The sequence below is a fragment of the Tetrao urogallus genome (assembly GCF_951394365.1).
Source record: "Tetrao urogallus genome assembly, chromosome: 5".
NCBI lineage: Eukaryota > Metazoa > Chordata > Aves > Galliformes > Phasianidae > Tetrao > Tetrao urogallus.
The window spans coordinates 59,507,057-59,755,893 of record NC_136818.1 but is presented as its reverse complement, the minus strand read 5'-3'; the positions used below and the strand labels follow the sequence as shown (position 1 = coordinate 59,755,893).

The window sequence follows — 248,837 nt, the reverse complement described above, 5'->3', positions numbered from 1 at the left end:
TGACCTCTTGGATAAAAATAAGCTGTTACCTAATGAACATAGCAGGACTCGTAGAATACCTCTGACTGTTTCTCACTGCACATCTTTGACACCATATCTCATTAAGGAAAAACTAAATTAACAGGTTTTTTTAGATGGAAGCTTTCATCCTGAAGCTGAAAGAGGACAAGCTGCCTGTTTCTTCCTTTCATCCCTTTCCCCACCCACTTCCTGTTCTACTGTAAAGAAATAAGCAAACTCTTTGTGATCTCTGCTTTGCGAAGGTTTCATGTCCCAAGCTGCTTAGTAAATTGTCAAGCCTCCACCAGCAGATGTCTGGAAGTGACAGCAGCACTGCAAAGAATTAAGTAAATTATTTCCATCTCAGGATTGGTCTTGTTCACTATTTTATGTAGCTTCTAAGCTTTTTCCATCCACTTGGATGAATATTTGTGTATCATTTACAGAACATGAACAAAATCTCTATGAACCAAAATTTCCAACCTCAAGGCGACTTGTTATTTTTGGAGGCATCATTAGGCCTTGGGCAAAGGCTTAAGGGAAGTTTTATCCTCTGTAGTTGGGCCAATAGCACTGTAAACTTAAAGATGAACTGTCTTTTTCTGAGCTCACAATTAGGCAACAAACCAACCTCTTACCCACTAGCAGCAGTCAGAAAACTACTGAGTGTGGCAATTTTTTTTTTTTTTTTTTAATTGTTTATGTTTGTCATTTTGACTCTTTGCTCTGGTTTGCCAAAAATTCCTTTCATGTGAAAATGTGGAATGTTCTTCTGTGAGAGGAAAGCTGCCAAAAACTGAATTGGTCTTCTTTCCTCTTTTTTTCGCTCCCCCTCTCCCCCACTTCAGAAGAGAGACAGTGAGCTAGAAATACAGAATTTGGAAGTGATGAGTTTGGTGTTTGTTTTTTTTAAAGGGCTCAGCATTTTCAGTGAGGGATACCCAAGGAGACCAGTGCCACTGACCCCCAAGAAGATGGACTGCACAAACAGCAAAATACATACCTGAGTGCTACTAGAAGCAGCTTGAGCTCAGGGTTGTGCTTCCAAGGTTCAGCTGTGTGCATATGTAACTGGAAGCACAGGAAAGCTCTCAAGCTGGATAAGGAGGAAAAAAAAAAAAAAAAAAAAGAAAAAAAAAAAGGGGGGGGGGCTGGGGAAGCAGGGAACAAGTCAGCCTATGTATAAAAAAGCCTTCACAATTTTCTGAATAAAACTTCTACAGGCAAAGCAGTGACTATTTGACATAAATAAAGGGAAGGGACACTAGCCGGCATTCAAACTAGTTTCAGGTTTGATCCCATGAAATGAGTGGAAACAAGACTATTTGAACAGTGCATCTGTGCCATTAGTTGCCTCACCATCATTTCTTAGTTTGCCTGTAGATGGGATGAGCCAAGTTCTATAGTCTCTAAAAGCATGACATAGGTATGTCCAGCCAACTTCAATTTCACATGTGTGGCATCAATCTCCTATTGAGCAGCATCTTGTGCCAATGCATGTTTTACTTCACCAGGTCGAGATTTATGAGCATCCGGGCTACAGCAGAACAAAGCACCCACTTCAAGGGGCTGTGCAGCCCTTGTCTCCACCCCTTCTCTCCCACCCCAAATGCTTTGTGGTCTCTGCCTTGCTCCTTAACCCCTCCTAACCTGTGTAAGCATAAACACTTTGGGATTATTACTTCTATTTCCTCCTTCATATCCATCTCCAAGGCTTATAAATAAAGCATTTAGAGGTGGTTTTGCTCGTGGGTGATCCCCAGGCCCAAGCTGTTGTGCAAGCACTGATGCCTGGAACACTGCCTTGGAGTTTCCAGGGCTTTCTATTTGCTTTCTTAAAATCTTTTTCTTGCGGTGCACTGCTTATTTGTCTTTTTCTCTCCTATTTTTTTGCATGCAAAGAGAAAATGGCAGATAAACCATACTATAAACTGAACATCTACCCCACCAAAACGGTGCTGCAGCGCCCCGCTCTGAGGTACCTCAGTGCTTCCCGCCAAAACGGTGCTGCAGCGCCCCGCTCTGAGGTTCCTCAGTGCTTCCCGCCGAAATGCCGCAGCTGAGCACGAGCTGCACTGCGCTCCCTGAGGAACCTCTGTGTCTCCTGACTGAACGCTGCTGTTAACCCCTCGGAGGCACTTCACCTAGCATTGTTGCCCTGTCCATGCTTGGCGTTACCTCGGTTTCCCGAGCAACGCCCAGCACTCAGAAGCAGCCCTGCACTGTCCCTACACCCATTTCTACCCACCACAAACTGCCATGCAGGCCTGTGTGCCTGCACAGCTGTGTCACTGAGGAGTGTGATGGCCATCCCCAGAGCTCACAGACATGGCATCAGAGGGAGAAAGCCACCTGGTCCTGCACAAGGTAATGGCGTTTTTCATTCTCTACCACAGTATGTAACTCAGTCATCTCATCTTGTCTGTATTGCTCTGTTAATAACCAGCATTGTTCTTTCCTGGTATGATACTGCTCCCCGAAGCCTTCACTGTGCTTTAGGTTTATATTTGTTCATAGCACATACACACATTGATCATAAGTTGTTCTGCTGAGATCCCCAGTGACTAAAAAGCATCTGCACTTCTGCTCTTCTGGGTGTGAGTCTCAGCCCTTCCCAGTAAAGAAGTTTGCAGCTTTGATGATGTTACTGTGTTTCCAGTTAGCTTCCAGCATGAACAAGGACAGGCGTGGCAGGAGGGCTCCTTGTCAGCCAATGAAACAAGGGCTGTCCTTTTCTGCCAGGACAGCCATCTCACGCCCAGCAGTGAGGCCAGATAGTAAACACATATTTACAAACCCTTGCCCTTCAGGGGTCTACAAGAAGTTAAAGGTAGTCAGAACAGGTGGGTCACACATCTGAATTTAGAAGGGATGTCCCACTCCCTTAGCTCTCCAAATACATTTGGTTCAAGTGGACCAGTGCTTAACTTCAGTCACCCCTGAGGAAAATCACTGCAAGATGGGCAGGCTGCTCCTTCCCAGCAGCCGCACCATTTCATGGGGCTTTGGTCAGCCTCCAGCTTCCCATTGCAGCACAAGAGCAGCACTGTCCTGCAGAGCAGAAGGCACCAGTCAGAGCCTCAGCAACATGGGAGGCACTGCACAAGCAGTGACTCACAGACTTTCTGCTGGGGAGCTCAGGCAGTGAGGAAAGGGCAGACACTTGGGCTGGTAAAATGACTGTTGCCTTGAGAATAGTGCTTCTTTAAAGAAAAAGATCCTTTTTCCTTGTATTTCTTGCTTTCCAAAACCAAAACAAACGAAAAATAAAATGAGACCAATCTATCCCTGTTGTAGCTGTACTGGTATAGGTGGATTACAGCAAAAGGAGATTTTGCTCTATCTTGCAGTGAGTTGCTAATGGCAGCATGGATGTGCTGCAGGTTGCCTCTGCCACAGCCAAGCTCACCAGGTACTTTTCCCCAAATGCTCCAGGCTCCACCAAGCCTGGAACCACATTCACTTCTACGGATAGCAGCACTAATTTAAATTTGATTTAATCAGGTGACAGCTTTTGCATCCGCTGTAGGATTCATTAAGTTAACAGATCAGCGTTTTGGGGATCTTAGGTAAAACTATTGTAGTTGACAGAAGCCAGAAATGCAATCTTCACCGCCACCTTGGTGCTGGGATTCGTCAGACTCAGCCGGTCCCTGGCGCCGCGGCTGGGAGCAGAGGTTTCGTTGTGCGACCTCCGCGCGGCTCCGCCACGGCTCGGCGGCGGGAGCGGCGCGGCCGGCAGGGGGCGCCATTGTGCCACTTCCCGGGCTGCGCAGCGCACTGCTTGGCGGCCGCAGGGGAAAGGCGCTTTTAGTAGCGGTGAATTTGCAGGCTGAACTCATACCTGACTGGCCTGGGCTGGAAAGAGGCCGCAGAGGCTGACACTGAGGAGCAGCGGATATAGCTAGGCATGCTGCAACTGAAACCTCCTCAAGTCCCCGATTCAGGGCTTGTAGAAGGTAGAAGGTAAGAAGCCAGCTGAGGTCATAGAATCATTCAGGTTGGAAAAGACCTTAAAGATCAAGTCCAACCACAACCTAACCATACTACCCTAACAACCCTCTGCTAAATCACATCCCTGAGCACCACATCCAAATGTTTTTTAAACACATCCAGGGGTGGTGACTCAGCCAACCTCCCTAGGGAGCCTACTCCACTGCTTAACAACCTTTTCTGTAAAGAAGTGTTTCCTGATATCCAACCTAAACTTACCCTGGTGCAACTTACGGCCACTTCCCTTCATCTTGTCACCTGTTACCAGTGAGATGAGACCAACCCCAATCCCACTGTAGGCACCTTGCAGGTACTGGAAGAGAGCAATAAGGCCTCCCCTCAGCTTCCTTCTCCCCAGACTAAACAGCCCCAATTCCTTCAGTCTCTCCTCATAGGCCATATTCTCCAAGCCCTTCACCAGTCTTGTTGCCCTTCTGGACCTGCTCCAGCACCTCAGTGTCCTTTCTGTATTGAGGTGCCCAGAACTGAACATAGTACTCAAGGTGAGGCCTCACATGCACCAAGTACAGGGGCAGGATGACTTCCCTAGTCCTGCTCACCTCAGCATTCCTGATCCAAGCCAGGATGTCATTGGCCTTCTTGGCCACCTGGGCACACTGCTGGCTCATATTCAGCCAACTGTCCATCAGTACACCAAGGCCCCTTTCCATCAGGCAGCTTTCCAGCCATTCCTCCCCATACCTGTAGGGTTTCCTGGGGTTGTTGTGACTAAAATGGAGGACCCAACACTTGGTCCTATGAAACTCATACAGTTAACCTCATACAGCCCATCAATCCAGTCTATCCAGGTCCCTCTGTAGTCTGCATGTCACAAGACACAAGGCAACAACAGGAAAGGGATAGCTGGGATGAAAGCAACACATCGAAGAGAGGGTATTTGTGAAGGATTGTGGGGGTCTCCTGGTATTATTCATACAGCCTGACAAGTTTCAGCCACGACTCAAAACTGAATCCACATGGATTTCAGGAGATGCCAGATACTAATATGTTTTTGCTAGCTTCCAGATGACTTTTTTTTTTAACCTGCTCCTAGAGGACTTAGTGCAGCAAGTCTTCCACTTTCTGTGGGGAATTAACTAGTAGAACTGGGAAACAAAGAGAGGTGATGTCTTGATCTCTGAAGCTGCTTTCTACCCACTGACAGAGAAAGCAGACATGACCAAATCTTTCCCCACACGGGCACGAAGCAGTTGCAACAGCATTGTCTCAGCAATAAGGTTTTTCTGGATGCAAAAGGAGCAGTACTAGAGAACCTGGGTTGTTATTCTTGTGTTAACTCTACTGGTGATATTTTCGATGGCACTGATAAGAGCTGACATAATGGATGGGCTTTTCATTGACCTGTAAATACTGGCCTGATACTGGAGATTGTTTTATATTAACTTGTATCTAAAGAAAGCAAGCTACAAGCAGACCTGTTTCCAGAGCGCACATCTAGTCAGAATATCAGGCACTTACTGTACATTAGCCTGGGGGCAAAGGGCATCACTTACTAGAATACGAACCCGTTATCACTGATGTAACGTTATAACACTATAACGTGATGGAAAACACAGCAAACAACAGCAGGAGAGCAGAGTACTATGCTACAGCAAGTGAGGATAAGTCCAAATGCAGAAACAAAGAGGAAAACACCCCCCCTCCCAAAACAAACAAACAAACCCAACTGCTTACCTTTAGAAGGTCTCAGTCAAGGATCTCCAGCAAGATCCCCTCACCTCCACTGCCAACCCTTAAATGAGGCTGGGAAGGGGTGAATCCTGGCTCCAGCCCTTCCAGTCACTCAGCAGCATTGCACGCACCTGAGCTCCCCTGGGTTGGCCCTGCCTCCCACCAGATGCTCAATCACTGCTTCAAGCTGTGACTTAGTGTTTCTGCTACAGACATGCATCAATACTTAATTTCTCTTGGATTTATACAGAGAGCCATGCTGTGGCAGTGTTAAAGCTGTGTTCACGCACTGATATATTCTTTCTTTGTCATCATTTCTTGAGGTCTCTTGGCCAATCATGGCAAAGATAGACTAGATGGAGTGGTTGTTGGAGCAACAGAAACTGAAGCAGAGAGTCAAGTGGAGTCAATTTTGTGTGTGAGGAATGAGAAAACGGAAACAGAATGATGAGGGAAAATAAAGGGGAAGTCAAAGGGAACAGAACTGGTGGGAGGAAGGAAGATGGAGTCTTGGTATTCAGGTTTGTTACCAAGCACAGCATGTAAGCACTAAGAAAAATTAACTAAACACCACTGAACCGAAAAGCAGACAGAGAAACAAAACATCTATGAGTAGGTGAGACAGGAAATCACCTGTTTTTTTCCAGATTATTATGCACTTTCCAAATATGGGGATCACAGAAGGTATTTTCTCTCTCTTTTGGCTTTACATTTCTGACATCACTTTGTAAAGCTGATAAAGCTGTCTTTTCCTTGTTGTGATGCTTTTGCATTATTTCATATCCAAGAAGCAACCTCTAGCTGGTAAGGGCAGGAAGACAGAAATACAGTAGTTCTGAGCTGGTGAAGTACCCAAATGAATGCAAAAGGTACTGTCAGTGTGGCTCAGTGTGGTTAATCTGCTCAGTGTGTAGCTCATCATTCAGTTCAGGTACTGAGTACAAACAAAAGGAACGTATCTAGTGCAGCAATTGCCATGTTGTTTATGACTTTTGGTATGACTTTCGTTCTGTTTTTTCACTACCCTGGATTTTACTCAAGTAGATCTGCTAATTCCTCCTTCTGCTTTATAAGGCACAGTGGGATAAAGGTGGGCCAATGAGGCACTTTGTGCTCCTGAAATAAGAACATTAGTGTAATGCTTCTGAAACAGCTGTCAGCATCATCATTAAGTGTCCACCTGGAGTTAGCAGAATTAATCCCCCACAGAGGGAGGAGGCTGCTTTTATACCTTTTAGAGCACCTTCCTAACAGATATGGAGAGTCATAAACCAGCAGGATCAGCAGCTCAGGTGAATTCATTCATAATACAGACTTGTTCCAAGCAGGAACAAGGATGCTGAATGCTGCTGGCCCATATGACAAGCACTTTCCCTCTGCTTTGGGTCACTGAGGCAGGAAGCTCAGAAACATGCATTCCGACAAAAACAGGAAAAGAAACAAAGACAATCCCTGAAATCCCTCATTGTGGGGAACGCCGTGGCAAAACTCACTGTTCCACAGCTGCTCTATTCCATGACACAAAGGTTCGCACCTATCTGCTCCATTTGAGGTACTCACATGGGAAAGTTTGCAGAGAAGGAAAGCAGAGTGTAAAGCAGAGTGTAAAGCGGAGTGTTAATCGCAAACACCCATAGCGGAAAAGTGTTCCCAGATCAACATCATCATCAACATCATGTGTGCTGAGAAATGTGGCTCTTCCCTTCTTGTAGCTCTGCTCTTAGATTGCACTTCCTCCCCTGAAAGCGCAGTTATTGCATGTGTTATTCCTCGTTTGTCTCTTATTTGACTTTCAATTTTAGTACTCCCTGAACTGTAAGCTTTCCTAATCCCTTTCCCGTACTCCAATCTACAAGCAATTTTAAAAGAGAATCAGAAGCACTGAGAGCCATAAATGTAACGGTGGCTCAGCCTAGTCAGTGGATGTTTGCTTCAGGCTTAAGACCGGTGCTTATGACAAAAATCTAGCTCTTTGGGACAGGAGTCTCTGCTGAAAATCCCATAGTAAACATGCCCTGTGAGGCAAATGTTTGACATCTGCAAACGGGAGCCATCTGTTTCTTCTTTTAAGAGTATTAGCCGTCTAATAAAGGAAAAGAGATGTATATAACTTTGCCTGAGGTCAAAACAGTGCAAGTGAGATCAGAGCTTTGATGGCCATGTAAAATGGGTGTATAGATTCATACACACACACACACTTCTTTTTTTTTTTGCCAGTGGAGGGCAGATACTGGCAGAAGGCACAGTCATCTTGCCCAGGATCAGGGGAAGTCTGGATGTAGAAGCAGTGATACAGTTCAGGCTTCTTTTTAGGGCTAGACCAGAGCCTTTTCTAAATGAGAAACCAGTGACCTCAGAAGCCATAAATTTTGACTCAATGTTTTGCAATTCTCCTCCTGCTCACAACCACCGCTGGTGATCTCCAGGCAAGAAGCAGCTGCTATGTAGATGACATACTTCACTTCATACTGGTATGAGCCTGTTTATCTCCCTGGTCAGTAAGTCATGGGGCTGGTGGGCTGAACTCTCCCCTTTCCCACCACTTTGTATTTCTCCAGGCTTCAGTTGCCCAGTGAGCTTCAGGAGCTGTGCATATCCTGCTGGAGCTGGGCAAGACTCATCAATGACTCTGTCCTTCCCTGCACAGGCATAAGAAAAGAACTTGTGTAAAGAGTTACACACAGATCTCCAATATCTGAGTGCACATCTCAGGGAGGGCTGCTGATGGATGGCACTGATTTTGCTCGCCTACAGCTGACACCTGCCACACTTGGGATTTTTGTTAGAAGAGCAGCCCGTGTTGGGCAGGTTGAAGTCTATGGCAACAGCCTGATGCTCCCTGCTGCACACCATACAGAGACAGAGTAAGGCATGGGGGGGGGGAAAGCTGGGGGTACTGAAATATTAGGAACATTGTTATATAATAAACACAAAAAATATTCACCACATTGATGGAAATTATTCAATAAGCCTAGCTTTTCCTTTGGGTGCAGATTTTATTTACGAAATCTACAACACAGTATATTTATAGCCTGGTTTTGAATCTGGTTTTGGACTTAGTTTGGATCTGTATTATCATTTATGTCCTTCAGTGGTACTTTGAAAAATCAAATATATCCCTTGTGCAGAAATGTTATAAATCATTTACCTTGCTTATAATACTTAAATGTTGTTAATAAAAATAGGGCAGTTCTTATTTGTTGAAGAGATATTGGAGAAAATGCAAACATTTAGCAAAAGTGGAGGTCATAGAAGCTTAAATAATTCCTTGCATGAATTTTCTTTTGTGTGTGATTTACTCCCAAGGCAGAAAACCTGAGATTCATGGCCACAACCTGTTTATACGAACCACAATAAACAATCCTAGCTTATGTGATGGGAGGAATTATGTAAGAATGCAATTATCCTTTCTTAAAAAAATCTTTTTAAAAGAGCATAAAGGTGGGATATAAGATAGGTAACTATGAAGCCTACACACTGCTGAAAGACGTTTCTTTTCACCAGAGGATCAAAGTCTAATGTGAAGTTTCATGTTAAACAACAATAGAAAGAGCTTTGCTGAAGACTGAAGTGCACTGGCCCCACCGTATGCAGTAATGATACTGTAAAAGAGGGAATGAGAGATCGTAAGAAACTCCTGGAGCTCTGATTTTACACTGTGGGAGTAGAACCTCCGATTAAAGCAGGAACGTGGGACGTCGTTAAGTCTCCATTCATGTAGCGCTTTCTCTGTAGCACTTGTCATACTCATTAAGCACAATGAGCAATTACCGACTGAAAGCTGCTGGTGTCTCACTTCCACGAGGCAAATGCTTTAGAGCTGCAAGCTTAAATGGAAAGAGGGAACTCTTTATGTATCTACAATAACTGGTACTTCTGTAGGACCCCTGCAAATCCTCTACACTTAAAATATATCACATCTCCTAAAGCAACTGTGTTAATGGCAGTTATTTGGCACCACTCTTACTTCTGTTAATCAGATGACAACTTTAGGCCATGAATCTGTGAAATAATATTGCTTTCTGAAATTAATTTGACTCCTGCTGTTGCTGTGTTTTTTCTCTCCCTTCTCCTTGAAGTGTAAGACACGTTCTGGCATCAGTCAGGTTACACACCACTTGTTTCTGTGTGGTTGAAGCAGTTTAGGGTTGTTGACATGGCATGAAGATTCACAGATGGGGGCTACCTCCCACCTGTCCATGGTGACTTAGTGGTCCAGGTTTGCCTGGGACATATTTGAAAAACAGTGTTGGCTCAGAGAATATCTAATAGGTCTGGGAAGGAGTAATAAGTAAGTACCTTTTTTTTTTTTTTTTCTTTTTTTTTTTCTTTCTTTTTTTTTCTTTTTTTTCTTAACTTAGAACAGGAAAGACTTCTAGAATGAAATATGGTGTCAGGAAGCTTCGTTGATGCTGTGTTAATTCCCAGGTACTACCAGTGAGGCCATGTTTTGCTTATGCATTAAGGTACTTTTCAGTATGCAGTAATGCAAGTCACCAGGGCTGCAAAAGGATGACTCATCCTTCTATTACCTTCTGAGTGCTGCGACATCTCTACATGGAAATTGATATCACCAGCCTTGTGTTTGAGTTTCTCTGTGGCTTCTATGGAGCTATGGACACAAACACTGCTCTGCAGTGTGTGGGTATGGTTTCTCACATTGAGTGCTTTGTTATCTGCCTGAGAATTATTTTACTCTCAAATCAAAAGCAACAGTCAGAGCAGGTAAAAGCAGAGTTGCATCTTTGCACTCAGATATTGAAGATCTGTGTGTAAGCCTGACCTGCTTTTGCCCACCAGTGAGGTGGGCATCGCTTACGGGAGTTCTGCCATCAGCCTGCCAAGCTCCAGCTGCAGGCAGTCCAACGCACTGACCCAAATCCAGCTGATGCTCTCACTGATAAGATCCAAAGCTCTTTACAGCTCATAGGTTGCGAGCTGTTCAGGTCAACTACTGTTTCTTAGGTGGGCATGGTGGTGATGGATCAGTGGTTGGACTTGGTGATCTCAGTGGTCTTTTCCAGCGTTAATACTCCTGTGATTCTATCACTCTTACCGTGAACACTTTCACAGCCCTATCTGAAAGGAGTCTTGCTCTTACCGTGGTCTCTTACCATGGCTGCTTGGAGGCTGTGCATCCCTCCCCAGTTACGCATAAGACACAGATACACGAAGAAAAGGAAGTTTGGATCATCAGTTCATTTCTAGCCACACTAAGAAAGCCCTATAGCAGAGGATTTGTTGGAAGATTTATTTATTCTTTATTCTAGTTGTCTACATTGTCTTTCTTTACCTACTGGTTGTGTTGATTTACTCACCTTGCGCCTCTCTGAGAAAAAGCCCTTAATGTTTTGTTATCAGGGAGCTCCTAGTCCTGAGGGCAGCGATCTGCCTGCTCCATGGTGAGCTGTGACGACTCTTGCCTGTGGGATGTTGATCATCTTTAATTGCTGCTGCGTCAGCAGTCACATCAGGCTGCATCAGATGACAGTATGAGACCTTACTGACAGAAGGCAGAGCTTTGTAATCCCTGCAAATCCGCCCCCCTTCACCTGAGCCCTTTGCGTTCACAGTCTGGATTTACTAACCATCTGTGAAGAGCTTTCAGAGGATAAAAGCAGCATTAATGGTTTGACCCCAAGAAAGGCATCACTTGCCTGTGGTCTCTAAGAGCCCAGTTCAGCAGGAGCTCAGAGCTTAGTCTGTCTTCTGTGTTTGCTGATACTTAACATTGCAGACTGACAGGGGACTCGCAGGCATGAGATTATTCATTAGAGAAAAACTAGAGAGGAGATTGTTCTGGAATACAGCCTGCTTCTAAATGCTCCTGAGTGGTGTTGAAATGGGGGGACCAGCCTCGGTGATGTGCCTACGAACCTGCTACATAGAAGACTGTAAACCATTCCATTTCACTGGAAACCCACCTGACCTGAGACAATCCCATCTCTCCAGGAACTGCTCTTACTCTCACACAACAATGAAGCAAAAGCGATCGAACAGTATTAGCGTGTGTATCTTGCCCATCATCCCAGAGTATCCAGGCTTTCAAGACATTAAGGTCTGTATGCAAAAACTGTCTTTGAAATGTATAGCATTTCAACTTACTACTCTAAGTAAGTTGACATGTGCTGTGCTAATACATTTTGGGCTATGTTATGATATAGAAAAGCTTAACTTCAAAGACTTGTACTCCATTACATTATCAAGTTGAGATTATTTAAACATATTTTTTAAGATTTAATGTGGGAAGGGAAAACTACTTTTTAGTCAAGTTTTAGTGTTCTTCAGTTATCTAACTTACTCCAGAAGTATAATCACTCTAGACAGGATTTTTAATTTTTTTGGGTCTCTTCCAGAATGTGATGGAATAGTGAGAGATCAAAAACTTGACTGCTTGTTGGTTTACATGGCCCGTTCAACCCACTAGTCCTGGTTTGTGCTTGATGTTTTTCATTCATCATTAGTAAGCAGCTTGCCAACTTGCTGACGAGTGCCCTACTGAGACATTGCTGGGCTCTGAAACCAGATTTGTGGCTGAACCCTTAGCAAGTATCTAGACTTAATTAGCAATTGCGAAAAGCTGTTTGAATGATCATTTCGTGATACCAAAGGCATTGTCAGGCATAATAAATGAGTGCAAAATGTTCCACGGTCCAGCTGTGAAACATTACTGTCTACATACAGTGTAGTTTTTCTTTTTATTGATTTGAAAGAGTAATATAATGCAAAGCAGTTCTTCCATCAAACTGAACAGCTAAGATTTTTCAAAGAAAAAGCTGTGGTCTAGCCTAATTTGGTGAGCTGAAACCATCTGGTAGTTTAAGAGACTGGGATGTCCTGGAGTATATGTGAGGAAGATGGAAATGGCAGAGCAGTAACTTCAAGAGCCCAGGGGACATTTAACTCTGGACATGGAAAGGCAATCTTTCATGTGGTGAATTTCTAGCAAACTGTTTTGGCACTCACTGATTTCCCTCACAGTCAATAAAAAGACTCACAGCATGGGTGTTCCCCTGAAGTCAACGTAGAGACACCCACTGATGTCAATGGGAGTCGAATCAAGCCTTTGGCTATTCAAGTAGCTGAGGTATTAAAATGGTTGGCAGGGAGAAAGGCATCCTATGATAGGAAAGGAGAAAAAATCTCCATGCATGTCTACGATATACCGCAGGGTAATAACAATAAACTTCATAGTTTTAGGATGTAGAAATACATCACATGTGAAAAGTTCTTTTCTGGTAATAGCACATTGCAATTCACAGCAGAGTAAGGAAAGGAAAAGAAAAAAGAAGAAAAATTTCTTACAATAGAAATACATTTTTATCACGGAACACTGCAGCTACAGGCTAACAAGATTTGAAAAGGACAGACTTCTCTTAAATTCTCTTAATACAGACAAGTGAGAGATTCTTTCAGAAAATTAGGTTTTCAGAGAGACTACACAAAATTGTAGCAGTACATCAGAGTCAGAGTTCAGCATTGTTTAACCTTGGACCAAAGCATTTATCTTCCAGAGAGAGATTAGAATTAGAGTCCTCAGGGAATTTAGGTTCAGAAGCTGAAACTTTTCCCAACAGCTGTTTACTGTGAGGAACCATAAGATCTTTTTCTACAGAAACAACCACATTTTAATTCAGATTCCTTTCACCCTTCTGCCCCACTCCTTCCCCTTTTAAACAGTTATCAAGAAATTATCCAGGAACTCAAGCCTTCAACCGGCTTCTGCAGGACTGGGAAAGAGGAAAGAGCTCTTCCTCACAGCTGAGCAGTTTTCCAGACACAGCTTTGTTATCCCATTGCCCGGGGGGCTCCTCAAGAGGCTACTTGAAGGGCCAACCGGCACACAGCAGTGGCTTCCAAGACAAACCCTTGCAAGAGTATTTCAATGAGAGGCTGATGGAGCTCAGGAACTATGAAAGCAAGAGGTCCAATAGGAAGGCAAAGGGATTTCCTGACAAGAACCAAAACCTCTTCCTCACCCACAGAGGATCTCGGCGCAGAAGTAGTTGCAGTGCTGTGGTAATGGTTGGGTATAAGGAGACAGAAGAACCCTGCAGCTCAGCAAATCAAGAAAACAGAAAAGCGACAGAACACAGTGGTCAAAAGGAAACCCAGAATGTCCTGGATTTCTACAAGGGTGACTTTTTGGACATTTTAACAATGCACATTGCTGCTCCTCTAGAAGCATTTGTGCAAAAAAAGTAATGCTGGAGCTGCTTACAGCCAGTCCTGCAGTCCTCCAAGTGAAGAATCGTTTCTGTTCAGTACTGTTGTAACTTCAGTAGTTCATGTATGTTAGTTCATTCTGATGCAGAAATATGTTTATGGGACGATGTTCTGTACTGACACGGCATATCTTTGATTTCAGTTATTTTCCTCAAAGAATCAGTAATATAGTCTTGAATTACTATACACAGAGAGCACTGTTCTAAATGCACACATTACTTTAATTCTTAAGTTGCCTTAAAAAAGAGTGATTAGTTTCAGTGGAGCAGTGTGGTTTTGCATTGGTAGCACGTAGTTTCATTAGCTAATCTGAAGAAGCAATATTGTGTCCTGCCAAGTTACTTTGCCTGTTTTAAGCTTTCTTGTTTTTTGTTTTTTTTTTAAACTTATCACTTTGACCCATTCAATCTATGCTATGTTTTGCATGGATGCAAGCTACTTGATAAGAAATGTTTGGTTTTGTCTTGTTGCCATGTGTTATAATCACCAGGAAGATCCTCGTAACAGTCTGACACTTGAAGAACAATGATGTAAGCTTCATTTTTAAATCTGATCAGCCACTGTGCTTTCATGGCCATACTCACAAACCTTTGACTTAAAAAGCACTGTGAGGGCAAAGTGGAAGGAATGCTGCATATCAGTGAGAATTAGGGATGTAATTTTTTAGGTAGGATCTGTCCCGCTTTTCCGTTGTAAATGTGATGTCAATATAGCAAATTCTTAATGCAATCAGAGTTTCAAATTGTGTTTATAGAGGCCATCTAAGTATACAATGTCAGCTGCATGCAGCCAGATTTTTCTTTTACACAGAATGTCAATGTTTAGTTCTACAGAGCACTGAATATCAGGCCCAAAGCTTGGCAAGTACTTTAAGCTTCCAAAAAGCACTACTGCCTGTAGTATTACTAGCAATAAAGTCATCATTACAGTGCTAGTTTGAGCTGATGTTTCTCTGTTTTCAGACATTTTTCAATGTGAATTAACAAGTAAGAGGATCTGGAGGAATTAGGTAATTAATGTATCAATTTGCTAATTCCTACTAGCAGAATGGAGCAGCAGCAGGGCAGACAACAACAGCTTTCAGTCAAAATGCAAGAACAAAAACCTCCTGTCGTTCCCTTCAGGAGACAACTAAGAGCTTTCACCCCAGAAAGGAAAGGAAACAGATGAGATTTATTCCACACCCCTTTCCCAGTCCTGGGTTAAATAGCATCTAAGTGAACTGACACGGAATACTGAAAGTTCTAGGTCCTTTGTGCATGGGAAAAAGCACTGCATACTGAGCCTAAAGGATTTTTTCAGAATTCACAAGTTGCCTTACCACTGAAAATGGCACAGCGCAGCCAATTAGGGAACTTTTTTCCCTAAAGGAAAATATTTATTTTAGATTAAATGAAAGTCACATAAGGTATTAGCAATGGCGTAGAGGGGATGCATCTGGTTTCCATTGTAAATCTGCCAGAGGTTAGTTTCTCTTCTGAGAGTGTATGCATCATAATAACATATTATTATGTGAGGGCGTTATAATAACAGTGCATAGAGAGCAATATTAATAGGACACAAGCAACACTAATTTCTTGAGTGTATGGCTTTGCACCTTTGAGTGTATGCTTCTAAAATGTAATTTTACAAGTAATTTCCCACTTGCAAAGTCTTTTAAAAAAGCAACCTGTCTTCCTCCCTACTCCTGATATTTAATCATCTTTATAACACTGCAATGACCCTGGTCTGGAGCATCCTGAGTCTCTCTGCAGACCTTTGCCACATGAGCTAAGAGGTACATGGAGCCCTGCACCATTAGGATGTTACTGAAGTTTGCTGGTAGTAGAGGAACACTCTTTTCTTTAATTGAGAAATAATGTAATGGTGCTAAACTATACATATATATATATATACATACTATACAGTAAGCTAATGTATATAAACTATACTAAACTGTATAGACTTCATATATACATATAATGAAAATTTGGTAAGTAAGCATCTGTAAATGGGTTACTTCAGCTGCTCAGCCTCTGCAGCAGTTTCCCTTCTCTATTCATGACTAATCAGAGCACTAATTGTTAACAGGCCCTATTTTCATTTTATTTTATTTTATTTACTTTTATGGTATACTGAATATGAAAAAGAATTACAAAATGCAGCAATCAAGACTCAGACTTGGCAGAAGTTTGTATTGTCTCCCAGAAGCACTCCGTACACTTCAAATTGCAGTGTCTGGTCCATTTATGGTATTTTTCATCTGTGAAAACCTCTAAGAGATTCAAAAAGTTGACATGTTTTTTTTTAATTGGATTTCTTTCAAAATAATGTAATGACTTTCCTCTGAGAAGCTGCACATCTCATGCCAGAGAAAGTGGAGAAGTCTAAGGAAGATTACATCTCTGAAGAGAGAGTGGAGCTAGATGTTGCTGTCCTGTAGAAAGGACATTGGGATGCAGAGAGAAAAGAACACCAAGAACTGTTAGAGAAGTAATAAGACTTCATCTGACATTTGCCCAGATTTTTCAAATCTGGTGAAAAATGGCTTGGGTTTGTTTGGAAAGTGATGATATGCATGACCTGAATTTATGTAGTTTATTTCCTTAGGTTTTAGTGAGTACAGCTGTTGGGTGTAGCTGCTGCTTTCATGCAGTTACGCAGATAATCTGTTTTCACAATGTTCTTTTGTGAAACAACGCAAACACTGTTTGCCATTTGCAGGTTTGTAAAAATATTTTTTTCTCTTTGAAAAATGTCTATCATTTCTCATAAAGAAAAGGCACTGCACCACCTTCCTGCTAGTGATTTTGTAGCTACTCTTTGCCTTTGTTTTAAATCCTTCACGTACAGAATACTGAAGAGCACATTCCGATGGTCACTGTCATTTCCTTCTCCAAACATTTTCTCTCAGCCTAATTGAAGCTTAGACAACATTTTTTATAGGCCTTCATAAACCAGACAGCACTCAGCTTCAAAAAATAGTTTGTATCTTCTGAAGCCTCCATCCCTACTTTTGATTGCGTCATCCTTTCCTTGAACCTGTCTTTAAGGCCATAGAGTTGCGTTGGTGACAGTTCACATTGCAGAGGAAGGCAGGGGGTGTAAGGGTGTAAGGCATGGAAAGGAGATCTCAGGGAAAACACAGTCTTGCTTTCAGATGAGAATATAAACTTCTGCAAAGCAATATGCACTCCGGGGTTTGTTTTCCAGTTCCCTTAATCTCCATGAAGATACAGTGAGATAGAAAATAAAAAGGATAGTATTTTGGAAACATATTCCACTCTCAATGAAGTCATCTTCAAGACCCCAAGGAATTAAGGAAGATGATTATATGCCTCATTAAAGCAATACATATAGTTTTCAAGTATTTAAATTATTTATTTAAAAAAAAAAACAAACAAAAACAAAAAACAAACAAACAAACAAAAAAAAAAACAAAGCCAAAAAACAATTAAAACAGTGGTTTGATCTAGATACAGCAGCACTGTGACATTACTAGGACATTATGTACGAAGAACCCAAGCAGCCATAGAACACAGAAGCCTTTATCTTCAATAACAATCTCAAATGAAACTAGCTTCATCAAACAATGTTAAAGATCTCCCTGGAAAGAGAAACAAAACCAAACAACCCCTCCCCACCCCTAACCCTTTGGATACTAGGATGATTTTTTGTACAATACCAACAGCCACTAGTTCTTCTAGTTGAGAACACTTGCTTGAATTTATTACAAAAATGATCTGTTGACTCAGTTATGAAAGACAACTTTAAACATTGCTTTAGAAGTGTCTGCTCCTCTTATAGACTACAGTATTAGAAGTGCTTAAAAACATTTAATCCTGAATATGCTCTTGAAATTCAATCAGAAGGATATTCTGTGTGTTTATATACCAAATATGACTTTTAGTTTTTTGAAGCAGGTGAAAAGACTAACCCTAGTATGAAACTGCAAATTTACAATTTAATTATTAGTCAGATATGGGCAACCACGTGAGAATTCATGAAATCTTTAGGTCTATCTACATTGCTCAGAAACACAAAATAAAGTTTTTACAACTTTCACCTTCATAATGCTAAGATGTTAAGTCTTTCAGAAGAGTGTCCAGTGTTGAAAAGAAATGCAATTTAGGGAGACCGCATTCATATGTGAGAAATAACCCATTTCAGCTTGCTAGTTAATGTATTTGGGAGATGAGAAAGATATACATATTTGTCATCCAGCCACTACCTGAAAAGTTCATTTTCTGGGAGTTAATCTTCTCTACAGGACCACACAGGAGTCTGCTGATCCCAGCAATGTGATCACCTCTGACCTGATGTTTGCATCCTTGTGACTTCACACAGCATTTCACTGAATTGGCACCTACAAATTTATTTGCAGGCTTGGCCAAAAAAGAGAAAGATTGTGACACTGAGCCAGTGAGAGTTATTCTGTCCTCTTCCTCTTAATTTTGTCTTTCCATTATAAAAAAGAGGAAGTGTTCATCTGAATGCTGCAATTACTAGCTAGCACTTAAAAAAGAAATTAATACCTCAACATTTGCATTGGATTCTCATCTTTTGTTGGAGATGACTTTACAGAAGTGAAGTGCATTCTTTTTCAATATCTCTAAGGAACTAAGACAAACCAGCAATAAAAAAGCCCTTATTTACAAGAGTCATCTCCCATGCCATGTAAATAAGAGCAGCTACATTAAATCTATTTCACTTAAATAATACAAAGGGTTGATACTGATCTGTTTTGTGCACAGACTCCCTAGTGCTTTCTATCGACAGATAGGGAGCATCTCTCCATGTTTAAAAATGGGAAAGCGAAATTGCAGAGAGGCTCCTCCAGGGCAGTGATGTAAAACATGATCACAGTAGGAACAAAATCCACCACTGCTGGCTCCAGGTACATCAAACAAGGAGAATACTTTTGCACAAGCAATAATATTCATCTTAGTACATCGTCAACAATCTGTTTCAAATCATTTCTTTCGTAAAACCCATTTGTCAGCATGCTATCTAGGCAGATTCATCTGCAGCAGTTTGGATTTGCTTTATCTGAGAGAAGTCTGAGGGAGGTGAGCATATAATACTGCAGCATAATGTGGGCTTTTTTCTTTGTTGGTAGTTTTCCTAAAGACAAAAATAATACTGCAATATTCTCTGGACCAGTTTCTCCCTCTTTTTCAGCTAAGGACAGAATGTTATCACCAGCCAGGATGATATAAGTAATACTACTTAGTATATCTAAAATAGACTGTTTCCCACCCAGCACAAGAAAGTGAGAAATCGTTTCAAACTTTCGTAGTCCTTCAGCTTTAGCATAAGATTGTTACACATTACTACTCTTGCTTTAAAAAAAAAAATAAATTGTAGTGTTTTAAATTGCAAGACATATTTGTGGAAGGCTTGACAGACAATTCCAGAATTATCTTTTTTCCTTGGAGGTACTGAACAAAGTCATTGAACAGATTCTCCCAAACATCACTGCCAAATGCATCTCTTTGGAGCCTGAGACAGAATTGGGACCAACTTCAGGCAGGAGAGCCTTTAAGTCTCTGGATCCCACTTCATTCACTGCCAGATTTCTCTACAGCAGTGACAGACAAGGAGTCCAAGTGGTGTTTATGTGAGGTTGGCACCCGTTACCTACGTATTATAAATTTTACTCTGAACTTGTAGAGTTTCTGCAGGCCACTTTGTGCTTCTTGCTATGCATGTGAAAGAAGATGGTCTGCATCTGAAGAACAGAGCAACCTGGCTATGTTCTATCAAGCAAAGTCCAATCTTTTCGAAGACTACATGGGAAATGCTTAGAAATGTTTTAACAAATTATTTCATTTACAATCTAACAAATTGTAAATCTGAACAACAAAAAAAAAAATCACAGCTATGGAGAAGCAACCTGTTCCATATATATCCATGAGAAGACGTGCTGTAAGGATGTATATAAGGGTGTGCATTTATTGCTCTTCCAGAAAAGTCTACTTAGGAAACTCCTGGCTGAGGCTCAGCCATGTGCGAATGCAGAGCTGTGTGATGGCTGTTGCCACAGGCTGAATGTGTACCTCCTTTTCTGTTCAAACTGTTGTGTCAGCCCTCCTCTTAGAGCTGACACTGACTGTAAGCCATGGGCTCAACCCCATCTTTAATATGAGTTTGTGTATGCTATTCCAAGGTTATTGAAAAAAACTATAAATAACATATGATAACAAGGAAGAATGTGCTGTGATGTGTGATAGTAACTGCCATTTGACACATGCTGAAGATACACACATAAAGGTGGTTTTCACCCTGTACTCCAGAGCTCACACCCTTTCTGTCTTCCTTGTCCTTTTCATGGTTTTATTAATATTAAAGATGCTTTTCTTGTCAGCTGAAGCTGAATCTCTGCTGAGAAGTTGGATTTAAATTCTTAGGCTTTGACAGAGAAAGCAAAAAGTTAAAGTTAGAACTTGAGTTCTACTTGAACAAAGTTAAGAATGAGTGCCTGAGAATCAGACACTTCACTGTGTCAGCAAAGAATGATCTGCAACTGCTGATGGCACTCTTTGCCATAGTTGCTGGTGGAAGGGATGACTGCAAAACAAGATGGGATCAAATTGTTCTAATGGATACCTGGCATTGTCCCTGAACTGCCAGTTAGCAGGCATCACTAATCACTGCAGTACTGAGCTCTGCCTTTCAGTAACATTCAGTTTGATCTGCAGTAACTGGTACGATTATCTTCACACCTTTACCAGCTTCACAAGCAGGTTCTTGTTCAGCAATCTAAGTCATATCCATTTTTGCAAAAATCTTTTTTTAGATAATCCAGATCAGGAGTGTACATATAAGAGTTTATTATTATTCAGAATTATAGAATTACCAAGGTTGGAAAAGACCTTCAAGATACCTACTCCAACCATCCACCTACCACCATTATTCCTCCACTACACCACACTCCTTCGTACCACGTCTACATCTTTCTTGAAAACCTCCAGGGACAGTGACTCAGCCACCTCCCTGGGCAGTCTGTTCCAGTGCCTGACCACTCTTTTGGAGAAGAAATTGTTCCTAATATCCAACCTGACCCTCCCCTGGCACATCTTGAGGCCATTCCCTCTAGTCCTATTGCTAAATTTGTATTTGTTACTTTACCTTCATTACTTCTTTGTTTAAAAAAGCTTTCATACAACCAGAGAATGGAAAAATTCTAGAAGACTTAATTCTTCTACAGAGACACTATACAAAATGAATGTTCACCTGTATCAAAAAGTGTGCAAAGTGGTAACTGTTCATAAAATTACTTAGTAAAGATTTAAAGATAAAGAAGATGCTTGTACAATTCAGGGTTAGATGCAAAAGATTTCTGATTCTTAAAATGAGCTATGTTTGCTTATCTGTCTACTTAAATCAATCAGCTAGACCTGAACTACTGCATTTTTTGAAAGAATCTATACTGTAACTGAAAAGAAGATAGAGAATTAATAGATTTGGAAAGCTATTAAACAACCACTACTTCCTGCTCCTTTGCTATGTGCAAACCCACATCAGAAACTATTCACTTTGAATCAAAATACTAGAAATCCCCCTACAAATTCTCTCCAAGATTGTAAAATGAAATTATAACTCTGTTATTTGAGATCTGCTGAACACCTGTGGCTCCCAGTGTTTTTGAATTTGGCTCAGAGGCAAATGACAAATGTCTCTGGAAGCAAAGCAGGGCTTCAGCCCTGAAGTGTGTGTCCTCATGGTCACTCTATAGGAGTGAGAGGACTGTATTGTGCGTCTGAGGAGTTGAACAACGACTTCAAAAATAATAGAAATCAGCAATGAAAAGACAATCCTGCAGGCTCTGTTGACGTAGGCAAACCCTGACCAGAAGATTCGTAGGACTGCTCATTACCACTAATGATAATGTAATGATGTAAAGATCAAATCTTTCAGGGATACTGAGTGACTTCTGCTGATTAAGCATCATAATACTGTTCAAAGTTTGTCACAAAAGATAGCAACAGGGATGCAGCATGAAATCTCCCTCAGCTGCTCTTGTTCTCTGTCTCTCCTCTTACCCTCTCACTGCTTCCAAAGGGCTGGGATCCAAAGGGACTTAATCCCAGGCTTGACACTTCAGGTGTGCATAAGCATCCTTGTCCCACACGATCCTGAAGGTTCAGGATACCAAACTGTAGCATAATAAATTCCAAGTATCAGCTGAATGCAGCTGTTGTCATCTGAGGACTTTGCATTGTTCTTGTCTTTACTGTTGAGTCCTAAACGCTGAGTAAGGAACAGGCCCAGCTGAAAGGAGAGCAGGGAAGGCACATCTGTTGTCATTCCCCGTTGTCATATAAAGAAGTCATCCACCACTAGTTAAGGCTGATAGCATCTAAGAGCTCTAACACCATCTACATCTATTTTCAATTTGCTCACCAGCTTTCACTAAAGGTTTTATTATTATCGGGATTGTATTTCCCAAATGGGTGATGGTAAAAAAAACAGAAAATTCAGTCTTCGTGTGTCACATTGATCACACATAGGAAATGAAGCTTTCAGGACATCTGCAGTCTTATCAAATTTATGCTATGAAATATTAAGGGGCTAAGACTTCCCTCAGCTGTCATTTTTTCCTCCCCATCGTGGGATAGGTAGATATTATCTGCCATATTTTTCTGATGAAAGAATGTGCTTGTCTGTTGCTGTGAAGTGAGATGATGGTAATGGAGAGAAGAACTTAGGCTTTCACTCTAGTTCCCCATCCAGCAACCCTTTCCTAGCATCAGTGCAGAGGATGAAGCCAGCTGAGGGTGCACAAACTTACAGTATGCAATGCTACTAGAAAGTGATGTCTTAGAATGATAAAAATAGATTTGAGCTGCAAAACCCTTAAAGCTGTCTAAGATGTAAGATATGCATCTTGTTTCAGGTTCATATATATCCATAGTCTGGTTATGATATATTCCTCTACTTCTCATCTACATATCTTCAAATCAGGTGAAATTCCACGTGTATTGAAGAAAGTCTGTGAAAATCTCTTGGAGCAAGTGTATTTTCATGCCAAGGTGACTTAATCTTGCAGACTTAGGTGGCTCTACATCAGGCTGTGAGAATGGAATTGGAGGTAATAGTCTACTCTGTGCACAGCTGCTTTCATTTCTACAGTATTAATTCCTCTCCTGTTGAGAAGCTGAAACCATTATATTTTTAGTTTATAGCTGATTAGAAAGTTACTCAAAATTCTCTTTGTTACTGTTTCTCTACAACCTTGTATCTACTGTATAAGATCTTCAGTGCCATCATCTGACATGGGAGAGTAGCTGAAGCTCTCCCTGAGCACCATCTATATGGGAAAAGGAATTTCCCTGCCAAATTGACCTGAAGAAAAAACAGGAACATATTCTTGGTGATCTTCTCACATACTTTGTGCATATCTAATAGTGACCAGGAAAACTGGAGGATTTTGTTATGGTATGGACTTGCATCTTAATGTATTTTACTTCAGAGAAAGGCACCAAAGCCCCATCTTCCTTCCTTAACTTTTTCCTCTGTAGGCTGCTTTATGCAAATCCTGACCCTGATCTAACTTTCCCCCTCATGTCTTCAAGTTGTTTTAACATCTGATTCCTGTGACTATCACTCATAGCTTTGTCACTGCTAACCTGCATTTTTTTTTAACCCTTCTGCGCTGGCCAGAGAGATAGAACATAACATATAAAATGAATAATCCAATGAACCTTGGCCATTTACTGGAACAGTGCTTCCTGGGGTAACTGTGCTGCTAGCTAACGTGGCTTTAGACATGTCAAGACGAGCATCAGATGTTCCTCACTGACCCAAGGGTGAACTTATCAGTCTACTCTGGTGAATACTGTGAGGTGAAGAATCCTCTTTTGCAGAACATGCTGGGCTACAGAGACCTCACTGGGTGCACAAAGGTTTTCCAGTTCCTATGAAAGAGAAGGAACCGTATTTTTGATGCTTGATTCAGGTGCCTCAGGTACCACTACTCATCCTGACTGATCCTGTTTGTAAGTGGGAATAACATCTTCAAAAGTGGTTAAAGGATCCTGGGTAAAGAAAGAGGGAAGAAAAAGTGGGAAGTCTTGTTTCATAACTTACATTTAATTCAATTAAGTTGAGGACTTATTTGAGGGGAACAAGTCATGTATGTTTGATATGACAAAACAAAGTGCAGACACAGGTTCTGCTACTGCCCTAAAGCAGCTCAGACCCCACTCTCAGTCTCCACAGGTCAGCCCTAGGGAGCTGACATGAATCTCATGGTGCAAAACCTAGACTATTGCATTTCTCTCTTGCTACCTGTTTGATATGAGCAGTGATGAAAAGGCCTTGGACTTTTGTCCGCAGCACAGAGAACGCTTTGCTCTCATCATAGTGGGTGTAGGATTCAAGCCCCTGAAAAACAAATGTCATTTGCTTTCCCAGTCAACTCTCACTCAGTTTTGTACTTCAACAACAAGAACAACAACAACAAAAGTGAAGAAGGGTTTAAAATAGAGTACACTTTCTAAAAAAAAATATTATGATGATCTAACAATGTTAAATACAAATCTCAGCTGTGCTGGTCTGTTGAGATCACAAACCTTAGGCATAGCAAGGAGTATTCTTGAATACATCAAAGCCTTGTCAGCATCTTTTCGCATTTAATGCAAGACATTACAAGTTAATGAAGAGGAGAAACGTATGCAGTGTTGCTGTAAACCAAATATACAGATGTAAAATAATTAAGAATAACCTGTTCTGTAAAAATGCATGTCAATAAAACCCAGTCTGATAAAGTGATTTATGAACAGTTTTCTAGAATCACTAAAAAGAATGATTTCTCATTTGAGGCTCTGGAAGTCTTGAGTCACATTTTTTTTCTTTTAAAAAATGTCTTAAAACACATGGCTTTACAGCTGCTGCTTGGAAAATATACACCTCCAAAGTCTGACTTTCATTTAAATACAAATGTACAAAATGTAAACTGAGACAATAGAGAAATTTACAAAACTTTTCTTTAAAAATAATAAAGACAAAATTCAGTTCTAGTATGATGCTATTTAAATACGTGCAAGTAGTCATGTTCATTGAATTTCTATTGCAATGTTCTAAATAGACAAATTTGATTCACACAGTCTTGAGTGCCACCTCCAGAAACAGACCTGAGTGGAAATTTCTTCTTAAAATGCGAGGCTCCACTGGAAGGAATGGGTAGAAAATCTCCATTTTGGGGAGATTCTTTTTTTTTTTTCACTCAGTGGTGGATGCTCTCTCATCCATAGAAGCTTCATAGATTATAGTGGAAGGACGCAATGTTTGATAAAACTGAGTCAGAACTAGCTGCTTCCAGTGGAGTTTGAACTCACGTGATTTGAATTTATGTGGTGATTTAAACTGGCCTTCGAATTTGAAGAACTCTTTGAATTGTTCTGATGCTACAGAAAGATGAAAAAAATGACAATTAGCTTCTGTAAATGTGCCAAGCTTTTCATTTGATGGTGATAATGCACTGAATGCCCTGTAAGATCTTTGCATGAAGAACTCAGGGTGTAAAATATTCCTTACTTTCTTACATGTATTCTCTCTAAGTCAGGAGGACCATGGGAGTTCTTGAGACACATGAATTCCAGGAGTAAAGTCAATTCATTGCAAAATATCAGTATCTGCTAAATATGATTTAGAGAGGCTACCCGCCAATGATGAGGCACAGCTTTTACCCTACAGAAATACAGAAATCAGCCTAGGAATGTTATTTGGATTTGCCATTGTGCCACGTCAAAGCTGTATGTCACAAACTCTCTGACTTCACAGAATCATTGAATCATTAAGGTCAAAAGAGAACTCTAAGATCTTTTAATGCAACTTTCTTGGTTGGACTTTGCTCTCCTTTTTAGAGTCCTGGATTAGAGCCTTGACTACGTCATTCAGCTTTTGAATTTTTTAACACATAAATCAAGAGTTTTTAAGGAACTTATAAAAAAACATTTCAAAAAGCATTTCAGTAGACCACTGAAAAATAGTTCGAGTATGAAGTTTTCAGCCACTGGAAACAAAACTGATGAAAAAAACCAAAGGTTCTGGTCATTAAAGAAAATATCACAAGAAATAGGCAGGAAATTTGTGACTGTGCAGTATTAGTCAGGAAGCTGCCAGGTAACCATAACAGCCAGCCCTCTCTAAGGTATACTGTTTTCATCACAGCAAAAATACCAGTAGAACATGGACGTGACACTGGCCATCTAAACCAGTGTTCCTGATTTTAGTAAAAGAATATCTCACCTGTCGTTTAAATATTCTCTGTAGCAGTCCTTTCTTGGGTGGCTCCGGGGGGTAGCTTTTATTTAGGTCTGGTGAAATAGTACCATTTGGTCCAAACACATTTAGTTCTTTAAAACACTCCGTTTCTATCATCTAGTGTAATACAATAAGAAACAAGTCTGCATTAAATATATTCCAGAAGTAGCAGTTTGTCCAAAGTCAGGATTGGGATCACTATCTGCCATCAAAGGCTTGAGCAATATATTAGAAAATTTAACAGTTGAGCTCCTGTTGGTGGCTATGGAAGGTAAGTATGTGGTATGAAAAAGAGGCTGAATCTGCTCTGTATGTTTGCACATCAGTCTTACTAGGGCTGCCCCACATAACTTTCCATTATATTCTTTACTACTGTGGAGAATATTAGGTAAATTCAGGCATACCCACAAAATGCCTGTGGGCACCCCTCTCCCCAAGAGGATCTGCTGTTTGATGTAGAGTTGGATTTACGAAACCAACTGTTCATTCTGCTTTCATATCAAATAGAAATAAAGATTCAGATCTGGAAACCCTGGAACAATTCAAGATTCAGCCTGCAGATACTGTTGCAGCTGTGGACCTACTGCAGGTTCAGAACAATAGGTGAGATGAGGATCACAAATGGAGGAGCTTCCATTAGGACCTCCATCCATCCTGTGGAAGTTCCTCTGAGCTGCTGTCAAAATACCTCAGTAGAAATACAGGAGAAGGAAGTACAGTAGGTTCCTTGCCAATTTACACAAATATGCACAGCCAACAGATACAGCCACCTGAACTTGACATCTGTGGTACATTATAGATCTTGAAAGAGGCCATTTGTAACTCATGAAATCATTAGAGTCTGGCAAGTTATCCAGTAGTTATATATTACTAGAAATATATAGCTTCTCTTAAAACATCTGTTAGGGGTTTTATTGGAGTCATCTTACTATGACACATCCTTACCTCATTTTGCCATGGAATAGACACAGATCCTGTGGAAAACTTGGAATAGAAATCATCATCTGTCTGGTCCAGGTTTACTCCTTTCACTGTGGAGAATTGCTCGATGTCTAACACATCCTTGCAGTATACTGCTCTGGGCTATCTCAGCAGAAGAATTAGAAAACAGCAAGACAAAGAATAATTCCCAGTCTGACCATGTGCTTTTTTCCAGTTTCAGTCAAGTGAGAACGACTCACAACAAGTGACTATTTGCATCCTGCTTCTCTAGACTTGCTCTGCCTGCATGTTTATCATCAAAGGCTGATTTTGCTTTAAGCACATTAAGAGTCCCACTTTGAAGTCTTTAAAGCATCAGTGCAGCCAAAGTGGGTTTTAGTCATCCATATAGCATATGGCAAAGAGGTGAGAGAAAAAGGACAGAAAGTGCAAGAAAATAAAAATCAAATCCTTCAGTACATTTTTTAGAGATGGAAGAACAGAATATTGAGTGACATACTGGAGACAGCTCTGAAAAGGGACCTCAAATAGAAGTGTTCTGCTCAGATAGCTGCAGGTTTTGCAATTTAAAAATTTAAAGGAATGTATTCCAACTGCTAAAGAAAACAGAAGAGGTTTGGCATTTTTCCATTGTTTTTATTAATAGCTCAGCTGCTGGAAGCTGTCCAGAATCTCCTCTATTAACTCTTTTAACTTGGCTGCATTTCTTCAAATAAATAGTCAAATGGCTTCACCTTTTAAAACTACTTAATTTTCTGGGATTACAGGCAGGAAACTTTGCAGTGATGCTCTTTTAGCTTATATTCCATCAGTCAGCCATAGAAAACAGAAAAAGTCATCACTAGCTACCTGATATAGCGTGGTCATTTGTGTGCTTAGAGAGCTTCCATTAGCAACACAGAGCTACACTTTGGTGCACAGGAATCACTGAGGGCTGGTTTGAGGGACTAGCCCAACCACCAAAATCAAGAACAGGTTGAATTGTACTGTCAACACAGGGTACAGTGACTGCAAGACCAGTGGGCTGAATGCAGTATTTTATCTGGAGCTGAGCACTGTGACCAATAAATCAAACTAACTCCTGATGAAAGTCCTATCTGCTGGAGGCTGCATCCCTCTGCCTTTCTGATGACTGCAATCCACAGCATTTTTGTGGAGACATAGAAGACTAGAAGAGGATGGAGAAATATGGGTTAGATTACAACTTCTGCCATTGGCTATGTAGCTTTGGGCAATTCATCTGACTTCAGTAAATACTTGGAAATCTATGGATGAAGTGCCAAATAATTTAAATTAGGGCCAGCTCCTGAGTTCCCAATAAATAGCCATAAAAATTTATGCGCCCCGGCTTCAGCAAATATGTCTCTAAGAGGTGCCTTCTGGGCCTTACATGCCACAGTTAAGCTTTTAATACACTCTGGCAAATCCCAAATTTCAGCCCAGAATTTTCTAATTTTCTACATCAGAAAGAAATAGTAGCTTGTCTCCTATTTCTTCCCACTAAAGCAGGTCATAACACCATGGGCTAATTGGCAGGAATAACTAGGCCACATAGTAAAATGTAAAGCAAAACCAGAGCAGCTAAAGTAAACTTTTGTAGCTTTTAAACCACTTTGGTTTGGTTGAGTTTGCAGCAATGTGAATGAGAGCTGCCAAGATGTTACTTTTCTTAATATGTTAAAATGGCAGTGTTTCCTTAGAACTGTATGGGAACTTTTAAGACAGGAGGCCTAGCCAGAAAGAAAGCCCTGCAGGAGGAAAATTCTCAGATAACTCTGTGCACTGGGGTAGAGAGCTGTACCACAAAAGGGTGGAAAAAGTTTTCTTATTACCAATGCAACAAAGACTTTCAGTATGTGCAAGACTGGAATGTAGGTAAGGACTCAGTGTTGGGTTCTATTCCCCATGAGCACTAGCAAGTTCAGAACGCTGTCTCAGGTCCAAGCGTTCTGCCTGAGGAGACACTTGATATCTGAACCTGCTTCTGATTTCTTGTAACAAATGTCTTTTTTTAATAAGAATCCCATGCATTCCTCAGCTCTTTAGAGCTTTGGACTTTGTAATTCTGATCTTACCTTTGTATACGTATCTATATACCTATATGTATTCTCATGGCTTACACCAGTGATTTTTCCTTGCACAGTCTGGTCCTAAACATATTCATTCTCTCACTAATACTGCAGACAAGGGAACAGAAAGGTTCCAAGTTTAAAGTTCGGGAACAGAAGGAACAAATGCTACAAGTGGTGCCTCCAGTATCATACAGGAAGACTGTAAAGTTAGTGGGAATGAAGCAAGACCCAGGATAACGCCCTTCATAGGGATCCAACCACCATGCATGCACCCATATCTATGGAGCAGCTCTCCTCTCCAGCCTCCCATCTCCAGCCCTATTGCTTATCACATCTTCCTAGGTCTGGTACCCATAGATATAGTGATGACATTTCTAAAAAAGATAAGTTTTGGAAACAACTCTCTTGAAATAGGCCAGTGGATGTCCCGCCTATCGTACTTACATCAGGGACAAAGGGAGGATCCAGCATTCCTGCTTCTAACCGCTTGAAATTCATGCTTTTAAAAAAAGGGTGCCTCTTCACTTCTGTTGCACCTTCACCTTGACAGCCCAGCCGCTGCTTCACATCTTTGGTGAGGAGCTGAAATATGCCAAGAAGATGGGCAAAAATGTTAGAATAGGAAGAGATTTTCAATAATATTTATATCTGCAGTCATTTTTGAATATGCCCAGAGGGATGTGCAGAGAAGAATTGTAATTGCTGCTATTTAATGGCCAAACTAAAATGGATTAGGATACCACTGTTCCAAGTGCTGGTTCAAACCTTTGGAAATTACCTGCGCTGAAGTGTTTGAAGTCAAAATAGTGATTGCTTCTTCTGCTTCCTTTCAGCAAATACTTTCTAGACAAGGTCTGACATACTCATAATATATATATATTCATAAGTCCCATTTGCTTTATCTCTGTTCTTTCTTCTTCTTTTTTACATTGCACTCTTGTAAAAATAGTTTTCCTGTGCTGCTCAGGGTGGGTTACTTCACTACCAAATTATATTCTCCTCCATTCAGTGCAGAATACTATGTTCTCATGGGCCCATCTCTGCTGAAGCCAAGGGGTGTTTTGTCCATGGCACTACAAGGTTGCATCCAGAAGATAGCTCAGAGCACCAGTACTAGTAACCACCCTCAGTTCAGCTTTGTTTGTTTTCAGAGCAGGGCAGTGCACTGCCAATTCATGCTACAGCAAGTCCTGCCTACTTCCTGGGTACTCATAATGGAGCAAAGAAGATTGACCAAACTCAGCTGCCTCAGTGTGTAAGATAAGCAGGTCCATATACACAAACACAGGGATGGCAGATCCTGGAGGACCTTGTATCGATGAAGCAATTTAACTGCAAGAAAACAGTTAAGTGGAAGAACACTTCTGGCACGCGCTAGTCGGTGGATAAGAAAAGAGATTATGCAGCCAATTCTTCAGCAGAATGCCTCTTCTTTTATATCATGCGTATAGAATCAAGCAGGCTAAATCAGTGTCTTACGAGAGCATATCTAACAGCTGAAGAGGGGGCAGAGCTCAGCACACAGATGACTGCTGCAAAACGATGATCGTTTGTGACAAGGACCTTTCTCAGTGCACCGCTGACTTCAGGCAATGCAATGAAAAGGGAATGTTAACAAAATCGTTTCCATTTATTCCTTCCATTCAACTTCAAGGAAGTCTGCATGTATTCCCCTTGGTACAGCAGAGAAGTGTAACTCAGAGCTCATTGTAATCTGCTTGGACATTTCAGCTGCCTGTTAAAAGAGATGAATTACGTGTGCCTTAGCACAACAGAAAACGAGGTGTATATTGAAGACAGTTGTGTTTACAAAAGTGTTTAGATTAGTTCTGCTGGAGTCTCCGCTGTGAGGGAAAGACTAAATCCATGCACGAGGAAATAAAAACTCCAGTCCATTTCCGTGAGAAGGGTGTCTCCTGGAGTCAGGCATGCAGCCAGGCTGACAGGTATGCACACACTGCTCAGCTCTTTTGATACTCTGATTTTTAAATGACTGCTGGAGCTAGGGGCCGAGGCATTAACTCAAGCCGGTAGGGCGGCCTCAGAGCCCACCGCTACCCCACAACCGGCTGGGAAGGGAGGAGCAAGGGCCAGGAGCTAAGGGGCTGAAGCGGCTCCGGCGGAGTGGGGCGCGACTGCCGGGAGGGCCGGCGACCGCCGGGGGGCAATAGAGGAAAAAGCAGCGCTGCGGAGTGCGGCAGCGGGTGGCGAGGCCTTCCGGTGCCCCGCAGATGGGACTCGATGGGTGAAGGGGCTCGGAGCTGTGCCGGGGACTCTTCTGAGGGGCAGGGGTTGTGGTGCCTGGGGGAAGAAAGGCACGTCTTGCTTCCTCTCCCGTATCCTGCTTTCCTGCTCCAACGCTAGAGCTGCGGTGTAGTAATCTTCTCTCGTGCTTTCCCCACGGCATGTGCAGTCAGAGCTCATTGAAACGATTAGCAAAACTCCCCCGTCTTGCCCAAGGGAGACTCTGCTGCCGTGCATGTCAGAGGAGTGGTTTGGGTTTCCCGAGCATCTGTGACTGCCATGGTACCGAGCCCTTGGGAGTCCTACAGGTGCTCTTTATACTCGTTGCATGTGAAAGCCAGGGCAGTCCTGGCAGAGGCTTACTTAGAGAGCAAGAAGCAAATGGCTCTGGGAGGGCTGAAGAGAAGAAGCAGCATTTTAGGAGATCGGGTAAAAAATCAGCCTTGCTTTGCTCCTGGTTGGGAACCAGGAGCCATGCAGCTTCTCTGCTTAGGACAAGGTTGTCCAGAGATGCTGACATCTCTCTTGAGGAGAGTTCCTGGAGAGGCACAACAGAAAGAAAATAAGAAACTGGGAAATTTAGGTAAGCTCTAGATGAAGCCAGCTCTAGAAATGACAACAGATGAAACTAGATGCATCTTGTGGATGCTAAGAGATAGGAGGGACTACAGTATCTTTCACAATGTCCTCACAGACATTCTAACCCCTTTCTCCTAAGAATAATGAGTCTTGTAACATTTCCTGCAGCTCCAGAAGAATTCTGTAATTGTAAACCTGCATGTGAGCCTGAAATGTGCATTCCATTTGGGAATCTCTCCAGGAAAAGAAAATGGTGATGACACTTACACGTTTTGAGTCATCTCTACAGGTTTTTGTGCTTTTTATTTTTTAAATTCCTTTTCAAAGTATGTATTTAAAATGAAGAGAGCAGAATAAAAGCAACTACATCAGTCTGATGATAAGCCCTCCTAGGATGGTAATGCAGTGATCCAATCATACACAGTTTCCATCTATTTTTACAGCCAGAGCCTATGGAGGATTCAACTGTGCTGCAGATTTGAAGATGGCTTAGGTCATCCAATCATGCATGAAGTTGATACCAAGCGGCAGAGCTTTATATCCTGGTAATAAAGGCTCCAGATGGTACTGGATATATATAAGTAAGGATTTAGTCTAGCCTTCAGACAAAGCTTGACTAGAATAGGTCTTTCAAAGAAAAGTCCTGAGTAGCTTTGGTGAAATTACGTTAAAGTTCTTTTTCATGATGTAAAGAATTCTGATATGAGTGATGTAAAAGTATCAAAATTTGATCCCATCTGGGGATTCAAACTATGCAATGTCTGGGACTTTTTCCAGGACTTTATTTTGTTCATAGGAGACTCCCTTTTAGAGGGGAACAGAAGGCCCAATTTGCAGACCTGATCCTTCCCATAGGGAAGTCTGCTGCCTCCATGGGGCCTGGGGAGGAAACAGCCTAGGAGGTTTCTGGAGCACGTGGAAGATAATTTCCTGACACAGCTAGTAAGAGAGCCTAGCAGGGGAGGCTCTCTAGACCTGCTGTTTACAGAGAAGGACTGGTGGGAGACAGTGGTCAGAATCCTTCGTGGGCATAGCACCCACAAAATGATAGAGCTGTCTATTCTTGATGAGGTCAGGAGGGGGGTCAGCAAAACTGTTATTTTGACCTTCCAGAAGGCAGACTTTGGGCTGTTAGGGAAATTGGTTTGGAGGGTCCCGTAGGAGATGGTCCTGAAGGGCAAAAGTGCCCAGGAAGATTCCTGAAGAAGGGACTCTAAAGGGTGCAGGAGCAGGCCGTCCCCATGTGTGCTAAAATGAACCAGTATGGAAGAAGACCAGCCTGACTGAACAGGGAGCTTTCACAGAAACTGGGGGAAAAAGAATTTACCACCTTTGGAAGAAGGAGCAGGGAACTTGAGAAGAGTACAGGGATGTTGCTAGGATGTGCAGTGAGAAAATCAGAACTTAATCTGGCCACCATTGCAAAAGATAACAAAAGGTGTTTTCACAAATGCATTAACAACAAAAGGAGGCCAAGGAGAATCATAGCCCAGTGTAGCCCAAAGCAGAAGAAACAAATCTCCCTTATGCATGAGTGATAGTAAAGCTTATTGCAAAGGCTTACAATAGAAGATTTATTAATCATTGCTATCATCTTTCGCAACAGCAATAATAATCATTTGAAGAGTGAGTTATTCTGCCAAGAATTATTCTCAGGCAATACTAATAAGCTTTAAAGTGTAAAAATGTGTGGATAAGTTGGCTTCCAGGGACAAAAACAGAGAGAAGGGATGAAAGCAGCCTGTAGTAGTTGTAGAAAGATAATAGTGTTTCTGGTGGTGTGTGAAAGATAGAAGAGATTGCTTTTATGAAGAAAAGAAACCATCATCTTTCATTTGTCTGGGGAGGCACTTCAGGAAGGAAACAATTACAAAACTGCTGAGGTTTGGAAGGGACCTCTGGCTGGTGTCTAGTCCAACTCTGGTTCTTCTCAGAGTTGCTATGAGCAGGTGCAAGGCCCCGCTCAGTGTTGGTTGTCCTCAAGTTTGAAAACTCCACAGCCCATTTTGGCAACCTGTCCCAGAGTCTGACTACCTCCACAGGGATAAAGCATTTCTTGATGTTCAAAGGAAGCCTCCTGTGTTTCAGATTGTGCCCACCGTCTCTCCTCCTGTCACTGGGCACCACTGAGAACAGTCTGGCTCTGTTCTCTTTGCACCTTCCAGTCAAAGATCCCTTTTGTGGACTAAAATGGGAGCTATAGGAATAAGAAATAAGAGAAAAGCTAGTCTGCAGGAAATGCAGACAAACAGGACACTGTCAGAGTGAGAAAGGCAGACCAGTAAGGACCATCCAATGCTGTTGACTTGTATGCGCTTCAAGTCACATCCTTGGATACAAGACTGCACTTGTCAGGGGAAACATGCATGTACATCAGTGAAGTACAAGTCACAACAATGAAAACCAGGGAGCATTTCCTAGAAAGACTGGATTTTTTCAGAGGAAAAAAACCAACAAAACAAAACATGAAGCTGTTATGTTATATGGGAACTATGGGTTGGGGAGCTTCCCAGAAAGACAGCTGCCCCTGTTCCTAATTATTTATTATTCATCTCTGTTTCAGTCCAAAATGAGGGCTGATTTATGGGAAATGACTTAGAAAATGTAATATGGAAATATTGGATGGATAATGATTAATGGAAGCTATGATATATGCCTGCAAAAATGCAAAGGGCATAAGCATCCAGGAGGGGAAGGTTGACATGAGGTGACACCAGAGGGTTTTCATGAGTGAATGAATAAAGACAATATATTTCCTGATGGTAACGCTATCAGACCGTAGAGTAAGGTCTGAAGAGAAGATCTGGAGACATGGTGGACATGGTGGAGACACGTTCCTCACTCTTGGCCTGAAAAAGAAGAAGGCCTTCCACTTTGGATCTGTGTGACATCCTAAGTTGGATTTTTGTACTACAAGTTTACACTTCGCTTTGCTGGTATAATGGAAGCTTAATTATGGCTTTTTTGTTTCTTTGATAAGTTGCTGATACAAAGCAACAAAGTTCTGGTTTTCAATACAAAGAGCAAAAACAATTTGAGAAAATATATTTGAATGATGGATTGTTTAAGAATCACTTGAACAAAATGACTTTTGGGTGAAAAACCTCAAGTTCCGTTATGCTTAGTATCAGAAGTAAGACTCTCCCACTCTTAAGGCACAGCAATTGTAATCCATTAATATTCACAAAGAACAGCATTGTCTTTGGTCCAATTAAGAGTTTGCACAAACTACCTAAAGAAACACAACGGGATTGGACAGCGGAAGCAGTAATGACCAAGATGTCAGGAGTGATTTACATATAGTTCATGCCTGCCTGAGGCAAGGGAATGAAATAGAAGATTTTTTGAGGTTCCCTGAAGCCATGGGTTTGTTCTACGGCCTGAAGATGAAAATGACCACCACAACATATTGACTCTCATCGTCTATTCCCCTGGGAGCAGTAAGTAATTTTCAGCACCTTCCTGTCAATGCTACATTGAATTCTCACCATAGAAGTTCTTACCAACTCCATCATTTCTCTGCAAAATATTTTTTTATTCTGTTATGCTTCATACCTGAAATTACCTACAGAACAAGAAATGAGAGTATCTTTTTTTTCTTCATGGCATTTTCATTTCATGCTAATTACATGAAAATGCACAAACTCTGCCACTCCAGCAGACTGTTCTTCACCTAGTATGAGCTGAGATGCTTCTAAGGAAAAGATGGCAGACTTTTCGAGCACATGAAATGGTCTGTGTGATCCTGTGCTGTCCTAAATCCTTTCACTCTAACTTCACTGGAGGCTCTGAATTGTGGTTTAAGGGCAGCGTAAGGCCTGAAGTATCTATCAAGAGTGATGTCAGTTAATTGCTATCCTGGGGATTCAGCAATGTGTTGGTGCACTGTGAGTTAATGACTTCCAGGCACATAATACTTGGCAGTGCTACCATTATTACTTTGCAGGGAGAATTCAGTGTCTTTTCATGAAGCCAGACAACCAGAATGTTGTTGATATGTTGTTTGCCTGCCTGTTGCACAAGATATTGCTGCAACACTCACTACCTATTTGTTGATCTTTCTTTCCCTTCATTCTTTCTCTACCAGTTTACATAGATATGTCACTGTCTCCAAAGGAGACTTCACTCTTTAACAAACAAATCAAGAAAAAGGCCACATCCCTTTCCAAGTTACAATTCAGCCTTCTAAAGATGGATGTCGACAAGACATTGATAAATTCAGACACAGCTTTGAGATTTCTCAGAGGGTTTGAGGATTTCCATTGTCAGAGATGGCCATTGTGCTATGAAAATGACTCCCAGCTGAAAGGGTGAGAAAACATTTTAAAGGACAGCTCAACAGTATTAAAAAAAGCTGGATGCTTTGGCACCCTGGGGAAAAGCTGCTAACAAAGTGAGTGAGATGGGGTGGGACATATGAGTGTCACAATAATTTCATTGCATAATCTTTTTCCTGCTTACCCCCAGCTCCCACCAAACACAATGGAAGCATGGGGTTTTCAGTTCCTTGCAGAAGACACTGAAAGTCTTGCATCATCAAGTCCTTCTTATTTTTTTCTGCGATATTATAAAACACAGAAAAGCATTCTTGACTACAAACTAACGTTCAAAGTCTCATGAGAATAAATACCGCTCCCTTGGTCATAAAACTTTGGGGAGGACTCAAAATGACCGTGATGAATCTCATGGAGAAGTCCCAAATAAACGCAATTTGAATGAGTAAAGAATGCAGTCATCCCATCAACAGATGAGCTTGATTACTGCTTGTCTCTGCAGGCTCTCTACAGTACCACATCACCTCTGAGACTCTGTCAGATACACGAAGCTGCCACACTGTGCCTTTAAGCCCCTTACCATTTTACAGATGGACTTGGCCTCCTCAGAAAACTTATGGGAGTACACCTCCTCAGTCTCCAGAACTCTTCTGTCCACTTCTTCTCTCTTCACCTTCTCTTTCCTTCCACGAAATGGTGATTGCCCAGCAATCATCTCATAAATGAGACAGCCCAGTCCCCAGTAGTCAGGGCTGAGTGTGTATCTCTGGTTGTTCAACACTTCCGGGGCTGTGGAAGAGAACATGTCTCTTATGACAGTGGAATTATGATATTGGCGGGAAGAGAGAACAGTAGGTAGAATATTAAAATACCTCGTGATTTCTAGTGACTGAATTACAGAAAATGCAGCATGTTACATGCCACGTTTTTTGCTCAACATGTCATACCACTTGCCATGTTCACACTCTCTTCTGAGTTTTCTACCAATCCAAACCAATTTAAAAAATAAAGGGAGGGTGGGTGAATCTTAAGAGTGCTTCCAGGCTTATCCATTTAAGAAAGAAATGACACACAAGCACACATCCTGTAAATAACAGTGACATTTACCCAAAAGCAAATTCTGTCTTTTCACTCAATTTATAACTTATGGTTCCCTCCTTTTAAAAACAAATACATTTCTTTTGTGTTGCAAACATTCAGTGTGTCTTGGGCATACAGTCACTTCTTTGCAGACATCCTCACCTTCTGTACATAGTTACAAACAGACAGAGGCGGAGTCTTAGTGTGTGCACAGACTCACACAGAGATGACAAAACTTAGAAATGACAGCTGATATGCTTGCTTTCATTAAAGTACTGATATAACTGTGACTCATATCAGTTAGTTTCTATTTCGTCGAATAAATGTACGCAAATTTTATTCCACAAAGTATGCTCACCCACAGAATGCATGAAAACAATTACATTCATTTCCAAAAACAGATCGAGTTCAATTAGGGAGAGTGTTATTACTATTATTTTTTTAAATGAATGTACAAATCTTTACTCTTTTTTTGTGTGGCTTCCTCTGTCCAAACAGCCGAACAGATGCATGAATCATAAACATACACATTTAACTACTATGCAAAGTAGCAATGAGAAAAAAACATTTCTTTCTTTTAAGCACATAACACTACTAAAATAAATCTATGCTAAAAGCATTAGAAGCCCTAATTCTGTTGTATGCTCTTTTTATTTTCCTTGCTGGTTTAGGAATATAGACCAGTCTCTTTAAGAGCAGCTGTGCTCCAGCCTTTTCTCGACTCCTGATTTCCTCTGAATACTTTTTGGAGGCTTGCTGCACAGAACTGGACTCAGCGGAGTGCAATGTTTTAAAATTCTTTTTCTTAAGCCTACAAAGCTCAGGTAATCTTAGTGAAATGTCAAGAAGATGAGCTGCTGAAGACTTACCCATATACCCTACTGTTCCTACTCTTCCACGGATCGATTCACCCTCAGGGATTTTAACAGCTAGACCCAAATCCGATATTCTAATATGGCCTGTAAGGGAAAAACAAAACAAAACAACACAAAAGCAGATATAATAATATGACTCCAAATTAGCTCAAAAACACAACTGCTGTCATTACAATACTCTTGCAATTTACTGTTCAGGAAATGAACACACAAGAATTGGAGCAGTTTCACTGATAAATAAAGGAATTACTGAGTGTGATATAATGCAGTGAAAGTTTAACAGTGAGGCTATGGACTAGAGTGGATTGCGTTATATACTTTAAAACAAACCAGAAAAAGACAATGGGTAGCACACTGCAGGGAAGTATCTTGAACTGATCACAGTGGATGGATGGGCTGACATAGTTCTGAAACTCTTTGATGGCTGAAGGGGCTACATCTGGTCTATAATTCAGCATAAGATCTGATTATCACTGCCCTCGGCAACAAATGAGCACCTGGCTTTGTGTAAAATGAGAGTTGACTCAGTAAAGGATGAAAGTACTTTTGGAATGGAGTGGGGAGCACAGATTTAGAAATGACAGTGTTGTTTGTGTTATGTTAGCCTTGTAACAATAAGGATGGAAAAACAATGGAAAAAAGGCAGGCACTACCAGCAAAGTCACATTCCCTAGAACACACCCTGCTGTACAGCATGAGTCCTAGCATTCTGCCCACCCCAATATGCAGTATTAGAATATGCTGAGCCTCTTATTTACTTCAGAGCATTATTTATCTCTGTGCAATACGTATCCTGAAACTAACTTAATCTATTTTACAAAATAGTCTTGTGGAAGAATTGTTGTAAACCTCTGATACTTACCATAATCATCTAGCAGGATATTTTCTGGCTTCAAATCTCTGGAAATGAAAGATAGCAGTTATTTGGATGAAGCTGGTTTTGATAACATAAGCATACAACAGCGTGTGAGTGCATTTATGACTAGTAATAAACCAATTGAGTGTCAACTCAAACAGTAAGGAACTCATGAAACCAATACAACTTTCCTCAACTCATTTCACAGAGAGACTGAAACCATATGTCTTTTTCCAAGCTGGAGTTACATTTTTCCACTAAGCCAGGCTTTTAGTTTGCAATCCAGTATAATGGAGTCATCCATCTAGACCAGAAAAGCCTGTAAACCAAGCCTTATAGTCCTGTGTGGTGTTAAATCTCTAACAAATCCTTTTATAAAATCTTTTTGTTAAAAACATTAACAATTCTGAAATACTTTATTTGCTAAAGAAAATGGAAAAAGTGATTTGTTGGGCTAAACTTTCTGTGCCTGGCATCAGACTCAGGCCAACTACGTGAATGTACACACACTTGTGCACAGGTGTGATAGTTTCAGCCACTTTGGAAAATGAGGGGCAGAGGGGAGTGCTGTGCCCAGATCAAAATTCTTCTTGCAAACATTTGTGAAACTCTGGTGCCTTTGTGGTTTGGAGCAGCGCCATGAAGACTGGCAAGGTGGTCACTCTGATGTCAAAGATGTGCCTTTTACTGCTCCTGCCGGAAAAAAAAATCCCAAATGCAGCCAAGTTAAGAACTTCTGAAAAAAACCCTCTATTTTCATATATGTAGCAGAGCCTTGGCAGTCATTCTTCCAAAGGGTTTGCCTGAATCAAGCCCATTCCACCTGGTGCTACTTCTAGACACTGTCCATGCCAGTAATGCTCCATCTCTGCCACTCCTGGAAGCAAGGGGCCACTTTTGAAGTAGGAATCCAGCAGCTGCTCCCCGGTCCAGGCATGGCAGGGCTGAAGCACAGCTGGGAACTGGGGGAGCCTGAAGAAGGCATCAGCACGCCTGGGTAAATCAAGGAGAAGCACATTGCTGCAGCTTACAGCTTTATGCCCAGTCTTTTACACGTTTGCCTCCTCTCAGTGTTAGTCTGGTCCAAATCCAAGAAGTGTTTGGTCTCTTTTTTTTTTTTTTTTTTTTTTTAAGGCCTCCTTGCATTTGTGAAGCAGCTTGATTCTCTTAGCTTCCCAGCAAGACACAGTCCTTTTCAAGGAGCACAAGAAATCCGCACAACACGAGAGGCTGGGCAGGAGTCCTCCCTGCCTTTTGAACTGTGCTGCTTCAGTGCCTTGAGTTTTCCTCTGATGGAGAGTGGTGTTCAATAGTTTTGACAATGCTGACAGTGGCATCTCAAAACTGATCTTGTTTTTATTTATTTTTTCAAGCAAGAACATAGAATACTGTGAACAGTTTCCTCTTCTTGCTAGCTTCAGACCCTCTTGACCTCTCAAGATGAATTCCACTGGGTGCTCAATGGTACCAAGCTTACTTGCCAAGTAAACTTTACTTGCCAAGTAAAATATGTGAAGGGCAACTGAATTCAGAGGAGAATCTGTGATTTTCTTTACCATATTGCTGTGGGCTTTCCCTGCCTATCAGCAGTATTCCAGTTCTGAAGCAACACAGACAAGGGCATTTCACGGTTACTTTCTAAAATGTATTCTGAAACCCTTCAGAACAATCTTCTTGAAGAACTTAGACTTCATAGTTACGTCATCTTCTGCTCCAGCCATTATTAGTCCCATCTAAAGCTGTAGCTAAATGAAAAGAATGTTGCATGCTAGTTATGAAAATATGTTTTCTTTGATTGAGAAAATGAGAGACTCCATGAAGACTCTGAGAACAGCAGTGCAGCTTTTATAGTCCTTTGTGATTTAGGGCAATTAAGGCAATCCTTCCTTTCCCGAAGACATCAGTTATCATATCTGTTTTCAGATCTCCATTTCTTCAGGATCAGGGACAGCTCCCTTAGCACAGCTAACTCTTGAAAGCGTCAAGGAGGAATGTGATTTTTGTACTGAAATGTCTAGAATTCAAACTCCTCCGTGCTATGTGTGAGGATACTTCCCAATGGTGCAGCTTCAGAAACCTAAGCTCGCCTTGCCTAAACATGCTGGAACACAAACTGCTGGCACTGCGCCCACGCGGAAAGGCTGTGGTACGTTGTTCTGCTCTGCGGGACAGCATAAACACTACAATTAATCATGGTGGACAAGGCTTTGCTGTATATTTGTGTAATGCTAGGACAGAGTGATCTTGATGCAGATTGGAACTTGCAGGCACTGCTATAATATATGTAGTTATATATAAATAATTCGAGGAGAACCAGAAGGTTTTCTTGTCTGCTTTCCATGAAAAGTCAACCCATTGACCTTTACTAACACGATGCAGTTTAGAAATGTAACGTAAGCTCCTCATTTGGCAAGGGAATTCTGATTTTTCATCTGACACTGATCCTGAAACAGGGCCTGGTTGTTCTCTCGGGTCACATCCACAGCATGCGTCACTGGTCCGGGAGATGGGAAGGTTATTTTGGAATGCTGTGATTTACTCAGAAGCATTTTGTTCACAGAAAATGAAATTAAGTCTGAGGAATAAGTTTTGCTATGAATTATTCACCTTGAGAAAGCTGTAGCATGTAGTTGCTAATTTTTTTTTGACCTGTATAGCACTTCTCACAGGTCCCAAAACACTTTGTAGGATTACAAATTAGGGGTCTCTGCGGATGCTTCTGAAATGCTACCAGAAAATGCTACCTACAAAGATACCTATCATTAATCACCAAAATGAATGTCCCATCCAAACTGTGAACTAGCAGGTCTTTTAAGAATAATGTGAAACAACTGCTTAAGGAGGTAGGATGCCATTTCTCTCAAAGCCCATAGTATTTTAGTAGACCACATATAACTTTGTTTATTAGAAAGTGGCATTAGCATGGCATTTTACCAGCCACATTATGAATTTATCTCTCCTTTTCATCAATATGATGAAATCTTATGCTATGTGATTTAAAGGTTGGGTTTTTTTTTTCTTAAAGAAAAACTATAGCACTTCCTAAAAACTTTTCTGAATGTGTAGGGTATATTTTAAAGAAAAAGAAGGCCAGACACATCAGTTAAGATCTGTTTTTTTTTCAATTGACTTTAAACACTTAATCCCATTGTTTTTCCTTGAAAAAATCTTCTGGGACAGTGCCATGCAGATCAGTGTATTATCGATGCCTGCTCTCCTAATGCGAGATAGCAAAATCTGAGTCACAACAAGGCAACAGAGTGGCAGCTTCTCAGAGAAATCCTCCAAAGAACAATATTCTAATTTCTCCATATACAAGCATATGCACAGTGCTTATTATACATCAGCATATCAATGATTTGAAGCGTGGCTTTGTTTTTCAAAAAAAATCAAAACCCATACTATTATCTATTAATCATTGCCCTTGGATGCTCTCATCAATTTACAGTACCTCTTCTGCTGTGAATGATGGCTTTAATGATTTCACAAGCTGGGATAGCAAATACAGACATTAAATGGTGCTTACGACTATGCTGACTGTTTACTGAAGAAAACCATCCCTGTGGAGCCACAAGAACTCTCTCTGAAGTCACCCTTCACCCTAAAATGTCCCAAGATGCTCCATTTTAGGAAAGGTGTTTTTTTCCATATCTGATGCACCACAGCTCTTATGCAACATAATCTAACTGATTAAAACAGAGACTTGAACAGAATGAACTCCATCTCATATCAACTAGAAACTCGATTCCTTAATTCAGTCATTTTAAAAGAACTTTCCTAATTTTGTTTGGTCTCAGTGGATGCTGATGTAGGATTTGGGGAGTTCTGTGTTAGATCTGTATAATTTAGACATGATATGTTCAGTGAAGGAACTGCTTGCTTTCACTATTACTGGATTCACTACTATTGTATTTGTAAATGGCTCTGAGAAGTGTCATCAAAGCACTTTTTCTCTATTGTACCTTTTCTCTATTGCACTACAATGGGTAGAGGGGAATGCACAGTTCTTTTCTCCCTGGGAAAGTCTTCCTAAGACTACAGAAAAATGCTCACCTGTATACTGTGTTTTCTCTGTGAAGATCTTCTAAACCACAAAGAATCTCTGCAGCATAAAACAAAGCTCTTTCCTCCTCAAAACCTGGGTTTCCCATGTTGTAGATATGAAACTTGAGATCGCCTCCATTCATTATGGTCAGAACTAAACATAGTGCATCCTTTGTTTCATAGGCATAGGCTAAATTGACCTAGAAAAAAACATTTGTAAGATAGCTGTGACAGTTCATTTATCTGCTAAGAAGAAATCACTAACTTTTCATTAACAATTTTCACTAGAAAAAGAAAAAAAAAGTGCTTCCTGAAATTGATATGGACCTTATTGTAATAACAAAACACATACTTTAAAAGTATAGAAAAATTAGCTGTTAGGACTTCATGAATTAATCTGTTGAATCCAGCCAACTCATCACCAGAAACCCCCAAATTTAATGCTCAGATTCTTCAAAGATCTTAACAGTCAAGGGAAACTCCAGCTCCAGCTGCACTGTTTTGCTGGATAGCTGTCAAACAAACACAGTAAGTTCCCAGGAAGGCCCGTGGTGGCCGAACTGAGGCAGCAAGGTCCCCATCACCCCTGTGCGGCTTTGGCGGTGCCCCAGCAATGATCAAACAAGCCAAAATCTACACATCCCTTTTAAATATGTGCCATTGTCTTTGCTTCTGCCAGAGGTAAGCAAACATGATTACCTTTCCATCTGTTGTATTCACAGTGTTTCCTAAAATAAGTAAAAAGAACACAACAGATGCTGAGACAACAGCAGTTCTTTTATCCAAGGCAAGTATTTAGACACAAGAACTGGCCGAACTCAGGAAAGCCTCGAGTCAGGCTGACCTGCTCCATGTCACTGGCTGGGTGCTGCTACTAGCCAGTCTCTTCTGATGGACTTGGGTTGAATCTCCTTAAGTCTCTTGCAAGCTCCTCTCTCATTACCTGAATTACCTGGGAATTCAGGTAATCACACAGGACAAAAATAGCTCAGCCTGATGCAAGTCAAGGCTGGAAAGAGCATTACATGGTAGAGAAAACACACATCGTTTGGTGCATTTCCCACAGATCACAGATAAAAGTGAGACTCTGGAAGTGTGCATGGTGAAATGTGGAAGGATGGGCTTCCTACAGAAAACAGCACCTTTTCTGTACGAGGAGTTGGAAGAGGCATCAGATTCAACAAGAGACTGTGCTCAGCAGGTGAGCACAGAGCCATGCTAGAGAGAGTTCAATACTCACTACAAACTGACTATTGACTTTTTCTAAAATCTGCTTTTCATTTAGTGCCATGGATTCGCCTTTCCTCTTTTTTATTCTTTTCTTCTCTAATCTTTTGCAGGCGTACATCTTCCCTGTTGCTCGAACCTGGCAAGCGCAGACCTGAGAATAAAAGAGAACAGTTGCTGGGTAAGTTAAAGATAACACTTCTTCTGGGTTGCACTTTGCTCCTCACAACTGATCTGATCTGATTTAGTCCTTTTAAGGTTAGAAACAGTGGTGCAGAGAATAAGGCTTAGGTGGGGGCAGCTGGGGAACTGACTGCTGTTTCCAAACATGCTGTGCAATATTGGTTTAATTATTTCACTTTCCTCCGCCTGCTTCCTATCCCACCTCCTTTTGTCTGTGTAGATGGTAATCTGCTCAGCAAAGGCCTGCCTTGGCCTCCTTGGACTCTGCTGCCTAGGCAGTGACCTCAAGCCTTTAGTAAAATACAAATAAGGGTGTGACCCTAATTCTAATGTGAATGCAACAGTCAAATACAAAATAATTTTCAAGAGTGTTCTTTTGAGATTGCTGTGTCAGAGAGGTTAACCAAAACTATCAGCAATTAATGAAAATCAGCCTCTGTCTCATTTAGATACTATAACTGCAGTTCCTGAGAAGCAACAAACAGAACAGAAACTTTCAGAACCACTCACCTCCCCAAAGCCGCCTTTCCCTAGCACCCTGTACTGCCTAAACGTGTTTTTCGTTACTGGTTGCCTGGAAGAAAAGGAAAAAAAAAAAGACACACTACATTTAATGCACTCTCTGTGATTTATTTATTTCAGGGCATACTTTTGAAAAGCAAAATAGATAAATATTATATAATCAAATTATTTCGAGGTAATTATATAGTATAATATAATATATAATTATGTAATTACATTACTTCAATGCTATGTATGGCTTGAACTTTTCAATTCCAACATATTAAGCTGTAATAAAATACAACACATTAGTGAGTCATCAGTATAATTTCAGCTAGCATCTTAGGACTGAGGAGGGTTCTGAATCTCCATTATATAGCTTTGGCCTTCGTTAAGCAGACACGAGGCATGAGGGCTTGCAACAACACATGAATCCTGCAGATCATCTCATGGTATGTTTTTTTAAGGGTAATGCTGAGCTAACATCTAATTACTTTGCTCGTTCTTCAAGTTGAGAAAATGAGATCCAAGATTCAATCACTATGAAAATACTTATGTTTTCTTGACCTTAAGCAAAACAGGAAATCAATATGAAACAAGCAAAAAACAATCCCAGGAGCTGGAATGGAGGATTCAGATCCCATTCACAGGAGGGGTAGGAGCAGGAAGCAGGGCTGGGAGCCCTTCCGGCCCAACCGGAATTACCTGCCTCTTGGGACCACAGCACTGGGCAAAAAAGGAGGAAAAGCATCTCTTTCCTTTGGGGGGCATGTGAAACAGATTAGCTGAGACCATTCACCTGACAAGACAGTCTCCTGGTTCCATTTTTAAGCAAATTAGCAGACTCTTCTTTTTTTTCTTCTCCCTCTAGTGAGTTAAATTGTGTGTATATTCAGTAGCAATTTAAAGGCCAAATTAAGGGTTAAATAAGTATCTATGTAATTGTACAAACACAGCCACCACAAGATCTTACAGGATTCCCACAAAATTCTGCTCTTCCTAAAGGGCTGCAGCCCTAAATCTTACTTCCACCACATTGGCTATCATCGAAGTTCTACAGTGTGACAGAGAAAGTACTCTGGATTCTGAGACATCTGATTTTGTGTCCACCAGTCTATCACTGAAATTTTAAAATTACACTGGCAATCAATATGAACATTCATCAGAACCGCATAGCAGCGTTGTTTTCCTTTGGCGGGCAGCCAGCCGGCAGAGGGAGCACAATAACGTGGCTGTTCTAGCAGCGCAGTGATGGGGTCGATGACAATAAAGAATAAACATTAAAGCAAATTGTTTCATTTATGTTTGCTATTGTTTTTTATAAGTAGGTGAAGAAAAGCATGCAAACGGCCAAAACTAGAAGATGCTATTTTCAGGCTTCTAAGAAAACGCTGAGAATGCTATTGGGGTTAAAAGCAACAATTAGCAGTGATAACTACGTGCTCAGCAATGTCCCTGGAGTAAATGGACTGTGTGACTCTCTGTTTGAGCCAGCAGATTCCAATCACTAACATCTCTTGGCTAATCCTAAAAAAAACAGTTCTCCCGGCTTCTTAAGCTGGATAGGCACGGCCAGTAGCTTCTCACATTTGTTGGGATAATGGAAAAAAAAAAATCCTCAAAGTATTTGAGAAAATTCCTTGTCTTAAATGAGAAAATGGCTAGGAAATAGCATGGCTAGAGATGAATCATCTGATGTTTTTCAACTGAAATGGAAGGGTAAATTCTGGATTTAGTCGAGATGGCATGTGGAGCATGTCTTGGCATGAAACAGCTCTCCCCTCTGCCCACCACTTCCCTTCCCTCTTGTGCAGCAGCTTTGTAACTTTGCAGGGAGAGTTACTGGCACAGCTCCTTTAATCCCTGAGCTCTTACGCTTATGCACACCACTCAAGGGTCTGGCCCTAACTGATCTGCCGTAATTAATGCCATTTGTGGAAACTGGTGCCTCTCAACTCAAGGTCACTGTTAGCCAGCAGTGTTCATCTGCTGGGTACTCTCCAGCACTCTCCAGCATGGAAGAGGCAAAGGTCCCTTCCCTGCAAATAAATACCCACTAAGGCTGCTTGGTTATTAAATGTGTCCTTAGAGGTCCAGCCAATAAATATGGTGCGAGGACCTACATGCTGCTTTTTTGTCTGTTCTACAGCGTTTTCATAATTGCGATAACTGGTTTAGACAAATAGTCACCATATTCTGCTAAGCAGAAAGACAACAAATGTTGAACATATTTTAAACATACCTAATATGCCTATCATACTTAATACCATTAAATGGCAGAACACTGTAGCTTTAGAAGCCAAAACAGCCTCCCTGGTGTTCTGGGAGAGATTTCTCTTTTATTATTTGCTTCCCTAGCAAGCAGCATCTGTTTCAGTCTTTCTTGGGCACAGCGTTTGCAAATGTAAAAGCCAGAGATGGGATGTGTAGCTTACATTTAGCAGTATAGATGCATGAAGGTAGGTCATAAACAAGCGCAATGTGGCCTTTTGCTGTGCAACAAATAGCTCACTCTGACAGGGCCCACAATGAAATTGGCCACAGAGGTTTTTTGGATCACTGAGGAGGCTTGGATTCCTATTTTTTATGGGCTACAAGTTTTGTCCTATTCACTGGGCATGCACAAGCATGCTGAGCAAAGAAAGTGCCCAAGCTGCTTCCAGGAGAATCATAGAATCATAGAATGGCTAGGGTTGGAAGGGACCTCAAGGATCAAGGATTATACATAACCCAGTCACAAGTTGTGCTTGTTGGATGATCACATCTTGAGACACAGTTTGTGTTTAAATTGAATCCAAAGCCAGCATAACAATAACTTTTCTATGTGGCATCTTCCTGTGGCTAAACCATTACTTCGTCTTGAACCTTCTAACAATGAACAGCTGCAAGCAAATGCTAAAATTAGAAAAGCCTTCCTGGACCTCTCTGGGATAATTTCCCTGGAGTACAGCTCAGGGAGAGGGGGAATGAGCCTTGATGAATCTTTTCAAATGACAACAGTGGAAAGAAGTAGAGAATTGCTGCACAGAGAAGGCCATAAATGGCAGATATTGGGAGGAGACACTAGTAATGCTGAAGGAAGGCCAAACTATTTACCTCAAAAGCGAAAGGAGCAAACCGGTACCACGTCAGCTGTTAGATTGAGATTATATTCTACAGGCTTTCCATGGAAACTGAAATAAATATTTTGTATTCGTTTTTATTTAAAAAAATAAATTGTGACACTTACCTTTCCAACCACTTCCACTGGAGAAACCTGTCAAAGTACATGCTGTTCAGGTATTCTTGGAATGGTTCCCCACTGAGGTGGTCAAGGACAGATCTATCTCAGATGAAAAGGATATATAAACATTTTAAAATCCTGAACTTGGAGCAAAAGAGAAATGAAACAAGAGGAGAAAATCCTGACTTCTTGAACGATAAGGACATTTGACATCTATTTAATTACTACTTTATTTTACTCATGGTTTCAACCTAGGAACAAATTGATATGCTTATTGTGTTTCATAACAGAAGACCTAATACCAGCTGCCTGGTAAGTAATATGTACTTGTTATGCTTGCTGAAAATTAACAAGGATTCTCCCACTGGCTTAAATGGATTTTTACAAAGGCTGTTAGACATAAGTATATTTGCTTTTCTTAGTAAACTAAGACCACCTTATTACAACACCCACAGCAGAAGAGCTCCTAAACTTTGGGAGATGGATCTGGGTTAAAAATTTCTGGATGAAACCCATTTTTGTTCAAAAGAGAACATTAGGGGCATTATTTTGAGCAAAAAATAAAATCTGTCTCAACTCCTGTTATACAGAAGAACTGGTAACTGATTGAAGTCAAAAGCTTTTTCCTAATAGCAATGTGCCTCATAGAATAAAATGGAGGAAAGAGAGTCTGAATAGGGATCTGAATATGTTTCTGGATCAATAATAAGAATTGGGTCCTCACATTATGACAGTAAAGTCTTCATGGAAAGGACAATCTGCAAATGTTACTGATAAAAACGTTACTTACGACAGGCAACAAGCAGCCAAAGACCAACAGACATTCCCTAAGGAAGGCCAAAGGTTTAGAGCTAAGAAAACTCGGGCTGAGCTGAGAGAGCTGCTGAGATGGAGGCTGTCATGCTGTTCACTGGAGGATTTTGGTTTTGGTTCTTGGATTACTGAGGCTACTGCATCTGCCTCTGCTGGCAGTGGTGCCGGTACATAAGTGTATATAGACACTTCCTTAGCTTTTGCTGGAGGATGAAATCCTCTCTGAACAACTACTCTGGTTTGCAAATTAATAAACCGGCTCTTCCTCGAGTGGTTCTAGACATGAGCAAACAATTCAGGAAGAATAATGCAGCTCAGATCCCTTCCATTTATGAACCGCTATTCCTCCATTTTTGGAATTTCTCAGCTATTTGAATTTTTTATGAAAATTCAAGCTTACAAATAAAAAGATCACCTAGCCTTAATAAGCTTTAAAAAAAATTTCTGATTCAAACTGAAAATATTGTGGAAATTGGGGGAAGGCAGGAGAAAAAAGTCAAAATACTGAAGATCGAAACAGCACATACAGCTATACACACATTTCTTCTACAGACTGATCTTATCTAAAGCAACTTGTCTGAAATTCATCCCCATTCCTGTTCCAACGGGACTAAGTTTCATATTTGTGTGCATGCTCCCTTTTTCAGTCTGGCTGTGAGCACTTCCAAAATTAACATTATTCTGTACGTTTAGTAAATGCCAACAGCGAATTTTTAAGACTTCCTTCTGAGCTCATTTCAGTCCACTTAAAACAATCAGCATATTTATGTACAAAGTCTCTAAGCTGGCTAATTGATCAGTTTTGCTTCAGAAGAAGGGATGGCTGTCTGTGAATAAGAGCCCGAATGAAGTGGAGCTCAATGTTAGCCCATTTCATTCAGTTAATTAAAAGCTTCACGTATTTCAGAGAACAATAGCCGCTTTTCAGCACTTGTTTGCTTTTAGTTCCCCTCTTTGGCAACAACAGAGTGCATTTTACAGTAAACTGTCAGCTTTCAAATCGATTTCAGAAATGGAAACGGACATCAGGGTTTTCTATGTCAAGCACAGCTCTGCCTTTGTCATTGTGACTGGCACACACAACTGGTGTAAGTTATGCTAGCATCTCAAAATGGACATTGGGCCAACGCAAGTAAACTAGTTATGTTATAAGAGAAGGCCAGAAATAACCCACATCTCCTACCAATGCAAAGAATAACTGGAAACAGAAAAGGTCAATGAAATGAGTCAAAACAATGAATGACAGCAGAGCGAATTTTACAAATCCCCATTACATCATCCAGGGAAAACAAACTGTGCTCAGCCAGAAACCACATGGGCCAGCTTGTGATGATCCCTCCTTTTCATATTTCTGTTGGTTTAAGATCACTGCTATGAACATACTCAGGTCAGTATTTGCAACTGCAGACTGCATACCTGGAGCTTTAGAACATAATAGTGCAAATTGCCTCACCACTACAAAACCTGATAAGCCTTTTCCCAGACAAAGGATGAAATAATGCACGTTCATTTGAACTCCACAGACAGACAGAAAGCTTTAAAAAAGCCCCTTTCTGCTGCTGAAGATTTTCTGGAAAAGCTATGCAAAGCAAGTTTGCACATTCCTCTGTCTAAATGGTCTGTATAGCCACTTAATTTTTATTCACTTTGAAACAGAGATGTTTTCTTTGGATATATTAGCATTGTAGCTCTTTTCACGCAGCATGAAATCCATGGCTGGTTCACTTGGCTAGAACGCTCTGTCAAATACCTAAAACACTAAGTGCTTGTGTGTAGTGTATATAATGGCATGGAAATATTTATTATATTTTGTCGGGATGAAATGACTTCACTGCTTGTCAGTTACGCCTCTAAGATTATGAATATAAGCGGAAGGTACATGCCCTGATTTCAAATCGAAATCTCTCTTTACCTGACAGTCTTTACAAGCTGTTGACTGCAGCCATGTGGTCTTTGGATATCAAGTTATACTTACTTTGTACAGTGAGAGAATAGCTCTTTGCAGGGACTGTTTTCGAGTTTTTCCTCTGTCTGTTGGATAAGATCTTGACTGACTTCTGGAACGTAGGCTGGAGACTGGGGGGAGAACAGAGGGGCACATTATCTCTGTGATGAGGTGCAGATTCTCCTCTGTTAGCATGTAAAAGACACATTCATTATTTACTCCCTGCACTGCTTCCATTCAATTCCAGTGGTTGTGTAAAAGCAAAGGAGCTTTACGTCAAACAGCAGTAAAATAGGATACCGTGGTAACTCACTCCGCATTCCACTCTATCCTCACATTGCTTTTCTGCCTTCTCCTGTACCTTCACCTCCTTGCCCAGCCTCATGAATATGCAGGACCCACTCCTTGCCAATTCTTTGAACTGCTCCCTTGCATCCCATGAAAAATGTGCTGGCCTGAACTGTGTACAGGCCATTCTCTTAAACAAAAGAGAATTTGCCCAGTGTTTTCACTTCACTGATGATTCATTGTGCTGTCTGAAAAATCCATCTTTTTTTTTAAAAAAAAAAAAAACAACTAGCAAGATTTCAAAGAAAAACAAGAGCAGAGCATTTGTATATATTGATTTTTATATCAATAATACAGCAAGATGCATGCAGAAGTGTCTGGATGCTTTAATTCATCATTAGAAGGACAAAAATAACCTGTCGGTTTTAAAATAATCATATCAAAAAAGAGCTGTGTCAACCAAGCACATAAACTCTTTTCATCCTCTCCTCCCTTCAGAGAGGTTGTACATTCAGCTCCTTCAAAAAGCCCTTACCAAAGAGAGGTCTTTTGCAGTATGCCTTGATGGTTAACCAGTTTAAGACCTTTGGGACTAATTATCTATAAAGACAGTTTTTAGGCAGCCCACATTCTTACTCATTAAAAGTATGCTGTAATTATATAAAAAAGTGTAAATGCATGTACGTGTGTGTGTACAACTATTTATAGACATTTTCACATTCACATGAAAGCCCCTTTCTATAACCAATAGGATTTGGGAATTTTCAATTTACCCAGCCACAGATGACAAAAACTCCTCCTGCAGAAGACATAGAGCTTGGTAAGGTTCCCCATCCATGGCTACGACTACCAGATGTGCTCAGTAGGTTTTTTAAGGAATATTCAGATAGGAACCAAAGCCCACTGTCCAGCAGCATTTCAGCTAGTTGTGACTAGTAGCCATGGATTAACACCTCTTGCTTTCCAGATTGCACAGTTAATGGGTGAGCTATAGAGGCTCAAAGGCAACCCAGAGCCTATGTGTGGCTGCACAGGCCTCTGCTCTGACGCGTGGTTATCCTGAACACCTCTGATTTATGGGGTACAGAAACACTGCTGAGCTCCATTTGTGCTGCTGTGGATCAGGAGTATATTTTCTGATGTAAATCAGAAAAAAATGACACTAAGGTTTCGAGATGAAATTACTGCCAGTAAAATCTAGCATTTGCTGTAGATTTATAGACCAAATGGGGAACCAAGAGCTATGTATTAAACCTCCTAAACAAAGCCCTAAATGAAAATAATAAGACATTTAGACCAAGTGACTTGATTCTTACAGATGCTAGCCAACCTCATTTCTCAATGTCTTTACTGGGAAGAAATGCGCCTTGGTAGTGGTGTTGAAAACTGCACACAAATTTACTGTCCAGTTGGTTGCTTACATTGCCATCTCCTAAAGTCCTTAGAGCATTGAAAAAGATCTTGTTTACTCTAGTCCCAAATTACAAATAAAAGGTCCTTACTGTGGATAAACAGATTGGGAAATTCTGCATGCCTCTTTCCCTCTTCCATATGTCTGTATCCTCTCTGCTGCATAAGCCACAGCAATAATTCAATCAAATTTTGTCTTACATTAAAGAACATTTGAAAAAAAATTATAAACATAAACTAGTAAGTCTTTTTCATAATGTTGAAATGAAATTCTTATAGAGAAAGGGGTGAAGAATGAACGAAAAAAAAACTGTAAGACAATGTGGGAAGTACTTTAAAAAGGCATGAACTGTGACTTCTCTACAAATGAGGTAATAAGTACAACTGCAGCCATGGGCTTCAGGAGAGCCAACTTTGATCTTTTCAAGGGCTTACTTGGACATATCCCATGGGTTAAAGCATTGGTGGCACAGGAGAGTTGGTTGACATTTAAGCACCGCTTTTTCGAAGCTCAAGATTGCCTAAGAGTAAGAAATCAGGCAAAGGTGGCAGGAGACCCATATGAGTAAGCAAGGAGCTCATGAAAAAACTCAAATGGAAGAGCTTGCTTTAGCAGGGGCTTGGACTAGAAGATCTCCAAAGACCCCTTCCAATCCACATTGTTCTGTGATTTGTGGAAGACAGAGTCACCACTTGGTTTTTCAGAACCACCCATCATTGACCATTGAGTCTTTGCATCCTCTGAACAAAGCACAAGCAAGCTAACAATATCAAGTGAAGACTCACACTGACATTCTGTACGTGGACTAGAGCATTACAGCATAGAGCAAACACTGTACTAAATCACTTTCTGTAACAGAAAACACTTCTTTTCTCAAGCTGATCATTTCTACCTAGATCTGTAGGTGTAGCAGGAGGAGTGGTGTCAGTACGCAGACCTTCGTGTTTAGAACTGGGAGAGGCAGAGTCCTCACACATACGGGATGAGGTACCTGGCCGTGCCAACCCTGCACAGCCCTAGGGAGTCTGTGTATGACCCCTTCTAAGGTTTTCCTTAAGACTTCATAGTTCCCACTGCTCCCATTAGATAATGATTTTCCTTGAGTATTGTGCACATTTACAGCCTTCGAATCTTAAACAAAACCAGAAACAATTGCAAACCCAAATCCAGCTCGTCAAACCTACTTTTGCTTCTCTGGAGACGAATTGGATGATACAGGTTTTGAATGTAAGCAAGCATTTGGATCCCAAGAGTGAAAACTTCCAAAGGCCACTTCAGCTACTCACAGAAGAAAAAGTTGCTTCTTCTCTGGAGAGGTGCAAAAGGTTTCTGCAGCGCTAATAAAATGGTTATTAACTCTCTCACTGCATTATAGGTACTGACTGTAAAAGCAAACTTGGCTTTCACCACAGAACAGACACCTTTCTGAGCGTATTAAATGTCCTGCAGCACTGGGAGACCCACACACCATGATTAAGTCCATTCCTTCTGAGCATGGGAGAAAGGATATTCTGCTAACCCTTCAGAAACACCTGCAGAAACCTGTTACATTTGCTTGTACTCAAAGCAAAGCATAGAGTAGTTTTAATAGATACAATTCTGTATTTTCTGTAATGACTATCCTGTTTCTCATAAGGTAAATAAATTGATTTTGATCTCACAGTAATGTAACTCAGGTGCCAATCAAATTAACAAAGGAACTAGTTAGGGAACTAACTAATGGAGCTGAACCCAGATTCATGGCCCAAGATTAAACTTAAACTGATTCAACAATTTCTCTGATCAGATTACTTTTTTTTTTTAAACCAGATAGTCCGAAAGTTCACCAGGTTTTGACCAAAATCTCCTATCTCCTTTATCTTCACATTTATGTTCAGAAAATAAAAACCTTATGTATATTTTGGTGACAAAGTAACAGCTTAGTTTTATGATGCCCTCCTTCAATTTTTAAGGAAAAATTCAACTAGCACATTAGTGTTTATCTGGAAAACAGGAAATGGACACACAGTTACATTGGAGTGCCAGTAACATACTGAGAAAAATACGCATTTCTAATTTTTTTTGGTCTAATTTGAAGACAAAAGACAGCCTCCTAGCTGCTCTTCCAGCTCCAGTGGCTTGAGAACAGTGAGATGTCACACGCTTGTTCAAAGTTAGTTATGGTTGTATCAACAAAACTTGGAGTTTCTTCCAAATCAGACCTGCAAGGCAGTTTTCATGTTTTACTAAGAGGTTCATTTCAGCTTCTCCCCATTCTTCTCCACTGGGGTGCAATGACTGATAAAATCACGGCAGCTAGGATTGAAACTGAATGCTTTATCTACTTTAAATGCTGCCCATAAGTATGAGTTTTGGTGGGTGCAGAGGGCACCACCATGACAGCACAGCCTGTCTTTGCTGCACTGCCATTGTTTGTCCCTGACAGCCTGAATGCGAGGAGAACCATGCCATGCAGCTCTATGTGTGCTACACCTTCCCTATCACAGCCCTCAGCACCTCACCAAAGTACCAAAAAGAAGCAAAATCTGATTTAGACTCACATGAAAGCTTCCAGGCTGTGTAACTCCCTATTATCTGTTATTTTAAGCATCGTGTTGTACTAAGCTACTTTAAAATGTAAACTCTTTTGACAGACTGTAAGTTTTGCTACAGGCAGCTTCATTCAGCCCTTCAAGACACAACATTGTTGGCCTTCAGTGAACAGGACGGAAAACAAATAAGCCTCCTCATAAGATCATACCTACACGCTTGACATGGTACTTACAGCACTTCTCTGATGGTGTTACCTCTGCAACTGTGGGAAAGGCACCCAGCCTTTATACCAGCTAAGCAAGCTCATTGTGAAACTGAAAGCTGAAACAGCACAGAAGGCATTCAGGAGACTGTTGCTTTTAATTTTACTTTTTCCTCAAAACATGTGATTTGTCATACTTCTTCCCAGACAGAACTGCCAAATCTTTGAAATAGGTGAGATTGGTACAGAATTTAAGGCTATAAGAGTTGTCCCAAAATCTGTGGAAGTGAAAACAGGCAAAGAGGTAGCAGAGATTTGCAACTCAAATGAGTAGCAGCATTTTCTTGATAATTCAATCAGTTGGGGTTTGCCTTTCTGAAATCAGGTGGGGTGAGCAGCAGAATCCAATGATTTCCAATACCTGCCCAGAAATGGGGCCCAGAACAGATGCAAGGTGACACAAACCTACCCAAGTGTCTGTGTGCAGATTTGGTTTATTGCCTGTAAAGCTTCTGTTTCTGCAGACAAAGTGCTCGAATGACAGGGGGAGCCTGACCCCCACTTTGTGTCACCACGGTTTGAGAAAGCTGGAAAGAGCTGACCAGAACAAGACTGTCCTGAGGGTTGAGAAACATCCCTGGAAGAAAATGCTAAATGCCATTGAGGAACTAGATTTGTTTAGTCTAGATAAATAAGAGGGAAACATGGAAAAGGTATTTAAATGTATAAATGTTTTTAATAAAGAGAACGGGAAATAAATTATTCTGCATACTCTGGTCTACGCCAAGGAAACAATTTGAAAAAATTCCACTTCAATGGATGTGAAGATTTTTTTCTGATTTCCCACGTGGGTTACCACAAGAAGATGCATACAAATACTGTGCAAACTGTTCTCAGAGGTGTGAATGTAGAGAGCAGAAAGGCATCTACTGAGGATCTCAGTGTATCTAATATGTTCTCAGTGTAAGAGGCTCTGGAGCCTCCTTCCAGTCCTCTGTAGCAAGGTTCTGCAAAACTCTGCCCTGAAAAGCACTGGTGCATGCCATGGCCCTAAAAACACATATTGAAGGATGCTTTTATGCTGAGTGCTGCTCACCAAAAGAAACCTGCACCTCTGAGCAAATCACCTCTGCCTAATTATTTGATTTCTCCTCGGGACTAAGTATCTTCTTTGCAAATGAACAGCCTTGCTTCAAAGATATTCAGTCACCACTATCTCCAACAAAAAGAAATAGCTTTCAGAACTATGAATTTCAGCTAAATATTCAGATCAGACGAAGGGATGGCATTGATTTTTGTCAGACTGACTTTGCAGCAAACGGAGTGGGTCGTTAGTCCAGAGAAATAATGGTTATACTTTATCCTTACACAGTGCCTTTCTTCTAAGAACCTCAAAACTTTACAACTTTGTTGCACAATTAAGTCAGACAGCTGGCAATCTCACAGTATTTTGAAGAACAGGATGGTGAAGAGTTCTGTTTTGCTGAAGTGTTTATCATATTCATCCGCGACTGAAATTAAAGAAGTCTTACTGAGATAAATGAAAACCAGAAATGCTAAGAGTCCTCAAATCAGTTCGTTTGTAGCTTTTGCAATTAGTCAAAAAGGAATAGAAACCTAGAAATACAGGTTTGTCTTTTTATAGCAACTCTTGCTAGTGGATGAGTCATCATAGTACCTTGAAGCATGATTGTTCATAACAATGATATGGACCAGAAAGATATCACACTTCTTAGAACAAATAGACTTCTTACAAACGTTATGATTATAACTGCTTTCCTGGCAAGTTTCAGACATGCAACCATGATATTGAAATTATAAGAGTTACTTTAAAAGTCACTTGCACAAAACAAATAATGTGCAGCATATGTTATGTCTCAGGTTATGAAAACATTCCACAACAAACTAGCTTAAAACAATTAAAAATATTTCATTCAACGGACAAAAGTTCAAGCCATAACTTTTCTTGAGCTGTCTTTGATTCCAAGCACATCCGTCTTAATGATATGTGTGTTTTCAGATTTTGACAGCAATTTTCTACATATGATCTATTTGCCAATCCCTACATAGATTTGCTGCTAGTAAAGAACTCAAAACTATGGAAGAAGCAGGCTAAAATGAACTTTACTGTTCTGCTGTGATGAGAAGAGTTCATCCACAGAGACCTGGAAACAATGGTTGCATCCAGTTGTTGTGACGCTGCATTTAATTTGCTGTCACGCAGCTGTGACCCAAGAGACCAACAACAGAGGGCAACAGTTTGTGTCACACACTGTGTCTCATGCAGTGCCATTTCTGCTGTTGCTCTGGCACATCACATCCTTCCACAAAGAAAGGCACATCTAGCAGAGGGACACATAATGAGGCGGTAGCAGTAGCATGACTATCTGTGGTGACTCTGAGACCAACACTCATAAGGAGTCATGAGGACAGTAATTAAACTGGCTGCTGGAAGAAAGAAGCCTCGTTAGATGTATGTAAGTCATCTCGGCAGCTGCATGGTTGACGCAAAATCTGGGAACAGCAAAGTCTATATGCTCAAGTTATACATGTTTTCAAAAGGGAAAAGTCATAGAAGGCCAAACAGAACATCAGGTTGTGCCTCTTTGTGCTTCTTGTGCTCATCTGCTAGCTGTGACCAGAGATTCACCCCAAGAACTGGCTCTTGGCATCTTCCTCAGGGCCTGCACAGCTGCCTGCATGGCAGGAAGATGCCAACACAGGGCACAGTGTGGGCATGGCCTGTCCCACGGAGGGGATACCTCTCCTGTTCAGAGCAGGGCCTGACCAAGGCTGACCAAGGCTCAGCCTGTGCCATAGCCTGGTGAACAGTCTAAAAGCAGTGGCAAATGACGGAGGAGAACTATGAAAGAACTGATGGGGAGAAATGCAGAGGAAAGTAGCGAGAAAGGAGATAGAACAGACAGTCTTGGTGGCAGTTTGATTTTACGAAGTCCAGGTTAAGCATGCATTTCAACCTGGTGAGGCAAAGGTTGCCAGCACTGTCACAGCCTCCTGAATCCTTTTGGTGTTAAGCCCAAAAATGTTGGAACGTTCTTTTTTCTTGCCCTATGTCTGATCTTGTCTGCTCAGATTTAGCAGTATTTGTTGTAAACAGACAATTCTACATCAGGAGCAGCTGCAACGTTTTAAGTAATCAACTTCTGCATTTTCTTTTTATTTTTTGTTCTACCACAAAGTCATCTGGGTCTGTATGAGGCAAACCAGTAAAGCACAAGGCTTCATAATTCCAGGATATTTTCTTTGAGATGACAGATGTAGGAACTGGCAGTGAGGCAGATGGGGAACATGGAGAGCAGCTGTATTATTAGCAGCAATTCATCAGCGTGCAGACATTACCTGAGAATCAGGGGGGACATACTGCACTGCATACACATCATGAGAGCAAAACCTTCCAGTGCAAACCAGTAGCACTAGCCCTGGGAATGGGAAGATGTTAAATATCTTACCCAAGATTACAAAAGCGGATCATTGACCCACTCTTATGAAAAACAGCGTGGTCTTGTGCCTCTGAAACAAATAGTAGTTTCAGTACTGAGAGCAAGATCACTTGCTGGTAGCTAAATGAAGCAAATCAGCAGTGCCTATTAACTGTGGAGTTTGTTTTGTAGCTGCAAACCGATCTGGAGCCACGATGAATCTGTTTTCCCTCAAATTCTACTAAATTATCAGAAGCTTTGTTGACACAGAAAAATACAACTGCAAGAAGACAATAGAGCCCTCAGCAAACAGCTGAACGTGTTCTTCTGCCGGGAGGGGCTGTACTAATCCATCACAAAATGCTAACAACCTCAGTTTATGAACTTATATATTGTAATAGACATCATCTAGCTTCAGGCTGACTTGCTTGCTCCAGACTCACTGGGCTGCCTGTCAGGCTTCAGCAAACCTGTGGGTAGGGAAAGAAGTTTCTTCTCGGGGTTTCTAGCATCTTTCCTTTTTGGCAATTGGGAACAAGTTGCAGTCTTTGAATTGTGTCATTCCTTGGACAACTTAGCAGACATTGTGGTGTCTCTTCTGACTAGGGCATGGAAAGCATAAAAAGCATTTTTCATGCTCTCCTGTTGATCACAAGCAGGCTCTGCTATCTAACTGGACTTTGTCATGTCCATTCTCAGTAGACCATTCTGTAGTTGTGACAATTGAAATGCTCTTTTCTAGAAACCATATTTCTGCTCTTGATGGTGACAACTGCAATGCAGATAGTGTGAGTAAAAATGTTTCCCAAATAAAAACTTTCAGTCCACAGTGTGGTTTCATTGGAATGTTAAATTTTTTAGTTCGGAGAAATCTCAAGGCATAACCACAATATTAATTACAGAGCAACAAAAGAAGGGAAAAGATTGACTGGATCAAGGAGAAATTTCCTCCTGGCTCCTATAGGTGACCAGAGGAAATCTTTCAAAGCTCCATAGAAAGTAATTTTGAAATAACGGAATGTCTCAGGAGACAAAATTTAGTTGTTTCATCAGCTTCTTTTGCAAGTCCTGCAAATCAGCTGCAGGCTTCGTGCTCTTCGGATAAATAGAACCACTCACTGCAAACCTAACCATCCATGGGGCTTCTGGTACAGCTTAGATTGAGAACATAAACTGGTCACCACAGAAGCTCTGCTTTTGACTTCAATTAGAAGTCAAAGAAGTCAAAGAAGAACCGGGCTCCACAGGTACGTAACGATATTTTTCAATGTCTTTAAACAATATTGCTTCACACACAGTGTTTCAATAAATCTTTGGAAACCTTCTTACAGAGGTTTCTTCACCACTAAAAGAACTTTCCCTCCTTTGACACAAAGGTTTAGAGGTGCTCATAAACTAGCCAGCTGAAATTGTTTTTGTAGATGTAAAGGGGAAGGGAAGAATGTTTGACTCGTTTTTGCCTTTTCCCCCTTTGAAAGCATTTTACAAACAGATTAAAGTGTAAAAACAGATGAACTACTCAGTGTCAGTAGCTGTCAGTAGGATGAGTAGTTTAAGAACAGAAAGAAGATTAATTCTAACCAAAGTTAGGCTACTCACGCAATCCTTGGAAGCGTCACTGGTTCAGAAGGTAACCTTTTTTTAGCAACCTCAGCTGAACCACTGCCACAGTGCATTTCTACAGCCAGCCAGATGTTTGATCATATTTTTGGAAACAAACAGTATTCTCCACATTAGTGGCAACAAAGATACAAAGATGACAGGGCAATTTTGACGGCTTCTGTTCTCAGAAAGTTTCTTCTCTGGCCATGTGTGCTTAATATGTTTGGATGGCATCCAGTGTCCAGCCTCGTATCAGAGCCTTTCTACCTTTTAATGTCCTCCCTCACTCAAGGATAGCCTAAAAATTAGCAATTAATCTTATGTTGCAATAGTCTCAGCTTGGCTTTCTCTGGTAAACCGAATGTCATTTGTACCATTAAAAAAAAATCTCTGAAACTATAAACATACATTTACAACCTCAACATCACTGAATGGCTTTCTTGCAGGAAAACAAACAGATGCCTCTTGAATTCACTCCTCTGAAACGTAAGCCTGCAAACATCAGTAACCCTTGCCTTGCAAGCCATTCTCGCACTGAAGTCCATGAGCTGTTTGCTTTGAACAAAGGCAACTCATGCACGAAAGCCTGATCCAGGTTGCACTTAAGCCTGTATTGCTTTATCATTTTCAGTGGGGATTTTGCAGACTGGGCTTTCACCTTTCACATATGAGGTCAAAATCCTGGGGAAATATCTGGAGAAACTAAAATCCGACAGAGAGTTTGGGAAGGCCTTGGAAAAGATTAGAAAGTGAAGTAAATAAACATCAGGAAACAGTGGGCTACTCACAGGAAGACTGGAGACATAGAATCATCAAATCGCGCAGGCTGGAAAAGACCTTAACAATCATCAAGTCCAACCTCAACCTCACCATACTACCCTAACTCTAATAACCCTCCACTAAATCATGTCCCCGGGCGTGAAAGCAAGCAAAATCACTATCAAGCACTGCTGGAAACAGGTGTCACCTGTGTCACCCAAACCATTAACAATCATATGGTAATTGCCTTCAACAAAGAATTGAGAGGAGAGACATTTATTGTAGGAGATGACACAGTTTGCAGTGGCATTTTCCACTCCTTCTCTGCTTTGCTTGTGGGACAAACAACATCTGTGGTAGGACAATAATCTTGCTATATACTTAAATTTTGACTTAGGTTTGACACAAGCTTGACTAAATAATAATAAATTAATATACAAACTGAGACTTAGCATGTGTGTTAAATGAGTTTTCTAAGTATAGCTGTAGTGCTGAAAAACAACAACAAAATGGGATAGTTTGAAGTGCCACATTTCCACAACTTGAATGTGTTGGTTACTTTACAGTCCACCTGTAGTGCAAAGATTTTCTTTAATAATTATTTTCCTATTCTTTATGCTTGTATGCAGATATTGTAATGAATTTAAATACATTTATTTTCTGTGAAATTTAAAACATTCCTTTTGGTAGTGCTCTAGTTCTTGATTCCAAGTTAAAATAATGGAAAATTATTAGCCTAGCAATTCATCCAATTGCATTATACCAGCCAAAGAGGTCAGTCTCAGGCATTTCATTTGAATTTGCTTGGCCCATTCGTGTAAGGCTATTCAGTTGATTGAGTTTCTAGCTGAAGAGGCTGTTTTTCCAGAATCCTAATTTCCTGCTGTTAGGGAAGCAGATGAGTAAGAAGATATGCTTAACATTTTTTGATCATGTGCTTCTTCATTCCCTTCCTAGCTGAGGTCAAGTCTACAGTTGCCTGCTACCACTCCTGAGTTTAGCTCAACGAGACATTTGTCAATGCCCAAAAGACATTTGTCAACTCATTTTGCTTTTAGCTTCAGGAAGCCAAAGCTGAAATCAGAAAAATTCCTGCAAGTTACAATGGGTGCACTGAACAGCTGTGGAGGACAATCAAGCAAAGCTATCCTGTACTGTTGAGAAACTGCCCACAGAAATCTGTGTGGATTTGCTATACGATGTCATTTAAGGCACTCTGTATTTCACTTAGAATGGAATTCCCCTCACTGCACTTTAATCATCCAAGAAATGAGTCACATAAAGTCACCCTCAGCAGTAGAAAGATAGAAGAACTTCATCTCTCTGGTCTTGATAAACATCTGTCTTTGGATAGACCAAGTTTACAATGCATGCTTTGAGAGTGTAAGAGGCTAGACCCACTGAAGATCAATTTTAATATGTTGTTTTGTGTAAAAGTTGCCTCCTGCAGACAGCTTTGATATCTTGCAAGGCAGTGTTTCAGACAGCTGAAAAAACTTGATTTCTTTTTCCCATGTGAACACATTTTTCAGACAGACTGTATCTGGGGAAGCTGAATGAACCTTAAAGGCTTAATATTAACTTCCCTGGCCATTAGGTAAACCATATGAAGTGCATATAAGTGGTGAGGAGTATGCAGATTGGATAAGGAAAAGATAACTCTTTGAAAGGCCAAAGGTATCCTGGACTGCATCAAAAGAGGGGTGGCCAGCAGGAAGAGGAAGGTTGTTGTCCCCCTGTACTGTGCCCTCGCGGGGCACAATCTGGAGTACTGCATCAAGGCCTGCAGCCCACAGCACAAGAAAGATGTGGACCTCATGGAGAGGGTTGAGAGGAGGGCCATGAAGATGATCAGGGGGCTGGAGCACCACTCCTGCAAAGAAAGGCTGAGAGAGCCAGGCTTATATGGCTTGGAGAAGAGAAGGCTTTGGAGAGACTTCGTTGTGGACTTCCAATACTTGAAGGGACCTCACAAGCAGGAGGGAGACCAACTTTTTATAGGATAGTGATAGGACAAGGAGAAATGGATTTACACTAAAAGAGGGGAGATTTAGCTTAAAAGTTAGGAAGAAATTCTTTTCTCAGAGGGTGGTGGGACCTTCCTCCTGCCCAGAGTGGTTGTGGAGGTATTGAAGGCCAGGCTGGATGAGGCCCTGAGCAGCCTGATCTGGTGGGGGTCAACCAGCCCATGGCAGGGGGTTGGAACTGGATGACCTTTAAGGTCCCTTCCAACCTGAGCCACTCTGTGATTCTATGTTAACAAGCGTATTTGTTAGCCAGGGGGCAGACAAGTACATCTTTCCACTTTCCAGCTAATCTTGAGCAGTCTGCACTATTTGCACGGTGTACTCAGCCTTTTCAAATACCCTGGCTAGTCTCCACGAGGAGTCATAGCAGCCTGGGGGGCTTGCCTCGCCTCAGCAGACAGCTGTGAGCCAGTTTTACATGTGTGGTTGACATGAATTAGCTGAAGTAAGTTTCCATTTTCCAAAGGGTCAAGTCAGAGCGCTTAAAGCAAACACAGGGCAGCTAGAAGGCTTCTGCCCACTGAGCAAGTCATCCCAATGGTTTTCCTGACCACAAACGACAGTTATGAAGCATCTCCTCTGCATGAGAGTTGTAAACTTGGGAGTGTAACTTCCCAAGAATGACAAGGAAGGAAAAGCAAAGCTTCAAATAATAACACTAGCTAGAGTAAAACTAATATGGTTAACAGCCTGCAACCAATGCGAGCAAGTACAGTTCAAATGCAGCTCTCCTTAAACTAAAAGGACAGGGCACAGAGGACTGCCCAAGGACCTACTGTGGGGCAACACCATCGAGACAGAGCAGACTCCATGTTATTTCTGTAGGCTCTTGTGCAGTTTGGCTTCATTGCAGGAGACAAAAATGCTCAGTAAGTATTTAGTTAACTAACATTTGTATTATAAACAGTGGGTAAAGGATGAGGAAATAGGACTTGAGCAAACCATGAGAAAATGCATTTCAGTCTGAGACCACAGCAAAGGAACTGCTAATCAAGGCAACAGATTTCTTTGATGCCCTATATTACTGCCTGGCTGCAGTGGCAGAAGAATGCTTATTAAAATACATTCCGATTAGAAAGCATTAATTTGAGTAACAAGGTTGCCATACTGCTGCTCAAATATTTTCCCAAATCAAACTTCAGAAAGATGAGCTGAGAAGAGTACTTTTCCGGACTAAGATGTAGTGATCAGCACACGTATTGATTGTGTTATCTCTGGAACAGTAACAAGAATTATATATTGATTTATCTGGAGACTGGATTGTACATTGATTATGCTATCTGCAAAGCAGATAGCTAAGTAAAGCTATCATCTCTGGTTAAAACTGTGCCTACAGAGTAGCGAAGTCAACAGAACAGGGAGATGAGAAATCCATTGAGTCACAGTGTAAAGTCCCAGGGCAATTAATTAAATGGCAAAACTCTCCTTGGCTCAAGTAAGGCCAGGATTCCTACTTAAGTATTTAGCATCGTGCAAAGTTTACTAATGGGAACCCAAAGGACACAGTGAATAGCGTTTTCAGCAAGTAAATAATTCTAACCTACCCTAAGTCCAAGTAACACATTGTGTTCAGACAGGCACTTCATTCATTTCTTATTTCAATTGGGTCCTTAATGAAATGCATACGGTTTAGAAAAGCTTGAAAACTAGCTCAGAAGATAGCTCTTGGTCCAAGCCTTAAGGGAACATCCACAGTAGCCAGTGAAAAGCAATACTGTGTTGACCTTTTATCAGCAAGATAACAAGCTTACAAAGGAACAGAGATGACTTTCTGGATACAAGTGATATAAGCTGAATTTGTACCAGCAATGTAACAATGTAGAAAAAAGACCCAGAAGGCTCCCTTTTGAAAATGCAAAGCCTCATCCCATGTTTTACTATGCAGGTTGCTTTACAGAAGCTTAATGGTTGTTGTGGGCTTTTTCCCCCTCTAAGTTTCACTTACAGTGACATTCAGTTTTTATTTTGGCCACTCCAAAAACTAATTATAGAATCTTCCTAGAAGGCATTTAGTAAAACTAATCAGTTAGAGGAAGAGATCTCAGCACTGGAATCCAATTCCTGGTAGGACCTGCCCTTCCACCAATGGGATTCAGCCAGAACCATTAAGAAGTGATGCGTGAAACTTCTTACGGGAGATGGAAGTCTTTAGTGATCAGAGAAGATGACTGACTCAGAAGCACAAGTGCTAAAGTTTGCATTTATTTTCATGGTGAAAATAGGAAGGGAAGAAATGTCAAGGAGAGAACAACATGAAGGAAAAAATGCTTACCATCAAGATTAAAGCAATGGTGTGCAAAAAGAAAACTGTGGCAATGTGCAGAGCTAAGAATGGGTGCTTGTGAGTGTGAGCCTGGACTCAGCTGCATGACTTTCCCCAGTAGAAAGGCTCATAAATCATTTTAATTTCATCTCACCCATCTTACGCAAGTATTTTCTTCTGCAGAAAGAACTGATAGAAGAGCACTTTTTAGCCAGCGGACAAGTGGAAGGCCCGGCACTGCTGATCAGCCAGTCTCCCTTCCATAGGACTTTGTCCTCCCTTCCTTATCCTATAATTGTTCATATAAACAAAGACATATTTCCATTTAGCAAAATGCCCATTGCTCTCAGTAGGCTGGAGTAAGGAGGTTACTGCTGCATACAGCTAACCTCCTGCAGCAGAGAAAGACATTGAAAATGTGGCCTTTACTCTGTGCATTTCCTGGAGGGAAGGCAACGGAACAGGAATTCAGATAAGAAACCTAACTGTTGCTGTTCTTCATATTCTGTGAAGTGTATTAATGGGGATAACAATACACATCAGACATCCTATTCAGTAACATTTTTAGTACACAACCGGGTCCAAATATAAACTATAATGACATATGGAGACTGCCTTAATAGCCATTTCAAATCAATTTAGTTTTATGTAGTGTCTCTCAAAGTATCTCAAGGTGGTGGCTTTGCAGTGACAAAGAGAATAATGGGCTAGTGATTTAGTGGGGTTAGGAATGGTGGCTTTCAAAAAGGAAGGCAAAGATGTTGCAGTCAGATGCACAGCTCTAATCCGAGAGCAGCACAAAGGTAAATGTATCCCTTCACTCTTGCATTACCAGAAGAAGCCTGGTAATGAAGACATGCTGGGTTCAGTTAAACTGAACCGTTCCACGAAGCACAGAGAGCTTTTCCATTTGCAGACAGAACTGGAACCTAAATCTGAAACATTCTCACTCAACTGCTGAGATTAGGAAAAGCCAGGAAATAAATATTTGTGACCGATTCATTTTAGCAGTTTTACCATTATATTTCACAACCTCAGAAATTTTAGACTTCCTGTGGGTTGGACTTTTGCCCTACAGGCTTATTAAGTCAAAAAGGCAGCTTCAAGTGCCTTTTTCATGGAAACTGTTAAAGCTTCTCTTGAAGAAGCAGGATTCCAGTCAAGAAATCTCGATGTTATGTGACCACTGTGCTGCTCCTGTGAAGTAAAGATGGCCAGTAGATGAGTGTCCCCTCAGATCAAGGCATGGAAGTGACACACACCTCGTGGGACATAGCACTCCTGTTGATGAGGCCCTCTCACCAGCGCTTATCCCCAGAGGGCCCTGAGGAGTGGCCAGCTCAAAGTGGGACCTCCCGGGAGAAACAAGTCAGTGCTTCTTCAGAGCATGTGTCTAGATGGCTGGTATCTTCACCCACCCCTTCCATGAGTTTTCTGTCTCCTGCTCACCATTCAGGTCAAGCTGCTCAGGAGCCATGGAAAAGCTTCTGTTTTGGCATTGTAAGTGAGACAATCACACGCAGCTCTTACATTTCCCTCCCATCAAATATTTCAGAAGGGGCTGCTGGATATGGGTGTTTCAACATACTTTTGGCAAGAGGGCGCATTGATGTCTTCCTATGGCAGAAGTAGGGATTTACTTCCTCTTTTTCCCAGATGAGAACCAGAGTTCCTACGTGCCATTTCTCCTAGAGGCTTAAACCACCCATTTTCCCTTCCAGGTGCTAGGCCATGCTCAGAATTTGTCATTGCTGTTGCCTGTAAGCCAGGGAGCCATTGGAAGCGTTACCCACACATGCCATCCTTGGCCTCAGCTGCAACAAAAGGCTGTTAGATGTCTTCTCAGCTGCCTCAGTGAGTGCTCAGGGGCTGCTCAGGATGTTAAAGCTGCATAGAGCCTGCACTGTGATGATCTGAAATGGTGTCTCCCCCTCAGCTCTCTGGATGAGCTCTGAGTTCCTTCAGTTGCCTCAGGGCTGATGTTGAACGCTCTCGCTAGAGCTCTCTATGCAGGCATTCACTGCTCCCACACACCCAAGTTTGCCAACTGTTGCACAGCGTAGTAACATCTCACAGTGCCTGTGAGTCACATGAGGTTGTAAGAACTGATGTGATGTCTGTTCATCTGGGGAAATGTTTTCCTTTCCTTTCTGCTGTACAAGTATTATATGCTTTACTAAATAAAGTGCATGTTCCCTATGCAAATGAATACATTTTGGAATGAGGATATACTGACACATTATATGTTAAATATGCATGACATTTAAAAACCCAAGAGCTAAAAATCTTTTATAAATATTAAAGAGCATGAAGTCTACTTTTTATTTTGATTTTATTTCTGATCTTGCACTCTGGGAAAAATACTATTTACATTATAAGACTGAATTATCTGTCCAAGAGCCAAACCTATAATTTTATTCTATCAGTCAAGCTGTATGTCACACTATTTTTATGTCAAGACAATAAGGTTCTTTGAAGTACAGACACACACCTATTTGAAAGAAACTTCTGCTCTGAAAGCAGAAGGCTTTGGAATCAGTGGCTCTTTGTATCTTTCGAGGCAATGACAGCTAAATGGAGAAATGCAGCAGTGCAGCACCTAATGAAAAGAGGGTTTCTTTGCTGGCCAGGACCATATTCCATTAGGACATTTGGGTCCAGATTAACCTCTGTATGCATCTAACCTGATTTTGAATCACTTACCTTTAGTGGCTTAAAGTCCATCCTTTGGAGGTTCCTACTTCTCTTTCTATGCTAGAAGAGAGAGCAGGCCACCTCAACTCCTAATGCGAGCGTCTAAGGTAAGTATCCACAATGAAAAGAAAGAAATCCAGACCTTGCTGAAGATGTTTTAAGTAATTATTGTGGGACCTTTGTTAGAAAAATTATCAGTCAGCTCGTTGTTATGGCGTAGCCAATATTACCTCTAGCAAGTGTTCTCTACTACCTGTAGAATGGCTTACACACTTCTCTAGGAAGAACTGTTTAAGAAAAAAGTGCAGTGAGACCAATGTTGACATTAAAGCTTAACCAGCACAGTTTTAGTTTACAACAGAAGGCACATAGCTTTGTGTTTCCTTCTGCCCTAAGACCTTAACATAATCCGAAGACATCATAAGTTTCAGAACAGACCACATCCATTTTTCACACTGAAAAATCAGGTATGCAAGTCAAATAAAAAGTGTACAGCATTGCAGAGAAGGGAAACTCTAGTTCTAGAGTCCCAGTAATTTGCCTTCCTGCAACACTATTTTTTCCTGATGAAGACAAAACTGCTCTCAGCTTGGACCTTACTGACCTCACTAAACTATTCCATGTGCTTCTGCTGCACTATGGGGCTGCAAGTAAAGTAACAGATATGGCAGAGTGCAATGGGACATCAGTGAAGAGTGGCATCTGGAACTAAAGAGTGGCACTTAGCTGGAACTAAAAAGCATTGTCCTCTCACTTCCCTGTTCCTGATACCAGCAAAATGCCCCTCTCCATTTCCAGATCAGGACTAGAGCAGTGGGAAAAATTTTCCTTATGTATTTGCCCTTCTTTCCTCTGTTGATAGGAATTTAAAGACAAACAGTCACCTCAGTGGATGGAAAACAGTAGAACTTCATGCCCTTAATGAATGGGCAGCAGGAACTCACCCTGGTAGTGCTAAATGGCTGCACAAGAAGCTAGCCAGGCTCAGGAAATGAAACCAGATCCCCAAATGCAGTCTGAGATAACTGAAAGTATGCACTGAAATTTACGGTAGGAAAATGACTGACTGGAAAAAAAAAAAGGTCTGCTCTGCCCCTGCATCTCCAAAACATTTTGTACCATTTAAGCGCTTTAGAAAGATGTCTGCCAAAAATGCAGTTCTTTTTCCTGAAGGTCAAATGTATTTCTCTTGTAAAAAAGATGAAGCAGCAGTTGTATGTCTTGGTTACTCCTATGAAAGCAACTTAGGAAAAATCCTAGGATTGTTCACATGTCGAATTTTGATGTTTATTGCTTTCTGGCAGTGACTTTAAAGCAAAGGTTAAACCTGGTCGGCAAATGATCCAGCGTCCTGCTCAAAAGGGTTAGTGCCAGTGCAGCCTGTCCAATATTGCTGCTGCAATCTGTACTTCTGTTCAGAGTGCCACCCTGTGGACACGGTTGCTACCACGAGCTCCTTTGGACAGCCCAGTGGTGCAACAGTCAGGAGCTGACAGCAGTGGAAACCAACTGGTGGTGTCACCATCAGCTCCAAGACACACAGTGTCAATTTCAATCTTGCAAGCTTTTGGTTACCTTGGGGCAAATTATTGCAGGAAGAATGTAAGTTTTTGTACCAACATACAACATCTGTTACCAAAACCCATCTTTGCTGGTGCTTCCTACCCAGCAGTATATGAAACACCACAAATTTGAACAGAATAGGAAATAACCAGTTGATAAAGTTGCGAAGGTGTCCTGCACTGCAGCACGGATGCAGAGCTTTGCACGTGGACAAGAGAACAGAGAAGCCCCTTCTCATCATAGATGACTTAAGCCTCTAGTAAGCACAAGTTCATTCTTAAAAGCCAAGATTAAACAGATTAAAATACGATTTTCTTTCTGTTTGTATAAGACTTGCAAGTTTATACACTGGAGATTGCCATCATAAATTTTAGGGCTCTAAAATGATATTAGAAAGCCTAGAACAACCTTGTTTAGCAAAGGTGTGCCTTGCAGCATTCTTTCAGTAACACCGCTTTGGCTGCCCCTTACCTCTGGGGTGAGGTATTTCATCATGATTTCCTTTCCCTTCTCTCCCAGCTTTTCATCTGGAGCAATTTCATACTCTGCCTGGAACAGATATAAAGAAATTGTCAATATTTGCACTCGTATTTCACTATCATAACTTCATTTTGGATGTGGTCTTACCCAAACGTTCTGTCTGAAGAATCTGGAGAATAAAAACAGTTTTTTGATGGAAGTAAAACCTGTACACAGAAACTGTCCAAAAATCTTCCACAATATTTTGAACAAACCCTGGTGATTTGTTTTCTGAGATTATATCTCTTCATTAATACCAATACAATTTAATTCCTTTATATTTTACAGCCTTGCCAAGAGAAAGTAACCAGAGACAGTAACTCCCTGGGTCTTGCTTAAAGAAAAAAGAGGATACAAAAGGTAATTTTTTTCTCTCAGTAGTAGAGAAAGCAAGTTTTTGGTTAATTCTTGCCACACTGGTATTTCAAGCACCAGATGAACTCCTTCGGTAGGCTGCCTGATTGGAAGAATGGGTCTTCCCTATTTATTTACATCTTCCCTTGGTCTAGCATCCCTTCTACAGTGCCATGAGACTTGCCCATCACTTTTAGTGATCCTCCAGCCAGACTCTCACGAAGGCAGATCTGAGAGCCATTTTTTTTAGGCTGATTTCTCAGGACGCAGATAAAAACAAGAGAGGAAACAGCATAAGAAACAAAGAAGTATTACTGGTGCATTATGAAGACATGAATCACTTTAGTAAAAGTTTTGGAATCATGGAAGGCATTCAAATTAAAAACATGCTGCATAGAGTCCCAGTTACAAAATGATAACGACAAATTCGCAGAGGCATTCCAACTTGGCACTGCCCAAGGTACAAAGATTTAGCCTTAGGATCAAAAGATTTTCCAGGAAAAAAAAGTCAGCCTAGCACTTTTCATGACTGCTTGTATTAGAAAAAGGATCCCAGATAATCCTGCCAAACCAATTAAGTAACCTGGTCCAATACAAGCTGTTTGAGATGATAAATGAGGAGGAAGTTAAAAAAAAGAAAGTAAATCAGACTGAACTGGCAAACACACAGAAGTACAAACTTCAGAACTATTGCCCACTCAAAGATGTATGTACTGCTCTGACTGTGATACAGTAAATCTGAAGGAAGGAAGGCTGCAATGGATACCCAAGGTAAGCAGACCCAGGAATGACACGAAAACCACAGTGTAGTAATAATGCTACTACCCACCTACCTGGACAGTGCTGATTTAGCTACTGCAGCTTAAGTCTAAAGCTATGTACTTAAACATGCACACAGCAGGTCGCCTGAACAGTTTAGAAAGACGATCTGATTTGGTTTGGGAAGTGACAGGGACTGCAAAGAACCCAGACAAATCTGTACTGCTGATGACAAATGCACTGAAAGCTGAAATCCGCAAGAGCAGTGCTTCTCTTTCAGTGGCCATTTTGGGGATGAACCAATTATGTACCCACAAAACTTATTACAAGGGTTTAAAAAGACATCTTTCATCCACTTTCCTGTCCTTTTAGATGCTATCTAAATATGGGTTGTTTCAGCCCTGTAAGCACGGATAATCTCAAATGTTTACAGCATCTTAACAGCAGTCTTCTCCACAATTCCTTGCTACAGCATAAAGCAGTGGCAAGGGTAACATAAGGAACAGTTTCTTAAAAGGTCAGAGTTGCATCTTACTTTGCCCCTTACAGTTTGTGGTTAAGTCCACACACAGACCAGGAGTTTTTCATCTAAAAGAAAACCAAAGCAATGTATTTTAAGGAAAAAGAATCTATCAAAACAAAACCTTTTGCACAGAAGACTGCCAAACAAAGAGCTCTTTGGCACTGCCTTGTCATGGAAGTGACTAGGAGAATTAGTGAGTCCTCAAATCAGTGCTATTTACAGATTGACTGATAATAACTGCTTCTTTCAGTTGCTTTCAGATTCTGAATACTCTACCACACTTTTCTGAAAAGGCCAAAAGAAGCTGGGCTCACAGATTTCCTAATGGATCTGTCTCCATTATCAAACATTGGTCATCACATCAGCTCCAGACCTGCAGGATGGTGATTTGGAATATCAAATATTCACTTATACATGGTAAGTGCCTGGCAACTATCAGTGCCTCCTTTTGGAGCTGGATTGGTGAAATAAAGAATGATTGTGCTTTGAAAGTTAAATATTAAGACATGTAAGCCAAGATCTTAGCTTATATAAGTGGAGAAATGTGAATTTCTCAAACAGGTAATAATTTGGATGCAGAATCTCATGCATTTGGTCTGATCCGTAATAGCTATGTCCTCTTACTGATATGTGTGAAAGTGCTTCAGTAATCTCTTGACAGAATGTTTTCTTGAAGATGTTGTTTGGCCACGCAACTCTCTGACAACAACAAGGATTTATGTCAGGAATGCAAATGGTACAACTAATGCATTTTTCTACACCAGACAAAAGTAAATTTTCCACAAAGTCGCTAGCTTTCTCTTCATCACATCCACTAGTGAATATGTAGACTCCAGAAAAGCAACACCTGATCCAAATCACAATACACAGTTTGCTTGGGACTAGCAGATCCTGCTAGTATATTAATTTTCTAGTAAATAAAAACTGATTCAGAGTTGTCCTTTGCCACATAAAATACATCATAAGGTTGTCAAAAATTCAGTGTCCCATCATAACTATAAAACAATAAGCAAATTGGGACAGAGCTGAAGAAAGAATTTTTGCAGGAATTGGATCAGTGTTTTGAAATACACTTCCTGATGGGATTCGACATGTGCAGAACTAAACACACACACACAGAGTATCTAAGATAATTGGGAAGGGATAAAAAGAACATTTATTTATACTTGCATTTGACATTCTCAGAAAATGCTACGGGATGGTGGTGAAGGTAGGAAGTGACAGACAAGGGAAGGTGTGAAAAGGAACTGTAACTGTGAACAGTGTTGATTTCACTGTGGCTCAAGTACTGTAAGCCTGCTTCATTTTGTTTCTGCGTTCATTATTATTTCTCCCCTTGGTGCCACTTTTGAGCCACTTGGCACCACAAGACAGTGGTGCACTTTCAGCCATAGACTGCTACTGCAAGCAGAATTACACACATAAAGAGTCACTTCCTCATGTTCCCTCTGTTGCATGCCTGGGAAAAATACCAATATCCTTGACTCTCAATCTTGTGCTTAAATCACAAGATTCATTCCCTTCTTCCACAATACTCAAAAGCATAGCTAAAACTTGCAAATGCCTAATTGCTAGAAATAACATTATTAGTTAAAATCCATGTGAAACAAAATATTTTCCATTATTCCTTTGATGAATCCAGGCATGTGTTTCAAAGCTCCTGCTCTGAAGTCTAATAGCTTCTCCATGCCCTAGTTAGGTCAGACAGGGCCCTATTCATTGCTCATAAATGAGGAGAGGATTTACAATCACCCTGACCACATGGGACAAGCCGCAGGGAAGGCTCTCTCTGCAGACAGGCATGGATCCTTCCGTCGAAATAGCGAGAGGATGTGGGCTCACTGCCGTTTGTTGCTAACTGGTCCTTCGGCTGCTGTTTTGGAGGTAGTTATTTAGGCGGCTCCTGCTTCCCTAGAAGGAACCCTAGCTAAATATACACATGGGTGTGTAAAGTGCTGTCCTGCAGCAGCCATCCTTGGGATGGGCCACAGGAGATGGGATGGGGAACTGTGATGGTAACCTTCTTTGTGATAAGGCCATGACCTCAGAGATGACCAAGAAAGGGCTGGATAGAGACTGCAACCAACAGACAAGATTAAGCATTGAGCGAAAAAGAGCACTTTGGATGAAACTGGCTGAGTCACCAAGACTGGTGGGGCTCTTATAAGCTTATAAGCTTATATATTAAATATTAAATATATTAATATTTAAATATATATTTAAATATATTAATAATATATTAAATATTAAATATATTATTGTATATATTATACTATAAGCTCTTATAAGCTCTTCTTAAGGTAATAAAGCCTTATTTCTGACATTGCCTTTACTTTCATCTTAACATTCTCTGACTTCCTGAAACTGCATGGTTTAAAACTATGTGTAAAATGAAAAACAGAGCCTAAGGAATCACTCTGGATCCAGGCGGACTGTCCCTCACAGCAGGCATCTGCCAGTTGCCTGGCTGGGTAGGGCACAGCTGCGGGAGTCAGTCCCCTGTACCCACCAGGAGATGGACATTGGAAGGATGCTTCTGGAAGAGCAGGATTAGGTTTCTCAGTACAAGTCAGGAGCAGTAGAGTCAAATCCTGAGCACAGGCAGCAGATTTCATCTTCTGTTTTGGTCCCAGTTTTATACCTATACCTTCTACCAGCTACCTCCTCTGTTATCCTCAACATCCTAACTGCTGCAGAGCCTGCTTCTTCCACCTTGATCTCTGATTTCTGCCCTGTTATTGCTCCTGTGCTCTAACAATCATCCTTGCACTTGCCTCCACTGAGATTTAAAGTCTGTGACTGAAAATTGGAAAGCACAAAGCAAGCAGCTGGGATTCATAATAACTCACATTTCTAAATGAAAAGTTAACTTGAAACCACATTTTTCATGTTAAAGCACAGGACAAAAAAGAGTCCTTTTGACTGTTTAAAAACACATTTTGAGTTAATGAGTTTGTTGATATCAACAAACTGGCATTTCTGATGGAAGAAGCCTTGAACAGCTTTAAGACACACATACACAGATGGTTTATACACCATGCAAGGGACTTAACCAAATGAAATCTCTCTAACAGAGACACGTTTTTTACAAATGGCACTAAATGGATGCTCGTTCATCCTGTTACCCCAGATAAGTGTAATGTGTAGTGAAGCATTCAGCTGAAAATTCCACTCAAAGTGATGATAGTGTCTCTCAGCCTCTGCCCCAATGCCTGGATAACACAAGCAGAAACAACCCAGAGAGGCACTGATGCTACTTTTCTCCACGTGTACTTTTATCTAGCTTCAGTGCAAAAAACAACAGAACATAGGAGAGAAAATAACACCAGGTTTTGTTCTCCTTGATCAGAATTAGCTATTCTCTGCTCCCAGCTCCCTCCAGTTAGTCTAAACCTGATCCACATTAAAATGTTAGAAATCCTCCCCTGAGAATGAAAAAAGTTCAAAAATGATGAATGGGAGAAGATGAAACAGGAAAGTGGCTCAAGAGACTTGCAGTAAAGTATTCATTACAATAGCACAGCAAAATCAGAGAGCCAGCACCCCTCCTGAGGAGAGGACACCAGCAGGAGGTCCCTGCTGCAAAGCCACCTCCTTGTGCTGTAGGCACAGGCTGGCTGGGAAGGAAATGTACATTGCTAACGGGTTAGCTGCTCACTGATCTGCCTTTCAGCACAGGAAATGTATCCCCCAGCACTTTATTTTAATGGCTGTCTTTCAACAGCTAGAAAGCTCTATGACGTTGTTAAAATATTTGTAAGCACAGCAAAGTGTGCTTTGGAGCTGTGTGTGAATTCTTTGTTAAGGGCTTATGGAGAGCTGATTTAATCATAAAACAGCTCCACGTAATGATAATAGTTTGTTTGAACAGTTCCTTCATCTGAATGGCTACATAAGAGTTCGGTGAACTACTCGTGGGAGATCTTGTTGTTTGTGTGCTCAGATGAGCGTGTGATGTGTGTAATCACACATATTCAGAGGCACAAGCTGAAGCCATTGGTTCTTTTTACTGGATATCTTCCTCTTTTGAAGTCATGAAATTGTTTGCACGATATCCATAGTAAGAGATGGCTCTGTCCTTACTGCCTCACTGTGTAGCCTAGGACCACTGTAGTCACTCACACCGACCCCACAGCAGAAGCAGGAGCCTTATCACTTTCATCTTTTAATGTTAGGACCTACTGCCTACAATCATGTATCTTTGTAGCCTATTTTACAACTGACAGGTTGTGGCTAATAACTGGAGAGCTGTTCTCAGAAGACATGCAGGAACTTTCAGTTTCTGGGCACTTTAATCTCAGTTACAAGTTGAAAGTGGCCAAGGTGTTAATGAGTTTTAGAGGGAACTAATAGATACACAGCTACACACATGCAGAATGCAACAATACAAACGGTTTTTCCTTCAGAAAGCCAGCCTGAGTACTGCTAAACAGTACAGGAAACAGCAACAACGACAAAACATTACAAAAACAGATGCTGCGAAAATTAGATTTGCAGGAGACTACATCAGACCAGGTTAGTTATTTCAACTGACAGCTGAAATAAATGTCCAGCAGAGATTTTTTTCCCATAGGCACTCAAGTTTGCACGGTCTGGTTGATCTAACCAGCCTTTGGAGGCAAAGGAGTTGGGAGAGTTCTTGCAAAACTTGGTTGCGTCCTAAGTAAGGAAATTGAGCTTACTGGTAGGCTGCTGGGTGCCTGACTCACCTGGGAGCCCCAGTTCCTGCTTTCCTTGAAGACAACTGAGTTCACAATTAAAACAAACAAACAAACAAAAAAAAAGCTATTAAAAATTAGGAGAGATCAATTATGAGCTTCTGCCAGTGACTTACCGAGTGGCCTGGTAAAGTCACCCAGCTGTGCTTTTACTTCGCCTTCTTTCTGTAAAAGATAGGTTCTTATTTCTCAATTTGCAAAAAGCCCTCTGAGCCTCTGATGGACAACTAAACACACTTCTCTATTATTTTTAATTTGATATTACAAAAAAGCTAAGCTTTGCATCTCTCATTATAAAAGTAATTAAGCCAAAGAAAGCTTTGGCTTCTTCTGCTCAGAGCTTGTTACAGCAGGTGGCCTCAAAAAAAGTTCCATGTTCCTGGTGGCCTCAGAATAGGGCTTTAAAGTCAAACTTCTGGTTTCATTACGGGACTTTTTGCCTAACGTAGGCCTTGGCCTGAATCCCACTACTCACTCAACACAGTGTGACTCCTCTGGGTGAATTTCAGTAGCCATCACCCAACTTAATGGCTGTGCTGCTAGACCTTAATATTGGATAATGCAAGGATTTTCACAGTCTGGGAGCAAACTTGTTTGGAATTTGAGATCGACAAAGGAGACTGCTGTTAATTAGCTCTACAAAGAAGAACAAATATTCAGACCTCCACACAGCTCAACATTTTGTTCACTAAATCAGTGCTTCATGATGGCAGGTACCTCACTAGAAGGTGCTGGTTGGCTGCAATAAGCACCTGGAGCATCCTCCTGCTTTTGTGCTTGCCTTGAGCATACCTGCACAGATCGGCTGCCAGCAGTAGCTGTCTCATGACCCTTGAGAGCTGAGCCTTCCCACTGAGGAAACTCATGACCAGCACTAGGAAGATAAGGTGAACTGTAGTCATTCAAAACCTCTTAGAGAAACCTTTCCACGGCTGTGCTGATTTAAAGGTTGCCCTTCTTAGCTTGCAAAAATCTGAGGGTAAATTCTTTGGTTTGTCATTTAAACAATACACTTTCAAACAATACACTTAATGCTGAGGTGAGGAAATCTCTAACAAGATGATGCGTGTATTCTCTGAGAAGGACTATTAGTTTCCAGTCATGCAAGTATTGTCTTCATTGTGAATTTTCTATCACACCCCTCACATCTATCAGTCGAAAAGCACAGTGCTGCAATATATCAAGATATGTGCATGTGGGAAAATACCTCCTTTGGTTTACCTGTGAAACTGATTGTGTACAGCCTTCTGCCACTCAGTGCTGGGTAATCCTATACTCCGTTAAGCACTAAGTGGGGAGTTTTTAACCTACTGCAGGTGTGTTGCTCTATCATTTGCTATTCTGGTAGCATAGAGACCTAGTGTCCACTGCAAGTAACAATTTGAGCCAAATCCTGCTGTAAGCCATCTGAAGAAAAGGTCAATTTTACAACACACTGCTACATTTCAGCAGTCTAGGTGCGAAATCAAACTGCAAAATGAGTCCAATGAAAATGTACAGCAAGAGCATTAGGATGTTTTAAATTATGTTAATCAAGTAAAAAGGTTTACAAAAGTTCAAAGATTGCTTTATGAATTGGGACGGTACCAAATATGCCAACTAAAATTGATTATGATGCAACTTTACTCAAAACTTTCTGCAATGCAGATTTGTTGTAGTAGCTGTGGTACTAATAAAAACTGAGAAATTTCCCCTCCCAAACTCTTACCTTTACAACAGTGCAACCTTCGCATCTGCTTCTACTTCAAGATAGCTTAGCCACAGCAGAAATTAAAAAATAAAATAAAATAAAATAAAATAAATACATATTCCTGTTGGTATACATTGCTTTGCCTTTGACCAGCTTTTCTCTAGCTAGTATCAGCTAGAGAGCAAAGGCACTTTGTGATGACAACCGGCAGCTCATCTGCCTGCGTGGTGGGATGCAGCCTTTGGCTCATCTATGCCCTGCCCTTCAGGAGGCTCCCAGCAAGGAAGCCAGTGAGCATCTTTAAACTGTGAGCAGCTACTGCTGGCACTACACAGAGCCAAACGCTGCCAGATTGGGAACGAACATCAAGTCTGCCCAGGAGGCTGGGGGCACAGCTCAATGGCCGGATTAGATGGGAGCTCTCTGGGGTGGGAAATGGTGCTGGTTTCTATAGCAGGCTCGTCGTGTTCCTTGGTGACCTCAATCAAAGTCATTTCTATACCTTGTGCGCCTGTTTTCCTATTTGAAAAAAACAAGATATCAACCAGGATGTCCTTTGTAAATCACCCTGGAATCTACTGATGGAGAGGCTTGGTAAGAGTGAGGCATTATTACTGTCACACTCCTCATCCCCTCTTGTCAGTCCATTCATCATCTTCCTTTTCTTCCTTCTCTTTGCCTTCTAACACTGCCGACTGCAATGATATCAGAAGACATTACTCACAACAGCCCAGCTGCTTGTGCTGTGGCCTTAAGCGAGGCTCTGCCTGCACCACAGAGGGCTGCCTGTCTCCCGCCCCTCCTGACGGCTCGTGTACTTTGAAGTTGGTCCCAAACCTGGGTGCAGCACTGCCCCTTTACTTCCAACAATGCTGGGGAGCTGCTAGGTTCACCCCTGCCAACAGCTTGCTCAGGTCCAGAAGACGCAATCCCACATCCCATGAAGGTATGATTTCCTGAAGTCAGAGCACTCTGCGTGTCAGGAAAGGAGCTACGCAACAGCACTGCTCTGATCACAAACATCTCTGCAAGGGCAGGGTGCAGGTAGAGATCACTGTGTCTTCAGAGCAACGTTTCACTCCTCCTGCTCTGCCAGCAGGGTTCCTCAGCTAGCGGCTGAGGCATGGGGTGGCAAAGCACTTCAAGATCCCACAAGAAGTGACTTACCACCGAGTCGAGGAATCTAATGCAACACTCGAGCTCCGGGCGGGTTTCACAGAACTGCCGAAAGAGAAGCCTTCCAATCGGCTGCTTTTCACATATGCTGCAGTAATCTCTCTCTAGAGGCAATAAAAAGAAGAGAAGCATGAAAATGAGAAGAGCTTTGCCTTTTGGGCTGGCTAGGAGTTTAAAACACAGCAAGTGAGTGCAGAAAGATGATCCCAAATAGAAATGCTTTCTCCCCACCGCGTTTCAAATCTGCAAGTACAAATGTAATGAATGGTTTAAGTCTCAAACAAGACAGGCTCAGTTTTACAGGGCTGATGTATTTAAAAGCACCACAAAGGCCATTCAGCTATTATTCATGAATAATTTCATGTTTTTTCATGGCGGAATTGCATGTACTCCGCAAAAGTACCACACAGACAGGCAGCATTTGTGGGAAATGTCAAGTCCCTGAAATGTGAGTCATGTATTGAAAAGTGCAGGAGCATTAGAGGAGAAGCTGGAATTTGTGACTTTCCTGGTTCCTTCCAGATATGCATTAAAGTAATGCATATTTCCTAATCTCTGGAAATGTACAGTTCACTCTCTACTAAACGTTTATTGCAAAATATGTATTTTTAAAGGTTTCAAAATTTTTATTTACTTTCAGAGCACCAACCTGCAGTTGTTGTACACAGCACCTAGCTGACGCCAGTTTCACATTGTGCTCCTCTACAGACGTTTATTTCTCCATAAATAAACATTGTTAAATGTTGTTCCCCTGTGCTGGGTCCTCCTTGCACCCAGAACCAGCCTCTGCTGAAGCACGAGCTCCCTTACTGTGCAGGAAAAATATGAGAGGGGCTGCCATCATGAACTGGGATTGCACCAGTACAAACAAGGTGGACGTTTTTGGCGAGAGCAGCAGATCTCTCAGCCTGTTTGGAGTTACAGCACTTGCTGGAGACACGTTATTCCTTTAGAAGCACACACATGTCAAACAACATACTGTGTTTCCTTAAGTGTTCCTCTCACCACCCTCCTCGCTGCCATATGGCAGTTGCTGTTATTATGGAAACAACCAGCTTCTAAACACATAACATCACACTGCAAACAGACATACTAAACCCACACAAGTTGTCGGTGCCTTGGTTACTTCTTTCTCAGGCCTGGAGCTCCTTGCGCAATGGCTTTTATTTCCCCTCTGCTTTGTCCCCCCACGTTCCAGATCCCACAAGGACAAATTCTGCAGGCACAAGTCTGTTTGTCACGGAGGCACTCAGCCGAAGGGCTCGCTTGGCACAGGCTGCACCCAAGGACCATGCTCTGCAAAGCCAGGACATCCCTCCTGAGAGGAAAATGGACATGTTGGGCTTGCTGGGCTGCATCTGGGTGGCAGTTGGGTTTCACGTGGCAGCCTGATGGCAGGAGCACCCCAAGAGCACTTCTTGTGAGGAAGACCCATGCTGGCATCATGCTCTGCTCACAGGCAACTGCAGTTTCAGGAGGAGACCTCTGAAGCACCCTCATGGTGTGTGGGGATAAGCTGGGGTTAGCTGGATTTTACCTCAGCGTTTTCTGAAGCAGCCTAGGACAATTCACCCACACCATTTCATGACTGGCCCTGCAAGACCACTTGGGATCAAGATTTCACTCAATCTAGACAGAAGACTGCAGTATTTTGGCACTCGCTGGCAAATAGCACTGCATCTAAATCACTGTGTAAATCTTAACTCGACCGCTAGTCAGCAACAAGTCTGGGATACTGGTTTGTTTGCAAGAGGAACAGCATAACACAGACATGCAGCGCCAGAGGCCCAGCACGACACTGAGCTGCCTTGAGCTATCCTTGCAAATGCTGCAAGTTCTCACTGCTTGGCCAAGAGCTCTCAGCAAGAAGGTGAAGGAATATGTAGCCAGGCACAGCACTAAGGCAGGCGAAGGAGGGAGGGAAGTGCTCGAGTGCATCAGAATGCCAGTTCTCAGTGTCTCAAGGGATGGGCAGGAAGCTGGAGCCCAGGTGAGGTACACTGAAGCTCAGGCGATGCAGCTGCATCTACCTGATGCTGCTTTCTGCTGTCATGATTATCTTATTCTTCTGAGGGTACAGAAAAAAACCCACACCCTGATGCTACACGAGCGTGCAAATTGCACTTTGAGTAACTGTACTTACTAACACATAAGGAAAAGAAAACAAGAAGACAAATACTATTGCAGATGTAGATAATCTAAACGCAAAGATGATATGAGCATGATGTGAGACGATATGCTGCACTTCAGCAGTATCTGATTTGGCCAGCACATGGGAATGGTGACCTGTTTGTAATGAGGAAAAAGGAAATACCAGAAATAATCTCCAAAAACACAAGAGCCAGACCAGTTCCCTGGAGCCATCCACTCCTTGGTAATGCTCATTTAAGTGCTGGATATACCGATACAGACAATAAATACATGATGCAACTGTTTTCATTCCTTGTAGGTGACATACAATATTTTCTTAGGCCCTGGTTTTGCACTGACCTCACCGACTCAGCTCCAGGATCCTGCTCTCAGCTCATTCTTGGGATGCACAGGGCATAGCATGCACTGAGAAACAAAAACACCTCTCTCAGCTCGCGCAGAAACAGAGTGGATAGCTTTATAGCACAAGGAGCAAAGCATAGCAGAGGTGTTGCTTCAAAGAGGCCCAGCTGAGGCACCCAGAGCCGTGCCGAGGAGCTGCTGCCTGCAGGCAGGGGACAGATGTGGATGGAGGTAGCAGGAATGGTGGATCCCTGGGGTCAAGCGCCGTGTCGTGCTCGGCCTGCCTGCCAGCAAAAATATCCCTCCAGTTTCAAAGTTTGAAAAACAGAAAGAATGATTTCCTGAGGAAATGGAAATGTTAAACACTTGGAAGTGAAACCATATGCTTACAATGATGAAGTGTAATGAAAACAGCCCTGAGAGTGATATCTTTGGTAGTTGGACCCTCCTGTTTCAGCAGTATTCTGCTCAACACCTGCAAAGTCACCCAAAATGGGGGTGAAAAGCTGGGTAGCTTGAAGGCCTAGAGAAGCAGCCACTTCTCACTAATGCCATGTCTTTTGTTTAGAAAATATAACTGGCAAATCGCGCGGGCATGAAAATGAATGATCTTCCTGGCAGAGTAACTAAGCAGATTATATAGATTAAATTGTTTATGAAAAGTTTTTGTATAAAAATCATATAATAATTCTAAAGAGAAATAATATTTACTCTAAATTCTACTGACTCATTTTTGCTGTACCTTATAGCTCATGTATTAAAATACTGCTTTAAAGAGCACACAGAACATACCAAAATAGTCACCTCTGTACGCAGATAATGCCATCAGCATTCAAGGTCTATAGCATATCTGTTCCCTAAATGATATTTTGGAAATGTCCTGAAAAACTCCCAAGCACGCAGCTAGGAAGAACAGTCCTATTAGTACTATTCCATACTGGTCAAAGCACGCTGTTGATGAAGTGGAAAAAGTAAAATGAGGTAAGAAAGAAAGCAGTTGCCAAGAAGTAGCTGACTTTCAAGTAAAAGGGAAAAAAGCTAATATTTCAGTTAGATATAAACCTCTCTGTGCTTTCTGAAGACTTTTTGTCTTAATTTGCTTTGTACATATCTTGCTTTTTCAGAAGACTCAAAATATCACCTTAGCAATTTCAGACAGAAACAATGGTCTGTAGAGAGATCAGGTCCTTCCTCCTCTTTCACATTTGCCATAAATGTGGGTTTTCATAGATATAGCGTTGAGCTTGAAAACTGGGTGACAGCCCTTGGCTGAAAAGCAGTTTCTTCTGACATAATTTCACGTGGTGCAACCTGCAGGTGTCTAAGTGAGAAACCTTTCCTCACACTGCTCTGGGAAGTTGTACTTCTCTTTCTGGACCGAAGCCCTGCTTTTGAAGGGCTGCAGATCCAACACCTGCTATCAGCTGGCAAGGCTTCCTCGTGCAAAATGCCTATGAGGTGTGATGTGCTTAAGTTTAACCTCACTTCTGAAGTGTACAAAGGCCAGGAGCATCTTTCCAACCTTTTGGCCATTGCCGGTGTGCCTACTGATGGCACTTATGTACTATCTATCAAGCAGCCTTTTACTTCCATTTTTAAAATACTGGAGTTCCAAGAGAAGGTATTTCAAAGAGATGCATGGAGAATCACCAAGAAGTCATGCATCATGCAAATTTGTTCTTGGCTTCTGGATCTCTTCTCCCATTGGCATTAAGTCAGCCTGGACATAATTTGAGTGAAATCCAAATTCTGCTGCCTAAAAATAAAAACAAATCAAAACAAACAGAAATTCCTCCCAAGCTCCTAGAAACCCAAAAGGGGGCGTAATGACAATTGTTCTTTATCCTGCTTACGCTTAAGTCTCTAAAGGACCCGAGAAAAGAGCTCACCTCCCTCTTCCAATTCCTTTTTTAAGTTGAATAAAAATGACAATCTTTGAAGTAGAAGCTCCAAGTCCAGTCCTCATCTGCTGCTCTGCCTCCAGCCTTCATTAGTCCAGAACAACAAAAAACACACTAAAAACTTGGAAAAAGAGATCCCAAGCTGGACAATAGGAAGCAGTAGCAAAGCCCAAACTGGCAAGTAGACCTTTGCAAGATGGCTGGCACACTAAAAACGAAAATGTCCATGGTGCTGAGGCCTGTCAGAGTGATTCCACCAGCCATGGGTTGGTAGAAGCTTCAGTAGAGCTGTCTCAAACTTGCAACATGACTGATGTCTCAGTCCCCATTCAAAGTGAGGGGGAATTCTACGAAAGTAAATTCTAACCAACCCAGCCCAAACCTCCAGCCAGATCTGTTATTCTTTTGCACATCTCCGCTTTCTACATGGGAGCTCTCTTACGGGGGCACTTGATGGTAAGGAGAACAAAAGCAAGAATGAAAGGCAAGAATAAAAACATGCTACAGAATCTTACAGCCCATCGTACAGTTTGTACTTTCAGCAGTTTGATTCTTTTTGTCAAAAAAAAGACCGCAGCCTTTAAAGTATACAGGAATATTTTGTGTCCAGCTGGGGTACCAATGGAAAACATTGTTTCTTTAAACAGCAAATAACCCCATCTAGAGCTATATTAATACAAACACATTTAAAGTCAGCAAGTCTAATGCTAGGGCTTATAAATATGTCTTATAATTTACTTCTGCTCTTCTCCAGCTGAAAGTGAAATTACCACTGCCTACATATAAACTTAATAAATAGAACATACTAAAGTGCCTAGTCTTTGAGGCTGATGAAAGTTGCTTCTTATCAAAGACTCCTTTGTGCATGCTTTAAAAGGATTTAACTTGCTTTGATTGCATTATTAACAGTGTCTGTGTTGCTCTTGTATCTCAGAATAAGCTGGAAAGCTGGAACATTAGTTCTTACATTGAACAAAAGTCACTTTGCCATCTATAATAAATACGTTTCAATACAAAAGATAATCCTTGTGTTCAAAAGCAAGATATTAAGGCTGGCCACGCTAACACTTCTGCACACCCGGTTATTACATTCAGATTTCTCTATATTCGTCACCACGGGAGATCTCACAGCCAGTCAGAACTTCATAAACTTCGTTGGAAACTCGGATATTTTCAGTGAGAAACATGTCAGGTTTCTTTCTTTCAGAAACTGAAAGTTTGGGCCCATTTCTGAGGAAGGAACGTGGATACTGCTCCTTGAACTGCAGCACCTGGCCAACTACATACACAGTGACCCAGTGAAGGACTCCGTTGTCGGTGCGACTGCTCAGGCGTGGGAAGAAGCAATGGAAATGAAGCTACTTGTCCTTTCTTGTGTGCTTTTTTGCTGCTTTCTGAGTTTTGGTGCTGTTGTTGCTGATTTGTTGTGTTTTGTTGTGCATATGGAAACCTGTTGTTTGGATGCTGAGGACTCTGCATTTGCCCTGTCTCCAGTGATGTGTTTAAGATGTGAGGCAAGCCAGATGGTTAGAAAATACAAGACAGGAATAAAAATGCCTCATTTTGCTTCATTCAAAAATTCCCAGGAACTGTGGCAGTAAGTCATGTTACAAAAGCCTAATACAAGCAGCTAGACTCCTGTGGGAATTCAGTTACCAGTACAAATTATATTCTGCATCCTGCAGACCTCAGTGGCATGCTGTATTTATAACACGGGGCTAATAGCACTGCCCTACCTCAAAACAGTGTGGCCAGAATAAGTCTATTAAAGTGCGTGAGCCCAGAGTGCTGCTGGATAGCCCTGTGGCTCTTTGCTATTTATGTGCGACGCGAAGCCCCGGAGCGGAAAGTGAATCCAGGAGAACACAGCAGAGTCTTTTTATACATTAACTGCTATACTGCTCCATAACTTCACCTGGCACTTCACAGAGATTAAAAATGACGATGCAGCCCCTGTCCTGGAGAGTGTTTGTCTTGGCAGGGCCAGTGCAGCACAGGTGCATGACTGCGATGCCGGAGCCAAGGCTGCGATGAAGCTTCCTGGTGGCAAAAGCGCGCTCCCTCGAACAAGAAATATTTCATCTGCTTTCTCTGTTTTTAACAAAATATGGACGTGTCACACCTTCTGTTAGGAGAATGGTTTGACAAATTCCTTGTTTTGAAGAACGGCTCTTCCCAGTTTGTGGCTAAACCCAGCACTTCATAGCTGCAGAAACTCGAGACCTGGGAAAAATACATTTTTTGGCCTTGGCTGCTTTTTTTGCCCTTGAATTTCGGATTTTCTATAAGAAACTTGGAGACCCTCATCTATGCTATCATAGTGAACGTTGTTTTGGCACCAACTATCCAAGTTTAATTAATTAAAAATACAAATGCAATCAAGCTTGTTTAAGACAATGGAATTACCCCAAACTGGTATTAAGCCCTGCCAACTTAATTTTCTCTGCTTGTAGGCTGCTTTTTTAAAAAATAAACAAAATTTAATCTCCTGATCATTGAACATCTAATGTAATTATTCAGATTCAGACAGTGTTTGCTTTGTATAACTCTGCTTATTTCCACTCTTTTCGTGGTATTAGGCTCCAGGGCTGAAGTCCACACATCACAGCAGAATTACACTGAAGATGGAAAGAGTCCAAACCTTAGACTTGGATCAGTATGGAAAAAATGTTTGGAGAATATTGTAACAAATTCACAGCTAAATGCACTTTGGTGATACATACGGATCTGCTCATTTGTTTTTTGAAAGCAGCTGTATTGAAACTTTGCTCACAGAACTTTATTTGAAAGTCAAATTCCGCAAACAGTTGCATAAATATGTTTGCACGAGTATCTGAACCAGAATGCCTATGTGGCTTTGTTGATTTTGGACAAAGCTCTTGGCAGGAAGGATAGCAACCCACCCACCCTCTTTGCAGCAGCAGCAGCAGGAGGGTCACACAAGACACTGCGTGCTCAGTGCAGCCACTGCACCCAAAACCAGGAGTGGAGTGCAGAGCCTGAGGGGGACCACAGTAGCTGGGGAGACATTAGGTAAGCCAGTCCTGCTACAGGAGGGAGAGCAAATGCTCTGCTCTGACCCTAAGGAATTCTCCAGTGGAAGACAAGTTCTCATCCTAACGGAATCCATTCCCTCCATGCTTGTCAGGAAAACATCCCCACCAGGGGCACATCATTCCAGCCCTCCTCTGAAAGCTCTGCATCATCTAAAACATTCTCATTTAGACAACTGCTTCATTCCCATGTGGCTCACTGAACAAGCCCCGAGTTCCAGTGTAGCCTGCAGATGCTGCTGGGTCAGGAGCCTGTTTGCCTCTAGAAGATGGAGCTTGCTGTTAGTGCTGGAGCCACTTTAAGTGACAGAAGCAGAAATTTATTTTTGCATGAAGTACTGGGTGCAGGGAAAGATAAATAATTGTTACAAGTCATGAAGGTGATGTGAGGCCTGCTGAAGGGGACGGAAAGATTCCCATCAATTCCAGGGGGTCTTTCATCAAGCTTGTCTCTCCCGCCTCTGCCAAACACAGTTTAAATGAATAAAACACTCAGTATGTCTCTCAGTTAGCACGACAGTGGAAATGCATGCACCTTGATTAATGGCCAGGAAATCTGGATTGTGAATGTGCAATGTGAGTATTTTAACATCTTTTTTAAACTGAAATTATTGGGTATCGTGTTCTTCAACACATGCTTTATTTTGCATTTGGCATCCAGTTAGAATAACAGTGCACAGACAGGGAACAGAAAGAAAAAAAGAACACGAAGACTGATAGACAGGCGGACAGATATCTTCTGCTAAATAAAAAAACTCAAACGACTAGTTAAATCTGGTTGCTGTTCCCATAAGTTACACTCAGAAAGCATGTGCCCCTGGATCAGTGCCTTTGATGAGGTTTGCTGAGCACACTGTCTGAACTGTTGTCTTCGAGGCTGGTCACAACGCTATTCCGGGCGCGGTGGACTTGCAAACCTCTCCATGTGGATCACAGAAGATGCACCAGCACCAAGACTTCCCAGCACTTGAATGCGGCGTTTGTTCTGCAGCCCCAGGGGAAAGGCTCCTCGCACCACCGCTGCGACTACTGTGCTGACCAGAGAGGGAGTTTGTCTTTATCTGCTGCAGCTACTTTCAACAATGTCTCTGCGGCAAGGTCAGAGGAATGGAAAAAATCCCTCAAAGAAATATGAAAGCTCACCTCAGAAGTGCCCTGGGAAACGTGGAGAACAAACACTTGGTTGTTCTCATTTTGTTCTACTTTGGATTGAGATGACAGAACTGGATGGCTTGTACTAAAAGAAGGTAGCTACTGAGATTTTTTTCATTTGAGACTTTTCTGTCCAGTCTTAGAGATTTCGACCGAAATGCCTAACTTATTTTCTGTCTAGTGCTGCTATTTAGACTCCTTTCTGGTGATATTCTGGTAATACGTGTTGAAAGAAAATTTCAGTGAAAGTTGTAATTTGAATGTTCAAGGTTATGAAATCTACAGAACTGTTGCTGTTGTACATAGCACAAAATAAACATCTCGATTCCAGGAAACTGAAGGAGACATCTTGTGAATCGCTTGCTTAAGACGAAAAGGCTTCTGCAAAACTACTCTTCGACTCTAAACCAGCCTGGTTAGAAATCGAAGCAGCCATCTAAACTAAACCTTTATCCAGGTCAGTAAAATGGCAGAACATATATAACCACCAGCACAGCCACTCTGCAAATGCATATTTAAGCAGCACACCTTGCTTGCAAGCACATAATAAAGGTATTCACAGAGGTTACTGGCTGTGCATGCCATTCAATAGTCACTGCAAGGTCTAAACATCTCAGCCCTTTTATTAATGATTCCTTCAACAAAATGCTCGATGTCTTAGTTGTTACTTCACTGCTAAGCTCACTTTTTTTCTCTGAACTTTTCCTCGTGATGTTCTGAAATGCCAAACTTCAAGCACAACAAAACTTCTCAATATTGAGCAGGCAAATTATGTTTGGAAGCGGTTCTCAACCCCAACCTATAAAGAAGGAACATTACTGCACAATAAGCCCCACTGTTAACCTAAATAATCAAAGGGACAATATACAAAAAAAAAAATCACTGACTAATAATACGCTGCTCAGTTATCACTTCACTGGGTCTTTGTCCTAACTACAGATGTTCTGCTTGCAATAATCCACACACTGATTTTGACCTGCTTTGTATTCCCAGTCTTTGCTGACTGCCTGCTAGATGACAGCCCTGCCTGACTGGGTGTGAGGGAGCTGAGCTGCTGACTGAAAGTGGAATGAACAGCGGAAAAGAGATTTTAAAGTCATTTAGAAACCCCAAATACACCAAGAGAACCTGTGCAACACGGGATGGCCAATGGAAATTTTTCTCCTCCCTCTTAAAAAAGGTCTTCAGTACTGAGGGTCTCTTTGAACTGTATTTCTCAGATGGATGGAGACAGCATGGCAGCTGGTGTCCATACCCAAGAACTGTGAACAATATTATGCAGGCCTACAAAGAAAATGCAATTTTAGAGAGACCTTCTGATTCATTTTTATTAACAAAATGGGTTGTCAGTGGGAAACTAGGCGAGCATTTCTGCAATATTAAAAGCTATTCAAATATTTGGATTTTTTCAGTTTATCTCTGTTTTTTCTATCTTTTTTTTTGTTTAGTTTCACAGTGTATTATGAATAATGTCATATCCTTATGAAATGGGGTTTTTTTTCCCCAAAACATTTTTTTTCTAAATTTCAACATGCAAATACAAACATTCTGCAACACAAAATGTTGGTGTTCTCTGCAAAACCAGAAACCCAGGCTATCATCTCCAGAGCTATTGAAAGAATTTTGGAGAACAGAAGACAAAGTTAAGAAGACCTCCAAAAAGGGCTGCCCACCTTGTGTTTAGAAACTGAAAATATAATCTGAAATTTTACTTCCCAGGTGGAAGGTGATACTTCAACATCCCTCATCCTCTAGATCTGAAGAAATACATCACAGAGTGAGCTCCCTACATGTTCTGCAGCACTTAAACAAGTGCTGGAGCAATCTGTCACTTCGCCAGCAATATTCCGTAGCCCAGCTGCATTGCTACACTGCCACTTCATTAGTGAGCTTATAGAAGTTCACAAAATAAGGAGTCAGCGTTGCCACACGAAATTACATCTCTAGAGATAGGCAGATTCTCCTATAATGGTGAGCTATAAGAACACTGTGAGAACCATCAGTCTCAGCTAACAGTCAACACCTACACTGTTAGCATTGGGGTGCACTGTCTTCTGAGACACAAAGTGAGCCCAGGAACTTTTCTGAAGACAGGGATTTCCTCTTCAGCAGCCACATTAAATGTGCTTCTATGAAAGGAAAAGGGAAAAAGGGATGGAAAAGAAGAGCCGCATGGCTGATCTGAAAGGAAAGCATGTTTGCACCGACACTGAAACATTAGAGACATTGTTCGAGTGCAGTTCATCCTTGCAAAAATATTATCCTCACTGCGATGCCAAGGCTGGTGAAAGTATGGGCTTCCTGCCATGGAAGTGCTTGGTATTTATGCTAGACTTGTCATGGGGCTTATTTACTCTCTGCGCCCAACATTTCAGACACACTCAAATGTAGTGTTCATGCCTTGGCAAGAACTTCTCATTCATGCATTTTCTCTTGGTCCCTTTGAGGAGTCTTCATTCTCCAATGTTGCAGTGGTTGAAATTTCATTGCTTGCTGAGAAAACCAACACTGATTAATTTCATCCTACTTGCATGGAAGAGGTAAAGTATGCCGGTCTCTAGCCAGGGACAAGGAAATCCCTGCTGCTTACATGCCATATTGAATAAGCAGCCCATGGTTGCAGCCATCAGACTTTAACAGTCTTTATTCCACCCGCAGGAAAAAAGCAATTAACCACAGCATCATGGGAAGCAAACAGGAAGTAATACAACGCATTCACTTTTGATTAGAGAAAATTTTTATAAGGCACAATATGCCACAATGAAGAATTCAGCTGTAGCATTGCACTGACACTCCCCAGATCATTAAAGGAACATGACTGAGGTTACAAAGTTAAGCCACAAAACCTAGGAACAACCTAAATTAATGTGGCCCATGTAGCCTGAATGCCATTCCTCACTGTGCATGCATTCTGGTACAGTCTTTAATTACATCACTGCAAACTTTTTTTCCCACAGGACCTTTGCCTCATTCAGCACACAGAACAGACAGTGCTTGCTTAATGAGCAGCTATTCAGTATTTCATTTTCTCCTCTGGTTCAATGTGTGGCCCTAGACTTTATTTACTGCGCACTAGCAGGCCTGCTCTGCAGACAGAATGATTCATTTCCCCACGGATCTTTCTGCAGCATTCTCCATGTAGTTTTCAAATACTTTACAACTATTCATGGACCCATTTTCACATCACCTCTAGGAGAAGATGTCCTTAATCCAATTTTATAGATAGTGAACTTAAATATCTGAAGAGTGAAGTGAGAAGTATTCACTGATTGGTGCAACTTGTTTCTGTGTACTTAACCTTATACACAACTCAATCCGTTCAAAGCCAATCTTCCATTTGCTTCAGCTGCAGATATTAGTATGGATACCCAAAAATCTCAAAGGCAACTACTCAGAAAATGAAAACTGTACACTTAAAGGCCAACTGTGCAAAACTCATTTTAAGTTACTTGCCTGTCATCACATAAGACCTAGTTTGACCAGAGGGCATCCGTGTCCAGCTCCCCAGCGCGTCACACAACTGCTCTGCCCATCCAAAATTGCCTTTGCTGCTGGCTCTAACACACTGCCTCCTGGCCTCACCAGCACCTCACACCTGCCTCTCGTGTCTGATTCCTCGCTGGGATTTCCTACTGACAACGCATTTGCAATTCTTATCTTGTTGCTGGTGTTTCCCCTTTCCTCCCTCCTCAGTGGTTTTTTTCCTAGGGTCTCTCTAGATCATGACTCTCCTTTATGGGATCTTTCACTGAAATACACCGAGGTGGCCCCTCTTTCCCTTTTGACTCAGAGGATGTGTAAGTAGATGAATAGCAGCAAAATACAGTTAGACTCTGTGAAATCTTGAGTATTTAGGAGAATAGCTGTGGTGGTGTCATTTCACTTTCAAGACTACAGTGCTTGTTACTTGCTGGACTGATGACCTTTCTTTGTATTTCTCAATGCAGTTTTCAGCCTATTTCTACTAATAAAAAATAAAATCAAAAGCAACATCCCAAAATAAATCAAGTAAAAACAAAATAAATAAACGAAACAAAACAGAAGCCAAAGAAACCTAACCCACAGCACAGAAAACATCTAGCATGAAATATTTCATCCTACGTAATTCTGTCAATATCTTAATTTTATAATGTGCAATATTAGGCAACCTTTAAGATGGACTGTGCTACCCAGCCTCCAAGCAACAGCAATCCTTACAAGTTTTGACTTTTGGAAGAACATATTTATTATTTATTATGTGTTACGGAGCCAGTCCTGCCCTGCCTGATGATCTTTTAGGACCTTGATCTGTGAGCAGTTCCACTGAGTTCAGAAGGCTGGATTGGAAAATTCAGTGATGCTATCTTTGAGGGTTATAAGGGAATCAAAATAAAAATAGCTTCTTTTCCAGACAATTCTTTTTCAGACTAAATAAGCAAATATGAAACAGCAAAATTCAAGGAAAAGAAAAGCTTTACAAGGTTTTGGCAATGTTTGGTACAATTTTATGTTTTGTAATAATTAATAATCTATTTATCAGGGATTAATATTACCTTACTTTCCTTGAATTCCAGTTAGTCCTTACATTATGCATAATCCACATGAGCTCTCTCCTCTCTCAAAATTTCTGGCACAAATATGAGCCTCTTTGGTAAGGACTCATATGGTTATGAATGTCTGGACGGCCTGAGTAATGAAAGGCCATTTGGGGCTGAACCATTGACCACAGATTTAACTTGCCAGGAAGAATAAAGCATAAAATGTAAATTAGGTACTAATAACCCATTTTCCTTCTGAATCCTCGGTATAGATATGCAGCAAGAAGTGCAGATTATGTTTGGAGAGAGATTTTGGAATAATCTGCAGTTAAAAATATTGTATGGGACCTTGTGTTGTGGCCTCAGAAGAGACTGAATTGTGAGTTGCTGCTGCTGCCCTTGAACCCACTTCAGTCAATGGAAAGTTTCATTGGCACCTGAATTTGTTGCTTTGGGTAGCTGCCTAGCTACCAGCTAAACCCAGCACATAATACTGTCATCAGGGGAAGAGGAATGTGCAGTCCAGCAAGCAAGACATGCATGGAAAAGTACGTTTCTCTCAGCGTGTTTTGCAATCTCCATGCTACTCCCTCCCCATCTTCCTTTCCACTGATCTCATCTGTGAAGTCAAGAAGAAACTGTAGAAAGTAGCACTTGCAGGGCAAGATCATTTAACTGCCTGCTGAGTGCCCAACATCAGCTTAACTTAGCTTTGATATTCTTAGTGGGGCCATCCCATTACCAGAAAGAGATGTTCCGATTTGTTTGTCACTCATGGGATCCAAAGGTACTTGAGGTTGTGTCAGTTCACACAGTGGATTTGGGATTGGAGCTATGGAGTTGCCTTCTGTTGGCGTGCACTAATTTCTTGGGAAACAAGACTACATGTTATTTAAGTCCCAACACAGTGTTTCTGTTGTGTTCAGAGCACACAAAATACTTGTTCTCCATGCGTGAACTCCAGTCTCCAGTGGCACTGTGTAAGAACGCCCACGCCTTCAACTCCCCCCCAAGAAAGCCATTGTTCTTGCTCTTCTCACTGCAGCCCAGCTACGAGGAAATGACAAGTTTCCCGTTTCTCAGATAGGTCCAGGACCATCTAAAAATAACACCTGTGAAACTAGCTTCTTGAATTAATTATGTCCCAGGTAAAAATAAACCTGAAACACAAAATGGAATGCCCATGCCCTTGTCCCTAATGAGATCTATAATTTCTTCTCCACCTCATGGCATGCCTCTCTTTTAAGTGAAACCCCAAAGCTTGCTGCCTTTCAGTAGATCAGCATGTCTGACACGGCTGATTAAACTCACTCTTCGACATCCAGCTCAGTAAGTTTGATCATTATTTGCACTTAGTAAATAAGATAATTCAATCAATAATTTTGTAAATGAAATAAATGTTCTCAGCCTGTAAAGAGGAAAGGCGTTAGCAAAACAGACTCCATGGAGGAAGAACTCTTTAATTCATGAATGCACTTAAGTAACAGATCCTCCACGCAGCCTCTTACAAGAGGAAGTCAGTGCTACTTAGCTGCTATGAAACTTACAGACAACAGAGCGGTGGATCACTGCTCCATCCTTGCAGAACTGCCTTGCTGGAACAGAGATCTGCCTGAGAAATCTCCCAGAGGACAGCAAAGCAGAGAAAGCAAAGCCCTGCCTATTCGTTCACTCTTCCTGTTATTAATTTGCACTATTATTACTAATAAAGATTATTTTACTGTGCTAATGCCTAATTGTGACATGGAACCAAGGAGAGCATGGTGCTAGGCACTGAGTAAACACAGAAAAACAGTGCAGTGAATGGAAGGCTTTAGACAATATGAATAAATATCCATCCCTTCTGAAATCCTGTTGGAGCCTCCTTCCAAGTAATCTCGGGTTCAACCACTACTACTATGCAGCAAAACAGAATCAAGATTGACTCTGGTAAAGACTCTCTAAAAACACACATTCTGGCTAAACAGAAACAGACTAAATAAGCCTCGTGAAGAAATACATATTTGTGAAACTGCCCTGATTTAAAAGATATGTCTTCTGTCCCTCACCCTTCACACAGACCCAAGCTATGGTAACATGCTGAAGATACATCATGTGATAATTCAGGAACACTCACTAACTCTGTAGAAAAATCAGTGATAACACAAGAGTAAGCAAATAAACCTTGAGATTGTGAAGCAAAGCAAAAAAAAAAACATTAAAAAGAATCCACCATGATCTGGTCTGGTGCACGCTATCATTACCAACATGAGTTCATGATCCTGAGAGGACAGCTGATGTGCCTCACCACAGAGCAGTTCTTGGGGGCATATTCATTATTAGCAAAGCACAAGCTCAACAGTTTGCTCTCCTATAATGATCCAACAGTGACACTCAGGTGAGCAGCAAATAAACATTCAGGCTGGAATTTGGCCAGGGCAGTAGACTGAATATTCTGCACTTAATGAGAAATGCCATACAGGCTGCAATGTCCAAGCAGAGCAGGAATGAGCTCAATTAAAAGATCTCATCTGAAAGTTCCCTACATAACAAGCTACAAAGACCAGCATTTACCAGCCCTGAGAAACATCAAGCGTTGAGTTGACTCTGACTGCAACTGCCAAATGTGGTATAGCACTTGGAGAACATTTACTGTGGATGAAAGCAAGTGAGTTTTGCCTTGGAGGGTCCTAGGTATGTCCCACAGGAAAAAAAACTGCAAAAGGTCTCTCTTCCTCCCTGCTGTTGGCCAGCTTCTCTTGTACGTACCATCATGCTCTCAAATGGACTCACTCATAATGTGATGACAACCTTCCCATTTTTTGGATGCCAGACTTTAAATGAAAGGAAATTAGGGTGTTTGGAAGGGTGTCACTTTATCCTCTGCCAAAGACCTGGAGAATTTTCTTTCTTTTTTTTTTTAGGAGCAGCCAAGCCACTTTTGATCACATAGTCAACCCACTGAGCATGGCTGATTTGCCGTAAAACAAAACTAAACACATTTACTTCATAATTGTCTATTCCTTTTTCTCTTCCTACCCATACTTTTTTCTTTCTATTGTTCTATTCACTTTACATGCCCAGGCTCTACTAGTTCTGGCCTTGTATATCTCCCTCTCCCTATCTTCACTTTTCCTGCACATTACTTTCTCCTCCTCTCTCCTAATTTAACCTCGTCTAGTCTAACCTACCCTAATCTCACCTAACCTACTGTAATCTAATCTCTCCTCTTTCTTCCTTTGCTCTTGTTTCCCTTTCATTTTTCCCGTTCAAACAGAAAGTAGTTTGGCCACTTCCAACTTCAAATTTATGGTTGCGTCTTACAGCAATTCACTAACAGAAATAACATGATATTTAAGATAAAAATGCCCAGCTTATCATGGCATTTCCTTCAGTTTTGTTGCTCTAACTCCACTGAATTCAGCAGAGTTGTGGTGAATGGAAAAGCAAGATAATTGAACAGGCATTAGTACTTTTGGTTATTCAGCGTGACTGTCGGTACTCCAGACAGAGCCCCATGGGCATCTGCATGCTAGTGGAGACAAGCCTTGTGGGTGCCTGCTGTTACTTATGTAACGATATTCCCATCCTGTTCTATCTATAAATTCACAAGGACTCACTAAACTGTTTATTTTCCATTTATAACTGTTGAAAGTCTCTAACATGAGCTCTAATACTATTCTAAACGCCACTATCTGAAATTAGCTGTAAATCTCTCGTGCTGCTTAAGCTCAAGGAAGTTCACTGATCTTGAAGTTTGGTATCTAGACAACAATCTTCTTTAAATAGCTCGCCCAGAGATATAAGCTAAACAGAAAGGTCGTAGACTTGAAAAACCTTGAAGAAATAGCTTCAAGACACTCTCCAGGCAAGGTCAGTAACTCTGCCATAACACTGACTTTCTCAATACTTTTAATTCTCAGAGGAATATTAATATTAATTATCACAATCATGGTGAGGTATTCAGTAAAAACAAGAGTTTTCCTTCAGTCTGCCATAGCCCATAGCAATATCAGTAGCCAAACAGATGTAGCTCCATATTGTACAAGGGAAGTTTCAATTTATCAGTGAAGTTGGAATGGAAAATATTAAGAGCATCTGGAGACACTATTCCACATCTGCTGAAGATAAAATATGTAATTGTATCAAGTGGGAAAACTCATAAGAAATATAGGATTTTCTCGTAAATGTGAGTAATTTACATTGAAATGTGCTTAGAACAGTTAGCTATATAAGTAATTCATTACTGTTGAGAGTAACACGCAGTTTTGACTGCATTGCTAAAGTCACAGCCTTGACAGTGCCCCCCATCAAAGTCCAGTCCCTGGTTATTGCAGGCTGCTGTTATCAGACAACGCCGTCTCAGGAGAATTACCAAAAACTCTCCGTATGTTTCTCTAGTGGACACTGAACATCACTGTCACAGAGCATAGAACTGTTGAACGGCTTGTGTTGAAGGGACCTTGGAGGTGATCTAGTTCCAACCTACCCTCTGAGGTTGTCAGAAAATGCAGCGATTCACCAGACACAGAGCCGTGTTCACAGCTGTGCAGATCTTGGCAATGTCCACTGAAAGTTTGCCTATCTTGACAACACTGGACTGCTGCTAGTGCTTTCTTGTCCCTGTAGAGCTCTTCAGAAGTCACTGGGGTTGTGCCAGCTGGTGGGGCAGTGCAGAAGAACTAACTGCCCCTCTCCTCTGTAACATCTTCTGTCTGCCATTAATGACTAAAACTGCGATCACGGAGCAGGCGATTCATCCTACCTGCATACAGGAAAAACTGACTGGCATTTTAACTCAGCTGAAGCATTCAGCAGTAGCCACATGATGAATTGTCATCTTAATTCTCCTGTTTGCCTGATGGGCTGCAAAGGCAAGGAAGCAGTGATGAATGTAACGGCAGCAACAAGATGTAGCCACGCTGATGATTTTTTCCCCAACATTTATCAGCAAATCCAGATGTTTACTGCTTGCAACTCTCCAGTTCATCAGTTTAAATGAAATAAAATGTTAATGCATATTTAGATGTTTGAATTACATTTGAGTCTCCATCATTCTTTTGGTTATTTAGCAGCAGTCAGATAGGAAGCACTATTGAAGAATGTTCTAGACACACTTTCCACCACCTTTTTTTTTGGTCAGAGGTTCATGTATTGGTTAAACATTATAGTATTGAGTCCTGCCTTATAATTCTAACCTACTTGTTTTTGTTCAAAAAGAAAAACAAAACTTACTGATGGCAAAATGTAAATGCTGTAGAATGCATCTCCGTATATCCTGAATGAACACAGGATGCTAACCAGCATCTATTCCTATCCATTGTTGCTTTCTGTTTACCCCACTACCACCCTTTTCAAATGCGTTTTGTTTGCTAATGCAATATATGACAGAAAGGAGTTGGAGCGTCGATAACACTTTAACTGTTCTTTTCACTTCCTAACACTCCTTTGCAAAAGCAGTGCATTACACAGGAATGAACTGAAGCTATAAAATGATTAACTTCAGAGTATGACAATTTGCCTCTTTCTCAAAGGACCAGTCCTTTACATTAAGAGCGTTGCATACACATGATTTATTCTGATGTCTTCAGTTCTTTCTAAACAATTCAGCATGAAGCACCACAGCACAGTCATCTTCGGTTTGGGTGAAGTCCTTCAGAAACATAAGGTACAACTGCTAGGTCTTAATAAGCCCATGCTGTCACCCTCTTCTGGTGATACCATGCACACCGCATCGAACTACCTGCAATTACACCTTGTGAAGTGCCCTGGACAAATAGTTTCTGTTCTTTTCCTGGGAGCTTCCATCAGTGCAAACCCAAAGTGCACGTTATGGTGCTTATTTTTCAATCCCTGCTGTGGGGTTTTTGATAGCATTTCCACGATTGCCTTAGTGTTCCATTACTCATCTCAGCCCCATACTGCCTCAGTTTTTATAAGAACTTTGCATTGCCTTGCATTAGAGTATGATCTTCTACCATGGCAGTAGCTCTGCAGTTCTCACACTCTTTGACCCAATCTGTTTGAGTCTAGGTCTAAATATGATCCAGAGGCCACATTCCTTGTGCTGACTGATAACCTCCTCCTGGCCACAGATAACTATTCGTCCACTGCAGTCATTTCAGATAGGTCAGTTCTATTTAGTCCTTCACACTGACCACACGGCCTTCCCTTTCTTCATGACTGAAGCTGCAGAACAATGCCGAACAAAGATTCTCTGACTGCAGGGATTTCTATGGAGGATCCACATCACTGCTAGCTCTCTTGAACATTTAAGAGTATTGATGGGACAGAAGGTTCATCAGGACAAGACAGATGGGGGTGGTTTTGTCCCACAGGTTCAGGGCTGAGTGAGATTTGCTGAGTGGCTTTCCATTTATCATAGAATCATAGAGTGGCCTGGGTTGAAAAGGACCACAACGACCATCTGGTCCAACCCCCTGCTGTGTGCAGGGTCACCAACCAGCAGCCCAGGCCAGCATGCCCAGAGCCACATCCAGCCTGGCCTTGAATGCCTGCAGGGATGGGGCATCCACAGCCTCCTTGGGCAACCTGCTCCAGTGCCTCACCACCCTCTGGGTGAAAAACTTCCTCCTAACATCCAACCTAAACCTCCCCTGTCTCAGTTCAAAACCATTCTCTCTTGTCCTATCGCTATCCACCATGGTAAACAGCCATTCCCCCTCCTGTTTATATGCTCCCTTCAAGTACTGGAAGGCCACAATGAGGTCTCCCCAGAAGCCTTCTCTTCTCCAAGCTAAACAAGCCCAGTTCCCTCAATATTTCTTCATAGGAGAGGTGCTTCAGCCCTCTGATCATCTTAGTGGCCCTTATGACTGATGAGAAAACTGCAGGCTTCACATTTGAATACAGACCTCTCTGATGATTCATGCTTTCTCTGGTTTTCTGCACACTTTCTCCCCTTTCAAAGGACAGACAAAAGCGTGATACTCTTGAATGGGTTTTGCTTCCTGCATGCCCTGTTCAAGACATGCTGCATGAGGTCTCCGTGACTGCCATTAGTTAGCAGTTGAATTCCAGCTCAAGTGGAAAACACTGAGCCATAATAGCCTAAATATCAGCCATCTGCTGTCTCCGTGCCCCAGGCCACGTCACTTGGAATCATCTGAAGAACTCAGTATCAGCACAGCGACTTGGGCTGGAGAGCAGCCCGAGCTGCGGACACTCTTGGTGGAAGAGTTTCTCCTCTGGAATGCACTTCCCCACTTCAGCTCTAACAGTCTGGATTTCATGACCCCCCCAGGGTCATCCTGTAAGGTCCATCTGCTTTCCCAGGCTTTGGCGGGGGGAGGAGAAAGTTGGGAAATTATAAGGCCACCATAGGAAATGGTTAGTAGCATCATGGCAGGAAGAGGTTATGCCTTGAGACATTGACTCAGTGGACAAAAATTATACTGATACTAAGGAAATCTACCCAGGAAACAGAATGGGGAACTGTAACTATGCTGAAGAAATAAACACGTATTGACTTTGTGGGATACAAGACAGAATATTTTTATAAACTGATAGGTAAAATTGTTCTGATTAAGGTCTTAAAGTCTATAAATAAAAAAAAAAATAGATAAAACAAATGAGTGGGAAATATAGATCTGGGAGTCTGAAAAGGAAGAGGGGAGATAATTCCATTAAGAAATTGTTCCAAGAAATCATTTCAAATATTTTGCACTGATCTCTTTGTCTTCTAGCTCCTCAGAAGAAATCACCTCTTGGATTATGCCATTCAAAACGAATTATGCTTTCAATTTGCCTTGTTTCCTCTTATATTCGTATTGAACTACTACACTGTGCACAGGAAGGAATCCAGCAAAAACAACTAATCATACTATAAGCTAGGAATGGTTTTCTTCAGATGGCTTTAATTCTGAAGACAAAGGTCAGCAATTTACCACAGACAAAGAATTTAATATCTCCTCCACTTGTGAGCAGTGTACTTCCATGGCCGTCACACTGTACTTCTATTGCATTTCTGCTGGAAAGGAGGGCTTAGAAAACTTCCTGTAAAGGCAGCTCTTTTTTTTTCTTTTTCTTTTCTTTTTTCTTTCTGAGAGACTTAAAGTTGTGAATGCTATATGAGTGAGCTACCAAATTTACCATAGAGGCCCTGTACCACACATTTACTTAATTAACACATTTTGTAAGCATTGTGATAAAAGGCTCCTTGTAGCCTTGTTTCAACACATGGCCACGCTGATGCATGAAGGCAGGGACAGTGCATGTTGAACCTTGCACCTCCCAGCCAGCTTTGCCTTGCATACTGTCTGAGCAATCTGTCTCAGAGCAATAAGGGCAGTGGACAAGTTGTGCTTTGAAACTGGGAAGGAAGGGAAAGACAGCTGTAAATGTGCATTATTTAAAATGCTGTAGGATGAGAAACAGATGCTTGTGGAGTTGCAAGTTACACAGCTTATGCTGTCAGTTGGCAAGTGAAACTGGTATCAAATCCACAGCTATGCAAAATCCACTGCCACAACTGGCATCCAGGATGGCAGTGCTGGCCAAGACTGAAAGATGGTGGATGTGGAAACTTTCCTCTCTACTCTAAACCCTCCCAGGGTGGAGGTGCAATGGCAAGTCAGGTAGGGGAAATCACACTGCACCTGTCTGCAAGATATACACAGCATTCCTCTTCCAAGGGCTGGCTGTGTATTTATTACCTGTCGGCAGGACTTACATTCACTTAAATGGAGAAAAAAAGAGAGGAAGAGGAGCGAAGTGGTGTATGTGCTCTCTGATTCAAGTTCTGATGATCCGTATCTCACAGCTACAGCTTCCAGCTGAACTGCCAGTGTCTTTTCTGTAGTATTCAAAGGAAGAAGTTTCTGATCCCTCCCCAGTGCACGTCGTAAGTGGGTGAGTTGGCAGCAAGCTGCAGTTCCCTTCCTTATTGATGCCTACCAAGGAGGGAAAGCCTGGAAAACTGCCAGATCTGGAGACTTGTTAGGGAAATACTATTTTGATGGGAGGACAAGAAAGGAGAATTCCACATAATTCTGTCAGCTAAAACATTGTTTTGACTTTCATCAGTAAAAAGAAGCTAGCAGCTAATTTATGCACAGGACAAAGGCGTTTTTGAGGAGACATAATTTGGTATCATCACTCCCCAGCAACTACTGAGACAGAAGGTTAGGATCACTGGGGCTTAGGAAATAGCCATAATCTCTCCTTGGGCTGATGGACAAGCTTCCAGCTGGTCTCATATTGTGTGAGAAAAGGTAAAGGAATATCTTATCTGCGCAGTGAATTAGAGTGAACATTTATGGACCTTCTTATAGATTTCAGGCAGTCTGTAGATACAGTAATTGCGCGTGATGGCTACTTTCCACACAATTCAACACTGCTATTGAGAATAAAATCCTATCCCTTTTTTTTTCAACCAGAATGGCAGGTCTCCATCAAGGCTCCTTTAGGATTTGGAACACAGATCAGTTCCAGAAAACTTGTGAAAACCACAGGGCTACAGGGTGGATCCATGTCTTCCTTCTCTCTGTGCCGGCCCTGTCGTAATCCCAGGCTGTACTAATGCATGAGGCCCATTGCAGCACTCAGTGGGAGTAACCACAACCTTGTGTGACCTTTGCATTGGCAGCTCCTCCTGAGTTTGTAACTCTGCATTGCCGCCTTCCAGTCCTTCAGATCTTACCTAAATAAGTTGATTTGTAACTCATAAGAAAGGCTCTGGCCCCCAAGAAGACTTTGAAGTAGACTAAAAAAGACATTAGCCCTAGTCACAGGACAAGGGGCTCTCAATAGCAAAGAACAGTGAGGAAAGGCTGTAATTCTCACAGCTCTGACCAGTGATTCATAGTCACACCAGCATAGGCAATACTGGCACAGACAATATTTTTAGAAGTTTGTTTTTTTTTTTTTTTTCCATGGAAGATAATGACGTTATGGTGCTCCACTGACATCCACAGTCTCCTGGGCAGGGATGAAAGCAGCCTTAGAAGGAAAGAGGCTCTACCTTGGAGAAAGAAACCCACAGTGGAGCTAAGAATGGTTATGAGGTCCACTCCCAGTACAAGGGCTGCTTAATAGCTGCTCTTTGCACTTTGCCATTTTTTCCTTCTCCCAGGCAGTAAGGCCTCAGGAATACTCCCACTGGCTATGCAAAAAGGACGTCCGCTTCCTTACTGACAGGTCTCCCCTCAGCCCACCCACACTCTTTGTCTTCCATTCTCCCTCCTTGGGCCCTGACGCCTGCAGAGGCCTCCAGCAGCTCACAGCGCTACGCATCCCCCCCCCAGGGCAGTTGGCCCATATCCATGATCAGAGTGAATACGTCGCAGTTTGCTACATTAAACCAAACGCTCCATGCTGTTCAGTGGGTTCTGCACCATGGGTTTCTCTCTTCCACGCTTTGGAGTCAGTGCTGTAGCTCTGCAGTGTGACCTCACACGAGGCTCTGTGTGTTGGAAGTTATCATTCAGGATACATGTGCCTAAAGGTACAGTGCTATGAATGCAATACCCAAGTGCTGAATGTTGTTTGTTTGCACTGATCAGAGTACTTCTGAAGTGACTGATACAAAATTCTTCCTATGCTCAAAAACATTTTTCTCTACAAACCATGTTTACAAACACAAAAAATAATTTGAACCTGTTGTTACAAAAGCCCGAAAGCAATTCAGGACTGTTTGAATATTGCAAACGCTTGTGTGTAGCTGAGCCTGATTCTGTTGCTCTCAAGAACAGCCTTACATCAATTACTTAACACTGCTTCTTGTAATTTGTCTAGGTGAGAGCTCAGAAAATCAATGTGATGTGAACAGGCCCTCAAGGTGCCACTGTGCAAATACAAGACTGGCACAGGGCAAAAGGATGGTGAATCTGACAGCTAGAAAGAAATTCACAACTAATGACAGAGATTATGTTTTTATGGATCGTATGAAAACAGTGAGAGTTCTCACATTTTGTAACCAATTATTCTTCTGGAAACGGAAGAACTTCCACATTTTTCTTAATATACTACATTTTGATTTGACTTCAATGACTTGGTCTTCAGTATATTTTTAAGGAGCATAGGGTTTCAGATATTTTGTTTCAGTTTTTGTGCTGAACTTTACCAATTCCAGAATAACAAGGAGCTCTTCAGCAAAATCAAATACCAACCCTCCTCCCCAAACCCAGCTGATTTTTCAGTTTGCATTATTCCATCTTGCTCTACAGTGTCGCTTCCGTTTGCTGCACTAAACTCACTAATCCTTGTTGTTACATCATCCAGGAGAAAGCAATTTAAGGTAGAGAATATTTTTATTTCACTTGCATTAGAATTTCCTGGCATTGAATTCGTATGGTAGAAATGTAAGTAAATAAAAGTACTGGCATGACCAAGAGCACTGTTCAGAAATGGTCTTAACTCTTGCTTCTACCCTGCTGAGCAAGGGTTCAATTTTAATATCAACATTTAGCAGAATTCATGATCATGCTTCATTTTCTGATCTACAGAGCACAGAGGAACAATTCCAATCATCACCTCTAACGTGTTCTCAAAGCAGCACACAGCGATTATCTGGAAAGTAGAGGGAACCTCTCAGTGACTCTGGGGATTCAGCCAAACAGCCCAAAATCTTGTTTTTAACACTCCCCAAATGATTTCCCACACATTATGTCCTAAAAACAGAATTGAAAGTTATGTGTGGGACTACCCTAGAAGACCTCAACCTTTCTTCTCCTCAAAAGCCAGAAACTAGAAGCAGTAGGATAATAATGGGCCAGCTTTGCACGAGGTACTTTATCTGGGTCTTGCATCAGACGTGGGCTTAGAAGGAGTGTGAATACTGATCCTGTTAACCCATGAACTAGTTTGCAGCAACTTATATTCAAAATTGAAATATTGTATTTACAGTATTCTGTTGTCCTTTTGCACTGTCAGGAAAAAGCCAATGCAATGAGTGGGACTAAAGAACAAGGATCAAGGACCTTCACAGAGAAGAAGTACACATTGTGCTTTGTGGTAAAGACTGTTTCAGTAAAAGAAGTGCCACAAAGATAGGCATAAAGTTGGGGGAAGAAAGTGCAAGACTGCTCCTCTGTATTGCAGATATTCAGTGGGATGTATATAAAACACGTGAATTTTGATTCATTCAGAACATTTTCTAGCAAAGCCTAGAATAAAACCCAGCCATAATAATCTTACAGGCCTCTGAAGGCCTCTAGAAGAAACTGAATCAAAATACTGCTTCGTCTACCACCAACCCAAGGGAGTTATTTTTCTTGACAAACATTAGCTCAGGTGAACTGCACCCCCCCAAGAACCTGAGCGCATCACCAGCACAAGGATTTCAGGCTGCTCATCACGAGTGCACTTCACAGCATCCCTATGATCCCATCCCTATGATCCAGTAAATCTTTTCCCTTTTTCCTCGGTACAGTTCTCTGCTTCCATTGTAAGAGGACTCCTGTACAGTTTAAGGGAAACATTCTCACTGACTTAGCAGAGCTGAACAGAGGCAACAAAACCAGAGGCTTTCTTTGCCCTGCCACCTTCTTTCCATTAATATCAGTAGCAAAGTTACAAGTGAGTTCAAAGGGAAGGAGTAAGTTTTTATCATAAATGTAGTCCTACCTCTCATTCCCCATATACAGCAAATGCTAACTTGGTTCTGAAATAAATTTCCTTAACAACCAAGTACTACTATTTAACAGGACCCACGAGCATTTCTATAGCATTTTACAATTCCAAATCACTGCATAAGTATTAATTAGCCTTAATGACTCATATTACCTAATATGATAATGAAAAGCCCCGCAGCTCAGAATATCTATTTCTATTTTCAGTAAGAGATGAAATGATCTTTTTAAAAGAACATGTTCTCTTTTAATTCTTTTTCTGCAAGTCTCTGTCATAATTTCTGTAAAAAATTCAGAGTGTATTATGGTATTTTTTTTTCTTCATTTGTGAAGACCACTTTATTGCTGCAGCCTTTGCCACAAAATAAAAATACAGAGGTTTAAGGACAATATTTGTACCTCAGGAGGCTTTCTGTTGAAGGACTACTCACTGAGTGTGGACTCGGTGCTTGGTAAGGAGATGTGGATTTGCTGCCTGTTCTTTATGGAGAATAGCAACGTCTTTCTTGGTTTCTTTCTGGGTTGCCACTGCCAAGGTAATGCTTAATGGATTAAGTCTTGTGAAATAAATTCTGTAAATAGAATGTGGGCTGAGATCATTTCAACTCATTTCCCCTGCGTCCCTGTCCCGTCCTGGAAGCTGTCAAGTACAAGCAGCCTGCAAGCAGCCTGTTCTCTCAGTGTTAGTCTTGAGTCTCACTAGATGCATAAAACAGCTTGTTTTTTGCATACTTTCTGTGATGGCATTAAAAAAACTGGAAAGAAAAAAAAAGCTTTCAATTCCACCCATTGCTATAAACTGGATACAGCTAATCTTGCAAGGGCACCAAACATTGCTCTATTTGTTCATCGTTAGGGAACTAGAAACCTATGTTTTTGATAGAATGATAGTTGAATCTGAAGGATTTTAAAGAAAAGAACTGAACCAACTGAGGGTTTGTAAACAAACAAAATGGTTTTGACGTCAGTCACATAATTTCATGGGCTGAAACAGTATCACACAGCCAGTGCTTGCCCCTGAAGAGTTTCTAATTTAATTTAGATGCATTCGTGACATGGGACAGCACATCAAATCCAAGAAACTTCAGGGTACTGCTGAGGGCCAGGTCTATGCTGCAAAGGTTGTATAAACCATGCTTTGAAAGAGCAACAGAGACCTTCTGGCTCAAGGAGAGGGGACAGTTGTGTCTACAGAAGATGGACAGACAGAAAGACAGACAGAAAGGTGAGAAGGGGGAGAGAGGAAGGAAGGAAGGAAGGAAGGAAGGAAGGAAGGAAGGAAGGAAGGAAGGAAGGAAGGAAGGAAGGAAGGAAGGAAGGAAGGAAGGAAGGAAGGAAGGAAGGAAGGAAGGAAGGAAGGAAGGAAGGAAGGAAGGAAGGAAGGAAGGAAGGAAGGAAGGAAGGAAGGAAGGAAGGAAGGAAGGAAGGAAAGAGGAGAAAAAATAAAAGGAAAAAGAGGTCAGAACAGAAGGGAAGCATTCAGAGCAAAGACTGTCAAAGGGAAGGACTTTGTGTGTTCATTAGAAATAAATCAGTTTGAAGATTTTTTTTCTGCATTGATGCTATCCAGAAAATCTGCATAACTTTTTCCAGAGCAGTAAATCCTACCCACATGTCTCAACAATTCTTCCAGTTTTGCTCTCAGTCCTCCTTGGGTCCCTCTCCCTCTGTGCTCTTTCCACAGAGAACAACTCATGCAGAGTTTCTGCTCCATGCCTCACAAGCATGGTTGGGCTGCCCCAAGTGCAGGTGCACAAAGTGCAATTGACACAGAACCATGCAGAGCAGGCAAGTAGCCTTGCTTTGTCCCCCAGCCATAGGCACACACCTTCATCGGGAGCTTCTATCTGGATGATGCAAAACCACCAGAAGTTGCCACTTCACTGTTTCAGAAAGCAACTGAAATGTGTCTATGTGCAGTCAGCTAAGGGCACTGATGTGGGAAAATATATTCCCGTACACAGCACAGTTCTGAGAGCTGTAAGAAAAAAAACATCTGGTATCAACTGAATTCAAAGGGATTTCCTGTATGGAAAAAAATTATTTGTGAGCATGTGTGCTCATCAGCTTGGACCTTAAACGATAAGAGAAGAGTTCATAATTTCTGGAATTTCTCTGGAACCATATTGCAATGAATAGCAGAGCCATGATACGTCATGCTGATTTCTGGTTTTATTGACTAGATTGTACTGCGTACTCCACTGACTGCAGTTCCCCTTGGGTGTGTGAGATCTTGGGGCAGCATGCACACACCACCAGCATCATCCCAACACAGCCAGCCATCTGCCTACATGTTTGGTGAGAGAACAGGAGATACCTCCCCTTTCTGCTATTTCACTCCACAGAATCCTAACTACTTGTTGAATAACAACTTCCAATAAAAATGTAAGGGTTTTTTGGTGTTGTTTTCTTTTCTTTTTTTTTTTCCCCAAAGAAAGCTGATATTTCTGACAAAAGCGTATTTCTCAAAAACTCAACCTCTAGTTTTGGCCAGAAAGCAAGGCAGCCTTTGAGCAGCCTTTGATGCGATATTCAGACAGATGCTATCACAGGAGTTATAACTTAGTTATAGCTACTTGTGGAGTTATTTACAGCAGAAGGAAAGGTTCAGTTCCTTCCCTTGATCTATCTGTGGGCTTCAGGACCTTCCAAACCTTGCTTTTTAATCACTGTAAACATCAGAGCTGAAGAGTTTGGCCATTTCTTTGTGCACTGATCGGATCGGGTTTTGATGCCATAGAATCCTGGTGCAGAGCAGAGGTGCAGAAGCTACTGAACATGAGACAACAGGGCTATAGTAGCAGTATTTCTGCCACAGGATGGAGCTCAGTGCAGGCTGCAAAACATTTCTAGGAGACTGGATAAATAGTCAAGTGTTTCTCTGTCACTGATGGCCATACTGCTGCTTGCTACACAAACCTATGCTGGCTACCTGGAAAAGCTCAGCTGGGCAGGTCTGTACTCCGTTGCAGTGCCAGCAGCACTGATGAGCCTCCAGGAGACCAAAAGTGACTGAAAAAGATCACACAGGTGAAGGTCTCGATTGAAAAAGTTCAATACAAAAAAGAGGGGGAAAAAAGAGCCAGCTTTCATAGAAAGTGACGTGTGAGCTCTGTGTCTTCAGTTGTGCCCCACTTACTCAGTTCACCATCTCTTCAAAGCATTTCTCACACAGAAGGGTATTTTTAACGACACTGAAAAGAACCCACCAGAAGTAGAAGCTCAAGCTCCTTTACCCTGAATAAATGGGATACAAATATCACGTAAGAGGTTAAATTACACTGGGAGGATTTTTCTCCCCTTTTTAAACCACATGTGGTAAAATTTGGAAGTGATCTTTCTAACTGTAGAATCTTACTGAACTGAACAATTTAGCAAAAAATATCATCAAGGTTATCCATCTACCAGAATACAACGCATAAGCAGAGCCTCCTTGACCGAAGGAGTTAAGCTTTTCTGCAATAATGCAACAAATCACTCCCTGCAACAAACAGAAGACACATTCTAAGGCAGTTTTCCCACAAACTTCAATCTATGGGAAAAAAATCCTGATTTATTATATAGCATTTGGACAGTTGCGAATGAAAATTTGCCAAAGATCAGAATAATCGAGTCTTTCAGCCAAGCAGCTCTTAATGAAAGAAAAAAAGCACAGAATGGGTCTGAGCAAAATAAATAAAAATTCCACACTTTTAACCAACAGAACCTTTTGCATCATTCAGAAATATTCACAGATATCCAGAATCTTTTATCATCAAAAGGACACTCTGGCCTTTAAAATTACAACTTCTTGATTTTTGTTTACTGATGGCCTTTAAGCCAGGGGGTATCACTAACATGTGGCATCTGGTCATGCCATGTTTTCAAATGAAAGAATTTTTAAGGCTGCAATTTGATAGTTTTTCCTTTCCTTCAAAACGTCTCTCTTGCAAACACTATCATCTGTGAATTTTAAGGGTAGCAGCAAACCATTTACTAACAGTATCCATTGATATTGATACCAGTGAGAACACTGATTCATTGCCATCAACGTCTGAAAGACAGGATCACAGAATGGCAGGGCTTGGAAGGGATCTGCAGAGATCACCGAGTCCAACCCCCTGCTAAGCAGCTCCCTACAAGGTCACACAGGTATACGTGCAGATGGGTCTTGAGTATCTCCGGAGAAGGAAAGTCCACAACCTCTCTGGGCAGCCTGTTCCAGTGCTCTGCTACCCTTACCATAAAGAAGTTCTGCATGTTTGCTTGGAACTTCCTATGTTGAAGTTTTAGACTCTGGCTCCTTCTCCTATCACTATGCACCACCAATAAGAGCCTGGACTCATCCATTTGCCTCCCACCTCTCTTCAGACATTTATTAACATTAATCAGATCCTCCCACGGTCTTCTCCTCAGGCTGGACAGATCCCGGTCATCCAGCCTTTCGTCACACCTCCAGGCCCTTTATTGTCTTTGCGGCCCTCTGCTGGATTCCTTCTAGAGATCCCTGTCTTTTTTGAATGAGGGAGCAGAGAACTGGACACAGTAGTGTAAATGTGGCCTCACCAGAGCAGAATAGAGTGGGAGGATCACCTCCCTTGATCTGCTGGCCACTCTCATTTTAAAGCACCCCAGGATACCATTGGCCTTCTTGGCCACAAGGGCACACTGCTGGCTGATGGCCAAAGTGTTGTCCACCAGAACATCTGGGTCTTTCTTTGCAAAGCTCCTCTCCAGCAGGTTATCCCCTACCCTGTACCGAGTTTTCATTGATTGAAAGGACTACTAACACCAAAGTTATCCTGGAAAAGGTTACCTGTTTTTATGCAGTTTGCCTTTGGAGCAGGGAGGGGGGCTGCAAGCAGTTTCATAGCATATTCACAGCAAATAGCTGAGCCTCTCTCAGAGGCCAGGCACAGCATTCATGTGGCATCCCTCTGGAGGCTTGCCCTGCTGTGCCCCTTGCCCATTAATTAGCACACAATGGAGGCCACAGAATTTCCCTGCAAAAGGTGTTGTGAGCTTTGGACACGAAAGAAAGTAGAAAAGATCCTCGGCTTTACGGCATTTTCAGTAAAGATGTTTCCAGTGTTTATTTATTTATCAAAAGTCACTGTTACTCTTGGTTGTTTTGATTTTTGTTTCTGTGCACAAGAGGGGAAAAAAGGGTTTTACTAAGCGAGCCTTTCAGTAAGACACCAGATGATGGATAGTCAAACACAGCGTCTCCTGTAAACACAGAGGGAACCAAAAGGTATGAACTGACTCATAATTGTGTCAACACAGGTCGCAGACCCTTGGTTTATTCCAGCCTTCCTGTTTTTCACAGATTTCTTTTCACACCACACTATTTTTTTTAGGACACAGGCTCTTTTCAGAACATGGGGTGCAAAAGCATGTATGTCTTTACACCAGAATACGGGCATTTACACACACACGTAGGCTCTATTCCACAATTACAACAGCAGCGTTTTCCACCCACGGCTCATGTCTGCATTCAATGAAGCAGAGCCTTTCTGCATAGCAGTTAGTTCTAGCTCTAATCAAAAAGGAGGAAAGGTCCAGTCCATCTCGTTCCCACTCCGAGCTTCCCATGGAGGCTTTTGGGAAGTATCCAGAACAAAGCCTCAGCACGCTAATCCTCTGGTTCATGCGATGCACTTCTTCATTTTTAACATGTGGCAAAGTGGCAAGACTGTCTGACCAGGAGTGCTGTGAGGCTGACACACAGCAAAGAGTTCTATGGTGAGCAGAACCTACCAATATTTATCTTGATCCCTAAGAACATTGAATTGAGGTTGTGTCCTTTCCCTTGCATAAAATCATTCTTCTCTGTTGGTTGCCAATTTTCTTAGAGATTGGCAAAACAAGTCTCTCTGTGGTCTCTATTTCATCATCAAATTAGGCTGGCACTGACCAGCAGACCCAGAAGTTGTCAGGGAAGGAACTGATGGTAGACACACCATGCAGCTGGATCCACTGCAGGTCATCGAGCAGTTCAGCTAGCAGGTGACTCAAGGATGGCTCAACATATTCCCTCATAGTGTCACCTGTGAAGATATCCTGTCACCTGAATTCCTGATTTCCTGTTAAAGGGCTTGCAGAAAATAGCACACAAAGGTGTGTCAAGGCCAACAGAGTTGCTGTGCAAGATAATCTTCCCCCACACATCACCCTGAGTGTCTCAGATCAGCCACACACACGTAAATGACTCAGTGCTGTAGACCCAGAGGATCTGGCTCACCTGAGGTGAGTCAGGCTACTGTATGAACAAGGGGAAGTTTATAAACAGCATCTGTTTGTCTGAGATGCTTCGACCTTGGCCACATTGCTGACAAGAGGTAGCACCAGCAAGGATGGATAACCTGATCCAGGCTGAGCAGTGCTCACTTCTGTGTAATCTCATACAATTCCCTGGGAAAGCTGCTCAAGTAAGCCAGAGTCACAGAACGAGGATTGTGACCTGTTGTGTAAAAATCAGTTGCTGCAATTCCCAGTCAACAGGTAATCACTGCAGTGAAGCCAAATCCACCAAGAGCATCTCACAGCTCTTGATCCGCTACTTCTTCAATTCATTCATTCCTTCACTCATTCATAAATAAATAAAGACAAAACAAAATACATTTAGGAAAAAGCTGCCACTAAAAATCTCAGAAGCAGCATTTCAGAAACAAAAATAATTTGCAGACTTTTTTAAAACTACTAATTTTGAAATACTGGATGTATTTGCAAAAATTAAGACTCTCACATAGTGCAGATTTCCCTTGTAGAAATTCAGGTTAATGGGACAGTGGAGAGAATTCCCCATGCAAATTACAATAGATCAAGTTAAATTTGCTCCTTTACATTCAGGAATAATTCCAGTTTTCATAGGTCTGCAGAGAGGCTAAATGGCCACAAACTGGAAAAACCTACTCTCTCCTTCTGCTTTACTGCTTTTTCTATACCTCTTTTTAGCTCTACTGCAAAAGATGAGGGAAGTGAAATTTACTGAAAGAGACCATGAAAAGAGTTTCAAAACATTATGCACATTTTCTCTCCATAAACATGCCGTGAAATTTGAATGTACACAGTGCCAGGGCACTGCCAGTCAGAACCCAGGAATTCACCCAAGTAAGACAAATTGTGATGCTCACTATCTCAGCTTCTTGCCTTTCATTCATACATTGCCAGTGTCTGGATTTTATGTCAAAGTGGAGGAAAAAAGGGAATCTCAGATTGCTGAAATTAACCTCTTGCAGTGAGATCAGTAAAAGTGAGCTTTCCACTGACACTTCGCAAGGAGATACCTGCTATCTTTGTTTGGCAAGGCAGCAGTCAAATGCTGAATGTTGAAATTTGTCAGGTATGAGCAGCAGAGATGCTGTGCTGTGGAAATGGCCACTACAAGCTCTCTTTCCAAATATGCAGTGTTTGGTCCACATCAATAAAATAATTTTTAAAAAAACAACGTTTTATATGTCCTATCAAGAAACTGCATAAAGACAGTATTGTGATATCAATGCAGGGTAGTACTGTTGAGCAAACCTGCCGGGCACGAGGGCGGTGGTTGCTACTTCAAACATCATATCCAATGTATAATTAATATTAACCCTCAACTATATCAGCAATCTCATTGCTTTCATAAATTCTCACTTCCTTTCCAATAAAGAGCTACTTATTACAAGGTAATGCAGGATGCAATGCAGGGATTCATTTCTGCCTCTGGAAGGTACCAAGTCAAAGCTCATGTTCTATATGCCAGAAAATGTTGAGTTTGCATGGCAGCATCACAGAAGCTATATGCACTGTGTGATCATCTCCAAAGTGATTCCATTTAATGAGTAACTTTAATGCAGTCCTGCTGAACCAGTTTTGACAGCACATTTTATGTATGCAACAACTTCAAGAAAAAAGGGATAGGCTCTTACCTATTGTTTTTCGGAGATCTTCACACTGGCTAATGTGAGGGAATTTCAAGATTTCCTTCCACTTTTTGCTTTTGCCTTTGCGTTTCCCTCCACCCCCTGCAAAGAAAGAAAGATTGGGATTAGATTGCTTTGGGTGCTACTCCCAGTCCAGAATTCACCAACCCAATCATAGCTCTTATGGATATCTTTAATAACAGAAGCTGAGACATTGTGGGTAGACGGGCAGATCAAGTTGGCTTGTCTGGATGTCCCAAGCAAATGGCACCTGTGAGAAGGCTGGGTTGGTAAAGGCCAGGAGTTTGTGGCTCAGCAGATCCAGTTCAGATGGTGGTGTCTGAGCTTAGCATCTCCAGCATAGTCTCTGCTTCAACTTACAACCATTCCTTTTGAGTCAAAAGCCTTGTATTTGTAAGCATATAATTATGATTCACATCTTTTCAATCTCTTTCTGGTTTCAGGATGAACCCTGACTTCACCCCAAAAGAAGGACTGGAAACTGAAGACCAACATTCAGTACTTGCCTTCATCCTTCATATTGCATATTCAGCTGATGGTACACACAGAGGTCACTGCTACGTAAGCATTTTCCTCAGAGGGAGGACAACAGTGGGAGAAAATCAATAAAATATCCTCCATGATAATGAATCATAGAACCATAGAATCAATCATTTGAGTTGGAAGAGGCTGTTAGTCCAAGTCCTCCGCAGTGAACAGGGACATCTACAGCTAGAATCTCCCTCATAAATGTTCCTTCATAAATACCCTACTGCAGGCACCGCCAGCAGCAAAGCGGCACATCCCAATTTATCCGCCAAGTTATCTGCACTTGGTGCTGATCCCACATGCTGCTCACATGCACCTCATTCCCCCTTCTTGCCACTCTACCTCTTTCTCCCTTTCCTTTCCCATTGCTTTCTCTTCCTCCACACACACATAGGTGCCCCTCTTCTGGGCTTGTGTCAATAAGGCAGCAAAGACAAATGAGATTCGTCCACATGTATTTATAAAAAAAACCTTTGAGATCTACTCTTTTGGCTTGGACCTATTTATAGCTCTTCTCAAAACGGAGCACCAGACCCTCACATTCACCTTTCCTTGAGCACATCTACCCCATTCTTTTAAAACTTATACCATTTTCTTTCTTGTTTGAACAGTTCAGAACCCCACACAGAACCTCACTGAGATGGTGTCCCAAAGGCAGTGTTGCTCTGAGGGCCTGCAAGGCGAATGTGTCCAAACTAGGTCCCAACCAGTAAAGGCCACATTCCCAGCCTGTGTCACATCGACCCTTGCTGGGACTACTGGAGGATGCACTGCTGGCAGGGCCAGGCTCCTTTGGCCCTACGAGACCTAATGGAAACCAGAATGCTGTGTGCTGTCCACCACCAACTTTGGGTGGACACACAGCTATAAAGCAGCTCAGTCTAAGAGAACATTTCTAAATTATTCTTTCTTTTTTTTTTTTTTTGCACTTTGACTGGGTGTTTTATTCCAGCCTTGGCTTCTCTTTCAGGCCTGCCCTTCTTGCCCCATGCTCACAGCCCAGGAAGGGGCAGCCACCATGTCAGCAGTGCTGCACTGAGCACAAGGTGCAGGCTGGACCTGAGGTTTCCTTCCTGGCTCTTCGGTGCGTCTGTCCTGCTCATAGCAAGTTTCCCTCTGAGCCTGAATGTCCAGACGCAGTCTGTGATTCTCCAAGTCAGTGTTTCTACTGCAATTTAGCCTCTGCTCACAAAATTTGATTCACTGGAGTCTATTTTACATGCGTGGCACATTGAATGACTAATTCAGAGCTGAGTTAATTCTGTAGAGAGGTTGGTAGAGTCACAATCGCAGAGTGAGAGCGTGTTGGGTACTACATGATATTGCAGGCTAAATTAGGTGTGTTGACTCAAAAGGTAACAGATCATTACAAAGAAAACATGAGCCCTGGAAACAATTGCTCTCTGTGGGGCATTTCTGATCCTGCAGTGTAACCTCTGGCACTGGAGTGCTCTCTCTGTACCTCACATTTTATTCCTTCATTTTCAGTGACCAATGGCTTTGTCATCAAAGAGCTTGCCTCAAATTATTTTAAAACCTATTATTGACAGGAATTTACGGTGTATCTACATCATGCAATGTAACACAGAGCTATCTGCACTAACAGCAAAGGAATTGGCTTGTTTAGACTGTCGGGAGCACAGCTATGTTGTTGTTTCCAGGAAGTGGCTCCAGTAAAGCGTAGAGGTCTGTGAGTGCCTTCACATCACACATTATTATGCAACACAGATGCACTCTTTGGGTCCATAGTGAAATCTTCCTCAACCTCCCTTCTTCAGTACATTCAAAGCACTGCTGCTAAAGTCATTTCCTTTCTCATCCCTCCAGTCAGAGGCTGTCTTGCCCTGGTCCTGCAGCACACATCACTTGGTCTCAGGTACTGAAGGTCCTAGGGATGCTCCAAGGGATCGACCACTTTGTGGGCTGGCAGAACACTGCGATTGTCTGCTCATCAACTCTTCTGGAGTGCCCAATTCTGCTCTGGTCCCCAGCTGCTGCCTGGGTGTGATTAAGCATCCCACAGCGTGTTTCCATTGCTTGTTTTCCATGAAAGCTCACAGTCCTGCACAGCTCTTCTGCCAACTCCACTTGCCCTTCTTTCCTTCACTTTCATGGCCCTTGCTGCACCTCCCTTTGTGCCTCTGGTCCCATGCCTCAGCCTCTGCCCTGACACGCTCTGCCCCCTCCCTTCTCACACTCTTCTGGGGAATGACCCTTTCTCTGGGAATTCCTGCCTCCTCCTCTTCTTCAGTCATTCCCTTTGGTTTCATCCTTTTCCCTGAGCTCTTGCTTCACATGCTTCCTCACTCATTTATCTTGTAAATTTTGATTTTTGCTACTTGCTGCCAAATCTCCATGGGAATTAAATGAATGAAACAGATATTTATTAGCACAGGGGGAGAGATGGGAAGAAAGAAGAGGACATGGAGGGAGGGAAATGGCAGGGCTGCTCTCAAAGCAGAGTGATCCTCCTTTGACAGTCGCGGGATTCCAGTTGGGATTTCTGGTTCCATAGGCTGCCAGAGCAGCTCACCCTGCCTCTGCAAACACATACCCCCCCTGCTGCCTCTCCTGCTGCCGGGGTCCCCACCTCTTGTCAAGTACCAGACACAGAAGGGTGCAATAAGCGTGGGGGCAGGAATTCTCTGCTTAAGATACCAACAGACATTGGAAGCAGCACAGATGATGTTCAGCTGCTGGGCAGTGGCATCTGCAAGAACAATAGTTCCAAACATTTCTGGACAAAGATGGATGAAAGAATCTGTCATGCTGCATCTGCTCATCACAGGTATTTCTTCACTCACTGAAGTCCTTAACTGTAGGCCAAAGAATGGATGGAGCACATCTGCTTCTCCAGCCACCTTTACCGAAGTACCCACAAAATGGTTGCATCTACAGCAGCACAGAGCAGTACAGAACACAGCACAGCAGCCTTAGCACTAAATGGCAACTCTGAGACTGGAACAAAGAGAAAATGATCATATCCATCTAAGCCAGAATGTTTTTAAATTCCACACTGTGTAACATATACATTGATATGTTTGTATTGGATGATGCATTTCTGACATAAAATTTTCATCAAAACAGAAGAAGAGCTCAATGGGCTCAAAGGGCTCAATTGTTACAACCATGATCGATGCAGCCAGTGCGTTCTCTTCTCTTTTGTGGCCATCCTCCAAAAACAAGCAGCCTTGCCTGATGAATCATTTGCTCTTAGCTGAGTATGAAGTAGCATTACTATTTTGCCTGTGACATCTTTATGTTAAAGATTCTGATCAACTGCTTTAATCGATCTGACCTTCCTGCTCTCAGCTTTTCTTGTGGAGCCAGCAAACCCTGCTGGCTCCAACTGTTAATTCTAGAGGGTTTGAAGGACATAACACAGTGAGACAGCTGAGATAGGGTAAATTGTCTAGCACAGCTAGAAGTTAAAAGGGGAGGTTTCACTGAATAGGTCAGTAACTGTGCAGGTTGCAAAGGGAAGCTTTCCACACATTGTCTTGATTGCTGCCTTTGCACTGTCTATTCTGGACAGGAGGATTTGCAATCTTCAAGTCAGCTTCTCAGAGAAAAGCTTGACAGACGTGCCACGTTTTATATGTGAGTTTCATCACACCAACTTGGAGGGGCTGACTGCTTTAAAATGTTGGCTTGCTGATAATGACAAAAGGTGAGCTCCCAGCAACAGCAGGAAAAGGCAGCTCTACTCCCTTGTGTTCACTTAACAGCCCAGCAATTGCAAACTAGGGATTGAATCTAATTCTCTAACATGTCAACCAGTCCTACAGGAAACAAAAGCATTTACTCTACATTTTCCCTGCTGAAAAATACATGGCATTTTTCATATCATTTTCTAATGTCCAATAGGACTCAGATCTCCTGTGTGTAAGGAGAAAGACATAAGCAAAAGCACAAATGTAAAACATTTGGGAGCAGGAGCTCCCTCGCTCAGCCTAAGGTCCCTACTTTTTTTGCCTCCATTGGTTAGGATATATTTATTCTAATACCCTGAGCTAAAAAAGAAAAGTACTTCCTTATTGTTAAGCTGGAGAGATACTGAGTGTCTTGTCCAAAATACCAGCAGAAATCAGGGATTGAGCTAAGAGCTAAAGCCTCGAGGCTGTCAACCCTGCTAGCTGCACGATCAAGCCAAGCTTCTGCTCAGCTGGCTGAGGATATTTCATGCTATGGAGTTAAATACAAGGATGGGGGATGTCATTCCAGCACCATGGCTGTAACATATTCCCTTCTCACCTCATTCCACCATACCATGCGGCTTTTAAGCATGGATGAAGTGGCTTCACACTTTTCTTCCATTCCTGTTCAAGTTAACAAGCTGCATCACACTCAAGTTCACTGTCTTCAGCTGTATTATCTGCAACCTAGTTAACATGCAAGCAAGGTAAAGTATCCACAGATCTACAAGGGAGGACTGCAGTTTGCATCTTCCATTCTGCAACAGCAGATAGGCTCTCATCCAAGTCCTTCCCAACAAAGGTGTAGAGCTCTGCATGTTCCAATTGCAAGGCCTTAAATAGGCAACACGAGAAAGCAGTGAAACAAACATACAAAAAACCTCGAAGTCCAAAAGTCATGGTTAGCATCCCCTTTTTCCCATTCAGTCTACAAAAGAAATTTTTCCCTTCCTCTTGCCAGTCTTCCTTTACTCACAGTCCGGATTTCTGCAGCTATGTGCTATCCATCCACCTGCCTCTCCACACCTCTTAAGGCTTTCCTATTGGCACACAGGAACTGCCACATTAGACAAAACAAATGGTCTGTCTAGTACAGGCAGCTTCAGAGGAAGTCTTAATTTTATTTTTTTTAAGTGTGTGGAAGGCAAGATCTTTCCTCCTTACCCTATTAAAGAGACATAGCTAACAAAACACGAAGGCAGTGTATGCTATTTAAACGCATAAATGCACTTACACTCCTGGGAAGTACCCTTTTGCTTCACATGGGTGTGAGCCTCAGAGATTAACCACGTATTCGTGAAGAAAAATAACAGCAATCTGACACACAGAACTGTGTATTTTCCTGGAGCATCTCCTCCCAGTGAGAATGAATAAAACTTATCAGCCCATCGGTTTTCTCTGTGAGTTCTCCATATCTTTTGCATATCTTTGCTTGCGCAGCTAGCCTCTAAAACAAACATTTCCATCCTTCTTTATGGGGAAGCTCACCCAGGACTGTTTCTTATTAGTCCCAGCTGCGCTCAGTCATACTGGCAAATACAAATGGTTTGTTTCCCAAGAATGAAGGACACTGCTTGCTCTCTGCCCCTTGCCCTGCCCTTGTCACCTGGGAGAAAAAAAATGAAACAGGAACACCGTTTCGTCCTTACAAGATCTTCAGTGACACTCCTGACTGACCTGGGCAGGAGAGCGTGAGGGCTGGGTTTTGGAAGCAGTTCAGTGCCCACCATCCACGGAACACAATGTTTCCACAAAGCAACCTTTAGAGGCTCTGATTTTTAAGATGCAATAAAAAGTCCACAATATGCCCTCAAAAAAGAGTAACATTCATAGCTTCGCTTGTTGATGCTAATCTGTCTGTATCTCCAGCAGCCTTATTTGATGAACACGACTCTGAGAACAGTCACAGCCTGTGATAACGGTTTCGTGCCCATCTTCCCCGCTGTCACGGCATGTTTGCACATAAATCATCCACATGCTGCCACAAATGCATGAGCCTGACAACCACTGCGTAAACCATCCGATTGCTTTTTTGGAAACAAACAGCAGATGCAGTTCATGTTCAAGCCTTCAGAACCACAGAGATGGGAATTTTGAGAGCAAAAACACAAAGTTCTGCCCAGCAGTCAGGCTGGCTTTGCAATCTGTGCTGGTTACCAGCACACCACAGGGCAAAATGCTTTGTTTACAAATGACATCTAAAATTCTCATTAACGCTGGCTTACAGAAGTCATTGTTCAAAAATAAATATTTATGGCAGGAATTATTTCAAAAAGAAGTCAAGTAGAACTGCAATACCTACCAGTGACTGAAACTTGAGTTTAATAACACGTTTGGTATGTTAATAATGTGCATGTTAATATTATCCTTTATTAAGAGCAACTGCCCTGAAGGGACAGAGGAAACCAAGATTAGTCTTTGAAAATGGGTCCTCAGGGCTTGAGTCCTGTGTGTCATGGCCATACTGGCACTATTCTAGGAATATAAAACAGCCTTTGCAGCAGCTCCCTTCATGCCTAGTCAGAGCACACTGGAGAGCTTCTAACTAAGCTGAAGAGAAAAACCACCTTTAATTTTTTCTTCTTTTCTGCTGGTCTCGACTGGGGATTCAAAATAGTCCACACCCATCTGCCTATATCCTCCACTGAGTGGTTTTAAGGCACCTTTGAGATTAGTTATTTCAGTGAGTTATCTTTGGGTTTTATGGGCCAGTTCACACATGCTGGGAGTATGTCTCTCTGCTAAGCATGCTAAGAGGGACTTTTCTGGTGATGTGATTTCCCTGCATACAGTTAGATTTTCCCCTGGGTAAGCACCTTCAGTTTGTCTGTTATGCTGTCCTTTCTTTTATGCCCCGTATTTTAACTGCGTTGAGCTTATCTGAAGCTATAAGTAAGCCAAAAAAGATCATTGGCCTTTGTGCCACAAAACTAACCCAGAAGATACAAAATACATTGAGGACTTACAACATATTGAAAAAAAAACCACCACCAGTAAATCTCATAAAAACAAAACCAGCTAGCATCTAAAGCAGTGAAATTAAGCACAGCCCAGATTTTTAACTTCTTATTCTTGATCTCAAAGTGAACAAAGCTACTGGCACAAACCAGGCACGTTAGCTATGTTTGAAATGCATTAACAGACACTGAGGGGCTCAAGAGGCTGTTGGGATGAACTGGGGCTGACAGCTTCAAACTGAGAGGTGCCTGGACAGTATTTGATGTAGTTGGCAACAAGAGCAGAAGTGACAATGCAACACATTAATCCGGAGCCACTGCACCTCTTTGGAATCTATTTTTTGGATGCGTAAGGTCTCCTGGCCGAACATGAGGAGGCCATGATAACTGAACCCAGGCGTACAGAGAGATTTTGCCCATCAGTGATAGGATCAGGTAGCATCAGGTAATAGGATAATAGGATAACATTTGCCTGTAGCATTTCAGTATTGATGATCCTTATGGGTGAACAGCCTTTTGAACAGAGCTGTTGGAAAGCAGGGTTACCACCCTGCTAAGAAGGCTAGTATCTCACTGGAGTTCTGCCCTGAAATGGAGCTGAGTCAATATTTCTAAGTTCTAGAAAATTCTTATTCAAAGACATGAAACCATTTCATTTTGATAACATTGAGTCATCTCAGTCCTCTAATGTCAAAACATTATCATAGAACATATCAAATAGAGTATTAAGATATATCACTGGAACAAAATGGGTAAGGTAAATTGACATTCTTTACTTTGCTGAAATGATATTTCTATACTGTCAAAAAGAAGATGGAAAAAGCAAATGCTTCTTTCTTTCAAGCAGACACTTTCCTGTAAACCCTTTCATTTTTAACAAAGCCTAGTTCTCAGAAAGGAAGATGCTTTTGTCAGAAATGTTCTCAACCATCTCATGTTTTGAAGCACATGAGAATGGAACAAGGATGTGGCGCTCCCATATATGAACGCTCAGGTGAATCAAAAGCCTATATTCCTTACTGGTTCCCTTTCGTTAATTTGCATCGCTGTCATTTGCGTTGTCTGTAGGAGACTTACTTCCCATTCTTGCAAAGAAAGAATGCAAATCCCAGAAAACGTGCTTGAATAGGGTTTGATAACATCTTTCCAGGAAGGAACTGCTCCTTAAGCAATGGCTTCTTAAACTTATGACCTGTTCTGAATATTTATTATCCTGTTTTGGTAACATGTATGCAAGCTGCTAACCAAAGCCTCAAAGCCCAACCCTGCAAATGCAGCTCCACCCTCCCCCCCCACAGTCCAGCACAGCCCAGCGCTCCTGTAGTTTTCCCAGGAACACGTGTGGGGTTCTTAGGTTCAGGGTGCTCATCAAACAACTTAAATATTCTTGGGGCTAGTCTCTAAAGTCAAAGTATTGTTGCAGATCTTTGCTAGACAATGAAATGCCGAGAAGTCTGAACAGGCTCTGCAGCCTGCTGCCCCTCATTTTGCAGTTTTGATGTTTAGTGACACAACGGCAACATGGGCAGCACAAGAGAGGCTGGAGGAACGTGGAAATCTGGACCTGGCATAGTCAAATAAATAATGGGCTTCGGCTCTTCTGAAAATTCTGGTGCCAGTTGTGGGGGGAGAAGACCCAGCCCTGAGCCCTGAATGCAGGTTCGCTCTGTCCTTGTCAAAGAGCTGTGTGGGTTTTTACTCCTGCAAATACTTCTGCAGTCTCTAAAAAAAGAACTTAGCCTCTGTGTTCCTGACATTTGAGTTTTATAAGAAATATTTCTGAACTGTGGGGAGGAGATCCAGCTGGATAGGAGGTGAGGATTCAAGTGCGTTCATGTCGTCAGACTGTAGACAGGCTCTGAGAATTACGTTCTTTTCTGTTTTTAGTCCTCACCTAAATAAACTTACTAACAGGGTAAACGAAAAGAATTTCAGTAAACATTAAGAAAAAGTAGAGACTTGAGACAGGCTGTTTTATTAGGTCTGACTGATTTATTAGTTCCACCTAATTGGTGAAACTGGCAGAGCTTTGAGATGCTCTGATAACAACTCAGAAATCCAGATGTGTTTTGCTTTCCATACATAAATAACAGCATGCTCTTTTGATTTAGATGACTTATTTCTGAGAAAAGCAAGCAAGAAACTGTGTACACTTTCCATGAAGGTGGCAGAAGAACAAATCCCTCATCAAGCATATGGATACTCCAGCTGAAGGTACTCAACTCTGCTCTCTGGTGTGCAGATATACCAACCCCCAAAATTTCAAGATGCTACAAACACGTCCCAGGTCTGTGCAGAGCCTGAATTGAGGAGGTGCTGCAGCCCCCCGTGTGCTGCCTGTGCACACAAGTTCTCTACCAAATTGCTGCACTGCTATAATCTTTCCTCCCACATTTAATCCCACAAGAGATCCTGGCACAGCAAAAGTGCTGATGTGGATGCGTGAGTGGGAAGGCACTGAGGAAATGTTATCAGGTGTCTGGTACCTTTCTATCTCAAAAAATTTCTGAATTTTTGCAGTGGCCCACAGGACCATTACATTGGTCTCAGTGCAGAAAGATAGCCTGACAGCCATAAGAAGTGTCTTTCCCTGGCCTCGGCAATGATGTTTGGCTGGATCCATCCTCCTCTCTCAAACATTCTCAGACATTTGATGTAAACAAGCTAGAAGCTGTGAAAATTATGCTGGGAAGCTCCTGAGAACATGCACACCAGCTAAAATACCACCAGAACTGCATTAGAGGAGCATCTCAGCTGTGACAACTCAGCTCTTCTGCTTTCAGAATCAGCCAGGAAAGTACAGAATCTTAATTTGTCTTAAATTGAGTCACTCCCTGTTTGAGGTCAGGATCAGCCACATTTTTCTTTACCACAAAAGCAGATAAGAACCCTGTTCACGTTCCTGGCTCTCCTGTGGAATACCAAGTCAGATTCTCACATACAGATGTAAGCATAAAGCACAAATTAATCCTAGACATATGGTTAGGGAACATGGAGAAGGGGGTGAAACCACCCCCAAAATGCTTGGTTTGAGCGAGCATCTGTCAGTGATAGTGATGGGCTGGCAGAGAGGAAAGGCACAGGCATGTGCTTTGGCTTTTGAGGAAAGAGGTAATGTGGGAAGGGACACAGAGGGCTGGTGAGGATATGGACTGAGCTGCAGCATTGCAGGAGGTTGTGGTGTGGCTGGTGCCAGGAGGATGAAAGAGCTGGAGGAAGAAAGACCATAGGGAGAGGGAAACAAGGGGGCAAAAATAAGACAAGAGGTTTGACTACACATCTCCTATATTCTTCCCCATAGCTAGCAAGCCTGGCTTCAGCCCCATCATCTCATCCAAACGCAGCAACCAAGATCTTTCTGTGCAGACACACTCTGCTGTACTGTCCCTGAAATCACAGAAAATACTGTCCTCAAAAATCACTGACAGCCCAAGACATTCTGGTAACACAATTGCATGCATCAGCATTTAGGATTACTGCAAAAGGTTACAGAAGGGATTCAGGTTAATGGAGGTAATCTGTGATTATCTCATGTACCAGATTGCTTTGCCAGTGACTCACGCGTTCTGCCACAACAGATCGCAGCTGCAAATAGCTCGCGGGATGGAGCCAGCTCCCAAGCTAGGAAAGAGTGTCCTCGTTGTTCAGAGAACCCCTGCAGCACAGAGTGCTGGGGCACTGCAGGCGTGTGAAAGCCCGCGGAGCTTCACCGAGGAGTCGGGAGGAGCGGAGCAGTACAGTCGCTCATTCACAGTGTTACTATAGCTACCAGCTGACGGACTCAGTAAGAAAGGCAGAAATAAAAAGGGAAAATTAGGAGGTAGGAAACAAAAAAGAGGAAACTTGTTGTAAAGCAAAGGCAGAGGGTTCCTCTGATTAGCTAATGATGTGCTTCAAAAGCAGTGGCTGAAAAATGAGGCTGGAAAGCTGCGTGGCACAGGCGTCAGATGATGCAAATGGCTCTCGGCTCTCCTCTCACCCACCAGCACCCACCCAGTTGCTGGCAGTGGTAAGCACCATTTTCATACATACAAATCAGCAGCTTTCTGCCAGTGATGGATTAACTATTCCCCCTTAGCCCTGCAAGTCCTGACCCCCACTTGTGCTCCCTGCAGCCCTGGGGCCAGAATTAAAACAAGGCACTGCTATGGCCCCAGGAGCAATGTGGAAATGTGGGAGGGAGAGCAAGAGCAGCTGTTAATTATGAGCTTCACTTTCATTCTGTGCTCAGCCGTGGCCCTGGCTTGATCCCCACCTGTGCAGTGGAGCTGCTGCTGAAGCACGGAGCCAGCGAGCAGCTCTGGGGCTCAGCACTGCACAGTTGGTGATACACAGATCCCTGAGCCTGAAGGGCAAAGCGCCACGCTTGTGTTTGAACATCCCTCTCTAGCAGACATGGTGGTGAGGCTGGGCATTAGACTTGTTTCTGTTTCTGTTTCTTCTCAGCTCTCAAAGCGACCAAATACTGCTGTGGTGACCTTTGATGGTCTTAGCTGACTTGATACAATGGTCCCACCACCAGTGACTCCAGGAGCAGGAAAGATCTAGATACTGTCATAGCCCAAAAGATGGGAGACAAAAATCATCAAGCAGTGATCCCACACCACCCACATGTCCCAGTGTGTGCACTTCGACCCTGGCTGAGCGCAGTTCCAGATGTCCAAGGTAGCTCAATGCACCAACAGCAGCTGCAGCCAGGGACAGACACTAATACGTACATACATCTAAATAAATGCATAATTCCTGCTCACATGCCTTCCTGACAGCCAGCTGTTGCCTCTGCTTGCTGTTATCCTTGCTTGGAGATTAATGTCTATGTCTAGGACAGCTTATTAGCAATTTTTATTACAAGGCATATACATCTGGCTGGTGGTGGGCAAAAGCTAAATCCTGGAATAATTAAAACACCAGGACAGCTCACAGGGAATGACAAAGAGCAGATATCTGCAGGGTCTTTACCCTGTCTCTGAAAGCCAATAATGGCGTGAGGTCAGAGATCACTGAGCTTAATTGTCTGACGAATTAATGGTGACGAATGTCTGTTTTCCCCTCTTGTTAAAACCGACACCAGATTTTTCAGGAAAAGCAGAAGGGCATTTGGCCACAAAGGAATGTTTTGATGGCTGGAGCTGAGATTGTTGCCAGCACCAGCCCCTCAGACCAGCGTGGGTCAGACCCTCTCCCATACGAATTGCACAGAACTGCTGTTGACTCCAGCCCAGGACTGAACCTTGTCAGCTCAGCCTAGCAGTGCTGATTGTCCCGCTCACTTTGGAAAGAAAGAATGTTTGTTCGGGTTTTGTTTTAAATATCAGATCCAGGTCTTCAAACAAGTTCTAAAAAACTCAAATTAGAGGAGTGTGAACTGCATGATAAAAGTCAGCCTGAGCTTGTTTCTGCCCACTTTGAAGACAAGTCAGAGTGCTAGGAAAAAAAAAAAAAAGAAGAATACTAAAATGTATTATAAAAAGAAAAATTTCTCCTAGCATTTTCCCGCTCCAGAAGATTTTTCTCCTTCATTGTCCTGTATACCCCCTGCTCAGCAAGGCATTTGTGAATAATAAGTGTCATTGTGGGAGCAAAAACAAAAACGGGAAATACTAGGGGAGCATTTTTATCCAGTTAGTGACATTTTGTGAAGTTGGCTAACAATTTTCTATTGAAACAACTTCTTCCACAGTAAGAAGGAACTCTGCTTACTGACTTGCTTTTGTTGCTCAATCTCATTTCAATTCTGATCTTAATGTGGAGCTGTAGAAATAAACTGAAAGCTTCTCTTTGTTCAGGTGCTTATGTTAGTTCTGAGCTGTTGTGAAATAGGTTGAAGGGCACATCTTTCCCATTCATACGAATATACGTGAACCCCTCTGGTGTTTAATTTAAGCTACATAAACAAGGAACAAGCAGTTTCTGAATGCTGAAAATACAGTATCAGCCCAGCAGTTTCTGCAGTCACTCCTTACATCTAAGTCATTCCCCTCATTACAGAACATGCCGATATCTTTAACTAATATCTGTAATACACAACACTGTCAACAAGGATGTGTAACACTGAATTAGCCTAAAGTCTGAGTATTCTTTCAGAAGTGTATTTCCAGAGGGGTCACGTCAACCAGTGAGCAGACACACTGGTTTTCAAATAAATCTGTGTGCTCAGTCTCTTACGGAGCTAATTATAATGGTGCCTTTAGTGTTGCTGCCTTTATGTGTCTGCCAGCACATCCCTAACAAACCACTAGGTTCATGCTTTTCTAGCCCAGATGGAAAAGTCTGATTATAAGGTCAGAGCCAATTCTAGTTCCAAAGCTTGCAGAGCTTCAATTAACGACAGAGGAGTTAGTGGCTAGCCATTACTGAACATATATGTGCTTGCTTCTCACTCCTGCTGCTCATCAATACCCAAGAGGGAAGGCCTGATGGATCTGCAGTGCCAACAGTCTTCCCTAACATGTAACACAATCCTAAAGGGCTAAAGGAGATGCCTGGCTCTGCAGGTACAGTTTGCTCGAAGCTGTGCAGAGCAAGCCCTGGTTTGAGCAGTTGGACTGCATGCAGGGACGTACCACTTGCCTGCTGCAGGACAGCCCAAGTCAAGTGAACAGAGGTGCTTCTGCAACAAAACCAGAGCTGCAGATCCTGAGCTGTTTCAGCAAGTGCAGGTGGACAGGGTGCCAACCTTGCCATCCATGATGCAGTTGGGCAGTACAGTTATACTGCTGGGTGCTACTTTAACAAGGGGCAGGGCACCACAGCACTGCTGGTGTGTGGCCAGGTACAGAGATGGCTGCATAGAACTCGATTCTGATACACAGGGAGCACCGATAGTTTCAAGCTCAACAAATCTACAAGAAGACACAACTTCTGCCGTGAGAAATTTTCTATCCAAGCCCACATTGTAGGTTGTTATCATCACTCTTCCACGGTGTCAGAATAGAAAGAGTAATTCACCTATCGATTTAGATGGTACTCCATTTTTTAAATTCATGAGAGCAAAACCCCAGCAATTACACAGAAAATCCAAGCTTCCTTATCTCATTCAGCTCCCCTGGTGATGCAGAGCTGTGTGCTGGGCCAAATAACACAGCAGCAAATGCCAACCCTCATGGTGAGGCATCCAAGTCCAAGTGGCACATGTGCTGTTTCAGCACCTCTTGGGATCGCTCTGGGAGACAATGTAATTAATATTAGTGATGGCTATTTAACACATTCCACAGGGAATCTACAATCTGTGCTTATGGAACTTCAAGCCAGTTAATGCTCACTTCCTACCAGTTTCAGGTGTCTCCTAATTTTAAGTTATGCTTATAGGCAAAACCAGTCAGCCACACTTCTTACTGAACCAAACAGTAGCTTAATCATTTGTGTTAAATAGGAAACGAATGACTGAGCACTGATAAAGTTCACCATTATGCTTTTGAGGAAAAGAGAAGTGACTATGGAACAATCTGATAACGAGAGAATTTGCTTCCTGCTTAACTTGATATTTATAAACCTTCTCTGTAAGGGGACAAAAAAAATAATTTCAGCTGGATAAAGCTAACATTCTAAATTACATTTTCAAATGACAACAAAACCAGGACCACAGCCAAAATCCGTGCTTATGGAAGGACACACTGAAACAACACAGGACAGGAAGCCTAGGGCTCAGGCTGCCTGCACTCCTGTGTCTCAGGCTCTGCTGTGTTTGTGGACATGCACGGTGCTGGCATGGCAAGGCTCAGTTTCACCTTTCTAAGCTCCCAGAAGTGCACAGCCAGAGTGCACAGGAGGTGCTGACTATGGAAGGTGAATGCAGGATTGTCCAGGTTGTGTTGCCTGTATTGGATGGGATGAACAGATTTCACAAGCTCCTTCCATCTCTAGTATACAAACCATCAGCTTGTAGGGAAGAAGACGTGATTTCTCTGAAGCTAATGGCTCGACTTTCAGCCTTACCATACTTGGAATTTCAGTTATTTTCCACACTGTTGTATATTCAGTCCTCCTGTAAAGCAGGCAATGATTACTCTACAGCCTGACTGACATCTCAAGAACAGTCATAGAACTCAGCCATAACAGCCTGAAGTCCAGTTGTGCCAAGAATGTACAGCTCCAGCTGGTGTCAGCAGGAGCCTTGCATGCCAGCAGTCCCTTTAACAAGCCCCTGGAGAGGAGTATAGAAAAGAATCCTATCTTGGGTGTCCCCTCTGCATGAAATAGAAAATGCAGATTGCAAGTGCTGATTTCTAAGACTTCCTGGTATGGAAGCTTGTCATGGGAGAATAATGTGGGAGATGTGGAAGAGTGCTTATAGTAAAAATAAAAACAAATTATTTGTATTTATGCCTAAAAAGGCAATGTTCTCAATTATTTAAAAGAAAAATGTTTATCTTCCAGAAGTAGAAGACCAAACATGGGGGGTGCTGGGGGAGCGGAAGGTACATCTACTTTGTTCCACATTTTCCACGTTAGTAAATGACAAAGCAGATTGCACTTGGTTGTCTTGGCTTCAGGTACCAAGTAAAATATTTCTGAGTTGCTTTGAAAGCATATTAATAAAAATAATAAAATTAACACATCTCTTGGCTTTTCAACAGCGCCCTCAACATTAGAACCCCAAAGCATTTTGCAAACAAAAACAGCAAAATCTTTTCCAGCTTAAAGATTAATTTTGCCCTCAGATAAATTTCCATGACTTTTACAGTCCTGTTGAGACACTCCACATGTACAACTGGGAAAGGAAATTATCACAGACAGTTTAAATGTACAATGCCAATTAGAAAAACCAAATAAAAACAGACCCACTCTTCTTGAAAAGTTTCCCAGTTGATATTGTGAGAAGCACTAAGATGACTAGCACAGCTAGAGCTTTGAGGGAACAGAATTCTTTCTTACTGCTTCAATCAGCCCAGATTAGAAGAGGGAAAGTGGAGGATGCTGTGCACGCTGTGTGCATGCAGGTGCTGTGCGGATCCCTCCAGGAACCCTGGGCTGTGGCTCAGTTCTCACCTCATTTGTCAGAGGGGTGGATGCTACAGGAAAACAAGCAGCTGTGGAGAGCAGAAAGGCCTGCTGAGGGAAGGGCCAGAGCTCGCCCTAACAGAACACCTAGGTGTCTGCACAGGGGACACACAGCAGGAGCTGTAACCAGAAAACCCTCGTTCTTCATCAGACACCAGAGAATCCAATGGTACCAATGTCTCACTGCTGCCTCTACTCACAGGACAATGTGTTTAACATCTGCTTTTCTGCAATGCCTACAAGCCAAGTTCAGGACTTCTCTGCAGGAGGCAGTGCACAAACCCAGAGCCCATCTGTTCCCAAAGAGCTCCCTGCTTGTGGCAATGCAGCCCCGTGCCATCCCTCTGTCACTGGGGACATCGCCTTTGCTTCCAGCGAAGGCCAGCACTTCATCCCCTGGGGCTCTGAAGGATCACAATTGTCCAGTTCACCAATGAAACTGGTTTCTGGGGAAAAGGACATTTTGCAAAATGGGGCAGTATTACTGCAAAGCCAGGAGAACTTGCCAGGAAAAAATACAGGCTGTAAATGCACTGTTGTCCAGAGCTGACTGGATTTCAAATAGATTTAATAAAAACATGATGATCCAAAAACAATTGCAGAATAAAGGCGAGTCAGAACAGTTGTTCCCCTCTACTTTCATCCCGTTGTCTCCTATTTCTGTTGTCCTCAGCTCTGTATATCACTACCATATCAAATATTACATACTTGTTTCTGTTTCCCAGGTTTGTCCCCTTTTCACCTCAAAACCTGTGCTATAAAAATCCACCAACCCTTGATGTCACCTTCAGTCTGCCACCTGCCTCAACCTGAATGGTTCACAACGCACTTTTCTCCCCAAAGCACTGTTGTAAACAAGGCCTGCAGCTTGTTCCCCCAACTCTTTGAGGGAAAGGCCTCTGCAGCGGGCTGCAGACTTTTGGTCCCTCTCACTTCTTCTCTCTTCTTCTGGTCCATGAATGCTAAATTCCCTTCTGCATTCTTGTACTCCTTTGGTAAGCAGAATAAGGAATACAAACCTGCATGATCAGCACCGGCATTCCAGTTTTAAGGACATGGAGGCCTCTCCTCAGGATGAGGCAATGTCTCATCTCCTGCAGCTAGAATGCGTATCTACGGGCTTTTTGGAAACAGCCTCTGGCCTGCATTGCACAGTCCCTGCTACAGGTTGTGTCTAAGCCTACACAGGCCTTGTGCAGGCTAAAACGAGGCAAAACAAATAGCCTAACAATCACTAGACAGTATGGCAGTGCTAGATCGTCCTGCCACAGCAATATGTAGAATCATAGAATCATTACAGTTGGAAGAGACTTTCAAGATCACCTCATCCAACCATCAATCATCAACCCCACTAGGCCTGCTAAGCCACATCCCTCAGGGCCACATTTTTGCTGTACACCTCCTCCAGGGACAGTGAGTCCACCACTTCCCTGGGCAGCCTGTTCCAATGCATTATCGCTCTTTCTGAGAAGTAATTCTTCCTAATGTCCAACTTGGCTCGCTAGGAGAAACGTGTCTGCTGTGATAGGAAGAAAAAATCCTGAGTTGGTCGATGTCATCATAGCCAAAGTTTCACCATAAGGAACCACCAGGACGTGGCTTTGGCCAGAACTTCCAGCTCACTCAGTCACATCTGGATCTCTTCTACCCAGTATTGACCCAAGTATGCAGCAGTTTCCAAAGAATAAAATACAAGGATGCAGCCTGGCATTTGGAACCACTGGTCACAGTACTGTTCAACCTCCTCAAGAGCTGTCACATTAAGACAAGTGAATAGGAGGACTTTGTGGCAATTCTCTCACATACAAAAGGCCAAAAATAGGACTTAGTCTTGCCCTGAAATCCAAGGGAGATTCTACAGCAGATGTCTTTCATCTATATGACCTTTTCCACAAAGACAAAAGGGAGACAGGATATTAAACCACAGTTTAAGATTTTTATTGCTCTTGGCAAGCGTTTATTTGTTGTGGGTTTGTTTTGAGGCTTGGTTTTTAGGCAAAGGAGTGTTATTTTTTGCACTTTTCATGGAACTTCAGCTGAAATAGCATTAAAATGTCTGAGACAAATTTCTTTGGGGTGATTCGCACATCTTCAAAGTCACAAGCTGACATCCCTTCCAACTCATGTTGTGCAGACCAGTGTGTTTATACCAGGACAGCCATGTGACCTGAGAACAGCATTTCATTTTTCTCAAAGCCAAGGAAAAACCTGAAGGCTTTCACACATCGCTATGGTAGGGGGACAGCAAGTCCCTGCAACCAGCAGGTTCAGTCTAGGGAACTTACTTAAAGGTCACAGCACATCCCATGCAAATCTCTCATGGATTACAGTGGAAAATACATACACACAATGACAGCAGGACACAGCACAAGGAATATGGGAGAAAGCAGGGATTAATCACATTTGTCTCCTTAATTTGCTTAGACCCTTTGCTAGAGAGAAGCTCTGAGATCAGCCTACCTTACAGATGACTAAGCAGATGGGAAGATAGGGATGCGACTCGGATGGATAATCCAGAGGAAAGGACATTAACTCTGAGCCCAGGGAGGATTAGTCTTAAGTCCTTCTTCAAGCACAGATTTCTCATCTGGTTTTAGGGAGAGTTAGACTGTATATATACACACCATGGGAAACTACAAGCTCCATCTGGTTGTCATGGGCAGAATCAGGTGAGATGACTGAAGCTGGTGCGCTCACCCAGTCATTTATTATCAAATTTAATATAAAGATTAAGATCAAGCCTTTTTTCACCAATTTATTTTTCACAGCAAATTTAAAATTCTTACTTTCATTCTACCTTAGAGTATGTTCTCTTGAAATTTGGGAAGAAAAAAAACACCACACCAAACAAAAGCAGGACAACACTAAAACTTTTGGCTTTCAAAACTTGCCTAGTGCCTTCGGATCTCTCAATTACAAGGGCAGGTGAGGACATCCTGGAGCTCTGAGTGTTCTTTTGCAGTGACTAAAACACAACATGGGCCAATGCAACCACATGACACTTCCCAAATGAGAACACATATGGCTGAACATTTCTGAAAAGTCAAAATCTGCTCCCACCGAAATCAATGGGCGTTTTGCTCTTGACTTCTGTGGAAGCAGGGTTAAGTCAACAGTGTATAAGATGGGAAAATCCCAACTGAAGATCAAGTACAGTGTTCCCCTTAAAGATTATTCATAAAGTGTGTAGATGTCACCAGAAAACAGAAGGTGCTACAGAGCTGCTATTTTTAAACCGAGGGTGAGAAAATAGGCAACAAAGCATAGAGCATAACTTCTTATGTTGTTTTGCCACCATTCTTGTTAAGGAACGTAGGCTTTGCTAAATTACTTCACAGAGGAAAAAAAAACCGTAGTTGACTCAGTTCAGTAGTTTCTTCAGTTCAGAACAGACATATTTCTAAGATTTATGTGAATTTTTATGTTTTCTAAATAATTCTGCTTTCCAAACCCACACAAAAAATACCCAAGAATATTTCTTCAAACTATTCAGAAGATACCAGAAGATGGTCCTAGCTGCCTGTAATGCTCCTGCAGAACAGGATATTGTGTCTTTCTTCATCAGCAAGGAGTAATCTACTTGGAAAATCCTGGGCAGACACTGGCATAGGTCACAGGGAGCTTCTGTACGCAGAGACTAGTGCTAATCGTCAGGATCACAGGACCATAATTCCCAAATACAGACATGAGCAATTATCAGCATAAGAACACAATTTATTCATTGCAGTCAGACATAGGATGGATATCCCATTTGGCACCAGTGGGACTGTAATATGCATTTTAGAAGGCTTAGCAAGACCAGTTATTATGTACAAAACAGCACTAGTAGCAGGCAGTGTGAGCCATCAGATGAGCTTAATAAAGAGCTTCACTGAAGTTAGCAGTGTGCTCTCATTCTGCGTGGGGTCTACAGCGTTTGCATGCGAATGACAGTATAGCAAATTCTTGGAATTTTAATATGCAACGTTTGCATGTTTTAGATCTCTTGCCTAATTTCTGGACTTTCATCCATACAGACTTCTGGTGTCTGTCTCTTAATTCACCGGTGAAAGGAAAAAACAAAGAACAAAATTGGAGGATTTCAACCCAAAGACCTTAGAGTAATATTTAAATTAACTTCATTCAGGAGTAGTCTTAATAATTGCCATGACTTATCTGTCTGATAAGTCACAGTGGGGTAAAACATAAGCAATACCTGTCTGCATCTTAGCCACCATTTTGATGAACATCCCAGTTGCTTGCAGTCTGTTAGCAGCAGAGATTGATCCAGTAGCTGGAACTACCATTTGCATGGGGTTGGTGTCAGCTTAGCTCAGCAGCCCTGAGTAGAACAGCAGCACCAGCCACGTGGGCTTGCAGAGAACAGATATCATCATGGGTTCACCTTTGGGCATCACCAGAAGGGGGATTTGCTTTTCTAATTGGCTCAATATTTTGAGAAGGTATGTGGTGAATAATAACAGCCTCTGCAGCATCACAGCTACAACTCATACAAACTATCAGTTTTCATATTAGCCACATGCAGATCACCTTCCAGCCCCAGAGAGAAAGCTGCCCTGCAGAAGACATCCTCCTTGCAGCACCAAAGGGAATACCAAAGAGCACTGCTGTTGGATTTGGTTACTGCTTTTGGCTACTGGCTTAAGCAAGCTATGGTATATTTGTGCACAATTACAAACCTTGTTTGCAGAACACTAAGAGAAGAGTGGCTGCAGAACAGTTTCCCACGAAATAGGAACTCACTTCCTTTATTTCAAGAAGAAATAAACAGTTCTTTGAGGAAAATAACAGTATTTCATTTTGCAAGAGAGGGATGCTGTTCCAAAGTTTATTCTAGGGAAATCGTTAATTTCTGTAAAGCACTTCCTCAACAAAACTGGCTTTATAAATGGAATTTCGTAATAACAATAAATCTAATATTTTCTTCAGAGATTCTTAAACATATATACTCATTCCTCTTGAATACAAGAAAAGAAAATCAAAATAGCAACATTCATCATTAGGTAAAATGCAATTGGTCACACTTAACCTCTGACAATTTAACCATGTGAGTATCTTTCACCCAGAAAAGCTGCAGCAAACATGATGCAATCTATAAATACCACTGATGGCTGAACTGCAGAGCCTGACCTCCAGGTTTCTGATTTAAATGTCATGGATTACGAGCACAGCATGAGGCAGTAGTTGACTGCTGCTTTGGTTCAGCACTGACAGATGCCCCTTTAAAGATCTGCAAGGTGGAATGAATGAAAAGCCTCCACACCGCTCATGGATGCCAAACAGCACATTTTAAAATGCAACTGAAAACCTCATCCTTGTGAAGCCTGCTGATGCAGCTCCAAATATATCTCCCGCAAGCAGTCTACCTCCTTATTTTTTTATGCATGTCTTTGTTTCAAGTCTTTCTGCTTTCACTCTAAAGAGCAGAGCCTTCTCGCCTCGCTGCGAGGGACATAATTCTCTTTTTTGCAGGGCGCTTTGTGACCTCCATCTTCTGCTGTCCCTGAAAGAGCGCATCTTCCATTGACGTCAAGGGCTGTGCATGCGTAGGGAGATAAGCACATTGGAGGCAAGATTTGCTGTGTGAATGAGTGGGGAATATTGCCGTAGGAATTCACAAGCCTCTCGCAGCCTCCTCTCCTGATTAAAGTCAGTGGGATTATTATACAAATTCAGCTGCTGAGTCCTGGCTATCTGAAATCTGTCTCATACAGGGCTCTCTGCTGTTAGCCCGCCTCGATTGTTTGGACAAGACAAAAACACCATTATCCAAAAAAGCAGGACAGATGTAAAAAGGGTTGTGTCAGGAGGAGTCACTCACAGCAGCTCTGCTGACATGTCAAACCCATAATCTCATAAAAAAACTACTTGTAGCACAGATTCTAAGCGATACAGATTCACAGGTAAGATCAGAGGGGGCCATGTCCATTCTTAATCATTGCTTTAGCGAAAGAAAAAATGGACGCATCTACACGGCTCAGTGTAGTGCCTCCTATTAGCTCTGTGTGAGCTATCCCACTTAGGCACGTAGTGCAGCAGGGAGCTGACTGAGCAGGCAAACCACTGCTGCTCCCCAGGAGCGCAGCTGCAGGGTGCTAATCAGCTCCAGGCCCACACAGATTAGCCTGGGCACAATGCCACACTGGCCGCTTGTGCAGCAGACCTGGGCAGTGCTGGGTCAGGGATCAATGCATCAAGTTCTGCTTTCCACAAAGGAAACCAAAATGTCCTCCTCTTGGACTCAGGAGACCTCAAGTTCCCTGGCTTAGACACACCCCAGCACACTCAGCAATACACCTAAAAATTGCAGCCCTCTGCACAAAGACCTGTCTCTTGAGAACAGCTACTTATTGCAGGTACCCCTACAGCCACAGCAGAGCAATGGCACGCATCTGATGACATCACAGTATGCATTTATACAGGATTACCAGAAGTTAAATCTGTGTGCAAGCTTTCCTCTGCTCTCACACATGATGCATGTCTAACAGCTAAACCAGAGTTTCCTACAGCAAAATCTGGAGGGAGGGGAATGCTGCCATTATGCAAGCAAATACAAGTAGTAATTTTCATGACCTGACTGCTGTACGTGGTGGAATTTCTAAGTAGAAATTTCTGTACACACAGTCTGGACAGGACTACTGAGAACGGTGATGACTGCGTGTGTATGTGGCTAATCAGGTTACAGAATGTAAGAAATCTTAGTGCATGTGCAGTTAAACCCTAAATGAGGATGTACAGACAAAAAGAATTTTCAGCCTGACATCCCAGAAGTCTGCACAACTAACTCCACACATGCTGTTGAAGTTGTGGGGACTGGGAAGGAAGGCTGCTCGAGGGGCTCGGGGATGAACCAGCTTCCACAAGCAAAAAAATCCTGGCTTAGACAAAAAGTAAACATGAATGAACTGTGAATGGTCAGAAACGCATAAAGCTTGCTTCACAGTCAAAGCTCATTCAAAAAAGTTTTATGGAATCACAGAGCCATAGAATGGTTTGGGTTTTGCCATTACAAAGGAAGAAACAATATCCTAATTTACAGTCCATCTCTCCTACATGTTTCCCATTTTCCTCTATCCCAGGCAGACTCCATCCCAGGGCAAGTATGCACCAACAGCATAGTAAACGATCAGCTATAAGACACGAGACATTGCCAGTGTGGTGTAACTTACACATACAGGTATGATTTATGGACTAAGATTTCCCAGCCTTAGTTCATTGCTTCTGCTTAATACTTCAGAAAATATTTGAAATATTTGAAAAAGTCTACTGAAATGTCTAGTAGGAAAGCTGGGGAAGATAGATGACAGATCATACCCAGAAGTATAGGATTTCTTACATTTTCTTACTCTTCCTGTGCAAAACTACAAACTATACAAAGCAATACATTACCAAGGTCTTTCACAATCTCCCTGCAAAAACAGGACTCCCAGCCAAAAAGTGGTGGCAGGAATTTCTACAGGATGACTGTTCTTAAGTATTAATTTTTTCCAAATCTAGGTGTTGCTTTGTTCTTTCTAGCATACTGAAATATGTTCAGAAGGCTGAGAAACAAAGAAAAATATGATCCTAAAGCTTCAGTATGATTTTACACAGTATTTTTTCCTATTCTCTAGTTACCTTTTTAAAAAGGCACATATGATTTTCCAAACTCTTCCGATCAATTAAATTAAGGCATTTCCTTCAGTTCTCTTTTTTTTTTCCATCCCTTAAGATTTCACATAAATTGCTGGTTGTCTAGATGCCAGGGAAAATCAAGAATTAAAATACAGAGCCATCCAAAACATCCTCAGGTCCGTAGTCTGACACTGTGGTTTCTGTCAGTGACCACACTTTCATCTTATTGGGATGCCCTTGAAAAAACTACTACTGTCGGAAGCAAAACCTGTGCCCAATTCATGGAATACATGAATGCAATGTAAATCCTCACAGGCCAAGAAATTCCACAGACACCGCACGGATTAGCTGTGATAACATTTTTTCCCATAATATTGAACAGCAATAGAAGTAAAAGAGGAGTGTTTTTAACATTTAAAAATTCAGGGCCAGACCATACCCAAAGCAGGGCAGTTTGTGCACCGCTGCACCGGAACAGGGCTGCCCAAATGCTGGCTCGCGTCATAGTGGAAAAATCTACCTCGCATATAGCCAGCCAGGAGGACACAGAGCCTTCACAGCAGCACACCTTTATCTCCTTAACACTTGCTCTTCTTGTTGTTAGGGTCCTCTGCTTGGGGCATGCCTTAGCACAGCATCTCTCCCGTACAGCTGAACATTTTTTCAGGCCCTGTTAGGGGGCTTAATCAAGAAAACCCTTTCTGTTCACCATATGAATTTTTCAGGCTTTCTGAAGCTAGATGTTTAAATTAAGAATCGTTCCCTACTGCTGCCACAAATGAAGGAATGAAGAACACCATCGTGCAGCTAAGAAATAGCTGTTTCCGAAAGTGAGATTCACAGGATGCGAGATGTGCCTCTCATAACCCACCTCATCTAGGACACTTTGCAAACCATGGTCCTCCGAGTACCACCAAGAAGGTGACACAGACATTGAGCTGGCATCACCGCAGCACATCTGTGAGTTCAGCACTCAAAAAGGGAAACAGTATAGCTGAGGTGCTGACTTTGCTGGAAAGCACAGCCCAAAGCAAGTCCAAAAGCTTGCTTTCCGAATGGTACTGCCTCATCCGCATTCTTCCGGCCTGCTTCAGGGGTACGTCTATAAAACCTTTCTGATACCTCTGCCTAGAAATACTCTTCTCATAGCATATGCACATGAAGCACTCCAGGCTCACATAACTGTTCTCCCATTAATTTCCTGTTCATCATTTATTAGCATCTTGTGCCCTGTAGAGAGCTCTTCATATCCCATAGGCAGGATGTTGGTCAGTCAAGTAAGGAAGCTTCCCAGCCTCCATAACCCATCCATGGCTGAGAATTTCCTAAATGCCATAACACAAAACCAAGGAGAGCTATTTCCAGAACTTGTGTCATCTTAATTATTTCTGAATCTGGAGATGATGCTATGCATCATATCCATCTCTGGTGCTGCTCTCACCTCAGCTGAAAGATGGTTATCTTCAGCCTGTTCTTGACTGTGAGACACAGGAACCATTCACAGGCAATAGAGAAGCCAAAATTTTTTAGGTCTCACTTCACTCTTTACATTAAGCAGTGGTGTCCCATCCCCTCCCAGAAACTCTCAGGAATTCTCCATGCTTTGCTCATCTCTTCACATCGCACTGAGCTCACTCCAGCCAGAGGCAGTGCATTCCACAGAAAACAGAGCCCTGTGAAAAATCTCTTAGAGAACCCCTTTGCAGCTCAGATAAAACAAGAGGGAAAAAAGTGATGGCATGGTCAGTGTTGGGCAACAGCTGAGTTTGAACAGATATGTGATGGGCCACAGCTCTTTCATCAGAGCAACAAAAGACTGAGGAGAAACATACTTCCAGCCTCAGGTGTGAGTTCTTTCCTCAGAAAACAAACCTTACATTCACCTGCTGTCTTTTGGCAGCCTTTGCTGTGTCCTGGCTGTGAGCACAGCAAGGTGCTGGGTCAGGAGTAGACTCCCAGTGTGCCACAGGCCAGCCATGCCAAATGGATGTGACTGCACAGCTCAGGCCATGCCTCATCTGCAGGACAGCACTGCAGTGGCTCTTGATGATTCTCAATTGTGAGACTCAAAAAGCCCCTAAGGTCTCAGGTCCTGTCTGAAATAGCAGACAGGATGAATTCAAGTGGATGTTACTTCTCTGGCAAGGTTAAGGGCTTGTTGTGAAGAAGAACAGCACACAGAACAAAGGAGGATGAGCTTGAGCTGTTAAAATCTCCCAGGGATTTGCCGTAGCATGCAGGACCCTGCAGAATCTAAAAGAGGTTATTCCGAAGGGAAATGCTGTTATATATAGAATAGCAGATACAATAGTGAAGATAAGCCATTAGATTGTTCCCCCAACAGTCTTCCTGGGGAGAAAACAACACTTCTGCCCATCTGGTAAGCCAAAGAAACAAGCTGGTGCCTCCATGTATGCAGCAGAAGTGCGATAAGCATATCTAGTGCCCCTGCTCCCTCCTGCTCTGCTTTCATCATGGGGGTTTTGCGCTAGGCTCAACCAGCTCAGCTCATGCCCACAGCAATTTAAGGAGATGGTTTGGCTGCAGATCCCCATGAAGCTATATGGCAGCAGGAACAGCTCCTAGACAAAGGGAGCGTTTTTCCAAACATGCTTTCTTCAATGCTAGCTGAGATTTCAGCATTTCATTACTGAACCAAACACACAAACTTCAGGAGAGCCCACGCACTGTAACTAATGTGCAGTCACAGAGAAAGGGCAACAAGCACTTCACACACTGTGACTTACGTAGTACAGTCATTGTGTAGAGTCACTTTGGCACCCTGAGGTTTAAATTACAGTGACAGTGAGGGGATGCGAGCTCTCTGCCTACGGAGGCACTTTGAAAATGTTGCCCAGAGCCTCCAAGATTATGCTTAAGGGGTCTGGATGAGTCAGGGCCACCAATGCTGACACACAACATTTTCCCATGTATAAATCCAGCTCAGACTGTCAAGCCATTGTTTTAATGCACACAGTCTCCTGCTGCTGTCTCAGTGTAATTTAGAAAATCCAGGTGCTGAATGTCTTAAAAATCTTATTCAAATGGCTGAGGCACTCGACCTTGATATTATTTTGAAATAAACATCATGGAGGTGTTATACAGAAAACACTCTAGAGGCTTTAAGAATAGGATTTGTTGTTGAAACAGGCTGGATGTTACCTGTAGTGCTCCTGTTTTGCTGCTCCTGGTCCTGCTCTGGTCTTGCCAGGACCACTGTGCATCCAGTTGTGTCCAGTGTGGTAAAAAGCAGAGGGAAGATTTACAGTTAAGCTTCCAGAAAAGATTTTCACAGAATGGCTGAAGTAAAGAGAAATTTAACACACACTACCTCACAAAGCACTAAAAAGCAACTGTGATGTGCCAGTGGTAGGAATTGATGGTGGCTGAAGAAAGAAAACATCTAAAAGGCAGAGAGAGGAGAAGAAACCTCTACAAAGACAGCAGCAGGCAAATTAGAGAGAGAACACAGAGGCGGATGTTAGAAAAATATAATGTTCCTGTGGGTGTATCACTTACCAGACATTCTTGCACATAAAACACATTTTTTCAACATTTAGAAAAGAAAAAGAATGACTGATCTGTAATTAACAGAAATAAAGGCCTGGCCCAGATCCTAGACTAGAACAACTCTTACACAAAAGTGAATTTTGCTGAAATACAGGCATCAGATGGGACAGGTCTGCTGAAGGAAGAGGGCAAATCCAGAATAATGTCTACCCACCAAGAGCCACCCAGCTGGAGACCCCATTTAACAAGCCATTTAAATCCTATTTAACAAGCCATTTAACAACAATATGATCCCACTGACAGGAAATCCTGGGGGAACAGTTTTGCATATTTGATATAGGCACCTTTTGCACACCCTGCTGCCAATGTTTCCCTCTCTATCTTCCTTCTTGTGCCTCACTAAGGAAATAAATCCCATGGCATGGCCACAGATGTGGATTAGAGTTTTAAATAAGAATTGCTTTGACTGTTTCTCTTGTCCTTTCCTATTACTGGCACAAACCCATGCTCCACAGGAAGAAGCTGTCTAACTTTATAGCTCCTCTGTGTCTCTCAGCAGCCTGCAGCTTCACAAGGCCTATTTGTTTTGACAGTCATCAGCTTATACCAAGCCATGAAAGTCTCCTTCCTATGATCCACTTGCCCCCCAAATCCACTGATTCAGAATGACAAACCGACACCCTAAGCAATCATGGCTCCAAATGACATCATTGGAGCAGCACCTTTTCTACAGCACATCTTTAATTCTTGAATTAATGTGCCAACTTTACCTCTCCTACATGGTCTGATACCTCCTCTTCCTATCCCAGCCTCCTATTTTCACCCCAGTGCGAAGCCAGGCAGGAGGACAAAGCTACCACCCCCTTAAGTGGGTTGATTCTTCAGAGCAGCTACAACAAAGGGCAGCAATTTATCAGGAAAATATCAGCTGTCAAGAAAAGCAAATGCAAATCATTTCTCTGCTGACTGTTCTTTTCATAACTGCTGCGCAACTGTCTTGTTGATTCCCACAGCTGGATGCTGTAGTTTTCTACTTGGCTTATGTAATTGAAAGTAACGCTAGAATAACTTGAGTAAATTGAAATTGATTTCATCAACAGTGTATGTCTGTGCCAATGACACATGTGCCTTCCTTTCCACCCCTCCCACTGTCCACCACCATGTTCTCCAGACCAGCAGCTGTTGACATTTTGTTTGATAGCTCATTTTCCCACTGGAAAATGACACTTCCATTAAACCCAAGTGTTCCTTGAGAAGGTACACTTTTTGTCAACATTTTCAATAAAAACAATCAAAAAAATTCAGACTTGACTGACCTGAAATGCTGTGATTTGATAAGGTCAGGATGTATCACCTTAGCTTCATCATTTAGGCTGCCACACTCATATAGCCATAAAACAGGACATCAGCTGATGGAGGTGAAAAGCTAAATATCTCGGTTTCAAATATTTCACAAAAAAACTAACCAAAGGCTAATTGTGAGAGAAAAAAAAACCTTCTTCTAAAAAGAAATTGCACAATTTGTGCCCATGGGAAGTTTAACAGCTTTCAGTGTTTGTTTCAATTGGAATCTCATTTGCCTCAGTATTGCCTATAGAATGGGATTTCCACACCCCAATCAGATCTACGTAGCAGGCTCCCACAGTCCTAAGCATGGAATTAATGATCACTAGACAGAAGCATTTGCAAAATGAATTGCTGAAGAAACTCCTCTCATTTCCCTCAAACAAAGACAAAAATCTTCATCACTTCAAGGCAAAAGAAGAATGGATGGACCCTGCTGGAGGCTCTGAGATTTGCTGCAAGCAACTGGCCTGGTGCCTTACTGCTCTCGCCTGCCTTTTGCATCCCAATTCATCTCCTCTGCCCTTCCCTCTTCTGTTCTAGTAGTCACAGCCTGTATTTGTTTTTTCTGCTCTTGTGCAGTTCAGAAGTGTGTTGGGGATCTCGCACGAGAGTTTATGGTCATGCTGCATTTGTCTTAAACCACAAAGGGTGAAGAGTGGGTAGTGTTGCACAGCCACATGCTTGAGAAACCATGCACTGTTGTCAGGGAGTGCATGGTACATGCATTTAACTGTGCATCTTGCATCAACTTACACTACTAATTTCTACTTTCTAGACCCATTTTTCAAATTCTTTACATCTGCAGAGGTCACTTTCCACACTTTGTCAGGAATTTACAGTTATTCTAACAGCTTTGCAAAACTTTAAAGAATTTTCATTTAAAATAGATTTATTGGTACCTAACTCCTGCTCCATTAAACTTTAGTGCCTTCATTTTCTTCAACATGTTTTGTAAGCTCATGCACCAATCTGCAATCATTCACGAGTATTGCTAGCTGCCTGTCCTCATAAACCAGCAGTGAGGGAGGCTTGCTTTAGCAATGAGTCGTCATACATGTGAAGGATCATGGCTTTTTTGTGGTTTCTCCAGCCTGGAGAAGAGAAGGTCCGGAGGAGACTGGAGAGCAGCCTTTTGGTATCTAAAGGGGACTATAAGAAGGAAGGGAGCAGACTCTTCAGTAGGGACCATTGTGACAGGACAAGGGAAATGATTTCAAACTAAAAGAGGGGAGATTTAGATTGGATATAAGGAAAAAGTTTCTTACAATAAGAGTGATGAAGCACTGGCACAGGTCGTCCAGATATGTGGTGGAAGCCCAGTCCATGGAGATGTTCAAAGTCAGGCTGAACCAGACTCTGAGCAACTTGATCTAGCTGTAAATGTTCCTATTCATTGAAGGAGAGTTGGACTAGATGATCTTTAAAGGTCCAGCTCAAACAACTCTGTGATACTACGAGAATGGCGACTCCAACTTGCCCTCCACCCCTCATTTCTCAGGATCTCCAAGTTTGGAGCTGAGGAAGCTCCACTAGGGATTGTCCTCTACAGCACCAGAGTACTGCAGCAGTACCCCAGGGCTCAGCACTACACCCAGGGCAGGAAATGCAGGTTATGTAAGCTCAGTTCCTACATGGGGCTGTATGGCACCATTTGGACAAGCCACTTGCCTCTAAACTGGATATTGCAAGGATGCAATCTCTTAGTACTGGCAGATCCTGAGCTTCTCTGGGCAAAAGAGATCATCTGAGCAGGGAGGTTGAAACTGGATAATCTTTAAAGTCCCTTCTAACACAAGCTATTGTATGAAAAGAAACTAATTATCCTTGTGTGCTTCTCATTCTGCAGTGTCAAGACTGCCTATCTGGAATGCCCTTCAAGAAATTTGCCAGCTGTGAATTTTTTCTTACAATTGACATTTTAACATGTAATAGCTGTTTTTATAATGGCAAGTAAACAAACCACCAATTGTTTGGGAGTACCTGGGCAAACAATTGGAGTATAACCTAGATCAAAAAATTTTAATTACAGTATTAAAAAGGCATTATCCACTGAATACAGCAATTGGAGAAATTACAGCTCATGAATATGTAAATTACCTGACAAAAACATTCTGCAAACGCATCAGTAATTTTCAGAGATAAACCTCGAACAAGCTGTCTCTTTCATTTGCAGTTTCATTTGTTGATAAATATCCAGTGCTCTCTAGTGCATTTTTAGGAAACATTTTTAATGGACTCATCACTTTAAAGCATTTATTGTAGATGAAATGCATTAAATGCATCCCAGGTTCTCCTCCCGCATTAAAGGGCATTTTGAAGCCTAAGGTAAAAGAATTTTTATTCCTGTTCAGTAGAGCAAGTGAAGGCAAGTCACCTCCAGCCTTGCGTAAGTCATAAAACCAACCATAAAATCAAACATTGAAATTTTATGGTCATATAGGACAAAACTTGGGCGAGCAAAGACCTCAGGGAATTTTAAGATCCAAATGAGGGATTTGACTCTCTCCTGCAAAGCTCTGGGCATTCATTTTGCCACAGCAGGAACTTCACCCTGCTGCTTAAGTTAGAGTAGGAGGAACCAAACGTGGAATAGCTGCTGCTGCAGGTCTGACAGGCACTTTGTTCTGCCACCTCATATTGGTGCTGAAGATGAGCAGCAAGCTGCTCTAAGCACTGAGGTGTGCTTTGTCTTAAGATATGCAATGAATTGAATGCAATGAATATGCAATTGAAGTCAAAAGGAGCCTTTAACTGTTCTGAAAGAAAATTTGCTCATCTGCAGAGTCCCAGTACTGTGGTCATAGAATCATAGAATCATAGAAAGGGTTGGGCTGGGAGGAACCTCAAGGATCATCAATCTCCAACCCCCCTGCCACATGCAGGGCCACCAACCTCCACATTTAATGCTAGACCAGGCTGCCCAGGGCCCCATCCAACCTGGCCTTGAACACCTCCAGGGATGGGGCATCCACAGCCTCTCTGGGCAGCTGTTCCAGCACCTCACCACTCTCATAGCAAAGAACTTCCTCCTGACATCCAACCTAAATCTTCCCTCCTTCAACTTAAATGCATTTGCCCTTGTCCTGCATTGTCAACCCTCTCAAAGAGTTGATTCCCCTCCTGTTTGTAGGCTCCCTTTAGGTACTGAAAGGCTGCAGTGAGGTCACCCCCCAGCCTTCTTTTCTCCAGGCTGAACAAGCCCAGCTCCCTCAGCCTGTCCTCACAGGGGAGGTGCCCCAGCCCCCTGATCATCTTTGTGGCCCTCCTCTAGACCCTCTCCAACAGCTCCCTGTTTTTCTTGTACTGGGGGTTGTTCTGGTGTCTCAGAGAGTGCAATCTTCCCTTGATCAAAGGTGTGAGGCAGCATCTTCCCCCTTTTACCTATGACTCCACAGCACTACTGACCTAAGATTCATTAGAGAAGAAATGAGGAAAATGTGCTCAATTCACATGTGTTCTAGACCTTGAATTGCAATCACTCTTTTTACCCCAGGTGTGAACTCAGGGTTTCCCTCTTAGAAAGAAGAGATGGAGGAGGCTTCCTCCCCATGATCCGTGTATGAGACAAGCACTGTAGAGGTCTCCCCAAACAGATCTCAGGTCTCCTACAGCATGGATCATCGCTGCCTGACTCCTGCTCTCCTTTCAGCTGCAAGAGTTTGGTGAGGAGGTGAGAACAGCCAGCATCTGCCTCACAGCAGCCATGGCTCTGATTTACATTTTTGATGGCTATGTGTGTTTCCAAAGCATAGACACAGCATCTTCAACTCCTGTGGACTGTGTGCCCATAGGAAGCTTTGCTATGCATTTCATTGTGCATGGAAGCACAAACAGATTGCACAGATCTCACCTCTAGCAGACAATACTGATTGCTGTTCTGATCACCACAAGCAGAGAAAACTTCAATGCATCGCCTAGATATTGCCCAGGAAAATGGAATTTTATAGGAGTTAGTTTGCCTCAGCACAGTGAGTTCCCCAGCTCATCCCAGGGCCTGTCCAGATGCCACTCAAGGAGCTTTTGTTTTCATGCTTGCTCCTCTGCACCCCAAGAAGCCACCACATATGTAATCCCAGCCTCAGACCCAACGTATGCATTCGTATCCAACGGTATAAAGGGCAGCCAAGGCTGGGCTGAAGGGCGTGTGAATTGTTTAGGTGGGACGTGCACAATACCAGGCTGCAGACCTTCAGCGTCCTTAGGCTGTAAACCTTAATTTGAAAGGTGATGCCACACAGTTGGTTATTTTGTTATGTTCAAAATCTTGTTTTATCATCAAAGAACTATATATCCACTATATATCCATGTGTTTTCACAGAAAATGAATATTAGCACAGTTAGAACTGCTACACACCTACTCAGTTTCCACCCTATTTCCTGGCGTTATGCTCCTCTTTTCCTGCTCAGTGGGTCCCAAGGCTGGAAGCTTTCCTCTGCCATTCATGTGGAGGAGTCTCATTAAGTCCCCACCATTTGGTTCCTTCTTCACAAGAGTGAAGTTGGATTGGTGTCCATGTTTTCCTCTTCCTCTTGCTGGTTCTTGATTCACTAGGAGTTAATTCTCTATGTTTACTAACAGGATTTACATTTTTGCTCTTTATTCATTGATCTGTAGCTGTGTATTACATCCAAGTTCACTACGTATAACAGTTTTTATGTATACTAGATACAATTTCTTTGTTATACCTAAGGCCTATCTTGTCTCTAGGTGACCACAGGTGAGCTGTTCATTGCTGTGGGGTCCCCAGCACCAACATACACCCTGGCATTTATAATCCCATGTCTGCACTGCTTTACTTCATCCCATGTCCACACTTCCCAAGGCTTCTGTTACTACATCAGACCTGTATTTCTCTACACTACATCACTGCAGCACAATCATAATACTATGGTGGCATCATTCAAAGATAAAAGTAAAATGTTAGCCACAGACATGCAGCCCATTAGAAAACTTGCCAATAGAATCAAGCAGAGTGAAGCCATGGGCAGGTCAAGAAAAGTTCAGACTAAGCAAGCCTGACAAGCATCAGTCCTGGAGCCTTGCACACTCTGCTCTTAGGTCAGATGAGGGCATTTGAGGGAAACCAGAAGGGCTCAGTGAAGAATTTGAAAAGATGAGGTCTGGCTTGGTATGTCAGCAGGGTGAGCAAGAGGAGAGAGGAGGGTCAAGGGATGGTCCTGACACAGGAACAAATGCATACAAAGAGGCTGCAGTTACATATCTGTGAAAGAAAGAAAAGCATTTAAGATTTGGAACAATGAGAATAAGAGCAGGGAAGCAAAATCATCATCATAATAATAAAAAAATCGAACCAGTTTTAAGATAGACTACCATCAGACAGGTTATAAAGGGAGTGTTTGGACATTATGTGATTGCAGCAGCAAGGGCTGGTCACAGCACTGCTGGAAGGCTTTTCCAGGCTTTCTAATTTGAGGATGAGAAAGGATGAAGGAAAGAAGCTGTCACAAAACACTTAGAGAATGTAGTTAATGGTCTGGCCCTTAACCTGGGCGACTTTAACACACTCTTTGGAGCTTTATAAATTCTGCACAAACATGAGAAGCTGGAGAAACTATTAGAACATAAATAAGGGACAAAACCCAAGCACTTAAAAGTTCAATTGAAATCCCTCTGCCTGTAGATGGTTCTTCTGCAAGTAGGTATCAGGTACAAGCTTCAGTCTTAATGTAGTTCATATTTCTGCAGAGATTTTCCATCATTTCCTCTAACGTTCCTACTGAGACCAGCTCACCCCTTTACGTCCAACAGCTGCATTAGCAGGAGCATCAGTGCAGCTAGAAAATAACACCAGCACTCCACGCATACCGACAGGTCTGTCAGAGAGCTGCTTGCTTGGGCTGCTCTGGAGCTGGGATGTGTAAGGAAGGATCGCAGATGAATTAATCCAATTTTCTGAAAACTTGTGTCTTCCTTAGGTGCACTTCTACATGTAATTATTTGGCAAATCAGAAGCTTCAAAAGCATATGTTCAAGCTGTTATTTTACAGCTTGACCACAGCCTTGTTCTTTACAAGAGGAAGTAAAGCCTCACCAGGTGGCAATTAGCAGCACAGCCCCAAGACATGCATGGCTTTGGTCACTTTGTGGAAGCATTTCCATGGTCTGGAAATGTCTGTGCTGGGGGGATACAATCACAGCCCTGCTGGGTAAGGAGTGGGGAAGAAGCTATGCTCTAAAACAAGAATGGCAGGGAATGCCTTTGGGTTTGAGTAGAAGAGATTATGATGTCTCACCTTGTCCTGTCAGTTTAGATGAAGAAAACATTGCAAAATTAAAGAAAATAAAAAAAGGAAAAAGGTAATTTTAGAGAGCTAACCTGTCCCTCCTACATGCAAACAAAACGTGCACGTCATGCAGACGTACAAATGCTTGAACAAACCCTATCCATCTCCTCCACCTTTTTTTTTTAATTGCCTTAGTCTGTAAACTATTTGGTCATAAACAGTTTATTCTTATGCTTTTCCACAGCAGCAGGACAGCAGGGCTCCAGTTTTGTTTAGATTTTGGAGTGACAGCTATGATGAACACACGATGCAAAATAAAAACATTCATAATTGAGTAATGCGTTGCTTTTGTAAACATACATGTGAGATCCAGAGGGGATTCGGGCAGAGCCTGCAATAATCATATCGCCGGAAACCAAGAATATCCTGGCTATGTGTAGTTTCTCAAGAAAAGAATGCGAGTGTAATTGTCACATTGCCCAGCAGACTTATTTGTTTATTTTCCATCTCTGAAGTAGGATGTGCATTTCCCACCTCACATCGATGGAAAAACCCCCCAGTGACTTTCTTTTCCTTCTCTCACTGCCAGGCAACCGTCAGATCAAGGGAGTAACACGCATTTGCCTTCAGATCAAGCCAATCTCATTGGCTTCACACACAGTTATTTGTAATTACTTCTCTTTTCCCTCAAAGCCAGCATAACTTTTCCCTAGAATAGAGCCAGTTATACTTCTTTATGTAAAAAGGGATTTTTTTTTATGATAACATTCATTCTGCTCCTAAAAACAATTAATTTTCAGCACTGAAAAGAGATCAGTGCAGCAAAAAAATGACCACAATGTTGAGGCAAAAGTTCTGAGCAACAAATAAACCACCAGGGTTAATTTGTACACTCAATTATAACATTTAGCATCTTTAGACAGTATTTAAGAGTACATCTTGAGGGCTACACTAAAAGTATTGGGACTTAAAGATCCAGGTCGGAGGCATTGGCATGGAGCAGAGCACCCGGAGTGCCCCAGGGTGTTTCCCAGGGAGCAGAAAGGACTTTTCAGACATCTTTCACCCTGGCCTGGACCACACACGTGACTCAGCACAGTGAGGATGTGGCAGCTGAAATGCAGAGCTGTGACGGGCAATTTTGTGAGGGTTTTTGCCAGCAGATGCTTCTCTGATGTATTTGATGGAGGCAATGTTGGGCAGTGCTGAAGTGCTCAGGATCTCTCAGGATCTCCTCCCTGGCAAAGACTGAAATGCTCTTTTCAGCTGGCTGGGATGGAAACCAATTAGGGTGCAAACCTGGTAAGCAGCCCCTGCCACAGCATAAAGTGCAGAGCGCAGCTGTAAGATGGTGCCCTCAAGAGTCACAATCAGCAGACAAGTTCTTGGCACGCGCAAACTCTCACTCCCTCTGATTGGAGACAGTGCTGTCCTTTACAGTGAGTCATTTCCTAACAGGGAAAAAATAAATAAGGCTGTAATCCCCACATACCTATTCTCGGCCTTCTGATTAAACTGAGGATATGGAAGAAGAAATTTTTCCTCCCTTGAAAGATGTCAGCAAAGGAATGAAATGCTCTAATTTCTAACATGGATCAGTTCTTCCAACAGAATCAAAACCTGAATTTTGAACAGGTCTCAAGAAGTGGGGATCTACTATACTCCAAAATGGTCTGAAGATCTATTTCTGCAAGCAGAGGATTATTTTTTTAAATACAGCTTTCTTAAGATCCCCAAGCACTCCTGGATGGAAAAGAGGCTGTAAGTGCTACAGGCATTTCTGTGCTGGGGGGGCCGGTGGGGTGGAAGTGTCAGCAGAGGGACTAAAGCTGGGGTCCCTGCACACCAAAGCACTGCCCAAGCCGAAAGGCAGAGCACACAGCAGCAGGCAGAAGGAGCGTCCATGTTGATAGCTGCAGTTCCTCTGCAGGGCAGAGCAGCAGCCAGCACCAGAGCTGCCACGTAACACTGACATGGGGAACAGAAAGGTTAGGATAAATGCCCATGAGCTGCGTGCATACATCCTGGTCCAGAGTCTTTCTGGAGGAGGTGAGGTGTGACGAGCTCCCTTGCATGCACAGACGTGGCAAATCAAAATTATTCAAGCAAAATTTGGATTTAGATTTCTCGTGCTGGACCTCGGTGCTGACCTAAATGAAATGCATCCAAGCCTTTAAATTCACCCATTGCTGGATACGACATTGCCTTCAGCTCTTTTTAAAAAGGCTCTGCTACAAAACATGGAAATGGAAAACAGTAAAAAATAAAAGCTCTGCAGATGTTCTAAATTACTCATTACCAACACATATAACTCTTCATGCTCAGTCTTTGCCACCACAGTTTTCACCCTCCTTCTTCCCCTCAGGTTATTCAGTGCTTCACATATTTACTTTCATTGAAGCCTGGTAGTAATAGCATTAACCTCAGGCCAGAAGTCCTTTATGCCATTTGGGTTCACGACGGCCAAGCCGCTCGCACCTAGCAGCTCAACCACAGCCAAAATCACATTGCATCCACACTTGAGCAGAAAGCTGTCGTGTGCTTGCACAAAGGCGTTGCCATTCAACAACTGTTTTTTCCACCCGCACATTCTCGTTTTCCAAGGGTGAAGCAGAAGAAAGCACAAATAAGAGTTTAATACCACCAGCACAGCCTCACTCTGCACAACTTGAATATCTTCCTCCCACTCTTTTTTCTTTGAAATAACACTGAAAAGTTCCCACTGCCCGGAGTTGGAGGGGAAGTTCATAAAGAACAGCAAAGCATTCACACGTGGCGAGCTGTGAGAGTGGCTTGGAAAAAGGAGCTGGGCATTTTGTTCCCACTCTGAAGGAAGAATAAGAGCCTGGATTGCTAATGGTGAGGCTGTGCTGTAACAGGGCTCAGGCTGCAGACATGGGGACATGGACAAACAGCGGGGTGCACTTCTAAACACGTACAGATGCATAAAGGCACTCCTGTAGGTACAGCCTGGATCCTACCTGCAACTGCGACCACAGAATAAACACGACAAATAGGAGTGGGTATTACACACAAGCAAATATTTCTGATGTTATAAAGCAGTGTTGGAGAGGAGCTGCAGGGAGCTAAATCAACAGAAGCCATGAGTACATATGCACAGCACGCACTCACACGGTGCAGTACATCCTGCAGCACAGAGCTGGGTAATTTGGCTGGAAGGTTTTTGGGGGGCTGCAGATAATGAGAGAGAGAAGGGAACTCCATGAGGTAAGTGCCAGTCATGTCCCTGAACAGCTGTATCGAGATAACCTCTGGGATGCAAGCGGAGGTCAGCCAGAGAACATTGGGATGGGAGCACGGCCTTGTAAAGCCTCTGAGAGGGTCACTGGCAAACCATTCCCATAACTGGGATGCCAGGAATTAATAAGGGTTATTGCTAATTAGCCTTCCAGTTTGACACCAGGCTCAAAGTGATAAAAGCCAGGTCCCCAGCTGATGTGATTGACATTATACATACGTTGGTGGCTTGTGGCTCATATAATCCCAGTGCTGCACTGCTGAGGTAGGAATACAAACCGAAGCTCAGGGATCCCTCCAAGCAGGAGATACTGCAAAAGGAGACTGCTACGATATTGCACCTACTAATCCAGCCCAAGCAAATGCTTAAGGAAATCTGTATTCAGAAAGAAAAGAGGCATGTGTAGGCAGTCCTAGCTTTTAACCAAAAACGGACAGCCCAGCTAGACAAAATGGCCAGGAATGATAGAGGGACATGGCGGGCATGTGGAACCTCAGCAGGACCAGGGATGGAGAGAGGGAAGCAGCAGGAGATGCTGGAAAACCCAGGCAGCGTCCCCAGGCAGGGAACACCAGAGTAAGGAGAGCAGCTTGGGGCTTAGAAATGCCAAGCCCTCAATTCCATGAGTTGTGAGGATAAAGCATTTATTGCAGTTGGCATTTCTAGATGAAAATAATTTACCTTAGCCTTTTAATGTTAAGCTTTGCATACCCAGCTAGCTAAGAAAAAAATACCAAAATGATGTGAAATATTGTGGTATTAGTTTTAGGAGAAGATTGGCTGACTGAGTCTTTGCTGTTTGGTTCAGATCCTAAGGCCTGAATGATGCGTTAGGAAGCACACATTTTTTCCTGAGACGTGACATGTAAAGGTATGTCTGGAATGTATGGCTGTGGATGTCTACCACCCTCACGCTATCAACACAACGTTCCAAACTTTGCTATTGCCTTACTTCCATCTTTTTTTTACCCGATAACATCAAAGAACTGGAGAGCTTGTACTCAGCATTACAAGCAGCACTAGCAGTGATCTCTCAGAGCTGTCAGTCCTCCAGAAGTAATCTGAATCTCACAAACACTGCAGTAAAGAATATGGAGAAGTTCCTAAGCCTGAAATTGAGCTATGGATCCCCCCCAAGGAATGTTTTGTGTTTCTTCCAGTTACCCATGCCAGGTCTCCACTCCAATTGCTGCAAATGAGCAGAAGAGGGTTTGCTGTGTCCAAAGCCCTGCTCCCCATCCTCTCTAGAGAAACGGCATGGAGCCAACACCCACTGTGGGTTGGGTCCAGCCCACAGCCCATCAGCTGCAGCTCCGCGGTCTCCCCCAACCACGGGTATTCACAAGATGCTCTGCTGGGCTAACTGCTGTTCCAGCAGGGCTAGAGCAAAGGCACGGGGCTGCAAGCACAGAGCAGAGGCCAGAGGCTCCAAAGAGCTGCTGGAGGCACATACATGTCCCCTTTGTGCAGGTCCATGCACTGAGTTCCTCAGCTTTCCGGAGAGGCCCCTTAATCTGTGTTTATGAAAAGAGTAAACAGAAAGGTTAGGAGAAATGCTTGGGAGCTGATCTTTCAGAAAGGCAGAAGCTCATTGCTGCTAAGGAGTGCTGAAAATGTTCAGCGTCATCACAAAAAATAAACAATCAGGAAAATCAGGTTGTCACCTATCAAACAACAAACCAGTACCAAAATGAAGAAGTTCAACCCAGAGCCCTCAAGTCCTTCTCTAGCTATCTGGTAGTGTTTAACATCTTCCTTAAACACAGTGAATGCACCAAGGAGCTCTCTGTGACATAGAGAGCCTGGTGTGCATCTTATGTATTGAAGAGAAAGCATTAGATGGACACTTCTGATGTTTAGTTTCAAATACCAAACAGATTGAAAATTAAGACCATATCACAAAGCATGTTCTCCAAGAATGACATATACAAGTATGTATTTATCTATGCATCACAAAAAAAGGGCTCCAATTCCATAAACATCAAGTCTACAGCTGTGTTAATTCTTTCTCTCACCACCTAAGTGAAAGCATAATCAAAAATTGAAGGGAAATATCTTGGCTTCCTGTATATTAGAAGTCTGTGAAACTAATCCACACATATGAAAGGATTTGGGAAGAAATCTGTAGAGAAATTTGTTGCATGTGTATAAAGCCCTAAGAAGAATTGCAAACAATGGAGATTTAAAAAAAGAAAAATTATATTAAAAGAATGCAATACTTGAATCTCTAAAGGATTTTTAATCCTAGGTATGTTCAGTTTTACTTCATTCAGAGCTTGAGCCAAGCCACAAAATTTGGGTCTGACCATTTCCCAAAGTTCAGAGCATTTTGAATCCAAAGATTTTGGTTTGGACCCAGCAGTAATGCTGTCACTGCATGGGTCAAATATCTTATTATAATGATAGTAAACAGCAGGAGAAAGCTCTCAGACTGGCCAGGGCTCCCTCTGCCAGTTAATCACAGAAAACGTTCACATCAACGGAATGAAGGATGGTGCTGTGGATACCAGGACTGGCCACAAATACTGTAGCACTTACACAGATTGGTAAGGTATTATCTGTACCCTAAGTAAATTCAAAGGGTGAAGGAAAAGTGTCTGTTAATTACTGCTATTGAGGTATCAAAAAGAACCTTCAAGCTGTCACACTGAAATCTATTTCTGACTCAATCACTTTTGGCCAGCTGCTTTCAGAAGTTTCCATCCTTGTATCTATGCAGTCAAAGCCATCTTCCATTCATATCGCAGTGCCTCACCAGTGCTGAGTGGAAGGGAATGAAGATCATGCACAGTTGAATTAAATTCAAATTAAGCAGCAAACTCCAGTGTGAAGGGAATGATTGTCAAATACAGAACAATTCTGTTTCTTGCAAGGATATAAACAACAGAAACAGCTATGAGCTGAGATTATTGTAAACAGCATAATGGAAGTACACAAAGCTGAATAATGCAGCAACAACTGCATACGGGAGTAAATACTTTAGATACTTCTGTAGAAGAACAAGCTTTCCTATAAAGACCTTAAATCACTTCTAAAATGTCTCATCGTGTATCCATCCTGGTCAGAAACAGTAATAATTGCCATTTCATCAACAGGGAAGTACGCAGTGGTGCCAGATGCCTTTCTGCAGGCTCAGGAGGATCCCGATGGAGTTGGGCATGATAGAGAGCTCAAGCTCTCACCAACCTCTTCCCTGCACACACCTCCCATTTCCCTGGAGACACTCAGGTAAACCAGCTGCCTGAACATTTAGCTCATCAAAAAAGCCTGCATCATGGCTCACTTGCTTTTCATCTATGATTATGCATTAACAGCAGTGCAATTTTTAATCTGGCTTTACTTGTGAAACTCCTGCTGCAATAAGCAGGTTCAGCAGTTTAGCACAGGGTCTGTGCCTGCACGCAGATGAAGAGCTTGACCTGGCAAGCACCAAAGAGCACTGGGCTTTGTCTGCAGGAACAAGTTGTTATGGCTCATTTTAAACCCTGAAGGAGGCACAGGATGTCTAAGAAAAACATACTGTATGGCTGAATGAATGGGGCATCCATTTCCTTTCAGAGATGTCCTGCCTGGCTGCTCTGCTCGTCTTGTATTTCTGATACACAGTTTGGTGCCTTCGTTTCATGATAGTGGGACCTGTGCCAGGTGTTGCTACAGACATTCATAGAGAAAGGCTTCAAGTGTGAAATCAATCCAGTTTTCTCTTTTTTCAGTGTAGGGAACTCTCTTTGTGATCCAAATAATCCCTGAAGAAGGCTCCAAGCCAACTTCGTCACTGTTTGTACTTACGTAACTAGACTAGGAACACTCAGTACCCAAAAGTAACAATAATTCCCCTATATACCTAAAAAACTACATTTACTTTGAACTTATCAGTAGCAAAAGCCTGTCATCTTTGGACATCATCCACTAGAACTGCCCAAGACAACTTATCTATTATTTTTGGGTGCCAACAACAATGGACATGGTATTGTCTGCATTTATCAGAGCGGATTTGTTACTCAAGATGCAGATAATAGAAAACAATTCCTTGCCTAGCAGGACCAAATATTTTTCCACTGAACTAAAGTAACTTTTTATACTATATCCATGCACAAAATCCACAGCTCTAGGAATTCAAAGCAGTGCTTTGCATTCACTCCTCTGGGCACAGATGAGCACAGCTGAAAACTGAATTAATTTCTGCCTTTGTTTCTTGTTGGAACAAACAATGCAGAAGCCACAGTCACCTCCTATTTTCACACAGGTCTTCTCCCAGACTCTCCCGGACTTCATAAATAGCGCTCAGTTTGCAGCTGGAGCAACGGAAGGTTTCAAGCCGTATGGCTCTGCTGCCGGCTGCCTCCAGGAGGAGCTGCAGAGTGATGGATGCTCCGATTTCATCCCCAGCACGCACAGGGCCGCCACTCAGCCAAATCCTCTGCCGTGCCCCCGGGCCCATCCTGACCACTGCGGGCTTAGCCTAAATCCTGGCTGCATCCACTGATAAAAACTACTGGAGCTGTAGAGGTATCACTAGAGAGTTTCTCTCTCTGGGAGTGAGGAGAGAGAGCAGAGCTGCTCTGTACCCAGAAGGGAGATGGACAGAAATGGGCTCAGGGGAAGCCTCATCCCTCTGGATTTGGCATCTGACCTCAGTGCTACTGGAAGTGCACCAAACAAGCAAGATGCAGCACCAAGTGGGGTGGGGTGAGTGCCTTGGGGACCTCACTGTGGGCATGCAGAGCCCGTGGACTGTTTTCTCTGCAGCAAAGCAGCCCCGATTTCAGCTGCCAGCACCTATTTGTCAGGTACTGCAATTGCACTACAACTGCAGGTCTGCTTCTCCATTAGTGGCTTACAACAATAGAGGGGCATCTGCAAGCAGCTGCTGCACAGAGCCAACAACAGCACTGGAGGGTGAACCTCAGCTCCAGAGCAGGCTGTGCAGCCAGGTTGTCCTTCTGAAACCATACACAAATTTATAACAGCTCCGGAGCGGGCACACAGGGAGAACTGTAACACGTATTCACTGGCGGGTTGCACACACTGAGCCCAAACTGCTGGGTGACAGACAAGCACAAGTCCCAGAATGTTTAATCTGCATAAAGGGCTTTAAGTTTAAAATGAAATGAAATAAAAACACCATTTAACTGCACAGACAGCTTGCTACCACCTCTGGTGGCCAAGCCAAAAGTATTAGGTAGAGTTAACTTTGGCTGACACCACAGCATATACTGTTTAATTTCCTGATACTTAAAAAATAATTTTTTAAAAATATCTGTATCTTGAATATATCTGTGTTACTGGGAACAGCTCCGCATTTCTTTAACAACAGCTGGGTTTCTGAATTCACATTTCAAGGATTTTTCTCAAGGCCCATGCCCCAGCACCCACAGCATCTTGGCAAAAGCCCTCCTCCCTTGGACAAATATGCCCCCAGACCTTCCTAGCAGTCTGTTCTCTCGTGGAGTTAGCTGCTTCTCTAGCTGCTGTCCAGGTGGCTGCATTCGGTGGGGCCCTTCAGCTTCTTGGAGAGAACACAGCACCAAGCTACATCTCCAGCAAATTACTAGGAAGTGCATGAGGATATTTGGGTCAAACACATCAAAAGTCAGCACTAATCATCAGACTTCAGCGCTCTAGTGAACCCTGGCTCATGTGACAAAACAACCCTCCCCCCAGATGTTTTACTGTGGAACAGTCAAAGCACAACAGTTTCCTCTGAACAATCTGATCTTAGCTATTGCTTTAAAAAAAAAACAAACAGACATAGAGATTAATGGTGTGGTCTAGGACACTTGCCTACAGCCGTATGTGCCTAATGCAGTGCACAGACAGACCCTGTTAGATACATAGTGAAAATAAAAGCACTTGAGGAGAACAAGTTAAGCCATCACTACAGAGCCAGATGTAGCCCAGGTGTGCTCAAAAGAATCAAGAACAGTATTTCTTATAAAACATTTACAAGACCTACTAAAGCTTTGTGGTCTTTTGTAGCATTCTGAAAAACACTTTTCTTTAATTGCAAACATATCAAGTAGCACGAGATAAAAGATCACGTTCCTCAAAGAGATGCCTGTGTGGGACTAAGGAGGATTTGTGTACCAGCATCAGGCATTGCATGAGGCACAGAGCACAGAGCTGCATGAGGAGGCAGACAAGAGGCAGTGCAGCTGGGAGAAGAGGTGCAGGACCTGAGATAGAGAAACGAGAGCCTGAGTTTATCAAGGCAAGGTCCAAAGAAAGGCTGCAGCGAAGGAAGAGGAAGGATTGCTGGCAAGAAACTATCAGCTCTCCCAGGAATCTCAAGTGGTTTCAGCCACCAGCACAAGAGAACCACTTCACTGCAGCATCCATTGCACAGGAGACAGCAGATTTCTGAGTGTACACATAATGAGCTGCAAGGAGGCAGAGTGGCACCATGCTTACTCACAAATCAGCCACTTGAATTCCTTTCTGGAACTTCACTTCCTCTTACTGATGATACGCAGAGGCAAAACTCTGGAAGAAAATAACTACATGCAAAAATATCCACTTTGTCGAGTGGAGGCTTCCTCTCTCTGTGTGCATATGACTAAGTAGTTCCCCTCCCATTGTGTCCCTGGGATGCCGATAGTCCCCCAGCACAACCAGCCATCTGATGAAGTTCCAGCCCTGCTCCCGTCCTGCTAAGCACACATACCGAGATCTCTGAACCAGCCTGTGTCCCCATCTTACCCCGATCCAACAGCTCCCTGATGGTTTTTCTTACGTGACTATGTGCCATGCCTTGGGTCCAAAGTTTTGGTGGGGACAAAACAGACCCACTGAGGACAGAAAACAAAGTGCGAGGTCCTGCAGCCTGGCCTGGTGCCCAACGAGATAAGCTGGGGCGAGGATGACGCAGCTGCAGGGCCGGCACCGCGACCCGCTGAGGCCAGCTCTGCTCCCCCCGTGCTGCTCCCACCTCCCCAAAGGCAGCAGGGGCTGTGATAAGAGAGGGAAATACTCGAGGTGAAGAGTGAGACATGGACAGTAAAGCTTGAGGGGCACTGTTTCAGATGGCCCCACCTGCGACTAAACAACTGCTTCCAGCAGGTAAGAGGAAGGGATAGAAAAGTGACCTTTCCCATTAAGAATTACATATTTGTTTTGTTTTCCTACAAGATATTTTTTCTGGCATTGTGACACATGAAACAATTTGAACTCTCTAAGGAAACTGTTATTAAAGCACTGAACATAACTGTGAGGGTGCGTTTGAAAAACAGAACAATTAGGCAATTCAAAGTTTATCTAACTTAGTCACCGGCACCTTTCAGATTTGTCACAATTCAACACAACACATTTGGGGGACAGTTTAATGATTCCTGTGCAGATGCCCCTGCATTTAGGAAAGAGACCTTTTGAAAACCTGTCATAATAAGTCACACTTCCTGCTCATAACACCAGGGAAAAGAAAGCTTTCTGAGACCATGGCATTTGCTCAAGGCCTAAAAGACCAAACCTGCAGGGCCTTGGTCTGAGCTGAACACTGGCAGAGCAACAGCGGAATATGAGTCCCATGGGGAATGGCACGGTACTTTGTCCTTCACTTTCATCAGAATTCACCATTTCAGCTCAACTTCTATCAAGTTGCCCAGGAAAATTTTGCAGAGCCACTGCCAATAGTGAATGCTCTCCAAAAATTCAGCCAAAGAGAAGAGGAAATTCCTTGTTGCATGCCAAGGTCTGAAGGCGGTGTTTCTGCTAGATAACAGGAAAGATGCTCTGTGGCCAGAGTCAGCTCTTCCTAAGCCACCTGCACAGATGTTACAAAGGTGCTCAGAGGGAAAGGACACACATCTCTTTGCTTCCGTCCCTTATATCTGCCCAAGGAAGTGGTGGAATCACTGTCCCTGGAAGCGTTCAAGAAGTATACAGATGTGGCACTGAGGAGTGTGGTTAGTGGGCATGGTGGGGATGGGCTGGTGGTTGGACTAGATGACCGTAGCGGTCATTTCCAGCACGATTCTGAGCTGTTGCGTGTCCCAGCCCTTCATCATACAAAGAACTGTCACCTCATTGGTGACACGGACACCGGCACCGTGGCCCCAAGTCCAAGCCCCACTAAAATCAGTGGGTGCTTTCCTGTTGATAGTAAGGGACTGGCTGAACAGAAAGGCAATTGTTAAAAGGTACAGAAGATGTGGAAAGGAAGCCTGTTTCACTCAGCTAGAAAACTGCATTCTTCTGAGCCGCTCTACAGGAACAGGAACGGGGAATTCATTACATTGTTCCTACTGTGAGCATTCTGAAGGGTAGGACTGCTACATTTCATGCAGTTTATGTAAGCCAATCCATCCTGTCTTATCTAAAGACAAATCACCTTTCCACCCTTTTAAAATAAGATGCAGAGAGCCCATTTGAATGTTGCTCAAGGCCACCCAGAACACAGAGCACCACGTGAAGATGTTATCCTGCTAGGCCTGGAACGTGAGGCATCCCCATCAGGAACTGCATCACACCACCTGCTAACCTGTCACAGCCATAAACCAGGCTGTAACTGCTGGTGTCAAAAGGACACGGCCTGAGATTTTGCACTCAGAGTAGGAGAGAACAGTGTAGATGTGACTGCACATGACTGAAGCCTGGTGCACAGCCAGCTCTGCAAGTAGGCAGCTATTTTGGTTTAATGAGAGGTGCAAGTACTGTAGGGAATGCTGTGGCAAAAAGTCAAAATGGGAGATGATAACAGCGAAAGAAGCTGGAACAGAGCTGGGATTGCAGGAGCCGAGAGCCGTGACACACAGAGGCTCCCAGCCTACTCCAAGGAAGAGGCTGAAGCCAAAATAAGGGCTTGGTACTAAAGCGGAGCGCAGCAGAGATGTAGGCTGTGCAATGCATGGAGGAAGAAGGTTTGGTACATGGAGGAGATGTAGGCTGTGCAATGCATGGAGGAAGAAGGTTTGGTACATGGAGGAGATGTAGGCTGTGCAATGCATGGAGGAAGAAGGTTTGGTACATGGAGGACTGCAGCACACTGCTAAACATCTACACAAAAAAAGATTTCTTCTGGTAATTTTGGGTAGGAAAAAAAAGTCATTTTCATCCCTAGCTATAGTACTTCCCTTTTCAAAAATAAGATAAAACTCATCTCAGGTCTATGATTTCAGGATTTCCGTAATATCAGGTAATGCAGGATCAGATGCTTCTGACTGAGGTTCAGGAAGGTTCAGGTTGGAGTTCTGCAGCTGAACCACCTAGAAACACCAACTTTAATGTAAGCAACTAGCTGGCTAGAATTCCAGAAACTGCACCCCATCTCCTGGCAAGTTTGAATAAACATGTGAAACAATCTAACAAAAAATCCAAATCCATGGAGACATTGCACCCTGCAGGGAAATGCAAAGGGCTTTAAAACCCCAAATCCAAAGTTAGACCCCAAATAATGAGGATTTACAAGGAAACTTACTGCTTTCATTCCTATTCAATACTGAAAGCCTTTTCCATGCAGGAAAATAATCTATTTACATTTAACTAATGCCAGTTTTGTATATACTAATAGGCTGTGTGTATATAGGAGAGAAGGGAGTATGCTATGCAGCTGTGAGCTTTCTTGCCTAATTACTTGTTTTCTCTTTCTGAGCAAAATAAATACTACAACAAAATTCAACAGGGCATAACAGCACATCTATTAAGGCGGCACATTTTCCATCAGACTCCACTGGTATTTGTCTTAGCCACGCTTAGGCTAAGAAACCCTGTCTGTGGTATCATTCATAAATAGGAGGTGCAAAGACCTGCCCAAATGCATGTTCTAAAGCAAATAAAATAATACCTTGACTTGACATGGAGCAGCATAAGGCAGTGATGCCAGAAAGCCACTTGAACAGACGGTAAAGTAGTTAAGAAAGAACTACTTCTTCAGCATCTTCAGCATCAAAATATTTTGTCCTGAATACAGGAGCCTGTCACATCTGATCAACATTTTAGTTTAGAAAAATCTTCAGAAAGATTTTATAGAAAAGCATAGCCTGAAAGCTGTTACTTTCTTAAAAACAACAACACAGCTTATTTCCACCTTCATTTTGGTAGATGAGAAATGTTCCGTGTTCTAAGAATGCCTCTGAAGTCCAAAACGCTTAAAATGCATTAAAACTGTGATTTTAAAACCATTACACCTAATACCCTTGAGTTTAACAACATTCTGAGCACCAGATGAATCACAAAGCTTACAAAATGAAACAAAAGGAAGTTTTCATAATGATTTGCAAACACTACCCTTCTAAATCGCAGACAGCAGCATGGTGTACTCGCTCTAAAAAATGACAGAAATTTCAGGTCCCCAGCTGCCAACTGACAGAAACTGTGGCTGTTCATATACTTTGGAAACAGGTCCCAGACTTGCTCTTAAGGCAGACTGATTTGTGGATGACTTCCTCACAGAACAATGATCTAAGATAAATTCTTGAAACTCTTACAGATTTTACTTGCAAGTCACCTTTCAGAAGCTGGCTCTGAAGTCACATATATTCTCTGTGGAAGAGAGATGAACCATTCATATATATAAATTTCTCCATGCACAGGGCTTTGGGAGATAAGTTAACATTCATAAGTAGAAATTAAATATCTTTAATCACCTGTCCACACTCCAGTTTTTTGTTTGTTTGCTTGTTTTTTGCAGTAAGCAGCTTTGTTAATAAATCTTTTGACTTTATAACTTAGAAATTAGAAAAGGAAATATTTTCCATCTGTTCAATTTTGCTACAATGATTTATTAACCAAATCTACAGATGCATGCTGTTAGTCTTATGAGAGTTCAAGTGATACACTGACTATTTAAAATACATTCTTCTATTGTTGCTAACCGGAGACACTTACTAGCTCTGTGTTTTACTTGCAGTAATTATTGCTGGGAGCTGTACATTCATGATTTGTACAGATGAGAGGGAGATACCTGTGTGACTTCAAAACGCAGTCAGCCCTACCGTTGAGAAACTCTGCCTGAAGTGAGGAAGCTCAGCACTGTACAGGACAGCTACTTTGTCCCATACATCCTATTGCACAGAAGAACAGAAGAACAAAGCTTAGCATCATGGCTCATGGGACAGTCTGCCCACAGCTGGCATGTTTAGTTGGCATTGCATCATGCTGGGAGTACAAAGCCAATCACTAGGTTTTAAATGTCCCCATGTATTTATTTGTGTCACCAGCAGAATGGTTATTGCTCCATAGAATCTGGAAGCTACCACAGTGCCCACCAAAGGCAGAAAACTCATTGTGACAGCTCAAGCCACCTGTGGTGGAGGTGAAGTTGTTTGCCCCAAACCTTCCCCTCTTGGCTCACAGAACCCTAGTTGTTTTGTGAACCTTCAAAAACCCTTTGAAACAAAAGGCTGTGCAGGAGGATGACTTGTTCTTCATTTCCTTCTGTACCAAACCACTGCTTTCTGTTTCTGGGAGTTGGGGTCACCACTGAGCTCAGTGCAAGTACCACAAGCCATCGGTCAGCTGGCAGAAGTACCAGGGTGAGAGAAAGCCACTCATCAAATGTGATTCACTTCTGCTTTATTAATCTTTAGCGTATTAATCTTGCAACCAAATATTTTGATTGCAATTTTAAAATGTGTCTGAAATAACAACTTGTGCAGTACGAAACCACCCAAACTGAGATGCAAAATCTTAAACCAGCTGGCAGCAAAAGACTACATTGATATTTCAGTGCCTGAGATAACATTTTACCTGCACACATCCCACAAAGCCAAAGTCTTAAATCATAGTTTGGTAGGATGAAAAAATGTTATTATTTGGAGCGTAATGTAACTGGTGAATGATATAATGGCTTAACTTTTTAAACACAGAAAAGATTAAAATAAAAATAGGGTTGTTGGGAGCTGCAGGTTCCTATGTGACAGTTCTTCAGTGATTTCCAGAGAAGCTCTTTGCAATTCATGTAATGATTTCATTTTTCATCAAAAAGCAAGTGAATCTCACTGCTTTCATATGGCACGGACAGCATGATCCATCTGAATTCAGCTGTAGGCTCAGTAGGCAGAGAGCTTCACAACAGCAGGAGCCCTTGTTTTGCACTGTATTTGACTGTATTTGTCTATTAGAAAATATCAGATCTTAATCTGCTTGGGAAATTTTCTGCAGGAAGCTAGCAGCTCTGCAGCCAACAACACCATGCCACGGAAACTCTGGTAAAATTTTTCAGTTGTGGAAATATTTGCAAGAATTGAAACAAGAGTGGTTTGCTGAGAGGACGGCTTGCTCTGCAGCACGGAGTTGAGACGTCCTGCTGCAAAGGACCTGAATCCTGCTGCCATCCCTTGCCTGGCCTCCTGTGTGACCTCTGCCCTTCAGAGAAGAGACTGCAGCTCTCGCTGTGTTTGCCTTCAGCAGCACTGAGGGATTCTGCATTTGCCCAATTACTAGCATGAGAAGTAAAGAAATAATATTTTGAAAGTTCACAAAGAGGACAGGAAACACTAAGGGCTACTTCTGTGAAATTACCGAGCTGTTGACACAGGCAATAGAAGCTAATTTCACAAGGAAAGGTTAAGTGCACACAAAAGAATTTTTGTAGCAATACGCATTTAAGTGTCACTGAATGCTGAAATTATAATTTGCTGTGAGGTTATAAACTTAGCAGGAGGATACCTTTGATTTTAAGGTGTGTGCCCACTCCTTTTCCCATGTTAGCACAGAACAGGCTAAAACTTGAAGCTAAACAAAATTTTGAAAGCTTTCAGAAATTTTTTAACAATTGAGCTATTCCTATGAAGAAAAAACAAATAATAAAGTTGGTGATGAATAAGAACATTTAGGAAAATGTGAGATGTGTGCTATTCCATATTTCAGAAAGAACACAATATGCTACATCAAAAAAAGCAGTCATCGCCCAAAATACCAGGAAGAAGCAGAAAGAATTCACCTGGATTTGTGGCATTACTTCATTCTGAGCAGAAAGAAAGATCTGATCTTAGTTCTGAAGTTCTCATCAGCCAAAGTCTCCAGTGCCTTCCAAGAAAAATTTGCTTGGGTGTCAACTACAGGAATGTTCCTTGATCTGTTTGGACATTAGTGTGCCATTAATCATGATTGCTCTGTAAGACAATTAATGATGACATGCATTTTTTATTCCCTTACATGGCACAGCTAATAAAAGAACCAAGCTGAAAAATTAGTCATAGCAATTAACTAGGGGATGATTCCTGAATAATTAGGGTAAGTTACTGTAGAATACACTGATCCATGTATTCAAGATTACTACAAAGCTAATGAAATATGCTGATTTACACATAGAAATAAAAAATGAAAAAACCACCATACAGCTCTACAACAGAAGAGAATTTAGTTGAATATTCTGTTTTCCACGTCACAAAAGCACCTGCACTGATACTCTACCAGGTCCTTGAGTTCAGATGCTTTGCAGTATACAAGTCTGTTTCAGAAGACGTTCTGACCATGAGAGATTATGCAGTTGACTCAGTTGTGAAAGCCAACTGGTGGCAGAGACTTCTCTCTTATTCTCCAGCCTTATCTGCCATGACTTGCAAGGCAAAAAACCAAAACCTGCCTTGGCAGTCCTGCTGTGCACAACCCAAAGCGGTGCTCAGTGGCCTGCTCGCATTCTAGCATCAGAAGATACGCAGTGCTATCATGTCCTCATGAAAAACACGCAGAATAACACCACGTAGACTTAGATAGCTACAATGGGAACATTTATAAATGACAACACAATTACGGCTCACGTCCTGCTAGAAATTCCCATCACAGCTCACTACGTTGCAACATTTGTGAGATGGAATAACTCTGGTAAGGAGTCTGCTTGTCCAGTAACACTGCTATGCTTTTAAAAACAAGGCAGAGCCTGGGGGCACACTGCCATTAGGTCTGTGCCAGTTGTTTCAGATTTTTGTCATGGAAGTTCAGGCATTCACTTACACTTTTTAAATACCCAGATATTGATGAGGTCAACTAGACTGATTCCTTCTATAGGCAGGTCATTGTGTAAAGAATGAATTAAGTGATTCTTGTCTTTAGTCTAAAAATAAAGTACTTGCAAGAACAATAACAGTAGTAAATAGGAAGGTTGAGAGAACAGAGGAAAAACTAAGTTTTCACATCATACTATCACTTCAGTTGTGATAACGCCCACTTCCCAAAGGAATACAAAGGTGCATTCAGTGTCTTAAAGAACATCAGGTATAGGACAGGCTTCAGAGTTAAGTTTGTTTTGCAGAAGAGCAAAGTGAGATGTTGAAATTCTCTCACAGCCAGGTACAGCCTGCTGCCCAGCCTGCCAGGCAGGTGATCACCTCCAGGAGGACACATCTCCCCACAGCCAAGAAGGGCAAAAGCATACATCTGTGCTGCAGCATCACCAGGATTGGCAAACCTGTACTGCTCATCATTACTCCTTCCAACTTGTATTTATCTACTATGAACTTCTTCCTTTCTCTGGGCTGCCATGTCACCTTCTTCCTCCAGCTCGTATAGGCAGGCAACAGCAAACTGTATTTGTGATCTCTGTGTTCACCTCATTGGCTCACAAGTGAAAGGAGCTGGCACCCAAATACAGCTATTTGTGCTTTCACCTTAAAAAGAAAGTAACTATTGGCCAGTGGGCTCAACAGCAAATAACAGTGTGTTCCATTAAAGAAAATGTAATACCTGAATCGAGCCTTCGGCTCTTGCTCAAATTCTATAGCTTTCTTCTTTTGAAAGAAGACACAAACAGACTTCATACAGAAGACCAAGACAGGAGCTGTTGGGAAGATCTCCACCATATCGTGCCAAACCATAGAAAGCTGCTCTCTGATAATGAAAAGAATGATTAAAAATTACAACACCTGAGCTTATGAGAGAAAAAAGGAAAGTCATTCCCTTTCCTTCAAATGAAGAGTGAAGTGCAGCAGCAGCCTAAGCCTTAAGCACAATCAATGCTGCAAAAAATAAATCACAAGATCTATTTAGTGACTCACACCAAGGAGTACTTTCTAGACTGCAAAACCCTGAGGTAGGTAGGTAGAAAAGGAGGAGCATGATAACTGTGGCTCCTTTTGTAATTGCTATTGCTAACAGACTGCAGCAAATGTATTAAAGAGGGTTTGCGGTAAAGAGGATGGATGAAAATGGAAGAGATGAATATTTTATACAGTAAAAATATCATAAAGAGATTTCAGAGGATAGATAAAACATGTAAGCAAAAATGCAACCACGGCCACTTAGAAAATCTAAGAGATATTTGTACCCATCGAACAGTGCCACAGAGATCAGTGGCATTTTTCTCAGACTAAGACAAAAAGGAATATAAGATTTTAGTCCTAAAATTAATAGCTGTGTTTATAAGCTCTTTAAGATGCTGCCTATTTTTACTCAGTGAATCATTGCCTGTCTTTATAAAGTATATTTCATTAATCTTCGCAGCACACACAAATCTCAGCGGGGTTGCTCTGCTTACATACCAAAAATGAAGTTCTAAGCCTAAACTATTTGTCACAGTATCAGACTTGAATAAGAATATATATTTATTGGAAGATGCCATTTTCTCCCATTCTCTTAAGTCAAAACAACTGATTCCTGACAAATTGTTTCCCTCCTTCTTCGCCTCCTCAGAATTAAACAGTAAGACTTATAAAGAGGAGAATTCACTCCCGTACAAAATTGTACAATACTAAAAATCGGCTTCTTCTTCCAACTGAGCTAAGATCTAGTGAGATCAAATAAAGCTTCATCTGCAGAGATACTAGAGTAGTTAATACATCTGTTGTTGTGGTCTTTAAGAACGCGTTCATTGTGATTTGCAACCAACTCAAAAAATCCATTGGTAACAGAGTGCAGACCTACGCTAGCGAAGAGAAGTGTCTGCAAATCTCTTCATCTGCTTAATGGAACTAGCAAAACCTCCTTTAAAACGGCCTTCTGAGGATCATTTGCCAGAATTAGGAGCCAGGCTCTCCAAGTGCTTATACAAAATGGGACTTCCACTACGCAAGGAGGCTTGAGTCTCACTTTCACTAGTGAGCAATTGCTTAAATTGCCTCTGTCAACTAATTGTTCACCTTACGGGAATATTCACATGTGAAACGCATTTACCTGCTTTAGTGTTTATGGGATGGCATCTTCAGCTCACAGACTGCACCTGCACTAACAGATTCACAGGAACATTGTCACAACCTTTTTGTGATTTCCCTTTGGAAAATGAGGATGTATTCCAACATCCAAGTGATAAGCTCGGGCACTGCGATTAACAAAGTGCAGAGATCAAAGCCTTGCTGCCTGCCCTCCTCTGTCTCTAGCCCTAACACACCAGGTCTTCCACATTTCAAGTTGTGCAAGGTGAGGTTTAGGTTGGATATCAGGAAAAACTTCTTTACAGAAAGGGTAGTTAAGCACTGGAATAGGCTCCCCAGGGAGATGGTTGAGTCACCATCCCTGGATGTGTTTAAAAAGCGTCTGGATGTGGTGCTGAGGAACGTGATTTAGCGGAGGGTTGTTAGAGTTAGGGTAGTGTGGTTAGGTCGTGGTTAGACTTGATGCTCTTTAAGGTCTTTTCCAACCTGAGCAATTCCATGATTCTATGATTCGGCTGTTTCTTACACAGAACATACATTTTAACAAAAGTCTAATGTCCAGTATTTCACTCTGCATTTTAATTTCTTCTCCACTCATTGTATGTAAAAACTGGAATAGAAATAGAAATTGAGAACTTGTTTTGAAAATTTAGACCAGAGACCCTGAACAAAAGCACACTCTGTCTTCACCTTGTAAAATATTTCTGGGCTTCTAAATAAGCTTCATACTTTCACACAGCTGGTAAATGTTTGCTCAGAAATATATTCAAATAATTCCCTTGCAAAGGATCTGTAGCATATAGATTTGGGCTTCATTTTGGAAGGTTAATTTACGAAGCACATACAGAGGTTTTTAAAAACTGCCTTTCTTATTTATTCTAAAATTTCCAATTACCAGTTTGTTTTGTTAAGGATGTCTCAGAGAGGTCACTCAAGAAATAATGTATTTCTCTATCCCCTTTCCCAACTAAGTTCATGGAGGACAAATTTACTTATTTCACTCCGCTTCCCGAAAAAGCCTAGTGTCCTGGTATTATTCAGCCTACAATCTGCTAATGAGCAAGAATAAAATATTAGCAACTTTAACTAAAAGCAATGTAAAGCATGGAAGTGCTGTGCAGTCACGTTGCACTGTTATTTTTAGACAATCTGCATGGCTCATACCTGTGCTGCTCACATTGGCAGCCACTCTAAACTTTGAACACTTACAGCATACAGGAAAAGAGATGCGATCCCCACGAGAGCTGAAGGCAAACAGCATCCCAAAAAAGGAAAACAATATGCTGACTCCATCAAAGTTTTTCACTTCGTAGTCTTTTCACTGACAAACAAATATTTTACAGCTGGAGAACTGCATTTGCCAAAGCAACAAACATACTGCAACCTGCTAGATGTCACGTTAGCCTGTCTGGTGAAAGAGTTTGGTCCTGGGCTTCACACATCTAACGTATGCATGGACAGAAGCAAATATTTAATGTACAAAGAACACAGAATAATTATCCAAAACTTACTTTTCCTTCCACAGGATTAGCTGGATTTGGGGGGTGACTTGCTTTGGGTTTTTTTTTTTTTATAGCAGATTGTGGCCAAGCCTACTGGAACACACCACAACCCTCAGTGGCATTAGAAGTGATTGCTGACCTTACAGAAGCTTCAGAATGTCAGTTTTGACTGCTAGATTCCAACACTGCCCGTTTGAACCGTGTTCACCTGGAACCTTTTCTTTCAGTTCTTTGTGCAACTTAGATTTTTTCACCAATCATCAGATGTCATAGGGATGGCTCCTTTGAATAACGCCATCATTTGGCAAATTCCAATCTCCTTCTCAGCTTTTTGCTTTTCTTCTCCACCTCTAGAACAAGCTAATAGTACTCAAAGCTTGGGCAGGCTAGCTTCAGTCTAAGCAGTCTGACAGTTGTACAAGATGCTGTCTCGTCACTGTACCTTGGTGAGAAAAAGTTCTGCTTGAGACAAATTTGCCCATCCATCACTTGAAAAGACATGAATTCTGCCAGTAGGTAGAAGGAAATCCTTGAGGTACACCCAGAAAAAATGATGCTGGAGGCTTGAAGTATTTAGATCAGGTCACTGGAGATACAAAAAAACTAGGATGTCTTCAACACCTGAACATCTGCAGCTGCTCAGTTTACTTCCAGGCATTGCTTGGTTGTGTGAACAGCGGTGACACTGTGCTCTACAGATTCCAGTACTAGGGCCGCTGAATGATTACTGCTCATCTGTGAAGCCAAACCCACCTGGCAAAGAACATTCATTGCTTTGGACAGAGCAGAGACAGAATGGTGAGATACGGATTGAGAACTGACTTCCCAAAGTCTCTGGCAGACTGGGAGGACTCAAATAGACCTGCTTCCTAGAACACAAGTCTAGGGATGACTATGGTAAAAAACAGAGGAGTCAGTTTGACTTCTGAGACAAGCAAACTGGTGGAAGATATGACTAAAACAGATTATCACAAGCATGATAGCTATAACACATTTCACTGTAGAAAAAGTGAATGTATTGTTTGCCATAGCTTTCACTGACAAGGTCTCCCAGCTCTCTCCGTGGATCAAGAAAGGAAAGGTCTACCAGCAGCACATAAGGGATTCCTTAAATGATCTTGACCTATACAGACAGGCCGATGGGACCAAAAGGCCACAGCCAAAAATGCAAGAGTGCTGAGAGCTGACTGATAACACTGCAAGGTTGCTCTCAGTCCCCTACAACTGAATAAAGACAAAAGGATGATTCGGGACAGCACAGTCAGTCAATTTTACTTTGGTTATAGGGTCGTCTGATAGCATATTCTGGGCACGTAGAAGAAGAGGCTAGGCAGAGTCATTATGAATTTACCAACAATAAATCTTTTCTTACTAGCCTGCCTGCCTTCTTCAATGAAACAAGTGGCTTTGTGGACAAGAGCAGTGGTTGTTATTTAGGTTGATTTTAGCAACGTTTTCAACTCTGTCTCACACGATATTCTCCTATTCAAGAGCAGCTCTGTTGAAAAGGCCCAAGGGTACAGCAAACATGAAGTTGAGCATGAGCCAGCAGTATGCCTAGCAGCAAGGAAAGCCAGCAACATCTTGGGCTGTTTGAACACGAACATAGTCTGTAGATTGAGGGAAGTGATTATCATCATCTGTTCAAAGCTCATTAGGCTACATCCAGATAGATAATACAACCAGCCTCTCCCCACACTCCAACACAGAAATGCCACCAATATACTGGGTCACCTACCTGTGAGGAGGGCTCAGTACAAATATACTCAGACTTTCAAAAGTGGCTTTTTTTTCCCGAAAGCTAATTTCTGAACAATTTTTGTAGAAAGCCAACTGTTTTGTGAAAAGAGAACCTCTTGTGAGTCAGTAATAGTTGACAAGATAGGAAATAAAGGATAAGAATTTTACAGTGGAGCAAGGCAGACAGTGGTGTGCCAGAGATCTATGATAGGACTTGGACTACTCAGTGTATTCATAAATGGTCTGGAAAGTAGATAAATAACAAGATGACATTTTCTGTCAAGATGAATTTCTTCAGGACAGTTGTAACAAAAGCAGCCTGCAGAGTTGCAGAAGTATGTTGCAGTACTGAATCACTCATAAGAAGAAAAAAAGAAAGGATGAAACTCCGTGTCAGCACAGTTTTGCACATGAAAGAAAACAACTCATGCTATACAGAACAAATGAAATTAAACATTTCATCTGAGGTTGCTGTCAGTATTCCCCAGTAATGAACACTTATGACAGTGAAAAAACGAAAACAAACATCCAGTTAAGAAAAACTGTGGAAAGAGCAAAGGACCAAGAGCTCAGCATCACAGTGTCACTGTCCATGGTGAACAGGCACCATGCAGTGCCACACTACCCAAGGGTAGGTTTTTTCACTCATTTCAAAAAATACACAGAATTAGAAGATGTGAAGGGACAAAGACAGTTGACTTGAATCTTTCCACACGGAGAAAGGCTGATAAGAGGATAAGAGGAAGGGTTACAAAATCATGAACAATCTACTAGAAATTGAGGAGAACCCACAAAATCAATGTGTTACAAACAAGCACAAGTATTTGATTGACTTGGGGATAATTTCTTTTCCAAGATACTGCCACATCTTCATGGTACCTGCTTTTTGAGGTTGCCAGAACGTAAGTCATACATCAGCTGAGAGTCCCATGAAGTACACATGTGGGAAATTTGGCATGTTTTTGTTACAGTATGGAACCCATTGCCACAGGAAGCCATGCTGACCAAAATTGTGACTGGGGCAAAAAAAGGATTAGATAAGATTCATGAACAGTAGATCCCTCTATTAAACAACACAGGACAAAACCACGGTCTGCTCAGGAAGTTCCTACTGTGAGAGAGATAAAAGAAGGTAGGCTTGGGGAAGGGTCGTTCTGTGTTTTGCTTTTTAATTCCTGAACCATTGTCTTTCATTGAGCAAAGAGAGAAAGGAGATGCACTCTAATGGCACAAAGCTTCCAGGAAAGGTGTATAGTAACACTGAGAGAAGCTTACATCACATATAACTCATCTGGACAATTCTTCCTAAAACTTAGCTGCGGGGAAAATAAACAAAGAACAAACTTTCCCAGATGTGTGTTTTATGAATAATTTTCAGTCAACGTACTTGGCATGCTGAGAAAACACAAAATAATGATTTGGAGACAAAATGTAGATGTGAAATTGCTATGGAAGGAAACAGAAAGAGTTTATTCATAGAACAGTCCCAACTCTTGGAAAGTAGTGCAAAAAATATATGAATACAAATGTTGCACTGGACAACAGTTCCTACTTGAATAGTGAGATTAAGGCTGGGTGTTCAGATTCTCTTAATTTTCCGTAACTGTTACCTAAGTAACATTTTCTGCAGAACCTACTGGGTGGATAATTGCATTTTTGCACCATGCTTCTCAAAAGAGGAGAGGCAAGTTGACTCACAGAATTTTTGCTGGAGAAAAGTTTGCTGTATAAGTACCAAGATCACCCAACTGATTTCTAGCATGCCTATCACTAGAATCTTCTAGACTAAAGGCAAACAACTTCATAGAGACAAAGAGCACTGAATTAAAAAAGAAATTAAAAAAAAATCTGACATGGAAAAAGGCAGATTGAATTTCATTGAATTTCATTCAATCTAACCTTCATGCTTGGTAAGAAACAAAACCTAAGAGGAGAAGGAAGAAAAACAATGGGGTGAGAAAAATAGCAGAAGTGCAAGAGAAAGCAGAATGACAAGCAATGAACAGTACCAATATGAAACATATATATCTATATCTTGGTTATATCTCTATTTTGGCAACCTTGGTTAAATGATGATTAGCATCCATCCTTCCCAGCTCATCTGCTTGTTAAAGATGTCACTTCCCTTGCACTGCCTACAGGGTTTTTGACAGAAACATCACGGAGAACTCACTGGTGTTGTTTTAACTTTGCATCACTGACATCTTCCCTTCATTTCTGAATCTTCTATTCTTCCAGCTGCATTTCTCTCTTTTTGTTTTTCCTCCTTCTCACTGGGTGAGAATCTCCATCAGTGCCTTCTGCAGATGCTGCCAAGTGAACACAACTGTAACGTCACAGTTTCTCTGTTCTCCTGGCAGGTAGCCCCTTTCCTATGACACGTTAGATGGCTTCCTGAATTTGAAAACATTCCCTGGAATAAAATACTTCCTGCAGAATCACGAAGGTCTCCCATAACACGTGCATGGAAAATAAATTTTTACTCATTTTATATAGGTGCACTGTCACACAGCCTTAACACTGGCCAAAAAACAATCAAGGACAATACAAGGGAGAAAATACGTGAAGTCTGAGAAATGTCCAGTTAAGTGACATCTAATTCAACATGTTTTAAACAGTACATTAAAGACCTAGCAAATTCAGAAGTGTTGTCAGACAGAGCACAGGAAAAATAAACTGGGAAGATTTAAAAGATTTTAAAAGTGGGAAGAACGCAAAGAAGAAATTTCTGTGTAGAAAAAAAATAGAATTCTACAACAAAGAGAGAAAATAAAACAATACAAAAGTATTCGTTGAGAGAATGCTGCTAGGAAAAGCAGAATGGTCCTGGAGTACTGGGAAATAGGAAACAGCATCCCAGCACTCAGCCTGCTGCACACCCACAAGAGGCAGAGACTGACCCTTCGCATAGTTAAGTAAAAAGGGTATTGTACAGACCTAAGGTAACTTCTGGAACTTGTAATATAACCTCAGCCTACTGGGAAAAGCCAGGCTTATGGTGAAATTCTGCATTCAATGGGACCCAAGAGAATATTCAGCCAATGTAAAAATTGTTGCTACTGCTTATGAACTGCTTCTTTGGCAGCCCCTGGTGAATGGGGAACTCCATGAGCAATTTCACTCACAGAAACAAATCAGAAATATCCTGGCGTACTCCCTGTTGTGCTGTCACTTCCCCAGGCCCCTCTGCATTAGACCAGTTATTTCATCCAACTTCATGGTGGGCCAGGAAGAAGATCAGCCTCAGTTCTATCCCTAGGCACAGCTCCGAGGAAGCCTCTGCTGGGAATGAATTTGTCCTGAGGAGAGACTGCACAAAATTTGCACCATCCAAGCTGACCAGATGGAAGGAAGAGAAAAAAGCTGCTAAACTCAGCAACACAAAGTAATAGGAGAATGAAAACTTCATGGAAAAGGAATTACATTAGAAAGGATGAGATGAGAATAAGGAAAATTTAATCAGAGCAGTCAAGAAAATTTCTTGCGCTGCAAAAAAAAAATCTTTCTCAAGGGAGAAGCCCACAGTTTGAGTCATTTTAATACCAAAATGGTTTAAAACAGAAAACATGCCTGGAGGACAAAGGACAAAGTGGCACAGTAGGCCTTTGCTAACAGTCACTAATCATTTGCTTCACTTCAGTTCTGTCAGTGTAGCTTTACTGACTCAAAGAGAGTGATCCTGGAGGTCTCAGCCCTGCAGAACACCCCCAAGCAAGCTGTCCATGCAAGGAAGTCAGCGGCACTGCTCAGACATGCTGAACACATTTCTAAAGACTGGATGTGATGGAGATACAAGTTTTTCAGTCTTCACTGTGGCACTGAGATGTTATCTATTTTCATCCCTGAGGACAGACGGCCACCCTACCTTCATTAATATTATTTGCACTATTCACTCCCAGCTCAGAATTGAGACTTCCGTACTTGTGTATTGTATAGAGTATTTCTACTCTAACCTGTCCACCTCCCTTGAAAAAAAAGTTTTTGGACAGTAGCTTCGAGCATATTTGAGGAGACGTTCTATGCACTAGGAGCAGCTGAGCCAACTCTACAGACTCCTCAACCTCCTCCACCTTCTCCCTCACCCATGTTCCATCCTTTCCCTTTAAGGCTATGGATTTTTCTTTAACAGAACAGAACGGAACATCCATCATCTACACAATATTTTCTTTAGGATATTTATTTTGTTCCCTGCCTAATCACAAAGCAGTATGCATTTTTAAATCCTCTAAGTAAGATTATTCCAAAAATAATTGAGCCAAGTACAGCTAAACTGCAGGTTTCTTTATTTCACTAGCCTTTAAATTTAATTTCACATCCTGAGGTCCTCTAGTAAAGTTAGGATCATGTCCTTACTATTGTTTAAATTATGTACCTGTAAAAATGAAAAGCAATTGGTTCTCTCACTGCTGCATAGAAAACTCATATAACATTTTTGGAGTAAAGACTCAGAGGAAAATCTTCTAATGAGCACCAGGTAGCTCATTAGCTCCCATTTTCATTGGCAATAACTGAATGGAAGGCTACTGCTTCCAACCAGCTGTAAAAGAAGAGGAAATCTTGGTTTTGACTACTATTTTATAAAGACAGTAACTGCCTTGAAAAAGTTTAGAAGCAAATGATTTTAACAATGATTTGGATATGGATCCTAATGTAATTTTTCTGTTATTTTATCCCATTGACTTCAGCATCACTTCTTGCACTTGAATTAGAGCTTCACTAGTTTTCTTTGGAAGCACACGAATCAGAAGTCATTCACAAAGTAACTCTGGCACAAAAATAGTACAGGAGAAGAATCATCCATATGCCTAAGGATATAGTGTTAACCAGCAGTAAAATACACCTTCTGTCATTGCAAAAGCAGAGGGACCCTGCACACATCCTGACACTTTGATTTCAACTTCATCAGGATTGCGGCACAACCATATTAGCAAATCTGAACATAGGGTTAAGTTTTCAAACCCTTCTTTACTAGCAAAGTCCCCAGCACACAGATATCCAGCTTTTGATTTTGGGAAAGAGTTTATAAACAGATTATAGTTAGCATAGCCATACATGGAAAGTGAAATAGATAATCTTCACAGAAGAGAGACTGAAATGATGCAGGCTTTTCTGTTGTTGGGTTTTGGGTTTGGTTTGTTTTTTTTTTCAAATGAAGATCCAATATTAACACATTCTATCAGAATGCCTAGAAACACAAAAATAGGAGCTGCTGCACTCCTCCTCACATGCTGACCCTTCACTGCCTTCAAATCAAGCCAGTGCACATGCCAGCTGTGGATGACAGGCATAGGCACCTGTGGGACAGCCCCCAGCTCTCAGAGACAGACCTCAGTTGGGGTTTGCACCCTAGAGTTGTTTGTCATAAAGACGCAGGCGTCAAATTAGTCCACCTGCTGCTGGCCTGCTAACACACCCAGTGGAACATCCGTAACACCGCATTCCGATATTTAGATATTTAATTAATACACAAATTGCATCAGCCACAGAGTTATGCCTATGTTTAGGATAAATGCTGAAAATTCTTTGCTATGTGGACAGCTTCTGTGTGTTACTAACCTGACACCGCCACAGCTCAGTAATAAATATGCTTTTAAATGCCCATGAACTTGTTAAAATTGATATCAATTACACCATAACGTCACAGAACCACAGCAACAACAAATACACAGGGGCACAGTCCTCCCTCTGTAGTAAGGAAGTTTGGCTGGAAGAGCTCTCATTTCTCCAGCACTGCCATATCTCAAGAAGTGTTGCCCATGGCTGCAAAGTGGTGCCGTATGGAGAATATCACACAAGGAGTAGACAATGTACAAAGGGCTCTGTGCCAGAAATACCATAAAAAACAAGCACAACTGAAAGAGATTTCAAGCCAATTCTGTACATACACACTTGTTTTAAGTTGGATATGGCTACAGAAGCATCTCTTCTATCAAAGGAGATCTTTGTATCATTCAAACTTGCACATTCTTTTCACATGGGCCTGAAGACCCCCGTTTTCTGAATTTTCTTCATCAGAATGTAATGAAATATCTTTTGGATACTTTTTTCCGAAAAGAAATGGTTACAACTTAAAAGCACCCTCTCACATCTGAAGTAATAGCTGATTCAGTTCGTTCTTTTTTTTTTTTTTCCCCTCCTTTTAAGCTATTACAGCAATGAGAATTTCTCTTGAACTCCAAAAACTGAGTTACTGCATGCGAGCTTCCTCTGCTTATAGAGACATTTTCCTTACAAAGTAATTTTATGTTTTTATGCCAAGGGATACAGGACAGGACTTTAGATTCTGCATTCAAAGCATTGAATAATGAATTTCCTAAAGTTAAGTTGCAATAATGATATTCTCCATAGGGTTCTGGCTGTCGCTATAGTCACCTACTTCCCTTCAAAATATGCTTTTCATTGTTTCACTGCCCTTTTTCCAATTGCTCTGCAGCCAAGTTCTTGGAAAGCAATCACACTTCTTGTTTAGGATTTATAGTTAGTCTTTTGCCAATAAGGACATGCACAAATCACTCCTGTGATCATCCTGCAAAAGCAAGCTAAATATACAGCAATTTAAAAAGCAGGCACATTTTGCGTGTTATAAGGCATCAGCGTGAAGTCCTCAAAAAACCCTGAGATACATGAAAGAACATTGATCCTTCTGGATGATCAAAGGCCATTAGTAAGTTTGTTTTGGAATCCAAGTCTATTTAAAAGGGAAAAAATATGTATTGTGTGTTTTAATAGTTGCGAAATCTTTCCCTTTTATCAGGTTTACACTTGAAAGTCTGCGCTTCAGACATTTAAGTGGGCCCACGTAAATCTAGGGAGACTCAACAACTACAAGTGCAAGACGTTGCACATGGGTCAGGGCAATCCCAGATATGAGAACAGACTGGGAAAAGAATTCACTGAGAGCAGCCCTACAGAGAAGGCCTTGGAGGTTCTGGTGGATGAGAAGCTGGATGTGAGCCAGCATTGTGCGCTTGCAGTCTGGAAGGCCAGCTGCATCCTGGGCTGCATCAAAAGAAGGGTGGCCAGCAGGGCACAGGAGGTGATTGCCCCCCTCTACTCCACCCTTGTGAATCACCACCCACAGCACAGCACCCGCAGCACAAGAAAGATGTGGAGCTATTGGAGCGGGTTCAAAAGAAAGCCAGGATAATGATCAAAGGGCTGGAGCACCTCACCTATGAAGAAAGGTTGAATGGTCGGACTTGCTTAGCTTGGAGAGAGATGGCTCTGGGGAGCCCTCATTGCAGCCTCCCAGTACTTGCAGGGAGCTTAGGAGCAGGAAGGGGAATAACTTCTTACACAAATTGACAGTGATGGGACAAGGGGGAACGGCTTTAAACTAAAAGAGGTGAGATTTAGATTAGATGTTAGGAAGAAATTCTATACTTGGAGAGCAGCGAAGCACCGGCACAGGCTGCCCAAAGAAGCTGTGGATACTCCATCTCTGGAGGCACTCAAGGCCAGGTTGGCAGGGCTCTGGGCAGCCTGATCTAATGGATGGCAGCCCTACCAACAGGGTGGGTTGGAACTGGATGGGGTTGGAAGGCACCTCAAAGCAAGGCATTCTGTGAGCCAGACTGGTTGTTTTAAGATTAATAATAATGATGACTAATGCAGTTATTGTTAAAACTCCAAAGTAGTGGGAATTGGAGACGTTGTTTGTTTTGTTTCTTCATGGTTTTCTTTTTACACGTTTGTTTTTAAGAATTTGGGTATTTATGAAAGCACGTTGCATGCGAGTTTTAAAACGTATTTCAGCTTGTCTAAGAAAAAATAATGTGCAGAGAAACAGCAGAAAGAAAACTGATACTATGGCTAGGAAATAACGGATCATGGCAGAGAGTACCTAGAAAATCACCATGCTTTGGCCATGCTTGTCTGACCATATTGTTTGTTCTTCGTACAAACATTGCAGTATAATAATCAGCCTCTTGATTGCTTCTGACTGACGTCTTCCATCAGTTTATTGCTTGTGACAGCAGGGTTAGATTCATGACTGTACTGGTCTGTTCTAAAGCTTCTCTTTGTTAGGACTGTTAAAGTTCCTCTGAAATTTTGGGAGTCCTTGGTCAGTCCATGGCCCTTCCAGAAGCCCCTTGGTTCTGATGAGACCCTCTACCAAATATTCTTAACACAGGCTAAGTGAATTAGGACTTATTCATGAGCTTGGATCCACTTTTAGCAGCTTGGTTCTCAGACGATTGCTGAGACTCAGAAACAAGACTAATGAAAAGATTCAGATAAAAGTTTCACCACCTCACAATATGGGGCTCTTATTCAATTCGAAATTACTGCAGTTGTTATTATTTTACTGTTCTTCTTATGAATTTCATCTTCCTTGTTTTCCCTTCTCTGCTTATTCCCTTCTGTAGGCAATCGGAGATGGTCCCAAACACCTATTTGGTTGTGTAATTAAACCAGATACATTTTCTAGTCAGTCCTAACAGGGATTGGCCATCTGTGTAATGGGATTTTACATGAGAAATGATAATCGAGGAAACAGCGTAAATTTATTCATAGTAAATTACAAATGAACTTTGAAGTGCAATAAAACTCTTTTTTTTTCTTGTGCTCAGACTGGTAGATCTCTGAGTACAAGTAACTCACACCTGTATCTCAGAAACACCACATTCTGCAGACAGATGACAATTTCCTGAAATTTATTCTCTGCTTGAAATTATGTAGCGAAATACATTTTGTTGCTCTATAAGATTACTCACGTTTCACATGGCATCAGTTAATGGGTGTGCTTCTCTCTGTAATCATCAGGATCCTGGTGAAAGTATTTGTATAATAGTTATAAAATTTGCTTCCCAGTATTTCAGCTAAAAAAAAAAAAAAATCACTTTGCATTGGTGATTGCTGCAGTAAAACACAAAGGAACTTACACAGGGAACCACAGAAAAGCCTATTCCATGGCCAAAGCAAATGAGTTGCAAAATTTAAACCAATATTTGCTAGAAAACGTTGGTGGTGGTCACTCAGCCCTACTTCTGAGGCTTTACAAACATCATTGCTACTGGACTTAACATTGCAGATCAACCTGCATCTTCTTTTGAAACGATTTTTTTTTTAATGCCAGCATTGGCTTTGTCTCCCTTTACAGCCATGATAAAACTTGTACTTTTATTAATGTCTGCAGAACAGATCCCATTAGTTTGCTTCTTTTGACATTAAGTATCACATTGCAGGCACCAGCATCCACCTAGCTGAGCTAAGATAGCTTTTGCTTTCAACTCAAAAAGTGGAAACACGTACTTGGCTGTGGCTACATGTTCACCCAACTACATCAACCCATCGAGCCTGAACAATCTGGAACAAACATACTTTCAGATACCACAGTCTTCAGTATATTAATTTGATGTTGCTCTTGGAGAAGATGGACAGTGTATTGAAGATCATCTGTAATGACACTCACATCACTCCTCACAAAATTTAAGAACATTTTACTCACAGAAGCTTTTACGCAGTAAGTAAAAACTTGTAGGCACACACCTAAGACCTCTGGCTGAGTAACGCTGGTAGACAGGTCTTCATTAATTCTTTCTTCATTTCAAAGAAATAAAAAAAGAATTATAAAAACCACTTCTTCCATCCCTCAAAAAAAAAAAAAAAAAAAAAAAAAAGTAAAAGAAGAGTTTAAAGATAAACAAGCATCAGGTCTCAAAAAAGCAAATGGCTGGAACTTCGTACACATTTAGAAAAGTTGGAATACAGTTTGCAATACATTCTGATAAAGCTTGGCCATTTGGGAGATAGCTGACAGCTTCTTCAGTACAACTTGAACATAATAATGACGTCACTGTTACCATCTTGCTGAGAATGGTAGAAAAAGGCCATAAAATCGAGTGGCAGATTTAAAATTGCTTGCAAAATATCGGCCCTCAGAAAACACCACACAATACGTGTAATTAATACCAGTCCTTTACAATATGCCTAGAGTCTTCTGAAATCTAAGGCAGTACTATATTGCTGGTAGGAACAATTGTGTCCTAAACAGTATTGACAACAAGACAGTAATTACCTAGGAGAAGGCAGAGTTACAACCCACTGGTCGGCTCATGGAAAAATACCTTTGCCCTTATTATTTATAGCAGAGATTTTTTCTGAAGAATCTCAGGACTTTACTCTTTAGCTAAGCCTCACAAGTTCAACACCCCATGAGTTATATAAACACTGTTATACCTTTTGAACTATTTCTCCCAACGAAGGGATCACTCCAGGGAACACCATTGGAACACTCTCTTTTACAAAGCCAACACTGCTTCACTTGTACATCCCCAGCCTCAAACCTGACACCCACCCCACTGGCGCTCAAGAGTGAAAAAATCCAGGTGCAGGTTTTACTGCATCCAAACACTCAACTAGAAGTGCTTCCAGGGAACAGAAGTTGCAACAAAAGCTGGGAGGGGTGGGGGGAAGACGCTAATTTTAAAGAGCAAAAGATGTAAAAATGAAGAAAAAAAATGGGCTACAGGCGGCAGAAAGCGCTCACCTCTTGGCGGTGATGCTGCAGGCGTCAGACGCTGGTGCGTGGCGCTGCCCGCAGCCGGGGGATGCTGCCGGGCCCAACGGCTGCCCCGCTCCGACCCCCGAGTACGGGCAGCGCCCGGGGACACCCCGCTCCCCCGAGCGGCGGCGGGGAGGAAGCGCCCTTAAGCGGCCAGGCTTCGTTCCGGGGCTCGCGGCTTTTGCGGGAGGCTGTCAGAGGGAGCCCATCGCCGCCGTGCAGCCGCGATCCCGGCGCGTTTTTCAGGTGCGCGGAGCTGTTGTGGCGTGCCGGCGGCTCCCGCGGTCCCGGAGCATCTCACGGGCAGAGCCGGGCGCCCGCAGCACCGAGCTCAGCCCCGGCTCCGTGCCGGGCGGGCAGGGGACAGACGGCTCTCAACAATGGGCATGTTTGCGGCAACATGGTATCACCTAATAACGCCGAATAAGGCAATGACTGTACGTTGAAGCGATACGATCCCGCTTGTCTCATCACACAGCGCGGAAAGCTATTTGCAGATTTGCTAAGCCCTTTTGAATGAATGCATCTGCAGCTGACCTTTAACAATAGACGCTGAAATAGCACAATCTGTGGGACCAGATTTGGGGGGGGGGGGGGGCAGCGGGAAGGGGGAAGGAAGAGATGGGCGAATATTGTAATCTCCGCAATCTCGCTCGCTTCCTTTCCCAAACCTCCTCGCAGCGGGGGGAAATCGATCTTTTCCTTGGAAGCAAGGCTCCGGTTCCGAGGAGCCTTTTCCAGCCCAGCTCCGCCACATGGACCCCACATCCGCCACCGGGACCGGCGCTCAGCCCCCACCTCCCGGACCCCGGGGTCGGAGGGCCGCCCGTGCCGGGGATGCTCCGGCTCCCTCCCGCCGCTCTCTCACCTTCCCTGGCTTTCAGCAAAACGGTGTTGGCAACGATGTTTTCCAGCTCCATTGACGAGCTCGGGCAGCGTAGGTAGCGGCGGCACAGCAGCAGGACGTCACGCTCCCTAGGTGCGGAGCCTCCGGGCGACCATCCGCTCCTGCCTCTATTGCGCTAGCCCCCCTCGCATGATCCCTTCCTCCCTCTCCTCCGCCCGCAGAAGCCTCAGCCGGGCGGAGGCGGCGCTCCCCGCGCTATCTGCTCCCTCGGCGCCTCGCCCCGCTACTCCATCCTCCGCCCCGCCGCCTCCCCGGCGGTTTGAGGGCTCGGGTTCTCCTGCCTCCCTCCCCCGGGGGTGTGGCACCGCCGAGCGGCCCCGCAGCCCCGCGCAGGCGCCATCCCCGCCGCCGGCTCCGCGGAGCCGGGAACGCCGGGACGTGAGGGCAGGGAGCCGGACCCGCGGCCCGGCCGGGGGCAGCTCCGGGGGAGCTCCGCGGGGCGGGGGGAGCTCCGCGGGGCGCAGCGCGGCGGGGAGCGGAGCTCCGCGGGCGGGCGGGGGCGAGGCGCGGAGGTCGGCCGGGTGCCGGGCGCCACCCAGCGGCGCGGAGCTCGGCCGGGCCGTGCCGCGTTCCCCCGCACGGGTGTTCGGCAGCGCTGTGTTTTGGGGTTTTCATCCCCGTGAGAGGTTGCTCGGGGCATCGGCCATTTGGGGAAAGTTGTTTTTAAACGCTAGGCTACGACATAAATCTTTTTCTGCCCGTACGAGACAGATGCTCGAGTCAGCATGATACTGGTTTTCCTGGCAACAAGGTGGATCGATAGAACGTTCAGCAGGTCAGGCAAAGCAAGCGGAATAAAAACGACCCACCGCTCTCAGTAAGACTCTCCACCCATCAGTACTGCGTTGATTAAATCCATGCGGAGCAAATGGAATAAACATGCAGTTTCTTGTTGGGGGAACATAGACAGTACTTTTTTTTTTTTTTTTTTCCCCTCCTGCTTCTTTATCTTTTTTTTTTTTTTTCCACCGATCATGTTTCTTTCTACAGCCAGCCAGACGTGACCTGCAATGGCAGGACTTGCAAATTGCTACTGAATGTATTTTATCAACACAGAAACAAATAACAAATAAACAAGGTAATAACAATATGAACAGTCAATGCACTGAATAAATGATACCTTGGACATGAGTGCAGTAGAGCTACAATTCATGCCTCGTGTGAGTGTCAAAGGTGGGAAACTTGCTACAGTTGTAGCCAGGACTCTGCTGTGCACCACATTCCCCATTCTCTCCACTTTGCTTCAGAAAACGTTCTATCTCCGGTAGCCACGCCGTGTTGTGGCTACTTCCTCTGTAATGCCCATTTCTATACAACAGCAGTTGTGTCTCTAAGTACCGGAAGATTTTTCTCTGATTAAATAATTCTTGAGGGAAAAATTGCTTCCTGGAAACCAGAGCCTGAGCATAGAGATGAGGTTCCTAAAGGGTGTCTGCCCTGCATGTTGTTTGACCACTTCTGTGCGAGCGCTGATGCTCGCTTGTAAGCAGAGCAAATTACGCTTGGGTTAGAAGTGCATTTCGCATCACTGCAGCCTTCCACTAATGGTCATCAAAAGGGCAGCGCCAGCATTGGAGTCTGACTGGCACTGGAAGACTCAGCTGCATGTTTTATTTCATAAAACATTTTTAATGTTACAGGCAAGCCCTATCTCCAAAGAGAAAAAAGAATATACGCATCTTACACGTTGTTTCCTAAAATGTGTACCAGAAGCTTAACTTCTGCTGGTAGCAGTGCGATGTTGTTGTGCTTGCACATCCCAGGACCAGGTTATTCAATGGGAAGGGACTTACTGCACAGGGAGCACTGACTGGGTCTGGTGCATGACCTTTATATAGGTGCCACGTGAAGAGAGGCACTTGCAGATCTTAATTTTGGGTGGCTAAGCACTTGAAAAGCAGCACATACATATCTGAGGGCTCCACTGTTCCTCTTTCATTTAGTATCTATAGCTACATGTCTCTGCTTTAGTGCTATGCACAGTGTTCTGCAGTGCTGCCCTATGAAACAGAAGTATGCCTTCAGAGTGCTGATGTGAATCATCATCCTAAATATTTAGTGAATGTTTGTTTAGTTCCTGAAGGGGTAAGTAGTAGAATTATCAAAAGAGTCATAAAAGATCTACGTGGTGCTTGGGGATCCCACGAGCTACCTGGTATTCAGAACTGGCACAGCTCTTAACTTTGCGTTCCGGCACCCAAAGGCACAGTTACACAGTCCTCTCAGAAACAGGGACAGCAACAAAACAGAACGTTGCGCTGCTGCCTGAGTGGTTACTGACACTAAGCTGAATGACTTTGCTTTGAAGAAGATGAGAAGCAGTCAGTGAACTTAAAGGGGGCTGAGTGCAGGCAGTGGAAAGCTCAACTCTGCTAATGGACTGCTGAAGTTCTACAGGAACGCGTTTGTCAGAGTTACACATCTATACAGAGGGCAGCAACTTTAAATTTGGGTCTATCAGTAAGAACAATGGAGTGGGTCTTCTTAATGATTCTTTAAGTGTTTAAGAAAATAAAACTTGTTTCCAATACATGTGAGACACCTTGGTGCCCTAGAACACAAAGGAGTTGTGTTCACTATCACAATGCCTACTTTGAATAACAAAGCAAGACGGCCAGTCCTCCCCCATCTCCCCCATCTCCATTTCCTATCTCTAAAGCCTGAACATAACACAAGGCTGTGCTTCAGCACAGGACTCTGAGGGATGGCCCTTTTCACACTCCCTGTGGATTGACAGATCAATTGTCACTGCACAGACCTACTTGACCTGAAGTCCATATATTGGTATTTTCAAAACTCACTGTAACATTTGGAATCTTACCTTATGACTTTCTTATAGCTGTATCTTCATTCTTGTGTCACCCTGAATACCTGGTTCACAAAAACAATAACAAAAGATTAGAAAGAGGTACATTTACTTGTATCAATTTTCTCTTGCAACAACACAGACTTAATCCAGGCTATACTATGCCTGGTTTAATGAGCAGTCAGTGTGAGTGAGGGGAAAATAAACTGCTCATTATCAGGAAACCTATGAGTTTGTTCTGTATATCTTAATCTACTCAGTGCTGTAAACTTTGGTGCTCAAATATGAATGAATAGATTCAAAGACAGTGCGGCAGGTAAGAAGCACAGGTCTTCTTTTCAGGGTTAAGGATCCTAATGCAGCATTTGTGAGGAGCAAAGGGTAAAAATGTAGTTTGAGTTGTATGCAGAAACAGCCAATTTTCAAAGAAAATGAAAAAAGAGAGGCTACAAAAAAAAGCCCTGTTAAACTGGAAAATGTATAGTTCTTACTGTGGTTACTCAGCTTTTAAACAAAACACCTTTCATTTGAAGCCATTCAATAAAGGCTGAGGAAAACACTTTTTGAGAACTGAACACCAGGCTAAAGCGGGGCTGGCAGCCATCTTTCTTCTATGGGAGAAAAGAGGTTTGTAAATGAAATGCCAACGCCGTGTGAGACCCAAATGCATCGGCGTAATAAAGATAGGAAGGCAGCAAAGCAGAGTGTGATATTCTGAGCCACTCTAAGGGATGAGTCATCGGCAGGGTGGGCTCGTGCAGCTCCAGCCAGAAGCACAGCAGCAACACACAACACACCCAGTTCTCTCCTATCCCCAGAGAAAAAGCGCTTGGCCTCAGCGCTGGGCATATCAGGATAAGGTCCCGGCTGAATCAGATGTCATAAAGGGGCTTGCCTGTGCTTATCAATTGCAAACATACCCTAACAGAGGCTATCACCCAACTCCATGTTACAATACATAATTAATGCAGTAAAGCTTGCTCACGATTACCTCTTAGCTAGATTGCATTTGAAATACAATTTTTCTCACCTCCCACCGAGATGCTGTGTGAGCAGGTGGGGACACAAAGACCCAGGAGAGCATTTGCGGGCAGCTGTGACCTTTTACAGAGCCCTTTTGCATAAGGACAGAGGCTGCCATCTACCAACAGCCACGGGGTGATGCATCATTTTCTCAAAACCCAACTTTTTCCTTTAATTTACGTGAAAATATTTATGTCCCTGTAGTTTCGCTCCATTCCCAAATTTTGTTTTTTGTTTTGTTTTGTTTCGTTTCTTGCAATCAACTGTTTCTTCAAAGTAGAAGATAAATGGCTGTGACAGCATTTAAGCATATGGAATAAAATAATCATCTAGAAGATGAGCAGATTTTATTTTTTAAACAAGCAGAAGTACACATCCCATAATCAGCACAGAATCTGACATTTCATGGTTGTCAGAAGCAGGAGAGATCTGTTAAGGGATTTCCTTGTCCCATTCACCAAGTGTAGAAAGAAGTTACTTTCCCACTGAAGCTTCCTTTGTTGAAAACAAACATTGAAAAAGCTCTTTAAAAACCAACCTCACAAAATCAAGGTACCTACATACGAGTATTATCCAGTATTTTTTATCACAGATTTCAATTTATGTATTTTCTTAACACCAAGGCAAATTTAATTATTCCCAGATAGGGAAAAAGGCATAAAGTAAGAAGAGGCAGGCAGGTATCATAATAAAAAAAAATAAATGTACATGTTTCAGTATCTATTCAAATGCCTTATCTACTGTTCTGCACCTTGCAATGATACAAATTTCTCTGCTAAAGTCTGCTGAAGTCTGTGGAAAGTCTTTCATCAACTTCAGATGTGTTAGAATTGTGTTTTAAAATTTGAATCCTTCAAAACTAACATGTCCATTCTCTGCTGATTTTGTGCTGTACCGGTATGAACCAGCACTCCATCACTGCAGGATGAAATTAGACTGGGGTCTGTGATTTCCCCGGTCTTTTTTTTTTAAATAACATAATCTCAATAACACTGATTTTAGAAGTGCACAGTGACACAGCAAAGCAGAAAACCAACAACATGCTGAGACAGATGTGCGTGTGACACCACTTGGTAAATTTATTCTGAACTGCAGATGGCAAGAAGAACCAGGTTTAGCAGCTGCTCCAGCCTGCATCAGAACTGGTGCTGAGGAAAAGGAATGATTCTTTTGTCAGCCACACTTTGGCAAAAACAAAGCCCATCTTCAAATCCTTTTGCTGGGATGCCCAGTAAAAAGTAAAATGGAAAACAACCCCTTGTGCTAAGTGGCAGCAGTTTAAGATGTTGCCTAAAAGTCTTGGAAACTTAATTATCCTGTCTTCATAACAAAGCATGAGCAATATTTCCCCACCTGCATGCCAAGTGTTTAAACAAAGAGTTTTAAACAAATACAGCTTTCCGGGGAGGGGGAAAACACAATTTTAGAATATATCAACTTAGAAATTGTGAATAATCATCTGTTAGTGAGACAACCATCCTCAGGAAATCCTAGCAGTAGTCCCTTATTTTTACTGCTACAATGCAGCTCCTGCAGCTGAGGGAAAGGAACCGCTTTGGCCGGGAATTGCTAAGTCACAGCCCGGACCAATGATCGAGCACCTGGTGAAGGGACGCAGCGAGCACAGTGAAAGCAATTCACTTGTGTGACTAGAAGGTCGCACCCCTCCCTAACCTCATTTAAGTAAGGGCTGGCGGCCACAAAGGAACAATCTCTATCTAGAGATCTCTTCTTTTAGACTGTTTAGTGAACCTGGACAGGTAAGCAATTTTTTAAAATTTATTTATTTATTTATTTAAACTGGGTTTTGACCATTACCCTTTTTTTTGGCTAATTTAGAATTGGTTGTCTGCCATCACCTTTCCCTTTACCTAGCTGTATCCTTACCTTACTGTTTGCTGCCCAGCCTTGGAGAAGTCGCTGTCAGGAGAGCTCATCTCTTGATGTGAAGGGGGTACCATTTCAGTACATGTGAATGCTGACATGCTAATCTGCATAGCTGTTTAAGGAGCTGGCCTAATAAGTGCCTGATACTTCTTTGCTGCTCTTTGCCACCAGTTATTACACTGTAGATGTCCTTTTTCTAGCTCCATTGCTTGCTGCTCTGCTGATAGCCCTTGTGGTATCTCAGCAGTGGCTCTAAAATCTTAAACTCTACAGCAGATGTAATTCTCAACAACTGCTTTTGCTCTCTTCATCTGCTGTTCTTTGTGGAGGCTCTGAAAGCTACAGGCTACAACACAGCTCACCCATAGTTTATTTAATATATTTTTCAGATAAATAGTATACTTGCTTCCACTTCTAGGCTTTGAGGCATTTTTTCAGAAAGAATGTCCCTCTTACCTACTTTTAGGTAAGAGGTACTCAAATATGCTGAGCAGCTCAGTCAGCTAACTCCCCTTGCACAGCCACTGATGTTCTCATCAAAGTCATCAGAGTCCTGTCCAAATAGTGCTTTCAGGCAGTCTTTGCTCATCAAAACTGAGCTTCTATCTCAAACACATCTGGAAAACGCTAAGGAGAAGAAAGGGGCATCTGAGGTTTTTCAACTCCGAAACTGCTGTTTTAGTGACAAAATCAGCACATACCTATGCCCACATTCTCAAATGCACGTGCAGAGCTTTGCTAGAAGATCTTAAGCCTGAAGGGAACAGCTGCACATCAAAAGCAATAGTGAGGCATGTTTGAATTCAAGGAAATCAGTGGATGCAGGAAGCTGTTAGACTGCTGTGGTGGTTAACTCTGGAGTATCTGTATCCTTAAGTCTCCACATTTTCCTTTCCTTTCTCATTTCAGAGAATCTTCCCTAGTATCATGCAGAACATTTCCATCTTCATCACCTCCTCTTAGATACTGCCATCTTCACCCAGTATCTCTGTGCACATATTAGTAGATATTTTTATTCTGGTTGCTCTCTTTGGCAGCTCTTGAGAAGATTATCAGAGCTACATTTCTGGCAGTTATTGCTTTTATCTATATTAATAAACTCAAGAGTGCCACAGAAAGCTGGCAAAACTGGTCTGTCCATGGTGTTAAATGTTCAGGAAGGTACCTGACATGCTTCTGGGCAATGCCAACTGTCCCAAACAGCTCCTGGGTGTGTTAGAGAGCTGATTCTGGTTAATAGTTAGTCAGGACAAGCAAGCTGTGTGTGACTTCCCTCTTCTGAAGGCTCTGAGAGCTGACTGTGACAGAGGCCACCAGACCACTTGAACTGGATCGGTTCCAGAAATAAGTTACTTTCATCAGAGCCACAGCATCTGCACAGCTTCCAGGAGCTTTCTCATGCCACTTTGGTCACTTTGGCCTTTTTCACCCTGTGAACCAGTGAGAAGCCATAAGCAGCTGGGGACATCTCCCCTTGGTAAAAGGCCATGGATATTATAAATGGCGATACTAAAGCAGCAGGATGGCTGGAAGCTTTACCTGAGTCAGATGTGGTCCCTCCCACAACCTGCACACCTCTCTGTGCTGCTGCCATCTGCTATTGGTCAGCATTTGGGTTTTCTGACTAAAAGGCAGTAACGTGACCATGAACTCAGTACAGGAAGAGTCTATTGCATTTCAAAATGTCATATCCGTGAGCTTTCCGAGATCCAGCAGCGCGAGGTACGTTTTCTTTCTCTTTGGTGCGCACCAGCGCATACCGCACCGCGCTCCGCCAGCCTCTCCGCTGCGGGAACCACCTCCGTTCCTCCCGCCCCAGGACACAGCACCAGCCGAGGGCGACTCCTGCCGCCTGGGGGCGGCTCGGAGCCTAGCACCGCCCTCACCCCTCCTCCTGTCCCTCGCGTCCCCTGCCCGCCGCCCGGCCCCGCCTGCTGCGCCGCGCTCAAGATGGCGGCCGCGCTGAGGGGGTTGCTGCGCCGCGCGGTGAGCGAGGGCGGGAAGGCGGGAACGAGCGCGCGGCTCCCCCAGGTCCTGACCCTCGCGTCCCCGCAGGTGCCCGCCGCCGGGAGGACGCTGACGGCGCAGCCGCTGCTGTGCGCCCGCCGCCGGCTCACGCTGGGTAAGCGCGGGGCGGCCCCGCCGCGCTGTGCCCCGGGGTGGCAGCGCGGAGGCGGCGGCCCGCAATGCGTTATGTGTCCCCGCAGGCGCCTCGCGGCTCGCCCCCGCCGTCACGCAGCACGCCCCGTTCTTCAAAGGCACGGCCGTCGTCGATGGGGAGTTCAAGGAGCTGACCCTGGATGATTTCAAGGGGAAATACCTCGTGCTTTTCTTCTACCCTCTGGATTTGTGAGTGCGGCCGTAACCCTGTCAGGCGGGGGCTGCGCGGCGCCGGGCGGGTTGTCATGGCGGAGCAACGCGGGCGGCTCTGCTGGGCTCGGGAGGGTTTAACCCGCAGCCCCTGGGTTCCATGCCGAAATCGCTCTGTGCCAGCAGCGGTTGGAAGCCGCTCTGCCCTCTCTCTAACTCTTGCTGTGAGTGCAGCAAACAGGCTCAAAGTTTAAGCTAAACAAAAGATGCTGTTGCTTTGGTGCTTGGCAACAGAAACGCGAGCACCTTCTGTAAAACCGGTCTGGAAAGCTTGCTGAATGGTTACAGTTCACTTTCTCTTCCCACCCAGCACCTTTGTGTGCCCCACAGAAATTGTGGCTTTTAGTAACAAAGCGAATGAGTTCCGCGATGTGAACTGCGAGGTGGTGGCGGTTTCTGTGGACTCCCACTTCAGCCATCTGGCCTGGATAAATACACCGCGCAAGGTATGGATGGAGCAGCTCCTGGCAGCTTCCCTCCTTGGTTTGTTTTCTTTCCACAGGAGCTCCTGAGAAGAATAAGCAGTTCTGCAAACATTGATTATGATAAATAAACCGTCTGTAGCGACATGTTAAGTATTTTCTGCCTTTGACAGGACTTAGACCTAAGTTCTGTTATGTCTTTCCGTTGTTGATCTCTTCCTCCGTAATTTGTTTAGTGGGGTTTGTTTTCTTAATTTTGCTCTCTTTAGTCCTGTAGGTTACATCATATATTTTATGTTTATCTTCAGAGACAGGCATTAAGTACCCATGTCGGTGTCCTAGGCTGCTTGTGACAGCTGATGGTTTGTGAGGGATGTCACAGAAAATGAAAGCAGTTGTTCTGCTTCCATTCTAAAGCTGCTACTGCGAGGTACTAGTTAACAACAACCAGTGTAATGGAGCATTGTTAATATTGAAATCTTTTCAGCGAATGAGAATTGTTTCTGTAACATAAATTGAGGTATTTTGGTTTCTACTGGGCAAGAACGTGATGAAGATGATGTTTTTTTTTTTCCAAGAGGATTCTCTTTCATTGTGCATATAAAATTGCATGCTTTTGATAACATAAAGGTTAGATGTAGGCAGTTAGAAGTGCCACAGAGCGGGTGTGGTGTAATCACTTCTTACATGTGTGGCCAGGGGGACAGCAGCCCACAAAAAGTGCTTATCACAGTTGAACTGGTCTGCCTCCAGGTACTTGGCTTTTCCTTGATAACATAAGAAGGAAGAAAGTTTGCTTAATTTAATGTGATTTGGCTGAACCAATCAAGAGTATTTAATCTTCTGCGTGTTTTGCTGAAGTTCTGAAATGTGATTACAAACTGCCTTCATTGCTTTATGGGGAAGTTGTTCAGCATGCACCACTCATGCCTTGTTTCATGCATGCGTAGCAAAACATTCTGCAGGGTAGAAGGAATTCCATAATGGTGCAGATGTGGAAACTGACACCCAGAGGAGTTAAAGCTTAGGTTCTTTTGACATCTCCCTGAATATTAGAACTCTGCTGCAGGCAAGAATTTGCAAGGTCAGGGTCTAAGTGACAGAGTACACAATGATCCACTGATGATGGCTGGAGTAGAAAAGCTAACAAATGCCAGTCCTATTTCAAGGATAACAGAGCTTATCTCTCTTGCTGTTCCAATGTGTTGTAAAAATCAAAGCAATCTTGGTTGACTTTCCAAATAGTATTTAAACTTAAGGGAGATTGCATGCACTGCATACAGAGAGCAGCACAATTCTGACATACCTGGTATGTTTGTGAGAAGCCTTGTGTTTCATCTGTATAATATACAAGTTTCTCTCCCCTCTTCACCACGTTTAATCTTGTTTAATTTTGATCACTTAAATATGTAATAGGAATTCTTATATTCCAAGCTCCTACATGAGGTACAGAGGAAATATTCATGGAAATACAACTGTTGTCACTGGTACCTTTTGCCAGCAAAATAAGCAATTCTAAAGTTCTCAGTGCTAGACAAGTTTTCATGTTCCCAATACAACAACTGTTTGAGTGCTTTTTGGAGCAAAACAAACGAAAACCCAAGAACCACTCCAGGTGAACTTCATGGTGTTGTGTTGTTGTTAATGTACCTCTGAGAGCACTGAATGCAGCCTCAGGGTTAATCCTAAGCAGCACTAGGTTAACGAAATGGGATCTTGCTTTTTTCTCCAGAGTGGCGGTTTGGGCAAAATGAATATTCCAATTCTGTCAGACCTCACGAAACAAATCTCCCGTGATTATGGTGTTCTGCTAGAAGGACCTGGCATTGCACTAAGGTAATGACTGACTGCTGATGATTCAGTTTTCTCCAAGAGAAACTGTACAGGGATCACATGAATGCTGAAAGATGCAACTTCTGTGGCCTTGCTGCTGACCCTCATCCCAGGAAAAGGGCGCATGTCCATTATGGCAAAGGGCGCATGTCCATTATGGCAAAGTTGAGAATTTTTCAGACTTCTCTGAGGATGGATGCAGAGAACAGCTAGCCACTCTGTTCTGAGGAAGGAAAAGGAGAGTTGAATAAAGAACATTTTTCAATTTCTACGCTTTTCATAATTTTTTTTTCTCTTTTTCTGAAAGGGGAAGAGAGAGTGCCTGAATTTGTGAGCGAGAAGTTTGTACAGCTGTAGTCCTAGAGGCCACTACAGTCAAGCCTAGTTATCCTTGATGCTTTTTACTCCATGGAAATACTACAAGCAAATGATGGTCCTTAAAAGTAAACAGTTGCCTAGTAGTCTATTAGGGACATCCAGATTCTTCATTTCTTTTCATTAGAAGGTTTATGCTGGCTGTAATCCCCAGAGTAATCCTGAATTCTTAGTGTTCAGGTGCAGGCTTTTCTGTGCCATGAGGTGTGGAGGGAAGTGTTTCATTTGATTTCTTTCCAGTGAAAGAGTGGCAAAAGTCCACAGAAGGCTGCTTAATGTTCTGATTCAATGTTGAATCAGTATTGTTCATTGTTGTTCTAGGTTGCCCTAATCTGTGCTGTTATTTTTCACTTCAAAATAGAAGCTTCTTTGTTGACTTCAGACATTTGTTTCCGAATCTCACCCTACTAATTAATTTGTTCTCTAGTTTCCACAATGGCTTATATATAACAGAAATTAACTTAGTAGTTTATTGCATAAGCAGCTCTTCATTCAGTGCCTTTGGATTTTCATATAAAAAGATACAGGAAGGATTCTAGCTATCAGCTTTGAAATACAGAATGAATTAGAAGTTCTATCTTGTACATCTTGCTGTCTTAATAGTCTTGATGTGTACTGCATAATTTCACAACACCATACCAGTTTGTGGGCTCTTAGCTTTTGATCACTGTACTAACAATACATCAAATGCAGTATTGCTGCTCCTAAGCCTGAAGTGTGCATCTAACTACCACCCTGAAATTGTTCATCTGTTTCTTGCCTTTGATCTTTAAATACAACTTGCATTCCTGAGATTTTCACTCACTTGCAGAGGTCTCTTCATCATTGATCCAAATGGGGTCATCAAGCATCTGAGCGTCAATGATCTCCCTGTCGGTCGCAGCGTGGAAGAGACCCTTCGCTTGGTGAAAGCATTCCAGTATGTGGAAACACATGGAGAGGTTTGCCCAGCAAACTGGACTCCAGATTCCCCTACAGTAAGTGTCTGCTAAATATCACTGTTCTAAATATAGACACTGGCATGTTCTTGTGTGTCCCAAGGGATAAGAACTGCTTTAATACGAAGTGCTTCAATGAATCTCTTCCTGTTTTTCTAAGCCTGAGGCTTTCACTGGACCAATTCAGTTTATTTGTATAATATTAAATGTGTGATTTCTGTGAAGAAAGTCACTGACTTTCTTTTAGAAAACGCTGTTTGTATTTCAAATGTTTGCACTTTCCAGCAGTTGTCTATGGATTTTTACTTGCTTCATGCCTTGTTTGATATCTAGCAGGAGCAGCGTGTTACGTATACTTCAAATTGGCAAGTAGGGGCTCATACTTCTTCCAGCCAAGTGCAGAAACAGAAATAACTTAATGTTTTTTATTAAAATATTTGTTTCTTGGATAAAATGTCAAGTCCATAACTTTTATATCGCAGTACATCATACAATAACTACTTTTTTCTTCTTGACAGATCAAACCAAGTCCAAAGGCTTCTAAAGAATATTTTGACACACATTTTGACACATAAACACTGAAGCGCAGATGAAACTTAGTTGCTGTATGCTGAAGACATTAAGTGGCTGTGATTATGGAAGAAGAAAGGTTCTCATTTCCTCATGTTTTAAAACAATAATTAAATGCTGAAATACTTATTGCCTCTCTTGCCTTTTTTAAAGAAGAATAAGGTAAAAAAATAAAGCTTTATTTTCCCCTTCAGCGAGTTAAGTTCTATGCATGCCTGTAACCAGAATGTGACAAGTGGATGAAAAACAGTTATGTTCCAGTTTGTTCTTTTTAGTTTGTTTTCCCTCTTTGCTTAACTAGCTTTGGGAAAAAGAAAACTCCCACTTAGCTTTTCTCACATGATGGATGCCCTTCTGTAACGAGCTGGAAACCGTGCAAGTGGACAATACAGAAAACAGTTTTGACAGAGTTCTTTTAAAGTATTTTTTTTAGGGGATGAAAGGAATGTAACACGCACAAGAAAGTTTCTGTCCACAGTATAAGATCAAAGTATGTACAAATTAAATCTTGCCAAATACAAAATGTTAAAATACAGTGCAGCTACACAGGAGTGTTAACAGGTATTATGAGCTTGCATTCTGGCTAGGAGATAATTAAAAATTTGTACTGCGCTACTGTGCTTATGGGAGCTTGATAACAATCTTTCTTCATTTAAAGCCTTGTTTGTCTGCTTGAATCTGCCTCCAGAAAATGTAAAGGTCGATTGTAAATTGTACCATTTAAAAGAATATAGCATACCTGCATTCGTGGTACCATCAATAAATCCTAGTACTGACTTGCAGTAGCTGTCTTACTTTGCTTGCTTTCTGCTTCTCTCCCACATCATCATCTCTCTCTTCTGAGCAGCCTGCCATTGCATTTTGTGCCTTTGTTTGCAGCAGCCAGCTGTGCTGGCTTTGTGTGGGGGTGAGGAGGGATGCCGGACCAGTGGTGACAAGTGCTGTGAGGCTCACTTGGAGGCTGGTGTGCTGCTGCCACTGGAGGAACTGAAACGATTCTGAACAGGTTTCTCAGCATCTCCCCTTGTGAGCGGTGGGCAGAAGATAAAGGAACCAGCTGGCAAAGGCGCCAGTTCCCAAATTAGCCCTCTATTATAATAGAGTCAGTGCTGCAATGTAGCTGAAAGGAAGGAAAAACAGGGAAAGGCCACGTTGTGGGTCGCAGTACTTGCAAATACCTTTGCAGCACCAGCATTTTGGTTCAGTTTGTTATAAATCCCCAAGTACCCCTGCCGTTTTTCAATAAAACTCCTCTCCTGCACCTACCGTATGTGAAGCTGAGCCTCTGCGCTAACACAGGGCAACCTGACAGTGCTTTCGATGGCAGCTGTACGCGAGCTCCCATGGCTGGCGCGCCATTCTTCAGCAGGCCGCGTGGTTCCCTTCCCTCGGCTCGCTCCCTTTAACTTCCTGCACACACGCGGGCGTTTCTGACAGCCTCGCCGCTTTACCCCGCGCTCCCTTTGCTCAGAAGGACGGCGATCCGCCCGGAGCGGCAGCCGCTCCCGCCGCACCTCGGATCCCCGCAGCCCCGGCCGGGCCCGGGCGGAGCGTGCAGCGATCGGACCGTCCCCCGGCATCGCCTTCCGGTGCCGCGGCTCCATGGACGCCAACCTGCGGCTCTGGAGGGCTGAGGGCCCGGTGAGGCGGCGGGCAGCAGCAGGGCGAGCCGCGGGGCGTGGGACGGGACCGGGCGGGAGGAGGGAGAGGCCGCGGGGCTCCTCGGAACGGGCAGCGCGCCATTAACGGCGTCACCCACACGCGTGTCTCCTGCAGTCTTTTTGGCAGAGGCTTCTTCTGTGGGCGGATGTCTTAGACCCCCTGCACCTCCTGAAGTCCGCGGTGAGTGCTCCGTTCTGTCGGGTGTGCGCGGTGCTGCGCGCTGCAGAGCGCTCTGATGCTCCTTCACGTGTCCTTCAGAAGGGAATTCTGCCCGAGCGCGGCTCGTCTGCAGGCTCTCTGTAGCACAGAATGACTGCGAGACCAAGCGCCGGGTCCTGCGCTTCGGTGACATGCATCGCTGCAGGTTGGGGTTAGAGTGACTGGGAAGCTGCGCTGTGGAAAGGATCTGGAGGTGCTGGTTGATGCTCGGCTGAATGTGTGCCCAGGTGGCCGAGGAGGCCAGCGGCGTCCTGCCCAGAGCCAGCAGTAGTGCAGCCGGGAGCAGGAGGTGACCGTTCCTCTGGATTGGCACTGGTGGGGCTGCACCTCAGTGCTGCGCTCAGTTCTGGGCCCCTCACTACAACAAAGACATCAGGAGCCCGCAGGATGCTTGGAGATGGGCAACAGAGCTGTGAGGATCTGGAACTCAGATCTTGTGGGGAGCGGATGAGAGAATTGGGATGGTTTATTCTGGAGAAGAGGAGATCTCGTTGCACTCTACGTTGCCCTACAAGAAGGCTGTGGCAATAAGATGAGAGATGATGGCTTCCAGTTGTGCGAGGGGAGGTTCAGGTTAGGTAGCAGGAACAGTGTCCTTCTGTAGTTCCATCTGTGTTAGATATGACAGAGGAAATTTAATTTAATACTTGTACACTAAATATATGAACACCAAAGTAAACTTTGGTAGTACATTCAGGAATTTGGAGGGCTGAGATCACACCTCCTTGCATTAGGATACGCAGTTACACACAGAGATACGCCTGCTGAAGAAAACTCCAGTCATCTCATAAAGCCTCCTAGGAGACTTTCTGTTTAGACAGCTGTAGCAGAAATGCTAAGTCACAGCTTGAAGCAGTGATTGAGCACCTGGTGGAAGGCAGGGCCAGCCCAGGGGAGCTCAGGTGCATGCAGTGCAGCTGAGTGACTGGAAGGGACGGAGCCAGGATCCACTCCTTCCCAGCCCTCATTTAAGGGTTGGCAGTGGAGTTTGCCAGCATACTTCATTGTTGCTTTCATTACTCTTGTGAGGGATGGGTGTACTGGCTTGATGTCGCAGGTTTGTGTTTATAGTATCACAGCTGATATGCTGTACTCTAGACTATTGAAATCTGAGTTATTTTTTTGTTTGTTTGCTTTTTTTTTTTTTTTTTTCTTTAATACAGGATGAAATAAGAAGAGCCCGGTTATTATTAGAAAACAATGAAAAGACCCAAAGTGAGCCCCTACAGAATCATCAGGTATCTTGGAGCACAGCTGATAGAAAATAGAGATGTCTTTTTTTCATGATTGAAATACTTGATGTTAGTGTAAGATCAGACAGAATATTGAGATTCGGTAACAAGGGATACTACAAGAAAACCTCTTTACAACAGAAATGTTTCTATAATGTGGAAGGAATTTCTTTGGATGACCGCTGTCAAATTTCAGTGTAATCATTTTGGAGAACATGCAAAACGTGCAAAATACTTACAGAGCGCATTTTGAGTTTTTGGTGTTGTGTCATCATACAGAGCGCAGGTTGGTTTGGTTTCACCTCTCATGAAATGAGCAGTAGCAGTACCGGGGGGGAAAACCTCCTCATGGAGTTGCTGGGGGGAAGTGCTGAATTTGCTTCATTAGAAGGGTCTTGCTTTTGTTTCAGTGGAGACTCTGCTGTACCCACATGGCATTTTGTACCCTGTGTGGCAGAGCCTGAAAGGAGAACCGAAATATTCAGTGGTGGTAGAAAAGCCCAAGTCTTAACAATAAGTCTTTAGGCTTTTAGCCATATTTAAGTGTTGTTATTTTCTGTTCTGAATACTGGCTTATTTAAAATTTACTTGCTATTCTGTCATAGTATGCGTTTAGTATTAATAGCATATGAGATGTGACTAGATTATATTCAGCAAAGTATGTGGGGAGAAATGTTAGGGAAAAAATTAAAGGGATGTGAACACACAACACTTCATAAAAGTGAGTTATCAGAAAAAAATGATGTAGTAAATTTAGAAACAAGATTTCAGTCATGCTTTTTGAAAGCTTCATTACTAACCTGATTCTCAAATTATTTAGACAAAACAAGCCTTCCTGCTGAGCCTGGTAAGTTTCCAAATGACTTAGAAATCAATTTTCTTTTCTTTCTTATTTAAGTATGGAACAGGTGGTCTAATTTTTTTTTTTTTTCTTCTTCTAAGGCCAGTGTGCATCCTGATACAGGCAGGATAATTCCTGTTTTCTTCAGACCTCCAGGTGAGCTTCCTTCAGAGAAGCACGTAACTAAAGCATCAGTGGGGATGGCAGATAGTAAATATTCCATGCAATACCACGCAGTAGTGCTCTTCTCTGTATGGGAACCAAGTGGACTATTATGCCTGTTAGTTGCACTCTTAATTTTTGAAGACTTATTTATTCCTATGGTCTGCTTGAAAATAAACATTCTTCTATGAGCACTCATGGCTGTGGCAGCCTTTGTTGCCAGTATCTCTTTGAGTAGTCATGCAGTTTGTTGGTCATACAGTTTCCAAGTGGCTGTTGTGATTGGGGTTCATGGGGACTCCTTTTGGCTACAAGCCAAGACCAGATGCTTTCATTTCTTGAATGAGGAATGAGAGACAAAGGCTATCATTGTTTTTCACATTTATTTGATGAACAAGTGTTTTATTGACAGCTGAAACTAAAGGAGGGGGGAGCTAGGAAATTTTCTGTTTAAAATATATAAATAAATGAATTCAATCTGGACTTGCAGTAGTTACTGTTACTAAAATAAAGGTTTCTTTCTTTTTAGCTTTCCTGCCTGTAACTCTTCCACTGGTAAGTAACAATGAGAAGTACCAGTGCACCACTTGGCTTACATTTTCCAGAGCTAAATTCTTGAGAAAGGGAATGGGAAGTTTTAGGCTTCTCAGCTGTGTTTTCTTTGAGGATGCTTCACACTTACAGCTTGGTGAGACCTCAGGGAAGGTCTGATGGTCTTATTCTCTATCTGATTTGGAGAAGGAGTTGGGAAGTAACTACTAAAATGTTAACAGGAGGTCTGTTACATCTAGTATTTACATAAATAAAACCTGTCAGTCCCTGACTCCTTTATTTCTTTAATTACATCTGTAGTATCAAACTTATTCTATTTAAACTTCACAGGCACAAATACAACTTTTATTTTGAGTAAGAAAGCATCTTACACAGAGTGATTAAAACAATTGAGCGTCTATGTTTTATGTTGGGTAGACAAAGTGAGTATATCACATCTGTTTCAAGAAAGCGTGTTAGCCTAAAGTCAAGGTAAATGGCTTCTGGCACTCACTGGAGCCTTTGGCACTGCCACAACCAGTCACACAGCAGCACACTTCATGCTGTAGGCAGCCACTGCTCACCAACAGCTGCTAGATTCATCAGACTAATTTTCCTGTGGGGTTTTTCTCTTAGGTCATGTCTTCGTCGCTTCAGCTGCAGGCAAAACAGATTTTTCTTTGTCAGGTAACTGCCTCTTCCTACGTTTACAAGTCGTCTTGTCTCTGTTCCAAATTCATTTTTGCTTATAATCTCTCCTTTCTGCAGTTCGCGTTTCATGCATACACCACAGGATTTACCCTGTTAAATGGAAATTGTACCACTAAGGATGAAGTACGTATTTATTTTTATTTTGGGGATCATTTTCATTACACAGGACCGTTTTGAAAGTGATTCACAAGTGTACTCATGTAGTCATGTTTCTTCTGTCCTTAGGAGAACTCGCTTCACCAAAAGCAAATCTTGCTTGGTGTGGGGGCCGTTTCCTATGCAGCACTTCTGGGTGTATGTATTTGTTTATGATTGCTTTCTGGATAATATCTCCTGAGAAGGCCCTGAGATAACCACACTGCCACAATCCTTCAGAATAGCCCTGTAAAGCTCTACTCTGATGTCTTCCTCAAGAACAACTGAGAACAAGAATTTTCATCCATCAGCCTATGTCTTACTCAGCTTCCTCTGTTGCTTCCTGTGATGTCCTTCTTAATTTTCCTTTTAACACTACTAGAGAATGGGTGGTGAGAGGAAGTGACCAGAGTTTACAAACACAGAGTAACTCTATGTGTTGCTGTAGTTGCTGTCTCATATTGTGCTGTCAAAGATAACTGTCTCGCTCTAAACAGCTGGTAAAATTGGTCCAAGTCTCTGTGTTCATACTACTGTCACATGTAACAATGCTTAGTAGTTTTTATTATATTGTTTTATAGATTTTCTTATAGAAATGTGTGATCACAAAAACCTTTAGTAACTAGAAAGCATATCTATTTTGTTGAAATATTAAATCACATAATTTGCTTGGTTTTATAGATGGTATCTAAGTACCAAGTTGCAGAATTATTTTCCTAGGCTGTTGCACATACTGAAAAACTGTACATTCTTTCTAATAGAAAGTGCTTGTTTCCTCCCAATGCATTAGGCTTTTCCTTTTTACTTTATGGACCGGTACACGTTGAAGAGCCCAGTAACAAATCTAGTTGTCAAAAGGCTTCTACCTGCTCCTCTTTTAGGTGAGTAAACAGGAATTATTCATTATGTAGCAGATCTGAGGGCTGTTTGCTGCCTCAGTCTGACAGTAGCATTTTCTTGCCCTTGCATGGATGCTGTCTATTACCCCCTTCTTTGACTGCCTTTGCTGGGTACTGTCCTTCTGTTAATTCCCTTTATGGGAATTAGCACTCACTGATCAGGGCAGCAACATTTATTTGATGCATACTGATTGTCACTTCTAGAAGTGCAGAGCAACTTCCTGATTTTTGTATGCGTGACATACAACTATTTCTGTGAAGCAATACAGGGATGCAGTTGAGTTTTGATTTGCCTGGATGAACTTGGATATTATTCCTGAATCTACCCGGACTGCCAGGAGGGATCAGTGCAGTAGCACTGGAGCTGGTGGCACATAGGTGCCCTGTTGTGGCACATAGGTGACACCAGAGTGCAGCACAGCTCTAGCTGTGCACTGGCATAGTTTCCTACTCATGTTGTGGCTGCTGCTGGCTGTGTAGCTGCTGGCTGTGTATGAAGAGAGAGTGGTTACATTAACCTTGTGAGGGAACGAGACCCATTTTAAAATGTGCTTCCGTTTTCTGAAATGGAGAGAGAAACCTGAGGGTTATTGATTATTATTATCCAGCATTTGAAAAATGCCATGTTTTACACTGATGTCTTTATTAGTTTTTGGCAGAGCTGCTCAATAAAGAGAGAAATCTTCTATTTCAAACAAGGTCAGTTTGGCAGACTGTACTGTTATGCTTAGATCTTAGTTAGAAGGGAAAACCACATAGATTAACTCCTTTAATACAGCCTTTAAAAGTGCCAGTGGTTTTGGTTTGTGTTTTCAGTGGCTGATTGTGGGTGGATGATCGATTGATTGATCATCTACAAGCATCTTGTGGAGTTAGATCTGGAGGAGACCAAAATGTTCTCATCTAGGATCCATCTGGGGCTCTGTCAGACGTGACTGAGACATACAATGACATAATGGAACATCTTTGTCCATAATAACAATGCATCTTTTGGGAATGATGCCTTAACGTTTTTCTCGAGCTTCTGAAACAAGAATTAAGATCTCAGTTAGATTTTATGGGGAAATCTCTTCCTAAGCAGCCAGGTAATTCATTTGTGAACTGTTGAACTGGAAATACGAAATGTACACAATATAGTTATTGAGATACCCTCACTGGATCTTCTAAAGCAAAATCCTTTTTAACTCTGCAGGCTTGATGAATGCTTTTACTGTGGTAGCAGTGAGAAGCGCAGAATTTGAGAATGGAATTGAAGTGATGGACAGGAATGGCAAGGTTGTAGGAGTGTCAAAGAAGGCTGGTGAGAAGGTAGGCAAGGTGTGGGAGGCCTCTCTTGACTTGCCTTTCATTTCCTCCTTACATCTAAACATTGTGGTGAGAGACAGTTTGCTGTACTAAACTGAGGAATCCCACATCAGGTACTGAATGTTGGACTGGGCTTGGGCTAGGAACCAGGCTGGCATCTGTCTTGTGTCCCAAGGGTAGGCAGCTTCCCCAGGCCAATGTACCAAGCACCAGAGTTAAACCACAGAACACCAGCACAGGCTTTTCTGCTTTCCAGCTCACCTCGGAAGGAGGCAAGACTGCTCAAGTTTCTTCTGACAGCACACCTCAGAGAAAAGCTCTTTATAGTAAATAGTACATGCGTCATCCAGAGCAGGAATACTGTTTAAAGGCTCTGCCTCTCAAAGGGTAACTTCTTGATCTGCAATGTGATGATGCATTTTATGCTCAAGCTTCAGTTGCTGACCATTCTGGTTCTGTATTTTCTGCTTTCTTTGATCGTCTAAAGAAATTAAACAAAGATTCATATTTGTGTGCTGTCAGTGACCTTCCTTTTCTATGCATTAGAGGAGGAAAAAGCTAAGTGAGCATAAGGATCTGTGAAGAGCTACAGAGAGAATTTTTCACGCAAGGTAGTTAGCATGTCCAGAGAGTATGACCAGTCAGAAAGAGTTCAGCATTACTTTAAAAACAAAAAAAAAAAGTAGATCTGAATTGGAGAACTCAATACAGCTTTGTTAAGGAGTTTCTTAGTCACATATGGAGCACTTTCCATATGTGGGAGTTTAGTTTCCATTCAATCAATTCTCCAACAAATGATCTTTATCCTTCACTTCCTTGTTGTTTGAAATTGCAGAGTACGAGGCAAAATTACTCACAGAAACATGTGGTATTTGAGGCCATAGTGACCACTGTTTTAATGACTTTTTGTTGTTGTTGTTGCCCTTCCTGGAGGCCGTTAAAGAAACAGCATTATCAAGAGGAATCTTGTTTGGGACAACATTCTTCCTGCCAGCTGCACTTATGCACTTTGTGGAAAGGTAAGAGATATTTCAAAAGAGTTGGATGTGCTTGGTCAATGTGTGTTCTGATGTTTAGTCTGGCTGTTACTGCTTGCCTACTTTTTCTTTTGGTTCCGGGATACCAATTGCCTTGGAGGACTAGGTGGGAGGCTTCTGTTCAGATAGTGATTAATTTAGGTAAATCAGTGAGCCTTATATCAGCATCTGTGTTTTGATGGCTTGCAGAAAGTTGTCTCTATGAGCATTTCCTTTGTTCTCCCATTTGTCTGTGCTCTCCCAGCACCGAGGTTCCATAACTGTGGTTGGAGTTGCAATGCCTGGTGTCAAGGTTGTTCATTGCACTTAGCTTAGACATTTCTGAAGAGATAATATTTGAATTTTCAGTTAAAACTAGATGCCCACTTGGCAAATAGCCATCCATACACTGTAATACATTTTCTTTGTTTTGCAACGTGTAGAAACTTTATTTCATAAGAATAACTCATTGTATGCTATATCAGAACTTTTAATCTGCCCTGAACTTTTGATGGGAGTTGTCTGTGCTATGTAAAAGTACTGGTGATTTTGCACTGCCTAAATAAATTCTCTGTCCCCTGTGTTAAGTTAATGGACTTCTATTATCAGAAGACATTAAAAAAATAAATAAAAAATTGAGTAATGTTGTACAAGGCAAGGTAGGATTGCCAAAAGGAAATAAGTCTGAAAGGAATGAGGATATTCCAAGAAAAATCTTCATCAAAGGACTGAAACACTTGAAGACGTGAATGCACCTTCACTTGCTTTGTCATTTTGATCTTGCTGCTTATTTCCTCAATCTTACATTGTTACTTAAGGCCTGCAAAATGCTGCAGTTGAATATGAAGCAAAGAACAGGAAGTTAGGATTAAAACCATAGGAGATAAGGATTACATGTTTAGGATTCATAAGCCTAGGTTATTGCTTTTCTACAGTTTAGCTACTAAAACAGCACCTTGGTCTCGTTGTCAGGTTATTTTTCAAGGCCAAAGAGATATTTATCTTTTCAATGTCTTTGGCAGAGCGAACACTACAAGAACTCCACGTGCTTTGGCTTCACTGAGGATGCTTCTGATTATGGCAGTGCTGGCAGGGATGTTACCAATTTCACTTGGCATCTTCCCGCAGTGTGGTGAGGTAAGTCCTTTGAAATAAACTGGTTTAGGATTATTGTTATATTAAACAGTCATTTTGCGTTTCCAGTCAGTGATTTTTAAGGCCACATAACAAAAATCAGTAGTGTTTAAATGGTTAGTGCATCTAAAAGGGGGCAGCAAAGAATCTGCCCATATACTACACAGAGGCTTACAGGACTTGCTGTGCCAGGATTGCTTGTATGTCACTTAAATTTCATCTGAAAAGTGTAGATGTATCACTTGCACAACAGTCTGAAGCAAGCAAGGTCAGGAGAGCTGCCTTGCAGATTACACTCAAGGGTCTCCTGGTGCTTTTCAATCCTGCTGGAGAGAGCAAGGGTTGAGATGATAATCTTTATTTTCAGTAGAAGTCAGTACCAGTCAGAGAGGTAAACCAACTCAGGTAGAATCTCTTCAGCCTGCCTTACTGAACCGTGAGGTGTGTAACCTGTTCCTGGGGCAACCTGCTGACAGGTTTTAAAGGGAGGAACTGGGCACTGGAACCTTGGGGGTTGGAAAAGGACAAGTGAGAGAAGAGCTTGGGTTTTCTTTCTGAGTTTCCTCTCCCTTAAAGCAGTGTGAATATTCTCAGAAAATCACAGCTGGGGCTCTTGTAATTGCCAGTGTTTGTTCTTACTGGCCTAAAAATACTGGCATCTTATTATTTTTAGGGATTTCTCAATCTGTTGCAGCAACAAGGGTAAACCAGATGAAAGTGAGGGGATTTATAAGAAACTCTGTGCTGAAAACGTGGCTAGTTGTTTCTTCTTGAGTTTCCTAATTGCTCAGTCCCTGATAGAAGATCCCCCTTAGTGAGTCACCCAAATACAATCAGCAAAGATAATATCGCTAGAGCTGTGTTTAGATCTTGGGAATACCTCTAGCTTTAAATAAAACACATTTCCTCTTTTGTGTTTGTATATTTAGAAACATCAGAGAAGAGAAAGAAACAGAAAACCATATAACAAACAAAGAGACCCATGAAAACCAAAACAAACACAAATTACATCTTACTCTTGCTTCTGAATACAGTGCTTTGGCTTGGGCAAAGTTCAATACAGTAGTGAAGACTTACCAGGATATGATGGTGTTCATTCTGTTTTTTGTATATTTCAGATAAAACGAGAAGAACTTGAAGCAGAAATTCTGTCATCTACAGAAGAAACAGTATTATTCTACAATAGAGGAATTTAGAGATTGGCTTTTGTATGTAAATGTGGGTTTTGATTAAAGTGAATTCTGAATCTCTCAACAAATTCAGTCAACAGCAGTGACTGAACGAATCATGAATTTGTGGTGGCACACAAACTAGAGCTGGTGTACAAACAGGCAGGCACTGCAAAATGGTTTTGCAAGCCAAGTCCTCCAAAGAAGTATGTGCACATAACTTAATGCTGTAAACATGATCTGTACCAGAGAACATTGTTCTAACATCTCAAACTGTTTTGTATGCTTTCTCACACAGTTGATTTCTTGATTAAAGGACTGATCAGTTGATACAAGACTTTATTATTTGACTGTGTTGCTATAGCTTTTGACACATTGCTTTCCAGGAACACAATTGTAAAGGCAGTACTATCACGAGTCCTTTGGAGAAAGTCAAGCTGGTTCTTTGCAGAAAGCTTTTTACAATTTCATTGTATTTAGGAATGCTTACTTCAAGCAGTGAGACACGAATAAGTCAAACCTTGAAGTGACATTAGGCAAAGCACCCCGACAGCAATGTTACTCTAGTTGAATGGAGTTGCTGAAGAACTGTTCAAAAATTGCGTGTCAAAACAGGTTTCAGAGCAACTCCTAATTTTCTCAACATCCTTGAAGGAGTTGTGAGGCCTGAGCCCTCTGAGCTTTAAAATTCGTGGGTTTTTTTTTCCACTGAAGGCCAAGGGAAGTCCTGTGACTTCACAGCAAACAATGAGGAATCTCCATTTCTGCAGGTTGGCTGCTGATCCAAACTAAAAAGCTGTCTTTTAAGATGTAGCATAAGGATTATCAGCCTGGTGATCTGTGCAGCAATAGCAGATGTTAGCAAAGAGAGCTGACAATGCTGGATATAAAAACAGGTGGAATACATGTCCAAAAGCACGTGTGAAAGATGATGAGTTTGGCAGAGGGGTAATCTGCCTTCAGTGCTGGGCTGTAGGCTGTCCCATTGACCCTTGGAGTAGAATTCAAGGCTAGCAGCAGATAGACTCATGGAAGCTTCAGCTCAGTGCTCTGTGGTTATCCATAAAGCAAACAGTCTCAGAAATTAAAGCGGGCAATGAGTTATCAGGGAAAAGCTCCAGAAAGTCAAACTTCAGTTAGAAGCTAAACCTAAAACCCTGCTATTAAAATTTCAGAACTCCACTAACTGAAGTAACTGGAACTCATGTTTAAAATAAGCATTTCCATGAAAACAGAATCCGTTAAGGATTATTAAATTAATGGAAATTAGACTAAAGCAAGACAAAGTTCAGAAAGTCAGTACTACTGGAGAGCAGAAGGGGTAACAGGGGTTTGCCTGCTCTTGCTTTCCTGTTGTGTCTGCTTCTGGTGGCCACGGGGCTGAGACATTTGTCTGAAAACAGCTTTGGTCTGACACAGCACAGGTGCTGTTATGCTGCTTGCTGTTGTGACTCTCCTCCTAGGGAACAAAATAGAAGAAAGCTCCACAACTGGTAGGAGACCGAGTGGTGCTGATAACCATGGGTGGGGTCATAGCAGAAATAGATTTAAGGTCATGGGAGCTGTAATTTAAGGCACTCCTAAGGCTCTGCGTGACAAGGACAAGCTATGCACCAAGTAATGTAATTAATGATCACTTCGACAGATATTTTCACAAGTACTACCTTCAGTGTTTGTAGTAAACTTCCTCAGAGTGCATTAAATGCTATCCCATTGCTGTAGGATTAGATTTATTTTCTTGGTGTGAGGAAAGCAATAGCTCCCCACTCTTAGTCCCTACAGGAAGACAGCAGCATAGAGCAAAGTAAGGAAAAAGAGTAGGCCTGCTTTCTTGCAGGAAAAGAAGGGTGCTGTGCTTTTGCCACAAAACAAAAGCAGGAAGTATGGTTTTCAATTCAGCTTTTGTGCAAGTTCTGCCTTTCTGAGTCTTCCCCTCTCAATTTAACTCCAGTGAAAGGTCGGGCAAGGAAACAAAGGAGGGGAGCAGGAACACATCCGATGGACCTGAAACTTCAGGGGAGCACACTGTAAAGCTGTTTCAGGAAGGTGGTATGGCTACAATTTGCAAGTTAACAGAGAAAGATACCTTAGAAGTTCATTTACACCTACTGACTCAAAAGTCCCATGAGGCCCAAAATAAATAACCCAAATCTTTATATTCGTGCTCCTGAATACAGTACTTGCCTTGTGGGTCACGTTTTTAGGTACATAAAAGCCCATTGGGTCAAGAACACAGCAACAGTTGCTCTGGATCAGCCCAAAGGTCCTTCTGGCCATATGTCACCACCAACAGCAGCCAAAGGAAGATGCAGGAAGAAAAGAATGCATCAAGTTCAGCACTCCCAAGCTGGGAAGGCACTAAGGGAAAGGCTTGTCCTGTTCCTTTTCCCACCTCCTGGCTGCTCTGGGATGTTGTGCAGAGGCTTAGGAGCAGGCTTATAGTCCAGCCTGCCTCCCACAAGCAATGATGTGCTGGTCTCCTTCAAAATCTTTAACTAGCACAGCTACTATCCTACAGTTAAATTCTCTAAAATCCCATTTCTCTATTAATCCTATTTCAGTAAGATTGGGAAGACAAACCTCGAGGGAGTCTAATGCTGTTGGTAAACATTAATTGATACTCCAAGGAAAGCTCATACCTCCCCTCATTTAAAAACAAACATCCGTGTCAGACTGGATAAAGTAAGCAGTTGTTCTGTAAAGCACAATGGAATCAAAGCAAAAGCAAAACAATCCACAATAGAGCAAAACCTACAAATCTGAAGATAACACATTCATCAGCTGGGTTGTCACGGTAACTAGACAAGCCATAAATTGTCTGGCACCCCACTTGGAAGCAAATTAATGTCATCACATCTCTGTGAGTAAGGTTTATGGAATAAGTCCAGTAATAACGTCTGTTATTACAGCTGCCCATTATTAGTGAATGCTCGAGTTGTTTGCTGTATTAAACACAACCCCCTTGGAGTTGTTAGACATATCTTCTCTTTCCCTCATTCTCAGAAATGTTTCCATTTCCCTAATCAGAATTTTCTGGAAGACAGAGGCAAGCACCTGACATCTAGATTGGCAGCCTGGGTGATTCAGCTGTTTCCCACATCAAGGTAGGCAAAATACATTGCTGACAAGGCCCTGGCTTCCTTGATCTTGAAATGAAAACATGAGACTGGGACTAGAAGCAGCTGGACCAGACACCTGGTATGCGAGGGGACCAAGATGGGACAAGCAGCAGTGCATTATATTTGAGGGACTGAAGAACAGAGTCAGCACCCACAGCTTTATGACTTGGAATAGATTAACAGCACACCAGCACAAGACAGGTCTGCTTTCAGCATTGCTGCCTCCTGCTTTCAGCATCGGCTGCTGTCTTAAGTGGCAATGTAGTAGTGGAACCAGTTTAAGGTGTGGTAAACTAGAGTAGATGGGAGCTTTCAGCTTCAAGGAAAACCTAAGTCTCAGTGCAATATGCTGACAGTTCCCCACCTACCCAGCTTGTCATCCTGAAATTCAGGAATATATAATGAAGCTTCAGTGTCATTTTAAAGTAGCTTCAAAGAAATAAAACGTCAGACACTCCTACTGTTGGAAATACTGAGATCAAAGCATTTCCTCTGTTGGAGCTGGTGTCCCTGTGGTTATCCTACAAGTCTGTAACATTGCCATGCTTTTCCCTGGAGGTCGTAGGGGAGGAAGGAAAGAAGCAGGTAAGGAGGGAATCCTGCACTGCTCTGCAGCTGCTTCCCTACCAGCAACACCACACGCTGTGCAGCTCAGAAAAGCACTGTGGTCCCATCTTTGGAGTCTCCACAGAAATTCTAAAGACATCTTGTGCCACTCCTTCCCAGGTTACTCAGCATTACATTGCTCCCGTTCAGAACATTCCCCCCAATATTTGCCTGCAGAAGAATTATGGAAACCAGTTTATCCCAGGAACCAAAACCACAAGGATGACAGCACTAGAAATTACACACATTTTGCCTTGAAGGACTAACTTAATTAGCAAAACTGCAACCAGAAGGATTGGTTACTAATCCTGCTCTCCCTTGTAGGCTTTTGGCTTTGTTCACCATCTACCATTGTTTTTGCAAGCGTAGTGGAGATATGATGAGATTATACAGTACAGAAATCACAAGGGCAATGGGTAAGGCACAGAGCACGTTTTCTCCCTCCTCACCTGAGGAAGGAACTGCACTGCAACTTCCAAGAATCAGAAAGCCTTACTTTTGGCCAAGTGCTGCACGCCTTTGGGAGCAGCATCTCTCAGCAAATCAACAGGAACCATCGGTCATCATTTCACACTGATCCAAGGACAGAGAGGCAGTAAGACGAGAAGGTCTGCATGAAAATTTCATCTTGCACAGTCTTTGCTTCTAGGAGGAGGAAGTAAAACTGTCATCTGACTGTTCCCTACCGACAGCAGCACACCCAAGTCTCAGCTGGTGTGCATCCTAGGCAGAGAATAAGCCGAAACTTCTCCCTGACCTTCCAGACTGAAGTTTTATTCCAACGTGCTCCTGGGAAGAAACAATTATCAAGAAAATCTAAGCAGATTAGGACTATTCTCTCAAAGTGCTGAAGCTGAGGGAAGCCAGTACTTTTTATTTTATATTTTAAACCAGGACAACCAATAGAAGATGATAAAACTGTTTGAAGTTGTAGCAGTAGTGCATTTTCCACCCAAGCAGCAGCCTCATTTCCAACCCCAGCATTGCACAACCAAGAGCTACAGCTTGTGAGCGCTCAGAAATAAATTCACATAAATTAAAGGCTAGGCTGGTCAGGATTGTTGTTTTTAATAAGCATAAGCATGCTATGAGTCCAGTTCTTTAAGTGCAAAATTATAGTTCATTTGTGTCACACAAGTATTAGAATACAAGATCTAAAACTGAGGCCTTCCTGCTTTTAAAAGAAAGCAAAAAAAAAAAAAAAAAAAAGAAACTTTTATTTTGTGTTTGAGCTTCTCTGCTTTTTGTGGCTGCCCATAACCCCACACCACCTTAATGAGGACACCTGCAGGGCTTTCTGTAAAAAGAAACTGAATTTCTCTGCGATTACAATGTGGCATTACGGGACTTGACAAAAATTCAGGTTTTTCTCAGCAGACCTTAAAGCAGATTCTGAGAATTTTCAGTGTAACTTTGCAGTTGTGCTGTTCTAACTGCTACAGAAGCCCTAGAATAGAAACAGCAGTAATGAAGAACCATTAAAAAGAGAAAAATTAACAAATCCAAACCCATCACACCACCTTAATGGCCAAATGGGGAAAATGCTGCAGAGCACTTGGAGGTAAATGAAGGCAGCTTGTTCTCAGATAAAACAAAACACACTGCTCTCCTGTGTTCAGAATTTAAACCACAGAGTGAGTATTTAAGGTAGAATTTGATACCCCTGAAAATAGGGGTTTATTCTGAAGCACTTCCACTCACTGACTGTAGTAGCCAGCCACTTTATACATAGATGCCACATTCCTCACCCACACTAAAACAGATCTTCTTAATGCAGTATGATACATAGCAAAAGGGCAACCCTTTTCCAAACCAATATTGCTTGCACACAGTTAGTGATGACCTCTAACAATTTCAGAATAGCAAACATCCAATTTCTTAAACAACATAAATATTGAGAACTACAGTTTTAATTATCAGTATAAAATCTCTAGGTAAAACCACATGCTACAGCCCATCTGTACAAAGGCCAGAAAAAAAAGGTTATTTTTTCTTATAACAAAGTGCTACTGCAGAATTTACTTATTTTTGTGGACATTTCTGGAGGAAGACAGGTTGCCTGGCTCACAGCATTCCCCTGCACAGAACCTAAGCTCTTCTCAGAACGTTACAAATTAGTTTCAGGCTGCTCCATGGAAAAACAACAAACAAAACTTCTGAGTTAGAGCTATGCAACCAAACAGGAAGGCAAATTTTAATTCTTCCCAGCAGAGAGCCCCAACAGCTCCTAAAATGACTTCAGCTGTATAGCAGCACTTGTCTGCTGCCTCCCAGAAAGCCCCAGTTTACATATAGCAATCCTGTCCTCTTTTCCCTCCACCAGAGGCGTGGGACGGAGTGAAAGGGGAAAAACTTGTAAGGCAAGAGTCCAAAAGAGGTGCTCAACTCCGACGTGAGCTTTAAAATACCTCTTCCTTTACATAATAAGGCTACCACATCAGATTTTCCCAGACGTCCTTCTTCTACACCTAGACACTTTCAAGTAGAAAGAAGAGAACTTGTCCATTTATTTGGGATTTCCAGGTATCAGGTAGTCCAGAGCAAAGGCAATATCTGACAACCTGACATACCTGGAAGCCCAGAATGAGCATTCAGAACAATTCTGTGTTCAGCACATCCCTGTGCAGACGGGCACATCCAAAACTCACTGACTTTACAGCACACATGCTGCACCCTGTGTTCCAGACACAAGGAGAGAAGTCAGAGCTGTCTGTCACTGGGGACATGCAAGACAAACGGCTGCTACAACACCTGGCACAGCCTGGATGCACGAGCCCACGCTACGTGTATAAACACCCTTGTTGTAACATGAAATGCAAGAACCATACACACAAAGTTACAGTTGGGGAAAGGTGACAACAGGAATGTTATCAGATATACCTCTGGATGCTCCAGGTCAAGCTCCAATATTCTGCATTACATCAAGGTAAATATGGCATTCACTCTTACACTTTTAATTTTTCCATACAAAAAAATCAGGTATTCCTATTTATACATCCAAGACAGCTTTTGGAGTTGGTCCATAGTCCAGAAGTGCATCAGATCAGATTTTAAGCATTTGTTCAGCAGCTGCTAAATGAAAAAGAAAATTTTCTGTAGCTGGTGGAAATCGCTTTTGTTTCAGAGCTTCAGAGTTCAGGGTTGGTTTTTCATTGCCATCAGAAACTTCAGTAAGTGAGGCTAAAGTAGACAAGATTTCTTTTGTCTTCAGAGAAATATCCTTAAAGAACCAAAAAAAAAATAAAAAATTAAGCAACCAGAAGTAAGGGATGAGGTATTACATGTTTTTAAATCTTATTAAAAAAAATCATAAGGAATAAAGAAAATGAGACAAATAGTTAATTTTGAATAAAGGCCCTATTTATTCCATTGCAAATTTGCAGCAGCTCTTCTCTGGTACAATACTGATGAAAGGAGCAGCTGATGGAACACAGCCACTCCATAGATTCTTCTCCCTGGCCTAACTGAGCTTTTTTGATTAAGCTGCTCAATCTGAAATGGGCAGTAATCCATTAAATAGGGCAGGAAGTAAAAAAAACCAAAACAACAAAACAACAAAACTTAAATAAATGAATAGATTTTATAGCTGAGAACCCACATATCAGTAGAAGTCATTCAGAGGTATTGATAGTACAATTGACAATGTACTGAGCAAAATACACACTCCATAGGGTAACACTACAAGGTTCATCTCACTGGAAGCCTCAGACTCCATAAAATTTCTGAAGTTTCTTCAGCAATGTGGTTACCCAAGAGATAACATAAATCAAACAGGTTATCCTTACAACTGTTTGGAGAATAAAAATGCTCATTTGTAAGAAAGTAAAGAGTACAAAACTGCACATGACTCTACATGAGCCCCATTCCCAGTAACCACCTTCCTGCTGCTTCCCCTGCTCCTGCCAGATACTATGTGATAGAAGCAATTTATGTGAATTTAAAAGCAAAAAACATTAAAAATTAACCTTAATGACTTGGCTGTCTGATTTGTCTGGATCTTCTGCAGATTGAACAATTAGCTGCCCAATTTCTTTGTGAAGTTTTCCCATTGTCATTGCCTCTAAACAAGAAAAAGAACACATTCATGTAAAAAAGACCATTCCTGCACTACCTAGAAACGTATCTGAAAAGCAAGGCAAAACAAAGAGTCCTCTTTATCCCCGCCACGTGGTATCTATCTGTAAAGGCAGTAACCTGAAATGGTGCAGCCATGCTGGCACATGCTAACTGTCCACCTTTAGCAGATACCAACGAACAGCAAGATGACCAGCGCGTACAGGCTTCCCTTTCAAACAGTTTCCAATCTCCAAGTATTTCAGGCAATGTTTTTCTAAAGATTCATGTGATATCTCTGCATTCAGTAATCCTCAGCTGAATGTCTCTCCCATGTAATTACTAAACATAAGTGTTTTCAAATCTCAGTTACACATTTGTTGGAAGTGAAAGCACGTCTTTCTAAATTCCAAATTTCTCCAGCTTGCCAAGGCCTCCATAAAACAAAGACAGGATCTTCCCTGTTACATTTTCAGAATCAGTCTGGCACAAGTATTAAGACTGCTTAGGTTCAGTAGTTACTACCAACTCTGAGACAAAGAGACCTCAGATCCAAAACACTCAGAGCAACCAACCTTTTACTACAGGGGAAATGGTGATCTCACTGTCTGCCAAATTCACATACACATCATAGAGGTCTGGTCTACTGTTCACTTCAGAATCTGTAAATCCAGCAATGTAACCTGGAGAGCAGAGTTTTGTTAACATTATCATTTTAGTCTTGCTTGATAAATAAAAACAATTCCAAGACATAGCGGAAACCCCCTACTACTACACGTAATACAAAAAGGCTGTCAATTTGAAATGTTAAACTGCTTTACTACTTAATTTTTTATTTGCAAGTGAAAAACCCATCAACTTCCTTAAAAGAATATCCACTTGAGCCCCTTGTCACTAAGTCACTATTAGATTACAACTGAGGAGTGAAAACAGCAGGATTTCTTCTTCATAGCACACCAGCTGAGCAAGCTTGGAACAACTTTTCTCTGTGAAAGGCAGTCAGCTGAAACAAACACTCTTAGTAATGCAGAAGAAATACTGAAGATGACTGGTGTTCTTGTTCATTATGCTGTATAGAGAAGCCTTGTACCTGCCACAGTCTGTGTCATGTTAACCCTCATACAGGCAAAGGGCCCCTTCCTGCAGAATAAAAATCTGGAAATTCAGACTTAGGAACTGAAAAGAAAATGCTAAAAATGAAGTTACCAGCTGCATGCAAAAGTTTGAAAACAAATAGCTTATCTAAAGTGAATTGCTTCTGTGCAACAGAAGTGCTTTTTAATCCCTCTGATCATAACGTCAGAAGACCCTCAAAGCTTCTTTTCATCTGCATTAGGAGCAGGCTGATGGGGATGCATCCAAGAACACCAAATTAACTACTTATCTTCAAACATACTCGCTTAGGTATTTGCTTTTTTTTTTTTTTCCTGAAGAAAATCACATAGTTTACTTTGGAACAACAGCAATAGCAGTAGAATATCCACTTCTGCCCCAAAGAGCACTGCTGTAAGACCCTGCAGCAACCAAAAATGAAACTAAGTTTTCATTAATAAAATATGAACAATCGTTACTACCTGTGCAGGCTTTTAAGGCTTCCACTTCCTCTTCATTTAGATGTACATAGGAATGAAGAATTGACCAGTCCTGCCGATGCCACACTAAAGCAGGCAAAGTCCTATGGAGATGAGATCAGTAGTTGACACACAGTACACTTGTACCTGCACTAAAGATTCACAACACGAAAGGCAACTCATAAGGAAGAACTAACATGACCAGGTCTTAGTACACACATACACTAACTGCAGAGATTTCTTCAATCAGTGCAAGCAGAATTTATCATTCATTACCCAGTTAAATTTCTTTGTCTTAACTAAGCACAATGGCTAAAGCCCTACGAGGGATCTAAGGGGATTTCAATAGATATACTTAAATGTATTCTGATTTTTTTTCCCCCAAAATTTGAGCACTCTCAATGAAAACTCAAGATTTGTCTGACTTCTAGGAGTAGGTGGGGAGGGACTGACAAAGTCATACTTCACCTGGTAAATTCCTGGATGGCTTCTATCCTAGGATGGTACACCACAATTCTCTTCTTTAACATCAGTGCTGTATATAAGATAACTGTTTCCATCCCAAACTGAGATACTATATCTAAAAGGGAATGGAAGAATATTTTATAGAAAATATACATGCTGATGATTTCATCTGTTTAAAGAAGCTCAAGAACAACAATACACGTAACACTTTACACTATTTACTTGAAGAGCATATTAAAAATTGGATTGTAAATTACACTGTACAAAATAAATTAGAGTTCTGGTATTAGTTAACCTTTAATGGAACCAGCAAGGTAAGCCTTCCGAGCATCGAAGTCTTTGCTGAGGAAGGATCCATTTTCTTCACTTTGGCAGACCCCCTTTGTAAGGACTGCAATGTAACTCTCCATCATTTTCACAGGACTTCCATACTTCAAGTAGATTCTGTGCAGACAGAAAGAATCCGGGTTTTGGACCGTAACCAGTACCAGCAGCCACATGAATAAAATGACAGTATTGCAAAGAGAATCCATTAGGCAAGAATTCTTATTTTGGACACTTGGTTGAAGTTCTAGATACTAAAATAGGAGTCTTTTGACATGCCTACAAAACCTTGTATTTTAGGATCAATGACTAACTCCTATTTTGAGTGCACTGTGTTGCAAAGGAACTAACATTTAATAACATAGAAATGTGTAACAGTAAGGCCTAAGCAGGTGTCCAGACTAAGGATTCCTTGCACACACAGAAGATATCTGCTTCACAGAAAAACATCTACTATAGCAACTTCTAATATTAATGCAGAGCACTTGACTAGTTTTGTCTACTACCCACATACCATTAAAAATTCTCCCATACTCTTTGCTAAATAATGAAAGAAAAATGTACATGTACATCCTTACTATTCACTAAACACAAACAGAACTGTTAGCTGTCTATCAGGCAACAAGGGACGTTGTAGCCTAATTTAGAGGTTAAGGTCAATTAACTACCAACCTTCAATTCTAGCTAGACACAAAGTTATATCACCTTTGAAACTTTATTCACTGCTGGTAAAACATACTAGGCCTGAAGCTTCTAACACCTACTGTATGAGCTCAAGATAAGCTCAAATCAAGCCCAACTCCAGAGTTTGTATAATCTGCTTCAGTCTGTAGGACTGAATTTCCAGCAGATTGCTAGAACAAGTATTAACACAACATAATGACATTTAATCTTTTGCCTTGGTAAGATCAAAACACATACGTAGCATCACTGAAAGACAACTTTTATACAGACCTACAGAGTATCCGAGTGAAAGCTGCATACTTCTCTGGGTTGAAGTCTTTGGCCGTCAGAACAATGGAGAAGTGGGTCACCTGAGCAAGGCACACACATAGAAAAAAACAGAGCTTACTTAACAGCCCCATAAGGACAGTGATTGTTACATACTGAACATTTTGCAGTATTTTGCACTCAGACAAGATGCTTTAATACAAATAAAGCGAGTTAAAGCAGTAGATTCAAGTTACTAAACTGCAGAGAAGGCTGAGCTAATGGATTTCTGATGCGACTCATCTCCATCAAGTGAGATCTAAGACATATTATCATTTGCTTAACGTACTTAACACATTTGCTTTCTTTTAAACAGCATCTCCTACTGCTTTTGAGACAGAACTAGGTACGTTTTTATATTGTTCAGCCTCATAGCTGATAGGAGCTACGGATTGAGGAAAGGCAAGGAACATTGTGCTGCAACATTCTGTATGCATTCAAAACTATCACGTTGTACTGCTCCTTAACAGTGTAGGATGAAATAGAAAAAGGGAAGAAACTTAACAGACAACTTAATGATCTTTATAATAGGCAGATAAAGAAGCAAATTCAGTCTTCTGCTCTTTAATGGAGTGGGAAAGAAAGTATCTAAACAATGTTACTCCGGTCCCTAAGAATAAGAGTTCGGATAATAGGAAAGACTGTTTGTAAAACTTTTTTTTGATTAAACAAAAAAGGATGAACTTGAAGTGCAATAGCTAAAATAGTAGCATCTCCATTTTTACACTTATTGCTCAGTTTGGATTCCACTCATCTCAACCTTTCCCAAAAGCAGCCAGTCGGACAGCTGGGTAGGACCTGCATCCGTACACATACAAAACCTCACGGCACAAAAGGGCAGCGCCGTGTTTGCAGTTAAACAGCAGAGGAAGCTCTGCACAAGTCTTCCTCGTGCTCTGCTGAGGAGCCCGCAGGCCCAGCCCTACCTTCTTCAAGGCAGGAGAGTCTTGAACTTCCACCGTGGTGATGTAGAACCACGTCCTCTTGTACTGGCCGAACACAAAGGTATGAAGCAGTTTACTCTCATCCGTAAGGCAGCATTTCCGCAGCAACAGAGCCCTCAGCTCAGCCGTCACAGACGGATAACACCAAACCCACAAAGCATCTCCGTTGCTGTCCTTTTCTACGGCGGAAAGACGGGCAGCGTGAGAACGCCAAGCGGCAGCAAGGAAGCGAGATGACTGCCTAACCACAGCCGGATTAACGCCTCATCCTACGCGTCCAGCTCACGCGCTTTACGTCGCTCGGCGTTCCCCGTTTCCGAGCTCGCCCCGCCGCAGCCCGGCCCTTACCGATCAGCCCCACGGCCAGCAGCAGCTGCGTCTCCGGCTCTGCCATCTTCCGGCCCCGCGCCCCGCACCGCCCGCCTTCCGCCCGCTCCGCTCCGCCCCGCCCCGCCGGGCCGCCATTTGCTGCCCTCTCCATCGCGCTGCTTCCTTCCTCAGCTAACAGCTCTCATCTCTCTAAGACGCGGCGGACAATCGACGTGGAGAACAGAGGTTGCGCTGCCGCCCTCCCGCTGAAGTGACCTCGCAGAGCTGCGCCCAAACGCCCGGTGTTCCCAAAGGCTGAACGAGCCTCGTTAAGGCAGCAGTAATTCACAAAGCTCAGTCGCTTCATTTGGGAACAAAACCATCACAGGATCACAGAACGGCCCGGGTTGGAAGGGACCTCAAGGATCATGAATCTCCAACCCCCCTGCCACATGCAGGGCCACCAACCTCCACATTTAATGCTAGACCAGGCTGCCCAGGGCCCATCCAACCTGGCCTTGAACACTTCTGGGGACGGGGCATCCACAGCCTCTCTGGGCAGCTGTTCCAGCACCTCACCACTCTCATAGTAAAGAACTTCCTCCTGACATCCAATCTAAACCTTCCCTCCTTCAACTTAAATGCGTTTGCCCTTGTCCTGCATTGTCAACCCTCTCAAAAAGTTGATTCCCCTCCTGTCTGTAGGCTCCCTTTAGGTACTGGAAGGCTGCAGTGAGGTCACCCCCCAGCCTTCTTTTCTCCAGGCTGAACAAGCCCAGCTCCCTCAGCCTGTCCTCACAGGGGAGGTGCCCCAGCCCCCTGATCATCTTTGTGGCCCTCCTCTGGACCCTCTCCAACAGCTCCCTGTCTTTCTTGTACTGGGGGCTCCAGACCTGGACACAGTACTCCAGATGGGGCCTCACAAGAGCAGAGTGTAGGGGGACAATCGCCTCCCTGTCCCTGCTGGCCACCCCTCTTCTGATGGAAAGAAAAAAAAAAAAATTACTGATGGAAAAAAACCATCATGTTTTAGAGCTCCCTTCAAAAACCTGCCCAATCCAAAACTTCCTGGGGGCTATCAGGAACTTCGGAGATGTTTATTAAAAGTGGAGTGGGCTTCCTGAATAGCAGATGATGCAATTAAACAATAGGAGGTACATGGTAGCACACCTGCAGCCCACTGCTAGCATACAGATTCACTGCAGAGAGCTGTGAGACTGCAGGGTCAGCAGTGGTACAGCAGCACAGACGGGTGTGCTTCAGGTGCATGAGGCTGTGCTGCAGCAGGCAGTGTGTGATGGTCTTACTTAATGGGCGTTACGTTCATTGCACTAACTTGAGAAGAAGGCTGGCTCAGCACTAGGAATAGCTGAAGGAAGGCTGCACTGGAAGTATAACTTATATACGTAAGTGGACTTTTTTTTCTTCTTTTTTTTTAATTAAATCATGCTTGGACATAGCTCAGAACCCAGAGGGAGGCAGCTGGCTGTGCTCGCAGCTCCATCTGCGGTGTCAGCAGGCATCTCACTGCACAGCGCTGCACGCTTCTGCTGGGAGACGCCCCATTCTAGCACCCACTGACCCCAAATATCCCATCCCTCGTACGTTTCATTGCTGCTGTGCTAGGAGTTTTGGGCTCAATTCACGTGTCTTAGCGTTACTCCATCTTCCCGTGTCAAAACAACCTTTCACACCCGACGACAGCACCTCGCCTCACAGCCCCTTACAGAACGCCCCTCCACACACAACGCCCCGCCCCCCCGAGAGGCACTTCCGCTTCCGGCGACGTCACCGCGCGCGGCGGCGGGGCCCTCCCTTTCCGGCCTCGCGGGCTGCTGCCTGAGCACGGAGCGCGCTGCCACCGCCGCCGCCCTGTGAGGAGAGCCGAGGCCGCCGCCATCATGCCGGTGTACTTCCAGCGGCCCGAGAACGCCCTGAAGCGGGCGAACGGTCAGTGCGGGCCGCCGCTCCCACCCCTCGCGGCTTCGCCCCCGCTCCCCTGAACGCGCCCCGCGCCGCCGCTCTCGCAGGGCCTCGGATACCGAGCCCCCCGCCGCCGGCCCCTCGGTGTGACGCCTCGGCCTCCGCCGCCCCGGCGCCGAGGAGAGGCCGTCCGCTAGCGCCGAGGCGCCGCCCGGCCGCAAGGAGCGGGGCAGGGCCTGCCGCCGCATGGCGCCGCGAGGCGAGAGGAGGCCCGGGCGGCCGCGAGGAGAGGGCCCGGCTCCGCCTACCGGCCCCGGCTGGGCCCCCGCGGGCGGAGGCGCAGGGCCGGCCCCGCGCGGAGGAGGGCGGCGGTGGGGCCGGGGCCTGCGGAGGGCGGCGGGGAGTGAGGCGACGGGCTGCGGCCACGCTCTGCACGGCGGCTCGTGCCCAGCGCTGCGTCCGGCGCGGCCTCGCCCGCTTTTGGGGAATGAAACCGGTCTGGGCCCAGGCGCTGTTCCTCGCTGTTGGCTGCGCGCTTAGCAATCCCACACCGCGTTGGTGCCCCCGGTGAGAGCGCTGGTGATTAAACGCCTCCAGCGCCGCGCAGGCCGGTTTGCCTCTGGATTAGAATGCAAGTCGGAGTGCGCTGTGGCTGCCTCTTGCTGACTGCTACGCATAAAGCTGGATTGGATGCGTTTATCAGCTGTCTCCTTTCAGGCTAAATATATGGTTTTGGCGCTTTTCTTAATAGTGTCCTATTTTAAGCACCTAGCAAGATGATTTGTACCATTCATTGGTACAGAGTGGTGCACTCAGACATCCAGAAATTACAGCTGATGTACGGGTCTGGAAATGACAGCTGGAGGGGTGGGTAGTCTGGGGATTGGATGCAATCCAGTAACTTTGTATCTTGAGATCCAAGAAGTGAGGAATAGACACTGAATCTCCTCGAGATTTCTAATCTGAAATTCATTCTATAGTAATTTCTATACACACAAAACTTACAAAAAGAATATTAGATCCAGTGTTTCCTAAGCCAGAGCTGAATTTTAGCTGTCTTCTTACTGGGAAAGGTGCCTGTATGGTAGTACACTATCTTGTGTTCAACTTCAGAATTCATGGGCAGATGAAGTTCTCTCATCACTTGACCATTTCTTTCTGCTATGCTGCTACTGAAGAGCAGTGTTACCTTTTCACCTCTCATACTGCTATAAGCCTCCTAAGTTCTGATGAATTGAAGGAGTGGGCTATAAGGACTGGAACAAAAGGAAGTGTTTTCTAGACAAACGCTGACAATCCTAAGCCTTCACAGTCTGAATGGAGAACATAACAAGCTGTATCAAGTCTTTGCAGACAGTAGGGGCTCTTTCTGACCATGTCCAAGTAAAATAGAGGGAGAGAAATCATTCGTAAGGTATATTTTTCAATCATGAGAGCACAGTTCTATGTTAAACTGATGTTTCAAATTGGAACGCTCAGTGCTGTTTCCAGTTTTATTGCTTTACCCACAAAACTGAAGTGAGCATGTATTTTATGCTTCAGCTTCCCTGTGACCTTGATGTACATATAAGTAGGAAGTGTTGGAGTGGTTACAGATATGTAGATGCGGAGAAAAGATTCTTTTGTTACAAAAGGTAGTTGATCAAGGCCAGCCCTTGGCTGTTAATGTCTGGTACTTTTTTTCATTCCTCAGTTTGAAACCTCCCCTTAATGCAGGGTTTGGGGTTAACAGTGATGTAGTTATCAAGGTGTATCTGGTGTTCCAGTCTGCTTAGAGCTTCAGTTGCTGTTTTAGACACCCTTTAGCATTTTTAGTGCTATAATGTAAAAACCAGAAAAAAATATCAGTCCCACTGCTTTCCTGGGGCTGATGCTTTTGCATCTGCTCTGTCACAGTTGTTTCCATAACTTATGTTTCTGCTGTAAGACACAGAGGCATGGTCTGTGTTTGACTCTTCAGCTTCCCTTTGTTACGTGCTTTTACTACAGCGTGTGTTAAATTAGCCTTAATTATTTGATGTTTTGGCAAGAACTCTGCTTGGCCAGAGTTAATTAAAAGTCTCAGAACAATATGAATTCATGTTGTGCTTTGTCCAGTTAGTTATCGACCACTGAGAGATGTGGTGGTTGAAATGGCCTGGCACTGCTGCAAGATTAAACTTGCCTTTCAAGTTCATTTTCATAAATAGAAAATAATGAAGCTGAGCAGTAAGTGCCTAAAAGCAGCACCAAGGTAGAGTAACAGTGTAAATTATAGGAGAGAGGGTAGCTTTTCTGAAATTCCCTCAGTGAGTTTAAAATGCTGCTAGGAACTGTCACGTTTTAACCTTACTTATCTTTAAGAGGAGACCCTGTCTTTTTCCTCTAGAGGACCTTGGTCGTCATATGCAAACTTGTTATTCACATAAACTAGGCCCCAAGTGCATGGCATTGTGGTCCGTAGGTTAAAGTGTCACCTGCTGGTTTTGAAATACAACTTTTACTCATATTTAATTTCAGTTCTGAGATTCCAGACCTTTGGACACTTAGGTTGTAATGGTAATCTGTGTGTGTGTGTGAAATCTGATGAGGACTGCCCCAAATGTTCCTTGCAGTCTTTGAAGCTCACGTCTGTCTGCCTGGGTACCTTGAGCAGGTTCCTATTTTTAACCATTCTGCCATTATTTCTTTTAGCAACACAGTCGTTTCCAAAGTACTTTAATGGAAAGTGCTAATTCCATCCTCCTTCCTTTAAGAATCAACATTTCTTTTTGGTTGTACTCAGCTTTATTTTCTTTGCCTTTTTTTTTTTTTTTTTTTTTTTTTTCCCCTCCATTCTGTCTTTAATCCTGTTTGCTTCCCAGTCTTGGCATTCTTTTATCTTGCTTTTCTGTGGTTAAGAATGCTTTTAAGTGTAGGGCTTGTGCTTATGTTGGTAGGTGGCTGTTAGGCTTTGGTATTTGCTTGTGTGTGGTTTGCTGTATTTTGTGCTGAGGACATGTGGGTCTATCATCAAATCACAGACTGACTTTGTTTGGAAGGAGCCTCAAAGCCCACCCATTTCCAACCCCTTGCTGTGAGCAGGGGCACCTCCTGCCAGTTCAGTCTGCCCAGCACCCCATCCAGCCTGGCCTTGGGCACCTCTGGGAATGGGACACACACTTCTCTGGGCAGCTGTGCCAGGGCCTCCCTGCCCTTATAGACAGGAGTTACTGTGATATTGAGAGATCCTGCTAGTTACAGCAACTGCATACAGAACGAATGAAAGAGATGCAGATTTCAGCAGGAGGTTTGGTTTAACAAATGTCTGAACTGTCTTTAGGGCCTCAGTAACAATTAGTATAACTAATATAAATCTATAAACTGGATGTCTGTACCAATTGGAGTTGAAAAGTTAATAAATCAAAAGTCCAGGCAACTTTTCTGAGTAACTTTTTAATTCTTTGGTTTGAGGAGAGATTTTTTTTTTTTTTGAAGTCGGATTCATTGAATGGTTTGCATCTTGTTGAATGATATCGGTAGGCTCTGTACTACATATATGAAGTTCCTGGTCATGCCTTGATGAATGAGTAGAGAAACTTCTCTGCCATCCTGAAACGTGTCTGTTAATGGCAAGGTCTTTGTTTGCCAGGTCTAGAGCTGCAGTTGCATGTGCCAGCGTTTTTGTTATGGCAACATAAATCAGACCATCAATGGAATTTGATCAGAGCTGATTAAATTCTAAAAGCTTACAGTACCAGTTCATAAAAACATACATCTTCAGGCTTGCAGTTCTTGTGCTAATTAGATTTTCCTTTCAGAATTCCTTGAGGTCGGCAAAAAGCAGCCCGCCCTTGATGTTCTCTATGATGTTATGAAAAGTAAGAAACACCGAACATGGCAGAAAATCCACGAGCCGATTATGCTGAAGTACCTGGAACTCTGCGTGGATCTCCGCAAGAGTCATCTGGCAAAAGAAGGATTGTACCAGTACAAGAATATTTGCCAGCAGGTATGGCTTCTGAATATTTTGTTGTTTGCATAGTATCTGTCAGCTGACGTGATCGAAAAGTAACATCAGTCTCGAATCAGAATTCACCTCCATTTTAGATGTTTCTGCTTTTGTAGCATTTACTTATTAGATATTTGCTGCCTATCGCTTGGAGAAACATCTTCATGTTCTGCCTTTGATACAGGTGAACATCAAATCTTTAGAGGATGTTGTTCGAGCCTATTTAAAGTTAGCTGAAGAAAAAACAGAAGCAGCTAAGGAAGAATCCCAGCAGATGGTACTGGACATAGAAGACTTAGATAATATTCAAACTCCAGAAAGGTAGGAGGCCTGCCTTTCAAATATAAGTGTTTCATAGCAAAGTGTCTTTACTTTCATGCTTGTATGCAGTGGCATAAAGGTTTCTAGATTTTCAGTGAATGTTGTTGGAGTATGAATGTAGAAAATATATGCTGAAAACCAAGAAGACTTTTTCAGTTGAAACTTTGTGATTCTTATGAATAGTGCACCTTAATAGTAATTTCCTGACTTTGTTATTGAACTAAGGCTTTTGCATTGACTTATCAAGTGTGTGGTGTGGTTAGATAAGTAGTGTTAGGAAAGTTCGTATATAAAATGTTAGATTTTCTGAAGCTTAAATGTGTGGTTTTCTTTTTTATGCACTCAGTATTGTTGTATCTTGACAGTTTTGTAGAAGGCAGCAGTTCTTCTAAAACACCTTGTCTGCAACAGAGATACTGGTGGAACTAGCAGACAGCTCAGGAATTTATTGATGTAATTAGGAACAAAGTAAAGAATAAAAATGGGAGCTGACAGAGGAAGTAAAGAAGATTCACCATGATTCCAAGTCAGAAGTACCTGTGTAAAGGAAATGAGACTGGATGTTTTACTTGAAAGGATACCTGATGGGTGCTATATTGATGGGTTACATAGAAGATGGCTAGTGACACAGGGCTGTAAATTACCACGGGTATGAAAGATACAAAGGAAGAGAGGGATTGTATTTATAATCTCAGTTTTATGAGCTGATGGCTGAATCACTGCATTCTGAGGGTGAGCCATAGACATGTCTGGTTGAAGGACTAGCTGAAGGAGAAGGCGTGGAGCTGAGGAACAGTAAGGTGTTCTTTAGCAAAATACTATGCTTCTGTTGGTTGAACAGTGAGAAATTACAGGGTGCTTTAAAAAAAGTAACAGGGTACACTTGATTGTGTACAATGAGATACTTCTGTGAGTATCTTTGACAGTGTGTTGGTAGGTAAATTCAGACTTAAGTGCACCTGAGTTGGAAAGATATCCTTTAGTGCCATCCAGTTGGTTTGTTGACAGAATTTAAAACAGTAAAAGGTGAACTGAATTGAGCCTACAAATAGTAGGTAGAGAAAGGATGTTTTGAACTTGTTTGTTGTTGTAGGTGACATGGTAGCAGTGTTCTATGGAGCAAATAGAAATTGTAAGGCACGCATTTCTTCTGTGTCATATGTCAACAAGAAGTAAGCTCTCTCTGGCAGCACTGCTGCTTGCTAAAAAGAACGTTTCAGCAAGTGGAAAAGTATCTGAGTAGCTAGTGATATTTGAGGCTAACAGAAGGACAGTGCACTGCTGCCTGATAAAACAGGAAAGGTGAAAATCCTAGAACTAGTTTCCTTTTGCTTACTTGTGTGAAGGACACCGCCTCCAGAAGTCTTTTATTCATGGAGCTTGTACGCATCTGTCAAAATATGAAACACAGTGTCAAGAAAAGGGATTCTGTCCTTTAAAGGAGGAGTCTGAGGGACAAGTTTGAAACTAAGCAGCAGTTAATGCTCAGTGGCAAGTAGCAGTTTGGTTTCCTACAGTCTGATCATAGATCTTGATTTAATAAAAAAAAAAGTTAGGAAATATGAGCAATAAAACCTTTTGTCATCTTTTTCCATTTATTTTCCTCTCTTCCGTTTCCCCTGCCCCAAAACTGTAGTGTTCTTCTGAGTGCTGTAAGTGGAGAAGACACACAGGATCGTACCGACCGCCTGCTTTTGACACCATGGGTTAAATTCCTCTGGGAATCCTATAGGCAGTGTTTGGATCTTCTCCGTAATAATTCTAGAGTGGAACGCCTGTACCATGATATCGCACAGCAAGGTGGGTTGGGAAGGTGGAAACTGTAAGAGGCTCAGCACTTCTGTGTTACATACTGTAAAACTAGAAAATGAGAGGTTATTCATCTCTTACTTTTGCACTGGAGTTGAAAACATCACTCTCTTAAGCTTATGTATGCACATCCTTCTCTCAAAATTACAGGGATTCTTAAATGTGGAGGTTTTCTGGACACAGATCTTTTCTTGTAGGAGAATACACAAGGAAAAGTTTATTTGGGCATACTTAGTATTACTGGTGTTGTGTCTTTACTTTTTCTAACTTATAAAGATTAGTTGGCAGCTTCACTTTTGTTTTTTTATCCAGAATGACAAATGTCTTCCATTAATGTACGGTACAGTAAAGGCTATTGTAAAAATATGATATGCTATCAGTTTTGACCCAGAAATAACGTAGTAAAATGCTGTCCAGAACGTGATAGGAAGCAATCTAGTCTGATACTTCAGGATGTTATTCTGCAAAAAAAAAAAAAAATATTTCCAAGAATGGATGATTTCTTAAAAAGTGAAAAATGAGTGCAAAACATTGTATTATATAACTTGGGACTCTGCTCTTTAAGAAAGAGGCTATTGGGTTTTGAGCTCTGCACTCAAGCTGACGCTTGAGAGGAACTGGAGGATCAGAGACAAGTTTTCCTGTTATCTCCAGCTTTTTGAAAGCTTAATTTAACTTGACCATTTCAGATGCCTTGGATTTTTTTCCCATGTTTTACAGAGGCAGAGCTTCAACTCATGCCATTCACAGAGTTTATTTGCACATAAAGTAAAAACTAGAATCGCTCCTTAAATTACAATGTTCTAGAAGTATCCCCTTTATTCCTTGAGCTTCATTATGTAGAAGCATCTTAATTTTTTTTTGAGGTCAAGATGGTAGTGCTTTGCACTGATTCTGATTCGTTATGCATGCACTTAGATTATGTCGTGTTCGATATGTCTGTGGACTGTAAATGAAGATTCTTTAAATGCATCACTGTACATATTTGGCCCCCATTTAGGACTACAACCAAATCACCACCAGTTAACAGTCTTGTTTCTATTCTCCATTTGTGCAGCTTTCAAGTTCTGCCTGCAGTACACGCGCAAAGCGGAGTTCCGTAAACTCTGTGATAACCTGCGAATGCATCTGGGGCAGATCCAGCGTCATCATAACCAAAGCACAGCAATCAACCTCAACAATCCTGACAGCCAGTCAATGCACCTGGAGACCAGGCTCGTGCAGCTTGACAGTGCTATTAGCATGGAGCTGTGGCAGGTATGCAGCTTCCTGTAGTCACGCTGAAGTCTGCTGCCTTCCCACGTGTGTACTGAATGCTTTATCTGATGTCCCTGGAATTGCTGTTTTTGTGTAGCATTTCAAACCAAGCTTCTGCTGGCAGTAGTTACTGGTGAAATGGTTGGAGTCCCTTAGAGTTTTGAAAGTAAGAAGTAGGCTGACATCTTCCTCTCTTATGTGTTGCGTTCTCCTGAGCTACATCACTGGGAAGTGGTTGTAAATGTTAAACCTTGTAGTTAGGCTGGGGCCACAAAACTTCCTGTCTGAAGTCTCTTAGTATCTGGCCAATGAGGGCATTTTCAAAGCAAGTTGTTCAGAGAGGTGCTTTGCTTTTGGGATCTTAGTAATGTTAAATTTCTTAAAGAGATGGAGGTGTTGTATCTTTGCATTTGGAGTATGCTCTTTTATGCTGATTCCTTTTAGGTATGGAAGTAACTATATATAAGGTATTTGCAGGAGTATGTTTGCATGTATGTATCTTTATACAGATTTCTTAATTTTAGGAAAGCTTTACCTGTTGTAATCAACAAGCATGATTCATATGAAAAAAGGTAAAAAGAGTAAATGATCCAATTGATAGAATGGTAAAAATAGGAGCACTGTTCAGTTTCTTTTCCTTGATTTGTAGATTAAAAATTGGAATAAATAAATAAATAACTCAAATTAAATGACCTTTAATTACTAGGTGCTTGCATATAGAGGTAGTGGATGTGCAGGATGTCCAAATAATTTCTTTATTAAGAAAGATTTAATTACATCTAAGTGTCAAAACTGGAGATCACAGATTTCAGTGGGATGAATTATAGCCTTATAGCCATCAGTGATGGTTTATTTCTTCCCTTGCTTGGGTGGGGTTGGGAAAAAAAACTTCTCAAAGTAGCGTATTTATTTTTTCAGGAAGCTTTCAAAGCAGTGGAGGATATTCATGGGCTTTTTGCGCTGTCTAAGAAACCACCCAAACCACAGCTGATGGCAAATTACTATCACAAAGTTTCGACTGTCTTCTGGAAATCAGGAAATGCTCTTTTTCATGCCTCTACACTTCACCGACTGTATCACTTATCGAGAGAAATGCGAAAGAATCTGACGCAAGAGGAGATGCAGAGGTGGGGAGAGATATAATGTGATCTTACATTCTATTTTTGAACTTCAGATGGTCAAAAATAAACTAAATTATATCCCAAAAGAAGGAGATGGCAAGCATGGCTGTGAGCAGCTTTGCTTAAAGTGGCCAGCACTGACTGTTGCTCCAAAAGAGAAAGAGATTTTGTAAAAAGAGAAAGGATTTTGAGCAAAGCTACAGTAAAGTAAGTTATGTGAATGTCAGGTCACCTTATTTAAGCTTCCTTGTTACTGACTGGGAATCTAAATAAATTAAGAAGTATGTGGTTTTTGCTTTCATTTTTGATTCTGAGTGGTGATACTTAACTTCACAAGATTTCCTTACTGCCAGCATGAACTTTTCCTTAGTATATGCAAGTGTGAGTAGCCAAATGTCACGGAGTTGACTAGATCAGTCTATGCCTGTGACAGGGGGGCAGTAGGCGTCTGCCCTTCCCCCCCACCAGTGTCCCACAAAGTGGAAGGAAGGAAGGGAGGAAAAGAACAGCAGCAACAATCTGTGGAGGAAAACTTATTTTACTATGATATTGGAAGACAAGATAACACAATATAATACAATTTAATTGAAATTGAGGCTAATCAGACAAGATGAGAGAGAGAGTTCCCGAGACCGAGTCAAACCTGAAAAGCTTGGAACAGCCAGGAAAGCACCTCCAGCACCCACTGCAAGGCAGCAAGAGAGCGCCCTCCCCAACCCAGAAGGGCCAGATCCCGTGACTTCTGTCATGTACAGGGATAGGTACCTGGAACTGGGGCATTAACACTTCAATACCCCATACACTACATGATGTTTTGATGTGGAATACTGAAAGCCGAAAAAACAAAAACATAGAACCATGACACCAAACAACCATTAATTCTCTGCTGATAATACGATACCTGGTTCGGGTTTTGAGGCATGCAGAATCATTGGCTGCATGAAACTCTGAAGCTCGTTTACAGGCCTATATAGATGGTGGGAATAAATACTGTATGAGATTTTTATATGCCTGCTTATCTGGGTACTGAGGTCAAATTTAAATGTTTGGTGTTACTTGCGTTTAACATCAAAAGGTATGTAGGTATATTTAGCAATAAATGTTAAAATCCATGACAATCAGAATTACTTGTATGGATTCAGAGTAAAATAAGATTGAAAATATGCTGCTTTCTGCTATTTTCATTATTGTGGTATTTACAGAGATGGTTTGTTTATTCTCTCTGTGTGTGTGTGTATGTATATACCCACATGTACACATAATGAAAATGTGTTATCAGAATCTTTCCTCTGATTACTGAAGAGCAGTGCATGCTGTATCCTTACTGCACAGCTGTTGTCTTTCCTGTTATTACTGGTATTTTTTATAGCTTGACGATAGGAATGCTACTCATCCCTACTTGTGGATTGGCATGTATGTGAAAATGAAATAAATAGTGTTCTCTGTCAGCTCATCCCTCGTGGTCATGCTTTGTCAACAGGATGTCTACTCGAGTCCTTTTGGCCACGCTCTCAATTCCTATTACTCCTGAGAGAACTGATATCGCTCGCCTCCTGGATATGGATGGCATCATTGTGGAAAAACAGCGACGTCTGGCAACTCTGTTGGGTCTGCAGGCCCCTCCTACCCGTGGTAGTCTAATTAATGACATGGTACGTCATCGTGCTTGTATGAGGAGCTCTTAAATTCTCAAGTCCTCTTCTTGATCAGTTTTCATCCCAGAAGTGCTGCACTTAGCTAAGGGATGACAGTTACGAAATAAGAACAGCTTTATGATTAGTTGTATTACTGATAGCATACTGATAACGTTTCAGGTTCACAAGAGGGGCTGTTTTCAGTTTGGATGTGAGCGTACATCCCTGTAGTGGGACTGTAGGTCTTTGTGTCTTAGAAACGATGAATATGTTGAGGGTGGCACTGCAGTCTAGATACTTATCTTGGTATGGTTTTTGTCTACTTTTTCATCTTTCAATATGATTAATTGATGTTATGTGCAGTTACTGTCACTGTAACTAAGAGTGTTTTATTTTAAGAAGAATCAAGCTGTATTAAAAGGTATGTGTGATACCTATTTAGCTTTGGGAGTGTAAAATGCTTAAAGCATTACTATTTGTTAATATTGTATTTATTTTAAGATATTTTGGTTATTGTTTGTTGTAGGTGAGGTTCAACGTAGTACAGTATGTTGTTCCAGAAGTGAAAGAACTCTACAATTGGCTTGAAGTTGACTTCCACCCGCTCAAGTTATGTAGCCGTGTCAGCAAGGTGGGTTTTGTATTTTCATCCAGATAGTGGAAAAAATTCATTCATATCTGCAGGGTGCTCTGCAAAGATGCACTTTCTGAAATGCTTTGGGAGGTCTTGTGGATGGAAATGATGCTAAGCTTAACTTTGTTTAAAAATGAAGGAGTGAGAAAAGGTGTGCCTGCAAGTGGACTATGGGAAGGGGAAAAACGTACCGTAATCTGTCCTTACTGTTTAAATGTAATGTACTGGGACGTAGAATTGTGTGAGATCCCTTTGACTGTGTTAGTGTCAATTCTGCAATGAAAGAAGCACATCACATTCTTTTTCTTTAATAGTGGGAACAAAGATATTTGAAGTGCTAAAAAGAACTTGAAGGTAAATTAGCAGTGTGGTTAATGTTGCCAGTACTGTCAGTCACCTTCATACAAAAAATGTTAGCAATCTTTTGGTGTTCTGACCAGAAGATTGACTTCAGTAAAACAGAGTGTCTGAACAGAAGTGCTATTCTTTCCTGAGCTGTAAGCCGGAAGTATTTCAGAGTCATATTTAGTACTTTAATGTTGAGGTTTTAAGGGTTGATGCAGGTAAAGTAACTTTTCAGAATTTTGATAGGTACTGAACTGGGTGAAAGACCAAGCTGAGAAGGAACCGGAACTGCAGCTGTATGTTCCTCACCTGCAAAACAATACCATTCTTCGCCTTTTGCAGCAGGTATGAATAAGGAAAATGTGTGTTTGTAAGTAGATGCAATGCTGTGGAAGAGCATCAGTCTGGAAACTACGCTGAAGTAATTTTTTTCTGTTAACTAGAAGGCCATTATGATTTTGGAATACTTTTTCCAGTGTATGACCCATACCTGCAAGTTTGTACATCATTTAGGTACAGCCAACTTAACTGTACTTAATGGTGGTTGAATGCAGTGGTGCAATTTTTTGCCTGGATTTTCTTTATGTGGAGTCTATGAAGTTTTATTTAAGGTAATTCATTGTGTCTTAAAATCTTATGGAATAACATTTGGGTGTTGGCTTTTTTTCATAAACGTTTTGTAAAACGCACATTTCATTGACCTGCTTTCATTGCAAGTGATGAGCAGCGTTATTTCTGATGTGCTAAAGAAATATGTGAAGGCTAATTAGCAGCTTAGCTGTACGTAGTTACTGCTGCCAGTCTCCTTCATACAAAGAAGCCATTTAGTAATGACATTTATTCTTAGCTTACATTTAGATTCAGTACAGAAATAAAATCCTGAAGGAATATTTACAATTGTATTAATACCCATACCTGAATTTATTGATGATTTAATAGGTTACCAGCTTTTATTTCTGTCTCTGTTTAATGAGGAAAAATATCTCATGTTTGTTTTCATGTAAAGGTGGCCCAGATCTATCAAAGCATTGAGTTTTCTCGCCTGGCTACCCTGGTTCCTTTCGTTGATGCTTTCCAGCTGGAACGGAGCATTGTGGATGCAGCCAGACATTGTGACTTACAAGTAAGTGCTGTCAAAAGACACTGAAATGATGTATGAATTTGTGGGTATTACATTGGATGAAAAGGAGGTGGTGGGCATTGAACACAAGGAAGGTCGTTGGTTCTGTTAGATGGAGGTAAACTGGAATGAAAATGGAAGTGGCGACATGAAAAGCTGACAGTTCCTCTTGAAGATTGCCCTGCTGGTCAGGTTGTCTGTATCGAATGAATGACAACCTGTAGTTGAATGTTTTAAATTGGTGAAGAGATGCCAGTAGTTTTTTGTTCAGATTGTCCATTTAGGTTTTATCTTAAGCTAATTCATTCCATATGACATCACTCCTGCAGACAGACGAATTGAAACTATCTTGTTTCAAGAGATTCTTATTTCCTGTTTCACGAAAGTGGAGAAAGAGAATCTTTGAAAGTTCAGCATCTTACAGTGACTGTTTTTAAATAGAACATGGAAATAAAGCAAGATTCTATCCAGTGCTCTTTTTCTTTTTAATTCTTACTTAGAGCTCTTGTTGACTTGCATTGGCCATGAGTGCAGCAGCACAGAAATCATTGAAGAGCAATTAATAATACAAACTCCCCCCTCTTTTTTTCTTTTTCTTTATTTTTGCAAAGGTTCGCCTTGACCACACCACCCGGACACTGAGTTTTGGCTCAGATTTGAACTATAGTACTAGAGAAGATGCTCCTCTGGGCCCTCAGCTACAAAGCATGCCTTCTGAGCAAATCAGAAATCAGTTGACTGCTATGTCCTCGGCTCTGGCCAAAGCTCTTGCGGTCATTAAGCCCCCTCACTTACTGGTAAGTAATTGTACATTTTCTGAAAATGCTGACAAATCCTAACGTTTCTCCTAAACGTTGTGTTTTGTATGGTTTAATGGTTTAATGGTTGCACTTACACAGCCCCGTGTTAGTTCTTGCTTGTCTGATAAGCTGCTCTTTCCAATGAACTGCTTTCAGTACCATACTGCCAGTGCTGTTGTCCCTTTTCCTCAGAAACAATGTGTTGAGGTGCTAATATACACAAATGAATGGTAACATTAAGGCTGTTAAGGACATCTGTTAAGGACAGAGTATCCTTCTGTTGCATACTGACCTGTTCTAATAGCTCTGCAGCTTTTGGTTTGGCAAAATGAGCTCGTTTGAATTTGTGACCTCGTACTTGAATATCACACCAAGAAGTCGCCGATGGCTGATCTGATGGTTAATGTGGCACTGCAAAGATCCCAGGGGACAGGGCTGGTGCTGTGGGCTATTATTGTGTATTCTGGTGTATCTTCAGATGTGTGTTGCTCTATTTTTCAAAGTGTTGCAATGCTCTCTGATACAGCTTGTCAGTAATAATGATCTCCATTTATATTCCTGTACTTTAAGTAGAAACTAAAGCTAAGAACTTGATATCTTTTAACAGTTTATATTTTAATTAATGTGTTCTGAAGTTAGATGTCTTTTCCTTTTTTTTTTCCAGACTTGTTTTTCTTACTCAAGTATATTTGTGCTTGTGAAGAAGAACAAATCATTCCTAAATGCACCCAGCTTGTCAGTGTTTGATGATAACAAAAATAATGTCAAGATGTACACCAAATGGAAAGCATTTTAAATGGCTGATTATATCAAGTTTAGAATATGCCATATAATAATTTAGCCATAGATGAATCCACAGAGCTAAGACTTGTTTGAAATTTTGCATGAATTTTTTGAAAATGCAAGAGCCTGCTTTCTTTATTCTTTCTGGCAAAAGTGGAACCTGTAATGTGACTTCTAGTGGAATCTAAAGGCACGAACAAAAGATCCCACAACTGAAGAACTGACTTGTCTCTCACTGGTACTCACTCTCATATGACTCCAAGGTCAGCCAACCTGATGAGCTCGCATTTCAGGTTCTCCAGAGCCCTGTAGGAGCAAGGTGTAAATCACGCTGTGGGATTTCCTGCATGCTTTGATTGTGGCAAGTTTAGAACTTCACTTCTTCTAAAAAAGTGGTAAATTTAAGTGTGCTGTGTGCTTAAGAAAGATTTTTGTAGCCAGTATGTTGAACTTTTCCATTTTAAGAAAAAGACTGAGGGCAAGATGTTCCTACTAAATGCTTTATCCAAATTGGAAATAAGAAGTTATGTTCCTAAAATAACTGCACAAAGTAGGGCTGTATCATGACACTTAATACTAGCTTACTTGTGTTAGCTTGAACATATAGTAGATATTTAATAGTGCTTATTTCCATGTAAGTTTTCCCATAGGAAGGGATTTATTCAGATAAGTTGTTGCTTTAGAGGAAAAAAAAAGCTTTATTTGTACATTTGCAGATGGAAATGACAGGTAGTCATGATGTCAGTTTAATTATCTGAATAAGACATAAATACCAGTAATTATGCTTGTAAAATTTGAGTACATGATCAGGTTTAATACTGACCTGTGGGGTTAAGGAAGCTGTGGAACAAAGGGGTATCACTTTTTCTTTGCTATTCACATAAAAACCTGTCACTCTTTAAAGTGTTCAGAAAGATACAATTTATTTTCAACTTTATTACAAAACCTCAAGTTTTTCATTGTTGACTTTCTGGCACCCTCACCTGTTTTTAAGTGCAACAAAATATGGATGTTCCAATGTTTTTGTTTAATGCTCTGAAAGTGGCAGATTGCTAAAAATACTCAGAGCTCTCTCACATTTCATGAGCAGCATGACTGAGTGCTTGCTGTGAGTCATTAGGCTGCAGTCCTTGGCTGCTTCCTGCAGTGATTAAAATGGGCAGCTCCCTCAGCTGGCACAGCCATACTTCACATGTAGAGTGAGCATCTCTACAAAGAGCCATATAAATACTCTGGAGGAGAGTTTATGGGATGGCCAGGAGGATGCTTAAGGAGCAGTCTACATGCAATTGAGTGCTTCTTATAATTTAGTCAAAAGGACTTGATTCGGATTTTTTTTTCCTCATAAGACAGTACTTTGTGTCAATTCTGATACTTTTGTTTTACATTTGAATGTTTAAAAAAAACCCTCAACATTAAAAACAAGGGAGCTTTGTTGAAATACATGTATTGCTGTCCTTGCTAACGTGTAGAGAGAAACAATATTGCTTCCCTAAATAACTCTTAGATATAGACTCCTAATTATCACTGACATCTGTGTGCAGTATTTTTGGACAAATTGTGAAAATACCGTACCTAAAATAGATGTGCTGCAAAATATTGTTTATATAAGCAACTTTCAGCTCCATTTGCACGTGGTTCTGTTGAATTGACTCTGCCTTGTACGCCACGTGGATAGTGTGATTGCTGTCTTTACTACAAGAGTGGTGAGGTGCTGGAACAGCTGCCCAGAGGTTGTGGATGCCCCGTCCATCCCTGCAGGTGTTCAAGGCCAGGTTGGATGGGGCTCTGGGCAGCCTGGTCTGGTATTAAATGTGAAGGTTGGTGGCCCTGCATGTGGCAGGGGGGTTGGAGATTCATGATCCTTGAGGTCCCTTCCAACCCGGGCCGTTCTGCGTAATTAGATTTAGCATTACGGTTGTATTTCCATCCAACTGGCAAATTAGGGAAATAAAACTAGTTCTGAGATTTCATTGAGAAGCAACTGCTACGTTTTCTGCCTTTTTGAAAAGATGCTACATACATCATTGTCTTATTCTTAATTTACATCCAGCAAGAGAAGGAAGAACAGCATCAGCTAGCAGTCACTGCCTTCTTAAAGAATTCAAGGAAGGAACATCAGCGTATTCTTGCACGCCGTCAAACTATAGAAGAAAGGAAAGAGCGCCTTGAAAGTCTGAACATTCAGCGTGAAAAAGAGGAACTGGAGCAGCGTGAAGCAGAGCTCCAGAAAGTCCGTAAAGCTGAGGAAGAGAGGCTGCGCCAGGAGGCAAAGGAAAGAGAAAAGGAACGTATCCTGCAGGAGCATGAACAGATCAAGAAGAAGACTGTTCGTGAGCGCCTGGAGCAGATTAAGAAGACTGAACTGGGAGCCAAAGCATTTAAAGACATCGATATCGAGGTAGGAATCTTGCTATTGAAGCATTTTGTGCTTTTAAAATTGTGCTGATAGGCTGCCTGAATTTCTTGTTCTTTACTGGTTTTGTACTGTGAGTGGTCTTACAAACAGTCTCTTAGAAATGAAACTGCCAGTTTGGCACTTAATATTAATTTGCTCTATGGTGTAAGTAAGCCCTAATAGTGAATTTGGATAGGATCTGTTTTAACTGGAGTAAAGTCCAGCTGTTATTTTAAGCCCCTGGTTTCTCAAACAGCATCTGATCTGTGGAAGATATTCAGCTTCCATTTTGTTTTACTTGAACCATGTCTCAATCAAGAATCAGGATACAAATGTTTTAGAGAGCTTTAAAAATAAAATGCAAATTAGCCCAGATGTCACGAGAGAGGGGAAAAGAAGCTGAGAATGCTTCTGAAGCAAATTTGTTTAAAAGTTAGAGGAGGACTGCAGACACTTAAATGAACAAATTCACGTTTGTGACAGAAATACTGTTTGCTTCATGCTGTACTGATAACTGTACTTGACTGCAGGATCTCGAAGAATTGGATCCGGACTTCATCATGGCTAAACAAGTGGAACAGCTGGAGAAAGAGAAGAAGGAACTTCAGGAACGACTGAAGAATCAGGAGAAAAAGGTACAAAATAATAAGGGTGCTAAGCCATGTCTATACAACACTTATGTTGGTGGTTGTGAATTGTGTATTCTGATATAAAATATATGGATATTCAAAATGCTATGTATAAAGCTAGCAAAAGAAGGTGAAGGCATGATAAACCAACTGAGTTACTAGTGTTGATGGACAAATCTATTGTAATTATTCGAGTTAATTTGAAACTGGGCTCTTAAGCTATGTGCAAAGTGGGTCTTAGTTGGGAAGACTTGTACTTGAAAACATCTTCAGAGAAAATTAAATGCTCAGAGAAGGGGAGGCCTTTAGAGGACCTAAGTTAATTAATTGTATTAGTTCTCACTGAAGCAGAAATTCCATTGCTAGAATTCATCTAGGGTGTTGAAGACAGTCTACATGAAACTCGCATGACTGCAAGTGTGGGGAATGTGCTGTCAGAGTAAATGAAAGTCGCCACGTGTTTTCAAGACTGAAACAGAGTTTATGTGATGCCATTGGCAGTTCCGTTCTCTTAAAGCCAACATGGTGTTTGAAAGTTGCAAGTGCTTTCTCATGAGGGGGAGCAGAGAGAGAGAAGCTGTGCTTTCTGGACACTAGTGAGGGGATGCAAGGCAGTGTTACAGCTTCATCAGGGAAGATCAGGTTGCATATTGAGAAAAGATTCTTCATTGAGAGGGCGGTCAAGCACTAGAACAGGCTCCCAGGGAAGTGAAGTGCAACTCAAAAAAACCTATTTACAGAGTTCTTCACCAAAGGCTTTAAAGAAAGCTTAGCAGTTAATGGCATGAAACTAAGTCTTTAACTGAAGTTCAGTTTAGATGTATTTTGTGTAGGAAAAGTAGGAAATAAAATCAACCCATCTTTAGCTTTACATCTTAAATGATTGTCTCCAGACTGAACATCAGCTGTCAGTAGAGAAATCTCGGTTGTGCATCTCAAGTATCGTGTCCAGTTCCAGTCCCTTTATCTCAGGAAGAATGTAGGTGAAGTGGAAATTTGAGATGAGAAAAGCAGGCGTTGTTAATGGTATGGATTGGCTTCTGCCTGAGAAATGACTTTGTAAATTAGTACCACTATGTCTCAAAGATTTGTGGAGAAAGCATATATAGTAGCAGACTGCCTATGTGTAGGTACAGGTGGGGCCTTCATTCTGTGAGCTGTCGATCCAAGGATTTCTTTGCAAAGTATGCTGTGTATAAAAAGCTTCTTTGAGTTCAACAGGACAAGAGGAGAAATGTACTTCCTGCTGAATGGAAGGGAAAAAAATTGTCTCAGGAAATCCTTGGAGCTGAGAGTTGTTGATGATGGAAGACTGTTAGGAAAAGAATGGACTGTGTCCTTTGCTTGGAATGCGCTTAGGTGCTGATGATAGAGTCAGGTGTTTGTTTAGGTGGGGCTTTGATCCACATGGCTATATGATAATGATATCTATATTGGAGAAATTGGGATTTCTTCTGGAGATGTTGAAGAGTGTGTGTTCCGCATTTGGTCTTTGCATTACAACATTCTGAGGTTGTGTTGTCTTTATTTAGATCGACTATTTTGAACGAGCAAAGCGCTTAGAAGAAATTCCTTTAATAAAAACTGCCTACGAGGAGCAAAGAGTGCGTGATATGGAGCTGTGGGAGCAGCAGGAGGAGGAGAGGGTAAGAACTTCTATTCAGGTGATAAAATCCGTCAGCTGTGAATGAAAAATAGCAGTTTTGCACTGTTTTTTTTTTTTTTCTTCCCCTGGCTTCACTTGGGAAAAGAAGGGAAAAAATGGGTCTGAAAAATTGTTTAAATTTTCTATTTTTATTGTGCAGTTACACAGCAATATCTTTTGACCTGGATCTGAAAGAAGATGTAATTTGAGTAGCAGCTGAGGTAGAACAAATGCAAATATGCAGTGAGCTTTTCTTTGATGTTATTTTTTATATTATCTCCTTAGATCACTACTTTGCAGCTGGAGCGTGAGAAAGCCCTTGAGCATAAGAACAGGCTCTCGAGGATGTTGGAGGACAGAGATTTATTTGAAGCCAGACTCAAAGCATTGCGGCGGACGGTTTATGAGGTACGCGAGAGATGATATTGAAATAGAATATTTCTCTGAAGTAAGGAAGTCATCTCGTGGCTCAGTGATTCTTCCTGAAAATTGCAAATTAGAATCTACAAAATGATGAGATCATTTATTTACTGCTTTGATGAAAAATAGATATTCCTGCAGCCATTCCTGGGTATTACCACTTAAAATTTTTGTCAACTTCTGTAACAGCTTATGGAAAATAAGCACCTGAAAATACCTTTTTCTTTAATATGATTAATAAGAGATCATTGTAGCATATGAGAAGCTAGCTGTATCTTTAGAAATAATTGAATTTGCTGTGATGATGGCATATATTAAAATGAGACAGGGAGGTTTAGGTTAGATATTACGAGGAAGTTTTTCACGCAGGGTGGTGAGGCATTGGAACAGGTTGCCCAAGGAGGCTGTGGATGCCCCATCCCTGGAGGCATTCAAGGCCAGGCTGGATGTGGCTCTGGGCAGCCTGGTCTGCTGGTTGGCGACCTGCACACAGCAGGGGGTTGGAACCAGATGAGCATTGTGGTCCTTCTCAACCCAGGCCATTCTATGAGTCTATGATATTGAAAATAATCCTTAAGCTGAGAAATCTGATGAAATATGTAGAAATGCACAGAAATACTTGTCTGTTTATTATCTTTTTTTTTTTTTAATCTGGAAATTATTTTGATAGTATTTGGTGCTGTAAGTTGCGTTTTCTTTGCCAAATTTGATAACAAGTTAGACCAAGAGGGCAGGGAAAAAACTGTGCTGGATTCTCTGCTATAAGTATGGGTAGTTTAGGGAGGTCAGCAACTAGGTAATTTACGTTCCAGAAGCAGCAAATAGAGGACTAAAATTGTGATTGCTGTGTGTCTTAGGAGTATATTCACTTCTATCAAATTTGCTGCAGAAGAAGGTTAAAATGGTAAACAGAAACATAGTTGATTTTTAGCTGAGCAAATTTAATGTAGTGCTGTTGGTTGGTGTTTCTCCGCAGCTTTATTTAGCAACTTGTGTTTGTGTTCAGCTCTTTAATGTTTAAGTTCTGGTAGTTTCAAGTGTGTTTTTTTGTATTTCAGGATAAACTCAAGCAGTTCCAGGAAAGGTTAGCAGAAGAGAGGCGCAACCGTTTGGAGGAACGCAAGAAGCAACGCAAAGAAGAAAGACGCATTACTTATTACAGAGAGAAGGAGGAGGAGGAGCAAAGGTTACGAGAAGAGCAACTGCTTAAAGGTATAATTGAGAATGTGATTGCTGCTTGGATGAAGCTTGGATGATTTTTGTATCTGAGTTCTTAGTCATGCAATATTAAAAGAAAGAAGAATAATACAGAAGTCCTTAGTATCATACTTAGAGCACTACTAGCTGATCTTGTCTTTGACCTTTTCTAAAAAGGAAATCCTCTACTATACTTGATGTATATTGATGTTTTGGCTGGCACATACATACTTTCTCCTCATCTTAGCTAGCAGCTTTTGTTCAAGGTGTCAGGTTAATGAATGTGTCAAAGATTCTTTTCCTATTGCTTTGGAATTAGAATGCTTCCAGAAAACCTATTCTGTGGTTAAGCATGTTCAGTGAAACGCTTAGTTGGATGGAGATATATATAAGGAGCCAAAGGAGGAGGACTGTATTTCTGTACATCCTCTCTGTACAGCAAAGCAGTGTAGTTGTGAATGTGTTCTATTTATTTACTCAACTCTGCAGAGCGTGAGGAGAAGGAACGCATCGAGCGTGAGAAACGTGAGCAGGAGCAGCGGGAATACCAGGAGCGTGTCAAGAAGCTGGAAGAGCTAGAGAAGAAGAAACGTCAAAGAGAAATGGAGATAGAAGAAAGAGAGCGTCGTAGAGAAGAAGAACGGAGAGGTCTGGATGATCCATTTTCAAGAAAGGTTGGTAAAGACTTACAGGTTTGATTTTCTTCTTGTCTGCTTTTATTTCTGTGGATTATTTGGAAAAAGTTGACAATTGATGGTAAAATAAGTGGTTTAAATCATTCAGTAATAGTGTGTCTAATTTAATAGTTGAATTACTAATGTCACTTATTTTCAGCTCTCTATCAGGAGCTTCAATCTGTAGTTTTGTTGAAAAGTTGAGCAAAGGTCACCAGGCTGTTCAAATATAAATTAACACAAAACAGGAGAGCTATGTTTGGAGCATGTATAATGACTCAGCAAGTCACAGATCAGAGTAGCTATTGGAGGAAAATTCCAGTCTAAACACAAAAGTCTGGCTTTCTATTGTATAAGAATTATGCAGTGAAGTGAAAATGAGGTGTGTGTAGCTTCCTTTTGGCAGGTGTAGGTGTTGGGGAATATCATTGTACCAACCCACCAGGAAACCAAGCAAAACTTATTTCATAAATAAGATGCTTATGATTTTATGAATGTAACAAGCCTGAACTCCTACTCCTTCAAACGTTAACAATAAGAGAACTTGGATTAAATTCCATCCACCTTAGCCATTGTCCTTGTTTAAAGAATGCTTCACTGCACTGGTATTTTTCCACGTAAGAAGTATTCTTAGCCACAGGCACTTGACTGTATGGAAAAACTGATATGGCCTCTAAGAAGGATACCCATACCACATGAAAAATGCCATTTGCAGGTTTGGAATTCTTTGTTCATTCTTGTTTCTTGGGATCCTTTATACAAGAAGACTATAAAAAATATTTAAATAGGTACTTAGAGTAGTGGATGTGTGAGATCTAGCCTGGCCTGATTATTTCTCTATATAGCAGTGTAAACTTTGCCAAATTAAAACACTTTCAAAAGATCAGTATCAAACGTTTTGTAAGTATGTCTGACTATGTGAAATCAGTTATTTTATGTGGCTTATCTAATTGGGTTCTTATGGTGGCATTCAGGAATAAATGACTGCATTAGAAGTAGTGGAATTTGGTTTTGTACAGCAATTGGGAAAGACATGTAACCTTTATTTAAAAAAAAAAAAGAAAAAGGAGTAATTGTTGCTCTGCCCACTTCCTAAGCAACACGGATGAATTAAAATACCTTCACTGTTTTGTGCCTTAAGGTCTCATGTTAAGTGCTGTGTAAACCCAGAATGAAATGGTCTGTGCTACAGAGAGCTTATGATTTATGCAGTCACATTTTCTGATCTGGTTAGAAAGATTCTATATTCACTCCTAATACTGTTACGCAGTAGGAAAGTGAAATTTTTAGAACATCTTCGTGTGTTAATTCTCTTCCTGTTGTTAACACACTAAAATGCTTATGAATAAATGTACTAACTCTGTGTATCCTCCTACCATGTTAGTAAAGTGTGTGGTACAAAGGGATCCTGATGTTCTTAATCTGCCATGAGCAGTAAAGTTCAGTTATTCAATCTCCTGGCAGTTCAGTATTCTCTACAGTGGAACAAGTGATTTTTTTTAAAGGCATGTTATGCTGCGGAAGGCATAATTTACATGCTGGAAATCTTTATTTTTAAGTATTCAGGAGGATATTCCTACTTCCCTTTGACATACAGGAGTCTCGTTGGGGTGACAGGGGAGAGTCTGAAAGCTCCTGGAGAAGAGGTGGTGAGACGGAATCCGAATGGCGACGAGCACCAGTGGAAAGGTGATGATTGGGCTCAGTATGTGTGGGCTCTTTTTTTAAAGCTGCACTAACAATAATCCCTCAGGCCTTTACATTTCTCTAAGTTACCTTCTAATTGCTTTTAAGAATCTCAAAATGAGAGATTTTGTCCCACAGCTGCATTCAGATGTTCTTTTTCTATTTAGGTTAGATATGTGAAGGCTGGCTTAGGCCTTCTACATCTGATAATCTTAATTACATCGGTTCTAAGTAATGATTTTCTGACCCGCTCAAACATTGATGGCAATTGCGTAAGTACAGACTGGGGAAGGATGATGAACAGATGCAGAGTTCCTAGCGATTTGAGATTTTCCATTTAGAAAACTGACAATAACTGTGAGAGAGAAAGTCAAAGCTGAGTGTCTTGAAAGCTATTCAAATCCCAGAAGAGCTCACAGAGCAGAGAATGTGTGCTGTAAACTAAAAGTTAAGTTCTGAAAGACTGCAGAAGAGAGAACGGGAAGGATTTCTGTAGGAAGAATGTTCTGATGGTACTTTGCATTTTTATTTTAAAAGTGGTTGATCACATCTATACTTTCAGATGTTTGGGATATATTCAGTAATAATGACAACTGTTTGTATAGTTGTAGCAAGTAGGATCTTTAAAACCTGTCCATTCCTCTGTTCACAGCAGAATGCATTGTGCTTAAAATATTTCTGAAGAAACATGTCTAGTTGTTCTTAGAAGTCTGTGTTCATGGAAATACCACTACTTGTTCTAATTGGCAGTATGTTTTACTGCTTAATTACCCTTACAAATAGATATTTATAAATGTCTAACCTTAATTTCCAGTGCAGCAATTTAAATCCATTACAGCTTACTCTGACTGTGGAAGCAAATCAATGTACTGTCTCCCTCTAGTAATTTCTTCTAACATAGTGGAATAAGATCTCTTGATGAAGTGAGTAGTGTCTTAAGCTCTCTTTAAAAACTGTGTTGCTCTTCTTGATAGCGATCCACTTTCTCTTGAATTGCAACATAAAAAATTGCATGAAACTCTCAAGTGAAGCATTTTATTTACGTATTGCAGAAGTGTTGAATGCATGTGTTTATATGCTTCAAATTTAATGCATTAGCTTGCAGCTAAAAAATTTCTGGCAGGCATTGACATCTCCTGGAGCAGGTCTGACATGCTTGTATAATTAGGACACAAATCCACGCAGTTACAGAGCAGCTGATTGTCTTGTGCAGCCGTCCCCAGAGTACAGGATTCCAGGTGCTCAGCGAATTCCAGTGCTCTAAATCTTTTCCTTACCGTGGCTCCTTTGGCATTAAGCCAAATGCTGTCTCCAGGGAAGTGACAAGGCAGAAGGCTCTAACTACTGTTCAGTAATGTCTGATCCTTTCAGTGTTGCACAGCTAAGCATATTCTAAAGATGAACTGGTGACACCAATAGCCCAGTGAAAACTCTAACCAATGCTTTTTATCCCTCCTCCAACCTTGTGAGGAAAATCACTGTAAGTCTTAGTCTGCCAGAGCCTGCCTTCTGCTTGCAGTCGGGCAGCAGTAGTTGTCCTGCTGTACCCAGTTGTGTGTGCTTGTCAGTGAGAGCATCACCAATCTGTTGAGTGAAAACAGGGATGGGATTTTAGGGTTGGTGTGTTTGTGAAGCTAAGGGATACTTCATGACCATGGTTTTTATTTTTAATGAGTTCTTTGAGGTACAGAGTTTGTCACATTAAGCTTGATGTAGAAGCACAACACCTTATCTGTTTTATTGCAGTAGGTGACCAAAGGAGACTACTAAGCAGCTGTGATGTTTCAAAGGATAAAAAACTGTTCAATATTTAGTGAATCTGTAGGGGAGATTCACTACCACTTTCATGTAGCACTCAAGGCAATTAGACCCCATGCATCTGAAAACTGCAAGCTCTGTAAAAGTACTTGCAAGCATACATCAGGTATTCAGAAGTGATTTTGATGGGAGTCTACAGCGCTGTCTTATATGTAAAGCTTTTCTAGATGTCATTTTCTACTCGCTTATTCCTTGTGGCTTTGTAGAGACTGGCGTCGAGGAGAAGCAAGAGATGATGAAAGACCTTTCCGGCGAGGAGATGATCTGCCCCGACGAAGTGACGATCTGCCTCGGCGAGGGGATGATCTGCCTCGGCGAGGTCCTGCAGAAGAAAAGGAACGGCCTTCTGCGGAATCAAGTGAGGACAGGCCGCCTCGGCGCGAAGGGGATGAAGACAGACCACCTCGGCGTGAGGGGGATGAGGACAGGCCACTCAGACGTGGTTTGGATGAGGACAGACCTCCCAGACGTGGCTTGGATGATGATAGAGGGAGCTGGCGGGCTGCAGATGACGACAGGGGTCCCAGGCGTGGAATGGATGATGACAGGCCTCCCAGACGTGCGTTGGATGATGACCGACCTCCCAGACGTGTGTTGGATGATGACAGACCTCCCAGGCGTACGTTGGATGATGACAGACCACCGAGACGTGGCTTGGATGACGACAGAGGCAGTTGGCGAGCAGCAGATGACGACAGAGGACCCAGGCGTGGGCTGGATGATGACAGGCCGCCCAGGCGGGCTTTAGATGATGACAGGCCACCCAGGCGTGGGCTGGATGATGACAGGGGCAGTTGGCGTGCTGCAGATGACGACAGGGGTCCCAGACGTGGGCTGGATGACGACAGGGGTCCCAGGCGAGGTCTGGATGATGACAGGGGACCGTGGCGTAACGCAGATGATGACAGGCTCTCCAGACGAGATGACGACAGGGGGCCGTGGCGTAGCAGTGAAGATTCAAGACCAGGTCCTTGGAGACCATTTGGTAAACCAGGTAAAGCAGAGTAATGCAATCATTTTTCCTCCAAAGCGTGGTTAAACCAGCAGGTAATGGATGTGATATATTTGACAGAAAAGATGGGAGAATCATCTCTGAAAATGTCTGCAGTAGTTCTGCTAATGTGGACACTCCTTTATTTAGGAGAATTAATCCTTTTCATTTGGTTCAGTTAGACAAACCGTGCATGGCCAAAATCAGCAGTATTTATTATTTGCCTGGATTATATCTAAAGGTCACATAGTATTGGTGGTGTTTACTTACATGCAAAAAAAAGACACACAGTTTAAAAGCTTTGATGAAGGAAGAACATTTTCAATAGTTGAGTGCACCTTAATCTCTTTCCCCGCATGATCTGAAATTAATCTGCTAGGAAGGATTTTGATGCATCACTGCATCACTCAAGTGGGTCTGGTTTGCCTAAGTTATTTTCTTTTTTCCTAGATGTGGTAAAAGTAGGAGTATTTTTACACTTTTTTTGGACATCCTCCATTGAGTAGGATTTTAGACCAGATGACTTTTTGAAGTCCCTTCCAACCTGAATTATCCTCCAATCCTATTCCTATGAGGCTTATTTCTAATTCAAAGTAATAGTGTTGGTAACCAATACTCGTTTCTGATTGTATTTTAAACTGTTCCTGATTTTTTTTAAATTCCATTCACATTTGTATGTTTATTATATTTTTATTTTATATTTTTACAGGTGCCACATCAACTCTTTTAGACATCAATTATGTAATCCAAGCCAGTACCAAAATTATCACGAGTCATTTTATTTGCACTCCAGTAGCTTTTTCCTATTAAAAAAAAATCCAAAACAGTTTATGGGAGAGAAGTAAATGCATCTTTTTGAGGGATTAGAAGTTATTCATAAATTCCTTTGACTTTGTTGCTTGCAGGGGGATGGAGAGAGCGTGAGAAGGCTCGTGAGGACAGCTGGGGGCCTCCCCGAGACTCCAGGCCTCCTGGAGACCGTGAGTGGGATAGAGACAAAGATCGGGACGAGAGTGAGAAAGACCGGGAATATGACAGAGAAAGGGATTTTGATCGAGATGATCGTTTCAGACGTCCCAGGTTTGTGTAATTAAGGAATAGTGTGACTTCACGTAGTGAAATGAACCGTGGTTGGTGTGTAAGAAATGGAGTTCTTTAAGGTAGTAAATGGATAATGGCATAGTGGTTTGTTGTTCTTAAAATGCTAACGGAGTGAATCCCAGATTTTGCGTTTAAATATTTTGTTTTTTTTCCCCTGTACATCATATTTCATGTTAGGCTCCAGAAAAGATTTTGGAAGTCAGCATATTAAATAGAGACCCATAGGACCTGAAAATATCTGTGTCATCATCACTTCTTTCTGTAGCAAAGATAAAACATGAACATTTAGTTTTATTTTTCGTTTTCAATGGCAAAAGGGACGATGCTGGTTGGAGAAGGGGACCAGCTGAGGAAACATCTAGCTGGAGGGATTCAAGTCGTCGTGAGGAATGGGACAGAGGTGGCCGTGACATGAGAGATCGCCGTGCTGATGACAGAGAACCACCGCTCAGAAGAGGCCCTCCCCTCAGATCTGAGCGTGAAGAACGTATGTTTGTTTTGTGTTCCTAAAGGCTTGCAGTTACTACAGGTCCTCCACGTTACCCTGGCAGCATTAGGAGATGATTCTTTTCGGCCACGTAAACACCCTGTATGTAACAACGTAATACAAAGCAGCAGTAGTGCAATTGCAACATTTTCCATGAATCTTGTTTTTAGTTTTACTCTTTTCTATCATAGTAGCAATTCAGAGCTGCAGTAGAAGGATAACATTTTAAGTCTGCAGTTATTTGTCACTTTACATTTGAGGTGAACGAAAGTTTTTTATAGTTCAATCATCAAGAGAGGTGTCCCAGAAAGTAATTTCTCAAAACAGAGAAGTATTTGCAAATAAGGCCTTATGGGTTTCACGCTATTAGTGATATTTATTTTTTATGAATAACCTACTTTAAATATGTACATTAATGAGTTTTAATTATGTACATTCATTTATACTTTGCTGTCTCCTATAAAAACCAGTAACAAAAAAGACGTTTAGCCTGAGATACCACATGTTGCCAATCTGGACTTCTCACGTTCAGAATTTCATTTGGTTTCTGCCCTGAGCATCGGTGCTCCCTGCTTGTGGGTGCTGTCATGCAGCTGATCTCAGAGCAAACTGGAACAGAACACACCTTGCAGGACTGCAGCTAGCAGAAAGTGTGGGGAGATATATACATTATATATATACGCGTGTGTTATAAAATAATATCAAGAACTACTTTATTTTTTGACCATCTGGTTTAGTATTTGACAGTTTTGTTCATAGCTGGGGTGTAATTCTTACGCTCCTTCTGATGGAAACGAACAATTCTTCATATAGTGAAGAATGCTGAAGACTAGTATCAGGGGAGCTGTGTAATCCGGTGTCACGTCTGACTTCAATAATGCTGAACAGCAAAGGGCTGTTGAGACATAGAACACCTAAATATTTTTCAGTTGTTTCTAAAGAGACGCTTTTATGCTTTTAATTCTGATAATATAAGGATGTATTTTACATTGTAAAACCATGTACATCACTAGAACATTCTTATTGCAGTTACTTTGTTTTGAAAATGACACTTCACTGGCTGACAGCAATCGTACATCTCTAACAGGCATGAGTAGTTCCTGTCCATTACTTCACTGTAAAATTAAGCTGTGCATTTGGCTGTCATCTTCATATTAGCTCTTGGCAAGAGTGAGAATCAGTAAATCAGACTGTCGGTGCTAGGCTTGTTTGTTTAAACTCCTGCAGGCTGCTGGTTGAACATGACAAAAGGTGGTTTTAATGTCTTCTGTGTTTGTAGCAAGCTCGTGGCGGCGTGCTGACGACAGGAGAGAAGAACGTGGGGAAGAACGTGAAACAGTTCGGCGGTCAGCTCCTGCCCCTGCTGCTCCTCCAGCTTCTGCTCCCCCGTCAGCATCGAAAGATCGAGAGAGAGATGGGGAGAAGGAGAAGGGATCCTGGAAAACAGAAAAGGAGCGTGAGCCCGTTCGTCGTACTAAAAATGAGACAGATGAAGAGGGGTGGACCACTGTACGACGCTAAGCGAATATCAAAACAGTTTAACCAATGTTTTAGCTCTGATTTGATCGAATCCACAGATTATATTTGTGCTTATAAACATTCTGAATGGGAATTCTTTAACAAATGTTTTGAGATAACACGAAAGCATGAGCTTGAATTACTTACTCATATAGATTGATCATGCACAAAACTCACAGCAGAAGGTTGGAAATTGAATGCCGGTTTTTGAAATCTCAAATGATGCTTACTTCATGGGTCATTTGTTGCTACAATAAAAAGAAGCAGGTAATGCCTCTGTTTCACACCAAAACAAGCTGACCTTTATATTTTTAGTCTGTCTTAATTTGGAATGGGATATTATCACTGAATGTGCATTTGAAAGCACCTCAATTCACACAGTGGAATTAGGGGAAAAGCAGAGCTGGATCAATTTCCATAATTTGCCAAAAAAGGAAAAAAAAAAAAAAATAACCCCCTCCCCCCCTCTTTTTACAATCTTTGAGGGCAGGCAGTTTGGGAGACATTTTATCATCTAAATTCAGTAAGTTGTTTAAATTTGAATTAAACACAACAAACGTTATGAGCATTAGCTGCACTGGGATCTTTTCTGTAGATTTACTTGAATACATGAAGCCTACGAAGCCATGTTGCAGTCATTTTTCCAGTAATGTATACTGCTGCAGCGTGCAGACACAAAACTCCAAGCTTTTACAATTTAAGTGTTTTGGTAAGCATATTGCTATGTATTTTCTGTTGCAATAGCACAACTGCTTTTCCATTACTGGATAATTCATGCCTTTCAAGGATTTATAAATATTGTCATATTTAAAATGTGTGGTTTTGGAGAAGTTGTTGAATTTTTCCCCAATTCTTTGTCTTCAGGGTAAATTCTTTCCCTTTCCAAAAGAAGTGATTTGTAGTAATGGCTGTGTTGACGTTGATTTTGAGATGAAGAAGAAAATTAACTATCTGGTCATACTGAAGCCAACACA

The 248,837-nt window shown here is 42.2% G+C and overlaps 5 protein-coding genes across 5 annotated transcripts; 3 read left to right on the top strand and 2 right to left on the bottom strand.

Moving 5' to 3' along the window:
* Nucleotides 1-25,202: 25,202 nt before the first annotated feature.
* On the bottom strand, nucleotides 25,203-181,974 carry GRK5 (G protein-coupled receptor kinase 5; the record flags this gene model as incomplete). Its single annotated transcript, XM_079535438.1, has 16 exons — nucleotides 25,203-25,301; nucleotides 26,146-26,277; nucleotides 27,106-27,243; nucleotides 29,619-29,756; nucleotides 36,852-37,060; nucleotides 38,221-38,310; nucleotides 39,089-39,126; nucleotides 43,136-43,326; nucleotides 44,367-44,507; nucleotides 45,047-45,110; nucleotides 48,267-48,359; nucleotides 51,049-51,149; nucleotides 70,271-70,348; nucleotides 79,530-79,642; nucleotides 113,113-113,208; nucleotides 181,923-181,974. 16 exons carry the CDS (start codon nucleotides 181,972-181,974, stop codon nucleotides 25,203-25,205), a joined length of 1,773 nt encoding a protein of 590 aa, XP_079391564.1.
* Nucleotides 181,975-182,090: 116 nt separating this feature from the next.
* On the top strand, nucleotides 182,091-194,286 carry PRDX3 (peroxiredoxin 3; the record flags this gene model as incomplete). Its single annotated transcript, XM_079535944.1, has 8 exons — nucleotides 182,091-182,580; nucleotides 189,431-189,663; nucleotides 189,733-189,799; nucleotides 189,885-190,026; nucleotides 190,358-190,493; nucleotides 192,202-192,305; nucleotides 193,489-193,654; nucleotides 194,134-194,286. The coding sequence occupies 8 exons, from the start codon at nucleotides 182,091-182,093 to the stop codon at nucleotides 194,188-194,190; spliced, it is 1,395 nt and encodes a 464-aa protein (XP_079392070.1). The 3' UTR covers nucleotides 194,191-194,286.
* A 1,501-nt stretch (nucleotides 194,287-195,787) lies between these two features.
* Nucleotides 195,788-205,228, top strand: SFXN4 (sideroflexin 4; the record flags this gene model as incomplete). The annotated part of the gene is made up of 14 exons (XM_079535346.1): nucleotides 195,788-195,826; nucleotides 195,962-196,027; nucleotides 197,230-197,304; nucleotides 198,119-198,145; nucleotides 198,241-198,295; nucleotides 198,831-198,856; nucleotides 199,469-199,519; nucleotides 199,601-199,666; nucleotides 199,769-199,837; nucleotides 200,469-200,559; nucleotides 201,770-201,885; nucleotides 202,816-202,901; nucleotides 203,921-204,035; nucleotides 205,151-205,228. The coding sequence occupies 14 exons, from the start codon at nucleotides 195,788-195,790 to the stop codon at nucleotides 205,226-205,228; spliced, it is 960 nt and encodes a 319-aa protein (XP_079391472.1).
* A 6,741-nt stretch (nucleotides 205,229-211,969) lies between these two features.
* Nucleotides 211,970-217,667, bottom strand: DENND10 (DENN domain containing 10; the record flags this gene model as incomplete). The annotated part of the gene is made up of 9 exons (XM_079536375.1): nucleotides 211,970-212,146; nucleotides 212,892-212,986; nucleotides 213,555-213,662; nucleotides 214,554-214,654; nucleotides 215,019-215,130; nucleotides 215,311-215,459; nucleotides 216,294-216,373; nucleotides 217,256-217,452; nucleotides 217,622-217,667. 9 exons carry the CDS (start codon nucleotides 217,665-217,667, stop codon nucleotides 211,970-211,972), a joined length of 1,065 nt encoding a protein of 354 aa, XP_079392501.1.
* Nucleotides 217,668-219,483: 1,816 nt separating this feature from the next.
* Nucleotides 219,484-247,866, top strand: EIF3A (eukaryotic translation initiation factor 3 subunit A; the record flags this gene model as incomplete). Its single annotated transcript, XM_079536273.1, has 22 exons — nucleotides 219,484-219,532; nucleotides 223,285-223,475; nucleotides 223,660-223,796; nucleotides 225,433-225,596; nucleotides 226,663-226,862; nucleotides 227,781-227,989; nucleotides 229,464-229,635; nucleotides 230,144-230,248; nucleotides 230,843-230,941; nucleotides 231,603-231,719; nucleotides 232,328-232,513; nucleotides 235,353-235,700; nucleotides 236,228-236,332; nucleotides 237,859-237,972; nucleotides 238,257-238,379; nucleotides 239,450-239,603; nucleotides 240,078-240,262; nucleotides 241,860-241,951; nucleotides 243,973-244,760; nucleotides 245,663-245,837; nucleotides 246,176-246,345; nucleotides 247,625-247,866. The coding sequence occupies 22 exons, from the start codon at nucleotides 219,484-219,486 to the stop codon at nucleotides 247,864-247,866; spliced, it is 4,125 nt and encodes a 1,374-aa protein (XP_079392399.1).
* Nucleotides 247,867-248,837: the final 971 nt, after the last annotated feature.